This window comes from Argopecten irradians, chromosome 1 (genome assembly GCF_041381155.1).
Source record: "Argopecten irradians isolate NY chromosome 1, Ai_NY, whole genome shotgun sequence".
Lineage (NCBI taxonomy): Eukaryota > Metazoa > Mollusca > Bivalvia > Pectinida > Pectinidae > Argopecten > Argopecten irradians.
Window position 1 is genome coordinate 27,711,944 of NC_091134.1, and position 288,358 is coordinate 28,000,301.

At 35.4% G+C, this 288,358-nt stretch overlaps 5 protein-coding genes across 44 annotated transcripts in view; 3 read left to right on the plus strand and 2 right to left on the minus strand.

Moving 5' to 3' along the window:
• Positions 1-3,597: 3,597 nt before the first annotated feature.
• LOC138322797 (uncharacterized) lies at positions 3,598-183,721 on the minus strand. Of its 37 annotated transcripts, XM_069266908.1 has the most exons (223): positions 183,433-183,721; positions 176,257-176,347; positions 175,492-175,525; positions 170,948-171,077; positions 170,596-170,656; positions 168,647-168,753; positions 168,013-168,095; positions 167,559-167,617; positions 167,131-167,252; positions 166,704-166,794; positions 166,392-166,503; positions 165,200-165,374; positions 164,044-164,233; positions 163,540-163,748; positions 163,190-163,308; positions 162,655-162,869; positions 162,198-162,343; positions 161,784-161,960; positions 161,369-161,527; positions 158,416-158,558; positions 158,071-158,141; positions 157,736-157,902; positions 157,036-157,202; positions 155,957-156,146; positions 155,456-155,620; positions 155,065-155,265; positions 154,424-154,571; positions 154,000-154,167; positions 153,496-153,647; positions 152,418-152,556; positions 151,862-152,074; positions 151,491-151,721; positions 150,921-151,048; positions 150,509-150,650; positions 149,866-150,117; positions 148,146-148,188; positions 147,566-147,723; positions 146,901-146,992; positions 146,482-146,527; positions 145,778-146,026; positions 145,389-145,443; positions 144,732-144,904; positions 143,846-144,022; positions 143,260-143,475; positions 142,727-142,769; positions 142,141-142,307; positions 141,713-141,886; positions 141,022-141,243; positions 140,674-140,713; positions 130,350-130,513; positions 129,625-129,798; positions 129,294-129,503; positions 128,873-128,915; positions 128,382-128,548; positions 127,602-127,781; positions 127,074-127,326; positions 126,576-126,739; positions 126,069-126,245; positions 125,362-125,571; positions 122,164-122,206; positions 121,682-121,836; positions 121,143-121,316; positions 120,809-121,027; positions 119,582-119,624; positions 119,121-119,290; positions 118,683-118,856; positions 118,218-118,430; positions 117,950-117,992; positions 117,271-117,440; positions 116,934-117,107; positions 116,473-116,685; positions 115,959-116,001; positions 115,222-115,382; positions 114,661-114,834; positions 114,324-114,570; positions 113,724-113,890; positions 113,127-113,282; positions 112,573-112,828; positions 111,383-111,549; positions 110,749-110,922; positions 110,395-110,647; positions 109,560-109,723; positions 109,006-109,179; positions 108,282-108,537; positions 106,880-107,046; positions 104,585-104,758; positions 104,126-104,375; positions 103,561-103,724; positions 102,978-103,154; positions 101,901-102,156; positions 101,543-101,706; positions 101,122-101,292; positions 100,225-100,495; positions 99,508-99,668; positions 98,881-99,048; positions 98,354-98,609; positions 97,702-97,871; positions 97,356-97,529; positions 96,708-96,960; positions 96,139-96,302; positions 94,851-95,027; positions 94,184-94,399; positions 93,778-93,820; positions 93,426-93,586; positions 92,290-92,457; positions 91,739-91,994; positions 91,396-91,556; positions 90,986-91,159; positions 90,383-90,586; positions 90,205-90,247; positions 89,703-89,866; positions 89,385-89,561; positions 87,741-87,993; positions 87,272-87,444; positions 86,849-87,025; positions 86,341-86,550; positions 86,104-86,146; positions 85,540-85,706; positions 85,006-85,182; positions 84,621-84,830; positions 84,318-84,360; positions 83,618-83,781; positions 83,178-83,351; positions 82,117-82,326; positions 81,268-81,310; positions 80,823-80,986; positions 79,074-79,238; positions 78,403-78,615; positions 78,060-78,102; positions 77,641-77,810; positions 77,085-77,261; positions 76,641-76,850; positions 76,271-76,313; positions 75,832-75,992; positions 75,344-75,523; positions 74,959-75,174; positions 74,605-74,647; positions 74,140-74,303; positions 73,666-73,836; positions 73,254-73,466; positions 73,073-73,115; positions 72,675-72,844; positions 72,288-72,464; positions 71,893-72,105; positions 71,493-71,535; positions 71,034-71,197; positions 70,616-70,792; positions 69,975-70,205; positions 69,770-69,812; positions 68,550-68,710; positions 67,953-68,009; positions 67,452-67,655; positions 63,537-63,774; positions 63,119-63,221; positions 61,380-61,533; positions 60,329-60,555; positions 59,668-59,827; positions 59,090-59,315; positions 58,558-58,780; positions 58,084-58,281; positions 56,694-56,997; positions 55,722-55,954; positions 55,159-55,342; positions 54,395-54,518; positions 53,917-54,011; positions 51,386-51,571; positions 50,848-51,028; positions 50,258-50,430; positions 49,765-49,892; positions 49,381-49,633; positions 48,914-49,085; positions 47,206-47,449; positions 46,424-46,541; positions 46,036-46,214; positions 45,474-45,633; positions 45,037-45,234; positions 43,534-43,767; positions 43,175-43,334; positions 42,697-42,938; positions 42,368-42,498; positions 41,980-42,133; positions 41,415-41,636; positions 40,993-41,086; positions 40,454-40,571; positions 40,080-40,228; positions 39,510-39,643; positions 39,035-39,307; positions 38,401-38,685; positions 37,884-38,032; positions 36,901-37,042; positions 36,365-36,468; positions 35,875-36,081; positions 35,247-35,421; positions 34,547-34,821; positions 33,846-34,001; positions 32,315-32,543; positions 31,781-31,935; positions 31,150-31,458; positions 30,654-30,837; positions 29,973-30,175; positions 28,295-28,481; positions 27,899-28,069; positions 27,117-27,533; positions 26,399-26,549; positions 25,836-25,975; positions 25,275-25,363; positions 23,236-23,443; positions 22,736-22,853; positions 21,689-21,896; positions 21,314-21,517; positions 20,606-20,828; positions 20,027-20,336; positions 17,596-17,686; positions 17,078-17,107; positions 15,009-15,131; positions 14,191-14,221; positions 13,785-13,819; positions 12,834-12,866; positions 10,502-10,543; positions 9,483-9,518; positions 9,048-9,101; positions 8,585-8,638; positions 3,598-5,614 (listed from the first exon to the last, which is right to left on the minus strand). In XM_069266908.1, the coding sequence occupies exons 1-223, from the start codon at positions 183,610-183,612 to the stop codon at positions 4,742-4,744; spliced, it is 36,834 nt and encodes a 12,277-aa protein (XP_069123009.1). In that variant the 5' UTR covers positions 183,613-183,721; the 3' UTR covers positions 3,598-4,741. The 37 variants fall into 37 exon arrangements, with proteins under 37 accessions (XP_069123009.1, XP_069123016.1, XP_069123089.1 ...); XM_069266915.1 differs by lacking the exon at positions 17,078-17,107; XM_069266988.1 differs by lacking the exon at positions 15,009-15,131.
• LOC138322957 (peroxisomal membrane protein PEX14-like) lies at positions 174,683-206,134 on the plus strand. 2 transcript variants are annotated; one of them, XM_069267225.1, is made up of 10 exons: positions 174,683-174,757; positions 193,642-193,725; positions 199,472-199,525; positions 200,084-200,168; positions 201,245-201,388; positions 202,149-202,243; positions 202,542-202,730; positions 203,131-203,222; positions 203,444-203,651; positions 204,033-206,134. In XM_069267225.1, exons 1-10 carry the CDS (start codon positions 174,698-174,700, stop codon positions 204,201-204,203), a joined length of 1,182 nt encoding a protein of 393 aa, XP_069123326.1. In that variant the 5' UTR covers positions 174,683-174,697; the 3' UTR covers positions 204,204-206,134. The 2 variants fall into 2 exon arrangements, with proteins under 2 accessions (XP_069123326.1, XP_069123335.1); XM_069267234.1 differs by lacking the exon at positions 174,683-174,757 and adding an exon at positions 192,250-192,372.
• A 16,128-nt stretch (positions 206,135-222,262) lies between these two features.
• On the plus strand, positions 222,263-235,508 carry LOC138322968 (forkhead box protein L2-like). The gene is made up of 2 exons (XM_069267247.1): positions 222,263-223,562; positions 234,292-235,508. The coding sequence occupies exons 1-2, from the start codon at positions 222,445-222,447 to the stop codon at positions 234,293-234,295; spliced, it is 1,122 nt and encodes a 373-aa protein (XP_069123348.1). The 5' UTR covers positions 222,263-222,444; the 3' UTR covers positions 234,296-235,508.
• A 369-nt stretch (positions 235,509-235,877) lies between these two features.
• LOC138322974 (mas-related G-protein coupled receptor member A-like) lies at positions 235,878-238,783 on the minus strand. Its single transcript, XM_069267259.1, has one exon. It carries the CDS (start codon positions 237,155-237,157, stop codon positions 236,168-236,170), a length of 990 nt encoding a protein of 329 aa, XP_069123360.1. The 5' UTR covers positions 237,158-238,783; the 3' UTR covers positions 235,878-236,167.
• Positions 238,784-271,245: 32,462 nt separating this feature from the next.
• LOC138322984 (echinoderm microtubule-associated protein-like 2) overlaps positions 271,246-288,358 on the plus strand; it is a 107,949-nt gene continuing 90,836 nt past the window's right edge. For 2 of the 3 annotated variants that reach the window (XM_069267269.1, XM_069267278.1), the window contains exon 1: positions 280,772-282,673. In XM_069267269.1, the coding sequence (XP_069123370.1) occupies positions 281,030-282,673 (1,644 nt within the window). In that variant the 5' untranslated portion in view covers positions 280,772-281,029. Of the gene's footprint in view, positions 271,818-274,855; positions 275,777-280,771; positions 282,674-288,358 lie in introns of those variants that run through there. The other variant, XM_069267286.1, reaches the window with a different exon arrangement.

A 288,358-nucleotide genomic window follows, 5' to 3' on the forward strand; every position in this document is an offset into this window, starting at 1 on the left:
AGTGTCTGGTCAGTACAAAGGGAATGGGGACGACTGTTTGCCCGTTGTCATTTTAATGTGAACGCGTGGGCTGTGATTAATAGAATCTTTCCCTACCTAGAGGGCGCAATCTGTCATACCCTAGGGGTCGACAGAGAAATCTCCCACGGCTAAAACCGGTGACAAATCGGTGACTGGTGGGAGAAATTTGGTATCTTAAAAGGGCAAACGTAATTCACTAATACATATATAAGGAGACACAACACCAATTATATACAGCAGCCTCCCAAGGCATTCGGAGCACACACAACACATCGTATAGTAGAGGCAGTCCTCAAATGACTTTAGCTGTTAATAGGACGTTTTCAATTTTCTAATCACGTTTGTCCAGTAAACGATTCAGCTTAATTTCTCTATTAATATGGTATATCTTGGTAGACTTTTTGCTTGATTCTGAATTGTTTTTTACATATTGCAGCATGCAAAACATCGTTAGTACATGTTATACCATCAAATAGTTAGGCAATACACTGTTTATATTTAAATAAAAAGTTATTCTTGTTTTTTATAAAAAAATCAATTTCAAGAAGTGTGTATTTTCATTTTATGATAAAGATGTATTGCATAATAAACTAGTTTGTTTGTCGTGTTTTTTATTATAATTAAGGTAACGTCCTGTTAACAGGCAGGGTCATGTATGCGCTGTATTGCGTTAAGAAGTGCGGGAGTGTTTTGGGAGACTGGTATATTTGTGCTCTTGCCCTTTGTTCTATCACTGAAGCATACCACCAAGACACCAAGCAACACAACCCTCCCAGTCAAATTATACTGTCTACGGACGAACCAGTCGTCCCACTCCCGGTATGCTGAGCACTAAGCAGGAGCAGAAACTACCACTTTTACAGACTTTGGTGTGTCTCCACTAAGGGACCAAACCCAGAACCTTTCTCACATGGACGAGTGCTCAACCGAAAGCCCAAAGTGAGGCGTTGTCAAGGGAGACGTTAGAAGTCAGACGTCAGTTAGGAAGAAGATAAAAGATAAGATCATACACTTAGTCGCCTTTTACGATCATGAAATAGGTGCAGCAGGTACTATACTAAATACTAACACCCTACCTGCAGAACAAATTAACAAGGTACGACTGAACATGTCATCTTACCAATAGTTATAATAAGATTAGTTATATTGCTAAAAATCACATGAGGTTATTCCTATATCTTTCAAAATGACTGCTGAATGGGTAATTCCATTTTGGGTAGAAGAAAATCTGTAAATATTAAAAGTGTTGGTTGGTTGATTACGTATAATGCCCTTTTCACAGAAAATGTCATTTTAAGAACGGTCTACCTTACATATGTTGCTTTGTTGGATGCCTTTGGTTCGGGTGGCTGTGATATGATCAAGAGTGCCTTTTTTAATGGTGGAAACATTTCAATGCATTCTCACTGAAACATGTAGCTAAATACACTGGGAGAACATCCCAGTCGGTCATATATACTGACATCGGCTACATGTATAGTAGTCGTCTCCCTCTCTTTCTGTTGAATGCTAAGCAAGAGCAGAAACAATGTACATGTATATTCAGTAAAAAAATACTTATTGTAGCGCAAGGCGAACATCTGTAAATTATTATTTATCGTCGCGGATATAAAATAACGCCGTTCGATGGTTCAATTCCGCTAAAATAAGTACGTTTACAGTAAAGAGACGTGTCTCGTGCAAGTAATAGTTCCCAGAGCCTTTCTAAACGGTCAACTCAAGGCGGCCAAAAGTGAGGTGGTGTCAAGGAAGACGTTAGGGAGAAAAGAATATATAAAGCCCCAAAGGTCGCCTTTTATGATCATGTAATGGGCAAAAAGGTAGAATTAAAACGCTATAGACACAGAAACCGGCGAAATGTAAAATATTGTCTTAATGAAAACCACACAAAATACCAATCTACATGTAATAACTAATGAATAAAAGCAATTTTATCATACAATAACCGATTTGAAAATTATGTTAATTAACTTATTAATTAAACATTAATTACAAGAGTTAACTTTATTATATTAAGAATTCTGTTCAATGACGGTATGACGAATATGTACACACAATGTTATCGAAGAGCATACAGAATTGATGATTATATCGCAAGAATATCAAATTAGGATTGAAATATATCAATGTTGCAGTTTGTCAACCATCTTGTCCGCCATCTTGAATATTTCAATTTCCCCAATGATGCCACGGTGGCATCATCCAGTTTCTGATGGAGGACATGTTAAAATACATTTCTGTGCAAAAACATTTTATGCGAACTATTTTTTTAGGTTCGGTGGAAAATCACCATTTGGCACCTGGACTACTAGAAGACAATAAGCAATTCTTTTTGAAAATCCGTCGTATTATTTCATCACAAAGTCCAATTTATGTTGATGAGAAGGCTTAGCCCAGTTGATCATCTATCGCTATCTTTACATTGTCATCACCCAGGTTAAATTAAGATGAGCCGGGAGATCTATGTGCTAATTGCTTTACAAGTATGTATATTGGATAATGCTCCATTTTAATAGCATTGATCATATCGTTTAGTTTCCTTGTGGTTTCGTTATTAGAATTAACGAACGTGACATTGATGTGATGGATTTGACTGGATTCGTATTACATCTATCATTAAACGCTTGCTCTTCCTGGCCGCATGGATCTAGTTTTATTGTGTCTATTGACCGAACCTCAAATCATTGTTTTTTCATATCGATGTTTTGTTCCATTGATTTCCAGAGAACAGGTTATTTTCATTACAATGTCGATATTGCTGAATGTTTTCAAAGACACTTGGTTTAATTTATATGTTGCATATTATGTTAACAGGAGAAACGCAGATTTATTTTGGAAAATAGATACGTATATAAAAACAAGAGATTCCAGAGTCCACCAAAAATGATCTATGTTTCATGATGGAAAGAGGGATTTTTTCTCTGCTTTTATTATCAAATTCCAAGATGGCGACCAGTCGACCATATTGATGTCCAGCGTCTCCTAAAATGACAGATTTCTAAGTAATTTCTCAGAAAGAGCGATAACAACTGCCAAAATCCAAGATGGTTGCCTGGCGGCCATATTGTTTTCCTGACCAGTCTGAAAACCAGCATGACACTCATAGGGCTTTAGGGAAACCTACATATGAAATTTGAGACAGATCCCTTCAGTACTTTCTGAGAAATAGCGGTAACAAACATCAACTGCCAAAATCCAAGATGGCTGCCTGGTGGTCATCAGTCTCAAAATTAGAGTGACACTCCTAGGGCCCTAGGGGGACCTACATATTAAATTGAAGACAGACCCCTTCAGTATTTTCTGAGGAATAGCGATAACAAACATCAACTGCCAAAATGCAAGATGGCTGCCTGGCGGCCATATTGTTTTTCCAATCAGTCTGAAAACCAGCATGACACTCATAGGTAAACCAACGTATGAAATTTGGGACAGATCCATTTAGTACTTTATGAGAAATAGCGGTAACAAGCATTGTTTACGGACGGACGCCAGACCACGGATGAAAAGGCGATCTGAATAGCCCACCATTTTATGATGGTGGACTAAAAAAGAGAAAACAAATGAAAATAGGCAATGTACAAATATCGTGAAAATTTTAATAAAAGTTTTCATCCAAAAATAATTTGCTTGTAGTATAAAACCTTATGCTGTTTGAAGAATTTTTCTGTTCATCACCCCATCGCCATCATTCCAGATATCAAGCATGTAAATTTAAGTTTTACAATATTGTTCACTCGCAGTCATAATTTCGGATATGAAACTCGTGCCATAGAAAAACTTTGTAAATCAAAATACCACATCGCCATCATACTACTGCCTTGACGAAGGATGACTCATAACTAGAAAATTCACATTAAATACATAAAAATATACCAAAACAAAAACAAAGTCTAAAAATTAAGAAAAAAAGAAAAACTAAGAATTATTTTAAAGACCAAAAATATAACAAATATCATCATCTTAGTTTTAAAGCTCGTTTGAAATTATGCCTTTAAACGGCACCCTTTGTGTAACACTTCATATTTAAGGGAAACATTCCCTGATAACATCAATATAAACTATATTATCAATACGTAATATTACATTCACAGCTTACTAAGTAACAATGTAAAATAAGTTATATCATTATCACATTTAGTTGAATTAATTTCTTGACGATATCACAGTACTTATAAAATTGTAAAATAACGGTAATGGATGGAATTTTAAATAAGTTTAACCAAATTGTAAAATAGCGGTAATGGACGGTATTGTAAATAAGTTTAACCAAATTGTAAAATAGTGGTAATGGACGGTATTGTAAATAAGTTTAACCAAATTGTAAAATAGTGGTAATGGACGGTATTGTAAATAAGTTTAACCAAAAGATCACAGAAGATATCACAGATACAGTGTATGCAAACCACTTTGATTCCCGGTATCATACCTGAAAATTAAACAAAAGTTTCACAAGATTGGAGCGATCTCTTCAAGTCGCTTTCAGATAAGCTATTTACATTCTAAGATACATGTACAATTGTTGCATAACACATTTTCTAAATTGATCGAAGTACATGCATGTCAGAGGTTTTTAATCTGTGGTTAAAAAGTAAATAATCTCTATCTTCAATATCTAGACCTATAGACTGCAGCAGAATGAAGCGGAAGTGTCAAGTTTTCAAAATAGTTAGGTTCATAAGGGCCGTTTTTTAATAATTTTAATCTTTGTTTTAAAGTAACTTTACAATAAATGTCTCTGAGAAGGACTTGTGGAATCTGCCCTGTTGCCACCATCGTGCTCATATGCTGGGTTATCGATTTCCTCAACGCCCAACATACTATCTGTTTCCACATTGATGTCGATTGGCTCGCGTTCTGGTCCGTCGCGCATGTGCAGGAAGGGAGAGGGAGCACGACCCAAGTTGGTTCGCGGTTGACTGAGCGAAGCTGGGGAGGTCGTTCGACGTGGGTTTCCAAGAGAACTGCCACTACGCTGAGCAGAGGATTGTCCCGAGGAATTAAATGTCGGCGTTTTCACGAAGGCTTCTCTTGGATGTAATACAGGAGGGAAATCCTGAAGGGGCTTCGCCGACAGAAACGATATGGCTGTAGGTGGAGACTGACTTGACTGGCTGACATTTTCGATGGATTCGCCGTCGCCTGGGCTACGACTACTACCGGAATTGGATCCCTTTGGTTGCGGTGAAGCGTATGGAGGCGGAGACTCAGATGGTATACGGGACATCTCAAAATCTATAGGCGTATGGATTTTACTGGGCAGCGGAGTCTGACGCACGTGTTCCATATAAACGTCAACGTTATCGTCCAGCGGTGCTGTTTTCGCCTTCATCTTCCGTCGTGTCCTTGTTACTCTCTTCTTCTTTTTCTTTGCATTCTCCTTCATTTTGGTCATGAAGTCATCCATGGAGTAGGGAGGCGGCGGTCTGACTACCTGACCTCCAGGCTTGATTTGATACCCTGCCCCTCCCATAGCCATCGATGAAGTCTTGGTTCCTTTCAGAATCGGGAGTGGTTTGAAGTTGGAGTGGGTATATCTTGGCAGGGTTTGATATTCATGGGTCGGGTGGACGCGTTCCCTCACTGGTGGAGTATTCTGAATAAAACAAAATATCACAGTGAGTACTACGGATTGATACCACGTAAACTATTTTTGTAATGTTTTAATTTATTTTTGTAATTTTGTATATCAAAAACAACAACTCTTTTTAAACAAAAATTCAATCGGTAAACATCTAAATAATAATATCAATTATTCAAGAGAATTGAATAACACTAAACTGCTTTTATATAAAACATTATTTGTTCCCACAAAATAAAAGACGGATGCGACCTGAACAGTGTTCTTTATCAAGTAGTGTGTTGTCATTGAAATAAATATAAAATACCTTGATATCCCGCTATTTCAATGGAATGCTAATACTATCAAACACATTCGTTTTTCACAAACACCACTGCACTAAAATCGCCATGCAAATATGTTTATGATAATCAACATACTTCGAATACATGAACAACAATATCTCAGGTAATGAAGAAAAACTAATTAAGTTTATTATGCAACAACTTTTCCTTCTTTCAGTTGAAACTTTACATCTAATTTGAATGTTTGATAGGAAATTACGTTAACGGCCAAAAACGCATCATTCTTTAAATTTAGCATAAATAAACTTGGATAAAAGATACCAGAAGAAAGAAGGAAATTCCTTAATAACCAATATGTGTTCGGAGTCCATGTAGCTGAGGTCGTTCCCCACCATACGGAAAACATGATGACGAGAATAAAAAATTCTATAATACTATGGTATTCTTGCAATTCATTCTTTTCAAACTTTCATGCGTTTTTAAGTACAAACTGTAAGAATCGTTTAAATGGTAACATGTTCACAATATAAATATAAACAAGTGGTTTTAGTAATCAAATCCTGCTGTTTGACAAATAACAATAATCAAAGATCATGTAAAATTTTGATACATTTTTATAATTATGTACTCAATACAGTCCAGAAATATGTAACAGAAATCATTGTAGACGTCATACTACACAAGGTTCTGGGAAAGAAATTCCGATAAGATTTGAGGAACTATGTAATTTATCATCGTTTGATACAGTCAATACAGTCCAGAAATATGTAACAGAAATCATTGTAGACGTCATACTACACAAGGTTCTGTGAAGATTTGAGGAACAATGTAATTTATCATCGTTTGGTATTTAAGTTAAAGATTTAATCTGCCGCCGGTCAGACAGTGGCCTGTAACAGGTATGTAACCTTAATCCAGAAATGAAACAAGCCGGTAGTACTGTACACATCCAGATATAGCTGTTCATGTAGTATATTACCGATCGGATCATATTCGACTACACGTACAGCATATCCGAAATGGAAAATGTTCTTCTACGTTATTGTTTGTTAATACGTCCCGAAAAGAAAATGTTTTTTAAAGCAAATATGTGCTTGTTGACAAATCATGGTATTCATTAAAATACGTTAATCAGATTACTAGTAAAGAAACGTTTTAAATGATGGACGAATGTGCCAACAGAGTCGCAGAACTTCACACAAGTCAATGAAAATTGATCATAAAATACCATGCAGAAATTGATTACAATATCACAGAAACCCAATCAATGTCGTATCATCAACGCACTCTACTACAATTCAGCATGCTTTTGAAACACTTCAAATTCCACCATTAAGGGCTATGCATTAATAACAGTAAAGGGCATAACTTCACACAACTCGATCAAAGCATGCATTCTGAATATAGGACCAACCTCGGACAATAGGTAAGGAATCTGATCTTCTGGCTCAAACTATTGAAAATATCAAACATGAAAAATATTTGAGAGTTTGATTACCCTCTGAAACAAATGTAATCCGTAAACACGTTTTCGCCAAGATCCACATGTGAAAACAAAGAGTTGAGTAACCATACAACCGTTCACAAAGTGCAAATTGTGTTAATGTTTAGTGTATGATTTAATTGAAAAATAAAAAAAATATGGTAGTGATAGTGAAGTAGTCAGTAGATTGATAAATTAATACATCAATGAAAATATATTCAAACTGAATGCTTGTGCATGTTGCAAATAGTTCTCTAAATACCTTAATTATGGGGTTTCCTCATAGGTATGTTGAATTTTTTCTGATACCAGGATAATGAATATATAAAGAAGAAATGTTCACAAAACATTGCCCAAAATGTAACATGCTACAATCAACATGTACGTATAGTAACGTACACTAAGTTCATATCACAGAATACACTGTATGGAAATTTTGCTGTTCCTGGTAAATGCTCCACCACATAAGACTCGAACTTGCGTCACATTGCTTGTGATAATATGTTTGGCCCTCTTAACTTCCCTGTGTTTACGACACACGGGGAATTAAATCACTCATCAATATATTGATTTACAGTAAATAGGGATAAAAATATCAGAATTGTGTTAATGTGTACAATGTGTTAGAATATGTAGATGTGATAACTTCAATGGCCAATATCGAAGACGGCTGCATTCAGATTGGTTCTAATATGCAATACAACTAGAAACAAAGGAACCTACATATGGAATTGCGGAAACATCCAGTCAGTGCTCTCTTGAGAAATAACATAAACATAAATTACCGGTAGTTACAAATAAATGAATGTAAGGACAAATGCTCTGATGGAGGGCCAACGAATAGCATGTGATTTGAATTTGAATAGCCTAGTCTAGTTATTGTATATCTTGACAATATCCCGACATTTACCCGAACAAAGGATATTTGTCGAAATCATGTTATAGTAATTTATTAAATGATTGCATGAACAATGATAATATCTGGACTAGGCAAATGTCACAATATACAATCAGATAATAAGTGGACGGGGAAGTAAACGTTATGTGCAAGATATTGTGAACTGCTGAATCCAGGTGTTACATATTAGAATTATGAATAATGATTGTTATCCTCTCCATAAAAATAATTGTGATAAAAAAATAATAATAATAAAAAAAAAAAAGGTTTCAAAAGGAGGAAGGATATAAAAGGTCACAACAAATATATCCATAGCTTACCGGTACTTTTGTTGATTTAATTTGTGGTAAAGGTGGAAAGTATTCAAAAGCATCCTGTAAGCACATGTATAGAAATGAAAATGGTATCAGACTTACGGTTACATATTTAAGGAGTTTCATAATGGAGAACGGGCAAGTTGACACCTGGATAGATGTTGATGGAATGTATTCGAAAGGATTAACGTATATCGAAAACAAACATAGTAGAGGATAGTCAATACATTGTTAAAAAGACAATTTTGATCATAAATCAACGCGATTTTTATACGTGAACTTTGTAAACGTGATAAATGGCTAGGGAAAGTGAATTGAAATCATATTTATATATATATTACATCTATAAATCAAATAATAATAAATATGTTTCATTTCAATTATTTATTTAAATTTTGAAATACACGGGCCGTATTAGGAGGAATGGGTATGAAAGGTGAATGTCACAACATATATGTACATGGCTTACCGGTACATTTGTCTGGTTAATTTGTTGTGAAGGTGGGATGTATTCAAAAGCATCCTGGAAGTACATGTCATTTAAATCATTTAAAAACAAATTCTTATATTAAAGGAATTTGTAGATGACATGGGAATGGTATAATCTTAATGAGGAATTAATAAACCTAGTTGATCGATTAGACATACACAATATACGGGGTTCATCTGTTACTGTAACATTACAAAATTTAATGCTTATAATAGATTTTTATCTTGAAAACAAATCTGCAAAAAAATCATGAACCGGCAATGAAAGAAGATAAGTGGGAGGGAGAAATAAACCGATGAAGAAAATGGAAAATGTTTGTTTGTTTGTTTGATTCATTAACGTCCTATTAACAGCTATGGTCATGTAAGGACGGATGGAAAATGTAAAAAAAAAAAAAAAAAAAAAAAACCTTACCGGCACAAACCCATGTTGTTCCGACGTGTAGTTTGGCTAGCATGAAAAGACAGTAACGTTTCAGTTTTAAATGAATCGACAAGAATGAAGTACATTTGTATAGACTTTTAACGTCTATCTCATACGTATAAGAAAGTGCCCAAAAAGCAATCGTTATCCGGATTTCTGTCATAGATTCTAACTTTAGATGTTGAATAAAGCACTGATGCTCAAATATATCCTGGTCACGTCATCAAATATAGAAAGGATATCCTGGTCACGTCACTAAATATTCTGAGGATATCCTGGTCACGCCACCAAAGACATCCTGGTCACGTCATCAAATATACTTCGGATATCCGGGTCACTTCACCTAATATAATAAGGATTACCTTGTCCCGTCACTAATGTTTTCTAAAGTAAATATTCTCGTCATATTACCGAACGTTCTAAATGAAATGATTTATAAGTCACATCACTATCGCAAAAAAAAACCCACCCTCATATTTACTTATAATAACAAGCTGCATCAATTCACGTACTATCATAGTACCACAACTTTCACAATATGTGTAAAATATCACAAAATATCTTAAATATATTTATAAACTTTTGCGATTTACAATTCTCCAAAATAACAGTGAAAGTGCTGGAAATAAAGTATGCGGTTAGATCACAATCAAACCATCTGTTATGAAAATGTGAGCATTCACTGGAGGCAAGCTGAAAATACATATCAGTTCGGCAGGAAAAATGTGATAGTGGCTCAAGATATGTGATCGTGATATTGAACAGTAAAGCAATTACAAGCAAGTCAACATGCATGCAAAAGTATTGTCTGATAAACTCAAGGTTAGTCAATCCGACAGATAAAGCGTTAATATTATCATATAAGAGGCATACAAGTGGTGAAATTAACACATCAGATAATAAATAAACAGTATAAAGTGTAAGAATAGTATTGAAATACAGAAGCTGTTTCCCTCAAATTTTACACCAAAACAAATGCATTGCAGCAGTAAACATGCACCGAGACTCACCGTGTATTTAGGAGGTTCAGCAAATATGGCATCAAGTGGCGGCTGAATTCAAAGCAGGAATTTTAACTAAATATACACCACTAGATACATCTATAACTGTGCACGCCGTATTCAACCCAATAAGTTTCCAGGATGCTTTAAACTTTATTCAAAGGCACTTAGTAATACGAATTTCTTTTAGACCTTTCTCAAAACTATTGCACATAGTAAGCCTAAGGTCAATATAAAACAAGAGGCCCAGAGGGCCTGTATCGCTCACCTGGTTTGTAATGCTAAGTAATGTTCTGAATACAGGTTCATTGCTTCTTTTCTCAAGGAATTTTACCTCTAATTAAGCTCCACTCTTTCTGCTCCATGAATTCAGAGCCAAAAGTTATACAAACTCTGTTCTGCTTCCCCAGAGGATGTTCCTGGCTAAATTATGTCACAATCCATGCAGAACTCTAAGACTAGTAGCGATTTAAACAATTTACACCTATTTCCCCTTTTGGTCCACGCTCCTCCTGCCACCAGACGTTCAGAGCCAAAATCACACCTATTTCCCCTTTTGGTCCACGCCCCTCCTGCCACCAGACGTTCAGAGCCAAAATTTACAAGTTCTGTTTTACACCTATTTCCCCTTTTGGTCCCCGCCCCTCCTGCCACCAGACGTTCAGAGCCAAAATTTACACAAGTTCTGTTCCCCTTCCCCCTTCTGGTCAAATTTGGTTACAATCCATGCAGAACTATATGACTAGTAGAGATTTAAAGGAAATTGACGAACAACGGACAGACGCCGGGCCATGACATAAGCTCACCGACCCTTGGGGCCAGGTGAGCAAAAAATGTGGTAGCATTGTCATTTTAAGTCCATATTTACCGTTAGTAACATCTAAAGCCATCGAAAAGGCACACTGGGTACTAATTGATATGTGGAAGCTTAATGGGTCGAAATAAGATAGCAAAGATAAAATGAAAATGATTCACTATAGAGATATTGAAAATGGATCAAGTAGCTATCAACTAGCAGTAGAGAATAGATATAACGATAATGCTGTGAATTATAACTAACAAGGAATATATGGAAACCGGAAATAAACTAAGGCATGTATTAAAGCTGGATGTTAATGATATAAAGAATATGTATCCATAACCATCGTACTGAAGAATTATACAACTTATAATGAAGAATAATTCAGAAATAAAATATATATTTTTTTAAATGTTTAAACGTACTTAATAAATCCATACATAGTTAAAGATGCTCCATTGCCGACATAGCATAAATTATATTTATCATTTGAACAATAATTAGTGTTTAATCGTGTATACATAAGTATAATTAACTCAAAAATTAATATGAAATAATTCATTTTGCCTTTGGGTCATGTGCAATCAGTACTTCATTCCATATAGGATATAATGCCACGGAATTTTTTCGGGATGCAATTTTTTTTTTTTTTTTTTTTTTTTTTTTACATTTTTAACTTGAAGTAAAATTAGAAGTTCAAACTTTTCAATGGTGGTAATGGTGTAAAGTAAATAACTTTTGTAACTGAAGAAAAATACTAAATCGTCTGCTGCTGTTTTTGATAGTGAAAAATACCATTTGTCAGTGGTGGAGCATCTTTAAATAGAAACTATACACACATAACTGGTAACACTTGTAATCTAGCACAAACTTATAAAGTATGATATTAGTTCCCAATGTTGTGGTAAGGTATATATCAAAGGTAATTTAATTGAATAAACTAACATAATGTAAAATCAACCATTAATTGTTAGTGCTAAAAGGACGTCATTGTCATAACATTATCATGAAAAAAATGGAAACAAATCTATAATTTCAAAATGATTGTATTTTTACACAATATAATCACAATTTAATCACCCTTTTTTAATAGAAAAAATTATGTTGAGACCTATACAGATTTATAGAAGATAGAATTATCACTCTTTTATTATCATTGATTGAAAGGCAACATAAAAGTTAAATGATCAAAATTGTATATTAACATGATAGAGAAAAATTTGATCTCGCTCTGTATCCTGAATTTAGCTGCATGTTTTAATATCTTACTCTTCTAATTTTCTTTCTTCCCCAAGTTCAATTTTCTTTAGAAAAATTGAGAACTCTAAAGCTATATAGATATGAAAGTCTTGATGTAGACTTAGTGATAGTTTGAGATGGACAGAATAATATCAGCAATTTTAGATACAACTTCAAAATTCATTTAAACTGGTGTTAATACTCCCACACATTCTACTACATGTATAAATTGTCAACATTTTCACACAAACTACTACTTAACTACAACTATGCTTCCAATCAAAATCTCCTTTTTGACATTACCTTTTCTTCCTCAATAATATTTGGTAAAAATTTCTGTGAAGTTTAAAACAGCCAATCAGGAAAAAGAAAGAAGACAACCCCTTCCATATCATGTTAGGTAACCAATAGCTACGTAATTCTTAAATCAAATGACACTTGCATAGCTGCTTATTTTCATTAGTCACATCTTTCAGCAATTTTGCCCAGAGTAACAAATATAACTTTTACCAAATCAAATGTTTGTTTTCATAATTTGAAAGGATTTTAGCACCGTCAATTTAATGCTTAATTCAAATTCATGAACCATCATCGTTAGTCACATTTTTTTACAACTTTATTCATAGTAATAAATGAAATTATAGTAAAATCCTCCCCATAATTTGCAAGGATATCAGGCTTTCCATTATAGACTCAAATGTTCCTAACACTAAACATATTGAAATTACTGAAATTGCTAAAATATATAACCAACACTAAAATCACCAGCTAAACAGCGTTTGAGAATACATGATTGTTCTAAGATAGAACATTGGATATTCCCAGTTTTAAGTATAACTTAATTGTGAATGAAATGTAACTGCAGATAAGTGCAAGTTATATGTTTTAATGCAATCAGAAACACTTGGCTATGTAAAGAGTTACATATAGTTTATCAATTTGAAGAACAGAAAAGGTAAATCATTCATGCAATAAAAAAATATGTTTCCCTGTAACTGAATAAGATTTTTCACACAGAACTAAAATTAAATTATTTTAATGACTTTCTACACAAATTTAACAAAACTACTTTCTCTTTACATAACCAAAATATCTCTCAAAAGGATCGTTAAATGATAAATTGATGCCAGTACTATAAATAAAGACAGTTTAAAATTAAACTAGCCTTGTAAAGTGTGAATACAAAATGCAGCAGAAATTTGATAAATATATATGCATTATATAAATGAGTTTTATATTTAAATAAATACACACCCCACTATCACCATCAGCGTCTTCCCTTGGAGGATCTGTGGATGGAGAAAATAGAACTAATATGGCATACAGCATCATCTTATTTAAATGATATTCTCTTTTCATGATCCACATGCTTACCATTTTAACAGTCACTGTATACTTGGCAACACCAAATGAATGATTTCCAATTCTGTATTAGGTCAGTTGATAAATAAGATTCGATATCATAATCCATTTCATGCATCATTTGATACTCAGAAATAACTACATGTTGAAATATATTACTATTCCAATTTCACTGATAATCAGACTAGTTTCAGATTCTATTGAATTGATAAACTAAGTGCTCTTTTATTCCATGGTAGAAGTCCAGCAATTAACATGGTTTCTTTACTTCTTCGATCCCCTGATTTGTAATACTCACTTTTATCAAACGTTTGCATCTCTGAAGCCTCCTGCAATGAAATGGAGCAGATTTGTTAACTTTATTATCAATAACATTGCAATAAAATTCAAACCTTACCCAATTATACAGAGCTGCTTAAAAATAACAGGTTGTTTAAACATTTATAGAGACGATATCATAGCTGAAAAAGATTACAAGCATATTGGGAATTAACTATAAAATAGTGGAATTGGCAATTCAATCTGATTTAGAACTTCAGGTTAAATACATTTAATTTATACTTTCTGATGTGTATAGAACTATTTTATTAACTTTCAGAATACATTCCAGCTATTAACTGAGGTACACTATTTTGATAAAAAAAAAATTAAGCAAACCACTGAAGTAAGAGTATGTCTGCAACACCAACATTGTTGTAACGATTCAGTGTTTAATGACCATTTATTTCAAGGATTTCAAAATAACCACCTGAGACAGAAGGTGCTGTATAATAGCGTCCATTTCGAGGTATTAAATTATGGCAATGGAAATCAACGAGCATTTAAAATCACAAAACACACAATTGAGTTAACAAATTCACTTGGTAACACCAAATCAAAGTAATACCCTCTGAAACAGGAATGCAAGGATGAATTAAAAAAAAACTTTCTGGTGAAACGAAAATGAAAAAGACTGTCTACCACAAACAATGAGTTTTGCATAAAACACACCATGTAAAATCATAAAGCACCAGCTATTAAGTTATTTAACAAGAACTTTGAACAAAATGTATCAAACCGTATTAAAACCATCACAACAACACCACACAATAAGTCCACAAAGTCACTCGGTAATACCGGAGGAAATGTATGATCTGGGAAGACCTCCGGTCCAAAGTCTCCTCCGAACGGATTCTTGACTAATTGATTCAGACCGTATGGATCAAACTCATCCAAGTCATCATCAGATTCATCCATGGACTACAAAGTCATATTAATTATATCAATTAATTATGTAATTACCATCATAAATACAATGGCAAGATTTTACTGGAATTATTAACCTCTAAACTCTGAAACGTAATTGAAAAGCAATATCTGATTTAAGCCAAAACTAAAGTATATGAAACATAGAAATTCCTGCACACCATTTTTAATGAAGCTAAAAGCAAAAGAGCAAGCAAGTGATATGCTATTTTGTGATAAATTTTATTATGAGCTTGAAATTTGATCAGATAGTTTTTCCAAGTTAAATATTTAACTCAATAAAAAATTCCTGGGGATAGAATTATGAAAGAAAATAGTTTTAGATTAGATATTAATGATTCTTCAGTTGTACATTAGAGTTAGGCTATCAACTTGAAGTCAGTAAGTAGTAAATCTTGGTTATCTACCCTAGAACATAGTACATATGTATATCCTGGTTATCTATTCTAGAACATAGTAAATCCTGGTTATCTTGCCTGGAACATATTAAATCTCGGTTATCTACCCTGGAACATAGTAAATCCTGGTTATCTACCCTGGAACATATTAAATCTCGGTTATCTACCCGGGAACATAGTTAATCCTGGTTATCTACCCTGGAACATAGTTAATCCTGGTTATCTACCCTGGAACATAGTAAATCCTGGTTATCTACCCTGGAACATAGTATATCCTGGTTATCTACCCTTGAACAAACATTTCACACATTCCAGATTTTAATTCTTAACCAATGTTTAAAAACTATGAAACATGTAACGTTAGTTGTACATATCTCTTCACAGTTATCAAGAAGCCACATTATACATATTAGTATCATTACTTTATATGCTAAATAGGAAATATTATTCCCATTAACTACATTCAATATTCCAAATCAGGAAAGACACATTATCATTTCATGCAACAAAGTATCTCATCTTTCTCAAACACCTGAAGTATTGATTTACATGTACTTATTTCTTCACACTAGTTTAAACCCTCAAATGTACTTCTCAAATCATATTTCCTATAACAACATTTACTACAATGTATAAAATGTACAATTACCTCCCATTATAGACTTCATTACCTTTTGCTTCCCTTACAAACATATCCCTGATTATCTACCTTTGGACCCTGTATTTTTGCCCAAATAAAATCATTCCTTTATTATGCCTTATATTTTTGACATCTCCCCATAAACACAAAAATGAGTTATTTCCCTTAATGACATATTTTGTACCTGTTAAATAAATACACTCCTACATTTCGCTAATATTCACACCCCTCTCCTCAAATTATTAACAAATACAAACAATGTTATCCATGCTAAAGTCATCTACCAAAATAAAAAGAAAACATAATCGTGATTTATATGTGATTGAAAACAGTTAATAATTAAAGATAAAAAAAAATGGTAACATAAAAGTCAAAACTATTTTTTCCAATTCAGATATGCTAATTTATAAAAACTACCCGGTATTTGTATTTTACAAATTGAATATGGCACTGATCAATAAGCTTAGTATGTTTCCAGTAAAACATGATGAACGATGCTCCAATGTATTTTTAAAAAAAGCATAACTTTTAATTTCGATTGATGAATTGCCAAATTGACTGTATTTAAAGAACTTAAAATGTATATGCTAAATGATGTATACATATTTGAGTTCACAAGCTTAACATGATAACAGATGGATACAGATATGCATGTTTTCAACTTTGGTTTGCTAATTTATGAAAATCAATGACATCTTACAAGTCAAACATGTTAAGTTTTGCTAATTGATGAATACATCCACAGTATTTAATACATGTTAATTGATGAAAATATGTAGTTTTGCTAATTGATGAATATGCCCACATTATTTAAGATGAACGTGCTACATAATGACAAACAAAATACTAAATAAAATTGTTATATACATGTATATGGAACTCATTTTACAACCCCTTCTTACCAACGGAACATTTTTGTCCAGAAAAAGTTCCTGAAAATTAGATATCAAAACAATGAAGAAATTTAGGAAGCAATTCCCAATTCACCAGTGAATAAACCCAAACTTTGAACAATGTTCCATGAAGATTCATTTCACAAAGCCAAGAATCCTGGTCACTTTGTTGACTTCCTTATTTGTCTAGTAGGATTTGATGGATCCTGTCATTAGGTACTATCGATTGTTTCACCAAGTCAATTATAGGAAGTATTCCATTGTTCATCCGATCAAACGAACCAAGTTACATGCAACGTAGGAGTGAAGGTGTGAAAAGCGAAAACCTAAGGCTTGTTATTCAAGGCTAGAACTATTCCACTTCACTTACTACACATATATAAATATGATTTTTTCCTTTAAATCTGAAAAGTAACTAAAGTGCACATGCAACTGCAATGGAATTATTTAATTTTCATCCCTGAAGAAATTAGAATATTAGATTAGAAGGATAGATAGCCTGCAGGCCACCCATAGAATATACTTACGTCAGATATTGAACTTTCTGACTTTAGAGAAGCCATGGAGCCCTGCTTCTCCCGACACAGAATGTACTTCTCAACCCAACCATAATGGCCACTGAAACACAATCAGAATGATTTTAATCTATATACTTATATATTCAATCAATTAGGATGTCAAAATAAGATATGGACAATAAACTTTTTTTTCAGTTTAACTTCTCAACATCTGAGACAAAATCATAACCAAACAAAGTTTATGAACAATTCTGTGATTCATTGTGTAGAGAGACATTGATTTCTATTCTTTGATATTTTGTACCATGATATGGAACCACCACACAATATCCAAATCACATCAGAAAACATAGGTAAATAATGATATTGAAATGATCCTTTATGTATACAAGGGTTAATGAGAAGTAGGATTTTACTGTCGACGCAAGATTACTTCGAAAGGCACGGCTGCATTACTTCCTCTACATGTGAATGGTCTAGTAACCTGTGAATCGTTATATATATACACACGATTGCGAGTAATGAAGAAGTTTATTCTGAGAATGCAGCACTCGTTTTTATTGGTCGACGCATTTTATAAACACACTCATTTCCCCGAAAACAAGCTTCAGAAAAAACGTGTAGTGAACTATCCGAGTTGAAATCGGTAAAAATCGGTTTCAGTAGCGATTCATATCTGACATAAGCACCGTAAAGCAGAACATTTCTAGGAAAAGCACACATTTTGCTGATTTACCTGAAAGATGATATTTAACAAATTCTCCGTAAACGTGAGCATTTATTTGTAAATTTAATTATGTAGCAGAACCAATGCATGTAGTGAAGGCCCCCAAACAGCATGGTTCGTGATCGATGCTGAGAATCTACATCAACGTCAGTAATTATTTAAGAAATCATAGAAAATCTAGGTAACTATAAGTCCTTTGTTAGATTTGGTAACTAAACATATTTTCTAATTATAAAGAAAGTCCGTTGCATTTACGAAACTGCTGCTGAAAAAGTTTCCATTCAGTTCATAAAATTAGGTTAGAATCGAACTGTCAGATTGTCTAACCCCCAAATTTATGTTAATATATTCAAACTGATGAAAAGTATGCTTCGTTTACGTTTACATTGTTGAAATATTGCCAACAAATGGATTGTTTGGCTGGAGCTGAATACCCAGTGTTCTCGCTGACGCGACACCGTGTAAATGGTTTTTCCAAACCAGCGTACGGCATATGTTTACATGTATTAACAACTCGGTCGGCTGACAAAAGAAAAACCTAATATTGAATTTAATTGTCAATTTTAATCGCTTTCCTTATCTAGAGAGGGCCTAAGAAAAATTGTCGATTTCTTCCAAATATTACCAGGTACATCAAGTACAAATATACAATGTTGGGGTGCTGTTTTGTGCACAATATTTCAACTCAAGTAATTTTATTTATTACTTAAAATGTTCATGTTAATTCATTATATATTCAAAATACCATTGTTTTTGGGGATCCCATTGTGCCAATTAGCCGACAAAAATCTTACAAAATTGTACTTCGATCATTTGACGTGTTCGAACTGTCACTAGCGAAAGAATTATTGTTTTTTCATGAAAAAAATGTGTGTTTGAACTATCCGTCGGTTCAAATTAGCCGGGACATTACCATACAGTATATATGTAAAGTTAATTGAAATATTGAGCTGTTTGTTCTACATCGTAACTGCATAGTGTGAAGCCATGTCACTACACCGGCATATCTCGGTGATTACGACTGTCAGTGTTGTTTATTTGGCGGGGCTTATTAAGTTAGACTCGACCAATTGCCATGCGCATACTGTTATCCCATTCAATATGTGCCTGTAGTGATCAAAGGAACTTCCTCCCTTTGTCTGGTTAGTACTACACCTGTGCCTTTCGAAGTATTCCCGCGTCGACAGTAAAGCCAAATTCCATCAATTAAGTTCCCCCTTCTTAGCCCCACCCCTTTGCCCCCAAGGATCGGACATGACTCGCTTATATAAGATATGACTGCCTATCCCTAATGAGACTTCACATCAATTATACGGATAGTAATCCACAAGGATTAAGGAAAAGTAGGATTTTTAAGCCAAATTTCATCAAAGTTCCCCCTTCTGAGCCCCATCCCTCTGTCCCCAGGGGGTCAGACCTAACTCTTTTAAGTGAAATATGATTGTCCTTTCACATCAAATGTGGTTGTAATCCACTCCTGGGTTAAGGAGAAGTAGTCTTTTGTATGAAATAGTCTTACACATAATGGACGAAACAAGATGATGATAGGTCATCCTGTCCTAAAAAGAATAAATGAACCCTAAACTTTTAGAAAAAGGCGACTGTAACTATCTTGCCCTACAACCACCAATATCTTGATCTCAGCTAGTTATTTACTGGTTCACCATCTACATGACTTTGCCTATTTTTAGGTTTGTCTCCGGCATCACTTACCTCTTCTTGACCTTCCTGATATACAGACCCAGCAGTATCAGGATAATGAGTAGAATACAGGCTAGGACAATGAGAGCGATCATCCAGGCCTCCAGCTGACAGCTCAGATCTCCGTCCGGACAGATACACTCATACTGGTTCACTAAGTCACTACAGACAAATGGTGATGGACATGGGGAGCTAACACACTCATCGATGTCAATCTCACAGTAGACACCCGTGTACCCAGGCTGACATATACAATCATAGTACAGGTCAAAACTGCTGGCCCGGTACACATTCTGGCAGGGGTAGTTACTCGAGTTCTTGGCTGGAAAATACAGATTTCTGTACATTACCATCATTTATATACAATGTAATTATTCTTATTGCTAATTGACCTTCTGAAGCTGTTGGCAGTCAATGAAAATGATTTATTTCCAATCTATTATTATAGGTTCAATATGGAATAATCTTTAGTTGAATTAATATGTTGACTTCTCAACATAAATTTGTTCACAAAGAACTATGGAACAGCCCTTCAGAGGCTGGAGCACTGTTGAAGAGTTCTCAAAAAGTTCCTATGAAGCCTCAACTTACGATGACAGTAGCCAGAGTTGTGACAGGGAGACTCTAGTACAGTAAACTGTATGGTGATTACATCAGATGTCATATTCGCGGTGTCGTTGAAGTAGAACTTGCTGAACACTAATCCTGTGAATCCTTCCGGCTGGGAAAAATTCAGTGAGAAGTACAGCCAAGACATGTTCTGAGGATCATGGGGGATCTCTGTGCTGAAGTTTCCACAAGGGATCATGGTTGCCTGATCAATGAAATAGAACATACTGAAAGAAGCACTGTAAACAAGACTATTAGCAATATCTGCCCATGCAGGTAGGTATTGATTGTGATGTCATGTGTTTGCGGGCGGAACATCATACCTTTAAGAGTAAACGACCTGATTTTCACACATGAAATAATGACGTCACAATGGATATCTGCCCACAAGGGAGGCAACGCTGTAATATGCAAAGACGGAAATAGTAATAGTTTGGCAGTTTTCTTATGATACAAATAATTTGTAATTGTTAAAGCACAGGTTACAAAAGTTTTTGTGTACAGGACAAATGTATTCAAAAGTTGTAAGCTTCTGTAAAAAATTTGACACAGTAACTACAGTCTGAATAATATAGTACTTTTAGTCTTGTTAACGGGTGCACAGTGCCAAAACATCAGGCACCCCGCCACTCGTTACTGCTGCCACTAGGGGCAAAAACAGGCTGAACACCAGAAGAATAGGGGCCGTACCGTCCTGTCCTCTCTGTCTGTGGGACAGAGGCCGACTTGAGGGGCATCAGTATACTCTGTAGAGGACAGTATGGAGCCCACGGCTGGTTCTGTATACATCACCGTCAGGTCTTCCATCTCCACATCATATGCTCCAATCAACAGGACCGATGCTGTTGTTGACCATTTATCAGAGTTCCAGCTGTTCTTCTGCTCCAGGTATAACTGAAATCAATCACAAATTATAGTCAAATTCTCATGAACTTTCAAAACTTTGTTCTATAGTGTGAATGGAACCAGACTATGAAGTAAGTACACAAATAGCAAGTATAACTTCAGATTTTTATTTACAAATGACCTCTATTGAGTGGACCAAAGGGTTTTTCAGATACTTACAACAATAGGTTCAGTTATATCCTCATTTAGGACACTATCACCAAACTGTGATGCAAAGATCACCGGTGGATCGTTAACTTCGGTGATGTTTACAGTCAGGATCAGGGATACGTTTTGGGGTGGGATTTCCGGGTCTGACTGAACCTCTGCCAAGTTGATGTAGATATAATCTGTACCACTACAGTCTGTGCAGGGTGTATAGTACAATCTGAAGATACAACATACAGGAAATAACTTATCATACAGGTAAAGGTAAGATATTTATAGAGGTAATAACTAATCATACAGGTAAAGGTAAGATATATATACAGGTAATATCTAACCATATAGGTAAAGGTAAGATAGAGCATAGAAATAATAACTAATCATACAGGTAAAGGTAAGATATATATACAGGTAATAACTAATCATACAGGTAAAGGTAAGATATATATACAAATAATAACTAACCATACAGGTAAAGGTAAGATAGAGCATAGAAATAACAACTAATCATACAGGTAAAGGTAAGATATTTATACAGGTTAGAACTAATCATACAGGTAAAAGTAAGATATATATACAGGTAATAATTAACCGTATAGGTAAAGGTAAGATAGAGCATAGAAATAATAACTAATCATACAGGTAAAAGTAAGATATTTATACAGGTAATAACTAATCATACAGGTAGATGTAAGATATTCATACAGGTAAAAAAATCACATTAGAAACAATAACATGTAAACAAGATTTTTGTGAATTTTTTTTTATATGTAAAACATTTTAATAATCATTCACATAAGCATGAATATTAAAATAGATTGGATACACTGTTAAATTGCAAAAAAAGTCTCTAACAGGAAAAAGTAAACATGAACAAGTGAGTTGATCAACTCATTATGAATCAACAGAAAAAATATGTAAATATTGTGGGGCTAGCAACAAAAGTAATAGAATTTTACAAAAATATTTAATTATCTGTCCCATTGAATAATTTCCTACAGTCATGACCTTGTTAATTTTATATAAGTAGATGAAGTTGAAACAATAGACATATGTACTCACAGCCCACTCAGTGATAACTGGACCGTCCCCTTAGTATTGTTCTCAGCTGGAGTTTCCAGGTAAAATTCCACCGTGTCATTCTCAAGGTCAGAGTAGGTCAACTGGTACTGGATAATACCTACAATGATGATAGGTAGGTTTTAATTATTATGCCTTTACAGTAAAATCATTCTACAATCAATCGAAATCTCCAATATTAGCAGAATGTAAAAAAGCTTAAGAAATAAATGTTTTCCCCATTCATTGTTTCAGTAGTGAAAGACTGATGGCATCCCCTTGCCAAACACATTTTTTTTATTTGAAAGACAATAATATCGGCTACTGGATACCAGCTAGCTTATGTTTTTATGAGCCAATTACCTTGAAAGTTTTATTTACCATATAACAACAGTTATTTGCGGCAGATTGGAGAAATATACTCCATGATTCCAAATTGATGAACTAGACAAGTAATTATACATACTTGTTTAATTGGTTCCCCATTCATCATCTACACTTACCTTCATCCTCCATCATGTATATAAACGGATCACTCTCAAGGATAGGGGGAGAGTTGAAGGGTTCAGCATCAGTATTGGCCAGCACAAATTCGGTTTCTGAGCTGAAGTATGCCTCAGGACTTACAGCGGATCGTCGGCGTCGGCGACTGGTGGTATCAGAGCTGGAGTCTGTAGCATTTTCATTGGCCTCCTTGTGTGTCTCACATACCTGTATACACAATTTCATGTTGTTAAACGTCTATGAAAATTCACATACATAACATACAAGAAAACAAAAAATATCTTTGAGCAGAGCCAATGCAAGAGCTTTCATGGGGTGTCAGACGAGCAGTAAGAACACTTCCCCTTTCTAGATTGACTCTTTCATTATATCATTACAAAATTTCTTAGCAAGAATTCATTAGTTTCATTATTAAGAAAAAGAAACTTGTATAAACAAGAGGCCCAAAGGGCCTTAACGGTCATCTGACTACCTTGGCAATAGTAAAATTAATTATATATGGTGTCAATTTGTCAGGACCATGTCAGGATCATTTTCAATTTCTTTCAACAAATTTTATTTCAAACAAGAGGCCCAAGGGCCTTTAAATATAGGAACTTAATTATACATAGTGTCATGGTTGTCATCTTCGATTTGGGATCAACCAGAGATGTAACAATACTTTGTCTGGACCATGTCAGGATCATTTCATGCAAGTTTCAGCCAAATCCCTTCGGTAGAACTTGAGAATAAGTTCAAAATGTGTTTTCAAGATGGCGGCTGTGACGGCCATCTTGGATTTCGGATTGACCCGAAAAATAACAACACTTTGTCTGGACCATGTCAGGATCATTTCATGCAAGTTTCAGCGAAATTGCACCGGTAGAACTTGAGAAGAAGTTCAAAATGTGTTTTCAAGATGGAGACTGTGGCGGCCATCTTGGATTTCAGATCGACCCGAAAAATAACAACACTTTGTCGGGACCATGTCAGGATCATTTCATGCAAGTTTCAGCCAAATCGCACTGGTAGAACTTGAGAAGAAGTTCAAAATGTGTTTTCAAGATGGCGGCTGTGGCGGCCATCTTGGATTTCGGATCGACCCGAAAAATAACAAGACTTTGTCGGGACCATGTCAGGATCATTTCATGCAAGTTTCAGCCAAATCGCACCGGTAGAACTTGAGAAGAAGTTTAAAATGTGTTTTCAAGATGGCGGCTGTGGCGGCCATCTTGGATTTCGGATCGACCCGAAAAATAACAACACTTTGTCGGGACCATGTCAGGATCATTTCATGCAAGTTTCAGCCAAATCGCACCGGTAGAACTTGAGAAGAAGTTCAAAATGTGTTTTCAAGATGGCGCCTGTGGCGGCCATCTTGGATTTCGGATCGACCCGAAAAATAACAACACTTTGTCGGGACCATGTCAGGATCATTTCATGCAAGTTTCAGCCAAATCGCACCGGTAGAACTTGAGAAGAAGTTTAAAATGTGTTTTCAAGATGGCGGCTGTGGCGGCCATCTTGGATTTCGGATCGACCCGAAAAATAACAACACTTTGTCGGGACCATGTCAGGATCATTTCATGCAAGTTTCAGCCAAATCCCTTCGGTAGAACTTGAGAATAAGTTCAAAATGTGTTTTCAAGATGGCGGCTGTGACGGCCATCTTGGATTTCGGATCGACCCGAAAAATAACAACACTTTGTCGGGACCATGTCAGGATCATTTCATGCAAGTTTCAGCCAAATCGCACCGGTAGAACTTGAGAAGAAGTTTAAAATGTGTTTTCAAGATGGCGGCTGTGGCGGCCATCTTGGATTTCGGATCGACCCGAAAAATAACAACACTTTGTCGGGACCATCTCAGGATCATTTCAGGTAAGTTTCAGCTCAATCCCACTGGTCAAACTTGAGAAGAAGTTCAAAATGTGAAAAGTTAACGCACGGCGGACGGCGCACGGCGGACGGCGCACGACGACGGACGAAACATGATGACTATAGGTCATCCTGACCCTTCGGGTCAGATGACCTATAAACAACTGATAGAATATAATTACCTTGACTGTGACAGTGCCGTCTCCATTAAACACCTCTGTGTCTGTCTCGTACTCGCACGACTTACTGCTGATCTCCCATTGGTTTTGATCTGGCAATTAGAAATTACAACATTTAACTCATCCACACCTCCAAATTAGTAATAGACTGCTCCACTCATTAAATTAGAGCATTTCAAATGTGAGTGTTGGTGTAAATAGGTTATTATATATACCATTCCAGTAAGTAAGTGTGAAATAAACAGAAAATGCAAAATTCAACAAAACAGTTTAAAAAGTAATGTCTTATTAGTTACACAAGACATTAACATTAATGACCAATTGAAACATTTTCTTAATATCTCAATTTTCCTACCCTAAATTTTAACCTTTGTTATCAACAAATATCAATGAGGGTATTAAAAAGGGCACTTTATACAAACAATCAAATGTAGCTACATGTATATATGTTCAAGATCTATTTTACTCAATCTATTTTTACTTTTTTTCAAATGGTCTTAGTTAAATCATAATTCCTTTGTAAAAGACTTTTTGGAAGTTTAGTTTTAATGAAGAAATACATACTCTTGTTCCAGTGTAGTAGCATGGTCCTGTTGCCAGTGGTAACGTTTCCCACCGAATCTGGGTAGGTCACCAGTAGTGGACCTGGTATCTCATAGTGACCGAGGGAGCCAATGGCAAACGAATCAGAATACCCAAGGAATCTACATCATAACACACATAGTTCAGTAGGTTTTAATAGGCATTAAGAACATGTCGTTTTAAATTAATAACTATTTCATCAACTTTTGTTTTGAGCATCTAACCAGTGCATTCTATAAAACCTTAATTAGGATATGGAGATATACAAAATAAAACTTGAGAATAAGGTTGAGCCATCATTGATGAAACTGCTTGCTTATACAATATGTACAGCAAAAGATTGAGAAAGATTTTAAATATAGTCTGTGTTGATATTTTCCCAAATGTATACAATGTTCCTATGTGAAATGACTAGAAGTTTCCATACCAATGCTTCCAAGTTGTCAATGGTAGCTTACTCTATCAATGTCCATCCATGATTTATTGTTGTTATGACAATGGTGCCTTGATTTTTTCTATTTAGTGTTTACATCATTTTAACCTACCGTTTCCGTAACAACCGTTCTGTGAGATCATAGGTAGTGGATGGGTCGACTATATAGGGTACGAAGCTAAGGGAGGCGTCTGACCGGTAGTCCTTTTGTAGGTCAGCGTCTTTCAGTGCTGTCACCACGATAGTCTGACCTGGCAGCAGCCCTGATAATAACAAGTCAAACAAAAGGTCTATTATCTTAAGCTTCAAATCTGTAAAACTGTTAAATAGATATTCATTTTTGAGAACAAGAAATGTGGATTGTATGTTTCTTTTGCAACAGGTTTAAGGTAAGAGACCAATGACCTTTTATGAAATTGCGCTCAATCACATTATCAATGAATGATTTAAGTATACTACTGGTTTCATCTTTATGTTTTAATACAAGATATCACCAAGACTAGAACTATAATTGAAAAAGTTGCATATACATGTATTTAAATTTCACTTTTGACAATGAGGTTAAGATCAGTTACCAAAATAGCAGCACACAAATACAAGTGCAACATCTGCATCTTCAAGGTTGTTTTTTTTTAACTTTTTATTTTATTTATTTCATCTTTAGGTTATGGGTTAGACAAAAATACTTATATTGGAACTTGAACTTGTATACAATGACGTCTCCCTTGAATTGAGATTCACATCTCAGACTGGAGATTGTAACATACCCCTGGTGATACTTTACTGTTGTAATACACGGGTAAGTGTTAGAACAGGATTATCAGACAAACCTTCAGGAGTATGAACATTGATGTTGCTGGTGGCTCGTTTCCGTCGCCGTGACGATCCGACAGTGAATGCAATGGTGATGCTTGAACCATTGGAGGATGTACTGGACATCATCCCAGGAGAACCGATCACTGTGGTAGCGACAGTCTTATTGGTACACAGTTCTGCCTTATTACAGATTCGTAGATACATAACGGCTTGTCTCATTGGCTCAAGGTCAAACTGACTGTTAGCAACATCGGACTGCTCCGCAGCACTTTCTCCAGGCTTTGGAGCCCTCAACTGTGCTAAGGCCCGAATCTCCATGCCGTTTATGTAAAATTTACCAGTCTTGATCTGCACTGTCGTGGATACGTTAATGGCTGAGTATGTACATGGAAAGATGTCATCTTCTTCAGTCGTGCTTCCAACACAGAAATCTACAAAAAATACAAAACATAGCGATTAAAATATTGAAGAAAAAATAAATAAGAATGAATCCATCAAGAAGACCTTAGAAAATATCAAGGTCATTTGACCTTAGATTAATATCAACATTACTTTATTCTTGAACTTTGCATGTCAATAAAAAGTTTGATTTCCTTTCATATTTGAGGCTCAAATAAATATCATGCTTCCGACTATAAGTAGATTCCTGCTTTGTGTTTCAATGTCCTCTCCATCAGTTACCACTTTCTTTCTAGCCCTAGAAACATTGAACTCAAACATAACGATATATAAAACCAAAGCTGTATTCTTAAATATCTGTATATATCTTGTATTCAGTACAAAGAAAAACACTTACCATATCGATCTACACTACCATCTGCCGTCATGGTGAAGCTACAGGTAAGGGTGGTGGAGTCGTTCAGTATCTTAGAGTCGGATGGTATGACAGGTTCAGGGAAAGGTTCAGTGCCAACTAGATCCGTGTTAACATCATCTATAACTGGTGGCTCCAACAACACTGTTGTACCTACAATAGAACCCTTACCATTGTAGTAACAAGATTCCGTTATAAGTGTCCTATTCACTAAGTCATGTACATGTCCATGTTTCTATCTGAAACTGAATGCAATGATAAAGGCACAGACAACACTACATGAATATGCTCTACCATTTCATGCCAGAGGCAAAGCATAATTGGAGAATGCATGATTTGATGAAGTTTCTATTTGATCTTCCTCTGAGACAGACCTACCTTTGGTGTCGTTGTAGGTGACCACATCCCCAGCTCCGTTGGTACACTTGACAGAGACATAGTAAGTCGTATTGTGTTCTAGCAGTCCTTCAAACGTAGCGTTGATCCCCGCAGGATTGATTCCTACAGACTCCCAGTCCTGTAGGTCCTGAGCGCCTACTGTCGTACCTATAGACCACTGGTACTCCTATATAATACATTGTATACAGAAAACTGAAATGTCTGTTGTAACATTTAAAATCTCTATATTAAGTCTGAAAAGAACTGGACACATATTGGTAAAGTATAAATCCCCTTCTCAATTTGCCACCAAGTAACAGTACCTCACATGGATATCACACCAGCAACCCAAAGGTAGGGGGATGGGTCTAGCAGTCAGCATGGCCACTGCATTATCTACTCCACTTTTAAACAAGAGATCCCAGAGGGATCTTGGTGCCCACCAAAGAATGATCTATATCTGACAAAGGAAAGATGGATCTTTTCTCTACTTTTTAAACTTTTTCAAACATACTACATATAAAATTTGAGACAGATCCCTTCAGTACCTTTTGGGAAATAGCGGTAACAAACTTCAACTATCAAAATCCAAGATGACTCCTTGGGGGCCATCTTGTTGATCAATCGGTCCCAAATCACAATATGCACAACTAGGGCCCTAGAGGAACCTACATGTGAAATTTGAGAAAGATCCATTCAATACTTTCTGAGAAAGAGCGATAACAAACTTTGAATATAAAAATCCAAGATGGCTGCCTGGCAGCAATCTTGTTGACCGATCAGTCCCAAATCACAATATGCACAACAAGGGCACTAGGGGAACCTACATATTAAATTTGAGAAAGATTCCTTCAGCACTTTTTGAGAAATAGGGATATCAAACCTTAACTATCAAAATCCAAGATGGCCATCTTGTTTTTCCTATTAGCCTCAAAATCTGTATGGCATAAAAAGGGACCAAGGGTAACCTCCATGTAAAATTTGAACAAAATTCCTTCAGTAGTTCTCAAGAAATATCGATAACAAACTTCAACTGCCAAAATCAAAGATGGCTGCCTGGCGGCCATCTTGTTTTTCCGATCAGCCTCAAAATCTGTATGGCACAACTAGGGACCAAGGGTACCCTCCATGTGAAGTTTGAACAAAATCCCTTCAGTAGTTCTCAAGAAATATCGATAACAAACTTCAACTGCCAAAATCAAAGATGGCTGCCTGGCGGCCATCTTGTTTTTCCGATCAGCCTCAAAATCTGTATGGCACACTTAGGGACCAAGGGGACCCTCCATGTGAAGTTTGAACAAAATCCCTGCAGCAGTTTTTAAGAAATAGTGATAACAAGCATTGTTTACAGACGGACGACGGACCACGGACGCAGGGCGATTTGAATAGCCCACCATCTGATGATGGTGGGCTAAATATTCTTTAAGAGGATACTTGATTAAGGGTTAAGATAATAATTGCCTTTTGAGAAATATTATTTAACTATAAAGCTGTGTTAACTGTATGAGTCCATGCAGGGAGCTCAATATGGAGATTTTGAGATAGCAAAGAAATAATGTTCCAGTAAAACTAATTCCACCTATTGATGTCGAACAGACTATAACAATCTGTCTTCTCCATTACTAGAAGGAGGGACTAATTAATATCTATAGCTAAAACAGTCCTGAGTATGTGATACCTTTATTAGACTCTCACTGTCCTCACACAGCCAGATTGCTTTGATAGTACTGTTGGACGACTGGTAATAAGTCGGTGTAAATTCACCCTGGTTTACATCAATGTAGATAAATACATCCGTGTCAAAATTAGGCGGCGTCTCGTCAATGTAGAATCCATCAGATGACATTACGGCAGTTTCCCCAGAACCAACCAGGGCCCTCACTGGTAACACAGACAAACATAGTGAAATTTCTAGGATTCAAATCAAAGCAATAGATCAGATAGGTTTATGAACAGGCATACATTCACCTTGGAATCACTATGGATTACTGTATATGTTAAGTGTACATGTTGTAGTGGCACTTGTGGCAGGTTTGTGTTGTTAGTTTTGTGGTAGTGGATTTTTTAGGTTTGTGTCAATATATATTTCCCTTCACAATGTATAAGTCTAAAGATAAGTAGGGCAGCAAACCAATGATCAGAAGATTGGATCTTAGTTACAGACATATTGCCCCTTTTCTTGTTGCAGACAGAAAATTAATACAGTCATGACTTGTTATCTTGTAAAAGTGGCATAAGTGTGGTGAAACGTTGCAGTTATTGTGGAAAGTTTTGCTATGTTGCAGAAAATACTTCCAAATTTGACAAAATAATATTGCTATAAACAATTTCCAGTTAACCAAGGTCAACCATTTTGTACCTGTGAGATAGTAAGTGACATCCTCTAGAATGCCGTGGCCAGTCTCATTTTCCACGTATAATTTAGGGTCTAGTGTTAGATTCGTCAGTGTAAAGGTCTTCAGGGTTCGCTCCTCTGGGTTACAGGACGCATCGCATTGGAATCGGGAACAGTCATCAAAACATGGAATACAGGGTGTGTCGATCTGTAAAATACAGGATCCATGAATAATAATTTTCAATTTACAAGATCACTGCAATCAAGTCATTCTGTTTGGTGAATTATTTTTGCTTTTTAGCCATTTAATAAACTTAAAAAGCAAGGCAAAGAATCTAGAGTATAGATTGGCATATCATCAGATAATTTGGTTTCCTATAAGATGAACTAGTCTTAGAGTAATTGTCATGAAATGCATTTATCAGACCCAGAAGATCCATAAACGTCTGATACAGTGCCCAAATATCATAATTATAATCAATACCAGATGATTGTTAGGAATATGTGACATCAGACTTACCACTCTAAAAGGTTCAGCCTCTGTCCCTAGCTTGGTAGTCCCAATGCCCGCCTCATACTGTAGAATGGGGTCTGTGGCTCCCCTAAAGGGTACACCATAACGACACAGGGAGCCGGGCTCAGGAGGCATGATCAGTTCTCTTATATAAGCCCTGGCAGTCCATGGCTCGAACGTCGAGACAATCGGTGGTACAACATTGTTCTTGTTGAATACATGGAACACCAACAAGGTGTTAAGAGTGAATTCTGCGATTCCACACAATTCTGTCATATACTCTGAATCCACAAATACTCGCATACACCATTGGGTCTGGCAATGAAAAAAGTTAACACAGATAAATCATACACCATTGGGTCTGGCAATGAAAAAAGTTAACACAGATAAATCAACATTTTCTCGTAAAAAGGTCAAACATGAAGGACACAAGAATCATGAATTTCAGCTTCTACACAACACTGGAATAAAACCTTGGAAGGAGAGAAAATCAACTAGTAAAAATATTTCTTAAAGATTTCAATATATACAAGTACTAATAAAACTAATTTCATGTCTTATCATTTTAAGTAAAGATCTCAAAATTTTTTGGCTATTACACAAGTTTTAAATAAATAATGATCATCAGTCTTCTTACCTCAACAGCCTCCTCATTGACAGCTTCAAAGCTCACTTGGTAGGCATGGTAACCGGTCGAAGGGTTAAAGGTCAGATCGACCGCTGTGGTACTGAGTTTGTCTGTATTATTGAAGTCACGACACCAAGCTACTATTTGGTTGTTGAATCCTTCAACTACAAACAAAGAAGAGTTAGAAGTACACAAACATGTAGCTGTTCAATCTTTCCTTGCTTCAATCACATGTGAATGATTATCATTTCTTGTGTTTAATTATAAGGACATCATGTTGTATTGAATATCATGGACTACATATAATGTAAATAGATATTCCTAAGACAATATGAAAGATGGCTGTGACATTGGGAGAGATTGCTATGATAATGGGAGTGATTGTTATGACAATGGGAGAGTCCTATGACACTGTGAGAGACTGCTAATAATATGACAATGGGAGATATTGCTATGACAATGGGAGAGATGCTATAACAACGGGAGAGATTTCTATAATAATGGGAGAGAGTAAATCTAGTTCTAGAGGGCATGGTCACAAACCTGGGTCTTCTGCATGGATCTGTACACCACATGATCTCTGGGTGAGCGGACAACTAGTATCTATAGCATTAATGCCGTCCACATCCGAGTCCTCGTCGATGATGTCATAGGGTAAAGTTGTCGTGGGGGCAGTCGCTGTGGGAGCCAGAGTGGTGGTGGTAACACTGCCAGCAGGGGCTGCTGTAATGTTGTTTTGTTGTAGGAAGTTTGGACAATCACATGGACAATCCTACAAAAGAAAGAAATTTTCTTGTATCATTGGAAATAGAAATGAGGGAGCCTTTGGACTATACAACTGCAATTAGACTGCAACTAACACACACATGTAACTATTCAAATTGTCTTCCAGTTAGACCAATCATAGAGAACAACACTAATTACATTGTTATGGTGCTATATATAGAGGTTACACAATGAGTGGTAGTTGAATATTGAATTTATTCCACACGAGTGAGGTATTTTTTAAAAGTTACAAAAGACACAAGCTTTAGAGAGTGTCTTTTGTAACTTTAAAAAAATAACTTAAGAGTGTGGAATAAATTCAATATTCAACAACCACGAGTAGTTTGACCTGTTTCTATCACAATCATATTCGTATTTAGCCAATAAAAATAAGGTGGGGATACGGTAGCGTGGATTTATCAAAATATGCAAATAAGCTGTAGTAATATTTTCATCAGCAAAAAGACACTAATTAGTATTAAAAAGTCATTGTTTGATAAAGAATTCATCGATATCAAACTCTTCTAAATGGGAACATCTTCAGGGTTAAATAATACTCAACTTACGTCTTATTGTGTTCAAATCTTCATAGTTGCTTCCAGAAAATAAAACTCAATGTCGAACTTCATGTATACATGGAAAAACATTCGCACAACATGGCATCGTCTAATACCCGCCAGATAATCATCAAACCATTACCACCAAGATCAAGTTCGTATCATACACGTTTAATCTACGAAACTCATTAGTGAAATTCTTATTCCTCAATTTAACATGTATGAAAACGGCACATATTTTGACACAACAATCACCACGCGTACGCTCCAACAGCAGTTTTGAACATCAAGCTGCAATCAGAACTTCGAATGACGTCATTCGATTATTGATGACGTTGACAATGATGACTTGACACTGAGAAGTAAGTAATTCGGTCAAAGTTCACCGTGTCAGCCAATCAGAATGCGTACAGAGTTTATACCACGTGTGGTATAAACAAATTGTTAATAAACAGCTGCAGTGTTTATTTAATGTCCTGAGAGTTGAATAACACCGCCTATTGTGGTAGAAAAATATATTCATAATCCCTCAAGTTTGATAATAAATTGGCCATTTTCATTTATACAGGTGACATTGAAATTTGAGGAACAGTCTATGATTATGTACTCTGGTTGTGGCCAAACACCAACAAAAACCTATGCTCAATACCTGAACCCTGTACTAACAGAGTTTGTAGTAATGTCAAAAGGTTGATACAAGGACACCTTTAACAACAAAGCCACTGCAGCCTCTACCTGAATGTTTGACTTACTGGCGGTGTAGGAGCGATGAGACAACATGAACACAGTCCCTCTGTCCAGTCCGGGTCCTCGTGATAGTCCAGTGTGGCTATCTCGTCCACTGGTCCATCCCAGAACAAGATCTCTGTTACTGCCTTACCCCCACCACCAGCTGCCTTCAGCATCACCTGTACAATAATTCACTTATTTGTTATATTTGTTAAATAAAACAGAACAGGACACAACAGCAATGACATCAATTTATAACCGCCCAGCTCCAACTCCATAGTAGGTGAAAGTATTAATCACAGACATATCAAGAGATTTTTTACACTAAACAGTTTCCATAATGCTCCTTTGATATAGTAATTACTTTTAATAGATTGACACATTATGTTTCAATAAAATTTACATGTTGCAGCATCATATTTTTGTAAAAGATTGCAAATATGCTATATAGTTTTATTATAAGCCCACCATATACGGCGCCGTTGATGGCAGTCCTAGTCTATGATTATACACCAGTTCAGGTCTGTATAATACATTAGAATACCAGCATTACTAAGTCAAGACTACACAGACACATCACCTCCAGTAAGATCCGACAGAGACCAAACTTTATTGAAACCCAATTCATCAGACGTGATCACAATATCAACAAATTGATTAAACAAAATGATCTCATACACCAATATCAATTAACCTTTGACCTTGTTCTTTGCCCTCTACTGACCTGGTATTCGCCTCCATTTTCCATATCAGCACTCCGGTAGTATATACCAGCGTTGACTTTTTCCTCGTTAGAATCCCTAGCCACCTTCAGGGTAATGATGTCATCGTAAATATCCTTGATGACAAAGCCAGGTTTTTGTTCTAGGTTCCATTCTTTACAGGTAGGATCCTTGAAGCCATTTTGTTCCATCTTGCGCCATCCTGTGGCGTTAGCGACACTGACAGGTCGCTGAGGACAATTCTCAGCTGTGGGACTGGCAAGGTGTAGGAATGAACCTATAAAGGTAACAAATTATAGAATGATTAAACATTATAAAGGTAACAAATTATAGAATGATTAAACATTATTACTGGTAAACAGATTTTAGTGAACAACACTTTAGGAATATATTTCCTACTTTACAATTCAAAAGCAAAGAACCAGCGACATCATCATCGCTTACATCTTTTCATTTTCTTTCTGCTGAATTCTCCTATGTTTTAACTCTCACCATTGCAATTTACTCATAGTAAAATTTATCAGTAAGACATAAATGCTTGCATGCTTCCAGATGTGATAAAACAGACAAAAGAAACACTACATGCCCTCCCTATCCATAGCAGGGACAGAAAAATGTAATTTTTTAAACATACATTATTATTCTGCATTTAAAGTTCAATCAGAGCAAATTATTTAAGAGAATTGGATGTAAAACACAAACCAGTCATTGAAGTCTTGCTACTAAACCAGACCCCATCATTCTGGAAGTCGTGTCCATCAGATACTCGTCCCCCTGTAGGTACCGACTTGTCATACAATATAGGTGAGCTGGTGGTGGTCACGTACAGACCAGCGCCGTTTGTTACCTTCAGTTTGATCAGGTATGGTACACTGGACTGTCAACAAGATAGCATACATTAAATATCAAAAGTTTACTTCAATTTTTTGAAAAAGATTATTTTTGGAGTACTCAAACTTAAATACATTTAACACTATGAGAAACAAATCCAAATACTGAAGTAGAGGATTTTACCTCAAAACTGGAATAATTAAGAGAGAGTTAAAAGTGTCTATTGTTTATAAAAGGTATCTATCATCAAGTCGTAACTTCAGTCAAGAGATAAGTAAGTGCTTCCTTATAATTAAATGACATTATACACAAACAAATGTCAAATTGCAATTGATCTCTGTTTTGTCAGCTGATATTTTTGAATTTCCGTAAGAAGTTAACGCAGCAGGGATGACGTAGGAAAGAACACTATGAGGCAGTAAGAAAAGATAATTACACTAAAGTCTCTCACCTCCATCCTCTATTCCATACTGGGGGCATGAAAACACAGAATATTTACCTTAAGTTCAAGGTCAACTAGTGTGAACTGTGAGTTATTGGCTGAGATTTCTATCCAATTCATGACAAGGATTTCAGTGGTGTCCGAAGCCCTACAGGAGGCGTAGCGGTACATAGAAAGCGAGTAACTGCTAATGTTTGACTCAGGGTCTTCAAACCCTTCCCAGTACACAGTCACAGACTTATTATCAGTAGTGTAGGATACAGGCTGGAATACAAATATTTAAGTTGTTAACTATAAGTTTATGTGTGTAAGAAAATAATTTCCCAAACTCCATTTGAAATAGGATTGAATGAGATGGGATGAACACATCAAGTAATACTATATGTTCCACTGGTTTCATAGCAGCTACAAAGAACAAATTTGATATTGTCAGAAATTTACTTTATTGTTCCATAATTGATGAAAATATTCTTTTAATTAATTTAACATAAATGAACAATCATGAGCTTAAGTCACAATTTTTGAAAGTATTAAGTTTTGTGTTTACCATGTCATAGAATATGCCAGCAGTCATCCGTCCCATGGTGGGGGGTGTAGTGTCGGTGGTGAATTCCTTCATCGTTATGGCGCATTGTCCAGACTTGTCTGTGGCTAAAACACATCAAACAGAGAATCACCATTGAAGTATGTACACCGAGAGCCTCAATAACAGCTACTGAACTATATACAAAGAATCCAAGGTACCTTCAAGGTCATAGTAATATAGATGAAGGTCACCTTGCATTTAAAACTAATAAAAAAATAGCAATATGGGGCGAGAATCATCTCAAGATGATCTCCAGTAAGACTATCATTAGGTCATCAGAACCCTTTTAGTCAGATGACTTAAAACTTTTAAGCAGAAATTATTAAAGAGAAATCTTGTCATGATATATCTGTACCTTTTTGTATCTCAATCCTTTAAAACAAAGAGTTTTACAGAATGATGTTCAAGATACATTTTCTGCTACTACAATAGATTTCATAACATTGATAATTTTAATGAGCTTCAAGGGTATGTACCACTACAATGAGTTAACTCACCCATGACATAAAGGAAGTAGGACTCGCCCTGTGTCAGGTTTAGAGGCTGGATCTTTGTGAACGAGTTCTTGCCGAGATTTGTCACATTATACTCTGTGAATAACTGTGACTTCACTTCCTCTGAAGCCTTTCCACCTTCAATCTGCAAACAAGTAATATTATTGAGAAACACAAAAGAGCTGGGGATAGGTACATGTATGTATGTTATATATTTTATTTGTGGTGGTATAAGTCTTATATACGTATTACAAGCTTAACCTATTATAGCAACCCTCAATTGAAAATCACCTGACAAGTTCAAAAGTTCTCCACATTGTGTTGTATGGTAGAAAAGGGTGACAGTAAAGTATGTAATACTTCATGCAGTTTACAGCCAGTGTTCATTTACACAATGTTGACCATTTTACTTACATACAGTTTACAGCCATTGTTGATTGTACACAATGTTGACCATTTTACTTACATACAGTTTATAGCCATTGTTGATTGTACACAATGTTGACCATTTTACTTACATACAGTTTATAGCCATTGTTGATTGTACACAATGTTGACCATTTTACTTACATACAGTTTATAGCCATTGTTGATTGTACACAATGTTGACCATTTTACTTACATACAGTTTATAGCCATTGTTGATTGTACACAATGTTGACCATTTTACTTACATACAGTTTATAGCCATTGTTGATTGTACACAATGTTGACCATTTTACTTACATACAGTTTATAGCCATTGTTGATTGTACACAATGTTGACCATTTTACTTACATACAGTTTATAGCCATTGTTGATTGTACACAATGTTGACCATTTTACTTACATACAGTTTATAGTCAGTGTTGATTTTACGCATGGTTGACCATTTTACTTACACACAGTTTACAGTCAGTTTTGATTGTACACATGGTTGACCATTTTACTTACATACAATTTACAGCCAGTGTTGATTGTACACATAGTCGACCATTTTACTTACATACAGTTTACAGTCAGTGTTGTTGGCATCTGAGTTGTTAGATACAGCCACGTAGTACATGAGAATATCGAGTTTAGACGTGAACTCCTCCCACTGTGAGTCGAGGTACTGGTAAGAACTTACGTACGTTGCCAGTATGATTTCTCCAGCTAAAACGGCATTATATCAGTTACTTTGTAAGTTAAATTGGTGTCAGACATAAATGCAAAGCCTCCATATGAAATCAAAATAGCTACAGGAAAGAGAATTAATAACACTAGAGCTCCCCCTATTTAATGGCCACTAATGCCTGACCCATCAGGGTATTAGACTCTACCACAAAAACCCCTCATGTATACAGAATAAGTATCATTTATGAACAAAACTTTTTTTTTTTTTGGTCACTGTTAAAATCCAAGATGGCAACTATATATACGTTATATAAGTTACACAAAAAATCTGAATCAAATTCTTCAAGATGTACAAAAAAGTCTTTTAACACTTATCTTAATTAATTGTTAAGTATCGATCTACTTACGAATTATGTCACTATCATATCCAACACGGAAGCCATTTGAAGTGACTGTGGCTTCTGAATATGATGTACTTGTTGCCTTCACTGTCACGTAATACACGGCAGTTACAGGGGTCAGGTCAAGGTCATACAAGGTCACTGTTGTATTTGGACCGACGAACGTGAATGGTACAACATTGTCTCTGGTATTTGGAAATCTTCGGTCTGTTCCCAGGGCAATTTCGTAGAATGAGACGAGTTGATTACGATCTTGTTCGTCATCGTTTCCTGCTTGTAGACCAGGGTTACCTGTGGTAAAGGAGATCTAGTGTAATAACAGATCACATTCTCATCAGTCTGTATAAAGTTGGAATAGCTGGAATTCTCACAAAGCCTGAACTTACTGAAATCTCCATAACATTCCTGACTTAATATTTTTGTCTGATTTCACTCTCAACTTCTGAGAAATCTATGACTTCTATAGAGATAAGACTGGGAACTTCAACTGTTCAAGCCAAAGAAAAATCCTCCTTGCTAGACAGAGGTATATTGCAGCTTTATTGGTCACCTTAAAAATTTCATAAACCTCCTTGAAGTTGTTAATTTGTGACATTCAGACAGTGTTATAACAATATTTTCACTATCAGACTTTACATACCTGATTCCACATCGATCTGCACCACAGAGTCAGCCGGCTGACCGAAACCTAACCAGTTAGCAGTGATGGTCGTTCTAGATGGCAAGAAATTGAGGTCATAACCTGTGATTGGCCCATCAAATACTTTGCCTGGGAGTAGTGGATCCTGTTGAATGGTGACTCCATTGGACCGTATAACATAGGTGTAGTTCAGGGCATTGGTCACCCGCAGTTTAGAGAAGTACATTTCTCTGTCCAGCATTTGTAAGCCATCATTTACACCAACGGTCTGAGCTGGAAGTGAAAGACATAGATAAGTCAATTATTTTGTTCACAAGTTCAAAGTAACTGAAAGTATGTTATTTTTTTCTAAAAAGATTTCAAAATTGGAAAAAAACAAGAGTAAAACTTATGAGAATAGAACATGGGATATAGCTAACACACTACTGGTGTAGTAGATGCTCCCCCACCCCAAGTAATTAGGTTATGTACTTACTTTGCATGTCCAGGTATGGCATGATGATAGTCCCATCTATCCTCTCAATCTGCCAATAGTAGCTCACAGCCGGACACGGATCACCACTGACGTCCCACTCAGCTCGGATAGTTCCTAGGTCTGTCTGGTAGTTACTGTTAACAAATCTCACATCCATAAATCTAAATTGTTATAGGCAAGGCGATTCAGAGTGTAGAATTGAATCCTCTCTATTAAAGCACGTTTCTCAAGAATGGCATCACTCTACATGACGTTATCATCAAAAGCAGCTCAAATCAGTATGATCTCACCTTCTCTCCAAGTTAGTTTTACAGTTTGATATAATTATGATGTTAAAAGGTAATTTATTTGAGGGAAATGTATGCAGCAAAATAGCTTTAGCATAACGGCAATGTCCCATTGTGTCATTTCAATTTCATATTAGAAATCATTACAGGTAACTCGAATATCTCGGCCTACATTGTTGCACTTCTAATATGCATGCATGCAAAAACACACCGATTGAGAACATGCTTGCCTTGATGAAGTAGAAAGATGATAATAATTGGGTGATGTTTTATTAGTACATACATATCTCCAATAGAGTTCTCCACCGTGTCCAGTACAGCTACAGGATTAAGGGGAGGCAACCCTTGACTGAGGTAGGACATGTATATTCCATTTGATGTGGAAACTGTTGTCAGTCCGGCTCCGTTTGTGACTTTGAGAGACACAAACAACTGTAATAAAAGATGAACAGTAAATGAGGACTTGCCATTTCATGGAATTTTATTACTTAGATTGTTAATGACCTGTATGTTCTTGTAATTTTAAGATTGGGATTTCAAAATTGGGATGTTTTTCTTTCAGAACCTTAACTGATGAAGTTTAAGGACAATCACTACTTTTTTTTTAACATAGTAAGTAATAAATTGATTACAATTAACTATGATGAAATGTTTTACCTGAGACTGCCCCATCAGATTCAGGCCACCGATTGTGTAATGTTGAGAATCATTAGGTATCTCGAAGAACGGCTTCACCTGGCCTCCCCCAGGGGTCGTTCCCACAGCAATCTCATGGCTGTTAACAGAAAACATGCCTTATAATTGAAAATTAGTTCCCAATGCTTTAGATAAAGCTATATCTTTATTTCTATACTACTAAGTTTTCTACTGAGTCAATACTACTAAGTTTTCTACTAAGTTTTCTACTGAGTATTACTTTTCTCAGAAATGTACCACTGTTAATCACAAATTAAATCTTTATGCCTAAGTACTTATACAAAAAATAAATTTGTTTCTGTTGTACAATCATAGACTTTTATTATCAGTAAAATGGATAACAATAATATCTAGTATGTGTATTTTCAGAATGGTGATGATCATGATTACGATAACAATTAGGATCACCATGACGTAATGAAAGGTTTTGTCTTATCAATTATAGTCATTATTCCGTGTGACGTATAACCGTCTGACTGAAGCTCAGTCATATTCCCTACCTTACAATCCTTGATTCTGGATCTGTGAATGGTAGCCAGGTGACAGACAGGGTTGTCAGAGACTCCGTACAAACAGCATCCAGGGCCAAACATTCTGCATTATCAAACAAATCATTTAAATGGTTAGCATCTAATGACTTAACAGTTTAAAAATAATGACCCAAGGAGAAACTCATGCAAAACAGTGGATGGAAAATGTCATAAAATATAAACATATTAGATACAACAATTTATGAAATTACAGATATCACTCATAATCATATGAAGACAAATATTTTGGACTGGCAATTCATTGAAGACCCATTACACTCCTTCAAAGAACATTGATGAAAGGAAATTAAAACAAATGTCAACAAGTACCAATAGAAAGGAGTTATCATTAAATAAGAGTATAGCTGAGCAGCATGACTTTGAGAACTTGCCTTCTTCAGTCTTGCATGTTTTCTTGTTGTAGTCGGCTGTGTTATCATTGTTTGTAGTGTCGATCCTGTATACCGTGTGTAGATCCACCACGAGACCAGCCACGGGTGGGGTAGTATCGATCCCGATCTCGTTAGAGAAAGCGTAGATCTCCAGGCCGACCTTGTTTACAGCTGTTACCGTGACAAAGTAAGTGTTACCATGCTTCAGCTTGCTGCCAAGACCTAATAAAGACAAAATCATTCTCATGATAAAATTTCATATAATTTAGTAACTAGTTTAAAAAGTTTGAACAAAACAAAATATCAGGCTACAGCAAAATATCAAATGAAATGGCTAAACTTTCTGTGCCTGCTATAAGTATTGTCACATTTACAGTAATTTTCATTTAGGGTAAAATAATCATATTCAATCAGCAGTCTTGGAAATCACTAGAAACATTAATTGCTTATGGATGGATTCACAGACCAGATATGAATAACTGACCATTTGATAATGGTTGTGAGGTGTAAAATATAGTAATTAAAACACCATTATGTGGTAATGTGAATGTTGTAAGTAGTTTACCTGTAATGGAGTAGGAGGTGACAGTGCCATCGACCTCGCCGTTGTCAAAGATATCGTCAGAGCCCTCGATCTGTCCCATGGTGATGAGGTATTTATCTATACCACTCTCTTCATCAAAGAATCCCATCCACGTACACAGCACAGGAGCATTGACCTACAAACATCAGGTTATCTTGAATCAGTAGAGAAGTCAATGTCTGTATGCGAAAAAGGGGATGGGAATGCCATGTGAAATAACCTGACTTCTAACATGCTATGCTTTCCTCCCTTATACACAAGTATGACCATATTCTCTAAATGTATGATAATTAGTCTACCATAAACCATAACAGTTTTTTTCCATCATGTGGAACCAGGTACGTTACTTGACAACATTATCCATTCTTACCTGTACATAATCAGGACAGGTGACTTCCCCTAGCTTGGGTACAGAGCTGTCAAACACGACCGATCCAGAGGCCACACCTTCAATCATGCCTGCTTTGTTCTTAGCCCAAACAGTTAGGATGTTTGGTTTGCCTGTAAAAGAAAACATAAACTTCAGATCATTAAAACTAATAAAACAGATACAGAAACAACTTTCAATATTTAGGTTTCTATTGAAACTAATTTACTGATATGAGCTCTGTGTTCAGATAAGAATTAACAAAATAAAAGAATGATTAGAAATGAATCGCATACAGGGGAGATTATAACTTAAGGAAGATAATCACATACCAGAGATATCAGGTTCGATGGACCCAAGGGGCATAGAGCTGAATCCAAGGGGAGTAATTGGAGCATCCTGTCTCTTTTTAATGTCATCAGCGAATGGGTAAGTTCCTACTGTGTACCAGCTCTCCACGACCGGGCTTTCTGTATCATTGTACTGCCAGCTCGCTGTCATCGAGTCCGACGATCGCTGGTATATTGTAGTTCCCTCTTTTATGTTTTTGTCCGCTGCATAGACATCAGTCAAGCTGTAAAAAATCAATCAGTTTTTAGAAAAAAAATATTTTTCAAAGAAAGTTTTAGTCATCTTAAATACATTATCCATATATGGGAATACACTTCAGACTGATGTAGTCCATGTTGATAAAAGTGTCTCTAAAATAATTCTGTGATCATTCTTGTCACCGAGTTCAAACTTTCATTTTCCATTGCAAATATTCTTTTTTCATTTGAGGTTGATATAATGATTGTATGTGCAGTTTACCTTTCTAGTACTATACTTGGAGGAGTCAAGTCGATGGTGAAGCCGTCAGTTGATGTCTCCAGGACATTTCCACCATTAGTCCGTCCACGGATGGTGGTGTAGTAAGTCTTGTTAGCAGTCAACTGGACAGTGGTCTGAGCAAAGCCATTACTGGCCACACCTAAAACAAGGACATTGAAGCTCACAACAAAAGCAATAATCTCTGCTATTCGGTGAACTTATAATCAATCAAAAGTTGGTTTTTTATCAAACTGATATGTAATATAAGTTGTGTGGTCCCTTTATCTTTTTGATTCAATTAAAGGCAATTGGAAATTTAGTAACTTACATTTGTCTATTTATTACTTTTCTAAACCTACCATCTCCAGGTACATTCTCGTCTTCCTCATGAACAATGCCAGCAGACATGAAGGGCTGCACCTCCTCTCCTCCGGGACTGGTACCTACAGCCCACTCAAAGGACATGACACCATGGAGATGGCTGGTGAAACCCTCAAACTGGGTTGTTACCACGGAGAAGTCCATCGTGTAGTCAATATCCATAGACATGATGTCATCACTACCAAGTCCCTCAGCACCATCTACAGCGTAACCTAAAACACAGAAATATCATGTATATATGTCTATATTTACATTAGCCTGGCAGTGCCACAAAATAAACTAACCAAAACAAAGTGTTGTCTATGAGAGCATAACCGACATCTAGTGCGTAAGAATATAACAATCACAGACAGTATAAACAAAGATGGTGGACGATGTGAATCGAACTCTTGACTGACAGCTAAAAGAATTAAATAACTAAAACTAATTTGTATAATATCAGCAAAAACACACTTAATGAAAAAGGAAACACTACAAACCATAAAAATAAAAAAGCAATTTAATAATAAATAAACTAATGAAAATATATCTTTCATTCATACAATAAAACTGGATGAAAATTATGCTTAAATAACCTATAAACATGTTAATTTTAGCATAACTTATTCTTTCTTTGCCTAAGATATAAAGACAAGATACAGTGAACAAACCAAAGCAGATTCAATACTACAATAGTACACATTTGTATTTCTAGACTTTTATCAACACCAAAACCTTTATTTGTATGGAAAAGCAAATGATCACTGTCATCTATATACCCCAGTATAATGGGGAGATAAACCCAGTATAAAGGAGAGGTAAACACGATATAAGGGAGGGGGGGGATAAACCCAGTATTATGGGCAGATAAACACAGTAAACACAATATGAAGGGGAGATAAACACAATATTAGGGAAGATAAATACAGTATAACGGGGAGATAAACACAATATAATGGAGGGAGGGGGATAAACACAGTATAAAGGGGGGGGGGGGGTTTGGTTGGTTAATGCACTATAAAGGGGAGATAAACACAATATGAAGGGGAGATAAACACAATATTAGGGAAGATAAATACAGTATAAAGGAGAGGTAAACACGATAAGGGGGGGGGGGGGGAATAAACCAGTATTATGGAAGATAAACACAATATAAGGGGGGAGGGGGGATAAACACAGTATAAAGGGGGTTGGTTGGTTGGTTAATGCAGTATAAAGGGGAGATAAACACAGTATAAAGGGGAGGTAAACATGATATAAGGGAGGGGGATAAACCAGTATTATGGGAAGATAAACACAGTGTAAAGGGGAGATAAACACAGTATAATGGGGAAATAAACACAATATAAGGGGGGGGGGGGTAAACGCAGTATAAAGGGGAGATAAACACAGTGTAAAGGGAATATAAGCACAATATAAAGGGGAGATAAACACAGTATAAAGGGAGATAAATACAGTATAAAGGGAATATAAAGACAATATATTAGTGATTTGACAACTACCTGCAGTATCCTGCTCCACTACAATAATCGGTGTGGATGTTACAGCAGATACACTCTCCGTACCAGCACCGTTGATGGATTTCACGGAGACGTAATACACTGGGCTCTTAGTCGCTAGGTTAGTTATTTCAAGGTTAAGGTTGGCAATGTATACATCACTTTCACTGACATCTATGTAGTCCAGTTTGTCTGTGCCATCTGGTGAAACATATTCATAAATCAGAAATGATGTTACCAGAGGTAGATCATAATTGTCACTCCCATTTTACAGTGAAGAAATAACCAAAAAATAATAATGTTTATATGATATGTATAACCTTGTGGAATTAGGAAGAGTTCTTGTTAGATCAATTTTCTTAAACAGAATAATAACAGTATTTTTACATTCAAGAGAGTTACGATACTATTTTTTACTTCAACAGATTGAAGTCCCTTACATGGCATGGTGCCGACAGCTACTTTGTACCCAACGACACCAGACTGAGGATCTGAGGCAAACCACTTGGCCTTAATGCCTGCCTGGTCTGCCTGCCACACGTAACCTTCAACTTTCTCCTCCAGGTCATTGTTCAGAATTCCAACCCTCAACCATAGCATCTGAAAAAGAAACAGAAAGCATTATTATGTATTGGTTAATATCATTACTAAAAGGATTATTGCAATTCTATTTTTCTTTTGGAATTATAGAAGTAATTTAATCAGAAATTTAGATTTTAATATGACATAACTTTCGGGTTTAAGAAAACCTGTATGACCTTTCTTGGTCAAAGAAATATTATTTTAAACTTATTAGCATCAGTGCAATGGCTCACTAAATTTCAAGCGGATTTTTTTTTATATTTGTTTGAATTCTTATGATAGTCTGATTTTCTCGGTTCAAGAAGACTACTTTACTGTAGTAGTTCATTCTTGAAACACGCTTAAGAATATTTTATAAAAAAGAATATCAAAGAAAATGTTAAAATCTTGGTTCAAGAAGAGAAAAAAATCATTAAATACCAATGGAGGGGAGGTATCGAGCACAACACCATCTGTTTCAAATGCTGCCACAAATCCAGCGTTGTTGATGGCGCCTACCCGGATACTATATCTGCTGCCGGTGCTGAGTGTAGAGATGACTTGGGTATAGAGAGTGCGTCCTGGATCATCATCGAGTTCTAACCACTCGCCTTGTGTTACTGCAAACATAAAAATGTAAAATCAACATGATAGGCACTTAATATTTATAATTTCCCAAGGCCAATAAACAATATCAGCTTACAATATCGGCTAAACCTCACGTTAATCTACAATTTAAATCAAACTGGAAAATGAATGATGAAATATGGTTTAAATAAGACAAGACTTAACTGGGATTAAATTAGTAAGGGGAGATAACTGCTTATACCTGGGAATATCTGAGTGTGTGATCCTCCCTTCTTCTCGTAGACCTGGAACTTGTAATGGTTGATGTTTGACTCCACATCCTCAAACTTGAAGTTAGCAGACAAGCTACTGGCATCAGCCTGTTATAAATCAGATACATGATGTTTTAAAAAGTTTTAAAACATAAACTCCCTATGGTCTGGTAAAGCTAGCTTTGATATGCTATTATGATAAACTGGCAATAACATAATTTTACATTTTGAGTGATGAGGTGGCTTCCTTACGTTTCTATGTAACCGTATCTGATATTGTAAATTCCTCTGATCCATAATACTAACTTCAAATTGCCTCCATTCATCTAACACATATGATTTAAACTTCCCTTTGTCTCCCTTCCCCTAAGATGCATCATATTCACCTTATCTGAAATGATCACTTTTTCACTAAAATTAATAACTGTGATTTTACCTCAAAAATTTCTACCCTTGAATTCAATTTTTCTCTGACCTGACCTTGTCTAGAGTCTATATAACCTTTTCTTATATTCTATATGACCTTGACCTATCAAAGAACAGATCATGCTTTCCTGACATTGCAGTTGAACTAAGAAATCCTGGAACTATCCTTCTTCTCTGTAAAATCCATGACATTGAAATGACCTTAGCTGACACATTACTACCATTGCATTCAAGTAAATCTTGAATTTAATAACCTGAAAGAAGCTAACCCCAGTATCAGCTTGATCTAATAAATATTTAACAGATTGTCCTTTACTGTCATTTCCTCCTATGACCTTGACTTTACCTGGAACTGTATGTCATTCCCAGGGTTGACGCCATCCCCTAGATACAACAGTTTGGGAGGGGTGAGGTCCACGACGTAGCCATCAGTTTCATTCTGGATTGTGTTAAGGGCACCATTTGTTGTATTGAGAACAAGCTTTACACGATCTCGGTGGTTTAGGTGAAAGTTTAGCCACTTCACACTGAGGGTCTCATTATCAAATGTCGTCCAGTCCCTCAACACTTCATAATCCATGCTCATGTTCCTGCAAAATTCCAACGTCACATCAACAAGTATGCTGATTTTCAAAGCCATTTCAAAATTAATGTGGTGATTATTCATACCCTTAAAAGTTAATTTTACTGGTAATATACCAGTTCTGACAGTCGGAGTGGTTGGTATCACTTAGCGCTGCAACAATACACCAGTACTCAGATACGACACGTATCACAATGCATGCCACTTGATTTGATTATTTTCGATAAGATACTTCTGTTTTATGCCATCTTGTGTTTTCACCAAATTTTTTTAACATCTGGATATTAAAATGTACAACTAATGCATTAATTAATCATACCTAAAAGAGACATTTTTGATGTTTGATGTAAACAAGCATCAATTTCTTAAATTATTACAAAAAAAGGTAAAAAATATAGAATAAATCATAAATAGAGAAAAGAGAGATATAACAATTAATGACCTGAGTATAAGTATATGTATAGCCATCTATCTGTTACAAAAAAAAACTAGGTTCATATATTTGTATAGTTTGAAATATTTTTAAAGCAATAATGTACTTAATATTTAAATCAGAGATTTAAATAGTATTATATCAGAGATTTAAATAGTATATTTGAATATTGATCGAACATAGTTCAAAATTATAAAAAATTATCATTTTATTATGGACTTGTTCTCATGGCGACTAGCTATTTGCCTAAAGTAGTAATAAAACATCTTCTGACCTAATCATTAAATTATTACATTTGATAACGTTAAAAAAATTCTCCATGTTCATAAAATTTCTAGATTTGTTATACCTATCTGACTCCTTTATTACAATTACCACATGCCAAAATGGCGACTATTACGATTGCAAATTTTAATGACTACCACCCCCCAATTCAGACAGTGTAGGCCTATTTAACACAAAAAATCTGAGTAAATCATTAACAATAATTATGAAAAGTGTTTGCTTTTGATGTGATTCTTACTAGCTGTAGTCATTACATTTATTGTAAGGGCTTTATATGTTGATAGCTTGTTTCCAAATCGGCCTCAGCCGTCTGGTCGACTTCTGCAACAGTCACACGTGAATAGTGACACTAGCTCACTACCAGGCTTAATAGGCTCAGACTGTTAATCAAAACCGGTGGGGAGATGATCAGAGAGTTTACACCACTTTTATGTCTGATCCCAGTGTTTGATAATCTTCATGTGGCTAAGAATTATTGCTTCAAGTGTGAGTGTAAATATGTACTGCATCATATCGAACCGAAACGACAAGGCTTATCGTAAAATTGTATCAACATACAAATATCACGATTCAATGTATATCGCGATGAATCGTTTCAGCCCTAGTATCACTGGTTAGAGACCTGCTTGTAAATGTCAACTGTGGTCAGTATGTGCAATGCCAAGAATAAACAATATTTTTTTTAGTACAAGCTTTGCCTGAAGTTTTACAGAATTTCACTTAAAACATCTTACATCACAGTATACTACTTACACAGCTCGGTGCACTTGTACTTTGTAATCCCTGATGAAGGACTCGTTATCGGAGAAGTCTTTCCATTGACCTTCGACCTTGGCTTGGGCAGCTGTATAAACTTGGTCCTCGAAGTTGTCCATGTTACCATCGACAATCTGCCCAGGAACGGGTGGCGTCAGGTCACAAACGACTGGCACAATAAAAATTGCCTTTAATGTTATGGGAACAAAGGTGTTTTCATAGCATATCTATGTAATGGTACAACAGGTATAAACCATGGAAGATAATTTTTTTGCCAAACATTTCAAGATTCCAAACCAGAAAATAAAAATGCAACAAATTGCACAATTCACATCCTGATTCTAATAATTTAATGTACCAATTTCTTCTTACTTCATGGATAAAACTTTAACAACTATATTTATATCCCGCTAAAATATCATCCCTGTAAAACTGCAGCCCTACAGTAGCTGACTGTGGGTTACCTCCATCAGAGATCTTGGCCACAGGTAACTGTTTATGTCCTCCGTTGTAAGCCCACACAGTCACAAAGTATTCGTGGTCGTGCTGCAAGTAATGATCAGAGTCAAAGGCAACACAGGCCTCATGGTCGTGGCGGGTAAACTGGGTCAGATTGGCTATGTCGGTGACGTTGATGCTGTTCACTGAGCCCATGGAAACCTGGTAGTAGGCTATGCCCGACTCTGGGTCGTAGAAGCCCTGCCAGTTCACACACAGCTGGAAACAAAGTCAGGATTAATATTCTTCTTTATATAAGAACATATATCATAGCGATACAAAATTGCTAAAAGTTGACAATTTTGTTTATAATACTTATTGCTTTGCTTCAGGTACAGAGAAATACATACTTGATCAAAGTCCTTTGTATACTGAAGGTCCACTCCATAGATGGGGCCATCATTCACAGTTCCAGCGAAGGGGTGCGAAGTGTCAATGATGATCGGTGAGTTGGCCACTTTAATAGTTCTTAGGTCCACTGTAATAGTTTTTTTTATTAGCAGATAGTATTAAACTGAATTTTTTTTTATTAGCAGATAGTATTAAACTGAATTTGACAGAAAAACACATCTGTACCTTTACTTCAGAGTTTTTGGGGTTTTTTTTTATTATTTTTTTTCTGTTTCTTCATACTGTGGCTAGAATAGTTTATTTTGAAAATACTGAGATGAAAAAAGCTAAAATGGATTTATTCTCCAAAATGAATTAAATTCAAAAATACCAAAATACATCCAGTTTGATAGAAAACAATATTGGGCAATCCTGAACAAAGAATGATAAATTGATTTAATACAAACTTTTCTGACAATGAGTACACTTCCATTTTGACCTTGAGCTACTGACCGTAGTTAATGGCCTTGACCTTGACCCAGACTGGGATGCCGTCTGGAAGTTGGAAGTAGTGTTCAAGGTAGTTGCTGTAGGGGTATCGCTCCCAGAGGTTGTGAGAGACGTAACAGTCACGAGTGGTCCTTCCGAGGCATATATCACCAAACTCAAGTCCAGAGTCTGGATCCCTACAAGGGGATAAGGAAGCATCATACCCTTGTTATCAACATCATTTTACAACTTTCATTATGCATTTATATCTATTTTGATAAGGGTTAAAATCTCTTAGGAAATAAGTATTAAGTATCACATACAAAGCTATGTATAGGACGCCAATGTCCTGCCTCCATGTATTAAAGTTGGATGGGATGGATACAGATAATATACTATAGCAATTCATGACAGGGGCATCAAAAGTTTAATTCAAACTCATCAAGTTTTCAGTTTTCTTCTGACTAAGAATTTATTTAATACCTTTTTTGTTACAATGTGCAATACGTTAATTAGAAAATGATGCAGTTGTCACCAAAAATAGAAGAATATGGACTATCTAATTAATGAATAATGACATGGAAAGTATTAAATTTAAAACACTTTAGACTTACGATGCGTTCACCATGGTGGTGAGCAGTGTGGTGACCTCATTATACGTGATGTTGTAGACCTCAATGATGATTGGTGGCGAGTTGTCTATGACATATGGAGTTGTATGGCAGATCGTTGTAACTAGCGGGCCACCGTACTCCACCTCGTTCAGCACACGCAAGGTGATGTAATAGGCCCCATCTGTAAACAATCAATTTTTAGTCCTTAACCTCTCAATCTGGAAAGCAATGTCGACCAAGTAGGTATGGTACTTCAGCTTGATCAGCCCAAAAGATCTTTATTTAAAACTGAAGAGAAAACAGTTTCTTTTTCATTTTTGAAAAGCAATCTAAAACCCTTTTTGAAAAGCAATCTAAAACAAGTACATTTGAGTTTGACGTGCTAAACATTACTTGAATTATACAATGGAAATTTCTTAAGATGGCATCACTTCAGGTACATAATGATCAATATTTATATTTCACTTGTTTCCGGTACTGAAAACAAACATGAAACCTAAATCTGATTGGACACTGATTTTTCTTATAGGATTCTCACCCTCCAGTGGATCATACGGTGCTGCTATCGGGTGGATCATGGCACTGTGTGTCCACTGTGACTCGTCAAATAAGTGTTTGTGGGGGTCGTGGTGGGGGTGGATCATATCCTCACACCATTGTCGTCCTACAGTGATGGTATAACCCAATATACCAGTCTCCTTGTCGTTGGTACCATTCCAATTAGCTGTGAACAGAGACAACATACCAATAGAACCTAATATACATGTACTCCATGAATTAGGAGTAAAACATCAATTCACTTTCTCAGCTAATATTTAAGCATTATTCTCAATATCTTTTGGGGTTATGAAATCATAGACAAAAAACGGAAGGACAGCATCTATGAAGAAGAGGCCCAGAGGACCTGTATCGCTCACCTGTTTTTGTTTTTTGAGCAATTCTGAAATTGAGTAGTAAGTGATTCAACAAGAGATCCCAGAGGGATATTGGCGCCCACCAAAGAAGGATCTATGTCTAACAAACAAAATAGGGATCTTTTCTCTGCTTTTCAAACTTTTACTACACATTACTACATATGAAATTTGAGATAGATCCTTTGAGAACTTTCTGAGATATATAATAGTAACAAACTTCAATTATCAAAATCCAAGATGGCTACCTGTAGGCAATCTTTATGACCGATCAGTCCCAAAATGCAATATGCACAGATAGACCCCTAGGGGAACCTGCACATGCAATTTGAAACAGATCCCTTTCGCAGTTTCTGAGAAAAGCGATAACAAACTTCAATAGTCAAAATCAAGATGGCGTCCTGTCGGCCATCTTGTTCACCGATCGGTACCACAATGCAATATGCATACCAGGGACCAAGGGACACCTGTGAATGAAATTTGAGATAGATCCCTTCAGTGCTTTTTGAGAAATAGCCGTAACAAACTTCACTAGTCAAAATCCAAGATGGCGGCCTGTCAGCCATCTTGTAGATTGATCGGTCCCAAAATGCAATATGCATAACTAGGGCCCTAGGGAAACCTTCATGTTAAATTTGAGAGAGAGATCCCTTCTGTACTTTCTGATAAATAGCGGTAACAAACTTCAATTGTCAAAATCCAAGATGGTGGCCTGTCAGCCATCTTGTTGATCAATCGGTCCCAAAATGCAATATGCATAACTAGGGCCCTAGGGGAACCTACATGTGAAATTTGAGCGAGATCCCTTCTGGACTTTCTGAGAAATAAAGGTTACAAGAATTGTAAACGGACGAAAGGACGGCAGGACGGAAGATGGACCACGGACGAAAAGCGATTTGAATAGCCCACCATCTGATGATGGTTAGCTAAAAATCACAAAGACAAATTGACCCCACAATTTGTTGAATTTTGAATCCCAACCATATAATGATGCTTTAGATACCATACGAATATGCTATCCAATACATAGTTTCAGAGAGGAAGTAGTTTTATATGAAAATAGTAGCCTAAATAACCTTTTCGACTGGGCGCCTAAGGCCCCAATGGGTCAGCCCTATCATTTGTACAATTTTGAATCCCCATCCTATAAGGATGCTTCTATTGCATTATGAGTGCTCTCCCGTGTTTAGTTGCAGAGAAGTTGTTAAAATGGTAACAGCCAAATTGATCCCTTTTGACCCCACCCCTCTATCCACAGGGGGTCAGCACCATCTTTTGTACAATTTTGAATCTACATCCTATAAGGATGCTACCATTGCATTATGAGTGCTATCCCATGCTTAGTTTCAGAGAAGTCGTTTATATGGAAATAGCCAAACTGACCCCTTTTGATCCCGCCTCTCAGGCCCCCAGGGGTTCAGCCCAATCATTTGTATAATTTTTAATCCACACCATATAAGGATGCTACCATTGCATTATGAATGCTATCCCATGATTATTTTCAGAGAAGAAGTCGTTTATATGGAAATAGCCAAATTGACCCCTTTTTGGCCCCGCCCCTCAGGCCTCTGGGGGGTCAGCCCCATCATTTGTACAATTTTCAGTTAGTAACCCATAAGGATGCTATCAGTCAAATTTTGTTGAATTCCGACCAGTGGTTATGGAGAAGAAGTCGTTAACGGATGGCTGGACGACTGACGCCGGATGCCACAGTATGGTATAAGCTCATCTTGGTCTAAAAAGAATGTCTGCTCGTTTTTTATGACTTCATGACCCCAAAAGATATTGAGAATAATGCTTATAATTTAATTCAGATAACTCAATCAGGTACTAATTAGACATAAATTTCCGTAAATTTACTTACTTTTACAATAAAACAAACTGAGTTGTGGTGCATTGATATCTTATCCAATAATTCAGTTTGGCCAATGACTGTGCCGCTTTTAAATTCCCAGCAAAAACGTTTTGTATTGATGACGTCATATTACGTGACGTACCATTCTTTCGGTCTATGGAAAAATAACCTCAAAGATCTAACCAATACCAATGAGTGTAACATATGAAATTAAATTATTAAGCAAATGGACAGTTGATGCTATTACCATAATTATCATGTGTTGCCATTTAGGTGTTAAACTACAGGACAGATTTGACATACCAGATATATATCGATTAGCACGTGTGAACAATGTCTCATCTCCGGGATCATTTCCGTTGAGAATCGTCGTCGAGCCTGGACCATCAATGATAGTCCTGTGTAGTGCAGTAAAAACAATGTGTTAAAATGAAATTCATAATCGTAAGATTGAGGAGATACTAAACTCTATGGTTGGGACATAAAAATGTAATTTAGACTTCAATTGTTTAACAATTTTTAAAGTAAAACTTGATGAATTAAAATTGATTAAAAAACAGAACACATCAACAGAATGTAGACTTTTGAAAAAGAAAAAGGGAATAACAGAACTTTGTCTTATAAAACTTTGAGCCAAAAATCATATGATAGCAAAAATATGTGGATCCTTTTCTCCCTAATATCAGCTTGTCTCAGAACTTCCAAGTAGAAAACTAGCATACTTTCAGAACTTTGTCGCTGAACTTGTCATACATCAATACCTCATCTTGATGGTTTTTACCTGTGATTTTTAACCCTGTTCGACATTCCCACACACCGAGGCAGCCAATCAGGTCGGTCCTCTGGTATCATCGTGGAACAGGTGGTATACTCCAGTCTGTCGGAACGACCATTCAAAATCAAACCTAGCAAAAGAAAATAAACATGTATTTACAGGACACAGAACTGTTATTTTACAAGTGCAGTGAAACCATAATGTTTTAAGAAGACGAACATATGCAATAAAACTTTACCATAATCACAACAGCTTTGATTCCATGCTTAATGAGGAGATACCAAAGTCTTAGCTGTAATTATATTGGATCTTTGGTAGAAAATATTTGAAACAAAGAGATCCTAGAGGATCTTGGCACCCACCAAAGAATGATCTATGTCTGACAATGGAAAGAAGGATTTTTTTTCTGTTTTTTTAAACTTTGACTACATACTACATAAAAATTTGAGACAGATCGATTCAGTATTTTTTGAGAAATAGCAGTAACAAACTTAAATTATCATATCCAAGATGACATCATGTCAGCCATTTTGGTCACCGATCTGTCCAAAAACGCAATATGCACAACTGGATCCTTAGGAGAACCTGCATGTGTAATTTGAGAAAGATCCCTTCAGCAATATTTTTTAATTTCATCCATTTATGTTTATTAATCTTTGTGAGAATCTGCTACCCAGATTCATGCAGTTTTTCTACCTGATGAAATGAAATAATAGCGGCATCAATACTTAAATGATTGTATTTTGTTCTAGGATGCATGTCCTGGTTACCTGGTTCTGGAGGTGTGAAGTCAGATATAATGGCGTCCGTGGAGATGATGTTCATGTATTCCAGCACATTGACGAGGCGGAGGTTGAAGTACACTGTTAGGTTGTGAATCAGGGAGAGTCCAGTGTAGGAAAACTCAACAGCAAGTCCTATACCTAGTCTCTCATAATGTTGGTACAACCCAGACTGTAAGTCAGAATATTGGTCAAAGGTCAAATCATGAATCAGAGATCAAAACATGGGTCAAAATTAAAAACATAGGTCAAAGTTCAAAACATCGATCATGACTTAAACCATGAATTATATACAAAATAAGGGCCAGCTACATTTCTAAAATAAAAAGAAGAGTTCAAAACACATCAAAACACTGGTAAAAGCAAAAAATTAAATAAAAATAAAGATGGACAAGTTACCTAGCTCAAAAAGTGAGTCACTGCATCTAAAGGAAACTTAAACTATCATTTACAATTATTTCCAATCACTCAATGCTCCATTTATCGCCAAAATAACCTAGCCCAGATTGAACGAATAATGAAGTATTTTATCTCACAATGATAATGGTTACCTGTGATATTCTGTGGTCGTGACCTTCTATCGCCTCCAATAGCTCACAGTGACCTTCTGTACCAAAGTCGTAGTTAATACTCAGACATTTTGTGTCCGGGAAGTTGGCACAATGCCGCATACAGTCTCCCGCAGTATTGACCTGGGATAGTTCCATGAACACTGGACCAATCAGACGCCCAAACACTCCACTGTTGAATAGTCCCATGACCTTGATATTTAGTGGATCATTGCCTATAACAGGATATTTTATCGTGGAAATATGTAACTTCTGAATCAAGACATTGTTCAAATCAAAGAGAAGGCATTTCACCCTAAAAATGAATTGACTTTGTAACTGTATTATACATCTGATTAACATAACATAAATTCAAATCATTTTCTTTTGAATGCAAGTATTAATTCACTCAACCAAAAATTTGAATGCATCTTTTATCACATAATTTCCATCAAATGCATTGATATCAATTCTTATTATCATCTTTGAACTTTCCAATGGCACTAAAATAAATAAGATAACAAGTGAAATGTCGTGTCACCCTAGGACTGTGTCTCATAGTTATATCTACATTGTGGAACCTTTACTCTAGGACTGTGTCACATACTTATATCGACATTGTGGAACCTTTACCCTAGGACTGTGTCACATACTTATATCGACGTTGTGGAACCTTTACCCTAGGACTGTGTCACATACTTATATCTACATTGTGGAACCTTTACTCTAGGACTGTGTCATATACTTATATCTACATTGTGGAACCTTTACCCTAGGACTGTGTCACATACTTATATCGACATTGTGGAACCTTTACCCTAGGACTGTGTCACATACTTATATCTACATTGTGGAACCTTTACCCTAGGACTGTGTCACATACTTATATCTACATTGTGGAACCTTTACCCTAGGACTGTGTCACATACTTATATCTACATTGTGGAACCTTTACTCTAGGACTGTGTCACATACTTATATCTACATCGTGGAACCTTTCGTTTAGGTTTGCAGGCTCCCACATCAGGACTTGATCTCCATAAACCTCTCGTCCATATCCGATGGAAACCTCTGCCAATTGAATCGCAGAGTCATCAAATACAACTACGGAGGCTTTCAGTTCATCGGGATTACTGCTGGAGAGATAAGCCGCACGGAACTGTCCTCCGGGGATGGTTACATCGTAGGTCGGGATCCAGCACACAGCTTTGATGGATTTACCAGCATCGTTTGCAACGATCACAGTAAAATTTAATGGAAGACCAGTTGGAGACATTCGCTAAAAAAAAGACAACAGTTTTTAACCAATTCTTTTAATTGTTTATTAACACTGACTGAATACCTATTATGAAAACTAGAACACTGACACGTCAGAAAGGGCCCCGCTATGTGTCTGACGTGCCAAGATGACTGATTTGTAGCCATTTTGATTCTAATCATATCTTGTAGCCATTTTGATTCAAATCATATTGACTTTAATTAATATATTAAGCAATGAATAATTTTATTTATTATGTCATAACAAATTGTTAATAAGTCCAAAAATGGAAAATGTGTCCACAACCTTTGATGCAGTGACCCCATGATCTTACCTTTGGTCAGTCAAAACTTTGGTGAGTTGACTTCTTGTTTAATTCTGAACAACTCTGCTTCATTATAAATGTTGTAGCAAAATGTTCATGAGAAAATAATTTTTTTAAATTTGACCTTGACCTTTGACTTAGTAACCTTGGCCCATGACCTTACCTTTGGACAGTCAACTCCTTGTTTAATTCTGAACAACTTTGCATCATAATGTTATAACAAAATGTTTATCAGTTAAGAGCAACAACATTGTGATTTTTTAAAATGTTAAAATCCAAGATGGCCGATTTTTTAATTTAATTTCAGCCTGAAAAATTACCAAGCAGATCTAGGATGGATGGGGAATCATCATGTAAAATATGGGGAAAATACTCCACTCCCTTCCATCATTAATGTGCAAAAGAAAAAAAACGGACAGACGGACGGACGGACAGACGGACAACCTGATTACTATAGGGCACCCGCATCTCGATGCGGGGCCCTAATTATCTTTTGCAAATCATCTGATATTAGTGGCAATATGAGCATTATTTGCAACCCCATCCTAAAATCACAACACTGAACTCTATAAACTTTACACTTGATCATTCTGTCCTTGCCAAGTCCAAGTTATATCAAAATTACCTTCCAAGATGAAAACTTTTAACATTTTATTATCGAATAGATAAATAATTAAGAGTTTAAGGCAAGTTTTATGTTTATTTTTCATTATATCAGGAAATTTATTGTGTGCATGAAAGTTGAGAAATGAAGGGAAAAAGTATCTAGAAGAACTCATTACCTCTTCAACCTGTACTAGAGGTCCCCCAAGGGGCTTCCCCTGCATCACATCACTAGCACCTGCCACTGTGCCCACATCCATCGTCATGGTGACCTCACTCTTATCATCAGAGGCCTGGAGGGTGATCTCTATCATTGGCGCTGTGTAGTCTCTCCCCGACATCTGATGCACTGAACAATACGTAGTATCCGGGCTCGCCTGGAAATTCGTAATTTAGTTACGTAATTGTATCTAAATTTTGTTATTTTATCGAACTTTGTAACTTTTAAAACAATTTGGAAATTTTTTTTAATTATCTTTGGGTTTAGATAGTCGCAATGACATACATTTGTGATATTTTTTTTGTTCTTTTTTTCTTTTTTGGTGAATCTAGATCCAAGTATGAATATTCCAATGATAGGAAGTTTAAAAGAAAGAGTCAATATAAATAATGTAAAGAAGGAAAAACAGAAACTTCCTGTTCTACAAACTTACCCCGCTGCCATCATCAGTAAAACTTTTGATCTGTGGTGGAGAATCATCTGGGTCAGCCTTAGTGTTGTCAATGAGCTTTTTCATGATTGTTGGTGTTGCATATGAAAACAGTTTCGTCTTATATAGTGTCTTTACAATCTCAGTAAACCCAAGATCTACCTCCAACGTCACCAGGGCATACAGGTTCAGTGTGATTGGAGTCAGTCGTAGGTACATTTCCAATCTGTCACAATCAATTACATAGTATCACAAAAATATCATCAACATAATGCCTCAAGTATGTAAACCAGTTTGTGCGGTTCCATAAAAATCTATTATAATCTACTGATGTTATCTAATTTTGACCTATGCATTCAGCATATTTATTAACAGAACATTTCTTTTATCCCACTTTTTAAAATATTTAATCCATTCAATGGTAAAGAAATATGATTAAAATACTTGAAGTGAGAAGAGATATACGTCCAAACTTGAATAAAATTATAATTTCCATTAGAGATTGTATAAATGATTCATCTATTGAAAAACTTACTTCACATCTATGGGGAATTTCTTGAAGCCAATTTCCGCTGTGGTAGGGAATCCTAAGTCCATGAGATGTCCATCCAGACGAAGCTTGCCATACAGTGCGAACCCTATACCGAGCTCTCCCCAGATAACCAGGCCTCCATATGGCTCCACCCCACATACAGCAGCCATGTCCATGATCTTGGCTCCAACCTCAAACTTCATTCCATAGTAACCACCAGCACCAAAACCTGGCAACAAAATATTTGATAGTAAACATTGGCACAAAAACCTGGTAACAGAAAATCTTTGTATTCCTAGTCTAGAAATGACTCAAACGGAAATCATCGTGGAACCATGATACAAAGATGATAATGTGATGTCAGAAGAAAGTTGGAGGAAAAAAATTGGTGCCTGTTTTTGTTTCAAGTGAACCTTCAATTTTTTTCCTATTCTTTGCAACTTGAAACTTATTTCAAAGTTCTAAATTTTACTATCCAGACAGAGAACAACAAAGACTTGTTGATTAAAGAAAGCTCATATAATATGTACAGAAACACCAAAAATTGTGAGGGGGGATACGTTCTGTATTAATGATCCTACCAAATGTCATTGGCACCAGTCCTCCGACAAGGAAAAACTTGGAAAAGCTGAAAAGTTCAATGGTTTGTCGTGGAAAGCTGAAATCTCCCTTCAAGGTGACATCAAACGATTTGAATATTCCGTCAGAGTCAGTGAGTAGTTTCTCAATGAAATCAGAATACTGAAAGATAAAAAGAATACAATTTGTAATAGTAACTTCATCTGGATCATTACCCCAACAGAAAATCGTTGAGAAACAAAACATTTATGTTATCAAACAAATAGTGAAATAATGAAAATAAACAACGACTTGCCTATTTGACCTTTGAACATCAACAAGGTTAAAGTGACATGAAATTACATTTCATTACATATTAGCTAAAGGTACTGCAAGTACACTTAAACTTTCACAAATATTTTCATTAACAGTTAAATTCATAAATTATGAAAGAGTCAATAACTTTTAGAAAGGACAAGGCAGAACAGAATTGGATACTAAAACCAGATGTCTTATTCATTGGAGTGACAAAATAATGTAAATTTTAATTCCTTGGCAGATTTAACTTCTGTAATTCCCTATTACAGATGTATCTACTCTTGCTTTTTGTTTTTTATTGCCATGTTTCTATGAGTGTTAAGTCTCACAGACATAAAAATGTAACTTCATGTTTATAATACAAACCAGAGCCTTCCCTAATTCATGTATGTCTTTCATCAGCTGGGCTACTTCAAATGGATCTACGTTCTGAGTGTCCAGCATGGCTTCTAAGTCCCCAATGGTCATACATGCCAGTTTACGGCCCAGCATCCTCACACCCTCCTGTGACAGGCCCTGGCCGGCCACAAATGCTTGCTCAGCATGGCCAGCAATATCATTGACTTTCCCCAGCATCCCAGTGATAGCATCCCCTGTAACCATTCAAAATAGTCGCACTTCCATTAAAATAAGGCATAGTAAATATTTACTAATATAAAGTAAATAATTTAGTACTTACTTAAGCTTTCTATACAGAGATCTTTTGCAGCATATAATACCAAACTACAATATACTATTGTTTCATGGGTACTGAGTGAACAGCCATTAATCCAATGTAGCAGAGAAGGCCTAGGATAAGGCCAAAGGCTGAGTACAGTAGTTCCTTTGGGGTTCCCTACTACTAGGGCCCAGTTACATAAACATTCCATCCTTAACTTTAACGAATTCCTGGATTCAAAATTCTCCATTTCAAAGCATTACAGAAGTCAAGAAAAAATATTAAATTAAAGAGCCTTCCTTCAAATCTGTAATACTTTCCTTTTGGAGAATTTTAAGTTAAGGAATGTTCATGAAACAGGGCCTAGGTTAATGATTTTGATAACAATTAGCTTTTTTTTGTTGAAAATATTATAAGTTACAAAATTTCCTTAAAGTTTAGTTTGACTATGGTGATATCCCTAATACTTACCACCCTGTATAGTGACTTCACCCTCTAGTCGCCCTGGTTGCTATGGTGATATTCCTAATACTTACCACCCTGTATAGTGAGTGGTTGCTATGGTGATATCCCTAATACTTACCACCCTGTATAGAGACTTCACCCTCTAGTCGCCCTGGTTGCTATGGTGATATCCCTAATACTTACCACCATGTATAGTGAGTGGTTGCTATGGTGATATCCCTAATACTTACCCCCTGTATAGAGACTTCACCCTCTAGTTGTCCTGGTTGCTATGGTAATATCCCTAATACTTACCACCCTGTATAGTGACTTCACCCTCTAGTCGCCCTGTGGTTGCTATGGTGAGTGGATTACCAGTACCGAGGGATTTGATGGCAGATTTCATACCAATCTTGTTGTCATCGTCTCCAACCTCAGCACCCATCATGTTATTTAGCTCCTGGGCTTCCTGTCAGACAAATCCACATCATTTCTTAGTCTTTGTTTTCTTAAAGTAGGTTTGTAAGAGTTTGATGGACTTAAAGATGTTAATATGACATCTGTGTAAGGACACAACTGTAAACATTCCCTCTTACACACAAGTGACAGTGACCAAAAATAATACTGAGAAACGTGCCAGTTTTATCATGAATTTCTATAGATTGCTGATAATAGCCACTTTCTAAGGATTTATTTGGCCATATGTATATTAGTTAACTACAAATGTCAGTATCAAATAAAAACCCAACATGTCATGTTGATGGCACTAAATGTAGAAATAACAATTATCAGCTGAGACAAAACATGTATTCTGGCACTCTATGTAGATGTAGAAATAACAATTATCAGCTGAGACAAAACATGTATTCTGGCACTCTATGTAGAAATAACAATTATCAGCTGAGACAAAACATGTATTCTGGCACTCTATGTAGAAATAACAATTATCAGCAGAGACAAAACATGTATTCTGGCACTCTATGTAGAAATAACAATTATCAGCCGAGACAAAACATGTATTCTGGCACTCTATGTAGAAATAACAATTATCAGCAGAGACAAAACATGTATTCTGGCACTCTATGTAGAAATAACAATTATCAGCCGAGACAAAACATGTATTCTGGCACTCTATGTAGAAATAACAATTATCAGCTGAGACAAAACATGTATTCTGGCACTCTATGTAGAAATAACAATTATCAGCAGAGACAAAACATGTACTCTGGCACTATATGTAGAAATAACAATTATCAGCCGAGACAAAACATGTATTCTGGCACTCTATGTAGAAATAACAAATCATCAGCTGAGACAAAACATGTATTCTGGCTTTCTACGCGAGAAAATGTAGAAATAACAATTATCAGCCGAGACAAAACATTATTCTGGCACTTCTGTAGAAATCAATATCAGGAAACATGTAGAAATAACAATTATCAGCCGAGACAAAACATGTATTCTGGCACTCTATGTAGAAATAACAATTATCAGCCGAGACAAAACATGTATTCTGGCACTCTATGTAGAAATAACAATTATCAGCTGAGACAAAACATGTATTCTGGCACTCTATGTAGAAATAACAATTATCAGCCGAGACAAAACATGTATTCTGGCACTCTATGTAGAAATAACAATTATCAGCCGAGACAAAACATGTGTTCTGGCACTCTATGTAGAAATAACAATTATCAGCTGAGACAAAACATGTATTCTGGCACTCTATGTAGAAATAACAATTATCAGCCGAGACAAAACATGTATTCTGGCACTCTATGTAGAAATAAGAATTATCAGCCGAGACAAAACATGTATTCTGGCACTCTATGTAGAAATAACAATTATCAGCCGAGACAAAACATGTGTTCTGGCACTCTATGTAGAAATAACAATTATCAGCTGAGACAAAACATGTGTTCTGGCACTCTATGTAGAAATAACAATTATCAGCCGAGACAAAACATGTATTCTTTGTCATTAATCACCCATTACTGTGTATTCCCATAAAACAAATAACCATACAGTGCATACAGTGTAAAACCATCACTAACCACATAAGCCAGATTTTGCTCTATGAAGGCATCATATTCCTCCTCTGTGGCTCCTCGGTCCCGGAGTATCTTTAGGCCTCCATTCAAGTCTGATATATCCAGTCTGAAATGTAAGGACATGTTGGTTACAATTCGTTCACATTTTGTTTTCATCATAATTTATTTTTAAAATCCACAGAAAATGTGTCAATTTAAACTTACAGCATATAATAGGTTTAGAGTGAAAATCTCCAGTTTATATTAACATCTACATGTTCTTACATGGTGTAGTAATTTATACTCAGCTGCTGAGTCACATTATAATACCTTTGTTGTCATTAACAATGGAGATTTCATGTGATACCTTAGGTATTCCAACAATGAACCTAAGTTTAGCATTGTATTATAGGGGCAATATTGGACTTTAAAATATACATACTCCTGAGCATTTCGTTTCTCGATGACACTCCTTCTGCGTCGGCGGCGTCTGGACGTACCACATGCGGAGTAGGTGAGGAAGGTGTTGGTCATGATGTCGTGACCTTCACAAACTTCTCCGTACAGTTCACACACCTCCAGACTGAGGCTGATCCGGAACTGGCTGGCTCCAATCTCCGTGACAGTGTAGTTGAGAGTGAAAGATGGTTTTACACCGATTGTCTCCATCTGTTTAACACCTATAGGTAAGAACACAAATTACAGATACCAATACAAAAGATATCTTTGGAACTTGATATAATGACCTATTAAGGTTAAACACAAGCATACCCCGCCCCTCTTTATCTGAGACCATGCCAATCCAAAAGAAATCATCCAAGCTTGAACCAAATTGGCTATTTCAGAAAACATAGAGGACATATTTGAAAATCATTTGAACATCTAATTGACTCAGACCTACCATCAATAGAGCTGAGTAAGAATCTCAGACCTACCATCAATAGAGCTGAGTAAGAATCTCAGACCTACCATCAATAGGGCTAAGTAAGAATCTCAGAGCTACCATCAATAGAGCTAAGTAAGAATCTGAGACCTACCATCAATAGAGCTGAGTAAGAATCTCTCAGATCTCAGACTACCATCAATAGAGCTGAGTAAGAATCTCAGACCTACCATCAATAGAGCTGAGTAAGAATCTCAGACCTACCATCAATAGAGCTGAGTAAGAATCTCAGGACCTACCATCAATAGAGCTGAGTAAGAATCTCAGACCTACCATCAATAGAGCTGAGTAAGTATCTCAGACCTACCATCAATAGAGCTGAGAGTAGTAAGAATCTCAGACCTACCGTCAATAGAGCTGAGTAAGAATCTCAGACCTACCATCAATAGAGCTGAGTAAGAATCTCAGACCTACCATCAATAGAGCTGAGTAAGAATCTCAGACCTACCATCAATAGAGCTGAGTAAGAATCTCAGACCTACCGTCAATAGAGCTGAGTAAGAATCTCAGATCAATAGAGCTGAGAGTAAGAATCTCAGACCTACCATCAATAGAGCTGAGTAAGAATCTCAGACCTACCATCAATAGAGCTGAGTAAGAATCTCAGACCTACCATCAATAGAGAGCTGAGTAAGAATCTCAGACCTACCATCAATAGAGGAACTCATAGACTGAGTAAGAATCTCAGACCTACCATCAATAGAGCTGAGTAAGAATCTCAGACCTACCATCAATAGAGCTGAGTAAGAATCTCAGACCTACCATCAATAGAGAGTGAGTAAGTAAGAATCTCAGACCTACCATCAATAGAGCTGAGTAAGAATCTCAGACCTACCATCAATAGAGCTGAGTAAGAATCTCAGACCTACCATCAATAGAGCTGATAAGTAAGAATCTCAGACCTACCTCAATAGAGCTGAGTAAGAATCTCAGACTACCATCAATAGAGCTGAGTAAGAATCTCAGACCTACCATCAATAGAGCTGAGTAAGAATCTCAGACCTACCATCAATAGAGCTGAGTAAGAATCTCAGACCTACCATCAATAGAGCTGAGTAAGTAAATCTCAGACCTACCATCAATAGAGCTGAGTAAGAATCTCAGACCTACCATCAATAGAGCTGAGTAAGAATCTCAGACCTACCATCAATAGAGCTGAGTAAGAATCTCAGACCTACCATCAATAGAGCTGAGTAAGTAAGAATCTCAGACCTACCATCAATAGAGCTGAGTAAGAATCTCAGACCTACCATCAATAGAGCTGAGTAAGAATCTCAGACCTACCATCAATAGAGCTGAGTAAGAATCTCAGACCTACCATCAATAGAGCTGAGTAAGAATCTCAGACCTACCATCAATAGAGCTGAGTAAGAATCTCAGACCTACCATCAATAGAGCTGAGTAAGAATCTCAGACCTACCATCAATAGAGCTGAGTAAGAATCTCAGACCTACCATCAATAGAGCTGAGTAAGTAAGAATCTCAGACCTACCATCAATAGAGCTGAGTAAGAATCTCAGACCTACCATCAATAGAGCTGAGTAAGAATCTCAGACCTACCATCAATAGAGCTGAGTAAGAATCTCAGACCTACCATCAATAGAGCTGAGTAAGAATCTCAGACCTACCATCAATAGAGCTGAGTAAGAATCTCAGACCTACCATCAATAGAGCTGAGTAAGAATCTCAGACCTACCATCAATAGAGCTGAGTAAGAATCTCAGACCTACCATCAATAGAGCTGAGTAAGAATCTCAGACCTACCATCAATAGAGCTGAGTAAGAATCTCAGACCTACCATCAATAGAGCTGAGTAAGAATCTCAGACCTACCATCAATAGAGCTGAGTAAGAATCTCAGACCTACCATCAATAGAGCTAGTAAGAATCTCAGACCTACCATCAATAGAGCTGAGTAAGAATCTCAGACCTACCATCAATAGAGCTGAGTAAGAATCTCAGACCTACCATCAATAGAGCTGAGTAAGAATCTCAGACCTACCATCAATAGAGCTGAGTAAGTAAGAATCTCAGACCTACCATCAATAGAGCTGAGTAAGTAAGAATCTCAGACCTACCATCAATAGAGCTGAGTAAGTAAGAATTCTCAGACCTACCATCAATAGAGCTGAGTAAGAATCTCAGACCTACCATCATAAGTTAGAACTCAGACTACCATCAATGAGTAAGTAAGAATCTCAGACCTACCATCAATAGAGCTGAGTAAGAATCTCAGACCTACCATCAATAGAGCTGAGTAAGAATCTCAGACCTACCATCAATAGAGCTGAGTAAGAATCTCAGACCTACCATCAATAGAGCTGAGTAAGAATCTCAGACCTACCATCAATAGAGCTGAGTAAGAATCTCAGACCTACCATCAATAGAGCTGAGTAAGAATCTCAGACCTACCATCAATAGAGCTGAGTAAGTAAGAATCTCAGACCTACCATCAATAGAGCTGAGTAAGAATCTCAGACCTACCATCAATAGAGCTGAGTAAGAATCTCAGACCTACCATCAATAGAGCTGAGTAAGAATCTCAGACCTACCATCAATAGAGCTGAGTAAGAATCTCAGACCTACCATCAATAGAGCTGAGTAAGAATCTCAGACCTACCATCAATAGAGCTGAGTAAGAATCTCAGACCTACCATCAATAGAGCTGAGTAAGAATCTCAGACCTACCATCAATAGAGCTGAGTAAGAATCTCAGACCTACCATCAATAGAGCTGAGTAAGAAGAATCTCAGACCTACCATCAATAGAGCTGAGTAAGAATCTCAGACCTACCATCAATAGAGCTGAGTAAGAATCTCAGACCTACCATCAATAGAGCTGAGTAAGAATCTCAGACCTACCATCAATAGAGCTGAGTAAGAATCTCAGACCTACCATCAATAGAGCTGAGTAAGAATCTCAGACCTACCATCAATAGAGCTGAGTAAGAATCTCAGACCTACCATCAATAGAGCTGAGTAAGAATCTCTCAGACCTACCATCAATAGAGCTGAGTAAGAATCTCAGACCTACCATCAATCAGAGCTGAGTAAGAATCTCAGACCTACCATCAATAGAGCTGAGTAAGATCTCAGACCTACCATCAATAGAGCTGAGTAAGAATCTCAGACCTACCATCAATAGAGCTGAGTAAGTAAGAATCTCAGACCTACCATCAATAGAGCTGAGTAAGAATCTCAGACCTACCATCAATAGAGCTGAGTAAGAATCTCAGACCTACCATCAATAGAGCTGAGTAAGTAAGAATCTCAGACCTACCATCAATAGAGCTGAGTAAGAATCTCAGACCTACCATCAATAGAGCTGAGTAAGAATCTCAGACCTACCATCAATAGAGCTGAGTAAGAATCTCAGACCTACCGTCAATAGAGTTGAGTAAGAATCTCAGACCTACCATCAATAGAGCTGAGTGTTTTGATCCAGGCCTTGTTCTCCAGGCCGTAGGTGATACTATCAGTACACTTATTGACCTCAAACTTGAGCTTGATTCTCCTCGCCCCCGGGATGAAGTTCATGTTCATACAGCAGTCAACCCCCGTACACGAGTCGGTCATCTTACAGTTGGCAGCGCCATACGTTGTCAAGTTACCCGAACAAGCTGCAAGTATATTAAAATTCCATTTGTTTTAAAAGTGGAATATATTTTCAGAATATACATCTGGGACAACCTCTAATCATCACACAAGAGACTATTAATGCTCACTCCCCTTTCCTCATCTTTATTTTATGATACCGCTGTCTCATGTGTTTCAAACTTGTTCTCCAATAATATTCTGCTGCTATGCTGAAGAGATTCCTTTGAACTAATGTAAATGAAGTAGCAAATACTCTGTAATCATATTATTTTCTACGGGGACTACCGAAGTGTTCAGAATCTGATAGTAGCTCTACTTACTTCCAGTCCCTGATACTGCAGCACATTCATCTCTTCTCCAGAAGTCAAAGGTCATCCCTGAAACATAAAATCATTTACATATCCCATTGACTTCTCTTTGAACATTTACACTCCTGTAATTTCATAATGAACTGTTCTTTGGAAATTTCAATAATAGGCTCAGGGGTGAGCTTATGAATAATAGCTGTTTGGCTAGCTGAAGTAACAATAACCTACTGCAGAGTCTTTACTTATACATGGTCCTTTAAAAGTTCAAAATTGGAATATTTAGATATTTGATAAGTTTCATAAATTCCTCATAGCATAGAAACCCATGTAGTTACGACATGCAAATATACATACTGTATTTTTCATTCCCCATCAAGGTTCCTTTAAGATGTGTGTTATTTGTATAACATACCATGTTAAAAATTAAATGAATTCATTGATATCCATAGGTTCGTTTTATCCGTGTTTACCGGACCAAACTTGGTTGGGGAACGGAAGTGTTTGATCACAGACTTACAACACATGCATTTACAACAAATTCATGGTTATAACATATTTGTCATTCACCGCCAAGGTTCCTATAAGACTTTATTACCATGTTTTACCTACCTTGGAAGGGTAGTGGGATTGTCGGATCACACACTTCATACTCCATGTAAGTGTTGTGGAGAACCTCAAAGTTGTATTTACAGTTCGACTGTTCATAGCACAGTTTGATGGTAGCATCTAGAGAGAATCTCTTCTGACTCGGAATGCTTATCACAGAGTAACTAAAACCATCGAAAAACAAATGTTACTCATCAAATAACTATGTTTTTTAAAGATGCTTCACCGCCGACAAGAGTATAAATGATATTCATCATTTGAACAATAATTGGCCTTTAATCGTTATATATATGTCTAATTAACACAAAAAATGAAAAAAATAAGTTTGTTTTGCCTTTGGTGCATGCGCAATCAGTACTTCATTCCATATAGGATATTGAAGTAAAATTAGAGGTGTAAAAGTAAGTCACTTTTGTAGCTGAAGAAAAATACTAAATCGTCTGCTCCTGTATTGATAGTGAAAAAATACCATTTGTCAGTGGTGAAGCATCTTTAAACATGAGTTAGAAGTATAATCAGTCACTATCAACAAATGATAGTTATCTAAGGAAAATTTATCTATTATCTAGTAATGCCTGTGAGATAAACATGCCTCAACATTTACATATAAGTGTAATTCACCTTGATATTTTTAACATTGACTTGGTTACCTGACCTTGCTCTAGATTATTCACCTTGACATTTTAAACACTGAAATGGTTACCTGACCCTGCCCTAGTTTATTCACCTTGACATTTTAAACACTGAAATGGTTACCTGACCCTGCCCTAGTTTATTCACCTTGACATTTTTAACACTGACATGGTTACCTGACCTTGCTCTAGTTTATTCGCCTTGACATTTTTAACATTGACTTGGTTACCTGACCTTGCCCTAGTTTATTCACCTTGACATTTCTAACATCGACTTGGTTACCTGACCTTGCCCTAGTTTATTCACCTTGACATTTTTAACATTGACTTGGTTACCTGACCTTACCCTAGTTTATTCACCTTGACATTTTTAACATTGACTTGGTTACCTGACCTTGCCCTAGTTTATTCACCTTGACATTTTTAACATTGACTTGGTTACCTGACCTTGCCCTAGTTTATTCACCTTGACATTTTTAACATTGACTTGGTTACCTGACCTTGCCCTAGTTTATTCACCTTGACATTTTTAACATTGACTTGGTTACCTGACCTTGCCCTAGTTTATAGAAACTCTTTCTTTTTCCTCACCTTAATATGAATACTCCATGCAGTTGGATCTCAGCCAGTGTTCCTGAACAGAATGAAAAATAACATTCATGATTTTGTGCTATTAATATGTATTACAAACAGTGCAAAGTTTCAAAGAAATTATAGAATCTTAAAGAACAAAGAGTGCAAACAAAAGATCCCACAACTTAAAAAAATTAAAAATTTGTATGATATCTAAACTTACCCCATTGGTAGTTTAGTAAGTCTAATTCCTGAATCAAGTTTTCCAGCTGGACTTTCAGAGTAAAGGTACAAGTATCAAGAGTGATTTCTGCTCGTAGATTTCTCTTCAGTTTCTCTGCGTACAAACAGCAGGTGACCCCGTTACAGGCATCCGCAACTTGACACACCGCTGGCACCGAATTTGAGATGTTTGCCAAGTATGACATGTTGTTGGCAGTGAAGTTTGTACAATCTAGAAAGTAAACATACCAGACTTTTATTGTAAATCAGGACAAGGAAGACAACTGTAAACCGACTTTCGTTTGTGTTTGATTTAACTTTGCGATTTACGCAATCAAAATGAATTCGCAAAATTTTATCTTTGCCAATAAATAATTACAATACATATATATCTTATAAATTTTCATTCAGCAAAAATTAATCTTAATTGGTGTAATTTGATAGCCCTACAGGATAGTTAACTTACAGTATTCAAAATCCTTTCTGAATCAGAATAAACAACTTCCAAAAGTATAAATAACAAATTGAGAAATAAATTTAGCAATATAATTTGTTTCTTTCTTTCGAACATTACTCTGTAAAATGTTTTGTAAAATTCACAGCCTACAAAATGCTTTCTATCAATGGACAATATAAACTTACCATTAATCCAGCCATACATTTCCACATCTTCCTTCATACTATGATAATCGCACAGTTCTGTGGTAGACAGGTAGTCGTCCAATCGTAAGTCTCGTATCAACTCGTCACTTTGAGCTGATGTAAACGTGTCATTCACATCAAGACCTCTTTCATTCATCCATGCAGACAGGGAGAATGCTGGAACCACATATAAGGTTAAACTTTGGTCCTTTTCATTTCAATTTCTATTACTGTCTTATGTTAGGACATGAGGAATTGGGGAACAGGTAAAGCTTATAAAAGCCTGATTGAACAGTGGTAGTCTAAATCAAATTTCTTAAATATTTAAGTTAATTCTTCTTTCAAAAAGAACAATTTTATAAGACACTTATTCAAAGAGTCCTTTGTATGGATGATGTACTTTCTTCTCTGTACTTACAGGAGTTGAAGAAGCCAGCCGTATGATTACAGGTGGGTTTGTCAATAGCGGTGTCGTTGAAGACTGTGACCGTTTTCTCACATGGCCCAGACACCTCGAAGCATGCCTCAATCCTCATATCGAAGGAGTACTGTCGCTCTATCTGGCGGTCAACCACCTTATATCTGTATGGGGAAAGACATTTCTTTAATAACAAGATCTGTTTGGAGTGATTGTGAGTATCGTACCGACACAGTAGTTCATACTGTGATATAAAACTGGGCCTATGGATACAATACAAAAGGCAAGTGTAAAGCTGCAAATTTTATATCCCCATTCTATGTAATGAATGGAAAATTGGTTATATTTAAGTAGTATCTTTATGCTTAAACATATATTTATCATATTTTATCTTATTTAATATGTAATTCCTCAAGTTTCTGGAATCACCTTTCTATGGGAACAGACTACCATACTTACACAAGTTGAAACGGTCCATACAGTGACAAGGTGTGGTCCAAACCTTCAGAGTAAGATACATATTTCAATTAATTTAAACCAGAAATTTGTGTACTCATATTGCTTCATACAAAATTAATTTGATTTAAGAAACAGAGATTTCCTTCATGTATTGTCAAAAAATATATCAAGTTTGATCTTGTTTAAATAAAGCATTCTAAAAGCATTCTAAATGACCAATTTGTGATATCAAGACAGTATGCTTACTTAACCTTCCATTTTCAGTGTGATTTTTGACTTAGATAAGATGTTTCTTGCAAAATCAATTCAAAGGTTAACAAAAGTAAGTCACAGTGACCTACTTTTGAAACATGAACCAAGTATCAAGTTCCGGTACTAAACATAACTACATCATACATACCATAATCAAAGTTATGAAGGTCTATATCAACATTGATGGTTTCCAGTTTGATCTTCAGTGAATTTCTGCACGGGTCCATGGCAAGCGAAGCATAGATATTTGTGTCAATCCGCTCAACAAGCATACAACACTGTACGTCAGAACAAGTGTCACCAAGGTAACAGGTGGTAGCCAAGCCAGTCAAGGTCGGTAAAGTGCTTATCACATGGCAGTCTGTTAGGGAGAGAGATAGATTAATTACAAACATTTTACAGATCAAAACTATTCAAAAACCTCCTAAAGATCTTAAACATGAAATGTGAAATTAAATGACAGTTGAAATTACTCACATGAATGAAAATGCAAAATTCAGCTTTTGCAAAAATTTAGTTTCAAGCTATAGACAACTTAATTACCATCACTCCATCCATCTGTTGCTGTAGCGAACACACCAGTTGACTGGTCACATGGTGTATCAAACAAGAAATGGGAGACCTTGAGATCCTCCAGGAGCTGATAGGTGATGTGGTCCGGCAGTGGGGATAAAGCAGGGTTGAGATTTCTGTCAGTAAGCCAGGTTGTCAGGGAGAAAACTGAAACATTCGGAATAGGTAACATAAATACAAAACTGAAAAATCCAGTAAGTGACATAAATACGAAACTGATTCAGAATAGTCGACAGAAATACAGAATTGGAAGTCATCTTGATTTTGACAACTTTAGTCAGAATTCATAATTATTTAATTATATCAAATTTATGTAAATTCCATAGAAATCATAATTGAAAGTTGCAGGAAACTCACATGGGTTTTTGGCAGCAAACCCTGTTGTGAAGTCACAAGACTTGATTGGGAGCTTGGTTTGGTTCAGAACGTTGACAACGAGATCACATGATCCCGCACTCTCAGTACACACCATTAGGTCCAATGTGACTTCGTAGTTACCCTCAGTAACCAAGCGATACATCTCCAACCTGTAACATATCAACACATCAGTTACCTTGGGCAACATAAAACAAGTTTAATCTAAAAACCAATATTTATGCTCACAAATCTATCATTTGAATAGTTGTTGTGACTTGTGACAAGTGTTTGTTTGTCTCAAATGGAAATTTAAAGTTACTGAATGTAAAATAAATGAACATGACAAAACCTTTATCACCAACATGCAAGAAACTGTATTGGACGAAGAAACAACTCACCTTACTACAAGGACACCTTGGAGTCGGAAGTCAACTTTCTCACCTAGAACAGCAAAACATGGGAATCAACTAGATAGGTACATCAGAGTACAAGATTCAGGATCTATAATATCTCAACATAAATTGAGGGCAATAACTCTGCAAAAAGAACATCAATGCTGTATGCAATATAAAGACTCACCCCAGTTGTAGTCGGGTAGTAGGATAGGTATAGACAAGGACTCGAGGGTAATGGTCAGCTGATTCTCACACCCGTCAATCTCAACACCGGCGTGGAAAGCATAATTAAGGTCATTCTCAGTCACACAGCACTGAATTGAGTTACAGGAATCAGCTAGCAGACACTGTGTGTTGTAAGTAGCAATTTCTGACACATTCACAAATGTTGCACAGTCTGAAAAAAGGAAGAAAAGAGACATAAAAAACATTACAGTTGTCTACTTCTGAAATATTTCACTTTTAAGTAACTAATATTTTAGGTAACACTGATCAGTCCCATAATTAGTCAATATATTGATATTATTTAACTATAAGCAATGTTTTATGTATAGAGAACAAAACAATCTCCCATTAGAAAGAGAAGAGGCACACACCTCTAACCCAGCCATCCGAATCTGGTACACCGTTACCGAGGGTCGCCTGCATACATGGCGTTGACATCTTATACCACGACAGTCCAAGGTCGACAAACAATTTGGACAGATCTGGTCCAGACAAGGGAGCAGTCACCCTGTTGTCGTCCAGCCAGGTTACCAGGGAGAAATCTTCAATAGACAGAGTATGATATCAATGTTTTCTAGTAAAAAATGAATGATAATACATGTACCTGTATGATCCAGTACAGACTTACTGACAGAAAATAACATAGGATATATTTTTTAATTTGGGTCTACTAACGATGTTTAGACAAAACACAACACAGAATGTAAATATTTTCATATTCAGTCTGGAATTTGAATAATTATTAATTTAACATTTTTTATGATTTCAAAACTGAAATTTGATTTGAAGCACATTTAGGTTGTTTATTAAATCTGAATGCTGACCTAAATAGAACTGGACTTTACCTGGTTGCATAAAGGACTGGTTCCAGCTACAAGGCAGTATAGGAAGGTGGAAGTCCGACAGTACAAGGTGATTATCCTCACACACTTGGTCGCTCTCACTACAGATGCTCACGTTCATCGACACCAGGTACTCCCGCGCATCGTCAAAGTGGTCAATAGTATACCTGTAATGGTCAGCATAAAGGTCAAATCACAACCTTGGAGACAGTATCTCACCAGGTCACTGTTGTCTAAATTGACTAAAAGATCACAGCATGATAATTAATTTTGTTAGATTGGAAAGCAGCTTTAGGTATAACAGTCACAGATTGTCTGAAAAGGGTAACTTCTTCACCTTGTCCAGACAAAAAAGTAAATCAAATAAACGTCATTGATATACATAGAGTAATCTTGCCAGAAAAAAAGACAAATATCTTGCTAGAAACACAATGAATCTACAAATGTTCCTGTTATAGAAATACTTACACTAGTCGCACAATGCCTCCTAGATAGAAATGTTGTTCTTGTCCTGAAAAACAAATTATGACACCTTATGAAGAACTCTCTGATTACCATTTCACACAAATGATCCAAGGAGTCTTTATCTCAACTTAACAATAAATATATACATGAGAAAAAAACTTTTAGTTTTTAAGCCATTTATTGTAAATCTTAATACTATAATACACAACAATCTCTATTTTCATGATGAAGTTTTGATATAAACCATTTTGTCAATCTTCACCTAATTTTAGGCTCAATGATTACCGTAATTACTGATATAAAACTTTGCAATGGTCAGACAGATGTTGGGACACAGCTAGTAGAGTTTATACTTACGCCATTCAGTGAAGGTTGTGAGTGACAGGTTGGTGTAGAACTTGTCGATACCCAGGTTTAGGTATGATTGACACCCATCCATCTGAAGGTAAACGTGGAAGTTCCGTCCAAGGTCAGAGGTCACACAGCACTCCACAGCCGTACAAAGCTCCGTCATGTGACAGTTGATAGAGGAAGGTTGGGCAAGGTCAGGTAAGGTCAAAGCCAAAGGACAAGCTGTAGAGGTTAACAGATGGACATTAGACAAAGGAAAATGTAAAATCTAAATGTATAAACTTTAAAATTTAAATTTGAATGAAAATGAAAACAACATGTTTATAATGACAACCATATCCACAGCTCACAGAAGGGTAAGACATATTATAAAGCCTCATCTCCAAGTTACCTTGGCTCCAGCCCACAGCAGCATCAGAGTTATTGTACAGCCCTGTTCCTAGTTCACACATAGGGTCCTCTAAGTAGCTGGCCAGACGTAGCTTCTCCATCAACAACAACACACTCCAGGGTGGTAAGTCATCGGCTACACCGATGTTGTGATCCTGCTTCCATGTCGATAGTTTGAAATCTTGAAAATGAGAAAAAGAATTATTCAATAGAGTTATTTTTTTTACAAGTTTATCGATTTCTCCTCTTCATTATACATGCATGCTATCAATGTTCTGAATCATTCTAAGATATAAAAATCCTGTTCTATTTCTTTGAAATTCTGAAGATTTACAAAGTTCTTCCAAATCAACCTTTCCAATGCCTTTCACAATTAGTCCTCCTTTGTTCATTACAGTATGCACAGAGTTATCTGCTCTTCTGAAATGTATAATATTGTTGTGATATCTATCCTGTCCTATTCAGGTCTTTCAGTCCTTGGTAGCATACCATGTATGTAGTAGTCTTTATCCCATGTACACAGAGGTTTGGGCAGTCTGGTATTGTCCAGTACAACAACGGCCAGGTCACAATATCCCGCGTCGAAACAAATGCTGATGTTCAACGACACCAGGTAGTCTTGTTCATGGTAGAAGTCATATACTTGATAGCTGAAACAGATGTATGGTAAATCATATCAAAACTTTTTCACTACAAGCTTTTGGCTTTATCAACTATTCTAGTACATTTATATGTTATAAACTTGATCAGAGATTTTTTTTCAAAAACCTTGAATTGTTTTTCCTTTCATTTATATTTCAAACCAATATGAACTCATTATAAAGGTTGACAAAATCATCGCATTAATATCAGTTTCACATTATCATAAATTAAATGCTTTAATTCAATATTTCCTATTCTTAACTTTTAATTTAAAATATAATCTTACTCCAGTCGAATAACTCCAGCCATCCAGAAATGTTCGACGAGGTCTGAAAGAAATCAGTGTACAGATGAGTATTTTGCCATGAGATTCTGTATCAGGCATTTTAACTTTTAAAACTCTAAAACCTAATTTTCTCATTTTTTTTATATAAAATGTGACTTTATACACAACATTATTTGCTTATATTCAATGATTGACCAGTTATTTTTTATCCAATATAATTTTTAATACTCTTGCTTAACTACCATTGATAGGTTATCTTGTCCGCTTTATTGACTGTGAAATGAAAATCTCTGTTGCCTCTCGAAGTGTTTTCATGTTTGCTATGTTCAACCAATGAAAATGTTTATTACAACATGTATGATTTACTTACCTCCGTCCCGACCAATCAGTGACACTACCCGTTGGAAGTTATCAATGCCTATGGTCATTTCCTCCCTACAGGGGTCAATATCTATAAATGTGTGGAATGTCCTGTCCACCAAATCGCTATAGATACAACACTCGTGTTTCGTACACTCTGACTTCAGATGACACGATGTGGAGTTGTCTAGGGTCGGCACATCAACAGTCGTTGGACAAGCTACAGGCAAAATTGACATATTTTAAGAGTCCCTTAAATGATATCAAGATTTACCATTGATTCCTCATTCCTTTTACTTAGTAGATGTACTGTTAGGTTTGCAACACAAGTTACTTGAATTAACTGTTGCCAATTAACGCAATTAACTAGCTAAATCGGTTATCAAAATAGAAATATTTTAAGCAATGCTATTTCAAATCTTTAGATATTGCAATCTACACTACATATACATACATTGAAACCAGCCTGAGCCGTCGAATGATCGGTAGATACCATCAGATTGACTACAGGTAGGGGACAGGAGGTGTGCGGATAGTCCTAGATGGTCCAGTAGGTGAGTCTGTACATGTGGTGCCAGGGGTCGCGACATGGTGTACTGATTCTCCAACAACCAGTCGCCAAGGGAGAAACCTGGAGAAATTCAGTAACGGTAGGCATTCAGGTAAATATGTTACATACAAAACTACATACAAAATAGCACTGCCCAAAAACATTCAGTGTAAACAACTGATTGATAAGTATTTTTTCAAGCACTTCTGTTTTATGATATTTATGTTGTAAGATACTTACAAGGTCTTTCCTTTCTATTCATTAAGTTGTAAAAGTTAATTTGAAGCAACAACATACTGACAACCTATCAGCAAATCAATTGGTCACATGCAGGCATTTGCAATAGGACAAATACTAATTCCTGGCTTCTCATCTTCTATTCCATACGCTGACCTACCTGGGTCATACGCTGACCTACCCGGGCCATACACTGACCTACCTGGGCCATACGCTGACCTACCTGAGTCGAAGAAGTCTTGGTTCCACAGACAGATTGGTTTAGGCAGTAAGGTATTTTTGAACACGACATGGACCTCAGAACACTGGGGGTCGGCTGTCTCCCAACAGTTACTGACATTCATGTTCATCAGGTACATCCTTTCATTGTCGTACAGGTCCTCAATGACAAAACTAGAAACAGCAGCAGCAAGCATATTCAATTCTCATATAATTGTAAGCATGTGAGATATAACCTCATCAAATTTTTCAATAATGAAGTTCCAACTAAACAGCATGCGATAATTAATGCTTGATGATACAAGCAGATAACCCTGCACTAGGCAAGTCATTCTATTGAAGGTTGTGTTCATTTTCTTTGTTTCATATTTTGTATTTGATATTTGACTAACTTGACAATAAGTCATGGTAGTGTATACTTACTCGATTCGGATGATGCCCTCCATCCAGAACTTCTGGGGTGTACCTGTGTGATAAATTAGAGGAGAGTAAGAAAGGCAATTTGGTTAGTCAGTAGTTCACACATTTCTTTTTTAAATCATCAAATAAAATGTAAAATATTTGGACATAAAGTATCTGATTCTGAAATACTGAGAGTTTGATATCCAAATAGTCAGTAATTTTCTTGAATGTAGTCTGAATTTTATCAAGACAAAAATACTTCCAAATCTTTCTGGGTTCTTCTTTCTTCCTTTTCCCCCTCAAGTTTAATCTGTTCAAGTTAAGAAATTTCAATAACATAACACTGCTTATATGTCTTGCTTACCAAGAATGTCCGTTGATAATGTGGTATTGTAGACAATGTTCTCTATACCGATGCTGAGGCGCGACTCACAGGGGTCAAGGTTAATGTAGGTACTGAAACGTCGGTGTATGAAGTCAACATCCATACAGCAGGCGGCTCCCATACAGGAATCCAGCAAGTTACAGGTAATTTGGGTCGGGGTCAAGGTCGGAAGGTCAGTAACCCAGGCACAACCTACAAAAAGGTTTAATTCATATATATATACCATTCCCCAACAATGATACACATGCTAGTACAGTAAACTCTAAATACAATTTATCATAAGTTTATTATAAGATACCTGGTATAATAACATCTGAGGATCAATCCATTAAGAAGTGCAGGAATAGCACAAGTTATAACCATTCATTGACTGCAATCAAAAGTGGTGGGTGCAGTGGTAAAATATTAGTACAGTTCACCACAGTATGCCAAAACTTATGTAACATATCTAACCTATAAATCTCTATAAATCTTACAATTCTTTTTAAACTTTTTAATGTATGACATCACTGCTTCCATAAATACTTTGGTTAACAACTACACTCAAAATCAAAAGAAAGTTTTTCATATTGTGGTTAGTTTTCAACAGGGTTGCCTATACTCCCCATTCTGAAGAAGTTTGAGTGTTCAGAAATGATAGATCTACAGACCTGAGGTCCAACCTGTTGGACTGGCAGCGGGGTCAAGGACACACTGTGTTTGTTTGGAGTAGGCTGCTAGACCGGTCTCCTCCATTAACTGCCAGACCATGCTGTCCTCCAGGTCTGTCTTATCTACCACACTTCTGTCAGACAACCAGGCAAATACTGAAAAATCTACAATGGAACAAAAACCATTAGTCAGTCAGGAAAACACAGAAATCTATTACATCTATTATTACTTCTTAATCTGAATCCTGTATACTGTGCCCCATATCTTACCCTGAATCCTGTACTCAATGCCCCATATCTTACCCTGAATCCTGTACTCTGTGCCCCATATCTTACCCTGAATCCTGTACTCAATGCCCCATATCTTACCCTGAATCCTGTACTCTGTGCCCCATATCTCACCCTGAATCCTGTACTCTGTGCCCCATATCTTACCCTGGAACCTGTACTCCATGTCCCATATCTTACCCTGAATCCTGTACTCTGTGCCCCATATCTTACCCTGAATCCTGTACTCTGTGCCCCATATCTTACCCTGAATCCTGTACTCCATATCTTACCCTGAATCCTGTATTCTGTGCCCCATATCTTACCCTCAATCCTGTATTCTGTGCCCAATATATTACCCTCAATCCTGTACTCTGTGCCCCATATCTTACCCTGAATCCTGTACTCAGCGTGCCCCATATCTAACCCTGAATCCTGTACTCTGTGCCCCATATCTTACCCTGAATCCTGTACTCTGTGCCCCATATCTTACCCTGAATCCTGTACTCTGTGCCCCATATCTTACCCTGAATCCTGTACTCTGTGCCCCATATCTTACCCTGAATCCTGTACTCTGTGCCCCATATCTTACCCTGAATCCTGTACTCTGTGCCCCATATCTTACCCTGAATCCTGTACTCTGTGCCCCATATCTTACCCTGAATCCTGTACTCTGTGCCCCATATCTCACCCTGGAACCTGTACTCTGTGCCCCATATCTTACCCTGAATCCTGTACTCTGTGCCCCATATCTTACCCTGAATCCTGTACTCTGTGCCCCATATCTTACCCTGGAACCTGTACTCCATGTCCCATATCTTACCCTGAATCCTGTACTCTGTGCCCCATATCTTACCCTGAATCCTGTACTCTGTGCCCCATATCTTACCCTGAATCCTGTACTCTGTGCCCCATATCTCACCCTGAATCCTGTACTCTGTGCCCCATATCTTACCCTGAATCCTGTACTCTGTGCCCCATATCTCACCCTCAATCCTGTACTCTGTGCCCCATATCTTACCCTGAATCCTGTATTCTGTGCCCCACATCTACCCTCAATTCTGTATTCTGTGCCCCATATCTTACCCTGAATCCTGTACTCTGTGCCCCATATCTTACCCTGAATCCTGTACTCTGTGCCCCATATCTTACCCTCAATCCTGTACTCTGTGCCCCATATCTTACCCTGAATCCTGTACTCTGTGCCCCATATCTCACCCTGGAACCTGTACTCTGTGCCCCATATCTTACCCTGAATCCTGTACTCTGTGCCCCATATCTCACCCTGGATTCTGTACTCTGTGCCCCATATCTCACCCTGGAACCTGTATTCTGTGCCCCATATCTTACCCTGAATCCTGTACTCTGTGCCCCATATCTTACCCTGAATTCTGTACTCTGTGCCCCATATCTCACCCTGGAACCAGTACTCTGTGCCCCATATCTTACCCTGAATCCTGTACTCTGTGCCTCATATCTTACCCTGAATTCTGTACTCTGTGCCCCAATCACAGGTCTGTTTCTTAAGTAGATTATTGACCATGATAGGTATAACAACATCACAGGCTTGTCCCGCCTCATAACACAGACTCAGATTCAGATTGATCAGGAAGGCTCTCTCCTCATACAGGTTGTCTATGTTAAAACTGTAAAACAGGTACATAGTCATTAACCCAAGCATGTAACAGCCACTCAATACAATGACATTCTGAACTGTAATGATAAAGGACAATTTTTCATAAGTAGATACCATCAATCTAGTCATATTACAGTTACTATAGAACTTAATGATAACCAAGCAGAAAACAATATTTAACAGTCAAATAGAATTGTAAGCAGCTTTCTCATAAACAGCATTCAATTCGTTAATTATTCATAAGACCCGTTATAAACCTGTCAACTTTCGATAAACGACAGCAGTACTCACTCAAGTCTGAAGACACCATACAAGTCCATAGTCTGATTTGTTCCTGAAACGGAATTTTACTTTTCTTTACTCCCATCAGATAATTCTATTATAATCAGTAATACTATAGGAGGCCCATTTTTTCAGGTTGCCTGTTCACTAACAAGAATTCCATGGAAGTGGATGTGTCGCCTGCACAGCAGTTTTAAAACATCACAAAAAATAGTTAACAGTTGAAAATATTGTTAATAAATAGGTTAAATCATAAAGTCCCGTAACACTTGCAAATATTGATGGATTTTGACCAGTATCAAACCACTCACTCCGAAATCTCATTAATATTAAGCAATACACCAAATTTGGTTGAAATTGGACAATAAATACTAAAGTTATCGAGCGGAACCATGGATTTATCTGTTTTGACGATTTTAAAGTCTCGTTACTCTTACAAATATTGACGGATTTAGGCCAGTATCTAACCCATCTGAGATCTCATTAATATAAAGCTATAAACCAAATTTGGGTAAAATCAAACAATAAATACTAAAGTTATCGAGCGGAAACCATGAATTTATCTGTTTTGACAATTTTAAAATCCTGTAACTCTTGTAGATATTGACAGATGTTGATCATTATCAAACTCATCTGAATTCACATTGATATGTGATGCCGACAATGCAGACATAGTGATACCTAAGTGTCGCACTTGTGTTGCAGGCGACACAAAAACCTTAGCACAATAGTTTTTCTACATAATTGTTCATGTAATATTAAATCAATTCATTATTCTGCATAAAAACATCAGATTGTCTCACTTATTAACATAATTTTATCCTAGAAGATCATCAACAGCTCTAAAGAGTGACCTACCCCATTGGTACTTGAACAGAGTGATGGTGAAGGAGAGCTTCTCTATGGTAACGGTCAGGGTGAAGTTACATGGGTCCAGTTCCACCATCGTCTGAATGGTCGTGTCCAACTGTGTAACCTCCGTACAACAATCCACAGCCCCACAGGTGGACGGCACGTAACAGTGGATGGTAGTGTCTGGCAGATCCACCTTATAGTCTACTCCACATTCTGTAAACAATAAAATTCAGGGTCAAACGGGTACAGAAGTTTAAAGGTCAACATTAGATGTTGTTATACCTGTGTATTCCTGAAACTATTCTGTAGTAAAATGAGTCAATATTTCAGATGTTTGCGCCCGTAAAATGTTGAGCGGTCAACATTGAAATGCTGACTGCTTACATTAACATGACGTCACAATGCATTAGTATGCGTCACTCAGCAACTTCTGACGAAAGTGCTTAAACCAAACTGGCACTCATTACTTATCGGCATATGGCTGTATGTAGTGAAAAAAACCCAGACAGAACCAGACCAAAAATCACCTTGTTTTAATCAATGCTCCGACCTTCTGCCAAATAGACCTAGTTTATCATTGATTGATCACACCATTTTGAATTCGTTCTTTGTAATATTTTATTTCAAAATTAAAATGACTGCAGCTATTTTATTTCCAATCATACACTCACAGTTATTTTATTTCCTATCATACTCTCAGATCAAACTATTGCCTTCGGCCTCTGGTCTCAGGCAACAGTTTGGTTGTCTAGTTCATCATAACACATGTTGACCTCAAACTCAGTCAACAAATGTGTATTTTTCGACATCTACAATATAACCAGTGTATTTATAAGGAGGGAAATCTGTTCTGAACAAATTGATGGTGATAAGCGGATTTGGCGGTAAAATGGTTGGTGATATAACGAGGTTTTACGGTATTATGCTTAACACCTTAAAGAGTTTAGAGGCAATTATTTGTGGGTGACAGTTTGGTGAAGGAGCAAATTATAGTAAATGTATAGATGAATTGCTGTTAACAGTAAAATGTCAATAATAACATTAGTCACTGTAATCAGACTTACCATCCTTCCAGCCGTCTAAATGTGGTGAGTAAGGCTCGAGGCTAAGGTCACACACATCCTCCTGTAGATAAACAGAGATCCCTAGGTACTCCTTCAGTAGGGACAGGTATAGTTCAGACAAAGGATAGGCTAGATTCTGTCCCCTATCAGTGGCCCAGCTGGTCAACGAGAAGTCTAAAACAAGACAAAAGTGAATGTGTTTATCCAAGCAGCAGCTACTATAGGAAAAGATACATACCCAATAAGGTTACAAAGAAAAACAATACTTATTAGTTGGATACACATCATTATCTACTAAACATAGTATGAAAAGTGAAAATCTGTTACATACTGATTAAATAATAATTAGAGATCATAGAGACATATAGAAAACTTAAAATATTGAAACTGAACACTCAAACAAGAGAACTTGACAAATAAATGATATAAAATTGACTTACTTGGATCCACAAAGCCAGTATACCATTGGCAGGGCTTCTTGATGAGAGCAGTGTCCCTGAATATTTCAGTTACAAACTCACACGGCTGGGACGTCTCCAGACAGGCACTGATGTTTAGGTCGATCAGATACTTTCTGTCCTGTACAAGGTCAAACAGCACAAAGCTGTGGAGGGCACAAGGGAGATTATTTATAGCAACAAATTGCCAACTTTGACAACTTTGTCAAACTTTAGGAAGGTTACTAAACAGGGGAGATAATTGGTGCATAAATTAATTACAAGCAATGTAAAGGTTAGTTACAAGGAAGATATCTGTTTTAAATTTAAGTAATCAGGTTAAAATTGATTAAAATAGTTCTAATAATTAAATGACAAAAAGGAGATAACTATTGCAGAGAGCAGGGTCAAGGGGAGATAACTACAGCTTTATCAGTAACAACGGGAGATAATTATTGTAAAGGTCATACAATAACGAAAGCCACTATTGTTCAGATGAGTGAAAACAGAAGAGAGCTCATGTACAACAGAAGATAAAATGACACTTTTTTACAGATCTGTGTCAAGGGGAGATTATTATTGTTTAATAACCGATAAAATCATGCATTTTAAATACTGAAAGATCTTTATGACAGTATTGTGATACTTTGTCACATGAGCTTTATTTTATTCTTTGTTACAGATCAAAATTAAGTTTACTTACTCAACTCTGATCAAGCCTTTCAAGTAGAAGTGGTCCCATGCACCTACACAATTTGAATGGAAGTGGAAAGCAATGAAATGATGGTATACAAATCTTCTATGCTCCAATTTCATTTTTAAAACAAAAATGTTTTTATCTTAATTTCCTAAGCACATAGATCATATACTTTAATTGATTGATAAGTTTTATCTGTCTACATATATTTAATATCATTTTTTTATCATCATCATCATGAATTTGTCACTACCACAAAACAGTTTTTGATAGGATGTAACCATGGCACATTTTTTTCCTTTTACTCACCAAATGTGTAGTCAAAAAGTGTTATGTTTTTGTAGTATCTATCAATACTGATACTGAGTTTGGATTCACATGAGTCAATTTCAACAGAGGCAGCAAAGTTACGACCAATTCTACTGACGTTCATACAGCACTCAAATGATGTACAGTCCGATTTCAGGCGACACCCCATGTGTGGAGGTAGCGAAGATACAGCAGTGGTAAGGCTACAATCTACAACAAACATGAAGGTCAGCAATACATAGAACCATATTTCTATATTTAATTGTCCAAGTATACTAAACATTACAGTGAATCTTTGCTCTTAAAATACTACCAATTAAACAGGTTATTCAGATTCAACAAGCTCTCAAACTATCATTTTTAAATACATTTTACCAGTACTTACCATGCACCCATCCATCTGAATCTTTAAGGGCGTAATGACCTCCATTAAGGTCACACTGTTCATTGTTTAGGTACGGTGACACCTTCATGTCCTTCATTAGCTGGGCAAGCACATAATCCTCTGGGGTCGCCCCCGGTAAAATACCCTTATCTGTGAGGTATGTAGTCAAGGAAAAGCCTGCAGAGAAAGATTAACAATGTCAGACTACTGTAAAACGTACATCTTATCTCCTTATAGAACAGCCCACAATGTGGACAGAGGATAATTCACAAATAGTTCTTCATGTTTCCAACTTTTCGTTTAGAAAGCTATGACCATGTTGCATTTACTTTATTAGAAATACTTTTTGAATTGAAACTTTTATTTTCAATTCAATTATTCTCAGTGAAACTGAGCAGCATGATTTGTTTTTCTTTGAAAGCAGAACTTTGCATCAAGTGTTTCTAATTTTTTCATTGAGATATCAATTAAATATATCAAACATGTATGCATGAAATTGGAACTTGGTATTACAGATACAAAGCCAGTACATACCAGAGATCGCAAATCCGTCGTTGTAGACACAGGAAGAGGACTTAGGTAGCCTGGTGTTGGCAAGGATCTGTTCTTGGTAGTCACAGGTAGCATTGGCCCCGAGACAGACGCTGATGTTCAGGCTAAGCAGGAAGTCATGGGCGCCCTCTAGGTTGTCCAACACATAGCTGTACAACACATAATCATTTAGTGATATTTTTTTATATTTTTTCTTCTCGAAGCAGAGTTATCTACTCTGGTTTTACCATCATTCCATTCACTTTGGACTGCAAAATTACAACTTTGAGTCATGACAGATAAATCTAAGGACATTAACATGTCTGTCAGACAGTTATGTCTTCATATGAAGACCAAGGAGACACAATGTGATGTAACGGAATGAGACAAGATGGGATGTTATGGCACAGGAACAAGGGACAAGTTAACACTAATATGCCCCCTCCCTCCATTGCCAATGTTATGGTGGAAGCAGATGAAAATTGATTCCAATGAGAATCTATCTTAAGCTTCATACCGAAAGTGTAGCATTTGAAGGGTATATGCAATTTTATTTATCAAACTTACTCTATGCGCAAAACTCTCCCAAAGTAGAAATGCTTCACTTCACCTGAAGAGAGAAAATTCAGACTACAGGAAAATGCAACAAGGAAGGACAGGTTACAAGTTAAAACACATCATAAATCTCATTATGAAATCAGCAGCTTTTATTATTAATTTCTTTAAAATTATTGACAGCAAAGAGAACTTTTCATTATTTTGTTTTATTTCCACTTCCAAAATGATAATTTAAGCTAATCATACCATAGTCAAAGTTGAAGGTGGTGATATTGTCGGAAAGGTTTTCCACGCCGATGGTAAACTTGTAGTTACAGGAATCAATCTTAACAAAGAAATTGAACGACTTGGAGAGATCTGGTACGTATGTACAACATGAGATTCCGTTACAATCCACGTCTAACACACATACGGTCTCGTCGTACAGAGATGGAGTCTGTACCGGTGTCAAACAGTCTGTAAAACAAAACCATTCATTTAGTTTACTTTCACATTTTAATTTGTAGCCTATAGCACCTGCCTCATCATGTAATGTATTGATCTTAGTTAACATTTCACATAACTTTCAGAAGAAAATCTTTGTGGTAAAAGTACATTATAATATAGGTATGGTTTATCATTTTTTATTTTTATATTTGTACAGAGAAAATTAATTCCTATTTTTAAGTCAAATTTTACATTGATGACTTTAAACCTTTGTTATCCAAGATCAAGAAATTTTTTTAACTACTTTACTTTGTGTACTATTACTTACTTCTAACCCATCCGTAGTATGCAGCATCGTAAGGAGCCAGATCTTTGGAGCAGGAAGTCGTCTTCATGTATCGCGACAATCCAAACCTGTTCATCAACTGGGACTGAGCATACAGAGGAAGGGGTTCATCGTAGTTAAGAAACCCATTAGTAGTTCTCCATTCCGTAATGTCAAAATCTGATATGAACAATACTATCATTTGTCAAGATATTATCCAATATCCTTTCAATTGTTTAAATGTTTTCTTCTTTAAATTTATATATTGTATGATTGTTTTCCTATAACTTTTGTGGTAGAAGAATTAATATCAAATATCGGAATCATGATTTTTAGTTCAATAAGTGTCATAGTATAATGACTGTTTTAAAACATTTGTTCCATAGGACTTCAATTGTTACCATGCAATTTAAAATGAATTCTAACCTGGCTCATTGAGATCTAGAGCTGTTTCCCAGTCACACGGAAGTCTGTCTAGCAGAGTGTTCTCTAGTATAGCAGACCGATCAATCACGCATGGGCCGGCCGACTCAAAACAAACACTGACATACAGACTCAGGAGAAACTGGTTCTGGTAAAACAGGTCATCCACAGAAAGCCTAATCACAAAATAGGACATGTTGATTATTTCCCCTTGTATCAAGTATTTAAGTACATTAATGGTTATTACCTTATAGGCACAATAGAGCTGTGACAATTATTTGTTGATTACAACAAAGGAATCACAACCATTTCGACCAATATACATTATAACTGAGTATATAGTACCAAAATATGATGACATGTTTTTTTTTTTTTTTTTTTTTTTTTTTGCTCATTATTCACTCAGGTGACATTGGTAAACTTAAGACTAGCTTATGTAGATGTCTATTCCTGAAAGAAATGATATACTTACTCTAGTCTAATGACTCCGTTGAGATACAGCAGACGTGTCGAGCCCCAGGTGTAATCATGTAAGGAGGTGGTAAACCCAAATTTCTCTATCCTGACGGTGAGGTCGTACGTACAGGGGTCTATATAGATGTACGTCTGCATGTACCGCCCAAGTGTGGTCACTCGCACACAACAGTCCACAGAGCCACAAGTATCACCGATATGGCAGTTAACGTCGTCATGGAGGTCCGGTACAGATATTGGATGGCTGCAGCCTATAGATATCAAACAAAATAGAAGCTTAAATATGTGTATATAGAAATGTCAGTACTGGTACATACAATGTGTCAATATGATTTCAAAGTGGGACAAAATAGGAAGAATATGGGCAATACTATTTACTCCCCCATCCCATTTCATGCCAGTGAAAATGTTTTCACCCAAAATATTTTAGACAGATTAGGTATTTTCCAAATCTGTAAGATAATATACAAATATAGCATTTTGATGAGGTCGATACATGTCGCTACATTTTCTGTAGTCGATATAACCATGTATTGACCGAAATCAAAATGCTATATTTGTTTTATTATTTTTCTGGATATTTTTACATTTTGAAATTAGTGCAAATCTAAATAAACATCGCATTGTAAATTCTGCTTTGCTATGACAGTTACAATCTTATGATTTTGTAACATGTTTAATTTAAGAACAACATACGAAAACAGTATCAATTGATGCACTTCACGCTTTTATTACATGCACCCGGTACATGCAATCTTGTCAATTGCATACATGTACATGTACTCGATTATACCTGTAGTTCCATGTCGGACACAGTCAATTAAATGTGTAGTTTGTTCTCCGTTGAAATAATCCAACTTCGACGCCAAACATATATTAAAAGATTCAGATTGACATGAACATACATTCTATTATGCTTAGTACTCCATTTCGTAAAATAAAAATCGTATACATACTGTACGATTAGCTTAATTCGGCCTAATGTTGTTACTAGTCTAGGTGGAAATTTTCAAATAAATATCAAACGTATTCACTATTCAATGGCTCCAGATGCTTAATGAATGTTACTCGATTATTTCCTACTCTCCTACCGTGTTTATGTTGAAAATTTGAAAGTTTAAACTGTAGTCTTCAGCTGGAAGTCATTATCATCTTTGATAGAAACCGTAACAATCAACGTCGTCTGTCACATTTTTGTGGTTACGCTTCAAACTCAGGTCATCAAAGCGTTTGTGTCAAAGCGCAAGGAACACAAAGCGTTTTGGTAACGTAGATGATAACGTTATCTAAAAATAACCGTGCAATATACTTTTTCTATAAACTACTTCCGGAAAAATCGTGCAATATAGTTTTTTATCGGTGAGCACGTGGCGTGTTTTTGACCAATGAAAAGTGGCAAAAAATCCAGAAAAACAATAATTTGCAATATGCAATTTGCAAAGGGATATTTTTGCATGAATATCATTCAATAGTACTTTTTGTCATAATAGAAATATCAAATGTTTTCAAAGTTATCTTTGCATGTCAAAAGCTTTTACTTGAAAGAAGAATATCAGATTTGGATAATCTACTCTCAGTCACAGAAGAGTAATAATATGGTATTGATCCAATTCTTATCATTTCCTGTAACAAATTTTTTTACTGATGTTCCATCCGAGGGAATCCTGAGGGAAGTATGGAGGTCCAGTGATGTCACACTCAAGGTCGTTAAGGTAGGGAGGAAGGTCAAGGACTTCCATCAAATCAACCTTGGCATCTCCAGTCAGTGAAGATACAACAGCATGTCCAGTGTCACTGAACCACTGTGTTAGGGAGAACCCTGAAATAGTACAAAACACAAACATTTTATACATCTATTCAAATTTCATGTTTCTTATTTACTTGAAATAATCATTTGGAATTTGTCATGAATCACGAACCATCTTTGGTATGTTACCATGGATACCACATGGTTACTCACCTGCCTCAGGGAAGCCTCTAGCCCAGGTACACACTTGTTTGTGGAGCTGTGTGTTGTCGAGGACGGTTACCACCGTACCACAGGAGGCAGCGCTGTCCCAGCATAGACTCAGATCTACACTGACAAGGTACATATCCTCGTGGGTCAGGTCCTGTATGGTCACTCTACAAAACAGGAAATCAGTACAAAAGGGGAAATAACTCAGATCTACACTGACAAGGTACATATCCTCGTGGGTCAGGTCCTGTATGGTCACTCTACAAAACAGGAAATCAGTACAAAAGGGGAAATAACTCAGATCTACACTGACAAAGTACATATCCTCGTGGGTCAGGTCCTGTATGGTCACTCTACAAAACAGGAAATCAGTATAAAAGGGGAAATAACTACGGATTTCAGTTATAAAATGAAAAATTATTTTTTCCATCAATCGGGGCAGAATGCAACAGGCTTTGGCAATACTGTATGGCTTTCTATAAATCCCTATTATAATTACACTTACCCAATCCTGAACACACCACCAATATCTAGCTCTTCCATCTCACCTGTTCAAAACACGAGGTCATAGAAATGTCTTAATAACAAACAAATAAACATTTTCACAAAAACAATTTTCAAGAATATCTTAATTGGAGAATACAGAACTCTGAAACAAAAACATATATTGATCTTGGACCTACCCCAGTTGTACTCATACAGAGACACATTGAAGGCGAGCTTCTCTATGCCGATATTGAGTTCATTGGCACATGGATCCAGTCTGACATAGTAGTGGATGTTCCTGTTGGTGACCATGTCCGTCATACAGCACTCCATCTCTGTACAATCCGGTGACAGATAACAGGTCGCATCATCAACATTAGGGGGCTGAACCGTCGGACATTCTGTGGCAAAATAACATATTACAAATACAAACATTTTGAGAGATATGCTATCTCCAGCCCTCCACATATGGGTGATGACTTTCATAGTTGTGTGGGGCTAAGCTGTTACAATATACTTAGTCATTGGTTTACCCCCCTCAAAAACCAAATTTTCTAATTTTGTGATACCTCTTCAAGGTACGTAACATATGAACTACAAACTGATTTCAGTCACATAATATGACCGTTTCATTTTTGAACTCTCTTGTTTCAAGAAAATAGGCCATTCTCACACAAAGTGACAGCTAAAAAGTTTGGCTTAATGTAGTTTAGTTCATGTATTAAAATGAAATAATTCAAGTTTTTAAAAATTTAACATCATGAACTTGAATGACTTTATTAATAGTAAAATGTTAGTACCATTGTGCCAGCCATCAATAGCACTACTAAACATCCCAGAGGCAAAGGAACACTCATTGTCATACAGATATGTTGATACTTCCGTCTCCCTCAGCAGCCGAGCTATTTGGTACGGGTCTAGGGACTGATCTGTTTCTACAGAGTTGTCTAGTCGCCATTTGTCAATGGAAAATCCTGAAAATGTAAAAATAGTTCAATTAAAATCAGTGAAATGCATATGAAAGGTCAATGAAAGGTCAATGAAACATAAGACAACATAAATTTGGTTCATGTCATATATATATCAGGAAAGTATACCAATATATATCATACCTATGATTGTTGTATTACAACCCCTAGTTTGAACACTGAAGATAAGGAATAATCCACCATCAGAGTAGCAACAAAATGGATATCTAAATAATATTTACCTGTGATAGCATAACCATAGTCCCAGTCACATAAAGGCTTGGGTAGCTCTACACTGTCCAGTATCACGATGGCAGTATCACACGAGCCGGCAGTGAAACAGGACTGGATAGACACGGACACTCGTAACTTCTTACTCCCAAACAGGTCCACTATGTTGTAGCTGAAAAGAAACAAAAATAAACAATATAATAAATATTTGACTATGTTCATATCAGCTTAACTCACAACTTTACGTAAACCCGTTTCCCTAGACTAGTTTTCCTAGTCTGATGCTTGCCCTTGGAATATATATGCTAATTCTTCTATTAACCCCAGGTGTTAATTACTTGTAGTTGCACTTACCTGATGATGAAGGTGCCCCTGATCTTGTAGTACCATGTCTCACCCATCTTGTAGTCAAATAGAGGTATCTCCGCTTTTACCGCCTCGATCCCGACAAACAGCATTTTCTTACATGTATCCACATGCACCTTATAGTGGATGTTGCGTTGGATGGTGGGTACGTCTGAACAACAGTCTATCTCTGTACACAAACTAGACAGGTGACAACTTGTCCCGAGGGGTAGGGTCGGCAGGGTCCCAACATCCTCTGTACAGGCTGTGTAATGTAAGAATCAGTATTTGAAGCCTTTTGATCTAAATTTGATCCATATAGCAGTAGCAGTAAAGCAGAAGCATTCTGATTAAATTTGTTTTGGATAACAATATAAATATTTGCAGGATTTAAAGTAATGAAAATATTTTTTTCATGTATTTTTGTGATATACTGGTACAAAAGTAAGAAATGCAGTCCAAGCTTAAAATGTACAGGTCAGTTAAACTATTGATATCCAAACCAAGCAAGCTCATAGCTCTATTTCAATTAATTCTATAATTATGCGTGTATGACTTACTAGTGTTCCAGCCATTCACGGCTGGTGTGTATGGAGAGGTGGAAACATTACATGGTGTCTCTAACAGGTACAGTCCGACCTCCAAAACATTTAGAAGTCTGCTTATCTCAACTTCAGTAAGAACCGCTCCTGCTCCTACTGATGACTTCCATGTCGCCAAGGAGAATCCTGCCAGAAAGAATATGAAAAATTATACAAGAGGCCAATAGGCCTGAATGGTCATCTGACTTGGCACAATACAACACCTCAAAGAATATAGTAGTGGCAAACAATTCAGGCAATACAAAATAACTCTTTTAATAGAAGAATTTTTAGGAGTTTCTGATATATTTGATGAATTAGACCTTGAATGAAGGTCAAGGTCATTCATTTTAATAAACATGTTGTCCCTTCATGTCAACATGATACAAGCCCTATATCAGGTGTCTAGGCCTCTTAGTTATTCACAAGAAGTTGTTTAACATTTTTAGCCTATTTGACCCTTGTGACCTTGAATGGCGATAAAGGTCTTTCATTTGAAGAAACTTGGTAGCCCTTCATTCATCCCACCATGTCACAGGCCCAATATCAGATATCTAGGCCTCTAAGTTCTTAACAACAATTCGTTTAAAGATTTTAGCCTATTTGAACCCTGTGACTTTGAATATATGTCAAGGTCATTCATTTGAACAAACTTTTGAATAAATGTCAAATTCATTTATTTGAACAAACTTTGTAGCCCTTCATCCCAGCATGTTACAGGCCAAATATCAGTACCCTGGGCCTTTTGGTTATTGAAGAAGTTGTTTGAATGATAAATTTACGCACAGTTGACGGCCCTTGACGATGGGCAATGCAAAATGACAAAAGGTCATCAGATGATCTAACATTGCAAAATAACTTTACTAACATAGTATAAAATACTAAATATAGAGCCCATAATTCATGAACGATTCAGCATTATAACACAAAGAGCACTAGTATAGCAAGTTGATTACTGATTGTGCCAAGTTATTGAGCTCACATTTAATTATAAGAAAATTACAGAAGATGTGACCAAAAATAATTCAACAACGTCATATTTTGCTCTAATCCTTTCTAATGTGAAAAAGCCCAAAACTTAAATTACGATCCGCAGAATCAGCATTTAACAGTACCTGGATCAGCCATTGGTCTGTTCCAATCACATGACTGTTTGGGCAGGAGAGAGTTCTTCAAAATTGGAGCCGTCCACTCACAGGAACTTGTCTCGAAACACAGTGAGAGGTCAAAGTTCACCAGGTACATTCCTTCACTCTCCAGGTTGTATATGGTGTAGCTGTGTAATTGTAATGGTAATAAAAACAAACATAGTGGCATCAAACAATCACTCAACATTTACATTGCCAAACCTTATGTGGAATTGTATGGGTAGTCCACAGAATTAGCAAATAGTATTGGATAAAGAAGGGATATACATGGACAACAGAATTGACAATAAATTGTAAAATGAATCAATTGTTAACTTACTCTGCTCTAAGAACACCGTTCAAGTAGAACATCCTTGGTCTCCCTGTAATTAAACATTCATATTTTGATATTTCGATAGCACTTTCTCATGTTTTTTATTTTAACTAGACAGAAAAAACATTATGTTTTCAAATTTGACAGAACAATTACAATGTGATAAAATATATGATTTACTGTTTCATTGTTATTGATAATGAAACTTGAAATCATATTAAATTGTTTTCAGACCCCCACATGGAGAACCTGAATATAATTTTTGCTAACCTCTAGACAAGTAGTAAGCAAGATTTCCTTGACAACAGTTATGTAGAAGAAAAAAAAATAGGTAAGATTTTTTATTAGACATATTGTAAATATGTTCTCTTAGTTACAATTTTGGTATATTTGTATTTAGACAAGTTCTTACCTATTAGATCATCCAGGAGAGGAACCTTCACATTCAAGTCCTCCATTTGTATGGATAAAATCAGGTCACATGGCTGGATATCAAAGTGGATGAAGAAGTTCTGCAGGACAAAGGAGAGCTCCACACAGCAGAACCAGCTTGTACAGGAGCCTTGGAGTACACAGCTAACAGGATAGGAGGAAAGGTCGGGCAGCGGCTCAGGCAACGTAACACAATCTACAAATATTATAATTGTCACTTTCGTTTAGGTTTTCGGGGGAGAGACAACATGATAAATTGAACAATGACTTGGACAAAGTGCCACAAGTTACAAATAATGATGGAAGAACAATGCTTTCAATGAAGGACATAAGCAACAGGGTAGAATGATAAGATGACAGTGACTTGGTGTTATAAGCTACAAACTTTTGAAGTGTTAAGGACACAAAAGTTAAGCAGCACGCCTAATACCTCCATCTACAAACAGTAATGTAGCTATTGTCAACAGGTGAATGAGAATTGGAAAATTATTGAGCATCAGTTTAGAAATTGATTTAAATCTACAAATAAAACATGGCAGGTTTCATTGAGGCTTGAGGGTAAAGGTAACAGGACTGGTCAGACCTGTAATCTATAAGATGTATCTTAATTAGTATATGTATTATACAAAAGGAAACAAATCACCTACCATCAGCCTTCCAGCCGTTGTTGGACGGAATATATGCAGGCAGGGTCGCGTCACACGTTGGGTTCTGTAGGTAACTCACAATCCACAGGTCCTGCATCAGTTCCTGTTCAAAAACTGTAGTGAGTGCTGTATCTGGGGCAATGGACCTTTCTTGAAGCCACTGGCTCCTTGAGAAATCTGTAAAAACAATTCGGATGTATATTCTTAGTCAATCTGATGTATACAATTTGGATTTCCATGTGATAGGTGAAAATAACGATGTTAATGTCATAACAATCGTTAAGATCTGAAACCATTCCATTGGGCAACTGGCTGTCCAACAGTAAAACTAAGACTGTAAGACGTACTGTAAAATTAATGTACAAATCCTCAACATGAAAATGTAACAGCTAAATGAGATGTTTCAAGGAAAAGCAATTTTCACTGGTTTGCTTAAGATGATGCATCACCTTATCAGGTAGATATTGGGCCTAGTTACCATGTAGATATTGGGCCTAGTTACCAGGTAGATATAAGGTCTAGTTACCAGGTAGATATTGGGCCTTGTTACCATGAAGATATTGGGCCTAATTACCAGGTAGATATTGGGCCTAGTTACCAGGTAGAAATTGAGCCTACTTACCAGGTAGATATTGGGCCTAGTAACCAGGTACATATTGGGCCCAGTTACCAGGTAGATATTGGGTCTAGTTACCAGGTAGATATTGGGTCTAGTTACCAGGTAGATATTGGGTCTAGTTACCAGGTAGATATTGGGCCTTGTTACCAGATAGAAATTGAGCCTAGTTACCAGGTAGATATTGGGCCTAGTTACCAGGTAGATATTGGGCCTTGTTACCAGGTAGATATTGGGCCTTGTTACCAGATAGAAATTGAGCCTACTTACCAGGTAGATATTGGGTCTAGTCACCAGGTAGATATTGGGCCTAGTTACCAGGTAGATATTGGGCCTAGTTACCAGGTAGATATTGGGCCTAGTTACCAGGTAGATATTTGGCCTAGTTACCAGGTAGATATTGGGTCTAGTTACCAGGTAGATATTGGGCCTTGTTACCAGATAGAAATTGAGCCTAGTTACCAGGTAGATATTGAGCCTACTTACCAGGTAGATATTGAGCCTACTTACCAGGTAGATATTGGGTCTAGTTACCAGGTAGATATTGGGCCTTGTTACCAGGTAGAAATTGAGCCTACTTACCAGGTAGATATTGGGTCTAGTTACCAGGTAGATATTGGGCCTACTTACCAGGTAGATATTTGGTATAATATATTTTTATTTGCCCCTTACCTGGGTTGGTGAAACCTGCATTCCAGGTACAGTCTGGTTCTGGGAAGCGTACTTTGTCAAGTAGGGTAAAGTTCTGAGCACATGGTCCCGCGGTCTCTAGACACACTTCTATGCCCAGGGATACCAGGTAACTTCTGTCATACATCAGGTAATCCAATGTGTACCTGACAAACAGGGTCAGAAGGAAATCAGTACAAATCATGGACAGTCAAGTATTTTAATGTTTACTCCAATAGATTTGCTTCCCTAAATTAACTGCATGTTACAACAAGGAAACGGGCCCTATGACCAAACCCTTACTGCCCCACCCCATCCTCTATCTTCATTTTAAGATCATATGACATAGTATAAACAATCCATTCTTAAAAGAATTTTTCCCACTGAATCATCCACATGTGCAGTATTCTCTATCTTTCAAAGCTATCTTTTTTTAACTTGCATTGAACTGCTGGTCATAATTTAAATGACTTTCGTATTGCTTATATTTTGAATTCCAATTCAGAGCAAGAGTAGAAATAAGAAAAACAAAACATACATATTAGGTTTGTTTACCCTATAACAACACTTACATCATGCGAATCACCCCATACAAGTAGAAATGTTTCACTGTCCCAAAAGGATAGCCGATCAGGGACTCCTCATGGTAGATTTTCTCAATGCTAACTCGTAGTGTCTTATAACAGGAATCTAGATCGAGAGACAGCTGGAAGGTCTGGTCCAGAATCGGCACGTTCAGGCAGCAGTTCACACCAGTACATGTGTCTGGGATGTGGCAGGTGATGTCATCCGAGATCGATGGCAGAGCGATCAACTTTGGACAGTCTGAAGTCAACAAACCAGAAATAGTGTTAAAGTTGGATATTGGGGTCTACATATATAACATCTAATATACAGACTTAGGTAAAATCGGACTTTCATTACTACAGTGAAACCTGCCGTAGTGATCACCTCCGTATAAAGACTTTGGTCTAATCAGAACTTTATTACCTGGTGGTAAGCTATGTGAAACAGGACAATGCTAGCTAAATTCACAAACCGATATATCAATTAAATTGTACTGAATGAATTAGTCAACAGGTATATTCTGATCAAAGTAAGAACTGTTATTACTTAGACATGTCTTTAGATATAAAACTCACCACATCCGTAAGATACAAAAGGATACCACCGGACAGGACAGACTTAGGAAACATAACATAGCCCATCGGAGACCTTACCTGAATTCCAGATATCTGTAGTGGGCAGGTAGTTCCCAGCGCCCTGGTCACATGACGGGTGGTATTGATACACTGCCAGTTCCAGGTGGGACAGCAGGGTGGACACAGCGTTAGGAGGTAGAGGTGTCGACATCGGTAAACTCTCTGACACCAGCCAGCTACTCAGCGAAAACCCTGTAACACAAGTTCAGGGTTTATTTAACACATTATGTGAAATATTCTATAATTAAAAATTTCTCCACCATTTATTTCCCACCATTTATCATTTTCCATTCAAAGATAAATTTTCATTAGAATGATATCTAAAATATAAGACATTACATAGTTAAAGCATAAAATCACCTACCTGGTACATTAAAGTCGGTTGCCCAGATGCAAGTCAATTTGGGGATCAGATAATTGTCAAACAGAGTGAAGTCCACATCACACGGCTTACTCTCGTCGGCCTCAAAACAAACTTTGAATCTGGCGTTAAACACGTAATAGCCAGCGTCTGCTAGGTCAATGACAGAGTAACTGGAATAGGATCAAAATTGGTGGTGTAGTTTCAGGTTGGTTTCAATAAATTTAATTCTAATACAACCATTTCTTTTTACAATTACTTTTAACAACATGGAAAGTGAAAATTTGAAAACATAATTAAATGTAATATGTTATAGTGATACAGACAAAGCATGAGGTCTTGCAGTTGGTAGTATCTGCAGTGAAACAGTCTTATGTTTTTGCTTATCCAATCAAAATGATGTAACTTTTTCTTACATCATCTTTGACTGACTATAACTCTAAATTTAAGGCTGTTTTAGACTTAAGACTGTTTATGTATCTTGGAAACTAGTAAATCTTCCTTGAGATGAGTTGTTTTTTCGTAGTTATTACTGTTCCTGCCTTTGACTCTTTAGTAACTTTAAGACTGGTATGAGTATAATATCAAGGGCCACAGACATTTTATCCTTAAAATCTGAAAATTTTTCTTAGATATTCATGTCAGTTTTACTTACTGAATCCTCACAGCCCCAAACATGTAGAAATCATACTGCTTTCCAAATTCAAAGTCAAACAAGGACACAGTAAACGTGAGTTTCTCTATCCCCATTTTCATTTCAAACTGGCACGGGAAGAATTCCACAAAAGCTTGGAAGGCGATGTCGACATCATTGGGTTCCATACAACAGTAGACCCCCGTACAGAAGCTGGGGATGTGACAGGCTGCTGGCTCGGTGATGATCGGTAGGGCAGACGTCAGCGGGCCACATTCTACAATCAAACAAAGATGCAAAGAACTAGTAATGGCTGGAAGACATTAATTCCCTACCTCCATATATCAAGACTGGGACAAGATTGGATGCCACACTAAATGATCGAATGAAACGACGTGGACATTTTTATTCTTAATTTCTTGTTTCAAAACCAGACACTGAAACATTCTAATAACAGCTCAACAAACCCTTATACAATGTAAGTCAATAAAAGATAGAGATATTCAATGATGGGCCCAGATCTGCCTTCCTAAATGTGAAAGACTTACCATTATATACACCGTTAGTGGCCAGGCTGTAAGAGCCACTGGTCAGCTGACATGGGGTGTCCAGTAGAAAGTCAGTGATCTTGAGAGCATCCATCAGGTGATTGACGGAGAACCCCGTAACAGGACCAACAATACTCTGTCCATCTTTCCAGTCCTCCAGCGAGAACTCTGTAACAATCATAAAGACCTAAATGTCATCGGCTCCATAGAAAACTCAACTGCAGGTAACACGAGGGACAAACATGGTTTACACCATCTGTCCTTTCATTTCTAACACAAACATTATTAAAAACAAGTAAAATACATACATTAAGATCTGGATCTTAGAATGTTTGGTTTGTTTTAAGTCTCATTATAAAGTATACAAAGTTCTCGTCTAGCAATGCAAAAATGATGGAATTCCCAAAGGAAAATCTTCAGTGTAATAATCTTAATTTAACACTTGATCACAGTCGTTTAAAATTAATAAAATAGTGCAAATGTCTGTGTGGTTAGCTTATTGTAAATATTAATTGCAATTGAAATCTTCAGTTTTCAAATTGGTGCTAAAATTCTAATGCATCAAATTTTTTTCTTCACTATCATGTTTACAGCAAAACATTGAATCGAACGAAGTGTATAATATACCTGAATCAACAAAGCCAGCACTCAAATCACACACAGGTTTGGGTAGTTTGACATCCTCGAGTACAACAGCAGTAATGTTACATGAGGTGGAATCAAAACAGATACTGGTGTTGAGTGACACCAAAAACTTCCTCTCAGAATCTAAGTCTTCTATCATGTAACTGAAACACAAACACAGGTACAGGAAAAGTTAACTCTGGTGATTATCTATTATTAATTGAATAAAGTAAAATAAAAATTGATGAAAATATACCTGTCAGCTTTAATGTAGGCTTTTTACTATAATAATGAAAAATAATCTGCTAACTAGAACAAGAATTCCACGAAAGTGGATGTATCGCCTACACAGCAGTTTAAAACATCATAAAAAATAGTTATAATAACTAAGGGAAGTTATCAAGTCCTGTGACTTACAAATATTAACGGATTTTGACTAGTATCAAACCCATCCTAGATCTCATTGATATCAACCAATATACAAAATTTGGTTAAAATCAGATAATAAAACATCATTTCCATGAAATATTTAATCTATTTAAACTCAACCGAACACCAGAAAAACATATAAGGCTATTAAAAGATCCATCAAAACAATCCACCTTACAATTTTCTAAGACTGCTGTACAAGGTGCATGATTACTATTAAGTTTGTACATCAGAGAAGTGTGGCTCAAGTAATAAATAGATATGAGGGAACTTAAGTTCCATCATACTTACTCGACCCTGATAACGCCGTGGAGATAGGTGTGACCGATGGTACCATACACATAGTCCAACAGACCAATGACCACTGTAAACTTCTCTATGCCGACGGTCAGCTTAAGGTTACATGGGTCAATCGTGACGTAGGTGAATATGGACCGATCTATGAGAGCCACGTCAGTACAGCATCGGACAGCTGTACAGCCTGTGTTAGGGTCGATGGTGTCGTACAAATTACAAGTCATTGCATCGTCCAGTGTAGGTAAATCCACAGACGGCTGGCATCCTGAGGAAGCATCAATTTTATAAATATTTGGTATCTGTGAGTTCACAGAACATTCAAAAATATAACTCAGTTGGTCTATAATATCAATTTATATGACCTTTGCTGACATTTGCATACTGGTCTTTATTCCAGCCCTAGCCATTGGTCGGTATATATGACCTTGGCTGACATTTGCAAACTGACCTTTATTCTAGCCCTGGGCATTTGTCGGTGTATATGGCTGACAACATTTACCTACTGGTCTTTATTCCAGCCCTAGCCATTGGTCGGTGTATATGACCTTGGTTGACATTTGCAAACTGACCTTTATTCTAGCCCTGGGCATTGGTCGGTGTATATGGCTGACATTTACCTACTGGTCTTTATTCCAGCCCTAGCCATTGGTCGGTGTATATGACCTTATATATGACCTTGGTTGACATTTGCAAACTGACCTTTATTCTAGCCCTGGGCATTGGTCGGTGTATATGGCTGACATTTGCATACTGGTCTTTATTCCAGCCCTGACCATTGGTTGGTACATATGACCTTATATATGACCTTGGTTGACATTTGCATACTGACCTTTATTCTAGCCCTGGCCATTGGTTGGTGTATATGACCTTGGCTGACATTTGCATACTGACCTTTATTCCAGCCCTGGCCATTGGTTGGTGTATATGACCCTCGCTGACATGCCGTATCTTGGTAGTAGTAGGCAATACCCAATAGGTGCTCCAGTCGGTTGATCATCGTCGAGTCCAATGGCTGACCAACAGGCCATTGTTGAGAGTCGAGCCAATCATTGTAGTTGAACCCTTAAAAAATGTTAAAAAAAGCAAGTGTGGGATTTATCATTTACACACCCATCACAAAATCAGCAAAGTGTTTGTGGGTTCATTTTTTTTAAATTTTTTTTTTTGTAATTAATATCCTGTAAGCCTACATATTTTAAAGCATTTCAAGCTAGAAACTTTGCGCTATACTATAAGTGTGCTAATCATATATTCTGTCTTTGCTAGAGCAACCATTAATCATTATGAAGTTTTATCACTGTAAACATCTTACCTGGTATGAGGAAGTCTGTACCCCAGTCACACACCGGCTTCTTCATTTTAACATTTTCAAGTATTTTCTTTGAGACTTCACATGTCTCCGCAGACTCAAAGCAGATGGAGATGTTGACTGACACTATAAAGGAGTCCTCACTCTCTAAATCCACAATTTGGTACCTAACAAAAATAGTCATTAAATTGGACTTTTATTTCAAAGTGGCTGTTAGATATCAAAAGCAAAGCAAACTGACAACAGCAAGGTGAGAGAAAATGATCTGAAAGACCAGATGGGACTGATGGTCACTTTTGAAAATTGAGTTCTAAAATGTCCTTCTTTTACACATTGAATGAAAACACTAAATTGTACTTACTCTAAATTGGCCATTCCTAAAAGTGAGACTGTACGGCGTTCACCATAGACAAAGTCGACCATAGAGAAGTTGAGTTGTAATAGCTCCACGCCGACACTGAGACGATAATTACACGTGTCTACGTAGACGTAGGCATTAATGGCGAATCCCAGAGTGGAGGAGTCTACACAACAATCTACCCCTGTACATGAGTCTACCACACGACAGGTCGCCCCGGACCCCAGACTCTGCAGGCCTGATGTCATACCAGCACATTCTGTGTGATAAAGTCATGGTGATTTGATTTGTATCATAGCAACACATTTTGATAATGATCAGACAACAGGCTTGATCTACACAAGACAGAGATTAAAGATATATGTGCCGTAACTGGGCAAAAAATTCGACATGTTATTTTTTCTTCATTAATCTATTGAAAACCACAAGGTTTGATGAATTAAGCTGTGAAAGTCATTAAAATGACTTCAGATGCCTTATAAATATTAGCTTCAACAAATACATTATATACTGTAAAATTGTTGTATTTTATGAGTAATGTATGTTCAGATGGAAACATACCTGCAGAAATCACTTTACAATTACTAATAACATTGTAAAAATGTGAAATAAAATTGTAGACCACAATTTGGCTTCATGGTCTGACTGTATGTACTCATTTTAATTCACTATAGATGTAAAAATTATGATTTTTGGCAGTAACGCCAAAAATCATTTTCAGCTCTTATATGTGCTTGTAAAATAAAAACCTCCAGAAAAGCTCATCTTGATTCGTGAGTATAATAAATATGGCACATATAACTTTAAATGGTATTCATCAACTACCCAAAATGGTTTAAACTTTAAAATGGTTAAGATCCAGAGAATAAAGGCTGTTGCAAATGAATGTCAAATATTATCAGTGTGATTACCATGGTTCCAAAATTACTTCTATTCAAATCTTTGACCGTAGTAGCATTTCATTTGAGGCAGTATCTTCATATTGTTTGTAATAAGTAATCAGTGAAGGCCATTTGACAATGTTGGCCCCAGTGATTTGTACAACATGAAATACATATTTTTTAAGCGAAGATTACTTACGATCAATCCAGCCAAGACTGTTGGCCCCAGTAAATGGTGCCTCTGAACTTTTACAAGCGTCTTGCCGGATCAAATCCGACATGCCCATGTCTTGTAGTAACTCTGATACATCATGGTATGCCAGACCTTGGCTGACAGGCATCCCTCTGTTCAACTTCCATTGCTTTAGTGAAAACCCTGAACTCAGAAAAAGAAAACTTGTAATATCTGAAAGACAACTAGTTATGCCCCCAACAAGGACAAAAACATCAATAGAGCTTTAGAGAGAATATTCAAACATGCTTTAAAATATACTTGTGGAAGTGTCTTTACTTTAATCCTAAAGATTATCCCATCGCTATTGCACATGAATTTAAAGAAACATATATTTAAGACAAATTACACAAATAAGAAAACTAAGTGGAGAGGATTGTGAATGACTAACATTGCTGAGCATTTTTTTTGTTTTAGTCTCTTTTTGATAACACTACTCAAATACAGCTGTTCAATGATAACAATCAATGACACACAAGTTTAAATTGTGTGAAATTCAGCAAGAATGAACAGAATATTTTGATGTAAAGCCGATTCACAGGTAACTTACCTGGGTCTATGAACCCCCTGTCCCAGTTACAGGTGGATTTAGGTATGGGTGTGTTTTCAAACAGTGGATACACATATTGACACGGCTGGCCCGCCTCAAAACACAGACTCAGGGTCATGGAGATCAGGTACACGTCATTCGCATGGAATACGTCAATGATGAAACTGAAGAAAAGCAACCAATGTTAACACATATTCTCTTAATGATTGCTATAGTCTACAGTGACAATATTAATTATTATGTCTTTCAGTCAAAGTGGATAAATGCAAATTATAATTATTTTTTCACTGAATTAAAAGACTATATAACAATACTGAATTAGCATCAGTCAAGACAAATGCTGACATCCATTGCAATTAGTTTTGAAAATTTGCTTTTATTCCAATGAATACAAATTGCTTGCATATCGAATTGAACAAAACATTAATTGCTATAATATGAACTTCTGAGTTTGTAATCTACATGCCGGTAGTTCATTGCTCATCAGTGTTTTTGTTAATTCCATGAACAAAATAGCAACAAAAGAAATACCGGTATTATCATTGTAATAAACAAAGATACTTACTCTAAACTTACTACCCCAAACAGTTTAGCATTGTGCCATACTCCAAAATCAAACTCCCTCAATATTTTCTCAAAATGTAGATTCTCAATGCCGACACTGATCTTGTAGTCACAAGGCTCCAGTTTGACATAGGCATTGAAGCTCCTTTGCATGAAGTTCACATCAATACAGCAGTCTATGCCGGTACATGTGTTGTCCAGGTAACAGGTGAGGTTGTTTGGTAAGTTAAGTAAGTCCACATCAAAACAGTCTACAAAATAAAAAAAGTAGTCAGAAAAGAACATGTATGATTTTAAATAATACAATGGATCATTTTAAATGATACAAGGGAAATATAATGTTGACATCAATTACATAGCTAACATTCTTATCGATCTTTTCAAGTTAAAATATGTACTTATATATGACTAAATCACTCTTACACATGAAGAAGCTAATGTTATTTAAGTCAACACTTACCTGTTGTCCAGCCTAGAATGGAGCCACTGTACTGAGCACTGTAGCGGTCACACTGAGGATTTTTAACATACTCCCCTAGTCCTAACGCCTGTAGAAGTGTAGACACAGCCGTCGGGTTCAAGATGTCATAGCGACTGTAATGGTTATTGGTCAACCACGTCTCCAGACTGAAACCTGCAATGTCAAGTGTTTTAATGCTTTGTGATTTGGTGATACAGGTTGAAGTAAACTGTTTTCAGTCGCTGTGATTATCCTAAAGATAGCATCTCCTCATTTGAAATGTGAACAAGCAAATTCGTGGAATTTCCATCCCTCGCTTTCAAGACATATTGTAGGTAAACATTATTGAGGTTAGGTTTAACCTTGGTTGAAACATGAAACAATAAATTAAGTCTTATTCGGAAGAAAGACATTTAACTTTGTTACCAAGTTTGAAGAAAATTGGTAGATATTTATTGCAGTAATTGTACGGAAGTGACAGAAAATGACTTTTTTTACTAAATCAAAGGGCCATAACTCTGCTTATTAAGATCTGCCAAAAGTGGCGATCGAACTTGGCTAAGCCCTTAAGGCATTTAACTTTGTTACCAAGTTTTAACAAAATTAATTTTAACATTTGTTAGTCATTACACAGAAACTGCAGAAAAATGTTTGGAAATCTAATTTTGAAAAGAATATAATTCAATGAAATTTAAGCTCTGATTTCTCAAACAACACCATCTACAGGCAAACCTGAAGTCACCTCCTAAACTATCAAATTCCTTTTTTACCTTAAAGATGCTCCATCGCCAACTGAGCATGATAAATGATACCCATCATTTGAACAATAACTGGTGTATAATCGTGTTTATATGTCTAATTAAAACAAAAATGAATATGAAATAATTCATTTTGCTTTTGGTGTGTCAACAATCATTGCTTAATTCTATATAGGGCATAGTGCCATCAAAAAAAAATTCGGGACTCAATTAATTTTTTTTTGATATTTCGATCTTGAATTAAACCGAGAAGCTCAAATTTTTCAATGGTGGTAATGGTGTGAAGAAGTAATTTTTGTAACTGAAACAAGTAGCCCATGGGCCTTAACGGTCATCTGACTCACGGCACAAAACAACAAAGTCACAGAATGAAGTATTGGTTAACGGTTAATATAAACAATACAAGGAACTCCTTAGTTGAATATGTAAGTAAGTTTCTGAAATAGGTAAATGTCATTTGTTGAACAAACTTGGTAGCCCTTCATCCATATATGGTTTTAAACCATTCAAGGATTAATATAAGGAGGAGTCAGATTTTAAAGCCAAATTTCAGCAAAGCTCCCATTTTGGAACTCCGCCGTACTATCCCCATGGGTCTTACCTCAGTCCTTTATAAAATATGATTGTCCTCACCTAAAGTTCCCCCTTCTGAATCAATTAAAACCCCTATAGACCAATTTTCATAGAGATCGGAGACTGGAACCTGAAAACAGGAAGTGGGCCAGCGGCCATCTTGGAATACCAAAATCTTTACGAAAATGTTTCCATGTTGTTCGGCATCAATTAAAACCCCTATAGACCAATTTCCATTGAGATCGGAGACCGAAACCTGAAAACAGGAAGTGGGCCAGCTAAAATTAAGAAAATTTGCCCTTTTGGGGCCCCACCCTTCAGACCTTACTGCTGTTCTACCAACACACTGTAAACTTACTGCTGTCTACCAACTCCCTGTAAACTTACTGCTGTCTACCAACTCCCTGTAAACTTACTGCTGTCTACCAACTCCCTGTAAACTTACTGCTGTCTACCAACTCCCTGTAAACTTACTGCTGTTCTACCAACTCCCTGTAAACTTACTGCTGTTCTACCAACACCCTGTAAACTTACTGCTGTTCTACCAACACCCTGTAAACTTACTGCTGTCTACCAACTCCCTGTAAACTTACTGCTGTCTACCAACTCCCTGTAAACTTACTGCTGTCTACCAACTCCCTGTAAACTTACTGCTGTCTACCAACTCCCTGTAAACTTACTGCTGTCTACCAACTCCCTGTAAACTTACTGCTGTCTACAAACACCCTGTAAACTTACTGCTGTCTACCAACTCCCTGTAAACTTACTGCTGTACTCCCTGTAAACTTACTGCTGTCTACCAACTCCCTGTAAACTTACTGCTGTCTACCAACTCCCTGTAAACTTACTGCTGTCTACCAACTCCCTGTAAACTTACTGCTGTCTACCAACTCCCTGTAAACTTACTGCTGTCTACCAACTCCCTGTAAACTTACTGCTGTCTACCAACTCCCTGTAAACTTACTGCTGTCTACGAACTCCCTGGTCCAGCTACATTCAGGCTTGGGTAGGATGGTGTTATCAAACACATTAGCGTAGAACTGACAGCTCGTCAGATCATCGTCAAAACAAGCACTGATATTCATGTTAACAATGAACTTCCGCTCTCCTGTTAGGTCAATCACCATGTACCTGCAAGGGAAAAAGAATCAGGTTTTGTTTTGTTCAGGTATTGCAGAGCCACATTATGGTTTTTTTCTCTAAAGATATTTATTTTGTAGTAATTATGTGTGTAAGACTTTTTAAATCCCATGTATTTTCATACAAAATAGGGATGTGATGAGATAGATCTCCAAATTACTAATCTAAACCTTGTCATGTATTTGATATCCCACTTTTCCGTATGAAGTTTTACACAATGAGGTAGCTACTATTAACCAACTCACAACACCGATAAATTAAGTGATTTGTAGCTTAAATGCTAATCTGTATTTATAGTTGCAAAGTATTCAGGCAAATTTATTTTCGCAAATTCTAATCTACCACCAAATATGCAAAATTAAATTGCACATGAAAATAACATGGTTAACAATACATTCTACCATTGTGTTTAAATTTAAAACAAAAACTTTCAGCTATTACAGAATTCATATGAGTAATTATGCGTTAATAATTAATTTTCTCTTTGTTTCTGGCTTTCTGATTGGCCTATTCATTTTTTTCATTCCACGATGAAAAAAATCCATGAATGGCGCGGAAACCCCACATTATTGTGACGTCACAATAGAAACATGGACATTGCGTATTGATTTGGAAAAAATAATCCTTTGGAAAAAATCATTGGAATCGTACGTGTAAACGTATTTCATTTTTTAAAGTAGCCTGGAAAATTATTTATTAAGCATTGATGTCACTATTTTTTTATTTTATCGGGGTATGAAAAAAAAATTGTTTGCAAACTGTGTGAATCCGCATAGCGGATTCTCACTAAAGTTTGCAAACAATAATTAATTTCATACTCTATTTGATAAAATGAAGTATGTTTAAATGTAACATTATAGTGGTTTTTCAAGGGACTCTTTTATCTGAATCAATACGCAACGTCAATGTCTCTATTATGACGTCACGATAACGTCAGGGTTTTGCGCCATTCTCAGATTTTTTTTTCATAGTGGTATGCAAAAAAAATATTGGCCAATCAGAAAGCCAGATTTGGTATGAAAACAAAGAAAAATTAATTATTAAGCATTGAAGTCACTATTTTTTAATTTTATCGGGGTATGAAAGAAATTTTGTTTGCAAACACTGTGTGAATCCGCTTAGCAGATTCTCACAAGTTTGCAAACAAAATTTATTTCATACCCCAATGAAATTAAAAAAAAGTGACTTCAATGCTTAAATGATAACATATCCCCCGAATGACTTACTCCAATGTGAAAATCTCAAACAATGTGAGCCGCTGTGACACCCCGTAATCAAAGTCAAACAGGCTGAAGCTGAACTGGAACCGCTCAATTCCTACATGGAGCTGGTGACTGCAGGCGTCCAGTTCCAACTTGAAACTAAGGGTACGGTCGAGGAAGTCTAGGTATACACACATACTGACACCAGTACAGCTGCTGTACAGGTTAGCCGAGGCCCAGCTGGGGAGGGTCTCCAAGGCTACGTCAGGGTCCGTACATACTGAAACAGACAAGATCAAAATTCAGGAAAAAAATTGGAGGGCAGCTCAAAATAAATTACATCAGAGGCTATCTTCATAGTGAGGCAATGTAGTGGTCAGTACATACATAAACATACATTTAGTATAAACCAGGGGGGCATCTTTATAGTGAGGTAATGAAGTGTGGTCAGTGCATACATAAACATACATTTAACATAAACAAAGGGACACTTTTATAGTGGGGAAACAACCTGGTTGGTACTCTCTGAACATATAGGACATTTAACATTAATTTACATTAAACCACACCGACACAGGAATCAAGAGCGGCTGTACAGGCAACATTGTAAACTAAATCATACATGACATCTAAATTGAAACATTTTTTTCAAAGTAAAGGCAAAAGCACAATTGTCATCAATAAGGTAAAATGAGGCAGTCCAGAGGCATCATAAGGTAAGAGAGAATTTTCAGTGTCTATAACTGACCTGGCGTCCATCCGTGTGGATTACGAGGAGTATATAGTGCGCCTGTTCTATCACATGAAGTCTCCAGCATGTATTCCAGTACTCCTAAAGTCTCCAGCAGCTGCAAACCTTCCAGATTAGACAAAACTACTCCAGCGAGTCCGCGAGAGGTCAAGTAGTCATTCAAACGGAATCCTGTGTAGTATATAAATAACAACTCTTAAATTCTTGATAGAGGTTGTAGTTTACATAAGTATGTGAGGAGAGGGAGTGTTTTCGGAGAAAGCTAGGACGATTGTAGTATATGCATCTCTCCGTGTGATAGAGGTTAACTACACTCTACTTTATATTGCGATCCCAATGAACCATCTTGTCAATGTGTCACCACGACACTTAACTACTGCAGCCAAAGCCAATATATTAAACAGCCTTGTGCTGCGGTCATTTTAGGAAGAACTTGTTGACACTGTTAAGTCAGAGATCCCACAGAAAATATAACTTACATACAACTAGTCCCTGTCAACTTCTTCAAATAGGCCTAAAACTCATCTAACAGCCAGGTTTAATAGTCATACCTAGTATTGGGAAGTTGTCGCCCCAGTTACAGGCTAACTTAGCAACTTTCGTGTCCTGAAGTAAGTTGTGTGACCAGATGCAGTCAGCTTCACTCTCAAAACATAGACTCATCTGGAGATTCATCAGGTACTTCTTTTCTGCAGTGATGTCATCAATCTTGTACCTACATTGAATAATAATAAACGTATTTCAGTGATGTCATCAATCTTGTACCTACATTAAATAATTAACATATTTCAGTGATGTCATCAATCTTGTACCTACATCAAATAATTAACATATTTCAGTGATGTCGTCAATCTTGTACCTACATCAAATAATTAACATATTTCAGTGATGTCGTCAATCTTGTACCTAAATCGAATAATAAACGTATTTCAGTGATATCATCAATCTTGTACCTACATTGATTAACAAACATAGAAGATATATCAGTAGCAAATGTTAATTCTTTTACAGCAATTGCATGGAAAGTCTTATCTTATATGTATCACTCCTATGGGCCAAGATGGATGTGCAGGTTTATAGGGTGACAAGGGCCATATTTAGTAATAAGTTAGAACTCCTTGACCACAGGCAAAAAAAAACATTTTAAGATAGAAGTTAAAACATGTTACTGTTTTTATAACAACTACTGTAATGACCCAATAAGCTTCCAGAGGGTTTAAAAAAGTTCAAAAAATAAAAAGATGCTAATAAGACGAAGTTATTGCAAATCTATACAGTTTTGTGTAGATTTTGGTTTTAAACCTGGGCAATTGAAATTGAGGCCTCAAAAATGAGAGGTACTTCCAGGGACATGGGTACTTATAAGGTCGAATACGGTAACTTTACCTGATAGTGACCATGCCACCTAGATCCATCTCCTCCCATTGACCAAAGTTGTAGTCCAAGAGCGACTTTTTGATCCGTAATTTCTCCACTGAAATTGTCACTACATAGTTACACGCATCAAGGATCAAACTGGCCTTAAATGATCGGTCCAGAACTGTGGAGTGGGCACAGCACACTGCCCCAGTACATATCTCAGGCACATGGCAGGACAGGTAGCTAGGCAATGCAGGCAGAACCAAAGGAAGGCTACAATCTGGGAAGTAAAGGTGAAAGTCAATCAAGGTTATTGTTGAATAGTACTCAATGTTAAGTATGCAGTATTAATACTGATTTAGAGAAATACTGAGTACTTACTACTAGACCATCCATTAGGTAGATCTCCGAATGGCCCCGAGTCCACTGTACAGGCCATGTCCTCTGTTAGGGGAGCTATTCCCATCGTCTCTAGGACGAGGTCCGTGGCCCAGGACTGCAAGTTACTACCGGGTGCTAAATTATTATCCATCATCCAGCTGGACAACGAGAAATCTGTAACATCAATGATAATATGTCTTCTCCATCATCAAAGTAGGCCAAGGAGAAATCTGTAGGAACACTATGAATATCTCTGCATCAAATATCAGTACTCCATTGACATCAATATATCTTTGTAATATAAACTTTCTTTCTAACCAACAATTCTACAAAACATTTATGTTGGCCTGAATTTGTTTGGTAGATAAACCTGTAAATTAGAAAATTTATAGAAAAATATACAGCACCAATGGTAGAATCTGATGGTAAACCCATTTCTTAAGCAGCATTCTATTTCAAATTTTCATTCAATATCATGATTTGCATTCTTCAATCATAAAATATATCCCATATACTATAATAACACTATCTTCATATATAGGTGTTGTTTTTTTATCTTGATCATAACCACAAGAAATGAATAATGAAATGGATTGCACACAAAAATGAGTTGAATTTAGAGATAGGCACATACTTGCATCGAGGAAGCCGTTGCTATAGCTACACAGAGGCTTTGGCAGTAAGACGTCCTTGAACACAACAGTCTCAATGTCACATGGGCGAGTGGTTTGGTCAAAGCAAACACTGATGTTCAGGTTGACAACATAAAGGTTCTGGCTGGCAACATCTTCTATGAAGAAACTGGTCAAGAAAAATTGGAATTTCTAAGTTCTGACTGTTACAATTGCTGTTTCCGAATATTTGCTGAATTGAATCACAGAAAAAAATAGTTTTCAAGAAAGATGGCTATTACATGTTAAGGACGAGCTGAAGGTAGGTCCATACCTTTGAAAACCAAGCCACTTCATATGACGCTAAACTGGAAATTGCCGAAGTTGTTTTGAATTCCAGAATAGATTCTGATATGCTACGACATTCCACTTGGATATTTTTTTAATAGGTGAAAACTGTCTGCATATAATATTGAATGTTTAAAAGATTTAAATAGATCAAATAAAAGCAATTAAGTGAATATTAGATGCTATCTCTGAGGTTTTTGTTGTTCCTGTCGTAAATGGGAATGGATTTGCAAACATCGGAAGTAATGTTCCTCGCAATAAATGATAAGAGGGAACCTGTCCAGACCGAAATTCCGGATTTCTAAAAAAATCGGCTATAGATTTCATGAAAATGCAAAATTTTGAGAAAATCATAAAGATACACAGACATAAACCACATACGATATCACAAAAACGTATGAACTGATGTGGAATTTTTTTTTTGTGGCATGATTTTCAAAAAATTGTCAAATATGACCCATCGTAGTCCTGGATGAAATGTGGGTAGGGTTGTGAGCCATATCATGTCACCATAATATTACAGAAAACATCTTTTTATGACATTTTTCTATTTTAGGCCAGCAGATGTGTATACGGATGGTATATTTCAAGCTCAAATATCTGAAAAAGAAGTTCGAGAACACCTGTTTTCTCTTAACGGTTTTGAAATCTGTATGAAAAATGCGAAAATAAGACCTGTTAGAAAAAATGACATGGGTTTTTCCAAAAGTAAAGAGCTACCTTAAAACGTAAAGAAAGTTAGAGAAGACAACTCAGTAGGATTTGATTTGTATTTTTTTTATCGTTTCATTTTATCTCATTTGTTGGTTATCAATGTTTTCATATCAGTGCATTCTAGTTAGGCAGGATTTATTTGTATACATACTCTACATTGACCAGGCCGTAGAGATTGAATTGATCAGCCACACCCATATGGTAGTCGACTAAGGAGACGTTGAAGAAGAGCTTCTCTATACCAATACTGAGTTTGTGGGTGCAGGCGTCCAGGAGTAGATGTGTGTGGAAGTTCCGTTGGAGTTTGGGTACACTTGTACAGCAGTCAATGCCGGTACAGAGGTCTGAGATTCTACAGGACGAGGTGGTTCCGGAGAGGGCGGGGAGTGACAGTAACTCTCCACAGCCTGTGACCACAAATCATACAGTCAACATTAAATACTTCATTAATCATACTATACAATGTGTGAAGGTATGTGATTCTTCAAATACTTCACCATTGGCAATGTTAAGATTCTTTTAATGTTTAATATACAACTTAAAAATGAAATCATTTTAAATGGTAGGATGACTTCAAATCCTTATATTATGATTTTTTCTCTAAATACATTTAACAAAGCTTGTATAAATGGCCTTGCTAGAATAATGCCTTTGCCAGACATAATTTATCTTTAGAATACATATACTTGTATTTCAGTAAATTACCTGTAGGAGCCCACCCTGGTGTGACAGCATCACACTGGTATTCGTCCAAATAGTCGTAAATGCCTAACTCCCGCATCAGGTATGAGAAGGCTGCATCCTGTAAGTCCTGAGTAGGGTCATAACCTCTGTTTGTAAGCCAGGTGTTGAGATTAAAATCTACGAAGACAAAAATTCATGTGTAGTCAATGTGTTCCCAGCTACATGTTGAGATTTAAATTGAAAATCATAGCAAATCTCAAACTGAACAAATCTGAAAGGAATGCATCCAAAGTGAAATATGGAGGTTTATACATAATCAAAAATAAGATAATTAAGTTTACCACCAGCATGAATACAGTATAAATTCCCCTATTAAGTTGATTCATAGCTTTGGTCAAATCAACTTAAATTTTATGATTACATATATCATCTCCCGTCAAATAAATTAATAATTAGAATTCGATATTTGACATTAAATACCTCTCCTTTATTTGAAATGAGGAGGGGAGAGTTCAAAAGATGTAAAGGGAAAGACAAGGGAGACAACTACATTCTATGTCCTCTACTACTTTATGATTAAGGACATAACAAAGAAAGAAACCACAGTGTAATGCATACTTGGGATGTTGAATCCAAGGTTCCAGCTACAAAGGATCTTGGGTAATATTGTGTTGACAAGTACTGGTACCTCCAGACAAAAATCGTCACTGACGGTATCAAAACAGGCGCTCACTTTCATGTTGAGTAAGTAGGCTCGTTCTCCTCGGAGGTCGTTTATAGTCAGTCTGTGAATAAAGGAGGGAGTCACATCATATTGATAACAGGAGAACCAATGGCCAAACTCTCAAATAGAGATAAAAAATCAAGAACCTTGAACGGATAAACTGTCATACAGCTAAAAGTTAAGCAGAGTACAGTCCTTAGCTAGAAACTCCTTTCATGTTCTCTTCAGTTTTATTTAAGGTGTGGAATCATAGTCCTAATTTTAAGGGTTTTTTTATATTAAGATATGAAAACTGTCTCAGTGATTCTAATATACCATTTAGTCTTCAAAATACATTCTTTTTGCAATGTTCAGCTTATCATGGATTATATATTAATCCTTCTTAGTGATGACTCCCAAAAACAACCAGCTTAAAACGTTTTTGAAAGACAGTTATCATTGGTTTTCATATGCATTATTTTTTTCCTTTATATTATATTAACATAATTTCTTACTTGATTTTGAAGACTCCTTGAAGTAGAAAGGTATGCTCTTGTCCAAATTCGTAGTTTATCAGCGACATGTTGAAGGACAGCTTTTCAATACCAAGTGTGAGGACGTAGTCGCAGGGATCAAGATGAGCGTAGATGTTAATGAACTTGGATACAAGGGGAACTTCGACACAGCAGTCAATACCACTACAGGACGAGGGGATGTGACAGGACGCTCCCGCCGGAAGGCTTGGTAGAGATACACCACACTCTACAAAACAACGAACATTAAATGTTTATACCACAACAGGATGAAGGGATGTGACATGTCGCATTACGTTTTACATAAACATGAGCTTACCATCTTTATATCCATTAACAGCAGGGGTGTACACAGCATCACTAAGAGAACACATGGGATCATTGAGGTACTGTTTGACTTCCAGAATATCCAGTAGAGTGTCAGCTAGTGAGTTGGTCAGAACGGACTGCAGGACTCCTGACTGTTCTGCCACCCAGTCCTCGAGGTTAAAATCTAAAACGAGTCAATTTTCTTAATTAAAAGAATGAACTCTATTGTATTAACCAGAAGGCTGGATTTAAAAAGACTCATCTCTTTAATTGTTTTTTTTATTGCAATAAGAAAAGCCAGTTAAAGCAATTTATCTGCTAAAGGATACAATTACAACAGCCATGACTAAGCTATTGCTCAGTTTTTATCAAAAGCCAAATGTCATGGGAAAACTTATTTTTCAGATCTTCATATCCCAAGATAAGATTGGCCAATTCTTACAATATACCTATAAAAACACTTTGTGGAAAACTGAAATGTAAAACACACTTGTCAAAATAAGATTATTATTATAATTGTTCCTTGTAAAAGACTAATATTTGAACCAAACCATCGGTTTGCCGTCCTTACCTGGAATGATAAGTCCACTCCCCCACGTACAGAAGATCTTGGGCAATTCTGTGTCTATGAAAATACGCTCACTTAACATACAGCTGTCAGTTGCCTCAAAGCACACGCTCATGTTCAGGTTCAGTTCATAGGAGGTCAAGGTCTTGTCAGTCAGGGTGAAACTACAACACACCAAGGTCAGAACAAGGTCATCAGCAAGTTTTGGTGACCAATCGGTTGCCAGAGAGAGGTCACATAACTATATTCAGATTTTTATAGCAATACTGTATACAGTAAGCACAGTTATAACAAAACTCTGGGGACCAACAAATCACGTTGCTATAAGCATAATTCGTTATACCTACATTACAAACATGTTATGTGATCTGTTAAGGGGAATGACATTAACTACATTATAACCAGGCATTCATTTAAGTATATTAAAAAAAAATTTTTTAATGTACCAACTTACAGTTAGTTTAATTTACATTTAAGTTTAATTTTCGAACACTGATTAAAACACAAAATTTAGTAAACGTGAAAACAAATTGGTTTACAGTAATTTTGCCATATACAGCAATAAACCTGAAAATTTTACCTGTGATCGAAAGTATATTGCATGAATTAACTAGCTTAAAAAATTCCATTGCTTATAAAAAGTGAGATTTCACAAATTAATGTAGTTCATATTTATAGCTTTATATTTACGATCATTCGAAAAGATAGGTATGATTATTTAAAACATTTAAGATACTTACTCAACTCGAACAACTCCAAGTAACCAAATACTCTCTCTTGTACCTGAAACAAGATATTCCCATCAAACCAGATCTTGATAACCCTAAAATAATATCTATACTTTGTGTGTATATATTACAAGAAAAAAAAATCATTTGATAAATTTTGCATTAAAGATCCTCACACTCTTTGACAAAACTTATTAATGACTGACTTTTTGGCTGTCTATCATGATGGTAACTCATCCAATCATCACTACAATAATATAATTAAACTTGGTCATGTAATACAATTTACAATAGAAAACTGAATTAAAGTACAACTACCTCCATGCAAATCATTACAAAACCAAATTTTAAGAAAGTTGTCTGAAAGCCTATTAAATTAATGTTTTAAAATGAAATTTACATATCTAAACTCAATTTTCATTGATTTATCAAAAATATGTTACTCAAACATTTTGTCACCTCAGTTTAAGTCTTTAAGGAGTTTATCATAAGACCATGCATCTTGACGATAACTTGATAAACCTACCCCACTCATAGTTGAAGAGACTTCTACTGAAGACAAACTTCTCGATTCCAACCTCAAGTTGGTGAGTACAGGTGTTAATTGTAGCGTAGGCACTGAAACTCCGCGAGATAAAGTCTACTTCCATACAGCATTGTACGCCGGAGCAGTAACTCGGCAGGTTACACCGGATATCTGGAGTCCCCAAAGCGGGCAGACTCAGTTCAAACGGACAGTCTGAAAAAAAAAATGCAAACATATTTATAAACATTATTCACAGATGGTAAATTGTCAGTAATAAAAACTTAATCTTAACCATGGAGAAATGTTCATAAAACATAACATCCCAATCTTCACATACCCTGGTATCATGATAAGACTTTAAACAAACTCGAATACAATTTCTACTATAATTACCCTGATTTAGAATGATTATTTAAAATGATTAAGAACACTAATTCACGATGATCTGATCAGAATTTTACCTGAGGTCCAGCCATTGACAGGGTTGTTGAAGGTATCGTCAGACAGTGAACATTGGTCTGTCTTAAGGTAAGAAGATATTCCTAGTTCTTCCATCAACTCATTGGCAGCAGCCGCAGCCAGGGTCGAACCAATAGCAATTGTCCTGCTTGTAAGCCAGTCTACCAGTGAGAAATCTGTTGAAAAAAATCAATTGATTACTCATGTTTATTAGCCAATCAACCTCTAAGAAATATGCAGTAACTAGAAATTAAAGATGCCCTTACCAACATATTTTACAGAAGAAGTCCCCACTGAAGTCAAACAGAGACTTAGACAGAATGTGTCTTGTACACTTACCTGGAATCGAGAATCCCCCACTGAAGTCACACAGAGGTTTAGGGAGGAGGGTGTCTCTGAACACCTCTATTGAGTACAGACAGGCGACATTAGGGTCAGCATTGAGACAGATACTGATGTTCACATCCACTCTGTACTTCCTTTCTACAGTCAGGTCTTCTATCAGGTAACTGGGAACAAAAAGGTAACAAAAATACAGGTTACTATAGTAACGATTCCCATCTACAGCCAGGTTACCATTGTAATAATTTTCCTCTACAGTCAGGTTATCATTGTAACAATTCCTTTTTACAGTCAGATTACCATAGTAACAATTCTCCTCTACATTCAGGTTACCATAGTAATAATTTCTCTCTAGAGTTGGGTTACCATAGTAACAATTCCCCTCTACATTCAGGTTACCATAGTAACAATTCCTCTCTACAGTCAGGTAACTATTGTATTAATTTCCCTCTACAGTCAGGTTACCATAGTAATAATTCCTCTCTATAGTCAGGTTACCATAATAATAATTCCTCTCTACAGTCAGGTTACCATTTTAATTATTTCCCTCTACAGTTAATACCTCTATCAGCTAACTGGGGACAAAGTGCCTGTAGATGCTACTGTGGTAACAAATTTGTTCAATAGAATATGAGTGTTTGAATAAACAATGGTTTAGATAACTATAAATACTTACTCTACACGTAAGACTCCTTCCACATACAGTTGTTTAGGTGTTCCTAAACATAAAATATACAAATACATGATAGTAAAAACAAAAGATTTTACAATTGTTATTTCCTTGTATTTTTCCTCTGATCATAGATATTACAAATGTACAGGTCTAACAGAGATGAATGAATTATGAATTACATATTTTTTTATTATATTAAATTGATGTGTGACTGTCTACAAACATTGAAGTCAATATGATCAAAGATTTCATCAGCTTTGATTAAACTTACCAAATATGTAGCCCTCTAAAGACTCGTTCAGAGCGAGCTGTTCAATACCAATTTGTAGGTTATGGTTACAGCCATCCAAGAGGAGGTAACTGCGGAATGACATTCCGAGGAAGTCGACATCTAAACAGCAGTCGATACCCGTACAATAGTCCGGAATGTAACATGTCATAGGTGAGGCAGTGATGTCAGGGAGACTGATGTCCAGAGGGCACTCTGTAACAATATCATACATCACAATTACAGTTCCTCATCATAGACTGGAAATAGACATCAGATAAGGTCAATAGGTCAAATGGAAGTCAAGCTAAAATTACGAAATCAATTTTATTCCTCTCTGTTGGATAATCCATAGATTACACAATTGTACAAGGCTTCACCATCACAGATACAAGAGCATAATGTAGTAGGTGTTCCGATGATATGACTAGTACAGAAACAGGTAAGTGATAATAGTTTTAAACCTACCTTTTTTCCACTGGTTCTGAGATGGGCTGTATATACTACTGGTCCGTTGACATGGTGTGGCCAACATGTACTTAGCCACTCCAAGATGTTCCATTAACCTGGCCGCATAATAACGAGACAGGGACTGACCAATGGTCAAGCCATTGTCTGTGATCCAATTATTTACAGAAAAGTCTGAAAGATATATAAAAATAATATAGAGCAATTTATTAATCTATTATATAGACAACAAATAGAAAGTTCATTTTGTGCAATTATATTTGAGCACATCATTCAATGTGCAAAAATAAAAATTACTGCGGAAATGTGCTTTGTTAATAGTTCACATACTGAAATTAAACAGCAACAATCTCATCATTGAAAACAAAACCAAATGATGATTTTCTGATTGAGTAAGCCCTAATGTAACTATAGTTATATCAACATTTGGTGTCTGACCTGGAATGCGAAAACCCATATCCCAGTTACAGCCTGGTTTTGGTAACGCTGCATTGTCAAACACCTTGATGTGCTCCATACAGTCCGAGGTGGACAGGCCCTCCAAACACAGACTGATATTCAGGCTGAATACAAACGTGTTGTCGACCTCATTGTTGCCAATCGTGTAGCTTAAATCAGAACAAATCAGAACTCAGTCAAAAACATTCTCAAAATACATCTAGTTGCATTGTGCTGCAAATCAATAACTAACAGACAAGTAACGGAGGAAAGGCATAATCACTAACTTACAGTAAACACCTTTCACTCCACATAAGCTTCAGCCAAAAACATGAATTTAATACATATTAATCATTTGAACACAATGAACCTGAGTTTAAGGTAGAATTTGAAACACCTTGACCAGAATGTTTATTTAATATTATTATTTAGGAAGGTAAACAACAAATGAATATACTTACTCCAGTCTAAAGCCTCCTTTCAAGTACAGGTGTTCACGTTTGCCTGCAAAATTTTTATTCATTATTAAAAGTAAATGTTAATTGTATGGTGATGGTTTTTTAAAGGATGTGGGAGAAGACAGTATTGCCAACTCACCCGATTTCCCCAGTTGACCCGTTTTTTAGACATTTTAGAATGCATAACCAGACTGAACCGGCGGGTCATCAAATAACCCAATTTTCAGCACTAGGACCAAAGTGTCAAAAAGCTCACAAAAATTACTACAGATCAAGCCATTAGCGCAATTTTAATTACATCTCAGGGCTTAAGACTCATATCAGGCCCTTGTATAATGCAGGTAGCTATGTTTGTGTTTACACAAACCTTAATAAAGGTGTGAAATTGTAGCAATTACTATATTCAGTCATGCATCACGATGTCCATTATCGTTTTCAGCCAGAGCCAGCTAGCAAAATTGGACATGGCCAATCAATACTGTTCAAAATCAGAAATGATATCTTCAAAATTCTTCAGAAGCACAAACACTTGTGATCTGATCATCTCAGACAAAGTTGCAGTAGGCAGGCAAGCCAATCTTAATGGCCGCCATTTTGTTTAGTCAAAGATAACAATGAAACCAGACACGTGTAGAACAAAAAATCCTGATTTTATTAAATATTATTTTAAAGATTTTTTAGTAAAATAATTTTATTAATTATCAGCTATTAATTATATTATTACAAAAAAACATCATAAGTATTATCGAAATAACAATATGAAAATAATAAATTTATGCATATTTAAGGCTTTTAAAAAGTGTTAAAAATTACACTAAAATGTTGTTTCGCACATGACCCTTGTTTTGACCCTTTCACCCGTTTTTTCAAGGGTGATCACCCGATTTGACCTCATCAGTGGTTGGCAATACTGGAGAAGAGATGGTAATTTGTGGATTGGTTTGTCTCGTCCAATATCCAAAATAGCACAAGATTATCAATAGGAATAGTATCAATAATTTTATTTTGGCTATTCTTCAAAATTATCGGCATTGCCAATGTTTTTTGTGTTTGAATTGAAATGAAAATTATATGGTTTTAACTGTAGCATACCCTAACACCAAATATTCTTTACATAGGTGCAATAGCTATTATGTATAAGACAAAACATAAAATTGCAGTTTAAAGATTTCATTCCGATATATTAGAAACAAACTTTACAAATTTAGTTATTTTCTACAAGTAACTTACCCCACTCATATGAAAACAGTAGGATCTGATAGTGTAGTTTCTCCACACCGAAGTTGAGTGTGAAGTGACAAGCGTCGACATCCACATAGGCATTCAGATTACGGGAGATGAAGTTCACAGCCAGACAACAGTCTACCCCAGTACAGTGGCTGGGGAGTCGACATGACAGATCTGCTGGTAAGGCCGGCAGGGAAATATTACCCAGATCCAAGGGGCAGTCTGAAAACAGCATCAACAAAGGTAGCGTTACTGTAAGAATTTACCGAGTGATTTGATATGTCTGAATTAAATAGGCAATGTGACATTTCTTAATTTGACAGGTGATGAGACCTACCTGTAACCTTCCAGTTTTCCGAGTTAGCCGGTAGGTAGTCTGATGTACTACACTGAGGGCTATTGAGATAGGGAGTCCACCCTAGAGTTTCCATCAACTTTGATATAAAGATATCGCCCAACACGTCACCAGCATTCTGTGACTGGTCCGCCAGCCACTGGGACAGGGAAAAGTCTGCAAGTACAAGTGTATAGGATGGTTTATAAAAAACTTTTAACTTTGCTGTGACACTTCGATTATTTTAATTCATTTTCATTATGAGTTAAGATATTGAATGAGAGTTTAAGTACAGCAAAGGAAATAACAGAAATAAAGTATGAGGTTTTGAATAACGGATATAACAGTATGAAATTTAAAACAACAGAAAACACTAAAATTCAAATGGAAGTATAACCCAAATCAGCCTAATTAACAAGACAATAAAATACACAAATTTAACATATATATGAGTAAAGAGGAGAATACAAGCAGCTGTAGCATTAGCAGCGCCTAGTAGTATTTTTTGAGGTAGAGTTATCCCCTCCTTATATTCAACATACCTGGAACTCCTACAGTCCAATCACAACCGAGGATAGGGACGTACGTATCAGACAGAATGACCTGCTGGAAGTCGCACACTCCGTCAGACAGACAGATGCTGGCTTGAAGATTCAGAACATACATCTTGGCCTCAGACAGGAGACGGACCATATAACTGTAAAATCAATGTAATCTTCAGCCAATGTCAAAATTCAGTAATCTACAAAACTTCAGGCATTCAACCATAAACACACATATAGACTGTTCTTGTTCTAAGGTCAGACAAGTTGATAAGAAATTAGAGCCAAGTTTCCAGTATTACTATAACGACAAATTTCAGAGTAGAAGCATATTTCTTCCACAGAGATCAGAGAGTGTAAAATTCAAGTATACTTAATGGTCTATACCATCATAGTGTAGAAACAGAACAGGGCAACCATATGATAAACGCTGTCAGGTTATATTTTTATTATAACAACAAACATTATATTTGAATACTTACTCAACTTTCACAACACCTTTTAAGTAAAATGTCTTCCATTCTCCTGCAAAAGAAAAGATAAATTTAATCTGATCCCTAAACATGACTTATTATTAAGGGTTGGCAAAACACTTTTAACTTTAAAAGAAGCATCTGGCCCCGCTTGCACAAAAATTCTCAAACTGAGATTTATCTCAATCTCAAATCCTTGAGATTTTGCTCACTTGAGATTTTCTCAAATACGACTTTCACGAAAGATCTCAACTCAATCTGAGGTTGGTCTCAACTGAGATTGTTTTCCCGAAAGTGAAAGTAGATCTTTAATGGCGGAGGTAGAAAAACGCTTGTCTCGCACGATTATTCCCGGAGCAATATTTCCCGTAATCTGTCAAATCGGCACCTGTCACCTGTCAAATGACGTCACATGTGTCGTCTGCATCTACCGTGTTGATGCTGATAGCGGAGCGAGGATGATGGCAACAAAAAGAGGAACCAACTGGACGGAGCGGGAGAAGGTGGTATTGGTAGAGGAGGTGGTTAAGCGTGAGGCTGTGTTGTTCGGAAAGTTCCACGGAACTTCTGTCACATCTGAAACCAAGCAGACTGCTTGGGAGGCAGTTGCTGCTGGTGTAAATGCGTAAGTTGGCAACTTGTATTTCACACAAATGAAAATGCATTGGTTTGTCATGTCCATCATTTATTAAAAGTGTACAGAGAAGTTTGCGAGCATACGATGTACGTAAAATGTATTGAAAGTTCAACATCTTCTCGAAGCATTCATTAGCTGTAAAAACATATGTACAACTGCTGTCTGGCTTACATGTAAAATATTATGTTCACATCTGTTATCCAATGCAACTTAGCAGCATTTTAAAATGCATTGTTTTACAATTTCCGCAATCAGTTTTGCAGTTGTCGTGTTTTTTTTCGTGTTGATTTTGTCAAAACTAACGCGCAAGATTAGTTCAAAATCGGCATGTATTTAGTTTAATATATTTAGTATGTGACCCAATTAAGTGAACAATAAGTATTCTACATCTCTTAAGTAATGGAATAATATAACTTATAGCCAATAAATGCATATGTATCATTTGTATGCCTATATCAATATGAGATCCTGTGACAGATCGATAATACTGTGCATGGGGTGTCTTCGACTACGTTCGAGCAGTTTCCTTAAAATCAGGCTAACACTAAAAGCAGGATTCGGCTCTGGATAGGAGTGAAATACTCAAATATGCCAAAAAAAAAAAAAAAAAAAAAAAAAAAAATCCTTTTCATTTGCAGTGGGACCTTGGATCCTTATATGTGTGCAATCAACACATCCAACAACATTTGGGAATCCTGTAATTGAATTCTTTATTTTCATTTCTCATATCATTTAATCATTTAGTGCATGTACCATAAATGATAATTATAGTATATCAAGTTCTTATTTAAACATACATGTAGGCTAAATACATGTATACAAATATTGTCGAGAAAAATATATATGTAAATATATACTTGAGGAGCCAATTATTATAATTTAAATGCATATAATTGTAGCTGTGATAGATTTTCAAAGGGACAATCGCAATAGTAGGTTTATTTATTTTGATATTAATATTGTAAAGGATCATTATAAATCTATGTGTAAAATTGTATTTTACCTACAATTTAAAAAAATGCAAAAAATTGTACATTCAGTTAAACATGTCCACATGCAGGGCCACATATCTAGATTACCAATTCTCTATCAATAAGCAATGCAAGATCCTTATATATATAAAGTGCTGAAGCGGTTTCGAGTTTCTTCTTGGTAAGATATTAACTTTAATGAATTCTTCTGGATGCTTTATAGCAGTATAGTGGGTGCTTTTAGGTGGACCATACAGCTGAGTTGCACCCCTTGATTGTAGGCGTGCTTGTTTGGTGTGTTCCGATGACATTTTAATGTACTAGAAATATTCCTAGGAGACGTTCGCATGAACTGCGAATGTAAGTGTATAGATAGCAACACTGGCTAAATTAAAACATATTTGGTATCTATAATAGCTTAATTTGAAGACGCATTTCATTCTTATGTCTGTCTCAATTTTAGCGTTACAAAATTCACTCGGTGAATCGATTATCGATGTCAAACAAGTGCACCTATATTTCGGTCAAGGCCGAACGTAGCCTAACGAAAGTTGTGAAGACTTACTGCTCAAGTTGTAAAACTCCTGTTTGGTTTTCAGAAGTTGTCAATCTGTTGGAAAACTTATGTATCGCCTCCCGATTCCGCACAATGCTGTGGCCACTCTATGTACACACCGAGACACTGTCGCCTCTGACAGACCAACAGAATCTCCAATCAGTCGAAAGAAGGATCCAGTCGCGAAATACCGGAGAGCAACCAAAAGTTGCAATAATGGGGAGACAGCCTTGCTGCGTCTTGTCATAGTGATCAAGCTCGGACGAATTAGATTGAGTATAAACTGAATGTTTATAAGCAAAAATCTATACCTTTCCCGGAACTCACGCTCACACATAGATTCTGACATAAACCTGCACCTAAATGTTCTTTGAACAGCATTCCGACGTAATCGTCGCCTCCTAATAGCATATGCAATCGCCATCTTGGAATGTATTGAGACAGCGTTGAGACAGTGTTACATCTGTCTCAAATATTTGAGAAAAAAACTCAAAGTTGAGATGAGATTTTCTGAGTAAGTACTTTGTGAAAGCCAATTTGAGAAAAATCTCAATTTTGAGATCTATCTTGAGCTCAAATCTCAAGTTGAGATAAATCTCAGTTTGAGAAGTTTTGTGCAAGCGGGGCCTGGTTGTTAGTTTAGGCCATCAGACTGTCATCAGCCTACAATGGAAGGGTGCCCTCAAGAAGGACGCAATTACCACGAACCGTTAGAAATCTTCAATACCCTGTTAATTGGTATCATAAATTTTCTACTCTAGTTCTACAAAAAAAACACCACTAAATTCCTTTATGGTTTTAAAAATAACACTTTCATGCATTGGAAGTCATCAAATAAAACAGAACCAAATCATCAACTAAATCCTTCCCAACAAATGTGTTACAAGCATGAACATAGAAATATACCTAGCTATGTAGCTGGATTCTTCTCCATCAGTGACAAACATTGACTAATAGTGGAATTCCTTTCTGATAAACAATCTGAATATTTACAGAACGGATCTCCTTACCTGAACTACTTCCCGTATAATAGCGACACTTACCCCAGTTATAATTAATAAGGTAGATGGCCAGCTGGAACTTTTCAATCCCGATATCTAATCTATTGTTACAGGCGTCTAGAAGAACGAAGACGCGGAAAGTTTTCGGCATGAAAGGCACGTCTATACAACAGTCCACACCAGTACAATAATCGGGGACGTGACAGGACACGGGAGCTGTGAGGGACGGCATACTCAGTGGTCGGGGACAATCTGGTATATAAATAGAAATAGGCGTTTTTTTCAATCTGATTCAATAAATAAGAACAGATACTGTAATAGCAAATGTAGTGGAAATACATTTGAAACTCTCACTCATTTAGCTTCAAATCCATTTTGATCCAAGTGTCTTCCAAAATTGACTTGCATTCATTCAAGTACATTTTTAAATCAATTTCATGATTACTATAAAATAACTTTTTGTCACATGTGATTAATTTTGATTAATTTAAAAGGAAATTGAGAAAATAAGTTGATTTACAATAACTCAAGTAAAACCAAGGTGCTGCCAATTTCCACTTAACTACAGCAGTTCATTTTGATAATGAACAAGGAATCCATTTGAATACCTTGGTAATTAATAAGCTCTTTAGAAAATTTTGAATGGACTAGTATCCTTATGCTTAACAGTATATTCCATTTGACACTGCAGACTAGATAATATCAAAGAAGTCCCTGACAGGATGTTATATTCTCACAGAATGCCTTACCAATGTTCCAATGGTCGTCAGTCAGGTTGTAATAGGGAGCTTCATGTCTTCTACATGGTGTTTCAGACATATACGCAGCAATGCCTAATGCCTCAAAGACTTGGTCTGCGACCTGACTGGAAATCTCTTCACCAATAGCTTGACCCTGCTCCCGTACAAAATCTTCTAAGCTGAAGTCTAAGATGTACAGGTTTTATCAGTGACGATTCCAAAACATGCAAACAGAGTGTAAAATCAACAACAGGTTCAGACACAAAGGTTCCTAGAAAACTGTTCAAGATAGACATTGAAGATGTGGATTAAGAATTCCAGGAGTAGTGTTGAGATAACAAAGTTGTGACAAATGATACTTTATTTTATTGTTCTTTTCTTCTGATTTTTCACCAGGGAATGACGGTTAATAATTTCACCATTCTGTAGGATTAAGTTGGATGATTCAGGATGTTGTACAAGTCACAAGTTTTATTGCATAATTTATAACAATTATTTCCTTCAACAAAAACTTACTTGCAAGGGCAAAGGTGGCATCAAAGTTACAGAGGGGTTTCGGAACACGTTGCTGATCGAACATTGACACGGACTCTGTACAGTCACCATTACTCTCAAAACAGACAGCAATTGATAGAGATAACAGGAATTCCTTCTCCTCCTTCAAGTCGAAAACCTCGTACCTACAATTAAAGAGCCAAATATATAGTCCTTAAACACGTGAACAACTATATTATTAGAGGACACATTCATACTTTCATATTTTATCTTTGTATTTTTTCTTTCAACAAAACTTCTGGTGGTTGCACTTGTTACAAGAAAAAGAGTGCAGGCAAGCTCATGATGGAATCTGGAATTAATGGTTCTCCATTCTATTGATGGAGCTTAAAAAAAATTCTCCCGAGCATAAAACTAAAAGGCAACAGTATCGTAGTATTTACAAATGCATTTTTTGAAAGTTGTTAAATAAATTATTATAGATATGGCTTACATTGTCTATCCAAACCAAACACTTACGTGATCCTGAAGATTCCCATCAAGGCGAAGTGCTCCACTGTCCCAAAGGTGTAATCGAACAACAGAATCTCTCGATTAAGTTTCTCTATCCCGATCCTGAGGATGTAGTCACAGGCGTCCAGTTCAATGAAGAGATGGACTGACTTACTGATCTCCTCTACCTCGACACAACAACTCACCCCCATACAGTTGGAGGTCAGGTGGCATCGAACACGTGAGGGTAGGGTCGGTAAACTGGGGACCAAACCACACTCTGAAACAATCATAACAACATCTTCAAATTTAGAACCAGTCATTCATACATCTCACAATTTTGGAGTACTGTTTTGTTTTCTTTCAAATCTGTGATTAGTATTTCTGACACTTTCCTAAATCTGGTATAAGCAATTCAAACACTCATAAATTTTATTTAATATATTTTCAAAGAAGAATCTCCATTTATCTTGGCAAAAAGATTATAAAATCTTGAATATTCAGTATATGAGAAATCTATTGAAAATGTGTAATTGGTTCTTAAAATTTAATTACGATCATTCCAGCCGTTGGAGGAAGCCACAGCAGCAAATGGAGGATTACTGTGGCTGCAGGGAACCTCCAGGAAATATCCAGCAAGTCCAGTCGCCTCAAGCATTTGGTCAAGAAGAATACCAGTTAAAGTTGTCCCTGACGGTAAGTTCAGGTTATTGATATAGCTGTCCAGGGAAAAATCTGCATGGAAACAAAATAAATCATAGGTCAATGTAATAAGCATAACTCAATAATTTGATAAGTATCACATATCCAAATGATCATTAACAGTAAAAAATGTCTTCTCTTCCAAAAAAAATTCAAAGAGATTGAATGTCTTAAAACTAGAGATATCTTCGAGATATATAATAAGACATAATAGCCTCCATATGATGTAGAAACAGTAACCGTTAATAGATAAGCCATCCTCAAATGAGATCTTCATATTTTACACTAGCCAGTTAGTAGAAATCATTTAGTGCAGAAAAGTAGACATGTCTGCATGACATAACAGCCTCAGAACACCGAAGTTTCAATACTTAATCTACTACATATTATCAACACCTATTTTATTAGAAGAAACATACAAAAGAGTCTGGATGTAATGACTGGAATAAGAGATGGATGCGTCTCAAAAATAGAAATGTTTGTATCTCCATACAGCAAAGCCGCATGAGAAAAAATAGGACAGAATTGGGAACTGGAAAGGATAGACGATGGTGCACTACCGGTATATAGCAGGACATACCATTATTAATCTGCTAGGTACAAATTATAAATCACTTAATACTGATTTCCCACCTTGTATTTTGAAGCCTGCATTCCAGTCACAGAACAACTTGGTCAGTTTGAAGTCCTCAAATATCTGCAGCGAGATGAGGCAGTCATCATTATCTTGTTCAAAACAAACGCTGAGGTTCATGTTAAGTAGAAATTTCTTCTCTCCTTCCAGGTCGACCAGAGTAAAACTGTAAACAAAGTCACACATTAAAAACGACATAAATCAATTGAATGGATATAATCTTTTGCTTCATTTATTGTCTAACAATATTTTCCAGTTCTTTGATTTAATAACAGTTTACTGCCATGGCTAACATTCAAATTTATGTATTGAAATTTTGGTAAATTTCAACACTTATACAAACACTTACTGTACATCTACACAACTTCTACTGGATTTCAAGAAAATCCCTGAAAAGCCATCGTAGATGAAAAACCACACATGGTGCTCACTATAGACAGAGTTCTAATTAATACAATATTAAACAAAAATATACAAGACCAACACTTACTCAATTCGGATAACTCCTTTAAGATATACTCGTTCCACCTTGCCTGCAAAATAGGACAAACCACATTTATGTAATTGTCAACTAAATGAAGATTATTGAGAAAATTAACAATGATAAAAACATTTGATACAAAAGAGTACCAGGTATTCTAAAAGTTGTACTAATTCAATAGATACATAGTTTTATATAAATAGTGTAAATATAGCTACCAAACCGACTTGTGTGGTTAGACAATTAATTTTTCTTAATGAATACTAAAAAATAAAAATTGTAGACAGAGCTAAAGATTTCGAAGGAGTTATTCATTGATATCCATAAAACTTGATTTCTCAAAATTGTTCATTTAATTTTTTGAGGTAAAATATGAATGAGTTGAAGGATGTATCATGCATATCAACAAGTAAATCTCAAATACACATACCAAATTCATAATTGAACAGAGACATATTAAAGTTGAAGTTGTCGATGCCAATGCGAAGGACATAGTCGCATGCGTCCAAGAGGACATAAGCGTTGAAGGATCTACCGATGGGCCCAACCTCCAAGCAGCAGTCAACACCAGTACAGTAGTCAGGGAGGTAACAGGTTACCGGGCCTCGTATCCGTGGTAACGTCAAGTTAACTGGACAGTCTACAAAAACATTTAAAGTAATATATTGAAATAACCTAAAACATGCAGATATAAAAAAAATTAAGCAAATATCCACTGATTCGTCTTTATATCTGTCATTTTGACATTTAGCTGTACTTACCCGAGTTCCATCCATTCCCATCACCTATATATCGGCCGACCTGTCGATCACATGGGGTGGTGTAAAGGAAGGGCATGACACCAAGCTCCTCCAATAGCTTATTGGCTAGAGCCGTGGTGAGACTCTTTCCTAGCTCAAGGCCTTTTTCTGTCATCCAGTTCTTCAGGGAGAAATCTACAATACAGTGTCACTATAACAGCTGCTGGTTTTGGGTTAATAGTCGTAATCGAGATGTATTTTTTATTTAAGCCATCATGACCTCTTCATAAGATCCTTTAGCTTGTTGACTGATCAAAATAAGACTTGCATCATATTGGCATATCAAGCTTTTTGACAAAATTCATGTTGATTGTATTTCTTATAAATACAATTGGGTTATGACTGGGTTATCTCCAGATGTCTTGGCAATTCATGCCAACATCAGATAAACTACTTTTACAAACACTTTAGATCAGCTACTATTACAAACATCAGATAAACTACTTTCACAAACATCAGATAAACTACTTTTACAAACACTTTAGCATCAGCTTTTATTGTGTATTGCACTTTCAAAACTATAGAATAAATGAAAAGGATGATTTTTAAACATTTTTTATATAAATACAGATAACCATGAGTACACCTCCACTCCCATATGAAATCAGGACAAAATAGACAACATCATAATACAGAAGTAACACTTTATTCCCTCTTTGTTCTATAACTGGTCCTCTATAACAAACCTGATGGTAGTGGGGAGTTCAGATCACATAGAACCTGCTGTAGTTTGGTCTGTTGGAATATTGTCTCAGTGAAGTCGCATGACCCCGCGTTAGGGTTAAAACAAACGCTCACATCCAGGTCCACCAAAAACTTTTTAGCCTCAGGCAGTGGCACAATGCTGAACCTGTTAAACAGTGTTTGTTTACTTAATAACAAATTCTCAACCTGCTTTGTTAACTATATGATATTTGCCTTGTTTAATTTATCATTAAAAACTAGAAATGTGTGTACTGTCCGCTCATCCATTTAAAATTGGGATGGCACCAGACAGCTGGACAGAACTTGATGGGGGATCACATGACAGGACAGGACAAACATCAGTAACACTCTATACTCCAGCCCTATTTCAAGGTCAAATACAGTAACATATAATCAACGCTTTACCAAACAGTACTTAGATTTAAACAGCAGAATCATATATAACTTACATGACTTGTATAAAACCAATGCTTACCAAACAGTACTTAGATTTAAACAGAAGAATCATATAAACTTACGTGACTTGTATAAAACCACACTTCACCAAACAGTACTTAGATTTAAACAGAAGAATCATATATAACTTACGTGACTTGTATAAAACCAACACTTTACCAAACAGTACTTAGATTTAAACAGAAGAATCATATATAACTTACGTGACTTGTATAAAACCAATGCTTTACCAAACAGTACTTAGATTTAAACAGAAGAATCATATATAACTTACGTGACTTGTATAAAACCAATGCTTTACCAAACAGTACTTAGATTTAAACAGAAGAATCATATATAACTTACGTGACTTGTATAAAACCAATGCTTTACCAAACAGTACTTAGATTTAAACAGAAGAATCATATATAACTTACGTGACTTGTATAAAACCAATGCTTTACCAAACAGTACTTAGATTTAAACAGAAGAATCATATATAACTTACGTGACTTGTATAAAACCAATGTGTACTTAGATTTAAACAGAAGAATCATATATAACTTACGTGACTTGTATAAAACCAATGCTTCACCAAACAGTACTTAGATTTAAACAGAAGAATCATATATAACTTACATGACTTGTATAAAACCAACACTTTACCAAACAGTACTTAGATTTAAACAGAAGAATCATATATAACTTACGTGACTTGTATAAAACCAATGCTTCACCAAACAGTACTTAGATTTAAACAGAAGAATCATATATAACTTACGTGACTTGTATAAAACCAATGCTTCACCAAACAGTACTTAGATTTAAACAGAAGAATCATATATAACTTACGTGACTTGTATAAAACCAACGCTTCACCAAACAGTACTTAGATTTAAACAGAAGAATCATATATAACTTACGTGACTTGTATAAAACCAACGCTTCACCAAACAGTACTTAGATTTAAACAGAAGAATCATATATAACTTACGTGACTTGTATAAAACCAACGCTTCACCAAACAGTACTTAGATTTAAACAGAAGAATCATATATAACTTACGTGACTTGTATAAAACCAATGCTTCACCAAACAGTACGTAGATTTAAACAGAAGAATCATATATAACTTACATGACTTGTATAAAACCAACGCTTCACCAAACAGTACTTAGATTTAAACAGAAGAATCATATATAACTTACGTGACTTGTATAAAACCAATGCTTCACCAAACAGTACTTAGATTTAAACAGAAGAATCATATATAACTTACGTGACTTGTATAAAACCAACACTTCACCAAACAGTACTTAGATTTAAACAGAAGAATCATATATAACTTACGTGACTTGTATAAAACCAACACTTTACCAAACAGTACTTAGATTTAAACAGAAGAATCATATATAACTTACGTGACTTGTATAAAACCAATGCTTTACCAAACAGTACTTAGATTTAAACAGAAGAATCATATATAACTTACGTGACTTGTATAAAACCAATGCTTTACCAAACAGTACTTAGATTTAAACAGAATCATATATAAGTGACTTGTATAAAAACCAACAACAGTAATAAACAGAAGAATCATATATAACTTACGTGACTTGTATAAAACCAACACTTCACCAAACAGTACTTAGATTTAAACAAGAAGAAGTCATAGATTTTATATAACTTACGTGACTTTGTATAAAAACCAACACTTTACCAAACAGTACTTAGATTTAAACAGAAGAATCATATATAACTTACGTGACTTGTACTTTACCAAACAGTACGTAGATTTAAACAGAAAATCATATATTACGTGACTTGTATAAAACCAATGCTTTACCAAACATACGTAGATTTTAAACAGAAGAATCATATATAACTTACATGACTTGTATAAACAGAAGAATCATTATATAACTTACGTGACTTGTATAAAAACCAACACTTACCAAACATAACTTAGATTTAAACAGCAGAATCATATATAACTTACGTGAACTATGTATAAAACCAAGCTTTAACCAAACAGTACTTAGATTTAAACAGAAGAATCATATATAACTTACATGACTTGTATAAAACCAATGCTTCAACCAAACAGTACTTAGATTTAAAACAGAAGAATCATATATAACTTACATGAACTTGTATAAAACCAATGCTTCACCAAACAGTACTTAGACTTTAAACAGAAGAATCATAATATAACTTACGTGACTTGTATAAAACCAATGCTTTACCCAACAGTACTTAGATTTAAACAGAAGAAATCATATATAACTTACGTGACTTGTATAAAACCAATGCTTTACCAAACAGTACTTAGATTTAAAACAGAAAAGAATCATATATAACTTACATGACTTGTATAAAACCAACAGCTTTAACCAAACAGTACTTAGATTTAAACAGAAGAATCATATATAACTTACGTGACTTGTATAAAACCAACGCTTTACCAAACAGTAACTTAGATTTAAACAGAAGAATCATATATAACTTACACGTGACTTGTATAAAACCAACACTTTACCAAACAGTACTTAGATTTATTTAAACAGAAAGAATCATATATATAACTTACGTGACTTGTATAAAACCAATGCTTTACCAAACAGTACTTAGATTTAAACAGAAGAATCATATATATAACTTACAATGACTTGTATAAAACCAACTACTTCACCAAACAGTACTTAGATTTAAACAGAAGAATCATATATAACTTACGTGACTTGTATAAAACCAACACTTTTAACCAAACAGTACTTAGATTTAAACAGAAAGAATCATATATAACTTACTGACATTTTGTATAAAAACCAACAATTTACCAAACAGTACTTTAGATTAAACAGAAAATCATATATAACTTACGTGACTTGTATAAAACCAACACTTTACCAAAACAGTACTTAGATTTAAACAGCAAGAATCATAGAATAACTTAGATGTGACCTTGAATAAAACCAACACTTTACCAAACAGATATAACTTACGAAGAATCATATATAATCTTACGTGACTTGTATAAAACCAACACTTTTACCAAACAGTACTTAGATTTAAACAGAAGAATCATATATAACTTACGTGACTTGTATAAAACCAACAACTTTACCAAACAGTACTTAGATTTAAACAGAAGAAATCATATATAACTTAGTGTATAAAACAACTTTACCAAACAGTACTTAGATTTAAACAGAAGAATCAATATATAACTTAGACTTGTATAAACCAACACTTTACCAAACAGTACTTAGATTTAAAACAGAAGAATCATATATAACTTACGTGACTTGTATTAAAAAACAATGGCTTTACCAAACAGTACGTAGATTTAAACAGATAGAATCATATATAACTTACGTGATGTATAAAACCAATACTTCATCACCAAACAGTACTTAATTTAAACAGAAGAATCATATAAAACTTACGTGAACTTGTATAAACGCTTCCAAAGTACTTAGATTTTAAACAGAAGAATCATATATAAACTTACGTGACTTGTATAAAACCAATGCTTTCACCAAACAGTACTTAGATTTTAAACAGAAGAATCATATATAACTTAGTGACTTGTATAAAACCAACACATTACCAAACAGTACTTAGATTTAAACAGAAGAATCATATATAACTTACGTGACTTGTATAAAAACCAACTTGGATTGCTTACCAAAACCAGTACTTAGATTTAAACAGAAGAATCATATATAACTTACGTGACTTGTATAAAACCAACACTTTACCAAACAGTACTTGGATTTAAACAGAAGAATCATATATAACTTACGTGACTTGTATAAAACCAATGCTTTACCAAACAGTACTTAGATTTAAACAGAAGAATCATATATAACTTACGTGACTTGTATAAAACCAACACTTTACCAAACAGTACTTAGATTTAAACAGAAGAATCATATATAACTTACGTGACTTGTATAAAACCAACGCTTTCACCAAACAGTACTTAGATTTAAACAGAAGAATCATATATAACTTACGTGACTTGTATAAAACCAATGCTTTACCAAACAGTACTTAGATTTAAACAGAAGAATCATATATAACTTACATGACTTGTATAAAACCAACTGCTTTACCAAACAGTACTTAGATTAAACAGAAGAATCATATATAACTTACGTGACTTGTATAAAACCATGCTTCACCAAACAGTACTTAGATTTAAACAGAAGAATCATATATAACTTACGTGACTTGTAATAAAACCAACGCTTTACCAAACAGTACTTAGATTTAAACAGAAGAATCATATATAACTTACGTGACTTGTATAAAACAATGCTTTACCAAACAGTACTTAGATTTAAACAGAAGAATCATATATAACTTACGTGACTTGTATAAAACCAAATGCTTTACCAAACAGTACTTAGATTTAAACAGAAGAATCATAATATAACTTACGTGACTTGTATAAAACCAATGCTTCACCAAACAGTACTTAGATTTAAACAGAAGAATCATATATAACTTACGTGACTTGTATAAAACCAATGCTTTACCAAACAGTACTTAGATTTAAACAGAAGAATCATATATAACTTACGTGACTTGTATAAAACCAATGCTTCACCAAACAGTACTTAGATTTAAACAGAAGAATCATATATAACTTACGTGACTTGTATAAAACCAATGCTTCACCAAACAGTACTTAGATTTAAACAGAAGAATCATATATAACTTACGTGACTTGTATAAAAAACCAAAACTTCATAGACCAAACAGTAACTTAGTATTTAAAACAGACCAGAATCAGAATATATAACTTACGTGACTTGTATAAAACCAATGCTTTACCAAACAGTACTTAGATTTAAACAGAAGAATCATATATAACTTACGTGACTTGTATAAAACCAAATGCTTAACCTTACGAGACTTTATAAACAGTACTTAGATTTAAACAGAAGAATCATATATAACTTACGTGACTTGTATAAAACCAACACTTACCAAACAGTACTTAGATTTAAACAGAAGAATCATATATAACTTACGTGACTTGTATAAAACCAATACTTTACCAAACAGTACTTAGATTTAAACAGAAGAATCATATATAACTTACGTGACTTGTATAAAACACAATGCTTTCTTACCAAACAGTACTTAGATTTAAACAGAAGAATCATATTAAACTTACGTGACTTGTATAAAACCAATGCTTTACCTAAACAGTACTTAGATTTAAACAGAAGAATCATATATAACTTACGTGACTTGTATAAAACCACCACATTTACCAAACAGTACTTAGATTTAAACAGAAGAATCATATATAACTTACGTGACTTGTATAAAACCAATGCTTTACCAAAACAGTACTTAGATTTAAACAGAAGAAATCATATATAACTTACGTGACTTGTATAATAAACCAACACTTTACCAAACAGTACTTAGATTTAAACAGAAGAATCATATATAACTTTACGTGACTTGTATAAAACAAAAACCACATACTTTAAACCAAAGTACATATATACTTAGATGTTAAAACAGAAGAGAATCATATATAACTTACGTGACTTGTATAAAACCAACACTTTACCAAACAGTACTTAGATTTAAACAGAAGAATCATATATAACTTACGTGACTTGTATAAAACCAACACTTTACCAAACAGTACTTAGATTTAAACAGAAGAATCATATATAACTTACGTGACTTGTATAAAACCAATGCTTCACCAAACAGTACTTAGATTTAAACAGAAGAATCATATATAACTTACGTGACTTGTATAAAACCAATGCTTTACCAAACAGTACTTAGATTTAAACAGAAGAATCATATATAACTTACGTGACTTGTATTAAAACCAATGCTTTACCAAACAGTACTTAGATTTAAACAGAAGAATCATATATAACTTAACTTGTATGATGCTTTACCAAAACAGTATAGATTTAAACAGAAGAACATATATAACTTAATGACATGCTTACCAAACTTAGATTTTAAACAGAAGAATCATATATAACTTACGTGACTTGTATAAAACCACACTTTACCTTAGATTTAAACAGTACTTAGATTTAAACAGAAAAACCATAATAACTTACGTGACTTGTATAAAACCAACACTTTACCAAACAGTACTTAGATTTAAACAGAAGAATCATATATAACTTACGTGACTTGTATAAAACCAATGCTTCACCAAACAGTACTTAGATTTAAACAGAAGAATCATATATAACTTACGTGACTTGTATAAAACCAACACTTCACCAAACAGTACTTAGATTTAAACAGAAGAATCATATATAACTTACGTGACTTGTATAAAACCAACACTTTACCAAACAGTACTTAGATTTAAACAGAAGAATCATATACATAACTTACGTGACTTGTATAAAACCAATGCTTCAACCAAACAGTACTTAGATTTAAACAGAAGAATCATATATAACTTACATGACTTGTATAAAACCAATGCTTCACCAAACAGTACTTAGATTTAAACAGAAGAATCATATATAACTTACGTGACTTGTATAAAACCAACACTTTACCAAACAGTACTTAGATTTAAACAGAAGAATCATATATAACTTACGTGACTTGTATAAAACCAATGCTTTACCAAACAGTACTTAGATTTAAACAGAAGAATCATATATAACTTACATGACTTGTATAAAACCAACACTTTCACCAAACAGTACTTAGATTTAAACAGAAGAATCATATATAACTTACGTGACTTGTATAAAACCAACACTTTACCAAACAGTACTTAGATTTAAACAGAAGAATCATATATAACTTACGTGACTTGTATAAAACCAACGCTTTACCAAACAGTACTTAGATTTAAACAGAAGAATCATATATAACTTACGTGACTTGTATAAAACCAACGCTTTACCAAACAGTACTTAGATTTAAACAGAAGAAATCATATATAACTTACGTGACTTGTATAAAACCAACACTTTACCAAACAGTACTTAGATTTAAACAGAAGAATCATATATAACTTACGTGACTTGTATAAAACCAATGCTTTACCAAACAGTACTTAGATTTAAACAGAAGAATCATATATAACTTACGTGACTTGTATAAAACCAACGCTTTACCAAACAGTACTTAGATTTAAACAAAGAAGAATCATATATAACTTACGTGACTTGTATAAAACCAATGCTTTACCAAACAGTACGTAGATTTAACACAGAATCATATATAACTTATGACTTGTATAAAACCAAGCTTACCAAACAGTACGTGACTTGAAAATCATATATAACTTACATGACTTGTATAAAACCAACGCTTCACCAAACAGTACTTAGATTTAAACAGAAGAATCATATATAACTTACGTGACTTGTATAAAACCAATGCTTTACCAAACAGTACATAGATTTAAACAGAAGAATCATATATAACTTAGTGACTTGTATAAAACCAATGCTTTACCAAACAGTACTTAGATTTAAACAGAAGAATCATATATAACTTACGTGACTTGTATAAAACCAATGCTTACAAACAGTACTTAGATTTAAACAGAAGAATCATATATAACTTACGTGACTTGTATAAAACCAACGCTTTACCAAACAGTACTTAGATTTAAACAGAAGAATCATATATAACTTACGTGACTTGTATAAAACCAATGCTTCACCAAACAGTACTTAGATTTAAACAGAAGAATCATATATAACTTACGTGACTTGTATAAAACCAATGCTTCACCAAACAGTACTTAGATTTAAACAGAAGAATCATATATAACTTACGTGACTTGTATAAAACCAACACTTTACCAAACAGTACTTAGATTTAAACAGAAGAATCATATATAACTTACGTGACTTGTATAAAACCAATGCTTCACCAAACAGTACGTAGATTTAAACAGAAGAATCATATATAACTTACGTGACGTGACTTGTATAAAACCTTGTATAAAACGAACTTTACCAAACAGTACTTAGATTTAAACAGAAGAATCATAATAATAACTTACGTGACTTGTATAAAACCAATGCTTTACCAAACAGTACTTAGATTTAAACAGAAGAATCATATATAACTTACGTGACTTGTATAAAACCAATGCTTCACCAAACAGTACTTAGATTTAAACAGAAGAATCATATATAACTTACGTGACTTGTATAAAACCAATGCTTTACCAAACAGTACTTAGATTTAAACAGAAGAATCATATATAACTTATGTGACTTGTATAAAACCAATGCTTTACCAAACAGTACTTAGATTTAAACAGAAGAATCATATATAACTTACGTGACTTGTATAAAACCAATGCTTCACCAAACAGTACTTAGATTTAAACAGAAGAATCATATATAACTTACGTGACTTGTATAAAACCAATGCTTTACCAAACAGTACTTAGATTTAAACAGAAGAATCATATATAACTTACGTGACTTGTATAAAACCAACACTTTACCAAACAGTACTTAGATTTAAACAGAAGAATCATATATAACTTACGTGACTTGTATAAAACCAATGCTTTACCAAACAGTACTTAGATTTAAACAGAAGAATCATATATAACTTACGTGACTTGTATAAAACCAATGCTTTACCAAACAGTACTTAGATTTAAACAGAAGAATCATATATAACTTACGTGACTTGTATAAAACCAACACTTCACCAAACAGTACTTAGATTTAAACAGAAGAATCATATATAACTTACGTGACTTGTATAAAACCAATGCTTTACCAAACAGTACTTAGATTTAAACAGAAGAATCATATATAACTTACGTGACTTGTATAAAACCAATGCTTTACCAAACAGTACTTAGATTTAAACAGAAGAATCATATATAACTTACGTGACTTGTATAAAACCAATGCTTTACCAAACAGTACTTAGATTTAAACAGAAGAATCATATATAACTTACGTGACTTGTATAAAACCAACAATACTTAGATTTAAACAGAGAATCATATATAACTTACGACTTGTATAAAACCAATGCTTTACCAAACAGTACTTAGATTAAACAGAAGAATCATATATAACTTACGTGACTTGTATAAAACCAACACTTTACCAAACAGTACTTAGATTTAAACAGAAGAATCATATATAACTTACGTGACTTGTATAAAACCAACACTTTACCAAACAGTACTTAGATTTAAACAGAAGAATCATATATAACTTACGTGACTTGTATAAAACCAATACTTTACCAAACAGTACTTAGATTTAAACAGAAGAATCATATATAACTTACGTGACTTGTATAAAACCAACGCTTTACCAAACAGTACTTAGATTTAAACAGAAGAATCATATATAACTTACGTGACTTGTATAAAACCAACGCTTTACCAAACAGTACTTAGATTTAAACAGAAGAATCATATATAACTTACGTGACTTGTATAAAACCAATGCTTCACCAAACAGTACTTAGATTTAAACAGAAGAATCATATATAACTTACGTGACTTGTATAAAACCAATGCTTTACCAAACAGTACTTAGATTTAAACAGAAGAATCATATATAACTTACGTGACTTGTATAAAACCAACACTTCACCAAACAGTACTTAGATTTAAACAGAAGAATCATATATAACTTACGTGACTTGTATAAAACCAACACTTCACCAAACAGTACTTAGATTTAAACAGAAGAATCATATATAACTTACGTGACTTGTATAAAACCAATGCTTTACCAAACAGTACTTAGATTTAAACAGAAGAATCATATATAACTTACGTGACTTGTATAAAACCAACACTTCACCAAACAGTACTTAGATTTAAACAGAAGAATCATATATAACTTACGTGACTTGTATGCTCTTCAAATTGACCGTCTCCAGCTTACCTATGAAAATATTATAAATAATGGGCATCAAAAAACAATAATTTGGCGATTGATTAAGTTATGTCTTTAACATGTATTGCAAGTTATTTCACTGTTAATATTTTCTCAGTTTTTTTTTTTAAATTACAAAGTGACCTTGACTAATTTTCTGGAATTCAAATTTGTCTTTTGAGATGAAAAAGATGATGAACGCTGTCTGTCTATGTTTAAATGTTGATAAAAACGAAGACTAAAGAAAGAAAAAATTTCTTGGTAACTTTTCTAAGTTCTTATTTTCTTTATACCTTTGATTATGTCAACTAACTCACCCCATTCGTAGTCTATAATAGGGACAACAAAACCAAAGTTCTCTATTCCACCTCGGATTTCGTAGTTACACGTGTCAATGATGAGGTAGAAATTCAGTGTTAAGCTAAAATATGGGTTGGTGTACTCCAAACAGCAGTCGATACCAGAACAGAAGTCAGGTACAGCACAGGTGATCGGGTAGGACGACAGATCAGGCAGGTTCAGGAAACTCTTACCGCAGTCTGTGGGGTGGAACATCACATTTAACAAAGGAATTTGTGTTATTCATCAGAGAACAAAAAAACATCACCATAGAAAACTTTTGACAGATACATTATTTCTGTAAAAATTGCCAAACTAGATGTGTCAAGAAGACCAGAATGCTCCATTATAAAGACAAAAAGAATTTATCTATTGCAAGGAAGAATCACACGATATATCAAAAAATATTCTTTTGATAACGGCTATTCATCTATTTCTTGGTAAGAGGGATGGTGGACAGCTCAAACCTTCCTTTAACTGATTCAAAGATGCCATTTCATGGAAAGCAGTATAAAAAGGTAAAAATTTTGCCAAAGACAATCCTTATTTGATGACTTGATTTATTGTATAAAAACAAGAGTTTCTCATTTTCTCACTCTTGATTGTATCATATCAACAGAATGACTTCCAATTTTCAGGGAAATAACAGGGGAAGGGGAGATAACTCACTATCTTTCCAGCCGTTGATACTAGGGGAGTAAACATCCGATGAGCGGTTACAGGGATTGTCATTCATGAACTCGTCCAGACCGAGCTGGGACAGAAGTAGGTTCAGCGCCGCGTCTGTCAATCTCTGACTCAAATTCTGGTGTAGATTTGACATCCAATCCTTCACATCAAAATCTGATAAAAAAAAAAAAAACAGCATGGAACTTGTTGTCTTTAAATCAACATTTGGTAAATGGTTATGAATACCAATTGTTATAGTACCACAGACAAACAGTCAGTAACTAGTCTATTGAGGGCTACAATCATGTGGTCGACAACTACAGAATTACAGTACATGTACTGCCATACAAAACCAAAATCTTCATCTTACTTCCAACTGGACTTTATATTAAACTATGTTCCATGACCTAAATATCTATCTCACTCACCAGTTAGTCCTAGTGTAGCGTTGATATCACACAGAATCTGCGGCACTTCTGTACTTTCAAGGACGGGGATCTCAATCAGACAGTCACTAGGATCTTTACTCGGACAGAACTTCATGGTCATGTCGATGATAAATATCTTCCTGTTGGGCGGCTTTTCCAGTCTCCATCTTTCAATAATGACCAATATATTTAAATTATATGAAACATTTTTTTTACACACACATTCATACACATATAACAGACCAAGGAAGAATTTGTCTGCGTTTTTTTCTCTCTCATCTCATTGTAGCAAGTATTTTGTAATGAATGACCTTGTTATATGAGAGGTCAACAATGGATTACATCTCTACACGTTCTATAAACACACTACCTTACATACCTCTGTTTTATATATGATGTACTGATTATTTGATTTGATAACTTTAAACATCACAGCCAGGGTCATTATTTGATGTGCAAGGTTTAGATTGTGAAGGAAAGCCAGAGGACCTGGAGAAAAACCACCAACCCACTAGTGGTCAGTATCTGGCAACTGCCCGACATAGGATTCAAACTCAGCCACCACAGCAGACAAAGTTGTACTTACTTGATAATGACAACATCCTGAATATTGGTTGTCTCTTCTCTCCCTATCAAATAAGAGAAGAAAATGCATTCAAGTAATTAATTTGTGAAAATCAAATACTGTGAGTTGAAAGTGTTCACTTCACAGTCAAATTTGAACTCTTCATAGCTATGATTGAATCTGTCAATTACCTAAACTTTTAAGTTTGTAGGTAAAAACATTCTAAATATTAATGCTGATTATCTTGGTTTAAAATAAAGGGTAATGTTACTAAAAAGGAAAAGCAGGATTTCATGATGAATTAAGTTTTGAACTATGAAATTAAACATATATAATTAAATTACTAGTCACTTCTAGACAATACCACTCAAATATACTGTGTCCTTACTAGTCAGATTTAATGTAGCACCTCGTAAAGTTAAATAGTGAAGGTAAATGTATTGAAATTGCATATTGGTCATTTGAGACATTAGAAAATTTAGTCTTATTAATTAATCATGTGGTGTTTATACAAAGGTGGGCACTAAGGCTGGCTTAACTGTAAATATACGTACCAAATTCATAATCTAGGAGTTGAATGTCAAATGTTATGGATTCAATGCCACCGGAGAGAGTATAGTTACACATGTCTATGTCGAGGAAGAACTCGAAGGAGAGACCGGTGAATCTGTTGTCCTTAGCACAGCAGTAGATGGCTGAGCAGCGGTCCGGGATGTGACACTTGGCAAAGTCAGGAAGGTTTGGCATCCTAACTATACCAAGAGGACACTCTACAAACAACACAAACATAACACAGTTCATGTTCAGTATCACCTTGATTGGTCATGCATTTATAGTTAGTGGCAATGTAAGCTAAGTACTGACTATTTCATTTATCAGTGTCATTTTCTGTACTGAAGGCTTGAGATGACTAGAACAGTAAGCCAATAGTTAAAGTAATACCCCTCAGAGATTATGGCAACCAAATGACAGGTTTTGATTTTAACCAAGTGGTAGTATTGTTCTAAATCTGGACATAATATCCTCTTCCCAACAACATCCAGTTCTCTAATAAACTCACCAGATTTTAGCACTGAAACACACAGACAATGTTCTAGTAGACACACAGACACACTGAACCACACAGACAGAGTTTCTTACGATTGTTCCAGCCGCTGTCCGATGATGGAGTAAAATGGCCCCTTGTCGGATCACAAGCATCAGCTTTGAAAAAATCCTCAAGTCCTAACGCCTTCAGAGTGATGTCTAGGGCTCCCTTACTCATGACCTCTCCGACATCCTGTGCCAGCTCAGCCGTGAAGTTTTTGAAGTTGAATGCTTGAAATAAAGAATACAACACACTCAGGACACTGTCATTTTGCTATGCACACATACAGTGGAACTCAATTAATTTGAACTTGCATATATCGAAATGGAAAGGAAACTGAAGCACAATCCCTGCCAATATGCTTTAAATTGATTGTTCTTTTCCACCTGTTTGATGAAAGCTTGACCATTGTAAGTATTTTTCGATCCCTAAGGAATTATGGCAACAGCATTAAAATTGTTAATTGCCAATTTATTAATATTTTCTTACAATTATTAATGTTAATCAGTTTCAAACATTTTCTTAAAACAGGAGGTAACATACAATTTGTAGATCAAAAACTTTTAAATAAAGAAACTACGAATGCTTATCAGATATTCTGAATTTGCATATTACAGAGTTATCTGCACTTGCAGGTAGGTTTTGACTGTGACGTCATGTGTTTGTGAGCGTAATGTCATATTTTCCGGAGAAAATGACATGAATTGTGCTCACAAAATAATGACGTAACAATCGATACCTACACGCAAGGGAGCTAACTGTAATATGCAAAGACCGAACACCAGGTTTATGCCCCTGAATACAAAACAAATTGTTTCAGAAAGGAATGCGACAGAAAATGGTTGGTGATGTGAAAATCATGATTACCATGTTTGCGCACCCACAACTTCCAATTTTATTTTACCACAGAAAAAGTATGCAAATTAGTTTTCATGATACCTTGTGATAGATTAGCTATGGCCCTGGCGTCACAAGGAAGCTCTGCCCCCTTGAGGATTTCCAGTGAGTTTCCATCTGGGATACAGAAATCTTGTCCGTCTAATGGGAAACACATGGTCAGGCCCAGGTCTATTATAAGGGCAGTCTTGTCAGCATTACGATCTAGGCTGTATCTGTAAAGTTTGTTAATCTTCCAATGTAATTTGGTAGAATTGAGCAAGGTTGTATCTAAAAAATTTCTGAATGCTTGTTTACATTTGTAGAATTTTAAGACATATAAGACCAGGTGGAATGTGCTGTTCCATTTTTGTAATTGCATTCGCTCCATATAACATGCTGAGGTATTAAGTGAAGTTGTCACCAGCTACTTCATATATCCACATTATTCATATAGTCATGGTCTGAACAGTGATCTCGACTCCCGGGCTAAGCTCTGTAAGACTTACAAGGAAATGAATGTTTGCTATGACTTTTGTAAAAGACTTACGTGATTTGAATTGGCAGTTTATCACATGATCCAATTGTTATATCACTTTTGTAAAAGTACAGACTTACATGGTTTGAATTGGCGGTTTATCACCTGATTCACATGGTTTGAATTGGCGGTTTATCACCTGATTCAATTGTTATATCACTTTTGTTAAAGTACAGACTTACGTGATTTGAATTGGCGGTTTTTCACCTGATCCAATTGTTATAGCCCCAGGAGTACCTGTAACAGAAAATTTCATAACATACCAAATCAGGCTTAATGTCATACAATACATCAAGAAACTAGTCTTTTTGCAGTTTTAATTTTTTCTACCTACATACTTTTTTTAATTTTTGAATAAAGTGCAGTATTGACTAAAAAAAACAAAATCTGAAAAGCTTTTTTACACTTGTTGTAAAAGATAAAAGAAAAAACAACTCTTTTTTTGTAAAAGATAAAAGACACTTATAAATTCCACAAGACAAAGTTCTAATAAACTATATTGATGACTAGACACATATTCAGACATCAGCAATTTTTTTTTTATTTCTTACAAAATAACAAAAGGACTTACGCCATTCATAAGTCAGCAGTTGAGTTTGGTGTCGGTAGGTTCCAAACTTGGCGTCCATGGTAAGGTCACAGGGATGGATGAGGAAGTGGAATGGCACATTGAGCTGGATTTCCACCTGTCCTAGCGGAACCGTGAAGCTCAGATCTAGACAACACTGGATCCCAAAACAGTCGTCCGTCATCTCACAACGAAACATGTCCTTTACACTGTCAGGCAGGTACTGTTTCGGATCAAAGGTCACTGGACAATCTGTGACAAATACATCTCAAGAATTTATAGGACCTGACATAAAATAATATTTTCATATTAAAGTTATTAAATTGTGAAAAAAAAAATTGTGAATAAGATTAAATTATGAATAAGAAATACTGCTTAAATGAAAACTTAGAACCAATACACTATGAAATAACAGTCCATTTAGATCTGAATAGAAAATAGAAAATTTTAGATGCCCAATTCAAGCAGGACTTTGCACACTACTAAACCCTAAATATGTCTATGTGTCTTCAGTCTTTGATGATTAGTCGGAGGTCTACGTGTGTCAGAGTTCCAGAAGATGCATCAAACACACCATGAGTAAAATAGGAAACATATTGCTACCTAAAAAGCGCAGTAATAGAATGTCCGTTATCTAAATTAACCTGCCACATGTCTTGACATTAACTTTGGATGCAGAATGAAAATGTTGTGTAGGGTTCACTTACCTGTAGGCCCAGATGGAAGTACACAGGGTCCATCCTCAAATATTTGCTGTTAAAAAAGAATAAAATGTAAAAGAAAATCATCAAATTCTTCAAAATATAAACAGTCTATACTATGACATGACTCTTTCACAAAAGTTTGCTACTGTTACAACGGTAGTACGCAATGTTCTAATATTGTATTACTTTCTCAATAAAGATTGCAAACCTTTCCTCTTGATTTGGAATTTTTACTGACCAAAAGCATGTGACACAATAAAACAAGGCAAAGTGATGACAATGGTTCAAATTAAAATATTTGCACATACTTCCAGACCATCAAAAAATGATACAACAAGTGTCACCAAAATTGTTTTAAGTCTGAGTAAAAGACTGTGAGTAGAAGAACACAGTTTCCTGAGTATAGACCCTGATTAACTTACATCCAGATTAAACATCCTGAGAATGAGTTTGAACGCCTCAGCTGTCATTTGTCCTCCTATGGCCGACACAAAGTTCTGGATGGAGCCTCCGCCTACAAACCATATCAGATATAAGCTCAGGATAACAATAATCAGACAACTAGGAACGACTGTAAGACAAACTCCTCCGATGAATATGGACATGACTCAATAGAGCATGATGGGGTAAAACTGGGTACACATCTCTGCTTTTATGGCAGAAGCATAATAAATAAGTCATTTTTATAAAAAGCCTTTAATTGCATGGTTCTCAAATATAAAAGCAGTGTTTGGTTTGATATTAAATATATTTTGTAAATTTCCTGAAAAATATCAATGCTCATGAAAAAACTCCCAAGTTACACATGTTGCTTAAAAATTTGATGTTCTGAATGTGTAATGAAGATATGAAAAAATGTATTGAAATTTGGTATCAGATTTGTCTGACAAGTTGGATGCACATTCAGTTTCTATGATGACGTACAATGAAGTTAGTTTGCAGGATTAATTTCATATATTTTGCAGGTGATTACAATGAGTGAAAATAGATTGTCAAAAAAATGGTAAAACTACAATCAGAGTAAACTTTTTAGCTTAATTTGCTGAGAGAATCAATTGGTTACCAAGTCTAAGGTATTGGTACACACCTGGTAGGGTGAAATTCTCGTTACAGATCGGAATTGGGATTTCCAGGTTGGTCAGGAAGTAATTGTCGATGAAGCAAGTTGAACCATCAGCTGCACAAATACTCATTCCAAAGTTGACAACAAACACCTTCTTTACATCATCTTTTCCAATGCTGAATCTGGAATCAAGTGAAATTAAAATTACACCATGTGCAGTTGGTAACCCCATATAGCTGATAACAGATTGAAAACTTGCAATTTTTCACTTCAATTAGAGACTTTAAAATTTTTAAAACCATCCAAACTTACACAATGGCTAGCTTAAGACATGTTATAATATACCCATTAGTGATAAATCCAATGATCAAATTTCTGCGACCATGCCAGCGTCCATTAGAATTATCATTTGCTATACAATACACACAAAGTTAACATTGGCAATAATGATATAAAAGGAACAGTAAAATGCATGCCTAACCAGAGTTCAAATCCAGGATATCCCTACACTAGCCTGTTCCTACCTCAGCCAGCTGACCTAACTCAGCCCTTGCAATCAAGTTTCTTTGTTTATTAATAATAAATTGATAATGAATAAACTTACTTGATCATAACATCCTGAACAAGATGAACAATCTCTTCTTTACCTGAAAATGAAACATACACATGTATTTAAACCTTTGCTACTTTATCAGTAACATACACATGTATATAAACCTTTGCTGCTTTATCAGTAACATACACATGTATATAAACCTTTGCTACTTTATCAGTAACATACACATGTATATAGACCTTTGCCGCTTTATCAGTAATATACACATGTATATAAACCTTTGCTGCTTTATCAGTAACATACACATGTATATAAACCTTTGCTGCTTTATCAGTAACATACACATGTGTATAAACCTTTGTTGCTTTATCAGTAACATACACATGTATATAGACCTTTGTTACTTTATCAGTAATATACACATGTATATAAACCTTTGCTGCTTTATAAGTAACATACACATGTATATAAACCTTTGCTGCTTTATCAGTAACATACACATGTATATAAACCTTTGTTGCTTTATCAGTAACATACACATTTATATAAACCTTTGCCGCTTTATCAGTAACATACACATTTATATAAACCTTTTCTACTTTATCAGTAACATACACATGTATATAGACCTTTGCTACTTTATCAGTAACATACACATGTATATAAACCTTTGCCGCTTTATCAGTAACATACACATGTATATAGACCTTTGCTGCTTTATCAGTAACATACACATGTATATAAACCTTTGTTGCTTTATCAGTAACATACACATGTATATAAACCTTTGTTGCTTTATCAGTAACATACACATGTATATAAACCTTTGTTGCTTTATCAGTAACATACACATGTATATAAACCTTTGTTGCTTTATCAGTAACATACACATGTATATAAACCTTTGCTGCTTTATCAGTAACATACACATGTTATATAAACCTTTGCCGCTTTATCAGTAACATACACATGTGTATAAACCTTTGCCGCTTTATCAGTAACATACACATGTATATAAACCTTTGCTGCTTTTATCAGTAACATACACATGTATATAAACCTTTGCTGCTTTTTCAGTAACATACACATGTGTATAAACCTTTGCTGCTTTATCAGTAACATACACATGTATATAAACCTTTGCTGCTTTATCAGTAACATACACATGTATATAAACCTTTGCTGCTTTATCAGTAACATACACATGTATATAAACCTTTGTTGCTTTATCAGTAACATACACATGTATATAAACCTTTGTTGCTTTATCAGTAACATACACATGTATATAAACCTTTGCCGCTTTATCAGTAACATACACATGTATATAAACCTTTGCCGCTTTATTATTCTGAAAATATGGCATTGAATAAAAACATTCATTCATATCTAGAAGTATGCAAGAATTTCCATACTGAAATTTTGAAAATGGTTAAGACATTTATACCAGGAGCCTTACCAACCATCTTGTAATTGATATGAAATTGTAGATGCAACACCATTTACACTTCTTTCTTTGAAATTAGGTCAAGATCTTATTCATCAACAAAAATCAAAGTCTTCACCACACTTAAGCTAATCTATTTAACCCCGATAACTTTCAACAAGATAACCAAAATAATTGTTAACTACATTAATTTTTTAGTAATTTCTGCAGGCTTCCTTCAAATAATCCCTATTATTACTGGAAAACTTTCAAGCCGAACATCGTAAGGGCTAGAAATACATGAATTCATAGTCTTTTTTATACAATAAAAATATGACTCACCCCATTCATATGATATAAGGACGATGGAGATGGAGATTTTCTCAAACTTGACATGGAGAATGAAGTTACAGGGGTCAAGCTCGATGTAGGCCTTGAAAGCCTTGGTATAACTCAATTCTCCCAACTGGATGGTGAGATCCATACAGGCGTCCAGTCTCATACAGTTTGGGGAGATGAAATAGTATACAAGATTTCTCAGAGCCTGGTTAGAGATTTCTGGTATCGTCAAGCTGACATTGAATAAGGCACACGCTGAAAATTGGATCAGGCATTAAATGAAATTCATACAATTCCGCAAAAATGGTTTTGTGCTCATAACTTTTTGAAGAATTGGTTAGAGAAAGTATAGAAAAGAATTCTGCTAAATTCATCTTATTTAAAAGATTGTATTAGAATATCGCATATCTAGACAGGTTTGTTGTAGTATTTTTGTTTTTTCTTTCTTTTAAACTTGGTTTCAAATCATAGTTTTAAGACAACTACTTGACATCACTGAAAGTAACTCAGTATAAAAATGTGTCCATTGTTATTATACAAAGTTGAACAAAATAATACTTTGGTATCCCTGACTGTCCATACAAAGGGAAATGAGCTCAATGACCAGAAAATTAGGTTGATTTTTTTACATAAAGTGTTTACATACATCTATCGTCATGGCTATAACGAGCCAGAAGTGTGGTCCGATCTCCTGTCGTACTCAAACCTCGGGAGGTAAGTTCAGCCTTCAACTGGTTAGTGGTCTTGATCTCTCCGCGGGGACAAGGATCGGTCTCATCAAGCATATCCTAGGAGATAAAATTTAGCACTTTGTCATGACTTGAGCCATTAAACAGCAAGGCACTTGCCTTGGCCTGATACCACCCTGACTATTAATGTGTCTCAAAATAAAAATGACCAGTTACAAAAGCTTTTTTTCTTTTAAATTCTCCTTACAAATGAATTTCAAATGCAATCAAATTCTATTGGGTTTAATTAATTAATTACAAGAAGGCTTGAACAGAATGTTCTTAAATTATTAACTTAATGGTCAACAGTTATAAGGGGAGACAACTTACAGAAGGTAATCCGAGAACTTCCAGAATGGCAGTTGCAGCAGCCTCAGCGGCCATTTTAGCAGCAGCTGCCCCCGCCTCCTTCAGACGTTTAGCTATTGCTTCCTTACTGAAAAACTCCTTAAAATTCACTGTAAAGTAAAATTGGTAGAGAATCATCTCACTTTTCATTTTGATTATCATATTGTATTGTACAGTGCTGAAATACTAATTTTCATTTACTGGTTTCTTTATTTTACATATTGATATCAACTCTCTATGAAGAGAAAATAGAACTTAATTAATAGCAGATAAATTTTATTTCATAAAAATATATATATATATATATATAGAGGGATCAGATAATGATTTCAAGGTCATTTTTTCATTTGCAATTCTATAGATTTTTTTCTTCAAATTTTCAAATCTTGAAGTAATAATGAACACAGTCACATAATATTTCTATTTGGCATCTGCAATTGAACAATTCTAGAATAAGAAAGCATGGAGATAACCTATTTGTGAGATTTAATGGTACCGAAATGTCAGTTATTCAATGGACCAGACATACTTGAGCTAGAAACGACTACTTACCTTTAGGCCAAACCACTGTGCCATTAGGATAGCAGATTGGGAGAGGGAGAACAGCATTCTGGAGGAGGGGGAAGTAGAGCGGACACTTGGTAGGGTCTAATACACTACAAAGACCCACACCAAAGTCAGCCACAGTCTCGTAGTCCGTCTTCTGTATCTTGTACTTTATCACCAACTCAACACCGCCGAATATGTCAAACTTCAGTCCAGTGTATATCTCATCCTCACGACCTGAAAGACAGAGGAACTGTTTTGCTTGGTATATTTTCTATAATGTTATATCAACCAACATTAAGAAAGACTCTAACAGAAGCAATCTATCAATACCGAAACCTGTTGTAAAGAAAACTTGACCAGAAGCACCAACTCACCGTCGAATGAGACTCTCTCCATAGTTATAGTGTGGTTCCAGTCCTCAATTCCAAATGAGAACTCAAAGTCACAAGGGTTAAATCTGGCCCAGGCTTTAAACACCTTGAGGAACATATAGACCTTGGCATTGATACAGCACTCCACACCCATACAGTTCTTCTGGAATCTACAGTATACGTTCTTTGGCATGGAGAAGGATAGGAGTGGGCATTCTGTAAATAACAATCATATATATCACCACACTGTCATATGGACAATATAAGTGTATCTAAGAAATCAAGGATAAAATGTTATTGCAACTACAGGTATCTCAAGTCAGATTCCTATTTTTCATCATGATCAAAATTTAATATCGTTGCATTGCACATCACCTATGGGTGATTTCAGTTTACAAGGATGACAAATATCTGCATTTTGCTAGAGACAGTTTTAAGAAAAATAATTAATTATCCCACATAATATCCAAGGAACCAAAGTAGGAAGATTCCGTTTTAATATGTCTGTATTCATTTGAAGATAAGACCTAATAAAAGGTTAATTCAGCATTGTCATTACTGTTTTCATTCTTTAGTAACTTGGCCCTCATAGCTTCCCGGCTGCCGTTGGACTGGATTCCCCTGGTCTGTAACTCCATCCGTAACTGTTCGTCTGACATCTGTTGTGGGCCCAGGCATGGCTTGTTGTCAATGATCCTCTGTAAATAATATATGATTTATAGCTTAACATCACTTAAACTGATGATTCTTCGTAAACTAGAACTGTCCCAAGAGTGGAAGACTAATACTCCCCGGTGTAAAATTTAGTAATAACTTAATTCAATAATAGGGGACATTGCAAAATGCTATAGAGTTTACTCAACTCTCATTTATGTCAGGGTTCTGTGTACCAAATTTTATCAAAATCTGTAAGGTAGTGTATAAGGAGTTTGCTGGACAAAGTTGTGTGTACAGACAGACAGACAAAACAGCCTGATTACAGTATATCAACCTCCCTAACTTTGTTGTGGGAGGTATAATAATATACAATTATGGCCCTCTGTGGAGGGATACATCTAGAATTGTCTCCCTGAAAAGAGTTATTTTCTCTCGGGCTTCGCCCTTGAGAAAATAACTCTTTCCAGGGAGACAACTCTAGATGTATTCCGACACATAAGGACATAATTATCTTATTATATGGAACAAAATTAAAAGTAAAATATCTCTGTTAAAAGAACCCATGAAGATGTTTCCCAGCAACAATGTTGCTAGATTTGTTTGGCTACAAATAATAAGCAACAGCGCTGCCATTGATAGTTGACTTTGCAAATGACGTCAACTTCCGGTCACGTGAGAAGCTTCCAAGGGGTTATTTCCCTGGGGTTATTTCCCTTGGAAGTTATTTCCCTGGGGTTATTTCCCTTGCCTTCCAATTCCAGGGAAACGTCTAACTTATTCAATGTCATGTGATCAAGTTAAATCCAATCAGAACATTCTAAATGAAAGTGAGGTATAATAATATAGGATTTATAGTTTTACATCACTAAAACTAATGATCCTCTGTAAACACAATATTATACTATTTATTTCAGATAACTTTGTTCAATTAATGATGTAATTATTATACCACAGAGTCCCAAATATTTAGGTTTGTTTACCTTAATAGTTTTCATAACGTTGGCCATTTTTTCTTTGCTATCATCCATTCCCAAACGGTCTAGAAACTCAATGATGGTCCCCATACGCAACCTTCTGAGTGAAAACTTCTTCAGGAAACTGTCAGCTTTTTTTAACAAGTTTGAAAACAGTCCTGAAAATATCAATTTAAAAGAACAATTTATAATCCAACTATTCCAATATTCCCCACAATCAACACAATTTTCAGGCTTTGTCGTTTATCATATTAAGTATGTGGAAATGTCTTTTAATTAAAAGTTAGATTTCAACTTCAAAAAGCCATTTTAATTTTGGATAAGATTATTATTTTTCAACATTTTACAAGATCAAAGAGGCATTTCAGTTTTAGACAAAACTAAAAATGTCTTAATTTTAAATTCTACAATTATACTATTACTAACTTTGAAGCGTGGATTCTCATATAATTATCACCACTTGAAAATTAATTTTAACACCTGACCATTGTTCTACGAATCTATCATAACCTTTTTTCTGGCTGGTTGTAGGGGCGACAGTTGTGGTGGTCGTTGTAGTTGCGGGAGTGGCAGGATTATATGTGGTTGGACTTGGACATTGATCTTCGATGCCCTGATCTAAATCATCAGCTAATGTCGGCTGACTTTCCTTCTTCGCATACATTCCAGCTGGGTTTGCTGATAATATACAATTAAATCTTACATTGAAATTCAAAGAACAGCAGTCTTACCAAAACCACAGTTGACTTAAGTTTTTATTCACCAACCAAATTTGTTGCTTTTACAAAAACCCAATAGGCTAAAAAATGCATTTCTTTTCTAACTTGACCTGCAGTTCTGAAGATAATACATATACTTCCTATAGAACATCTTGATATGTATCAACAAGATTTCAAAAATTTAAGAAAACACTTCAGCAGATAGAATGAATTACCTTTGGCAGTCTCCACAGCCTGACCAGGATCCTGAGCTGTAGGAAGCTGAGGTAATGGTTTTATATCAGCATTGTCAAGTTGAGGACTTGTATCGTTCTGAGCCTGTCCTCCCAAACCAACAATGGTACCTTCTGCTATTGTCTCAAACTGAAATTAGTTATTGAAAATGCAAATGTCATTTGAAGGTCAAATGCAGTAACATCGTTCTAAAGTTCTCAAATACAGAAACAATGTTCTAAAGTTCTCAAATACAGTAACAACATGCAAAAGTTCTAAAACACAGTAACAACGTTCAAAAGTTCTCAAATACAGTAACAATGGCCTAAAGTTCTAAAATCGAACACAATTATTATCAGATGTAAATTAGATTTTAAGGTCAAATATTCAGAATCAAGATTGTACACTTTTACCTTTTACAAAAGTGGTTATTCATATTATCAATTACACTTAACTTAATGTCCATATTATTTGAATGTCAAATTCTTTAACAATGTCAGTAAATCTTAACGCTATCAGAAGGTCAAACACATATTCTACATAAAAACATTATCAATTACCCAACTGACAAGTTTCAAATATTATGTGATGGTCATTTGAAGGTTAAATAGTTTACACTAACTCTACAAAGACAAATTCTCACCTTATAAACAAGTCTATAATCGTCACAATGTTGGACCCACTGTGGAATGCCGGGGAATCGTGGCTCTAGGAACCGTGTCGGCTCCACAGGTTCAATCCCACTGTTCAGCAGACCACCAGTTTTAAACATGGCGAAATGGATGTGGTTATAACCAGTACACGGGGAACGTGTGACTTTCCCAATCACTTGACCTGCTGCAACCTAAAATCAGAATAATTTAGAGATCCAGTCCCTCTTAGATACAAAAATCAAAACATTTAGAGACAGCAACTCCACAAATCAAATATTTAGAGCCAATAGATCAATGAACAACTTCAGGTGCTTCTCAATCCTAAAATTGGGATCTTTAGTTTCTGAATCTTACTTTTGCGTTGTAACATGATCTACTTACCCGCTTTTCGATGTAGTTTGAGTCTTTAACCTTTAAGATGGTGTTGTTTGGTTTGACGTTAGTTATAACAATAACAATGTCCCGGAGCGATCCTCCAGTAGTGTTGATCCTCACCTCGTCAGCATTGTCAGTGATATACACCAAGCCGGGGAATGGTGCTACCACCTGGAATTATCAAAACTTTTATACAGTACTCCAAAAGTAGAACTGAACTCATGTAACAAAGTACAACTCTGTCAAAGGTTCTCACCCCAGTTTTAGGCAAAGACTCTGACCTGAATTTAATGTAGAAGTTTCTGACAGGTCAGAACATTTGACCTTAAATTGAGGGTCAAAGTGGCCAGAACCTTTGACTTAAGATAGAGGTCAGATTTTGAACCAAGTCTTGCAGAATGTTGCACAATATTATTTAAAGTCTTGTTACTTTTTGGTCCTGAATATGTACAACTTCCTTTAAACCATTTCATTAGGTCATTTTAAATTCAAGAATTGCCCTCTTACAGTCTGGCCTTCTTCCTTCATAAGGTCCACGCCTGCCAGTTCATATTCAGCTTGTCCACTCTTGTCCAGCTGGGAAGGGTAGAACCCCTCTTTACCACACCCACCTCCCTCCAGTCGGGTCGTTCGTGGGAAATCCTTGTGTGCTTTTGGACCAAATATTCTATCAACTATTGACCTGGCAAAATCATAGCTGGAAAGAGATAGAACATAACCAATGAATAAACCTTTTGAAGCCTTAAGGTACAACACAAGGTCCTCTTAAAGATCTCTGTTATTTATTATTAATCTAATTTCCCTGTTGTTTTCATTTACATGCAACAATTTAACTACTAGAATTTATTTCCTTGATGTTATGCTTGGTATCCCCGATGTTACATTTAACAATTGGTATTTGACCACAGAATTCCTTATATTAAAATCTTATTGAAATTGTTAGTGTTCTTCAGTCCAGTGAAGAGGATCTCTATTTAGATCCTGTATTGTTAAATAAACATAACTTTACTTCAATCTTAACCCTCAAAACTAATCTAATATTTCTCTGATGTAATATTAAGGTTGATCCTCAACATTCCATAACGCTATATTCAACCAACGATACTTGATTGTGCCTTCCTTTCCTTGGTGTTATGACTTTCAGTGTAACTTTCTGTATTTGATAATTCCATATTTATGCATATGACCTCTGTTATTTGAATGCAACCTTCCTTTGTGTTATAGTTTGGCCCTCAGTATTTGACCTGATATTTGTGTTATAGTTTAGCCCTCAGTATTTGACCTGATATTTGTGTTATAGTTTAGCCCTCAGTATTTGACCTGATATTTGTGTTATAGTTTAGCCTTCAGTATTTGACCCGATATTTGTGTTATAGTTTGGCCTTCAGTATTTGACCTGATATTTGTGTTATAGTTTAGCCCTCAGTATTTGACCTGATATTTGTGTTATAGTTTGGCCCTCAGTATTTGACCTGATATTTGTGTTATTGTTTGGCCCTCAGTATTTGACCTGATATTTGTGTTATTGTTTGGCCATCAGTATCAGTATTTGACCTGATAACTCCTAATGTTTTCTGTGACCTTACCCTTCCTTCAGTGTTGTATATGCCTCCTTGATGTTTTTGACAAGGTTAAACACATTTGCATACTCCCTGAGGAAGTTTTTGGCGAGGGAGCGGAGATCGTCGAATGGTTCTAACAGTTCGTCCCTAATGGCTGTCAGGTTGTTGAGTAACTCCTGTCTCGCTTGACTCTGGAATAAATCAATCTGATGTTCAGCAACACAAGGTAAAAACTAGAATACATTACAAAGTGGAAGAGAAAGGTGAATTTCCAAAGTAAAAATGTCTGCAGGATATAAACCTCCCTGCTTAGATAACTATGACAAGATATAACAGAATGGGGCACTAATGTCAGTAACACAGTATCTAATGTCAGGGATATTATATCTAGACTAGAAATTTTATTATAGAGAACCTACATAACATAACAATTTGTGTGTATATGTGAATGGGGCACTAATGTCAGGGACATTATATCTAGACTAGAAATTTTATTATAGAGAACCCACATAACATAAAAATGTGTGTGTCTTTTCTTTCATAGTTTGGAGCTATGATATATGTACAGAAATATCCATGTTAAGCCAACTGTGATATGTAAAACTTATTTCATTACTTATTTAATCGTTGTTCCACAGCGACCATGAAAACAACCAGAAGTTTCCACTTAATAATTTGTTATACAGTACAGGTAACAGTGTGTAGATAACTGGACCATTTATACCATTGTCATTTGTCCTCCCGTAAATTCAGCCACCAGATCTTCTCCTTCAGCAAATGGCTGGTTTACCCAGGCTGTACCCTCATCTTGTATGGCGTTCGATGCATTGAGAGACATCGCCACAATGATGTCAAATTGTTTCCCCAAGTCCCACCAATATGGTCTCTGGTCTGAAAGTTACATAATTATTGTGTCCTTATTTTCTGCACATAACCAAATTTTAACTTTTTTTTACTAATTATTATTACTTTTTATACTATCATATAATTGTTGACATGTCAAATAGTTTTCAGTTTATGTATTGAAGTATCTTACCCATTAATAATGAATGATCTTACCTTTTAAGAAGAAGCAGGCTTCCTGTGTTTTGTTCTTGGCCTCCAATAACTCTTTCACAGACATAAACACCCTGTAATATAGAACAATCATTTTCTCTAGTTAGATTTTTTCTTCCAATTCAACTAATTGTAGATCTTTTGCAAAATCTCATTCACATTTTTGGTTGGTTGACCTCAATTTACAGATGGGTGTCCATATTGCTTGTTATGTAGCCCGTCAATCAACAGGAAACTAAAGCATCCTGACCTTTAGTCTGAGAACTAGACAATCACTTCTATCTAACTTTCCGCGTTTAGACAAACCTGTTTACACAACAATGGTGTTACCATAGTAACTGTACTCACGTGACAACGCCCTTGCCTATTCCCATGATCGCCGTCTTTGGATCTCTTTTTATCACCGAGAAGCTATCTATGATATCTTTGATGGCCTCATATATCAGCTTAGCTTGCTGGGGTATGATGATCGTGACAGTTTCGACAAGTGTCTGAAATCATTCCAATTAAACACATTCAAATTTACTCAATCTACAACTTCATGGTAAGTTATTGAACTATAGAACAGCGAGTAAGTTACACACCCATATCTGCCTGTGGTAGGTTATGTTCATTATCTACATGTATTCTTATCCCATTAATATATTTCTTTTATCAGGAAAACCTATAGTTTCAAATCCTTTTTAATTCTAAGTACCCCTGTAAAACATTATTTAGACATCCTATACATTAATTACATCAAAGACCACAATGAAATTTGTTCCAAATTTAGCTTAGGATTATTTTTATACACACATTTAACATACAGTAAAGCATATATAATTGACCTTTGTATTTAGGACATTTTTGTTATATCCCTTGGGAGTCCTTTATAGACAGGTTTCTGGGCAAGCCTGGAACTCAGTTGACTGGGTGTGTTCTCCATTTGCCCACTTTTTAGAGAACAAAGAAAAGTGTTGGTATAGGAGAACAATGGAAAACCAATTATAGTCAGTTCCATATTAATTTTTACCTGTGCTTACCTGTGTTCGTTTACCTGAGCTACCTATAGTTTGTCAAAAGTGGGGAAATAGAGAGATACACTATACATGCATGTATACAGTACAGTACTATATAATACTTTGTGCATTTTTACAGACAAATATAAATAATATACTATGTTACATCTTTATAAATTTCACCATTAGAATGGTGAATTCAAGAACAAACTTGCGTCCAAGTTTTAGGAGAATTAAGTGTCAGAAAAAAGTCTTTTTTAACAAACTGTTGCAATTTCAAAAATTAGTTAAAAACAAATATGTGATATTTAGTAATAAACATATTCCACTATCATTACTATAAAGACTTTGTCAAGACGATAATGCTTTTAATATATATACATGTTGACATGAGCACTTATGTAGCTACAGATCGATATAGAGAATATATCACAAGATACTGTTTAACTCTATAGGATGATACATGTAACAATATATATATGTACATGTAGATACAAATGTATATTGTACTTGTATCTAATTAATTATACCATATACAGTTGTATACCATATATGTCAAACTGTACTGATGTCCCGAAATTCCAAATCTACAGTGACAAGAAAGTCTAACACACTGTATATATATTTGGTATGTTAGACATTGAAAAAAATCAATATATTTTTCATCAAGAGTGATATTTTTTAGAAAAATCCAGATGGTCGCTAAAATATCACACCTGATAAATTTTTTTTTATTATTTTTGTTTATACACAGCAAAAAATCTTAACCTAGGTTACATTGCTACATTTCAATAAGCTCTATCTATATACTGAATGCAGTCTCTTTCTTATCATGATGTTTGGTTCAAGCTGAGGTCAATGTCTAGACAAGTGCTAGTTATTTTCTTGGTCAAGGAATCTTTTGTTTTTATGTAAATTAGTATGCATACCAGACCCAATCAACAGGCTTGTCCACTCTAACCTTCCTATGGACCCCTATTGACTAGGGGCCAAACTAAAAATAGTTGAAATTAGAATAAGTGCAAGAACCAATCATGGCATGTATAATGCACGACGTCAGACATACAGATGCAACTGCCCTAATTGTGTAGCGTCAGTTTGGATGAAATTGTCAGGACATACGGATGCTCTTGTTATTCACTTCAGAGTTAAACAATTCCTGCAGGCTAATTTCTATTCCCTGGTACATTTGTCGCATCTTATTTTACTTCACCGTAACATATTGTATGTTGGCGACCCTAAACGAACTCTTGCATCATCACTATGGTGTTTGTAAACATAGCTTACATCATTGGAACATTTCTTGTGGTTTTGGTGGAGTATACAACTCTTCCATGACATTTTAGCTATTTTCTTGGAATAAGTGCCGAAGTTAAACTTTCATTGTCAAACATATCACCAATTGGCGGGTTAGCCTGCAGGAATTGTTTAACTCTGAAGTGAATAACAAGAGCATCCGTATGTCCTGACAATTTCATCCAAACTGACGCTACACAATTAGGGCAGTTGCATCTGTATGTCTGACGTCGTGCATTATACGTGCCATGATTGGTTCTTGCACTTATTCTAATTTCAACTATTTTTAGTTTGGCCCCTAGTCAATAGGGGTCCTTAGGAAGGTTAGAGTGGACAAGCCTGTTGATTGGGTCTGGTATGCATACTATTAAATTTACATAAAAACAAAAGATTCCTTGACCAAGAAAATAACTAGCACTTGTCTAGACATTGACCTCAGCTTGAACCAAACATCATGATAAGAAAGAGACTGCATTCAGTATATAGATAGAGCTTATTGAAATGTAGCAATGTAACCTAGGTTAAGATTTTTTGCTGTGTATAAACAAAAATAATAAATTTTTATTTTATACACAACAAAAACTGAATTTAGATTAAAGGGGTTTAATCGCTACTCTAACAAATTATAACATATGATATATATAGGTTCATGCACTTTACACACCACTTTCATACCTCACATCCTGTACTTAAGCAAACTAAACTACAAATTACAACATCTATATAATTTTGGCTCTCTTGGGGGCTGCTTATGTAACAAGACTCAAGTGATGAAGTTAAGGTTTCTTGGAACATCTCAAACTATGTCTAATTAAACCTATACTAATATGTATCACAGGTGAAATTCACAAGTAAAACACGGGTAAATCCAGAGTAACTTCTCTGAAATTGACTATAATCCTTGTCACAACATTCTGCTAATTATCAGATTATAAAAAGTGGGCAAATGGAGATACAGCCGTTGACTGTTTGTGATGTGCCATTTGATGTTCTGTACCGGTACTTACATTGTAGAAGTTCATGACATCAGTCTTGATATCAGAGTACAGTGTGGTGACTTTGTATATCAAATTCCTAAGAGGTCGTAGAAATTTTGGAATTTCGTTTTCATCCAATTGTCCAAACATGTACATGGCATTCATAGCCCTCACTCTTAGATCCCACACCTAGAACAGAAGAGAGATACATGCTATCAAAACTCACACTTTTTCTAGTAATACAAGTCAGTATTGCAACATGTCAACTGAAGTCCTCAACACTCAGTTAATTGAAGTTAAACTAAATAATCCAAGTAGGACATGTATGAATAAATTCAGTACTTGCACACAGATGTATTAAATTCTTTGGAATTGAATTTTTCTACATATACCTATGATGAGTGATAGTAACTTCATAACACATCATGTTCCAGGAATTTCTTACTTTGCCTGGTAGTTCTTGAAGAGCATCAACAAAATCCTGGACAATGTCTTTAATGGAGAAACTACCACTGATGATATCTTTGAACAGGTTCACACCCGACTCCACTGCACCGACAATGGCTTTGACAGATTTGTCAAAATCCTTTGCTAATTTTGCTATCTTTTTCATCTCTCCTTCCTGAAACATTAAATAAATATCAGGCTTGTATTTCATTTTCAATACTCCAAATTCTTTAAATGAATTTTTATAACAAGAAATAACAAACTTCACACATTTGCAAACAAGTCTCATATATTTCACATTTGTCTCTTTTTATTGAAGTTTATAGTTTTAGGCTCAAAAAAAAATTCTCACCTTAAAACTTAACAATGTAGTGTAAACTTACTTATTCTAATAGCAAATTATTTTTGTTACCTGCAATATATTGATGTCATAGTTAGTTTCTCCTTTAAAACAAATCCTTGCCACAAAGAAGTCGAGGTTCCTTCCTAACAGGCCCAGATGTACTCTAGCATATGCCTCGTCGTGGACATTCAGGCGGATATGACCACTCAGAGGAGCTGTACAAAAACATGTAAAATCTTTTTTAACACAAGGTATAATTCTGGTTCTGTATACAGTACTAGGTAGAGAATAGCTAGACCAGATTAGATATAACACTAAATACCCTTACTTTTATGGTAGAAACATACAAATGTAACTCTTACCTAAATATAAATTTATTTTTATTAGAACTAGAATTACTGTAAGATATAAAGCACCTATCTCATTATAAAATGGAATTAGGATAAGATGGGACAGCAACATAACATGACAGTAAATGGGACAAACATGTGCAACACACATAAAGGGGCAAAATAACTAAACTTACCAATGCTGATATCTAGAACATTGACCATGATCACTCCAAAAGAAGCCCCCAGTTGTTCTGATCCCAACAGTTTCCTCCAATCAACACTTGGAGCCTCTAAGTGAAACGAAAGGAATTCTGCGTTTCCACGGCGACGGCGGTGGTGGGTTTGTAGATCGTAAACTCCAGCAGAATATGGGTCCACTATCATGCTTGTTCCATTGGGAGTTTTTACCCTGCCATTCAAACATTGAATCATTTAATGATCTTCATTTGAACCAAAACAGATACCTATAAATGGTAATTCAATGTTATATGTATCTTCTGTTTCCGATTTTATTTTCCAAGAAGAGATCTCCAGTAGAACCATCAAATACTAACAATATATACTTCTATGATATAAATCCCCCCTCCTTTATATGACACAATAAACATTGAAGATAGACAAAGGCATGTTTTATTTAAATGTTAGATTGATGATGTCGTAAAAGTTATCTTAAAAATAATTACCAGTATTTTATTACATGTGAATATTTGTTGTTTATATTATACTGACCTGGTATCCACTGGTGCTATGATACTGGACTTGGGATGAGCTTGGTAGAGGAGGATAGCTTCATACCGAACATTCTCATCATCGTCTCCTATAGCCGCATTCAGCAGGACGTTAGCAGCCTGTGGATAAAGAATAAAATGAGGAAACATAAAGCTTTGTGGAATCACTCTATTATAAAAAGTTTAATTACCAAAGTTTGAATCATGTTAAGCAGACATCCCAGCAAAGCAGAAAGACATCAAGAATCTCCTTGCAGGAAAAATTCATTGGTGGCACAACTCCTTACACATAACAATAATTGTATATTTTGTCTACTTTCTCCTGAATAATGCAACATTACATGAACCCACCTCTTGATGATGGTACTTCCTCAGGGCGTGACACCCGGCCCGTTTGATCCAGGGAGAGTTTGTAGTGTTGATATGTGACATAATGTACACAAACGATTCGTCCAATCTAGCGTTGCCAAGGGTCTCCAGTAGAACAGCACGCTTTCTGTCGTACTCGATCTGTTCTGCTTCAGTCATGACGGCCCTTTTACTTCTGTACTCCCATGGGTCTGTTGATCAATTACACAAAATATTAAAACACAAGAAAGTAAGATTTTAAATTTCAGAATGATGAATCATGTTTTTGTATTTATACGACAATTAATTTCTTATTGGCATGTTCTTTCATATTTGAAGCTCCATTGGCTAAGTGGTTAAGGTGTCACACTATCGGTCACAGGTTTGAGGCTGAAGTGGATCAATTGCCAGGTATTGACAGGCAATTTACTATAATTCTGTAGAATCTCAAGCATGCCTGCAAACCATGACCATAGCTGATATAGGGATAATCATCAAATTATTCACCATGAAGTCCGACCATATCATGCACTTTGTCCATTAGCCACAACGCTCGATCCTTGTAGCCTGCTTTGGTCAGTTTGTAAGCCACAGAGCCCAGAGCCAGCATCGTTCTGTGGTAGGTATCACGATCCTTGAAGGACTTGGGGAACTTCCAGGGGTTAAAAACTATGTCCTCCATGGTCGTTAGAATGTCCTGTAATTAGAAAATTAGTTTAAATCTAAATATCTACTTCAAAACACTGAATGCAAATTCTGAATAGTAATTGTACATTTGCATTTAATTTCTTGTTACAGAAAAACTCAAATATCTGCTAAAACTCAAACATACCATCACAATTCTTTTGTTAAAGGGACAATTCACTCAGGCTAATTCTTTTACATAATCAAGAAGCAAAATATAGCATAAATATATTGTTCTACATTTCTTATGAAACATATTACATAAAACATTGACAAATTCCACGACATTGTTTAGTATTTTAATTAATATCGTTGAAATATCAAATCGTTGATCAATACGATTCAGCAGGTACAATATGGACGCTGTACCCATACCCGAGCCTAAGTCACGCACGTTGAACAAAAAAACTACATAACCACTGTGAAGGTGATAAAATGATTTTTAGACAAGACAATTCACCTAATAAGGTAAACATACTACTGTCAGAGCGATTTGAGAAGTTCTAGACAACATTTGCATTACTCTGCGAGCAAGGGACAGGGTTCGGCATACAAGAAGTTCGACCACAATGTGTAATGGCGGACTGCGAGCGAGTTTGAACATCTACACACATGTCACCACCATGGGCTTTTCAGGCATATCACAGTAAAACTGACTAATCTAATTTTCATTAGAACTGGGTTTTTTCCGATATTTGTTCAAATTTTAATGTTCTCTTAGACTGAATTGTCCCTTTAAGTGGATTGAAAACATTTTGTTTACAAACCAAAATTTTAACAATCGCCATCTGTTTTCCTACCAAAAATTCATTACTTACAAAAAACTCTTTTGACAGTATCACACACTAAAACAAACAAGGGATTATGTAGTGTATACCAGTTCATATCACTAACCTCTCTCTAAGACTATTATTTACATTAGGTTTAAAGTGGTTCTAAAACAAATTAAGTAAAACTAAACAGTTCTACAGTATATGACCTCTGTAGGGACGGTATCCACGCCGACCACGTGTACCAACAGTCGCTGGATGAGGATGTGGTCAGGTTCTGGGTTGAGTAAAATGTGTTTGGCCAGAAGATCTTGGGCATGCTCCGTCCATATTACTCCAAAAACATCCAGTATTATCCGAATATCAGCCTGGTTCCTGTTTAGGCTAAAACAGAATGGAATTTAAATCAAGGAATATTTATTGATGTTCAGATTTACCCAATTTTAATATGTGGGGAAAGGTCATGAAAATTAGACCACATGAGCAAAGCATCTGTTTCAAAATTAGCAGAGTTTAAATCAAAGTTTCAAGGAATAATGTTACACTGTAGCTCTTAATCTGTCATGAAATTTAAGATCAGGATAAAATTATCAAATTAGGCTCATACAAATTTCATAGACACAATAACTCATAGCCCAAAATAGGCAATTTTAGTTCAGAAAACAGATCAGGACTGTGCTGTTGTGATTTTCTTTTTTCAGTGAGGTAGCCATCAGCTACTAAACAGATAAATTATATTCCAAAATTATCATAATTGTTCACATTCACAGAGTTATAAACCCAGTAAACAAAATATTGTTCCTTATACATCCATAGCAGGAACTGAATTCAACTGAACCTTGAAGATCATGTATTTCAAATGGCAAATTATACGTCTGTTCAGGACCACAATCTGACCTCTCTTAACCAGTAACCATAGACTAGACTAAAGGTCATAGACTAAAGGTTAAGAGTTCAGTGGTCCATGGTTCCAGTTATAGTATGTTTGATCCAGATTTCTTCTTGTAGAATAACCACATCACACAAATATCAGTGTTTTTCCTGGGTATTTTGGGAAATTGCCACCTGGTAAAAATTGGGAAATTTTGTGCGATAATAGTATGAAGTGAAAAATGTTAATGGTGTTCATGGAAATTTTGAAAAAGGTAGAAATAAACCATTATTATTCTTGTCTAACATAAGAATCAAGTGTAAGAATGTATACTAAAATAGACGTTCAGACTTGGGATTTCCGGATTTTTTTTGTTTCGTCACACAAAATAGGGTCAACTCACTGATTTGGGAAATTTAGACTTAGATTTGGGAAAAAATAACAAGAAATGCAATCGGGAATGGGGCCTTATTTCGGCCCTAAATATATAGGCAGGAAAAACACTGAATATCCAATATAAAAACACTTACACACGGCTCATGGTAGTGAAGTAATACTCAGCTATTTTAGTCTGCTCAGTTTCAGGCAAGCTTTTCACAATATCAACAATCTTGAAGAAACACACATTCAACATGGGAGAGCCTGTAAACAAATATTCAAATAAAAGTGAATGTTATGTATCTCTAGAAGTTTTCAAGCAGATACAATGTTAAGATAGGATTCTAACAGTAACACAGTATTGCATGTACCACCATATGACAATGGTAGTCTTGGTAAATAATTATATATGATCACTAGGTGTTTTAGTGAACTTTAAAATGTTATCTTTGTTTTATGCTCACCTTGATCTGGTTGGTTCCTCATACATGTAAGATTGCCACGGATATCACGCCAAGCACTTTCAATATCAACTTTCATCTTTTTCGGAGTGAACTGAAAGGCAGGTGAAATGGCGTTTTAATAATTAGTCTTAAATTTCGAATATTTTCAATTTTATTTTAACTAAAACTCATTAGCTTTCATTTCCCGCACTATTGTGTTGTAACACCAACTTTCATTTGGGCCAGATGACTTCATGATAATGACGTTTGTTCGTAGAACTATTTTGGGCCATGTAAAAGAAACTTTACATTTGAGACATCATAACTGAGCTCAAAATCATGTAGGAAATTTTGCATGAAATTTTCTTGTTACACAGAATCAAGTTTTTGCAAGTATCAGAAAGATTTTGTAGTGAAGAAGACTTTGTTTTCTAATGGAGGCACAAACCTTGTCGATATGGATACTCCCGACATTGAGACCGGTTTCTGGTCTAGTCCACATGTCTCTGGCACTGTACCGTGTTAAAAACTTCAGATGCCCCTTACTCATGGCAGACATCTCAGGGTAAGCTGAAATATTAAAACATCTTAATAAAGAAAAGGGTCAAAATAAAAATGTTAATGCTTAAAAATACATACCAGCACTAATACAGTCTTATACATATATTTGTCAGGGGTTAAAAATTTTGTTGATGGAAGCTATGATGGAATGCAGAAAATCTTAACTTGACTAAACTTATAATACGTTGGAGGATCCCTTATTGTCTTTACCTCGCCTGTTTCATGGTATGATATGGACTCACAGTAAGCATACTCAGGTGTTAAAATCCCGAGAAAAACTAATAAAACAATAAAATATTATCAAATAATACTTACCCATGGTGCTGAAATCGTTCACTGCTTTCACTCGACGCATGCCATAGTGTGGATCAAAACTGAAGGAACAAACACCAAGCATATTAATAATGCTATTTCCTTTACTTTTACATTGCTACTTTTACATTGCTACTACCATCTGATCCCAAATATTAAAATCGATATAAAATATGATTATGAGTATAGTCAACACTATTATTCCATGGTCGGTTTTTTTCCAAAGAATTGTTTGGACATAAACTTACTCAGTTGGATGTGAGGGAATTGTTTGGACATAAACTTACTCAGTTGGATGTGAGGGAATTGTTTGGATATAAATTTACTCCGTTGGATGTGAAGGAATTGTTTGGATGTAAACTTACTCCGTTGGATGCGAGGGAATTGTTTGGATATAAATTTACTCCATTGGATGTACTCCGTTGGATGTGAGGGAATTGTTTGGATGAAAACTTACTCTTTTGGATGTGACGGAGATGTAAAGTCTTCCTCTACCATTACTGAATGTATGGTACCTAAGCTGTCGTGGAAATCCATTGTCTGAAAATGAAAAATTGATTGTAAATAATTGAAAAACAACATCAATTTAAATAAGTTTGCTTTCAGTTACATATTTCAGAAATTCATTTTTAAATGCTTTATCTGTACTTTCTTCATGTGGATATTACAATTTTAACCCCCATGGATTTCTCAGATTTCATTCCGCTTATGATTGATCTGGTGTTTCCATTAGAAACTCTTGAATTGGGTCTATAATGTTTTTACTTTAACTGATTTGAAAACAACCATAAAATTTTAAACACCTGCTTAGTTCTTGGCAACTAAACTTGATCCATGCAAGAAGAAATCACATCCACTTGTCTGATAGACAAGTGCTTTAAAAAAATTCTGTTGGTATGAATATAAATTTGTTACTCATCAAAATGACACATAGGAGTCAAATAAATCAGAACACTTCTATTTGATTGGAAATAATTATGGGTGTCCCTCAAATTTAGGATTTTTCCTTAATATGATCATACAGGACAAATCCAACATCCAAATATTGAACAATTCATACAACATTTAGCAGTAAATGAGAAACACACTACCTTAACATATTTCCCTTTAGCGTTTGGTACGGGGTGGGAGTGTCGGACCTTCTTGAAGGACGTGCCCTCAGACAGTGGCAATATTGTGTATGTTGCATTATGGTAACCTGTCAGCAAAATGTTTAATTAAAATACAAAATGCATACACTTATTTCAATTGCAATCTCTATATTATGAGCATTTCTTCACTTATTCAATTCTGAAGACTCGTCTGAAGTCTTCATATTAAACAGCTAGAATGATTCAATGACAATTTCAAAATTAACAAGGACGTAGTCATTCAGATCCCCCGCCAATGGAGATATCAAAGCTGAAGTAAGTTTGATTGTGGAGACTTATGTGTATGAAAAAAAAACCCAGGAAAAAGGAAGTTGAGCTAAAGAAAGATGAAGTATAATTCAAGTAGAGCGGGGCTGCAATTGTTGAATCAGGTATACAGCCTTGACATTTATATTAGACTATATACACAAAGATGGGTGGAGTTTTGCAAAGTAACATTTACCATTTACCATGATATTTTCAGCAATGTTTCCATGGTAACGGAAAAAGTGCAAAAAATGAAAACCTAAAAATAGCAAAAGGTACTACTAGACCATAAAGAGAAAGTGTCTATGAAGTTTCGTGGAAATATCTCTGCTGGTTTTAGAGTTATGCTCCGGAAATGAACCTGCTACAAAAATATGATATTTTCAGCAATGTTTCTATGGTTACAGAAAAAAGCACAAAAAGTGAAAACCTAAAGATAGCAAAAGGCACTACTAGACCATAAGAACAATGTGTCTATGAAGTTTCATGGAAATATCTCTACTGGTTTTAGAGTTGTGCTCCGGAAATGATTCTTACACAAAAATCTGCCATTTTCAGCAATGTTTCCATGGTTACAGAAAAAAGTACAAAAAGTGAAAACCTTAAAATAGCAAAAGGCACTACTAGACCATAAGGCTAATGTGCCTATGGAGTTCCGTGCATATATCTCAACCAGTTTTCCAGTTATGCTGCGGAAACGAACCTGGTACAAAAATATGATATTTTCAGCAATGTTTCCATGGTTACGGAAAAAGTGCAAAAAATGAAAACCTAAAAATAGCAAAAGCCACTACTAGACCATAAGAACAATGTGTCTGTGAAGTTTCATGGAAATATCTCTGTGGTTTTAAAGTTGTGCTCCGGAAACGATTCTTACACAAAAATCTGCCATTTTCAGCAATGTTTCCATGGTTACAGAAAAAAGTACAAAAAGTGAAAACCTTAAAATAGCAAAAGGCACTACCAGACCATAAGATCAATGTGTCTATGAAGTTTCGTGGAAATATCTCTTCTGGTTTTAAAGTTATGCTCCGGAAACGAACCTGGTACAAAAATATGATATTTTCAGCAATGTTTCCATGGTTACGGAAAAAATGCAAAAAATGAAAAACCTAAAAATAGCAAAAGGCACTACTAGACCATAAGACCAATGTGTGTATGAAGTTTCGTGGAAATATCTCTACTGGTTTTAGAGTTATGCTCCAGAAACAATTCGTACGGACGGAAAGACGGACGGACGGACGGAACCCATTTGTATATCCCCCCCGCCAACTCCGTTGGGCGGGGGATAACAAGCTAAAGTTCACTTAGATTCACACTGGAACACACGAGAGCATTACACATGGGAAGTACCTTACACCAGAAGCTATTCTTATCTAAGATGTCTGTTAGCATAAAGAAACTAGATCTAGAAAAGTTGAAATGAAATGTGCACACATATTGTGCCACAACATAAAAAGATTCAATTTTGAAAAGTTAAAGTTAACAAAAAGCAACAATGAAATGATGTAGCAAATGTCCTTTATGACCAATTTAATATAATGTTTCGATACACCGTTGCTTATTTAGTTGATTCTTTAGCATGAAATACTAATTTTTTACTGGCAAGGAAACAACATCCACAAAAATCAATTAAAACAAACCTTCATGGCCGAACTCTTCCACATCATAGCTCCATCCATCTGCACCATAACTACCAGGCACCTGTGAAAAACATACAAAAGAAGTAAATAAAGAACTGAAGCTATCCTAATAGGGAGAATTTCTGTTGTCATTTGGTAGAATCACTAGAATGAGAGATTAGTAAAGTATAGACTCAGGTCGAAGGTCACAGTTTTTATCACAGTGACTGCACAGTTCTCTCACTTCTGTTGCAGTTTAATCTATTTCAAGTTTGAGTGATGGTTTTGCAATTAAGTTGTGGTCTTTTTTTATTTTTTTTTCCCAGCACTAAAAATGATATAAATGAGTTAACAATCCAAGTTGACATAATACCTCATTTTTATCATGAAGTTTCCCTGCCAGCAGTGCTGCAAAGCCCTTTTTGATGGCGATTACTTCATCATCCTCCTTAGGGTGATAGACACGTAGGATTTCTCCATGGGGACTAATCACAAATGAAAACCTGAAACCAATATAATACAGCAAGTACAAAATTTGACTTAACCCATGCAGGTCAATGGTATTTTATATGTCAAATCACATCTTAATTTTGTATACTGTACCTTTACTAAAATTACTGGTATTTCAATAGCTGGTTGAATCGGCTTAATGTCCTAATATTTAGTAACAATAGGATCATTTCAAGACAACCTACGGTATACACAATACTATGTTGCATATGTTAATGTCTATATAATGTTTTGGGAGACTGCAGAATATTCATGTTGCGTCTCCTAGTGATATTATAGTGAGGCTTTTACCCTTTTCATACTGTGCTATCTCACTGAAGCATGCTGCCAAAGTTACATACCTAAAGCAGGCAAACCAGTCATCCCACTCCCTTTTTATCTGCTAAGCAGGAGTTGAAACTAGCTATATATATATATATGTAACCAATTTAATAGACTATTGTCTTGGCCAGGGGAGAGAACCCAACGCATTCCTCACAGTGACCACTCAACTCAAGGCCAAAAAGTGAAGCAATTTCAAGGGAGATCTTCTTCCAGGGAGGTGGCATCAATGTATTATTTTTTTTTATACATTGTATATATATAGATAAAAACAGGCCGCGTATATTATTATGGGAGGTTGTGTCTAGCCAGGGTTGTCCGGAACTTGTCAAGGACAGGCTCCTGAGCTGGAGATATTGGTAATGAGTTCCACTCGATGATGGTACAAGGGAAGAATGAAAATTTGTATAGGTTTTTGTTAGAAAGTATCTGATTTAATCTGTGTGCGCCTCTTGTTCTCCTGTTACCTGATGTTATATGTTGTGATGGGTCGATATCCACATGCTTATTTATGATTTTCTGTAGCATGATAATTCTGGCTTTGGCTCTGTAGCCAGGGGTTCCCAGTTTAAAGATGTTATCATGTTGGTGACACAACCTGGTTCCCTATTTCTATATTGGTTGTAAACATACCTTGCAGCCGTCTCTGGATGTTTTTGAATGCTAGGATTTGATCTGATGTGTATGGATCCCAGCAGGATGCTGCATATTCGAGAGATGGTCTTACAAGTGTGGTGTATGTGTCAGCTATATACATGAGTGTCTGCTTTAGTTTCCTTGTGCATGATGACATATTGCGTAAAAGGAATCATAAAGTTTTTTTGGCCTGATTTGTTTAGGTATTAATGGCAGAAAAAGTCAGAAAGAAAAAAGACAATATCGGAATAACTTGTAAATCGATTGCTCCTGGGTTATGGGTTCAAAACCAGCTGCACCCTGAACTTTAATTTACACTTCAAAAATGGTCTGTGTTCGGTCTTCTTGATTTACGAGATTAAGATAAAATTTGTTTTAAATGATCATTTCTTGATCACAGTCATCACTTCCTAGCAAATCTACAAATTTAAAATCCATATTGAATTCAGATCGAGTCATCATCATGGCCTCGACCTCTGAACTCCGTAAACACTGTGTCCTTGACATTAATGTAAAATTTTACAATTTTTTTGTAGTTTTATTTGCTCTAATGCCACACAAGATATAATCATACGCACAAATACTAATATACCCGGTAAACGACTTTCTCAAACTATTAGATCATCCGGGTGGTCATTCAGTGTTTGTAAACAAACACACGTGTGTATCGATCGATGTGAGGAGTATTTCACACCGACCGTCGAAATATCAGGTAAAACATCTATATAGCTATATATATCTGGTCTGCTCGTATAAAATATCATCTTTACATTTAACATTACATTTGCATAAGTTTGAAAATTCAATTCTGATCACTCATCTGAATCGAAGCAGCTACCATTTTCCCTTCTTGCTTACTCACAGGCGAATTATTACACTGCGCATGCGCAAAATTTTCAGCATCATTTTGGCGGGAAAACAGCTGCAGGTAGCCTACTATGCGCGCACGCTATCGATGAAGTTGACAAAGATGCAGTGAAAAAGAATGATTTTGTTTTTTTGGAATATTCTAGATATTTTTCTATGAGAAAACATTATAAGAATAATCTTTTATTCATTGATTGATTTGTTTTGAATCATATGCATCTATTTCAAGCCGAGAAAAATATTAGATTTAGATTCTTTACATATCATATCAATTTTGTGTACTTGAGAGGGTTGCAGGGGCGTAGGAAGCGGGGGTGGGGGAACTGCCCCCCCCCCGTTCCCCAGGACGGGGGGGGGGGCAAACATTTTTTTTTGCCCCCCCCCCCCCCCCCCATTTTCGCCGACTGAAATTTTCTAAAAGTGCTTATTTGAAAGAAAAAAGAGTCCTCCTGCACATTTTTCGTACTTCATTCTAGAAAATTTTCCGCTGCGCGGCGCATTTCCTAACACGTTAAAGCACATAATGTCAAACCTTAAATAGTCAAAATTCAATACACAGAACTAGACTAAAATGTCCATCAAAGGATTCTATGTACTGTTTAAAAAATGTCTCTTAAAAGATCAATTTGTTTATGTCTTAGCGAGACAATTGATTCATTTTTTATGTTACACAACCATGTGCCGATGTTGTGAAGCCGGTGTATTCAGATCGAGTAGGGTTGCATAATGTTTTGACGACACAATTATCATTTCTAAATGCAAGTAGCTTTAAATCGAAAAATTACCATGTTAAGAACGCTTTATAATCATCAAAATACATCGTAAAACTCATCTCAGCCATTCTATATCGTAATTTTTTCTCGGGGGAGACCCCCGGACCCCCCCCCCCCCCCCCCACAAACACCAAAATCTCACGCTTTCGGGCGCTCGCAAATTCATCAAAACTCATTTAAGCTATTCTAGATCGTAATATTTTTCCTGGAGGAGGCCCCGGACCACCCAAACACCAAAATCTCGCGCTTTCGGGCGCTCGTAAAATCATCAAAATACATTGTAAAACTCATCTCAGCCATTCTAAATTACAATATTTTTTCCCAGGGGTCACCCTCAGACATCTAAAACACCAAAATCTCGCGCCTTCGGCGCTCACACGCTAATTTGGCCAATTTGCGTATTCGTTAATTTCCTTTTAGCGACCCCACTGTCTATAAATGTGTACAAGGATTAAATTTACTGATATATGAAAAATGTACATAAAGTATATATGGTTGGGAGTTGAATTAATCTCCTTCGTAGGTGGGGCGGGGTGGGGGTGTTACAAAATATTGAGGACCTTTGCCCCCCCCCCCCCCCCCCCCCCCCCCCCCCCCCCCATACGTTTCATCTTCCTACGCCACTGGGTTGTCTTTGAGAAGTGGAACGTTACATTTTCAACCGAATTTTATAAGTGCGGCCAACATCAGTGAAGCGTTAGGTTACACGTGTTCACGAAGAAAGTTGCGAAAATACAATATGCGGGGAAAGATACGGAACGCACTGATAAAATCGAACATGGGTGAATGTGATTTGCACATAGCACTATCAAATTTTGGTATCGTTTATGTCTTTTGAAAAAAGAACACAGAAATTTAAAAAAAAAATATTGAACTTATACAGGAAGTCGGACGTCAGCGATTTCTTCCAACTCTTTTGTCATTTCACAATGCGTACTTTCTATTTAACACGAATCAACATCTTCCGTATTTTCGTATTTAGCGAAGAATATTACGAGAGAGACATCGATTATATAATGCCTTTTCTGAAATATTCACATAAAGTTTGCATCAAACAACGACTGGCGATCGTGAAGGTAGGTAATACTGACACTGTTAATCCATTAATTACCGAAAGACTTGATCCGACACTTGTATAAACACAGGTCTTGAGCTATTATCCGTGACGGTCGGTGCAGTCAGGTGTGACACAGGTATCAAGGGCCGAACACCTGTTCGACGAATGCATGGGTACATACTATGTATTTGCTCAAACAGTGATATATTTCTGTTCGAGGAATAAGGGGTATTCGACGAATAGCTGTTCGAGCTATCCGGGGTTTTGTTACATAGATTATATAGGGACACGGTCGGGACCGTACGACCAGTTCGACGAATAGGGGGTATTCGAGGAATCCGGGTTCGAGTTAGAGGGGTTTTACTGTAATTGATTTACGGAACAATTTCGGGGATATGTATCCTTTTGGAGAATTGTATGTTAATTATTTCCATAACTAATTACTGACACCATGTTATCATTTCATTATGTAAGTAGCTAATTTTTAAGTGTTGCGCAGATTCATTCCCGCCTTTTCATTACGTATTAAGCGGACGTGTGTATTCAAAGTGTGCGTAAATTACGCACACTTAAATTTGATTTCACACGTCAGTCTGAAATAGATCTACTTTCCTAATCATACATTTATTTTACTTATATGCGTGTTCTGCAAAAACTAAATAAAATTCATAATGAAACAATTCCGTAAACTATAACCGTATATATACTCCCAATAACTCCCAAGATATTCAAATTTTATGAGTGAAAACTTACCACTTAGAGAGATCCATGCCGTGTCCAGCTATACCTGTGTCACAGAAAATAAAACAAAAATGTCACAATAACTTCAGAATCATGCGTCGACGAAATGAGAATGTGTTACATCTAGTACAGTCCTTTATTCTTGATATCATGATTTTATTAGTATTATTGGCATTTTCTTCTGGTGAGGAAATGGATAGATTACATATCGTTTCTCATGCTCTAGCTTGATTCAAAGGAAGCTTTTTTTTATTTCACAGAATCGATTTTTACTGTACAATTGCAAACATAAAACGACTGTAACACAACAAACAACTTAATCAGCGAGTTATTAAATTAGTTTAATCGACAGGCACGTTTCTTCGCCACATCTACTTATATTTTTTTAGTTTTCTTTTACTGCAAGACTGAACATTTAACATATGTAAACCAAAAAGGGTGTATAAGAGGCCATATAACTCCTGTGAGATTTCCAAATAAAGATTGAATGTATTTAATAGACCGAAATTCTACTATGTCAGAAGTACTATTCATGTACATTATGTATAGCACCTGTTTGTGTCAGATTGAAACCAATTTTGTACACCATTGTACAACCTGTCAAAGCGGCGATTTTCAAATATAAAAAAACTCTTTGATAGGTGTAGCATTGTATAGCGCATAAATATATGTTGGAACTTTAAGGCCGAGGAATTGTCAAAAGTTTTATATTTAAATGAAAAATGGCATATTTTGTATTGTAATTGTAAATGAATTGTGTTGAATTGTATTGCTTACCTTGATCTTGCCCACGTGTAAAGCGGAAGCCGAATACTCTGAGAAGTAATTCTTGACCCCCTGGAGTATCTTGTATATTAGTAAAGCTTATCTGTAAGAACAATTGATTTATGTTGAAAATATTCACCGTGTAACATTACAACTACAATATTAGAAACATCTGTACTATTTGTTAGCTCCTGTTTGTATTGGCTCTTTCCTATAGTATACAATTAAACTTTCAGAAACAAACTTCTAAAATAAAACTTACATTATATGCAAATGGAGATAGAATGAAATTTACATACATGTATATAAAGGGAGATAATATTAAATTTTACATTTATAAAGGGAGATAATATTAAAATTACATTTGTAAAGGGAGATAATGTTAAAATCACATATGTAAAGGGAGATAATATTAAAATTACATATCTAAAGGGATATAATATTAAAATTACATATCTAAAAGGCCATATATAATCAAATCTTACATTTGTAAAGGGAGATAATTTTAAAATTAAATTCTTGCAAAATCTATGTTAACAATGAAGATTTATTTCGCTATTTTGTCGTCTGATGCAATATAATTATAACACACGGAAACTTCAGCACGTTTTGTCAAATTGAAATGAGGACGAAAGAATTCTTGAAGTTAACTGATAAATACAGACAAAAAATTACAGAATTATTATTGACAGATGTCGCTCATTGGGAGATTAATTAGCCGTCCTTTAGGCAATTAGGGTGGCCGTGCTATTAATCCGGTAACGTAACAGAATGGAATATAAGTGTGTTATTAAATGTATGTAAGTAAGTCGCCAGAGGATATACACAATTATCACACAAGTATGAGTTTTTATCTCAAATGTCACAAAGGATATATAATGTACATTTAGAGTAAGTATAATCAAGAATATGATTAAGCCTTAGGAATGTCGAATTATACATAATATTTAAAGAGAATATTCACTCAGGCTACTTCTTTTACATAACCAAGAAGCAAAATATAGCATAAATATGTATTGTTCTACATTTATTATGAAACATATAACGTAAAACGTTGACAAATTCCACGACATTGTTAAGTATTTTAATTAATATCTTTGAAATATCAAATCGTTGATCAATACGATTAAGCAGGTACAATATGGAGCCATAGTCACGCACGTTAAACAAATGAACTACAAAACCATTGAGAAGGTGATAAAATGATTTTTAGGCAAGACAATGCACCTAATAAGGTAAACACACTACTGTAAGAGCAATTTGGGCAGTTCTAGACAAAAGTTGCATTACTCTACGAGCAAGGGACAGGGTTCGGCATACAAGGTGTGTAATAGCGGACAGCGAGCGATTTTGAACATTTCACACACATGTCGCCACCGTGGGCTTTTCAGGCATATCGCAGTAAAACTGACTGATCTAATTTCCATTAGAACTGGATTTTTTCCGATATATGTACAAATTTTAATGTTCTCTGTGACTGAATTGTCCCTTTAACTGATAGCTGATGTTAAGATTTAGAAACTATTAACACAAGTTCAAATTACTTTAAAATTTATCACAAAATTCTTTGTGGTAGCTAAATAACGCGTGGTAAATTAGGACGATGGCGGGAAACATAAGACGACCCTTATTAAGAAAATTAACATTTGATTTATTTTAATGAAATTGTTCAAAAGATGACAATATAAGTGTAGTATTAATGGTGAGTTAATAACTTTGGTGACTCTACAAAATTATCAATTTCCTTTTACATTCCCATTTTAAAAAAAAATCAAAGCCGTTTCGTTTTTGAAGAGAGTGTGCCGATAGGCTGCAAATTACGATTTACAGAGTAATACCATTTCAGCTAAGATTAGACATGCCCCTATGCGTGCAAACTATTATCAAATTAATGATTGATGTATGCAAAGACAGGGAACGCCATTTTTTCAAGAAGCGATATTGACACAAGATTATGTCAAATTTCATAACATATCATGTATTTATCATAATAATGTCATATAATCAATCATATCATAATATAAATAAAACATCGCCCACGTTATTTTATCTGGTATAACTTGTTGAATTATTCTTGTTTTCAATATTGAAATACTTGTTACCACTTTGAACCAAACTGATCGGAGCAACGATTGATTGTATCAAGCAAGCCTCATTTGTCAAACAATTTACAGGTGTATATTATAATACAAGGTAGGTAATATTTCATGACAAGCCATTCAAGTAAGGTATCAATTTTATTTACATATTCAACAAATTTAATTATTGGCAGCAAATATGATATTAGTTTCGAAGTGTTTACATGTTTCTACGTGCTCCGGACCAGGAAGTAGGTGTTAGCCAGTAACTGAGTGTTTATAACCCAGACTATTTATATGTAGAAAGTCTAGTCGATTATTGTGATCTAAGCAACCGTGAACAAAAACCAATAAACAGATTTAAGATCGCTTCCTGGTACGAAAATTTAACAATTCGCTAGTGTACTCATATATTTCTTATACAAGATACCAAAACTAGTAAGCTGACGGGCTCGGGTAGTCGTCCCTTTCTCAAAATCTATATCTTGATGAAAAATACAATAAAATCAAGCTAATATTCCCAAGTTTCTACTGCTTGTAAAATAATCATATATGATTGTATTATTAAAGGCCCACTACCTTTCCGAATTTTGTAGAGTTGCAAAAGTTATTAGCTTACCGTTAATACTACATTTATCATCACCTTCTGAACGATTTGACTAGAATAAATAAAAGTTTATTTTCATAAAGCGGGTCGTATTATGTTTCCCGCCGTCGTCCTAAGTACCGCGCTGTAGTTGATTATCATTGCGCCAGACGGCAAAACAGCGAATTGACTCTCAAATGTTTTCATATATTACGCAGGAAATCTTGCATATGTTTGGTGTCGTAACCTTATTTTAGGTCATCGGTATGCATTTTCTGATGTTATTAATGTTTTTTAAGAAACCTTTATATATTGCTCCGGAAGGGTAATGGGCCTTTAAAGTTTTCTCTTATGTAGATGGACCCTTTTTCTATTCTATGAAATCACTACGCCGTTGCAGGAGCGACGTAAAGTTTTTGTCCTTTGTAGAATGATAATAACTTTTTTTTATAAATACTCGTTACATGCTAGGTTGATTTATTGACATGTGATGATAATGGATTGCTCCTGTCCCCCGGGATTCTCCTTGATTGTCTGCATTAAGCTCTGTTAATTATTTATGTATGTAAGATTTTTGATTATTGATGTGCCTAATTACCTAAAGTGACCCGGCTGATATCATGTTTATTGTTCTATAAAATTTGTCACTGTCACCACAGTGACCCTGGCTCACTCGTTAGTTTTGAGGTTTCATTTGTGGACATATATTACGAATATTATTTTTTTCTTCAACATAAGCTTATCAATTCGTTTTTCAGCAGTAAAATTATCCAAATAACCCCATTTCACAGACTTAATTTATAATACAATATTTTTTAAACTAGGCTTTGCAAGATCGGAGTATGTGATTGACGGTTAATTTGTGGGGAAATGATTGGGAGCTTTCCCAATCAGTATATAGCCAAGCGTGACATCAATACACATCTATGTACAAATGATAGTTGATATATGATCGTGACCACTTCCTGTTTCACTATCACCATAGTGACCCTGACTCACTCGTTACTTTTGAGGTTTCAATTGTGGACATGTTAGTAACCTTTTAAAGTACAAAATAGTAACAGTCTCTCATTTTGTGTAATATATATATAGGTTTTTATGTACATTCATAAAGATATTATATTATAAGACAATGAATATGCCAGACTTTAATGCAATATCTGTAAGTCTCTAATTATTCGTTTATTACGAGTCAGTATTATTTTGATCGAGACACATCATAAGCGAGTTACATTAATATCATCCAGTTGGACTCGCAACAGACCATTTTATTCGTTTCAGGGATCTAAAACCAAAAATCAGTAAAACTACGTGTATATATATACATGACACATAAATTGATGAGTTATTGACTCTATGTTTGACAAGTAAGGGTGGGAGAACACCGTCATCATCGATACTTCATGATATTACGACAGTGATAGTAACCCCTGTTGTGTCGAGAATGAGAGAAGGTCCGGCTTATTAAAAGCAGTTAATGCATCAGTTAACTTCAAAAGTTTTTCTTTCGTGATTCCGCTTTTAAATGTTTACCCGCTGTACATGAAATAACAGCAGTGCTCAGTGATGCGTACCATGGAAAACAGGAGAGAACAAACAGGTCGATTCCTGTCTGTAAACTTAGATAAAAGGCATGTAGGAAGTAAAGAACTGTTTGCTTTCGTTTAGGATTATTACACGACTTCACATCAATTAACAATGAGCAATTTGACAATTCAATCTCTATCATAGAGCGTCCATATCAATCGTAGTTGGCCAGCCCCATGTCATTAATCTTACCGCCGTGTCCGGCCTTAAATGACCTGCTAATGATTATCAGTGTAAACCGGTCTATCGTGTTGTAATTGACTTAATGCCATATGACATCATAGAGACCTGGCTTAATATCATGTCATCCGTACATATAGGGATGTAGAAACGATGTGTTCTGTGATATTTTAGTACCTGAAGTTACGGTAATTTTCGACTTTATCTAGTAAATTTGTCCGACAGTCCGACACCTCAACCACAAAGTGCTAGTGGTAGAAAATCGGACAACTTGTAACCACTCGTCAATCCAAGCACAGGCGTCTGCATCTGGTTTTTGAAAAATACCATGTCCTACCCCTACTATCATAGTAGGGGTAGGTTATTATATTTTTATCAAATCAGAAGCAGACGCCTGTGATCCAAGTCCCCGAGACTATTGTATACCCGAGCGGCAACCATCATCACATGCCATCAAATTGGTTCTAACACTTAGATTAATTCTACCCTATATCTATTGTGACATATATATACCTTTTGTTATTTGAATCAATCTACTATATAATTATCCCTACATGTGTTTATATCAATAAAGTATGAGTGGCGGTCTTTAAATAAATGGGTAATGAATTATAAGAAAATGTCGGTTAACAAACAAATAGTGATAAAAAATCACAAGCTCACGTTTTTTTGTATTGACAACTCAAAATCATATTATAAGGCGTGAGTATTCGATGATCGTGAAAGGAACACGAGTGTGTATTGGATGATGTGGAAATGTGACTTTCACTTATATTTATCATCTGATAATATTCATATTGATCATCAATTTTTTTTCATGATTGTCCATAATTTTACGAATGCAACTCAACAGATAATATTTTAAATATAAGTAATACAAAATACAGACTTGTGTGAAAATTTGTGTAACGATAACTGTAGAGGGTTAGGGTTTGGGAACTATCAAAGCGTGTCTTTGAAAACGATGGATTTTAATGGCAAGTTCTCAATCATTCGTCAAATTGTAATATAAATGCAACGTTTCGTGACCAAATTATTGATTTTTAATCAATATTGGATGAAAAATTATTGTTGATTTTCGAATTTATATTATTGCAAATTGACTTCATGATAATACCAATTTCCTCTGTCGAGTATACTGTACTAGGCAAGAGAACGTGCAGTATGAATTCTTTAAACCCTATGAAATGTTTTAATGACCATTGAGGACTCGTTTTGCCCATTACTAAATTGTGATGTTTTTCTCGGTATCTTCAGATCGTCGTCAGACCCGTAACGCGCTCACACATTTATAGTAATACACAATATAGTATCTTAAACACTTTGCTTAATTACTAAAAGGAGCCCTAGTGGGCTTGCCTAATTCAAGCAAATGTACGTGTATTCTGATTAACATCTTGACATAATATATTGCGAATTTACACATTTTCAATTACTTACTAAGCCGTTTACAAATGTCATTAATATTTTTGCCCACCGTTTTTCCCATCCTTTTTATCATCTGATCCCATTTAAACATTTAGAACGGGATACAGAACTTTAACACAAATGTATTTTATAATGACCTCATATATCATTTAATAACTTTTTAATTGAACCGCTATTTGAAAAGAGAATTAAGCCGATACATTAATAAAACGTTTTGGAGTTGAGGGTGCTATCGTCAAATTAAAATTAATTTTATTTCTCTTTTTCATAATAAATGCATAGAGAAAACATATTATATACAATCATTAGTATTCGTTAAGGTATACAGCAGTTGTTTACATGAATATATAACGAGCTAAGGAGAACAAATGATATAGTTAATTATCCTAATAAACGTACAAAATTTCTTCAGTGTTTTTATGTAAGTGGAGTTCATAAGTTCATAAACTTTATAACATTTGGCGTAGCCAAAAATACTGAATGAAAGTAGCAGATTTGTTTTATTACTATTCACATGGTTGAGAAGAACTCAACATTTAATTAATTTTACACAATGTTATATCATATATTAGATTCAAAACGAGCCTACAATATCCCGATCAAAAATAAAGTACTGATACTCTGAATTAAATTTAGTTATATATATATCAAAGAAATTCTAATAAGATCAGGAATGACAAATTTTCAGTGGTTAGATAATGATGAGAAGAAGGAATAGATCAAAATCTGAACCTGTTGTAATGAGCTGAAGAGCATAATGTACACGTACTAATATGTCTGAAATAATACAATGGCATTACCGGTGTTTTGTTTTAGATTAGTATCTATTAGGAGCTTTAATTCGTTTTAATGATATGATGTGAATGCTAAGTTAGTGTTAACATATACCGGTATATAATCTTAACATTAGAAAGTCCATGTTTCGGCTAGGGTTTTACTTCACCGGTTTATGTATTGTACATAACATTAAACACAATCAAAACGTATAGATGTACATACAGGGAGCGTACTTATAAGCAACTTTACTTTAAAACAGGCTAGATATAAACCAATGTAATGAAATTATATAAAAGTGGAAGTTTTCATGTGTGAAAAAATATCTGAAATGCGTGTTCTTAATGTAATTGTTCTGAAAATAGTGCCAAGGTTTCCAATTTTGTTTGTGAAGCTTCACTTTTAAGTTAAAATGTGAAGACTTCTGATCTACAAAGCGACCACCAGAATACCCTGAATTCCGTTTTACTCATGTTTGATCCCTAACACCTCCTTTTTTTTTTTTTTTTTTTTTTTTTGATTCTGTTAACATTCCATTAAATTATATGATCTCACCTTGGACTGGACATTAAACTCTCCGACGTCTGTAATGGTGGCGTCCGACTGGAATGTATACTGGTATTCATATCCACGATGGAAGTTGATAAAACGACCATCAACCTTACACCATACCACACAAATCCATGCTAGTAAAAATGGGATTTGTCGGGAATGAAAAATTCCCGGCAAAGCCATTTTCACAATATTAATACAAACTGATTTTCCAGTATTATTTTCCCTGTAAATGTACGCCTATAATGTATCTATGGCCAGTGTCAATTATACGTGCTGTCACTACGACGGTCCGAGACCTACTGTTCGAACATTAACATAGCCATACAGGTATTCTATAGTCACAGGTGTGATGCGTCTGTTTATAACTAAGAATTGTATATAACAAAGAACCGCTTAATGAAAGACGATTTTAATGTTCAAAATGCATGTTAATTAAAAAAAAGAAAAAGTGTCTAAATCAGATCCGTTTTTCATTGATTGCCTTTGGTGCTTTGAAATATTTCATCGATATTCCATGCGTTAAGCTGACAATGCCTTTACCGTTGTTCGCGCTACGGTTGATTGCTAAACCGTTAACCATTGCAGGTTTGTTGATCATTGCTACCCGGATGTTTAGAATATTACAGCTTAACCGCTCCTCAATACATTATTGATAATAACCCTGATTTTAAAAGGTTTTACAGCGTTTTTCAAATTAAAATAAATCAAATTTCCTCTTATCCCAAGCGGTTATAAATACACGAACAAAATACGAGGAATTACCGGATATGTTCGCCTCTGATTTTAATTAGAAGCCTACCAAGCACCAGCAGAGATGGGAGAGAGATAGCGGGATAGCTATGGTCGTCTGTAAAATTGTATATAGCCCCGTGAATCACATTTTAACAGATCTATTAACTCTCCCGTCTTAACACGATAAATAAATCGTCTGATGTGAGATAACCAGCCAGCGGAATATACCATAAAGGGTAGTCCAATAAATTAGACACTCTTGAAAACGACATGTAATGATCAAACAAGTCTATACTTATGTGGATTTATTGTTCACTGGCATTGTTTTCGTCATTACATATTTACTTTCACTTTCACTTTTTCGAAGTAACACTATATCATTTTACACAGCCTTTAAAGGTCATTGCAAACTTTACCGTAATTATAGTTACAGTCGCATTGTCGCACTGTCGCATTATCGTACTGTTGTGTTGTAGCATTGTCGCACTGTTGTGTTGTCGCATTGTCGTGCTTTCGCATTGTCACATTGTCGCATTGGTGCCCCTGTAACGTTGAAAATGGACCCTCTTACCTCGGGTCATTTTTTAACGTTGAAAAATGTCCCCGAAAACCGTTGAAAACTGAACTTTCAGCGCACTTTTTACACCGAACCGTTAAAAATAGACCCCGTTGAAAAGTGACCCCATAAGAACTCGTTTTTACACAACATCACACAACACAACATCACACAACATAACATCACACATCACAACAACGCATCACACTAAACACAACATCACACAACACACAACCACACAACACAAGACAACATTAAACAACAACACGACACAACATCATAACAAAACATCACACAACACACAACACAAGCACACCACAACACACAACAACGCAACAAAAACACTCAACAACACTACACAACACAACAACACACAACACAACATCACACAACAGCACATCACACAACATAACACAAATACACATCACACAAACACGCAACAACAACACAACACCACCCAACAACAACACACAACACAACAAAAACACAACACATCTCACAACACAACATAACTAAACAACAAAACAACACCTAACACAACACACAACCACGCAACAACAATACGACACCACCCAAAACAACACAATAACACATAACAACACAACACACGACAACATCACACAACACAACATCACACAATACAAAATCACACCACAACACATCACACAACAACACACAACACAACCACACCACAACACACAACACAACAACAATACAACAACACCCAACAACACAACAATACACAACACCCGACAACAACACAACATCACACAACATAACGCAACAACACATCACAAAACATCACGTAACAACACATTACACAAACACGGAACAACAACACAACACAAAACAGAGCCACACAGCACACAACAACACACAACACAACAACACACCAATGACACACATCACAATAGCATGACGCAACCACACATAACAACACAACACACAACAACACCACACAACAACAAAACAACACACAGCAAATATCACACAACACATCTCACAACACAACATAACAAAACAACACAACACACAACCACGCAACAACAATACGACACCACCCAAAACAACACAATAACACATAACAACACAACACACGACAACATCACACAACACAACATCACACAATACAAAATCACACCACAACACATCACACAACAACACACAACACAACCACACCACAACACACAACACAACAACAATACAACAACACCCAACAACACAACAATACACAACACCCGACAACAACACAACATCACACAACATAACGCAACAACACATCACAAAACATCACGTAACAACACATTACACAAACACGGAACAACAACACAACACAAAACAGAGCCACACAGCACACAACAACACACAACACAACAACATACCAATGAATCACAACACAATAGCATGACGCAACCACACATAACAACACAACACACAACAACACCACACAACAACAAAACAACACACAGCAAATATCACACAACACAAAACAACACAACAACACATTACAACATAACCATACGCAGAACACAACATAACTGATCCATACGCAGATATCTAATACATACATTCTTGTATTGCAGGGAATAAATAAATATTAACAATTACTGAATGTCTGACAAACGTAAAATCGTCGAAAACATAATCATAAAAATCCCATAATTAAAGTTTTGTAACACTATCCACTGGTACTCGGAAGTGAACACCACATAGTACAAACTTTGCGTGCAGTTGATAACAACAATTCCTTTTTATTTACTACGTTACCTCAGTGTTATATATAGCAATTCCTCAGTCTGAGAACAATTAAGTTAACATTATCTACACGGACGAACAAAATGACTATAGAAGAAATGAAAGTTTTGTAGTGCCGTATTCTCCATAATAAACATACAAGCACCTAAAATATTTAAATGAGGTATTTGTTACGATGATAACAATACCAAATTTCAATTCAAATCGAGGTGATTACGTAATTTAAATACCAGCACAGAAGGGTCGCTTATATTAGGAATGGCGATAACAGAATTCGAGAATTATGTTTGTGCAACAGTTATATATGTGAATGTACTTGGGTCATATTTCAACAGACCATCCGTTGATAGTTTGCCAAGGTCATTTTCTAACGGTCATTTTTCAACAGACCTGTCGTTGAGAACTGACCCTACACACTGTCAATTTCAACGTTACACCCCCACCAACGTGACAATGTGATAAATGAGGCAACTATGCGGCATTATATTTGATCGCCAGATTCTGCCGTATTGGCGCATGGTGTTGTCGTGTCTAAAATAGTATGACATTACCAACACATGGAACGCTGAGGCTGGAAGAATCTTACTAAGAATTATTTTTGAAATTTCTGAGTCATGAGAATGGAGTTGGGGGTATTTGCCTTCACGTAGATCGGTGATTTTTTTCCTCTGGTACTCAAACCTTAATTTGTCTACACGTTTATAGCAGCTCTTAATGATGTACATGTAACCTTATATATACTGAGCTCCGATGAAAACGCAACACTGTTATAATATGCAAAATTTAATGGTAACAAAAAAATTACAGAAAAAACAACAACTTTATTTCACTACAAAGGTATACATTTCGAGAGTCGTTTCCTATCAGTGAGTTAGTCAAAGATTTACCGTGAATGGGGATAAGACAAACGTTTCAACGCTACACCCCAAATTCATTTTCACACTTTCAATATCTGATGTGGCCACCATTTGCCTCCACACGAGCACGACACTTACGTGGCATGGACCGAACCAGACGCTGAATTCTAACTGGCTAAATGTTCCTCCACTCCTCCTGAAGGGCAATTTCAAGTTCACATCGATTTTGCGGTTGTGGATGACGTCGTTTCAAAGTTTGACCAACTGGTCCCACAATTGTTCAACCTAACTGAGGTCAGGGGAGAAGGCAGGCCAGGGCAGTGTTTGAATGTTCTGTTGATTAAGGAAGTCTGTGGTCAACCTTGCTGAGTGCGCACGAGCATTGTCTTGCTGTAGAATGTCGACGTCGGGATGATTACGAAAGAACGGTACAACGGTAGTTTGTAGGACTTCGTCGATGTAACGCCGTGCCGTCAGATTACCGTCCACGATAGCATGGGGCGTCTTGCGGTCGAAGGATATCCCTCCCCACACCATGACACTGCCACCACCCCAACGGTCACATTCGCGGACGCACGAATTGACGTAACACTCTCCCCGTCGTCTCAACACGCGAATTCTACCGTCACTATTACGTACGGAGATGGAAGCGGGATTCATCCGTGAACAGTACGCGTCTCCATTGGCGCATGGACCAACGTCGATGCCTCCGGGTCCACGTCAAGCATTTTGACGTCGACGTTGTGTCACATGTTCCCACGGAAGGGTCTACAGGCTTTCAAACCGGCGCTACGCCGGCGGACAGTAGAAACCGAAATTCGTCTTCCATTGATACATATCGTTGTTCTGGCCGTTTGGGAGGCAGTTTGGAAGCGGTCACGAGATGGGTGACCCGGATGTAACGGTCATGTCACTCGTTGCATCCCAGGGCGCGGTCTATCATTCATAGAATCCGTTTGAACGTACCGCTGATGAAGTTTCACAATAGTAGATGGCGAACATCCCATGCTACGCGCAATTTCACGCCGCGGAAGTCCGCCTGCCAACATACCCCTAACTTCGTGACGCTGGATATCCGTAAGTCGTGGCATCGTTTTCAAAACTAAACGGCGTTTTCAAAATCTGAATGTAGAAAATAGTGTTCTTATCCACAAGGACTGTACACGTGTAATAGGTAGACCAAACGCGCATTGATACCGAGTGCACGTGCAGATTTTTCTACTTTTTTAAAAAATCGACCGCTTCACGGCCCAAGAGCAAGTTCAGTCATGCGAATCATTATTGTATATATAGGTAAGGTGCTCAAAGTTTTCCATAATTAATTTGTTTGATATGAACAAAAAATTCAATAGAAAAATATTTAATCAAAAAGTGTTGCGTTTTCATCAGGGATAGCCAACATTTTTTTTGTTCAAAGTGTATAGGTCCAGGTCATGCTGATGTCATTTTGAAATAACCTTTTGTTTGTTTCTAGATTTTAAGTTTGATGCTCAAGCTTGATTTCCATGATTTCCATATTTTTATTCGGTCTGTTCCTTTGAGGTTCATTGGAATGCTTCATTTATTTATCTGTGGTCGTTTTCCCATCTCTTTCTTTAGCGCCACTAAAAGTATGATTTTATTACAAGGACATCTTTCCATGCATCTATATTTGACTGTAAATTGTCATTAAATTTTATTAATACATTTCAAAACTTATAACGATATATTTTCCGCCGAAATAGACTGATAGGAGGAGTATATATAGCAGGGATAAGGAATCACATCTTAGCAAATTTTGACAACGACCAACTTATTACATTTTAACAATTTTTGCGGCAATTTCTTCTGGTTACGAAAGTGATTGCCGTTGACTTGTAATTGTAAAAGCCGTGAGGATATGGTGGAAAATCATATTGGTGTTTTCACAATTTTTCGGTATTTAAACAAGTCTAGAATAACGGCAATATGTCCCAAAAATCTAAACAAACAGTATATATATCAGGAAAAAAAATACCCAGTACATCCTAATGTACCTTATGAAACCTGTGAAATTTAAAAACCAGTGACACGTATTCCCACCCAACTTAACTTCTTTGCACTACAATACGATAATTTTCTCAATATAAATCGTTATATAAATGTTTACATACACTTACTTATATAATGCATTGTCGTGTGAAGTGTTCACCCATTCCTAGGTCAATTATACAATGTGAAATTCGTCATAATTCAGTCTGTAAAAAATCACATATCAATAAGTGGCTAAACGACCTACTACTTATATAATGGCATGTCGATATATATTGTTGTAATGTCTATTGTTCATATTGTTAAACCATTGTCGACAGTTAAGTGCTTGATACTAGAGATTTTCAAAAGATCTTGCCGATTTTTAAAGACCAATTATCCATTATATTTCGTATTTAACAAAGGCTATATTCATTATTACAAACTATTCGTTCTAGTTTATGTGTGAATTTTGCTTTTTATTTATTAACAGTGTGTTATTCATTACTAACCGATTTGATTTACAGAATTCTCAAGAGATTCGCTTTGTCACCTTGTAATAGCCATATTAAATTATAAAACGTGGCATTGGGCCAAACTGCAAACTGTGGCGTAGGAAGATGAAACGTAATTGGGGGGCAAAGGTCCTAAATATTTTGTAACACCCCCCCCCCCACCCCCACCCCCGCCGCCGCACCTACAGGAGGAGATTAATTAAACTCCCAACCATATATGCTTTATGTACATTTTTCAAATATCATTAAATTTAATCATTGTACACATTTATAGACAGTGGGGTCGCTAAAAGGAAATTAACGAATACGCAAATTGGCCAAAGTAGCGTTTGAGCGTCGAAGGCGCGAAATTTTGGTGTTTTATGGGTCTGAGGGTGACCCCCGGGAAAATATTGTAATTTAGAATGGCTGAGATGAGTTTTACAATGTATTTTGATGATTTTGCGAGCACCCAAAAGCACGAGATTTTGGTGTTTGGGGGCCCATGGGTCTCCCCCGGAAAAAAAATACGATTTAGAATGACTGAGATGAGTTTTACGATGTATTTTAATGAATATAAAGCGTTCTTAAAATGGTAATTTTTCGATTTAAAGCTACCTGCATTAAAGATATGATAATTGTGTCGTCATAACATTATGCAACCCTACTCGATCTGAATATACCGGCTTCACACCAGCGGCACATTGTTGTGTAACATAAAAAATGAATTAATTGTCTCGCTTAGACATATAAACAAATTGATCTTTTAAGAGACATTTTTTAAATAGTACATAGAATCCCTTGATGGACATTTTTAGTATAGTTCGTGTGTATTGAATTTTTACTATTTAAGGTTTGACATTATCTGCTTGAACGTTTTAAGAAATGCGTCGCGCAGCGGAAAATTTTCTGGAATGTAGTACGAAAAATGTGCAGGAGGACCCTTTTTTTCTTTCAATTTAGCATTTTTAGAAAATTTCAGTCGGCGAAAATGGGGGGGGGGCAAAAAGACATGTTTGCCCCCCCCCCCCCCCCCCCCCGTCCTCGGGAACGGGGGGGGGGAGTTGCCCCCCTGCCCCCCCTCCCGCTTCCTACGCTCCTGGCAAATCTAGCTTCTCCCTCGAAATACATATAGTTTACCTGGAAATATTGGGAGGTGGAGGGGGGGGGGGTGTCGACAACACATATCTGCCGATAAAGGAATCCTATCATAAAGTTTACTGGACAAAGAACTATACAAAGTAAGCAAGATTAATTGTGAATGTGTTGATGGAGACATTATTTTTTATTTCCCAACATTTTTCATAGCATGCAAATGGACACAAACACTTGCATGTGCACTCACTCACAAAAACATGACATAGCATGCCATGGTATTACCCTGCATAACATATGCATGTATGCATACCTGCATGGCACAACATACATACATGCATGCATTTATACACACATACATGCATGCATAGATAATGGACACTTTGACAGGATTAAATTGTCAAAGGACAAAAAAAAAATCAGAGACAACATATATCAGCTCCACAAGTCTGTATATTGCGTAAACAGTATTGTTGGAAATTCTAACGCCAAAGATCAATATTTGATAAAGTCCTGGCAGATACTTAGTCTTGACACGCATATATATAGACTGTATTTTTATTGCCTCATAATACGTGGTCCTTTGAAACAAGTACAGTCAAACACAAAGCGTATCGGAATATTTTATGATCTTTATAGAAGTATTGCGCAATAAGTTATAATATTTAACAGAATCGTATAGATATATGTATGATAGATGTACAAACTAGTTATATAAGTTGAAGGAGAAAAATAAAATTAAATGAAATAGATAAATCATGAAAAACACAATAATGATTTATGGTAAAGAAAAACAGTCTATGTAAGTTTCGCCTAATAACTCGAAAGTTTCGCGTACATTTGTAATTACGAGAATTTGTTTTTCTTCTACCAAAATGAGCCAAGTTCTTAGATAAGTGATCAGAATACATTGTTAAAAAGACTGTAACCCAAGTTTCCATAAAGAGATAAGATAACTTGGAAAAGTAACGCGAGTTCAATCTAAGGCAATGCGACTGTATTACTATACATTTTGTAAGTGCAATAGGGTCACACTTGAAAACGATCACAAATGAAAAAGCCACACCGGTCGTATGTATACATAATATGTGCATGACACAAGATAATTTGTTAATTTGGTAATGCAGTTGGTTAATAAGTTATTTTAACGGTGTCTATTATATGAGTGTATATTTCTAGGTTTTTTTTTTTTTATCTCCCCGATCGCCATGTACAAACAAGGATGTAGGTTAACTTATCGGAATCGAGGCAGTGTTAGTTTCTGTCGGTGACAAACTGAGGCTTTTTGCATGTAAAAAAAAGTCCGAGTAATTCTGGACAAGGACGTATATGAGGATAAGTCACACTTGGTTGTGGGGAAGTACAAGGCAGGAGCTTTTGTGTTTGTGCACTGACCGTGACGTTGGGCGACTAATGATTTTTCTGTGGTATCCGCCGGCGCAGCCTTTGATGTAGCTTGCGGGTAAGATAGTTGCCGTCTTACTTTCTGAAGCGGGTCGTCATTTCATGAGCTGTCGTATTTTTAACGAAAATTTAGATATATCCTCTAAATCTGTTGTCCTTAAAGCAAGTAATAAACATTGTGAAATTTATTAAGGGCGCAGCCCTTCGTGCCCTACGAAGTGCGAAGCACTTCAAAGGTAACAGATACACGAAAACATAAGAAAAAACACAATCTTCAAATTTCAATCCTACACACTGACAGCTTCAGATTGCGGTCGCCATTTTTTCATACATATGAGGAGGTTAATATGTGCGTTGCTCCGGTACTGCTCTCCCAAGTAAATATACATGTATATTTAAATTTTCTCACTATCAAAAACAACAGCAGACGATTTAGTATTTTTCTTCAGTTACAAAAGTTACTTACTTTACACCATTACCACCATTGAAAAGTTTGAGCTTCTAATTTAACTTCAAGTTAAAAATATAAAAAATAATTAGTTGCATCCCGGAAAAAATTCTGCGGCACTATATCCTACATGGAATGAAGTACTGATTGCGCATGCACCAAAGGCAAAATAAATTAATTAGACATATATATACACGATTAAACACCATTTATGCTCTGTCGGCGGTGGAGCATCTTTAAATAATGCAAATGCAAAACAGGGTTAATTAAACATTTTTTATTGTTTTTTTTTAAATAAAAATAATAACACTTTGAAAATTAAAAGCTATAGAATGCAGTCAAAATATCCACCATGGCGAAGGAGCGAAATCATAGGATTCGCAGACACAGTGAAATCCGAATATTTGAGTTCATTTCTTTGAATTTATGCTAGACAATTATTACATCATATACTTCTATATTTTAAAGTGTGTCCTTTTATTTCTAAATAATGTCTTCTATCTGAAATAGAAAATATTCCTATGCCGTGCATGATTCATATTAAAGCATCTGGCTGTGCCCTTTAAGGCCTTGCCTTCAGTCATATTAAACTTTGCATTGGTGTTTCGTTTGACTCGATAAGACAAGTATTTGTTGAGAAAAATGGTTTTATTCCCGATTCATAGGCGTCTCGCGTGGTGTTTACTGTTGAGTAATGTAGATAGTCACGAATCCTTCTCACTTATAAATCCTTGTTCTGGACAAAACGGTATTATGGTTTTTTTTTAAAGTTTTATTTTTATACCAAGGAGACAAATTCTGTAAAGAGTTTTCGTTCCTAATTCATTTTCTTCCATTTGTGACATCCTTTAGCATTTAATATTCGAATATTTTTTGTAGTTGATGTTTTCCGTTTCTGGGTTGTTCCGTATTCCGGACTTCGGTTTACACACTCAATCCAATATGGCGGACGACGATGGAAAGGTTTGTCAACATTGATACTTTTACTGCATTTTACGCATACATAGCTTTTCCGATACCATGCCATCAATGTGTTCACATTTTATTTGTAATTTTACAGAAAAATTATGTTTATAAAATATTTCACCCAACGGAAGACTCGTGTAAATGATAATGCAACCAGTTCAAAGTCCACAACAAACGGACAAACACCTGACAGCCTGAACACTGTCAGTACTGAAGAGTGACACTGACAGCCAGGACTTCCGATTATTTCTATATTGTATATGGTTTATCAGGTCGGGGAAAACTACCCAACTTTTGTAATACTTTTCAAAAAATCGCATTAACACATGTCAAGATAAAGTGATATTTACTCAAATTTGTGCAGTAGCATCGTTTGTTACTTAGGAACTTGATGCAACTTTTCTCAAAGTATTGCATCTATTTTCAATACTTCTGACATGCAAATCAGAGCTTCAGATGATTTTGCATGAGCATGGGTCATCGGCCCATCTGAGCCAAAAAGAGGGGGTCATTTTTCAAAACCATGGGCCAACCTTTTTTGTGATTGTTTACTCATGTTCATGAATAAATAAAAAAATTGACTTGTTGTTATTCTGTTTATATTTTAGTTGAGAAAATGATCCTTCTTTTCTTACATCTCCAGGCATACAGCTACTCAGTTACTATCTTAGCTTCATCCACTCGCACACAAGCATCAATTTGTCACAGGTCTCTTCCTACAGTTGGTAGTAGACTAAAGGTTACACATTGTGCACACGGTGTGAACTACGAGTGGACACGGAGTGCACGAGGTTTAGACTACAGGTAGACACGGAGTGCACGAGGTTTAGACTACAGGTAGACACGGAGTGCACAAGATTTAGACTACAGGTAGACACGGAGTGCACTACGTGTGGACACGGTGTCCACTACAGGTGGACATCGTGTCCAGGTAAAATGTCCACTACATCAAGACCATGCACAGACAGACTAGATGATGTGCCACAGAGATATGAGAAAATATGTATTTATTCTGCAGTCTATATGGACTTTGACAGATAGAAATATTTATTGCGATCAGAAACATAATATTTATTGCAACATAAAATTGCCGTTATTTACTGGAAATCATTCATTCGTACTGTAATGTTTATTTGAATAGATACATATAAAGTAAAATGTATCAATATATATTATCATACAATTTAATTTATAGATAAGGACGTTTATTAGAAGTTATAAATGCAAATTAACTGCGTACGGTAATATAAACCACGTACTGGTTATATTTCTCATCAATGGATAGTTCAAGTCCGCATTTTCCCAGCAAAAAACTATTTTTCTTTCTAGTGATATGTGATTTAATGATGAAATTCTTTTTCGAACGCATAAAGTGATGAACCTTGCAGGGAGTAAGATTTTCGGTGTTAGCAAATCGTCGCCCAAAAGATATTTTGATCGGCAAAATATTTTGATTAAAAAGGATTATTGATGGGCATAATAAAAGCAAATGTTCAAAGGACCGATCGCAAAAATGTAGGTCACATGCCTGATATTAAATTTAACAGACAATCAAAATAAATCCAACTTCTACCAATTTAAACTGTAGATTCATAGTTGTTGATTAGATTCTGAATTTGTCACAATTATTTTAATTCTAGAAACTCTGATAATTTGACAATATCCTATTCTGACCTTCTTTACAATGTGTGATCCATACATGTATACATAGTATATTGTACACTTAAAATATGCCTGCTCGAAAGGTAGACCCCTAGGCTAGGACTGCAGTTGCCATGGTCACTTGGACTTCATACTGTTCCATCAACCACACGGATATGGTAATCTAAATTACCTAACATTGGTCAGAGTGAGGCCAGGGGCCTGGGGCCTTCTTTGGGCACCCTTCAATATGTTCAGTCAAGTGTATCTCAGACTAACAACACCTGTATACATGTAGTACCTTGTCCCAACCCCAGGAGGTCCATTTATAGCATGCTGTACTTAGGTGGCAGCCTCTCTACATATACATTGTACTCATCACACAAATACGAACAGTTATACAACAATAGTAATCAATAGGGATATGTATTTTAAATGAAGCTTTATATATTAAAATAAAAAATAATCAAAATACAAAGTGTATAAGTAACTAAAACATTTATTTCAAAATTATTGGAAAATCATATTTCATCCAATATCTTTTCATTAATTTAATTTTTTTTACACTGGCTTTTTACATATATCAGAAACCTGATTATTATGACTACGTTTATAAAATACCATATTACAATGTTGAATAAGTACCTAATCTAAATTAATTTTGATTATAATATATACATGTATTATTGGTAAATTCAAGGTTGTGACAGACATGCTTGATTTACGCATTGTACAGCTCCCGTCAGCTCCACTTCACGGCTGCCTGTCATGACAATAATTGGGATGTATTCAGCATCACTTACTATATGTTTTGCCAGCTAGTTTTTACCTCATCCCAATTCCCCCCCCCTTCCCTGGAAAATGGTGTACATGTTTACTCAGGCTCTACAACAAACATGTACATGTATCTAATAAGAATGGTACTTTTGTGTTTCAAACTCATAAACCAAGGACGTATATGAGAATAAATCCTTGCATAAACCTATATGATTTTTAAAAGGTAAAGTTAATTTGTTTGTCTTAACAAACTTCCATTGAAACAATTCTAAAATCACATATTATATAAAGATACTGCCTCCGTTCTCACAGAGATTTAAATATCATTTAAATCTCTGGTTCTCATAAAGCCGTGCAAACACAGAAGGCAACTATTCTGCCCTCTGGCCATCTATCGATGGTCACCTTGAGGTACCTGTATAGCTGGATACTGTGGCTTACCTGTATGTTTGACAAGTTATAATTATTGGATCATGACGCAATATACGGTCAAGATAACTTGAATCAAAACAAGCTGAATTGGGTACTTGTAGGTAGACTATAGCTAGCTACGTCATAAAGTTTGAAGTGGATTTATTCTGCATGATCTTTTAAAGACGTTCAGTTTTTAATAAAGAATATGTAATTAAGCTATTTTTACGTACAATACTTTTAGAACTTAAAATAGCAAAGAAAAATATTATAAAAGTGTATATTTTATGAAAGACGATCTACAAGGGTGTCGCTAGAAAACCGATTGATAGGGACCAAATCTTTTTATTTAAAAGCTATATGTATTACCCGGTATATGATTGTATTACTAATAGCTTAAATTATAAAAGAAAAATTGTCTCAAAAGCACAATAGGAGTGGTTTTTGCCGTAGCTGCAAGATTGTAGCTCATCAAATGACTTTTAGATAGAAAATGGTGTCGTCTTAGTAGGCCGGGTACGTATATTCGTTCTAGTTTTTGCCGCAATTCAAAGTTGTTTTTGACTTGTATTTACTATTTCATGTAAATTAATTATATATATATATATTTAATGCAATTTACCCATAAAACATTGACTTTTGAAAAAGTAATATAGACAATTTAAGATATGAAATGGAAACTACTGATATAAAATTAAATAGACATATACTTAATGAATATAAATAAATCTTTATTACTTTTGCAGTGAAAAAGGTTTTATTCATGTATACTAAAAAAATATATCGTATTATATAGTTATATATACTGTACATTAAATTGTAGATGTTGTAATTAAAAAAAAAAGAAACACTAAAAAATTAGAGTTATGTATTATTTCAAATTGAAGAACGTATTCTTCCCCGATCCCTAACTATAACACATCACCTTGTCTGTCTAGGTCTGAATGTACCTGGACACCATGTCCACCTGTAGTGGACACCGTGTTCACACGTAGTGCACTCCGTGTCTACCTGTAGTCTAAATCTTGTGCACTCCGTGTCTACCTGTAGTCTAAATCTTGTGCACTCCGTGTCTACCTGTAGTCTAAAAGTAGTGCACTCCGTGTCTACCTGTAGTCTAAACCTCGTGCACTCCGTGTGCACAAGGGTGTAACCTTTAGTCTACTACCAACTGTACATGCTTACTCTTTTTGATGTTGTAAAGTAATTTTTGATGCTAGAATGAAAGATTTTTCACAATCTGTTGTGTCTGTGTTGCACTAGCAAGAGCAGCTTATTTGATAAGATTTGGAAATTTATACAGATTTTATTTTTACATTTGCAGTTTGTAATTTTATTTTATGTCAAACTATTCAATTTACCTATATACTGCATATGATTCATATCTATTTTTTAATAACTTTTATTGTATACTGAACGTAGACCTAAACATTGATCATTACCAAGTCAGGGCCCCTAAGTCCAGTCGGCTTCAATTTCCCGTCGATATACTGTTGCATGGAAACTCTATACTTTAATTCTGATACATTAATGTTGGTTAAATATCATTTTTGTTTTGTTCATAAACTCTTTTCATTCAACATCATGTAATGGACCATTTAAATGCTTCATTAGAAACAGAATCAAACTCTCGCCACTGACCCATATATTTGCGGTGACTGTTCAAGTCGTCACTTTCAAAACAAATTTAAAACAATGCTAACAGCCATTCTGATTTCTGTCCTCATGTCTCTGAATAATATTAACACACTAGATTTTATTATTTTATGTAATAACTCACTGATTCTGTGACAAATTTATACATGCTAACATTCCTTCTGGATTGATCTAAGAAGACTGTGTCAACTCCGGTTACATGATTTTACGGGATGGGCACACACATGCGGACTGAGTGAAGTTACTTTCGTTTTAGCTTATACTTGCATTGCGCCTGAAGGATTTAATTGTGCGTCTCATTTTTCTCAAAAACTGAAGCGCGGATTGGACATGGGCGCACTGTCCATCTGAAGCTCTGGCAAAATGATCGGCGCATGCTGACAAGTGTTTTTTCCTCGACCTGCAGCTGCTTGTTATGCTAACTTGTGGAGTATCAAAAGATCCAAGATTTAATTTATATGTGTTCTATACTAGCAAACAATACCCACATCATGTCATCCAATCATTATATTGTTAATGCCAGGGAAATTAAAATAAATAGGCCTTAGTATGGATCATCACTATTTGCACACTGAAATTCATAGTGAAATGTTCATCTTCTAGTGTAAAAGATATACAGATTTGGGTAATTTATTGATAATGCAAACTGGTAACTGTTACTCAAATAGATATATAGATTTTAATTAATTTCTTCCTTATTTTCCGACTGATCCTTAAATGTCTTACACCAAAATGGAGATGGGATTATTCCCTTTCCAATGATGTCTTCCAAGCTTTGCTGACATTTCTGTGTTGATAGTTATCAACTGACCTGTATTTTTATCACTGTATGTCTCTACTTAACCCAAGCCAATTTAGACCACCAGTGGGCGTGGCCTAATCTTTTGTTCTGACCAGTGTGACGTCAGCCTGTATGGTCCTATACAGGGTTGTGCCCAACCTGTTTAATTTATATCCTACTGGCCTAGGTCAATCTTTCATTAGCCAAAAGCCCTTAGACTTATAGGTACAAAACATGTATACATATGTATAATTACATTTGTAGATATATTTACAATGTAGTTAGACAGTGGAGAATGACATAAAATACAAAATTCGCTATACAATAAAATGTAAACGTAATATTGACTTTACTTATATTTTCGATCATCGTCTCTTAAAAGCTAGATACAAGTATTTCCCTAAATTTGATAACTCCCTGACATTTTCTATACTAACCAGGTATTTCCCAGAATTAATTCATTTTGTTTTTCTCCAGGTGGAAGTGACAAAAGATGTACTGGCTCCTGCTGAAGGACTTCGAGAAGAGCTGGTATGTACAAAATATTACTCACATATTGTATATGGTTTTATAAATCTTCATGTTGATTAATCATACCAACCAAGGCTTGAAATGGAAATTTTGGTGGGTCCCACAGAAAAATCAGCAGTCCAGGACTCCCATAAATCACTGCTGGAATCTAGTACTAGTAGTAATCATTGTCATATATATGATTATTGTTAAATGGCAAGCTCTTCTCATTAATGCATTTTCCAAGTTAAATATGAAATATTACATGTAGAAGATATCTGCATCACTGAAGGCTGATGTTAGCTCATTGTGACCTTAACTTCAAAGTTAAAGGTCATAGACTCAGGCTTTTATACTCTATATGTGTTACCCACTGCAAAAAATATGTTTAATCTGAAATTACGTGTATCTAAAATTGGAAGCCTAATAGTGGTCATACATATATATATTGGCATGTTGTCTGAGACAGAATGCTTCAAATTCTTTTGGACTCTTGTTCAACATTGAAAATGAGAATATAAATGTTCTTTGAAATGGTGGTATATATTTCTAAATTCTTATTTAAACTTTGATTTGCAGATCACTACAGCTGTAAAATTCTTACAGAATGCAAAAGTCAAGCAAAGCCCATTATCGCAAAAGAAAGCATTTTTACAGAGGAAAGGTAAGATTTTTTTGTGTATCGATATAAACATATTTCTCTGCAGGGTTCAACATTAATTTTTAAACTTACTTGCCCTATAGGGCAAGTGACTTTGAATTTTACTTGCCCTGACTACAGGTCAACTTGCCCTGACCTTATTTGAGCAGGAAACACGCCTGTTGTCGTAGAGTAGACTACTACAAAGAAAGCATTTGGCGGGACGTTATTTTCCACGTCTGAATATTGGATTTAAATAAAATAACACAGTGATGTATCAGCAAAAATTGATGAAATATTTATTCTGCATGATATTACATGTTACAAGGTTAGCAAGTTTTCAGCAATTTATGTAGGAATTTTTTCTTGTTAGTCCTGGACTCACCACTTTTGAAAATGGTGAGTCCCAGATAAAATCAGTGAGTCCCAAAATGTATTCGAAATCTTGCAATAGCGCATTCATGTATGATTTAATTCAATTATATCATTCAATTGGGGAAAAATGTTTTAAATTATGGCAACCTTTAAAATTACATATCATCTAAATATTTCAAATTAAATAATTTCATAAAAAATCATTTATTTAAATTACTGTATGTCATTTAAATCTTTAAGTAAACCAGTGACACATATGTATCTAACATGTTGCTTATTTAGGTGGTGTGCTCCTACTTAAATTTACAAAGTATTTCCTTGTAATATCATTTTTAGCCAATCTTATCAATCTAAATCCATCTGCCACCTGTGATTGAGAGGTGATAATACCAATATAATATATATATATGTGCCCAGAAGAGAATGAAATAGTCATCCTTTACAATCCATGCATCTTTTTTTTAAGGCGCTTGTCTGGACTAAAGCTTGTCTAGATTTATAGCTTGTTTTGTCTGCCAAGATTTATGCATGGACCCGTAATATTTTATATATATGTATCTTGATTTAGGACTGATAAGGCCAGAAAGTGCAGCAACGTTAGGTATTAAAAAAAGAATTAAGTTGCTGGGAAAATGATTCCTAAAGAAATCAAATCTTAGCTTTCATATCAGGTTTAGCATCCTGTATTACATCTTTCATTAAACATATCATTTAACAACTTACAGGTTTAACAAAGGAAGAAATAGACATAGCTGTTCAAAGAGCAGGAGTGGCACAAGATGATAAAGTCACGCAAGTGTTCCCTCCACAGTCGTCGGGGCAGGTGGCTCCGTACTCTAATGGTCCTCAACAGGTGGTGCCACCTCCAGGTGTGTGAGTCAGGTGTCTTTCTTAGATAGATATTGTCTGATTTTCACCTGTCATTGCTGACTATAATATTGTCTAAGACAATACTGAACAATTCTGTTTTCAGTAAAAGTACCTTGGACACTAGAACTCTCGTATAAACTATAATTATTGAATACTAATGATGTATGGTGATAAGGATGTGCTATGATGTATGGTGATAAGGATGTGCTATGATGTATGGTGATAAGGATGTGCTATGATGTATGGTGATAAGGATGTGCTATGATGTATGGTGATAAGGATGTGCTATGATGTATGGTGATAAGGATGTGCTATGATGTATGGTGATAAGGATGTGCTATGATGTATGGTGATTAGGATGTGCTATGAAAGCACTAATTACAGATGCAATAAAATTATGATATTTTAGAGAAAATTTCTTGTGTGGAAAAAGGAAAAATGAGATCAGCATCTATTTTATGAATAACTGATGTAAACCATGTATTTGCTAGCTATGGATTAGTAAGCTTGTAAATTAAGTGTTTGTGGAACAAAAAGTATAGCTGTTATGTTACAGTGACCATGAACTGTAGATATGGTTATATAGAGAATACGTGGTTAGTATCTTACAATACAAGGTTTATTTTGGTGTGAGACTTAGGAAAGCCGACACGACAAGTTCTTTTTCGAGCTTTTCACTTTTTCTTTCACAAATACGAGTTATTTACTTTATGTTCATGGTTGTGATTTCATTTTGTTTTTATTATTTCTGATTTTCAGTACTTGTTTACACTAGATGGCAGAAAATGAGAGACATTCTTTCTGTGATAGCATTGGCTAGTGGTATGACATACGCTGCCTACAAATTTTACAAGGTAAGATTTCACATACAGTTCTGTCTAGGTATTACATACGCTGCCTACAAAATTTACAAGGTAAGTTTTCACATACAGTTGTGTCTAGGTATGACATACGCTGCCTACATATTTTACAAGGTAAGATTTCACATACAGTTGTGTCAAAGTATTACATACGCTGCCTCCAAATTTTACAAGGTAATATTTCACCTACAGTTGTGTCTAGGTATGAAATACTACATTATGGTTTACCACAGCTTTACACATTTTATGGATGGACTCTTACTTTCTGTATTAATTTTGTTCATGATAACAGGAGGTATTAAAGCCGTGGTTACTGGGCCAGCCCAGAACAGAGGAGAGACTTACGACCTTGGAGAAACTACAAAGCAGTGTAGTGGAGAGGTTGACCGCTGTCCAGGAGACACTGACCAGTTTCCAGGAGCAGGTCACTAAGGAGCAGGAGAAGGTTCAACAGCTGTCACATGACATACATGCAAAAAGGGTGAGACAGGTTACCGCTTTTTAATTTGGTATTACAGCTTTGCACCTCTGACTTACTAGCGTGATATTTAACTGATTGAGCTAAAGAGAAAGTCTCCTTACCTGAGAGGTATACTGCAAGTAGTATTGATCAGGGTTACAAGTGTGTTGTAGTACAAAAATGCCCATAAGTAAATGAATATTACTACATAGACATGTACCAGGGTATAATTTACTCGTAAGATGTATGCGATACCGCCAGGCTCAGTTTTGAGGCAATATTATCTTAAATTTAGATTCAGCCAGTAACTATAGGCTAGCCTATTTTATCATCATTTGTATTTGCTTTGATCAGATAAATTGAAATCAATTCAATGAAATGGTGTTTTGTTGTAATCTAGATCTTGTCTTTTTTTTTCTAGTCAACAGAAATTTTACAGAGCTCACAAGACTCACAAACAATGAATGATGTCAAGTCTGAATTATCCAGTATTAAAGGGCTTTTGCTTAACAGGTAAAGTATCAATGACTGCACACTTTGTCTGAATCAATGAAATAGTTACAGTATCTGACATTCTTGTCACCATGCAACATGCTGCTCAATACTCACAGTACATCAGCTGAATATTACTGAATTCTCAAATACTTTGATGAAAAATACCAAAAAAACATATCAGTCATTGTTTCTCTGATCAGGAAGTACTCAAGAAAGTAAATTTGAATACTTTTTTTCAGACGTCAATTTCCCCCTACTCCCTCCAGCACACCACTTTTGCCGTCATGGCAACTGTCATCGTCTTCAGGGGAACGGTCTGTACCTACCACACCTGCCAAGTCTTCACTAGTGACACCTAGTGGAGATAGCGGAAACATGGCGGATGCTTTGGGTATGCTCAATAGCAATGACAGCAACAGAGAGGACAGTTCTGATGGAGACAATAATGTAAGCACTAGAAACTGTCAGCAGATCTGAACAGACTTGTCAAATTTTAATACAGATATATCAGGTGTAGAATGGTTCTTTGATGAAGTAATTGATCAAAGAGTGAACCCTGTTGTACACCACGGGTGAGCAACATTTGGTCATTCATAACACAGGCCCATTAGATCTTTTAATTTTTAAATGTATCTTAAATGTTCTGAGTTAGGTTACCACAAAAAACACATGATTTTTGAGGGAGTGGTCTTCTGACAAAATTAAATACATGTAACTGTAACATGTCCTTTAGAAGACTCCGGAAAATCCTTCTGTAACAACTTAATATTTTGTATTATTATCTATAACTATATACAGAATGAAAAAGTTATTGTTGCCAATTTACAGAGAGAGGTAAACTTAAGTGAATCAACAATAACTCAGTCCACACAACCAATAACGGAATCAGAGACCAAGGAAGATAATGTCATGGAAGAAAGTATGGCTTCATCAAAGGAAAATCAAATATCAGAGGACAATGGAACGGAGACGAAAGTAGAGGATGATGAACTTGATTGATATATTCATCTGTTATTTCAGCATTATAATCAGAGTAAAAGATCTTCCATCAGTCATATTTAAATGAATTTTCAATAATTTTGAAATAATTATTGTTGAATACAGAATTGGTGTTGACCTATGTTTAATTATCTCAATCACTACTGTTTACTTGAAGTTTCACAATATTCTTGTGTCAAAATTAGGTTACCATGACCTACATTTTGCACTTTGACTGTTGATTTAGAGTTAGACAAGCCAAGTCTATAAACGTCTTCTCTAAAGATGGTACTTCAATCACTATATGATGGCGGTTCACTGAAAATTCAAAATATCAAAAACTCATGTTATGTAAGCAGATCAGGTGCTAAAGATATACTGTACATACAACTACTCTTAATTGTTAATGCAGTGATCAGCCTGGAAGTATACAGTGTTTCCTTTTGTCACTATTCCATGTGTATCGCATTTACACAACTAAGACAACTTAATCATGCATAATTTGATTAATGCAATAAACAATTGTACAAAGCCTTACCCGGACGTCTGTGATTACCATATAAATACAAGACTTCAGAGCAGTTGTCTTCAGTGTTCAATTATTGTTGTCTAAAGGTTGTGACGGATATTTGAAGTGTATTACATAGAAACATATAACTTGTACTGTTAATGATACAAAGTAAAATTACATGCAGTGTAAATCAAGAACATGTAAATGCATAGTACATGTAAAAGCCAATAATTATCATTTCATAGAATGTTTCTAATATCCAGTCAGTAAATAGCTTTTGTTTTAATATTGACTCAAATGCTATCAAAATACCCATTTATCATTCTCTATGAGAGTTACTTTCCTGAGATATCGATCCTACTCATTATTACTTGTGATATACTTCGTCCCTATGTGGTACAGGCCTCCATGTCTGATCCTGTGATTGGAGAATTCCTGCCTATTATGTTCTGGTAGTAGGGTGCCATGAAGTGTTAACCTGGTCTGTAGTGCCAGGTAGTTTTCCTTTTTAGCTCACCTGGCCTGAAGGGTTGGTGAGCTTATGTCATGGCGCGGCGTCCATTGTCTGTCCGTCAACATTTCCTTTAAAACGCTACTAGTCATATAGTTCTACATAGAATATAACCAAATTTGGCCAGAAACACCCTTCGGGGTAAGGAAACAGAGTATAAATTTTGGCTCTGACACCCCCCCCCCCAAGGACAGGAGGGGCGGGGCCCAATAGGGGAAATAGAGGTAAATTATTTAAATCGCTTCTAGTCATAGTGTTCTGCATAGAATGTAACCAAATTTGACTAGAAACATCCTTAGGGGAAGGGGAACAGAGTTTGTATAAATATTTGCTCTAAACCTTTGGGGACAGGAGGGGCAGGGGCCGATAGGGGAAATAGAGGTAAACCTTTAAATCACTACTAGTCATAGAGTTGTGCATAGAATGTAACCAAATATGGCCAGAAATATCCTTGGGAGAAGGGGAACAGAGTTTGTATAAATTTTGGCTTTAACCCCCTGGGGGCAGGAAGGGCGCGGCCAAATAGGGGAAATAGAGGTAAATCCTTTAAATTGCTACTTTTCATAGATTTCTGCATGGAATGTAACCAAATTTGGCCAGAAACATCCTTGAGGGAAGGGGAACAGAGTTTGTATAAATTATGGCTCTGACCCTCTTGAGCAGAAAGAATGGGTCCCAATAAGAAAATTAGAGATAAATCCTTAAATTCACTCAGAAAAGAAACATTGATCCTGTAATCAGAACATTACTTAGCATTACAATAACCAGGTGGGCGATACAGGTCCTCTAGGCCTCTTGTTTATATAAGCCTGTTTATGTGGATCTTTTTTCGCTATGATTGTCTTTGAGTGATTGTTTACAACATTGATTGTTTGTAAATAGTTTTAATATATTGATGAATAAAGATTATGCCATGCCTGAATGCTTAAACATGTCGTGTATTTTTTGTTTATTTTTGAACCCACCATCATCAAATAATTGCCTATGATAGTTGCTATTTAAATTGCATTTCGTCATAGTCTGTGGTCCGTTGTCTGTACAAATATATGTATTTCCCCTTGGTCGCTATTTGTGCCTATTGCATTTCCAGTCTGAACTGGAAACAATGTGACAGACAGACGGGGTCTCCTTGAAATTCACTTGTCTACTCCAGCAATGTCTGAGGTTTAGCAGATTGGTTTTGTTTGGTTTAGTTCAACAGCTGTACTTGGGTTTGTGTCGCCTTGTAATACCGATATCTCACTGGTGCACCGCGCCAAAGACACCAAACTGTAAACCTCACTGGTCACATCAAACCAGTCGTTCACTTCCTTTATGCTGAGCGCTATGCAGGAACAGAAACTACCAATTTTATAGACTATGATGTGTTTCGACCAGGGGCAGAATGCATGACAAAACCTTTCTCACAGCGGCGACGCTTTAGATTTTGATTGATGTCATACAATCTCTTCGATTTTCGTGATTTGATTGCTTAACCTTAACTGCGCAGTAAATTTAATGGAGTGATGACTGTGAAGAACTTCATAGATGCAAACATCAGACACGAGGGCATTGGAACAAAGTTAATGCCTATAATGTGAGAAGTGGAGAGTCTCCCGCCACCAGGACATTACTGATACAACATACAAATGTACCTTACAGGGAGGTATGGATTTGACCTATTTTAACTGTCTGAGAATTGGACACTAGGGTAGGTTCCCATATTCGAGGTTTGGGTATTTTCGATTGTTTCACATTCATCGAATGCATCTACGCATGGATATTTCGGCAAGTATGAATTGAATAGATTTTTATTTTTTTTTACCATATCATGAAATCATCACACCTCAAACAAATGAATGCCAAGTGACATTATCCACACTTGAGAGTATGAAATGCTGGAGGATAGCAAACATAGTTACACACAGAACTTGGTGCAAGGCGACACAAGGAAGATGGGCGAGGGAATCAGGAAGTTACAGTGGTGGAGATGGGAACCTTGGGAATGGACCACATTGGGGAAGATATAAAGAAGTTATACCTGAACCAATGTATAATCTAGTTGGGTTTACGACAAACATCATCTAGCTACACAGTAACCTTCATCGATGTGCCACTGATAATCGCAAGGTCATTCGCCTTATTTTCTAGTTTTATTTCGCCTGATTGATGCATATGTGTTTAGCGCGCTGGTAAGTCAAGACCCACTATAGAATAATATATACTTATTAGTCTATATTGGGTCTTATAAATCTGTAGTGAGTCATAAAAGTCTATAGTGGGTCTTATAAGTCTGTAGTGGGTCTTATTAGTCTGTAGTGAGTCTTATAAGTCTGAAGTGGGTCTTATAAGTCTGTAGTGAGTCTTATAAGTCTGTAGTGGGTCTTATAAGTCTGTAGTGGGTCATAAAAGTCTATAGTGGGTCTTATAAGTCTGTAGTGGGTCATAAAAGTCTATAGTGGGTCTTATTAGTCTGTAGTGGGTCTTATAAGTCTGTAGTGGGTCATAAAAGTCTGTAGTGGGTCTTATAAGTCTGTAGTGGGTCTTATTAGTCTGTAGTGGGTCATAAAAGTCTATAGTGGGTCTTATAAGTCTGTAGTGGGTCATAAAAGTCTGTAGTGGGTCTTATAAGTCTGTAGTGGGTCTTATAAGTCTGTAGTGGGTCTTATTAGTCTGTAGTGGGTCATAAAAGTCTATAGTGGGTCTTATAAGTCTGTAGTGGGTCTTATAAGTCTGTAGTGTGTCTTATTAGTCTGTAGTGTGTCTTATAAGTCTGTAGTGTGTCTTATTAGTCTGTAGTGGGTCATAAAAGTCTATAGTGGGTCTTATAAGTCTGTAGTGGGTCTTATTAGTCTGTAGTGGGTCATAAAAGTCTATAGTGGGTCTTATAAGTCTGTAGTGGGTCTTATAAGTCTGAAGTGGGTCTTATAAGTCTGAAGTGGGTCTTATAAGTCTGTAGTGGGTCATAAAAGTCTATAGTGGGTCTTATAAGTCTGTAGTGGGTCTTATTAGTCTGTAGTGGGTCTTATAAGTCTGTAGTGGGTCTTATAAGTCTGTAGTGGGTCTTATAAGTCTGTAGTGGGTCTTATTAGTCTGTAGTGGGTCTTATAAGTCTGTAGTGGGTCTTATTAGTCTGTAGTGGGTCTTATAAGTCTGAAGTGGGTCTTATAAGTATGTAGTGGGTCTTATAAGTCTGTAGTGGTGGGTCTTATAAGTCTGTAGTGGGTCTTATTAGTCTGTAGTGAGTCTTATAAGTCTGTAGTGGGTCTTATTAGTCTGTAGTGGGTCTTATAAGTCTGTAGTGGGTCTTATAAGTCTGTAGTGGGTCTTATTAGTCTGTAGTGAGTCTTATAAGTCTGTAGTAGTGGTGGGTCTTATAAGTCTGTAGTGGGTCTTATAAGTCTGTAGTGGGTCTTATAAGTCTGTAGTGGGTCTTATAAGTCTGTAGTGGGTCTTATAAGTCTGTAGTGGGTCTTATAAGTCTGTAGTGGGTCTTATAAGTCTGTAGTGGGTCTTATAAGTCTGTAGTGGGTCTTATAAGTCTGTAGTGGGTCTTATAAGTCTGTAGTGGGTCTTATAAGTCTGTAGTGGGTCTTATAAGTCTGTAGTGGGTCTTATAAGTCTGTAGTGGGTCTTATAAGTCTGTAGTGGGTCTTATTAGTCTGTAGTGGGTCTTATAAGTCTGTAGTGGGTCTTATAAGTCTGTAGTGGGTCTTATAAGTCTGTAGGGGTCTTATAAGTCTGTAGTGGTCTTATAAGTCTGTAGTGGGTCTTATTAGTCTGTAGTGGGTCTTATAAGTCTTAGTGAGTCTTATAAGTCTGTAGTGGGTCTTATAAGTCTGTAGTGGGTCTTATAAGTCTGTAGTGGGTCTTATAATCTGTAGTGAGTCTTATTAGTCTGTAGTGGGTCATAAACGTCTATAGTGGGTCTTATAAGTCTGTAGTGAGTCTTATTAGTCTGTAGTGGGTCTTATAAGTCTGTAGTGAGTCTTATTAGTCTGTAGTGGGTCTTATAATTCTGTAGTGGGTCTTATTAGTCTGTAGTGAGTCCTATAAGTCTGTAGTAAGTCTATAGTGGGTCTTATTAGTCTGTAGTGGGTCTTATAAGTCTGTAGTGGGTCTTATAAGTCTGTAGTGGGTCTTATTAGTCTGTAGTGGGTCTTATAAGTCTATAGTGGGTCTTATAAGTCTGTAGTGGGTCTTATAAGTCTGTAGTGGGTCTTATAAATCTGTAGTGGGTCTTATAAGTCTGTAGTGGGTCTTATTAGTCTGTAGTGAGTCTTATAAGTCTGTAGTGGGTCTTATTAGTCTGTAGTGGGTCTTATAAGTCTGTAGTGGGTCTTATTAGTCTGTAGTGAGTCTTATAAGTCTGTAGTGGGTCTTATAAGTCTGTAGTGGGTCATAAAAGTCTATAGTGGGTCTTATAAGTCTATAGTGGGTCTTATTAGTCTGTAGTGGGTCTTATAAGTCTGTAGTGGGTCTTATAAGTCTGAAGTTTGTCTTATAAGTCTATAGTGGGTCTTATTAGTCTGTAGTGGGTCTTATAAGTCTGTAGTGGGTCTTATTAGTCTGTAGTGGGTCTTATAAGTCTGTAGTGGGTCTTATAAGTCTGTAGTGGGTCTTATAAGTCTGTAGTGGGTCTTATTAGTCTGTAGTGAGTCTTATAAGTCTGTAGTGGGTCTTATTAGTCTGTAGTGGGTCTTATAAGTCTGTAGTTGGTCTTATAAGTCTGTAGTGGGTCTTATTAGTCTGTAGTGAGTCTTATAAGTCTGTAGTAGTGGTGGGTCTTATAAGTCTGTAGTGGGTCTTATAAGTCTGAAGTTTGTCTTATAAGTCTATAGTGGGTCTTATTAGTCTGTAGTGGGTCTTATAAGTCTGTAGTGGGTCTTATAAGTCTGTAGTGGGTCTTATTAGTCTGTAGTGAGTCTTATAAGTCTGTAGTGGGTCTTATAAGTCTGTAGTGGGTCATAAAAGTCTATAGTGGGTCTTATAATTCTGTAGTGAGTCTTATAAGTCTGTAGAGGGTCTTATAAGTCTGTAGTGGGTCTTATAAGTCTGTAGTGGGTCTTAGTAGTCTGTAGTGGGTCTTATAAGTCTATAGTGAGTCTTATAAGTCTGTAGTGGGTCTTATAAGTCTGTAGTGGGTCTTATAAGTCTGTAGTGAGTCTTATTAGTCTGTAGTGGGTCATAAACGTCTATAGTGGGTCTTATAAGTCTGTAGTGAGTCTTATTAGTCTGTAGTGGGTCTTATAAGTCTGTAGTGAGTCTTATTAGTCTGTAGTGGGTCTTATAATTCTGTAGTGGGTCTTATTAGTCTGTAGTGAGTCCTATAAGTCTGTAGTAAGTCTATAGTGGGTCTTATAAGTCTGTAGTGGGTCTTATAAGTCTGTAGTGGGTCTTATAAGTCTGTAGTGGGTCTTATTAGTCTGTAGTGGGTCTTATAAGTCTATAGTGGGTCTTATAAGTCTGTAGTGGGTCTTATAAGTCTGTAGTGGGTCTTATTAGTCTGTAGTGAGTCTTATAAATCTGTAGTGGGTCTTATAAGTCTGTAGTGGGTCTTATAAGTCTGTAGTGAGTCTTATTAGTCTGTAGTGGGTCTTATAAGTCTGTAGTGAGTCTTATTAGTCTGTAGTGGGTCTTATAATTCTGTAGTGGGTCTTATTAGTCTGTAGTGAGTCCTATAAGTCTGTAGTAAGTCTATAGTGGGTCTTATAAGTCTGTAGTGGGTCTTATAAGTCTGTAGTGGGTCTTATAAGTCTGTAGTGAGTCTTATTAGTCTGTAGTGGGTCTTATAATTCTGTAGTGGGTCTTATTAGTCTGTAGTGAGTCCTATAAGTCTGTAGTAAGTCTATAGTGGGTCTTATAAGTCTGTAGTGGGTCTTATAAGTCTGTAGTGGGTCTTATTAGTCTGTAGTGGGTCTTATAAGTCTGTAGTGGGTCTTATAAGTCTGTAGTGGGTCTTATAAGTCTGTAGTGGGTCTTATTAGTCTGTAGTGAGTCTTATAAGTCTGTAGTGGGTCTTATAAGTCTGTAGTGGGTCTTATAAGTCTGTAGTGGGTCTTATTAGTCTGTAGTGAGTCTTATAAGTCTGTAGTGGGTCTTATAAGTCTGTAGTGGGTCTTATAAGTCTGTAGTGGGTCTTATAAGTCTGTAGTGGGTCTTATTAGTCTGTAGTGAGTCTTATAAGTCTGTAGTGGGTCTTTGACTTAGTCTATAGTAGGTCTTATTAGTCTGTAGTGAGTCTTATAAGTCTGTAGTGGGTCTTATAAGTCTGTAGTGGGTCTTTGACTTAGTCTATAGTAGGTCTTATTAGTCTATAGAGGGTGGATGACTTACCAGTGTGCTAGACACCTATGCATCGATGCCTGTCACAAGTTTCTCATCGACTAAACTCAAGACAGATCAAACTTCTGCTGCAGTTCACCAGAATTGGATTTCCAACGGTGTTTTCACCAGGTGATTTTCAGATCTCATTAAGTTAAATTTATTTAAAAATTCTCATATTTAGTATCAAGACATTGTTTTGTGTTGTAGACTGTAGTCAGAGGCACGCTCTCTCTCGCTGTCTTTTCCCTCTTACCCTCTCTCGTTCTGTCTTTTTTTCTCCCCTTCCCCCCTTCTGTATTTTCTCTCCATCCCCTCTCTCTCTATGTTGCTCTTTACTCTCACTCCCCTCCTCTCTATCTCGCTTCTCCTCCCTTTCTCTCTATCTCTGCCTGAAACAATTCCTGTTAGAAACAATGAGACTTGTTATTGTTAAAGATATATAAAAGATATACATATGCTATACACCATTGTCGCATTGGGACCATATATGCATAGAGAATGACCTTGGTCCTGAATGCTTAAAAAAAGTTTCTGTTAATTTTCCAGTAAAACCCAAAAATTCTGTTTATCCATGCCATTAAAACTTGTTTATCCATGCCATTAAAACTTGTAGGCCCTGCAGGTAGGGCGTTAGAATTGTACCTGCTGCCCCTATTGCATGATCGTAAAAGGCGACTAAATTTAGGATCTTATCTTTTCTATTCTTCCTAACTGACTTTATCCTTCCTAATGCCTCCCTTGGCACCGCCTCACTTTTGGCCTTGAGTTGAGCGTTCGCCCCTGTGAGGAAGGCTCTGGGTTCTGTCCCCTGGCCGAGACACACCAAAAAAAGTGGTAGTTTCTGCTCCTGCTTAGCGCTGAGCAAACGGGGAGTGGGACGACTGGTTCGCCCGTTGTCAGTATAATGTGACCGGGTGGGGTGTGTTGCTTGGTGTCTTCGGCGGCATGCTCCAGTGATATAGCACTATAAAAAGGGCAAAAGTTCCACTATACAAGAAGACACAACATGAATATACCGCAGTCTCCCGAAACACGCACCTCGCACAACATACACGCAACACACCGCATACATGGGAGGCCGTCCTTACATGACCATAGCTGTTAATAGGACGTTAATTAATCAAACAAACAAACAAACAAACCATTAAAACTTGTCACTGATTTACTAATGGTCATTAATAACTTAAGTTGCCATTAATTCCAAGAATTTGTCAGATTTACCTATAAAGCTTTATTTCATTTCAGAATCTTGTGAAAATCTCTGAATACGTAATGAATAGCCATAGATTTGCATTTGTTTCATTTATTGAGTATTTATTGCCGTTAATAGCTGGGTTCACTGTTAGTGTAGAATCAATTTAATGACTTTTATTTTTTTTTCTATTTTAATAGTATTTTTTTTTTGTGATTTTTGTTTTATCTGAAAAACTTTTACTTTTAGGAAAAAACTACGAAATACTCTTTAATTGTTATTCTGTAGAAATGAATAGCCATTTTGGTAATATTGGAGTCCCATGACTTTTATCGACTTTTCCGTCTAAACAGTTCAAAATGGCAGCTGTGTCTATTGAGGCGTGGATAGAGAAAACGGTAAGTTGTAGTTAAAAGTTAAAGGATTATATCGCGCCTGAATTCCTAATGTAAACTTACAAATGAACGCTTTCAGAAGGTTTACAACTCTTTATCAATATGTAGTAGAGTACACGGGTCTAGTATTTGTCAAAGTGTTAATGAATATTTGTTAAATAAACTGTTGCTACCCTTTAGAGCTATAAGGATTTACTTGGCAATTTACTTATTTCTGTTTAATGAAATTAATCATTATATCTGGTATTTCTTATCATATATTACCATAGCATATGAACACAATAAATTGTTTACGATTTCAAAGTTTATTTTGATATATATTATCTGTAATTAAGTTTATAAGTCTATTGTTCAATACAGCTAGTATTCGCTTAGATAGAATAATCTTATTTATTCATCAACGAAAGGTTGATAGATGTATACTGACCACATGTTTAATCTACCGATTATTTAGTACAGTTTTAATGATAACCTGCGTGACTTATTAATTTGGTTTGTTTTTAGGAATTTTACTGAAATGTTAAATTATCTTTATTAACATACTTAAAATAGTAAATGACTTCAATTTGATGCCCCTTCTTTCAATGTACAATAAAATTGATGACTGATGTAAGTAGCTATTTTGACGTTCTATCGTCCCTTCGTAAGTTATCGAGCGTAGGGCCAGTCTGATCGCTACGCGCGCCTAAAAATTATTGGATTTAAAAAAAACCGTGTGTAAAGCACATTTCTGGTATTAAGAAAGTTGTTGTACATCCAAAAAAATACTCTTTCAAATGTGTTTATAATAAAGTTAAACTATTGTACATGTATTCGTTTTACAAAAAAGAGGTAAATCTATGTAGCTAATTTTGGTGTAAGTTAAGGATGACGTATGTGGCTAATTGTTATCTGAAAAATATCATTTTCATATATATATACATATTTAATTGACAAATGTTAAATTTAGTAATCAAATGCATACATTTCGTAATTTGTTGATAGATAACTTTACATGTAATCTTTATTAGAAAGTAGATCATAATTAGCGAGAATTTGGCAAATAGCTACTTATGATTATAATTATTGGGTAGAAGAATTTGCCATGATTTCATGATAGTATTGAAATTACGGTGGTCTGTTGTAATTGCCATTGGACTAGATTATACCCTGTTGAAATGATGATGGTACTATTATTTTTGTCATTTCCCATTAATTTTCATGGTAATTTCTTGCCATTATTTGACCATTATTTTTGTTTATCACAATTGACAAGTTATTAATGGTAATGGTTTTAGGTACCATTAATTCCTTTCATGACCCTTGGGACCACCTCATTTGTGGCCTTCTGTTGAGTGATCTCCCCTATGACGTAGGCTCTGGGTTCTATCCCCGGGCTGAGACACAAAGTCTATACTCCTACTCAGCGTTCAGCATGAAGGGAGTGGGACGACTGGTTTGTCCATTGTCAGTATAATGTGAAGGGGTGGGGTGTGTTGCTTGGTGTCTTCGGCAGCATGCTTCAGTGATATAGCACTATAAAAAGTGCAAGAGTTCCACTATACAAGAAGACACAACACGAACATATCGCATTCTTCCAAAACACGCACCTCGCACTTCACACACGCTACGCACCGCATGAGCGACATGAAAGGCTGTCTTTACATGACCCTGGCTGTTAATAGGACGTTAGTTAATCAAACAAAGAAACACTCAAACAAATCAATATTATCATATGGTGTATTTATCGTACCTTGATTATAATGTTATGGCAATTCAGAGAGAATGGGTGCGGCTGTTGCTACTAACACTGACTATTCTTGACTACCAATCTCCTTATGGTTTGTATAGCTCACTATGAAATGGAAGGTTTATAGCGACTTGTATCATAATAGCGGCCATCATAATATCAAATTGTACTATAATGATTGAATAAATTTGATATTCGTTTGTAATGTTTATGTAACATTTGTGAAGGCCTGAGCGGATCTGGTTTGAATTATGACCTCACAGTCTAAATATGGGGTCTAGCCCATGTTATTGTTATCTAAATATATTCGGATTTGGATAAAAGTACGCTACGATCTGGTAATTAAAGAATGCGTGTACTTTTATAATAGTGAAGTGCACGAACTTTATTTAAGAGAGTTTGAAAACCTTTTGTCAAATATGTCCCCTACCCCTATTAAAAATATCATTTGTTTAACGTTATGAGGATGTGTCAATATTTTATTTTTGTATATATAACTTTGTAAAAAAACAAAGAAAACATGGATAAGTTGCGAACCAAATATTTATTCGAACAATAGAAAAAACAACAACAACTCAATTTATAAAGAAAAACATATGCCAAATCGAAGATTAATAAAACTTTTCTCTTTTATTAGAATTACACAATATCAAGGTAAAAGATTGAATTCAGGAATCAGAGTAAATACATGTAAATGGGTAAAATAGAATAAAAACGATTTTACAATAGAAACGAACAATTTTTAGAATATAAATGCGATATAACACAGATAGTTAATATAAGAATATGAAAGCAAATTCATTACTACAAATGGAATTTTACAATATAATAAATGTGAAATGCTGAAATATTATAAAACACATTTAAAATTACTGAATATAAATTAAATTTATACAATATAGATGAAATACATTGAGTATTTATTCAGTTTGTGTAATATTTTACATGTCATGGTTTATTTCCACCCCAAATGAATTGTAATAGTTCATTAAAAATAAATCTTACTGAGATTCATAGAGACATCTTCGTGGTAATTCTTGTGTCTTAAAAAGAGGTCACAGCACGACGTCTGTTTTATATTGAAATACACATGTCCTTCCACGCGCGGCAGCTTGTAGTTTCAGTTTGTAGTATACAGTTCAAGTACACATGGGTACTGATGCAGAGCAGAAAAAACACGAACTTCACATGTGACAACACATGTATTTATTGTCAGAGTACAAGGAGGGCGGTGGGGATCACAATTCGATTCAAAGACAATACAAAGAGAACAGTAAAATATTTTCCAGTCGATAAGTCGCTCGGTAACAACATGTATGTGGAATATCATGGTTTCGTTTAGTTAATGCCTGTCACCTATATGGATGGATTTGATAATGGAAATATGATTAAGCCCGCATTTTTGACTCTTGATATATATACCACTTTCACTGCTTTCGACTTTATAAATATTTTTACTTGTTTTTATAATGTACATATACCTAACGGGATGCCGTTAACTCTATCGAGTACCTTGTTGTTAAAATATTTCTTTGGTCCCAGTAAAATGATTGCGTGCGTTATCATCCTTCGATATTAAGCTATATGAGGAGAAACGAAGGTAAGTATCTATGCTTTGCTCTAATACAAGTCAACGTCGAGATAATGAGATTCGACTGCTATTAACCTATTACAATAAGGTTGACCGCCATGGAGATAATTTTGTCCATATTATTGTTTAACTTAGCTTGACAAAATAAACTGTGCTATTAAATCTACCAACAATTAGTATGTACTGCAGATTTATGTATAAAAATCCCCTGGTATTTGTTTATCCGCTCTTGTTAGCACTGTATACCTGTAACCAATACCTCACCGCGATGCCGCCATTGTCTGTGCCATGGCAGCCAGTATTGCTTTCGTATGTCTTTTGTACCGCTACTATACTCTGATAATATTTACCAAGGCAACGGCAAATATTTACATAGACTTTAAACATTCATGTTCTCTCAAGAGAGCGCAGCATTAACTACACAGAAAATAAACAATTAGATAAGAAAAGTGCGCGTGCATTACGCGAGATCATTCTGGTGCGATGTACTGTATATTCCCAGGTGGGAAAAGATCCTTGTTCCAAAGACAAAATATACCACTTATCAAGTAATTGTTACTGGTCATGCACACAAACACGAGATCCATGTTTCGGTACATCGCGCATGATGTGCGTATGCGCGTGACGACAGGACGAGTTTGACCATACCTATAACATTTGATAATTCATCTGCTTGTTTCCGGTCCAAGCGCTTGAATGTTACCATCAGAGGATATTAAGTCTCTCTATGCGATATATATTTTATGTCGATCACCAGTTATGTCGAATAATTATACAAAAGACACACAAAAACGGAACATTGGGCGCCAAATCTACATTATAGGATTCGTAAATAACTTATAAGCGTCATGACTTTCTATGATAGACTTAAACGAAAACTAGAAATGAGTTTGATTTAAATAGACCAAAATATGCAAAGTGTAAATGAACGCTTATTTGTATAGATATACTCACTTTTTGTGTAAAAATATAATATGGACGCGACAATATTCGAGTAATCTAAAACGTAAGAAGCATATTATGCCAACCCTCTGTATTTATGATATAAATCTTGGTCAACTCCGGGTCAGGTACTTATCTAAGTCAATCTAAGTCGGTCAAAGTCTCAACTGATTACCAGATGGATAAATTCTTTCTCTGCTGTTAGAAAGAAATAAAACAAAATCATCAACTTGATATAGAAAAATGAAGGTTCCAATAATTAAGATAATAAAAAATACGCAAATCACTTTATTTTGTTTTATGACATGTTCCATAATAATAATGTTTGTGCATATGTCGTTAAATTACCAACGATTGTTTCTTAAGTTACAAAAATCAAATGCTTTTTAGTTTTCTGTTTTCTGTTCAACCGAACGAAAACCTAAATAAATCCAGTATGTTACAATATCAGTAACACCAGTCCTTAAATAAAATCGTTTGACTTCATAACCAAAACCTTGATAAAATTATTCACTTAGTCATTTTTTTCCTCTGTGCGAAGACCTAAAAGAGGTCCGATATTTTTCAGGCTTTAATAAATACGAGTTGTTTCCCCTCTGCTTTAATTGTACAACGCGGTATGGGAGTATTATCCAGCAGTATACCAAGAATATGATTTGATCAGTTTCAGTGTTAATTGTTTTGACCTTCAGAAACCTGAAGCAGGTAACTGATGCCTTCAACAACCTATTGTGTCGTTTTAGAAAATAGTCCGGGAAAACCCTGTTCCTTATCACCATGCAACATAAATAATACTATCATATAGCTTTGTTTTCCCTATCACCAACAATGATAACACTATTATATAGCTGTTTTTCCCTATCACCTAAATTGATTATACTAGTATATAGCTGTGTGTTCCCTATCACTAAAATTGATAATAATATTATATAGATATTTGTTCCCTTTCACCAACATTGATAATAATATTGTATAGCTATTTGTTCCCTATCACCAACATTGATAATGTTATTATTTATAACTGTTTGTTCCCATTCACCAACATTGATAATGATATTGTATAGCTATTTGTTCCCTATCACCAACATTGATAATGTTATTATTTATAACTGTTTGTTCCCATTCACCAACATTGATAATAATATTGTATAGCTATTTGTTCCCTATCACCAACATTGATAATGTTATTATATATAACTGTTTGTTCCCATTCACCAACATTGATAATAATATTGTATAGCTGTTTGTTCCCTATCACCAACATTGATAATACAATTATTAAGCTGTTTGTTCCCATTCACCAACATTGATAACACTATTATATAGCTATTTGTCCCCTATCACCAACATTGATAATACTATCATGTATGCTTGAAATTGAAAATATCGATTCATCAATAAAGATCATCCCAATTATAACAGAAACCGTTTTGAAACCTGGCATTGGCATGATTCGACAAAGAAATTGATAAGAGAAAGTCATGCAAAGATATTCAAACCTGTTCCATACATTTATGTATATGAATATTGTTGGTTTAAAATATATTTTATCCAATACATACATGCACAACACAAGGAAATATAAATGAATATGATGAAGATGAAATATAATTGTTCTATCAAGTTTCGCATTAATACGTAAAATAGTAGTAATGACCAAAGCGATTTCACTATTACAAGTAATTATAAAAAACATGCTAATAAATGAAGTTGGTTACTGTAAACGTGGATGTTTAGTGTTTACTTTCGCGAATAGCACGGGTAAACATTTTGCTACGTTATTATCTTCACGATACATATATTTGTTAATATACCATATATTACGTTCAGGGAAAAATTTCGCGTTAAAACGTCATTCGCATAATTAGCGAAACCCTTCCATCCCAACCCTCGCGTCAATTTTCAGGTTAACACTATTTAAGGATCCCTTATTTCTTAATTGGAATAGTATAGTCCTGTTTTAATGTCATATTGATATTCTGAAATGATAGTTAACAGTTATACAGTATGATTAGTTTGTGTGTGTGATACCTATCCGCTTGACTGAGAATACATGTCTTTTGTATTCCGATTTTTTAAAAGTTTTTGTCTTTAATTTTCTGTAATGGAGGCAAAGACTTTATTAAAATGGACATAAAAATAAATAAATGACAGTATTGGTGGCACGACATCAGCCGTATATTGGAAAAAAAGTATACGGGATTTCTTATGAATGCATCTAAGATTTGTGAGAGAGGTATCAATTTAGACCGATACTCATTAATGATATTCAATATCGGAGTAACAAGATATCGTTTGCTGTCTAAATCAAGAAAAGAAATCAATTGGCGTGCGAATCTCAGATAACAAAACAGGAACAAAATTTTAGAAATGTGGGTCACTGCGACCTATTTGAAAACATTATAAATACTTGAATAATATCATAGCTTTATAGCCTGGTGAGCACATTTAGCAGTAAAAATTCGGAAGGTCATACTTGGTTGATGTAGACAACCAACTATCGTATCAGGACCATCAAGTTATTCATTTTATTAGACATGCAGGTCATTGGTGTTTGAGAAGTATTAAGTTTGCGTGTTGAAGTACATATCCACGATTGACATTGCAGTAGGCATGATATGTTAGCATGTAACCTATGCTTTACCGCTGGTAGGTAAAACCTGACATTATATCACACTGAAACTTTGAACGGCTACTCTATTACGTCATGAGGTCACATGCTTGTACACGTCATCAGGGCAGATGGTCTGTGTTGATTGACTGTGCGGTGACACTGTAACCCGGATGTTGTAGTACTTTAAGGCGGCACTGACAGTGTCGAGTCCAATGTCTCCTAAAAGTGCAGTATGACATATTCGGTTAAAGTACTTTTATAAATGCATTATTTACATAAGGTAGTCCATCGTTGATAATTCATATACTCATTTGTAGATGAACCGCTCATATGAGTAGTAAGAATACTAATACAGGATGAAAATTCTCAGCAATCATTGCAATTAATTAAAACATGTATTTGTAATTTTAATCCTGATTATTCTAACATTAAGCTGATTACATACTGTGGCACCCTAGCGCCATATATGGGTCATACACTTTATGGCATATGCAGATATTTAACATTTTTGTAAGTATAATTACAATTTATTACAAAATAATACTTTTGTCATATATATACCGGCGATAAATTAAATTTGAGAAATAATCGAGTCAGTATGGTATACCATGATTGTTATATTTAATCTTCTTATCCACGTGAAACCACATTTTTAATGTTCCTTCCTATTTCTTCCCCATGGATAATTTATATCGAATTAGAATATTAACGGATTGATTGTCTTTATTCGTTATATTTAGAAAATCCTGATACACAGAAAAATAATGTTTCACATTACCTACATAAGTTATATGATATATACAATGACAGATTCTACATTAGCTTATAATATACATTTAATTAGAGGTAGAATAATATCATATCAAGCTTACCACCGTACATTTAACTAAAATCACATAAAAATAAATCGATAAACATATGATAAAATTATTGATTTTTATTTTATAGCCGACTGAGAGAATTTTAATATTAGTTAAATTATAATATATAAGATGGCATATCCTCAAAACGTACCAACGTTAACGACTATTTCGGTTTAATAAACAAACAATTCCTTGTTAATTTATTTAAGAATTGATGCCCCTATGTTTTTAGTTACATGCGGTTGCTGTCACTTTTCGATCGAGTTTTTCCTCAGAGTTATGTATGATTTACGTGCGCAGATTCTAGGAGAAGTCATTTTTTTATTATTTTCTTAATACGCAATGCCAATATATCTATTGTGATGTCACAATAACTTCGGTTTTTCGTGTCATTTTACAAAAGAAATATAAAAAAGAAAGTCAGAGTTAGTATGAAAACAAAGAAAAATAATCTTTGATATTTTGATATTATGTAAATCACCGAACTAGATTGCGAATGCAAATTTAATAACATAAAATGATACTTCTATATAATTTATCAGATGATTGTATTTGGGATAAAGATTATAAGCAACTACACTTTGAGCTATTTATATAACATTATACCTACCGGTATGATATATTCGAATACATACATATATATATTAAACATCATAGCATAACAATGCTAAAAACTTATTTTTCTGACTTTGGGGTAGATCAGTCAAGTACGCAAGGAAAATGCAGTATAGTTAACGATAAATAATCTAAGAAAATGCCATTTATCAAAAATAGAACTACATTAATTAATTCTTACTTCATTTAATAATTTTATGATAAGTCATTTCTTTAGTTACTTATGATATTTGTAACAACAGAGCGACGATGACATCATCTTCATGTTTGAAGACTATTTTAATGAAAAGATTTGTTCGGAAAAATATTAAACAATAAATGCATTTAACTCAATTTAGATTGGCAAATGAAACTGTACCACACCCATCTCCATATTCCTTCGAAATGACCATCGGATATTTATTTTTAGATTGCTGACAAAGTTCCATCTAAACTAATGCACATTCAGTCTGTTTTGAAAGTCTTGTCCACTTAGTTTAGAGTTTGTAAAAGGACATGTTAGTTAGTGTAAAGTGTTTATAGACTGTGAGTAGTTGTAATGCGTGTCTATATAAACAGCAGGGTTTGTTTCCCCAGCTCTAATGTGTAGGGGAAGCCAACACCTCAAGGGACCCTCATTGGCCAGTCGAAAATGCCAGCTCGTGATGGCTGAAACCCGATGCGGTAAACGTCATATGGGATGTACATTTCTGTCGTATTAAGTGGAAATTGACAAGCTAGCACCCCCTATCCCAGTCACGTGACCGATGAGGTGGAGTGAGCGGTATATATACAAACATTTTGATTAGTTTTCAATAACTTGTTGGTGTTGGTGTAGTTGACGCTGGATGCAGTTCTATTAGAGTGCAAACTGTTTTGTTTGTTCCTGTCCAACATAGTTTATTTATATATCATATAACAATAATTGTTTGGATAGATCTCTTATCAGAGCCCATAATATTTTTGAACATTTGGGAATATCAAGCAACACTCTGAAAGAAATCTTTCAACTCGATGGCATTGTCGTTCTACGAGTCAAAGATGGAAGAAAATTCTGATTTTATGGACATAAAGTTTCGACTCTTTCGTGGAGGAAAAAGACCGGAGGCTTTTACTGACACTATCGAAAATACAAATGAAACTACAAAAGCATGGAAACCGCATGTTGGAAGTGGTTTGTCAACACCACATTATAAGTACTCTTGTACCCAAAAAAATCCAGTTTCATACGGTGTAGCAGCGAGACTTCAAGGGAATCAACAATGTGATGACAAACTCTCTGAAACGGAAGACCTGAAACCAATTAAAGCAGACAACACCAAAATCAAGGAAGAGTCATCATTAATGACAATAGCCAAAGATTCTAAATGCAGGAAGTTTGAGGAAGACACTAATAAATACTCGGATCCGGATCAAAAACCTCCGTTTTCTTATGTAGCCTTAATTGCCATGGCAATCAAAGAATCAGGCGACAAGCGTTTGACTTTGAGCGGTATATATCAGTTTATCATCAGCAAGTTTCCTTATTATGAACGCAACAAGAAAGGATGGCAAAACAGCATCAGACATAACCTAAGCCTGAATGAGTGTTTCGTCAAGGTTCCCAGAGAAGGTGGCGGTGAACGAAAGGGTAACTTCTGGACCCTAGACCCTGCCTTCAACGACATGTTTGAAAAGGGAAATTATCGCCGACGCCGACGAATGCGGAGGCCATATCGCGCAGCTATATCTCTTCCTAAACCCCTTTTTGCCGACAACCATTGTGGACCTTATAACCAGTTTGCTCAATTAACAAAGCCCTATTTCTCACCGCCCCCTTATTCTCAGTACTCACAATACTCCCCTTGGGCCCTTACCCACAATGCCTCAGCACACCAGGGGATGGGCATGTCCCAGATCAGTAACTTTAACTCATGTACGCAGGCCCGTGTACCCCCTCCTGGCTCTACCTTAAGTTCCTGTGGGTACAATCCCCTACCCTCGGGGGTACAACTCTCTCCCAGTGCAGGTACAACCTACTCGCAACTCAATGACTACAACTCCGTGAGTCCCTCGGGACCCTTTCCATTCAGCCCCTACCGCCAGCAGGGAGAATCCTTCAACGCAGTCCACTACACGTACTGGGGAGAAAGGTAAGACACATGTTAATAATCTATTCTTATACATTCATATAAATATATAACTAAAATAAAAACTAAAATTTGAAATTTTATTAAAACTGTTTAGTGGTGAACTGTTAAGAACTGTTGATGAGAAATCCAACTAATAACTAAATATTGATATTACATTATCAGACCAAATGTCATTTTGTAACATATGTGTTGAAATTGCACTTAAAATTATCTATAAAATTGAAATTCCATATTATTACTTAAAGCATATGTTTGTGATCAAATATAAAGTGGTTTAACTTATTTTTTGGTAATAACTTTCACACATAATGTAAATGTATTTTTATCACTTTATAAACATACTAGTGTAAATGTATTTTTCCCTTTATAAATTAGCGAACATTTTCACGTCAACCCAACATTCTTGTAAGGTTTTAAAGTAAGAAAAACATTTTTAAACTACTCGTTTTTTCTAGAAAGAATAATAAAAACAAAAGTTCGCCTATTTTATCACATTATATATAATTGTTTAAAATATTTACACATTAAACAGAACTTTCTATTACTATGTAGATATTAACGTGAACTTAAATTAACAGAACTAAATGTTAAGGACATAATTTATAATTGTAATTACAATGATTGAAGATTCTCTAATTATACTATATATTAGGTAAGGTTTAATCTTTATAAACTTTTTATGTTTCTGTAAAAATATTTACACCGGTTTTTAAAATTATAAGATAAGTATCGCGTAAAGACTACGGATGATTTTCCTCATACTTTTTATGAAGCTTCGTGATATGCTAACGTGTTTCTCCACGATTAAGAAATAGGAAACAAACCTCAATGGATGATAATTATTACTTGAAGCGGCTGACTGTAGAAATAACACTAAAATTAGTTTTATTTGTCAGAAACAATGAGGAATGAATTGTATCTTTAAAGAAAATGTTTTTCATTCATAAGCTCTATGTGGCGTTAAGACGAGTTTTGATACTTAGACCAATGTTTATTTTCTTTATATTTTTCGTGTTATCTTTAGCTTCGTACAGAAATACTGTAGTGGTTGTTCAAAAAGGCCGTGGGATCGAGTGGTTAAATGCCACTAGACCTTAGTCTCTTGATTGAGATTAACAAAACAACGAGGACAGTAACCTGTTTTCGATTTTTCGTATCAAATTCAAGATAAAAGGTTTGAGATAAATTAAAACTAACGGAAACAATAATCTGGTAAAAATTTTAAAAAATGTAATCTGATTTAAAACGACTTTATCAAGACAATAACCTGATTTTCACGTTAATTAAGTAAAAAATATCTTTTTATGTGCACGCTTTCGACATTTATGGATTTAAAGGATACAAATCACCTGGAAATTAATTTATCAGAGGGTTTTTCATATTTATTTCCCACATTATCAGTTGAATTATATATACACTTGAAATGAAATATATATTATTTACCTGGAGCTAGGTTTCGTGTTAATTGATCATTTTTGGTTTTCATTGTATGAACTATCTGGTTGCAACATTTGCAGGCTTATCAACTGCATTATTGCTCACTGTACTTTTACTTTTTATACTTTTATGAAGAAAAATCCAAGATGGAATAAAAAGCCAACATTATCGTGACAACGACGTTGCGTTATGGTTTGGAAATAATAATCCCATTGGGAAAATCAATGAAATCGTACGTTTTAACGTATTTAATATTATCAAGTGCATGAATTCTGAAAAATTAATTATATTATAAGCACTGATGTCACTATTTCTTAATTTCATCGAGATATGAATTAAATTTTGTTTGCGAACATTTGTCATGAATCCGCGTAGTTTGTAACGAAAATTTCTTACAAACCCCGATGTATTGGAAATGTGACATCCGTGCTGAAATAATATGTATGCTGAAACTTGTTAGCGATGTGTTTTGCGTATGTACAATTTTCTTCTTTACGAAGTAGTAAAAATACTAGAATCGTACACCTTAACTAATTTCTATTTGCTATCATTTTGTAAATTTAATGCAATCTTTTAGATATGTTTTACTTCGTTCTTGGATTTTTAAAGAAGCTGTTTTAATTGGTTATTCGTATCTATTACACTATGCATCAAACTTCATAAAAGTCAAATTTCATTTCTGTCTATTTTATTATTATAAATGCATAATTCGGTCGTCGAAAATAATTTTGGCATTAAATCAAAACTGGACTAATGACCATAATAGTAAATATGCCAATATTGACTTTCTCTGTACATAATATTTAAGAAAGGGTATTTGCCCAATCACAAATTAGCATGAATGTGCTAAAATATTAACATTAGGTAAAATTGTACATCGTTAGATATACAACATGATATCAGCAGCACTACGAAATAACATCAAAAAAATCGTTAATTATTCTTTCTTTCAATTATCAAGATATTTCCTATCTTTTTTTTTGAGACAATTGCTTTATTAGAAATATGCGTTTACGTCAGCGTTGAAAACAAAAATGATGTATAACAGAGTTGATCTACACTGCACATTAAAAGGATCACAGTTCACGTTTAAACGTCTAATTATCATGTAACGGTTCATCTTTTTAGGACTGGTAGGTGATACTTCGAGCCATTAAACCTTTCAATTACTAATAAAAAGACGAATAATCTGAAAAAAAATATCAGACGTACTTAAGACCTAAAAATTGCAGAATGATTATTTAATCTGGATCGGTAAAATATTGACTTTTACGATATAGTCAAAGGCTGTTCCCTAATTCGGTATCCGACATTAAGTGGTCAAGCAAATAATCATCTATAACAGATAAGAATGGTAAATAAGTATTTATTCAGATAAATTCAACATTCACATCTGTTTGTGGGATATTGTACTTAAAGATGCTCCACCGCCGACAGTGCATAAACAATACTCATCATTTGATCAATAATTGGTGTTTAATTGTGTATATATATGTCTAATTAACATAAAAAATAATATAAGATAATGTATTTAGCTTTTGGTGCTTGCGCAATCAGTATTTCATTCTACACAGAATATAGTGCTATGGAATTTTTTCGGGATGCAATTATTTATTTCTAATATTTTTATATTGACGTAAATTCAAGAGCTCAAACTTTTCAATGTTGGTAACGGTGTAAAGTGAGTAATTTTTGTAACTGAACATAAATACTAAATCGTCTGCTTCTGTTCTTGATAGAGGAAAAATACCATTTGTCAGCGGTGGAGCATCTTTAAAAACTTGCATAAATATATATCAATTTCGTCTCCTCAATATGTTTTCAGTGGAAACACATTGCATTTTCAAAATTAAGTTTAGTTAAGTTAAACAAATGGGTTTGGCACACATCCAGTAGGTACTGTACGCCTTTGTTAAATAGTTAGACAATGAGAGCGTGAAAAATGACATATAAAATTATCCTAGTTGTAAAATTATCCACACCTTGCTATTAATACGTTGAATTTTATTTTGTTAAAGAAGTCTCTGGTTTCTGTAGTATTTTAGCGATTTACCTAATTGGCTCAGATGGTATGTTATAAGCAATTTGAATGAATAAAAGAGTTCGGCTATCATTGAATATAAAACTATTATTTTGCCATCTCATGTACATCCCTAATTTATTTCAAATATATACATTGATAATATATCATCTATTTAGATGACAACGCAGACAACACTTTACATAAAGTGCAATAGTATACTCATTCTTATTTAAAACATGAAGATATGTAGTCATATGGTGGTGCGAATATAGACATTTACATACTTCCCCTTCTGGTAGTACTTGTACTGTCGATTCATGACTTTAACGATAGACAATGTTCTATTACTTGTTGGTGAAAAGGAATCCGTCACACGTGTAAATCGTAACTTCTCCGCTTGTTGTTGATTCTATTCAATCTACACAATTATACAATTTTTCGCCATTTTAAACTCTAACGCAGCGGCACATTTTCCGGTTCACTGACAAAGTAAATTACGAGCCGCGAAAACTTGCGGAACGACTTTTACAGATTTCCTAATGCTTTGCATGCTTCTGTGTTCTGAATGTTCTATGATACAACCATATACGTGGACACGATCTATATACGTTGTGTTATTTGTTTTTCGTATGATATGAAATTTTAATGTATCATGGTTATTTAATGATTTATCTATATATATACAGTAAAATTATCGTTTTAATGAGAATTTGCATTTGATAGGGAAAAATACTATATTAAGAATGACAAGAGCATTTTTATACAAAAAATTATCGATAATCAATAATACCTACATTATCACAAAAGAAAACATTTCTATTTTTATACTTAATGATACTTACATCATCACAAGACCAAATACTTGTTCTATCTAGTTAATTAATCCACATGAAAAACAACTTTATTTTGTCTCTTGTAGATTTTAAAAAAGTAAATGCAGCGAAAAATTTATACAGTAATGCCTATTAGGATTACCGCCTATAATACCTAATGAATGACGCAAGGGGTAGATGTAGGGGAGGACTTCGGAAGACTTACAACTTAAATCCAGAGAGCATCAAAGTTATATTTGTGATACGTCTTAGGATTTGGTAAAATATATTTTTGTCATGTAGTTTTTTAACTTTTAAAGATGCTCCAGATACTGTTTTGAAAGGAAATGATAAATTAATACACAGAAATATGTTAATCTCTTTTGAAATTGTTTTACACCATGCCATGCCGTTTCGGACTGACCACCATGAACGACGATCCAGTAAGCAATGCGTTATTATAAAACCATACCAAAAAGGTATCTTATATATACAGGAAGCTGCTTTTAAGTGATATGTGCCGTAATGTCCATACTGTCGAACCAAGAAAAGTTTTTTTCATTTATTGTTCACCACTAAAAGCTACCAACATTTTGAGAATAACAATGCATAGGTTTTAATTTACAGAGTCAAATAAGAACTGAAAATGAAATTTTAACAGTACTGCCATAAATCATATTTAGGTCTGCTTTGTAGTGAAATGAGTGAGTACATATGGTCAGACCATGAGGATAAGTTGTCTCCATTTAACGTGTTTACAGTGTTAGTAGTAATTGTAAAATGATTTCAGCAGATATGTTTTCATCTAAGCATACGTACAACATAAACAAAAACTTTAACGGTGCAAAACATCAGTGTTGTAGTTATGTTCATAGCACATCATTCATGTTAATGTGTGCCTTTGAATGATTTTCACGGCTTAATTCGAACAAATAGCATGTCCAGAGTTATGTTAAGACACATATACCTTTAAGACTGTCTGATTATAGCAAAGATCCGCATTAAAAATTCTATAATAGCGTAAACTCATAGATCGACGTATTAATTAACATTTTAAATGATTTTCAGTTGTAGGATGGTATGTGTAATTAGTAATAACTCCTTCCCTATCACGCGCATTTGTACGACCCGACCGATGTACCGACACCGGCCTCCCGCAGTGTGTTCTATGTAAGTTTACATATTGATCTACTGATTAGCGGTTGATTAGTGGTATATTTTGACTTTGGAACAAGGATCTTTTCCCACCTGGGAATATACAGTACACCGCATCAGAATGCTCTCGCGTAATGCACGCGCACTTCCCTTATCTAATTGTTTATTTTCTGTGTAGTTAATGCTGCGCTCTCTTGAGAGAACATGAATGTTTAAAGTCTATGTAAATATTTGCCGTTGTCTTGGTAAATATTATCAGAGTATAGTAGCGGTACAAAAGACATACGAAAGTAATACTGGCTCCCATGGGAACAGAAAATGGCGGCTTCACGGTGAGGTATTGGTTACAGATATACAGCGCTAACTAGGACGGAAAAATAAATACCAGAGGACTTTTCAATAGCTAATTACTTCCAAGTGGAAAATAGTATACATAGGCTTGCAATACTGTGCCTAGTTGGTAGTCTGTATCACTAATTATATAGTGTATTTTGCCAAGCTAAATAAAACAATCTTTGGGATGCAATTGTCCTCGTGATAATCGTCTTTGGCGGTAACTGTAAATATTTGCCGTTGTCTTGGTAAATATTATCAGAGTATAGTAGCGGTACAAAAGACATACGAAAGTAATACTGGCTCCCATGGGAACAGAAAATGGCGGCTTCACGGTGAGGTATTGGTTACAGATATACAGCGCTAACTAGGACGGAAAAATAAATACCAGAGGACTTTTCAATAGCTAATTACTTCCAAGTGGAAAATAGTATACATAGGCTTGCAATACTGTGCCTAGTTGGTAGTCTGTATCACTAATTATATAGTGTATTTTGCCAAGCTAAATAAAACAATCTTTGGGATGCAATTGTCCTCGTGATAATCGTCTTTGGCGGTAACACGCAGATAATTTATCATTAGAAGTTCGACATGTAAAACATTTCTAGTTTGGGTACATAAGTTCTCTGACCGTATAACGACAACTACTGCATTTCTGTTACCATAATTATTTACATATGTTCGCATTTCCAGAGATATTGAATTATTTTAGGTAGATGGTAATATGTAGGTCTAAAATATGCATATAACATGCTATTGCTAACGAATTAAGATATTATTTGACGAGTGTTTAGTTTTTTGATTGGTTAAAATGTATACGCTGATTTTGAAAAAAATAACAGCTGCCTGGTAATTTAATATTAGAAATAAAAAGAGACTATTCCGAGGTAACTACTCTAGTTTTGTGTCAATAAAAATCAACATGTCGTGGTAATAACAGGTAATCACCAGGATAGTGTTTTATTAGCCTTTTTAGGATTGAAAAAAGGATTGGGCACAAGTCCTCATCGAACAATTGATAGCTGGGATTGTTGCTATTGTCACAACCTTACGGTGCAAACATATTATTCTTGTTAATTTCTTTTCAAACAGTCACATGGGTAGGATTTAAATAAAATCTGTTATAACAAGTTAGTGAAAGGTGTTAATTTAGTGGTGAAAGATTTGCAACATGATCACACTTGATCCATGATCAGGAACATTGTGTAACAAATCAATATTAAAAAAACTGTCAAATAACGTCATACATCCTACATAACTCTAAAGAGAAAACATTTTTGCATCATTGATATTCTGTCAATTGAAATTCACATTCGGTATTTGTATATCACATAGTATCTGTGTCCTTGTGGGTACACATTGATTTTAGTTTCACCACAAATTTATGACATTATAAACGATACCTACCCAAAATATTGAACAATCAAGCCCTGCAACTCAGAAGATAACGAAGAGTTTATACTGTAACGTCGTTCTGTGCAATGCGATGCCTAGTAGTTCCAGTACATAATAGGATAGGACACCACTTATTTTAGGCATTAGATTTGGGAAGTATTCACATATTCATGTGTCGTAAGTGCTGTTTTCCTGTTGGAATCAGTCGAGGTTTTGAAAGAGTTTGATATTTTTGTATCTTGTACAGTTCTTACTCTAAATCTAAACTCTTAAGTCCTTTACAGAATTGACGCGAAAATATCAATTATCGTAAGGAAATAAACAGTATCTTAAATTCACTATTGCCATTAAATGTAATACCCCAGAGTTCAGCGATATGACACAGATGTTAGGAGTGTTGCGATTCCAGCTATGTTATTTGCATGACACAAAAATGTCACATCTTCTATAAAAGTGTTACGTAAACTTACATTTAAACAACCTTTGAAAAAACACTGTCATATGTACTTTAATATAAAGGATTTTTATCGTTATCTTCTACAATGCATTTAAAATTCAGTCATCATTACAATTTTGAGAGACATATCTTTGCTTGCAAACAACATACCAGGTAAATTGGCTTACAGATACAGTAATAACTAACAATGCGGTAATTGTAAAAAAAAGATATAAAATCTTAATCAAAAGTTACTGTAACACAGGAAATTATACAAAAATTGATAAATCTCAATGACAACTCTACTTATATCATGCATCTACGAGAATTTCCCGTAATGCCAAAGAACATGCGTTCAGCAAGAGTGGACGTTTTCTGTTATAGAATGTCATACATCTGTCAGACCGTTTCAAGTGACAAACGTAGTTAGAATCCTCAGCAGAGTAATTTTAACCAAGGAGCAAATATACGTCCGTTATAACACTAAGAGAAAAGTTGTATTAAATAATCTATAAGTATATAGTCGACAAAAAGATTCGATGTATAATATCACCTGTTTTGTTCATCAAATGATATCCAAAACAAAACATGTTTTCTTCCATCTATCTGAATTTAAAAATGCTAAACCGCTGACGAATGGTATTTTTTCTCTATCAAAAACAGAGCCAAAAGAATATGTATTTTTCCTCCGTTACAAAAGTTACTTACGTTACACAATTACCACCATTGAAAAAGATTCAGCTTCTAATTTTACTTCAAGATAAAAATATTACAAATACACGTAATTTATTGCGTCGCGAAAAAAATCCATCGCACTATACCTTATCAAATGGAGTACTGATTGCACATCCACGAAAAGCAAAACAAATTATTTTATATCATTTTGTGTTAATTAGACATACATTTACATGAGTAAACACCAAGAATTGTTCAAGTGATGAGTAACGTTTATGCTTTGTCGTCGGTGAATGTAAAAATGATCATAATATAAATTCTAAAAACGTTGATATTCTCTCCGGAATCAAAAATTTTCTGAGATCAACTGATTGTGTAAACTTATGTACATGTGCGCTTGCTTAGTAGAAATAAAAATTCCAATATCATACAGTCATGGTTTTACCCGCACGTGAATTCGATTTTTCTGCCCTGGGTTTGCACTTTTTCGTCCAGCAAATCATAAAAGTAACTGAAAACATTTATTTTGAAATATCCAATGTAAATTTAAATAGAAATACCTTTGTTTTGATCTTTTAAAAATATTTTTTTAAAATAAAGGCGATGACTAAACAACTTGTGACCATAGAAATAGAAGTTTTAAGTTCACACCCGCCTACTGGTATTGTGGTTATAAACACAATTAAACCTTTATATGCTATATATTTATGTGCTATATATTTATGTAACAAAAGTATGCGTCAATGTTTGGTTTAATCATATGGTAACGTCCTCAGTATGGTGTGTCAGATATCAATTAAACCTTTATATGCTATATATTTATGTAACAAAAGTATGCGTCAATATTTGGTTTAATCATATGGTAACGTCCTCAGTATGGTGTGTCAGATATCTATCAATATGTCAGGTTTTTACCATACTTACCTTGCCGAATCGAATAGTATCCGAGATGGAACTTTGGAGCTAGGTCATTATTTCAAACTTCAGCAAATATTGACCGAATTAAGAAATACTTTACGTCAGTTCACTATCTTTTATTGCTACTCTGTTTAATATGGATATACTTGGTGTAATTTGTTCTATTGTTATAATGAGTTTGATAGGATCTTTATAGACATGGCGGGCTTGCTTTTCACACTAATATAAGATTGAAACTGTCTCTGGTTCAGGTTGAAATGATCTCTAACAAGGGGGAAATGATGCATTATTGAATATTTTTTTCGCTGTATTTTACATCTTATTTTTGAAAGCTAACAGCTAATTTGAAAGTTTATTTTAGTGTATAGCATCACGATAGCACAATAAAATCACATCAAGTGCAGTTTGGGGCAATTTGAATTGGTCACGGTTGATAAACATTTATTCACTCTTCAGAATAAAATGAAAGTTCGAAATAATAATAAAAAAAATGAAATAAAAAAGGAAAAACAACAAAGAAACAAATAAAACTTAATTTGTGATAAATATTACTAAATAATATAGCAAAAAAAAGAATTCTTTTCATTCGAACCCATGAAAAAAGCATTCTTACAAAGGATTAAAAAAGTCAATATCTTCAATTCAATGCTTTATTTCTTTAAGTTTACAACTTATTGGAATTGTAAGACATATCAAAATACACACATACACACACACACACACACACATATATATATATATAAATATTCATTCAGATAGAAATTGGTACAATATCAAAGACAAGTTACAATTGTAATATACATTGAAAACTTAAAATTGTATTTGAACATCTGAGTTGTATGGATATATTTTATGCATTCACTTCGCATAATTCAAAATATGTTCTCAAATAATATTAGTCTACTTAATAAAGGCTACACAACTTACAGGTTAAACATATAATACTAAAATAAATATACTGAAAATATTGGAGACGAGATCGTATTTTCATGGCATCAAAAATATTTTTTGCTAATTTACGTAGATCACTAATATTTTCAAAATCTTATTGCAATAAATAAATAAAATGTAAATGTATGAAAATGGAATTGAAAGTTGTAAACTTGTCAAAATTAGCACTGTAGGACCTTAAACGAAAGTTAATACAATATGTACATACGCAATGTCATAACACGAAGCACGCGAATTAAAACTATATTTAACTTCTATTATCTTCTCAAAAAATATATTATACTATCATAAATAATTGAGTTATATAGACTGTGAAAGTCAGATAAGGAAAATTTTAAACTGTAAAAAAATTAATTTTCTCATTTTTAATTAAAATCACAAAAAAACTTTTCAATAACCAACTACATGATTGTAGATGTTATATATAGAATAAACGAGAAGAGAAAAACAAATCTAATTTATTAGATTATATAAGATAAAAGGTAAGATTGATGTTATTGTTTTCTGTAACGATGTCAGATGTATAATACTCAGCTCACACCACTAACATCAGTCTGCGAAATAAATTGACATTTCGATTGTTTACTGTTTCAGATGATCAGATACAGACAGTTTGGAACGGACACATTGAAACATTTTGAATAATTGTTTCCTGAGCGAGGGATGTTTGAAATTTTAATAACTGAAACTGTTTCGGAAACAGAATTTCTACAAAGTGCTTCAGTTATTCTGAAGATTCCATGAAAACAGTTCTGCCTTTTGAAAACGTTTGGATTTTTGTGTGCAGGTGTTTATTGTTACGACATTGCTTTAGTGTTTACTTAAGACAAAAAATCAGACAATATCTGAAAATATAGGACGTTACTTTCCATGTTTCGAGACACGTCTGCTCTACATCACACAAGTAATACTGCAGTCATGGGAACTTTCCTCGATTATTTCAAATAAAACCGGGAAAGACTGAATAGTATGCCCTGAATCTGCGACCATACTGTAAGATTCCGTGGATTTACATAGTCATGTGAAACCTTGACCAGAAAACCAGACATTCTGCATTAACATACAATAAAATAAATAATTTGAGATGCTTTTTCAATTAAGTTGGACGATTGTCATTTTTCTATAGACATATTTGATATTTAATTTCATGTGCTGTTATTATATTATTAACTTAGACTATATACATCTGTAGCTATAAACTCTGCTATGTATAACTTTGGGTAACGCACCTTAGACACCCAAAGTAATTAGCACCTGTGGGGGATGGTCAGCTGGTATCAACCACACAACTAAATATATTTTCAGGTTACACAATATTATATAAATCATATGTTTTATTGGACTTTTATTAAATGGTATTTAATTGCTTGGATTTTAAGTATTTTCGATTTGATGTTTGAAAATGTTTTAAAAGTCAGCCGATCAACAGTAAAACCTCGCATGTTAAAGAGAAAATTTATGAAAATCGCCCACTTACTCAAAACTCCTAAGTGTATCTTGATACAGTATGGATGTACAGGATGTTTAAGACGTGGGAGTTAATTTAGAACTGTTACCTGCAGGTGTTCTGCTTACCTGCTTAACACTTCCGTGGTTTCGAAGTGGCATGTAAGGGACAGAATAACGGTCGGTTTTGTTTATAACCATTAGTTTTTAGAGACCCATTTGAGTGGTATATAGGGTTGGAATAAGCTAGATTCTATGTTATTATATCCACAGTCGAAAAAAAATTAAAAAACGCACACAAATTTTTAGAAAATATTTCGTTGGTAGCTTTGTACATTCTTAATTATTTCAAAATTACTTGTATACCATGTACATGTTAATAATTAATAAAAACAAAGAAGTAATTGACTGCATTGATTTTAATGATTAAAATGCTATTTAGTGATGAAACAATCCACACGATATAAAGGATGAAGTGATGAGAATACAGAAAACTTTACATCATTAGCGTGTGATTCACTTCCAACCAATACACAGGACCATTAAATATAACCAACAAACCAGAAGAAAAAGATCACTGGACTCCTTAGGAAGGAATTCAGACTAGAATCAATTATGTGATCCTAATAAGATATTGTCCTCTGATCATTAACAGTACACAGCAAAACTATGCTGATTATTCAGGATTGAAATGATTGCCAGATATGTGACGGTGTGGAGTTTGCCGTCATACTTCCATAACTACCATCCTAAAGCCATTTAAATCTGATATTTACATTGGATTTTTCTCAATGAACCATGCCCTTTATTTCATGGCACGATAAATACACGTTTTTATACATTAATGGAAACAAGATATTTCACAATGAAATATTGACAATAACCCTTTAACTGCATCGAAATATTAATATTATATCCCCGAAAAATTGCTAATTACCTATGTCTTGGTATCAATTACGCACAACACACATTAAAGTCACACGTGTACCATACCGTTTTGACATATGTCGCGGACCTGTCCATATTAAGACGCCGACAATGATATCATAGATATTTGGGGTTTGGGGGCCAGGGCAGCTTTTCTAGATTCCTCTTGAATTTTTGGTTGTCTTACATTTTTATGGATTGCAACAGGAATTCCTGCATGTTCTAAACGGAGAGCTGATTCTAATCTATGCACGTCTTTTCTGTAAAAACACAAAAGCTTCTTTACTTGAAATCGGCTTTCACGAAATCTACCGATATAAATTATCGGATTAATTGAAATAACTGTTATTGAAAGGGAAGCAGATATTATGTATATATAATTAGCATATGGATTATCACGTTCACTCCAAAGAGCAACGCTTGCGGCAAAAGACATAACGCTGGTAAGGTATAAAGCAAAAGTCACTCCGCAGATAAGGAAAGACATTCGGAACGAATTGTAGAGACTATCAGAAGCTAAATTCGTAGCGGACATATACCGCTCTGATTGGTAGAAAATAATAGCATAGGAAACAGTTGTTACGACCATTGACGACGCGAAAAGTACAATCAAAGAGTGAATTCCGAAGTAATTCAAGTGTCGATAAGTACTACAGACGCCTTCGAGCTCTGTAGCATCCTTACCATACGACAATCCTAACACAACATACAGAGCTACTGTCAGAGCTAGGCATATTATAATAATCGATTGTTTCGTAATTTTGCGCTGGTACCATAATGGCCATACAATTGATATGGAGCGATCCCCCGCGAAGACCGTTGTCATGACAACGGGGACTATACGATAACCGGCCCAAAATATACACTTCAAAGCACACAACACTTCAAAGTCCTGAGTTGACTTCACAATCACAACGACAGTGAAGACACAGCTGATGAAGAAAGAATGAGCGGTAATGAAGAGAAGGATGAGACGTATCTGGAAGACAATTAGTCGACATCTATAGAACACAGCAATGGCTACAGCATTACAAACAATACTCATGAATATAGCAATGGACGCTATGAGGACCTCTGTGGCAACCATTATTTATCATATGTATAGGGAAACTCCTTTTCAGGGATATATGTAAGATCAGAGCACCAGTGTACCTGATTTGTTACGCTCTGCTCATGTAAAACTTACATAAGTTTTCGTTATGATAATCTTCAGATATTACATTTATCATCCCTTAACACACATTTATTTGTGTATGTAACTATAATGATGAGACGAATCTTGAAAATATCACAATATTATTTTAGATATATTCAACCACTCACACGAGTTTCGAATCAAATGACGGTATCACAATTGTCTCGAAAATATGAAACATCACATTTCTTAAGACGTTACGACACTCATCACATGAAAATTAAACATTTGAATTGTCACAGGAAAGTTCCTCAAACATAATATTTCCTTATTCCTGGATGTTAATTAACAGATGTGAGTGGAATGTCAAGTTACGAAATACTTCCAGAATGTCACATCAGGTGAGACTGTATTTCAAAAGAGGTTGGTAGAATGTTAGTTCCCCTTCTCCGTGGACGTATCAGCAAAGTAAGATGCAAATTTTTCACAAGTATATAAGTAACCGACCTTTTTGATATTATGGCTGTGTGAACTCGATTTGTCCCATATGGCTTCTCTTCTTCATGTCAATCGCCAGCGAATTTATATATATGAGTTGAAATAACTTTTTCTCTCGTCAAGCACACTAAAAACTGTTTGTATAATAACGGCCGGTAGAGCCCTACGCTACGAGGACAAACCAAATTAAGAAATTAATTCTTCTGAAGCTTAGTTATGACAGACAGTACTTCATCGAAGTCGGCCAGTTCAGCTTTTCGCTGTGATCCAATGAAGCCAATAAGGAGTAAATACGCCCACACTGATTTTCAGAAATAAATATATGAAGTCAGAATGCGCTATTTCGTCGTGTGTTATCCTGTTGACGAGTTTTTAGATGAAAATATGAAACATCACATCTCTTTAGACGTTGCAACACTCATCACATGAAAATTAAACATTTGAATTGTCTCATGAAAGTTCTTCAAACATAATATTTCCTCTTCATCATCTAACACTAAATACCAAGTACATTCCCGGGTGTTAATTGTTCAGCTATGAGTGGAATGTCAAGTTACAAAATACTTCCAGAATGTCACATCAGGTGAGACTGTATTTCAAAAGAGGTTGGTAGAATGTTAGTTCCCCTTCTCAGTGGACGTATCAGCAAAGTAAGATGCAGATTTTTGATAAGTATATATGTAACCGACCTTTTTGATATTATGGCTGTGTGAACTCGATTTGTCCCATATGGCTTCTCTTCTTCATGTCACTCGCCAGCGAATTCATATATATGAGTTGAAATAACTTTTTCTCTCGTCAAGCACACTAAAAACTGTTTGTATAATAACGGTCGGTAGAGCCCTACGCTACGAGCACAAACCAAATTAAGAAATTAATTCTTCTGAAGCTTAGTTATAACAGACAGTACTTCATCGAAGTCGGCCAGTTCAGCTTTTCGCTGTGATCCAATGAAGCCAAAAAGGAGTAAATACGTCTACACTGATTTTCAGGAATAGATATATGAAGTCAGAATGCACTAAATCGTCGGTTTTGAATGATATTTATCCGTACTTGCAAATTACTAGTAATTCACAAAACAATTAAGTAGCCAGAATGCCTCAGATTACCTAAAATTATTTCCCGGTTACCACCGTAACAAGGACAACTCAGTATCTTAACAATCCACTACTACTCGTGGTTTACGAGATCGAATGTTACCTACATACTTTATTGCAAGTAAAGTTCCCTTTGCAATGGATATAAGGGATTAGTACTTCTTAAAATTTAATTTCAGAGAAAAAAAGACGAAGGTAGATGATGTTGATTTGGTTGTGCCAGTTTAACCGTCCTATTAATAGCCAGGGTCATTTAAGGACGTGTCAGACTTCTTGATATAGTAAAGTAGGAGTACCTGGAGAAAAACCATCGACCAGCAGTCAGTACCTGATAACTGTCACACATAGGATTCGAACTCGTATCCCACAGGTGGAGGGCTTTTGGTCTTACGGATGTACACATGAGGTTTCAGTCCCGTGGAATTCTCGTTTTGAAATTGATCAAAGAGGTTATTAGAATGTCAAGTAAAATTTATCAATATCTGTAGAAAGTTGTCAGATGCAAATTTTGTAAAAAAAAAAAACAAAAAAAAAAAAAACATTTCTGTGTAGATTTCTTAATATGGGGATTTTAAGAAATGACCCATTTTGCAGCCATTTGAATTCTTTTTTTCGCATTGAGTACAGACAAATTGTTACCATTTTTTGCTTGAATTGTTTTTACTTAAATCATCACTGTGCCAGCATTTTTCGCTACACCGCGCTAATTTTTGCTGTAAATCTTAGCTAGGTTCATGATAATTATAATATTTAGCAGTAATGTGTGAAATGATACCCATTTGTCACTTTATTTTTGCATTTAATGGTAAATTAAGCACTTTTATTTGAAAATAATGCTAAAATATTGAAAAATAACAAATATTATTAAGCACACCGACCCCTTTTTTGTGCCTGATTTAGAAAGAGCAACATTTCCCCTGTAGATATGCAAAATATTTACAAAATTATACCGGTAATATCATGAACCTTTTGCATAAAAAGGTTAAATCTGGCAAAAATTGGCTGAAAATGGTGGATTTGGCAGCTTAAAATTAAGCCATAGGGGTAGCATATGTTGTTATTCATCATAACTGCTATTTTTTTTAAAGAAGACCGCTATGCACTATATTCTGCAAACACCTATTCAGGAAATTATGACCTAAATCTATCGTGTTTATGGTCAAAACGTAAAAATTCTCATATTTTTTTTGTCAAATTGTTATCTTTGAGTGACCACGGCTCAAAAACGAGGTCACAGACATATGTTTTTATTCCATTTTCATGTATGGTATGAGCTCCAAATTCCAAAAATCTATATGAGAAAAAAAGTTTAATACAAGAAAATTTTGACTTCTCAGAGGTGTACACCAAGTTAAACTATACTACACATGATTTGCTAATTGATATGCATAACCCGTACACATCAAGTTTCGATCGTTGATTTTAAATTTAGTCAAAGTAATCAATGTTAATTTCCTCTGTAAGTGTTACTGATTCAGTATATCACTGGCCTAAATAATGCATAATTGAGTCGAAGTCCATGTTCAAACTAGCAATATTCTGTATGCCTTTATATCATTTGCTTCATCATAGCTATAATGATGGAGAAGTGTATGCACCCGACCTAACCTTAGGTATTAATGTTGACTCGTAGATTGCATATTTACATAATTGTATGCACACTTTCATCAATTGAATTATGATCAAGTATACCTAGGAAGGGATATATAGGCATACAACATATCACTAGTTTATTTAGAGGCTAAAACATTGGTCGTTATTGATTTGTCTGTTAAAATTTCAGCTTTGAAACGTACCTAATATCTGGTGCTACGGGATCTTAACGATTGTCTTCTGATTTGAAACTTTCTTTTCATATTTGTAAAGCTTACATAGGTATATCATGTTACAGCATACAGATATTATTAAAGATTTTTGTCAAATTACCAATTGTTAGAAATATAAAAAGACAAAAGTACAAAGGGAAATCGAAATCGTCTTATCCTATAATAATTGAATAGCCACCGAGATCATTTCATCACAACTATTTCCGGTTATAAAATTCATCTGGTTTACTGTAAATAAAACGGAAACGTGGATTGTGTGTAGTCATAAATATTGGATGTATTTCATTATGTCAGTAAAAGAGCGCATATAATTTCATAATTGGATGCCAACTTATCCAATAAATACTTAGAACATATAGTGAAATATTTCTTTTAATACCAGCACCTTCTTTGAGATGAGAGAGTATTAGACGGAAGTGTGCTGTTTACAATGGGAGATACTACGGCGCAGCAGCGTCACTTGCATTCCATTTATTAGATACAAATTCAAAATAAACTTAACAGATAAACGTCAACATTCCTTAGAGGGAGAACGTAATTCCCACAGAAAGGATAGCAGCATACAGGGGGACCTGCTCATGGAAAGTTTTGACATGGCTTCCCGTGGAAAATAATAATATTTTGACACGTTCCTGAATGAAATATACATGCATACATTTAAGCCCTGTCTATGTCAAAATACCAGACGAATTGGAAATAGAAATATTTACTAAATACATCAGCAATGTCGGAAAACATCAAATTGAGGCTATAATTGTAAACGTGTTCATTTGTTTTCCCGTGAGCTTTGTCTGTCTGTACAGAAAAATAGTCCTACAAATGTAGCTACACTAAAACGTATGACTCAAATGTCACTATCAATTGGATCACTGTATTTTCCCCTTTTTAGCTATTAGTTTCAGATTTCAGCAAGAGAATAAAACCAATGACCTGTCATGAATCTCTGATAAGCCTGGTAACTTTCAGCCCAAGTTATTGATTGATTTTCAGATATTTAACTTGTCAAACTTACTCATTCAAATCAATTTCGATTTTTCACTTGATCTAGTTAGCACTAGAACGCTGTCATATACTTAGCTGACCACCATTATTTGAAAAAGTGAAGTACATTGATGAATGTTAGAGAAAATTGGTGTCGAAATTTAGTTGAAATTTATCTTATTATTTTTCTTGGACTTTCCGCCAATCTCATTGGGCGTCTGTACCCAATGTGACCCACTATAAAACAATGATCGACTGAAAAAAGTTTATTGAAAAAAGTTGATTGACCGATATGTCTATAAATAGATAGCGATTTCCCGATTCAGTCCATGAAAGCGTCGAAGTCATTTAAGCGTTTGAATGCGGCATGCATTATAACATTGATACATTTCTTAGATGTCGATTTTGTTGGTAAATATTTTCGTCAATTATAGAGAATGGTAGACAAACGGGTTTACCTCTCTGCCGGTAGTTTTAAATAACTTGGAGCTACAAATGCACATATGTAATGATACATGTAAGAGCGGTGTTTTTATTTAGCCAATTATATAAACTATAAACATCAGACGTTGAGAACTATAAAAACTGCAGTATAATGATGCATTCGCTATCGTCTACTGTAAATGTATCTAGAACTCATGATTAATAGGAAAACTAAGTCCTCGTATCATTGATATAGCCATTTTGATATTTACTCATTTAATTTCTGGAAATATATCCTGAAATACAAATGCAGATGTATACACTAGATTGTTGTATGTCTTTTTATCTATTGCTTGTAAAACAACCAATTAAACTAACAAATCAATTGTAGCATTTTGATGAAGTCGATGCATGTTTTTATAGACCAAGAAAAAAAATTTTCAACCTAAGACTACGTCCTCGGTCGAGTGCCTACCCAGTCACAAACATACGGAGTATGAGAAACACTGGGGTGGGGGATAGGGGGTGGGGGGGGTTGGGTTAAACAATTATATATATATATATTATATATGCATGTATATTCATTTATAAATTCAATTCATAAGGGAAAAAAGATGAATCAGTGTTATGGGTTTATACTTCACATTCAGGTTTTCGTCAGTCTCAAGGTCATGTCTCATAAAAATATATGATAGAGTAAAGGGCAAAGTAGGAGTGGATATTGTGTCAATGCAGTATAAATGCAGTTTGTTTAACTTAATCAAGTTTTAATTTTAACTTCAAAATTGATAATAGCTTTAAAGTCAACCTGTTGATTCGATGTATTTCTGAATGTATGCAAAAATTGAAAAATAAAATGAGGTTTAGACTGACAAAAACAAGATCAAATCCGCCATATTCAACATCAATTAGATCAGTTTTGTTCCTTAATGAACAAGCATTTACACTTATCATTGAAAAGCGTGCGTGCCATGTGTGACCATGTACTGCTATTGAAGTGTTAATTTAGTATAATATCAACATATAATCCCGTGTAATTATGTGTACAATAACTGATAATTATGACGCTAGTTTAGATGATAAATGGTAGTTAAAGACCATGATTGTAGCATATTTACCAACTCATTATGAAGTTAGTATGAGCTTTGATATAAATATACTGTCATTTTTATTAAAGATGTTCCACCACTGACAAACTGTATTTTTTCACAAAAACAGGAGCACACGATTGAGTATTTTTCTTCAGTTACAAATACTTTACACCATTACCAGCATTGAAAAGTTTGAGCTTCTTATTTTACTTCGAATCGAAAATAGGAAAAATAATTAATTGCATCTCGAAAAAACTCCGTGGCACTATATCCTGTAAGGAATGAAGTACTGATTGCGCATGCACGAGAGGCATTTTTTATATTATTATTTCGTGTGTTAATTATACATATATATACAAGATTAACAACAATTATTGTTCAAATGATAAATATCATTTATGCTCTGTCGGTGGTGGAGCATCTTTAAAGATTTGTGTGCCGTAATTTTCATACTTTGCTTTTACTATTTTATTCAAGACTTAAAATTACCAACATTTTGAGAATTTCAATACTATGTAAGTTATTATGCATATGTTTTAATTTGAAATTACAAATTATAGCTGGAAATGAATTTTTGGCAGTATTGCCGAAAATCATTGTATTTACAACTACGATGCAGAGAAATGAGAACCTGCAGTCAGACCATGAGGCATAGTTGTGATAAACAATTCCATGCCAAAAATTTACAGTGTTATAAGTAATTGTAAAGTGAGTTATGAACGTATGTTTCCATATTAAAATAACGGTTATTTTTCCATGGGCGAAGTCACTGGATATATGGATAAAAGTCAATCTTAATGTCAGTTAAACAAGGACTAAAATGTAATTATCCAAGGGAATAGTACATCATGTACCGGAAATGTATAAATCCTTAAAATGGGCAAATAATTATAAGATATAAAAAATGTTTAAAATTAGCTCTTTAATCTAGACTATCCAAACACTCATGCAAACATTTGAAGGAAGTAAGCTTTTAAAATTCAAGCATCCACTTGCTTATATTGAAAAGTTGATCCACATTTTAGTTTGATATTAAATTGTTAAAAATGTAAACTAAACCGGTTCTGACACTCTTCAATTGATACTTATTTTTTAATGTATAGCAAGAAACATATCACATCGAAGATATTTTGGTCGATTAACCAAAACAGATGTAAAAAAAACCAATAAAATAGAATAAAATAAATTAATAAAAAAAACAACCGAATAAAATAAAATAAAATAAATACATAAAAAATAAAATAGAATAGATAAATCAATACAATAAAAATAAGGTTCTTAATTCATCACAATATCGCCATTCGCCATTTTGGTAAATTATGTAAAGGGACAAGAAAGTGACCACGGAAATATTATTTGTCTACAGTATAAGACTGAAAATTGTACCCCATATTTAATATGAATGTCATATGTCCATGATACATTGGTAAATGTCTTCTAAGTTGGTATAGCGTGTCTGAATTATGTTTATTAGGAAAGCCTTATCTGATGACATACTACCACACCATTTTATCTTACCACGTCAGTTCACACATGGTTGGTAGAATACAAAAATTCTGAGTAGCCATCATATTATACGGTAATATAAATACTTGTCATAACTCGTTCGTACCATGACGTTGTTTGATAACAAAACCTAACTAGTTACTCTTCTAATTAAATTTACATTATAGTTTTAATTAATTTCCAGATGAAAAGTTAGATAACAAAAAAATGTTAAGATGCTATGTTCTTTTCTCCAGAATTCATTTATCAGGATCATGAAAACATTTTAAGTATTTATTTCTTTGGCATTTCTTTATTTTCTTTACGGCACGTTGTGTTTTCTGTTTGTACAAAACAAATCAACACTGCGTCAACCCCTGGAGGGAGTTAAAACAATCATGGCAGGCCAGTTTCGTTCCGTTTGTTTTTAATTTCATGCTAATTTCTTGTCGACACGTCCCGCGGAAACGTAAACCTGCATTAATGTATCTTACATGCCTCGTGCCGAGCTCGCGCGTGAGAGCGCGTGAGAGGGGCATGCACTTCAATCAATGCATTCTACAGTTAAGTAAAGTACAGGGAAATATGACAACGGGTAGTCAGAATGGTTACAGGGAAGAAACCTTTGTGGATCTGAGAAATGGCATTATAATCACCCAACAACGATTACTGAAGGACGGGTAGGGCTTTGTAGTATATACATTTGTATTTGTAAAGGCAAAACGGAGTTATTTTAGCTGATTACATCAGAGTTAAAGACTAGTTTAAATGTGCCTGATGCTTACATGGTAACGTAATATTAACGTTCTTGAAACTACATCTGTTTATAACTTTTTGGTCACTGCTTAATTGAAATTATAATACACACATATAAATATGTGTTTTAAGTATGTCTTTTTAAAATATAATTGATAATTAAACATCGTGACATTAACAACTGGTACAAAAAATTGTATCACAATTGAATTGTTGGTTATGTTTTTAATGTGCGGAACATACGGTCACCCATGAAAATTAATTACACACGAATGTATAAAGGTATACATTGTGTTGAAAACAATGTTTGGAATAACCCGGTTATTACGAATTTCTGGGGATCCTTCAAATCATTCCGTATTAAACGGGTTTCGTACTAAGTGGGTTAACATTTTTACAACAAACACAGAAATGAAGTTAGACTTTGGATAGGGTTGTACTAATGTTTTATTGAAACCTGTTTATTACCTGTATACGAATAGTACAGTTTCGACACGAGTCAGTGATCGATTATCAAACTAACCTAGGTCATCATTTTGCCAACTCTGGTATTGCAACTTCGCATTAGGTGGGTTTAAACAACACAAAAAGTACCCAGTGGACTTGGAAATCGTTACGTATTACCAAATTTTCGTATTAACCGATTCGCACTAAATGGATAAAACATACAAGGATATTGAATGCAATTTGCAGAGAATTTCAATTCCATTCGTATACAACAGGTTTTTGTACTATCCGAGTTTGTATTAAGTGGTTGGACTGTAGAAATAATAATCATACAGAGGACATGTATAACGATTCAGCTGATTTGCTCTTTAATTCTTAGTGGTATTTGAAATACTTAAAAGTTTCACTACCTTCCCGAAACAAAACTTGAAAGTTTCTTAAAAAAACAATAGCAACATAAGAACATTGATATGGATGTCCCATGATAAGGCTATAATACCAAACAAATAAACAGTGTAGATTCATTTCGCTGTTTTGACGTCTGGCGCAGTAATTATCATCTCGGCGAGAAACGTGGAACAACTCGCGTTATGAAAATTAGAATAAATTTATTTCAATCAAATTGCACAGAAGATGATAGTAAGTATATCAACGTTAAACTAATAACATTTTCGACTCTACAAAATTATCAATCTTACATTCGCATTCAAAACAAAAATAAAAGCCGCTTCGAAAATGTAGTTAGCCTTTAAACAGTAAAAGGGGTGTAGAAAATAATGAATAAAAAATGACCATATTGACTGACATATCTTGTTCATGCTTATAAATGAATTTTCATCCTTTAGAATCTGAACTTAAAGTGCACGTCAACTTACAAAGCAAGCATCCTATCACGCATACAATAAATATGATTGGAGATGCGATGGTTGAGAGGAATTTACGGAATTTAGAAGAATGTGTAAGTTCTATAATTATGTGGTTTTGAAGAGAAGGACATGTGTTTTATTTGTCTGATGAATGATTTAACACGTGTTGCGTTACTGGGTTCATAAAACTCCAATTTTAAACGAAGCGAAAGTCAACATTTGTAGAGCAAGCATTTACACAAGAACTAGAGATTTATTACCCATAACGTAAAAATGAGATTTATGAAAAGTGTTACGGATAATGGGCTCTTATTATCCATCATTTGATTTTCGTTACTAGCACAATCAACTTTCACTTTTCTTTATTAATAATACAATGGTACAATCCATCATTCGTCTAATTACCTCGTGCAAATCTTAACTGCTATGAGCAAAACCATAACACAAGTATATTCAACAGTCGGATAAAAAGTCATTCCTAACATATTACATTGGTAAGATTTTTCCTTAATTCTTTTAATATCATGTTTGTAATATTGATTAGAATTGTATTTTTATTGTGTTTGATGTCCATATTTTCCGTTTTGAGGTAGCAAACGCTTAATAGTTTTCTCAGTACTTTCACCATTACACTACGAGGATAGAAGAGATGGGCAATTTGGGACGAACACCATGAACAAGAATTAAATAATCATGCATAATACTACCAGGCATTTAATTATAATTATTTTTCTTTTACTTTTGCATAATATACCTCTCATAAATTCTGAAACCTTTGTTGTTTTTTTTTTTTTTTTTTTTTTTTTTTTTTTTTTTTTTTTTTTTTTTTTTTTTTTTTTTTTTTTTTTTTTTTTTTTTTTTTTTTTTTTTTTTTTTTTTTTTTTTTTTTTTTTTTTTTTTTTTTTTTTTTTTTTTTTTTTTTTTTTTTTTTTTTTTTTTTTTTTTTTTTTTTTTTTTTTTTTTTTTTTTTTTTTTTTTTTTTTTTTTTTTTTTTTTTTTTTTTTTTTTTTTGTTTTTTTTTTGTTTTTTTTTTTTTTTTTTTTTTTTTTTTTTTTTTTTTTTTTTTTTTTTTTTTTTTTTTTTTTTTTTTTTTTTTTTTTTTTTTTTTTTTTTTTTTTTTTTTTTTTTTTTTTTTTTTTTTTTTTTTTTTTTTTTTTTTTTTTTTTTTTTTTTTTTTTTTTTTTTTTTTTTTTTTTTTTTTTTTTTTTTTTTTTTTTTGTGTTTTTTTTTTTTTTTTTTTTTTTTTTTTTTTTTTGTTTTTTGTTTTTTTTTTTTTTTTTTTTTTTTTTTTTTTTTTTTTTTTTTTTTTTTTTTTTTTTTGTTTTTTTTTTTTTTTTTTTTTTTTTGTTTTTTTTTTTTTTTTTTTTTTTTTTTTTTTTTTTTTTTTTTTTTTTTTTTTTTTTTTTTTTTTTTTTTTTTTTTTGTTTTTTTTTTTTTTTTTTTTTTTGTTTTTTTTTTTTTTTTTTTTTTTTTTTTTTTTTTTTTTTTTTTTTTTTTTTTTTGTTTTGTTTTTTTTTTTTTTTTTTTTTTTTTTTTTTTTTTTTTTTTTTTTTTTGTTTTTTTTTTTTGTGTTTTTTTGTTTTTTTTTTTTTTTTTTTTTTTTTTTTTTTTTTTTGTTTTTTTTTTTTTTTTTTTTTTTTTTTTTTTTTTTTTTTTTGTTTTTTTCAATATTTCTTGTTGGTAAAATTTGTTTTTCAATTTAATCCATTTCTATATCAATTTTAAAAATTTATATCATGTTAAATATTTCAAAAATTCCTTTTTACTTAGTATTTTCATTCGTATAAAGCAAGTCTATGTATTTATTGTCCGTCTTTAGCTACATGCTCTCTGAGAAGTATTTGAGTAAGATATGCTCTGAAGACTGGCGAGGTATTTTGACGGTAATGTGCGTATTTAGATCATCAAACGACCTTATATGCCTGATTTGAGATGGCACCAAGCCCAATGTTCCGTTAAAAACCCTCCTCTCCACATTGTACCCGTCAGTTTGTATAGCATGCTTCATTTATCTTCCATTTTCAAACGTTGAGAGTACAGTGTATGTATACAAAAAGTTCCCCGGATAATTAGAACAGGATAAGATCTAAACCCGAATTCACGATATTCTGTCCTAGTTTCCATTCGCATCAGTGTGATGGTAGATGTTGTTTTTTATTTAACAATTATTGTTTATTAGCTTTGAAAACAATCTGAATGGGAAAAATAACTTTTGATAAACGCGTCATACTGGATCAAATCATTAGAGGAAATTAACATTAAGTAAGCTTTTCTTTACATTCAAGGGAAACTGCACGCCAAATCGTTACGTTTTAAATGGTATAATTAATTTTTCTTTGTTTTCATACCAAATCTTGCTTTCTGATTGGCCAATAATTTTTTTGCATACCACTATGAAAAAAAAATCCGAGAGTGGCGCGAAACCCCGACGTTATCGTGACGTCACCATAGAGACATTGACGTTGCGTATTGATTCAGAAAAAAAATCCCTTGAAAAACCACTGTAATGTTACATTTAAACATACTTCATTTTATTAAATAGAGTATAAAACTAATTATAAGTATTGATGTCACTATTTTATTATTTTATCGGGTTATGAAAAAAAAAATGTTTGCAAATTTTTGTGAGAATCCGCTACTCGGATTCACACAGTTTTTTTTTCACACCTCGATAAAATTAAAAAATAGTGACATTAATGCTTAAATAACAGTTGATTTTCATTGATACAACAAACATAGTTTTATTTGGTTCGCTTTGTTTGCATTGGTTATATTTGTTTTTGATCAACATCACATTGACATCTCGGATCCACGGCAATATGCTATGTGATGTTGGTCGTTATTAAGTGTGTGTTTTGAACGCACTGTGATACGTTGGAAATCGTTATTTTCATTTTATTGAATCACATTACCAAAGACACCCCACAATGAACCTCATCCAGTAATATACCGAAAAGCAAATTTTTAAACTCTGTTATTCAACCTGTTACGTGATGTATTTTCTACTACGTACTTTACATATTTCATTTAGTTAGTTTATATTAGGCGAAAAAAATATTCCTTGTGTCTTAAAAAAATTATTCTTTTTGAAAAGCAATATTTACCGAGACTACAGATGTGCCTCATTTTCATCTGTAGATGATTTGGCGAAAGATAACAACAAATCTGGTATGTTTTCTAATTTGAAAATCTTATTTGATTGACCATGATGAACAGTCGGTTGAACTCTATTGCATTGAAGACTTGTCATTTGAAACTGTGAAAAATTCTTCGATATTTTCGGCGTATAGATATGTTGTCATTTGGAATTTTTACTTTGATTTAGACTTTTTTGCGTATGTCGCTGTGACCTAGATTTTATGCCGGATTTTTCTATGATCTAAATTGTGTTGTGTATGACGCTGTGACTTAGATTTATATTGCGAATGTTGCTGTGACCCAGATTTGTATTGCGTATGCCGCTGTTACCTAGATTTTTATGGCGAATGTTGCTGTGACCTATATTTGTATTGCGTATGACGCTGTGACCTAAATTTTTATTGTGAATGTTGCTGTGACCTAGATTTGTTTGGCGGATTTCGCAGTGAGGCTTGTGTATAATATACAATGATGGGACTGTACTGTAAATGTCAAGTGAACTTTAAAAATTGAATTAAAGCAAAGCCATACTATATCATATAATTATTTTCAATTTTTATTTTCAAATCAAGCTGATATTTAATTTTATAAACAAACAATATGTATACCAGTACAAGTTAATTTGTTCTTAAGCTTTTCACATGTATATCGTCGACATATATACTGACTAAAATAAACTATTGTAAAATGCTTAAAAGTTTTGTGTTTGTTAATTTGTCCACAAATGTCAAGTTGATGAAATTATGAATCAATCCATTTTTTGGCAAAATATTATGCACACAACACCAATTTTAACAGCAACCATTGCATTACTCCCATGACATTTTACAACTGACAATATTTTACCAAAATATTGATATAGCATAGAAATACATAATATATTCTACATCGCCAAACGCCTTGCTTTATTTTTCTTTTAGTGCAATTCCGTATTGATTTAGTATGTTAAGGTATGTTAGCAACAAACATAGAATACTGTTTTTCCACACTATTATCTTTGTTATATATATATCATTTTTATTTATTTTACATATCTTCCACTTGAATTTACTTGGTTTTCACTGAATTTGATATAATTTCCACTTAGTGTAAGAAAACTACTATATCTATACCTGATTCGTATGTTGTTACAGCTATATTGTTTACTATTAATTTCCCGTTATGGTTTAAATAACTGTTAATATTCCAAACCAGTATTCTTATATGTATTCTAATAAAAAATAGATTATTATCATATTTATTTCCGGTGATATTAAGAGTTGTTGAATAAACAGTAAACAGCGTGAATGGAATGATAATACAGAGAGGGAGAGTAGCAGTTGTAGGGTTTGTTGGTTAGGCAGCTAGGCATTTCCTGTCGAGGGGTAAGGAACTGTGAACGACAGCAGGACTAATCCAAACGGCTTTGCCTTGCATGAAGAAATGCAAATATTAGCGAAAACTAAGCACTTGTTTCCCAATCAGCCTCGCTGTACAAACAAACAGCGGAGCTCCGAGGAAACTTTACACTGATTAAAGCGAGACACAGAAAGTAGAAGGTTTCACGGAGCCTGAATGGTTTAAATAACTGTTAATATTCCAAACCAGTATTCTTATATGTATTCTAATAAAAAATAGATTATTATCATATTTATTTCCGGTGATATTAAGAGTTGTTGAATAAACAGTAAACAGCGTGAATGGAATGATAATACAGAGAGGGAGAGTAGCAGTTGTAGGGTTTGTGGTTAGGCAGCTAGGCATTTCCTGTCGAGGGGTAAGGAACTGTGAACGACAGCAGGACTAATCCAAACGGCTTTGCCTTGCATGAAGAAATGCAAATATTAGCGAAAACTAAGCACTTGTTTCCCAATCAGCCTGGCTGTACAAACAAACAGCGGAGCTCCGAGGAAACTTTACACTGATTAAAGCGAGACACAGAAAGTAGAAGGTTTCACGGAGCCTGAAGAAAAACGTGTCTGAGCACGAGCTTGGTTAGTAATGTTTTCGCCGATCGGTTAGTGTTTCGTTTTCTTGTTTGTAAAACATATGTTGGGGTTTAAAGGTCTGCAAAAACATATGTTTATTCTGCTGCTTCTACAATACGTCTTTCTCCGGGTGTCGGGCCGGCGTAATTGGCTCTGAAAGATGAAGCTGCCATGTTGGTAGGGGTACCATGAGAAGACGGCACCGTGACACTGCTCCCCTTGGTTCGGTGGCCAAGTCCGGATTTACTGCTCCCTGTTAAAACAACCAAACCCTGATCCCCTTCAGACTGTCTTCACTTTGATCTCGGGGTCCGATTTACCAGGATAAAGTCGCATTATTTACAGGGGTGAAACGAGTGTAACTTGGTTCCTTTTACAGATGAAGAAGAATATTGATGTCCCAATAAATTCGAAAGTTGGTTTCAAATGATACGTTTTTGGATAATCATAGAAGATACACATGGAAATTATACTAATAATGAGTATCAAAAAATATCAGAGTTATCTAAAATTATGGAATAGTTCCAATGTTTATTGAGCCATCTGAACGATCAGTAAAAATGATTTATGTCAATACTACCAATGGTCTCTCTCGCACAGTCATTGATAAGTCCCTGTCGATCACTGTAATGTTTTTCTTCCTTAACATTTTATATGCTGTATTTTCATACTCGCGAAGCAAGGGGAACTTTTAATTTGTCATTCACCACCAGTAGTTACCAACATTTCGAGAATTACAATACTTACAATGCAGGGCTTTTAATTCTATAAAGACAAATATGAGCTCAAAATAAATTTTGTACTTCCAAACATCATTTTGAGTACCGGGTATACTCGGTAAAACCAAGAGACCAAGTTGTGATCTACAATTTCATTTAATTTTTACGGCGATATTAGTGATTGCAAATTGATTTCTTCACATATGCTTTCATTTAAAAATAAATAAAGCCATCTTCGATATTCCAGGGGTTACTATCACTGTCGTTATATACACCCCTGGACTATCTCATAGTAAAACTGAAGGCAACATAACTAACGGGTAATTAAGTCCTTTGGTGTATATCAAAAGAATCGTATAACGATACACTATGGTTCGTTCTCTCTGTAGCCTTCAAATGAAGATTGGGCAGATTTTTTTTCTTCGGAATGCCTTCAGCTCAACTATGAGATAGTCCAGGGGTGGATATAACGTCAGTTATAGTAACCCTTGGAGTATCGAGGATGACATAAAGCATACAAACGAGAATTACTACAGTACATAAATTATGTGTCATTGCACATGCTGATGAAGCGTCGTGCATGTTTTTCCATGCATTTGAATGATGTTCAGAGATTAATTTCTCAAAACGTTTTACAATAAATTACTGAAGAAAACATGTAATGTTGTGTCACCTAAAACTTCGACCAGTCCTAATTTATCGGTATAAATATTAAGTTATATTTAAGGAATATGTTAACACGTGTAACAATAAACTGTCCACGGTGTTCCTAGCCAATGGTATTCAGTACGGCACTCTACCAGTTGCAGGGAGAAGTTGCGATGTTCCAGTTTCCCAACACGTTACCACTAGCTCTGTGTAGCGAATTTGAAATCCAGGTGCTGGTCAATGTTTGATGGTGTTTCTCCGAGTACTCCGACTTCCCCTCAACTCCTAAGATATAAATGAATGCAATACATAACAAACCACCATCTAATTTTATATTCGTTATTTTTGTTAATTACATGCATGCCGTATATAGAAGAAGTTATCACTCAATAATGACGACCATTTGTCAGACATCTTCCGTCCGTTATCTATAGTTACGATACCGCAACTAGCCGTGCTATCGTGAAACATGTCTGCTTAAACTGTGAATACCCATCGATTTTTGACAATACAATCAACTGATCAATTCTTTTGTTTGGATAACGAAACATAAAATACGTATATATATACAATCATATGAAAATAAGTACATTATCAAAGACAAGTTACTAACAGGTAATAGGTTACACAAATAAGAAGTTAAGTTACACTGAAATTATTGGAAGCGGATCGTTTATATTGTCATGGCCTCAAATATAAATTTTGCTAATTTACGTAGGGCACTTAAATTTTTGCAACATAACAATATTATAACTTGTACGTCAATAAAAAGGTTTCACATATTTCTTTCGTAAAGCATGATAATTAATACAGATAAAAAAACGATATTCATTTTCCCCATCTAAATTGCAACCAAAACAAAATCTTTGTTCTTTCATATTACATGTATTAGTATATGAGCAGATAGACGAAATTTAGATAAAACAATTTGGTATTTAGCAGGATATATTTGGTCAAATAGTATTGTATAGTAAAATGATCTATAATATGCTTATATAATATACATTTTGATAAGGAATCCAATAAGCCTCTCAAACATTATATATCCTTATGATTATACAAAAAGTAACAATTCCGTACATTACAAAAACCGCAGGTGAACGTTAAGCCGTTATCAAGTACTTTTGAATTTTATAACAACAACAACAAATTAACACTGAGTGAAATGAGGACAACTTTATTATGTACCAAACGAAGAGAGGGGCCCATTGGTGTGTCCTGATTCTTCTTGAATTTCTTCTTTACAGACATACGCCATAGAAGTGGAATCTTCATAAAGGGTTTTCCGGAAGTCAAAGATGGCTGCCCCTTCTCTCAAATTCTAGAGACCAGTTATGGGCAAATCCTGAATATTCCATGAAAATTAAAAATAAATCCAAACCTTCCTGGCTATAAGAACAGTAGTCCGCTAAACCTGTCGATGTCATTAGGCTTTATATGAGGGGGTGGGGGACCTCATAACATTGCGTCATCCGTATTTATCCTCGATGAATTATGGCTTCTTTTTAGTGATTAATATGTTATTTTTCTATATGACGTGTTTTACTACAAATGTATATATACTCCTTTTTTCAAATGTTGCTTCGTTGTTTTCCCAATCATTATTGTGAAAACAAAGAAATGAATTAATAACAATGGACCTTCCATTGTACTTTTTTTGTCAAACTTAGTTTTAATGAAAGTGTATACTCCTCCCTACCGGGAGAAGACATTGACAAGCTAACGGAATTAAAATCAAAGGAAATGATCGAAATTTCATAAGCAATAAACAAATAACATAAGAAATTTAGATACCAATTAATAAGTGTTATGAAGATTAACAGAAAAAACCCAACAAATAACGAGAAAACGAAGCTGTTTTTGCTAATTGTTGATATGTCAAAAACATGAACGATGCGATGATAGGATATGTATTATGTTATGTTAATTATATTTTCTATAAAACTTAAATGGCTGTCAGAAAGTTATGATGTGCTACTTTGTATCTTTTATTCTTATGTTTTATGTATATAGGGGCTACAGTGTACAGTGATAAGTGTATAACAATATAATCGATGCATGGTTGGTACCATTACATCAAATACCTGCTAAAGAGCGGTGTAAAATTAGCAAATTATGATAATCATTGGCAAGTAATAAATGGAACGATATAAACTTCTAATAACACGAAATATGGTTATCTAACGCTCGGAAATATGGTTAATATTCCCCGGGGAAGGAAGGAGCGGAGGACGCTGGAAGGGGGAGGGGTTTACATACATAATTTACCACCCATTTTATACTCCTCCATCTTCTAGCAATTATGCTTGTTGAGAAAAACTTAAAAATGAAAATTCTGTCAATTAAAACTTTTCGGTATGAACACGTCGTTGGCATGGTAACACGGGTGGTCTGTTATCCATGGGGGATGCGTTCCGTTATCGAGTTTACCATCGACCATATAATCTTGTTTTAATACGAAACATTAAACAAAGCTGATATGTCGCTATCCAGTGTCAGCGATACTGTTTACTGATCTCCGTTATCTCGGGGGCGTGGGACCTGGCCGAAATCTATACCAACATGGCATACAGGAGCTAGCCAAATTCTGATAGAAAGAAAAAGAAAAAGAAAGGGGAGAAAGAGATATGAGAGAAGAGAAAGAAAATAGGAGAGTATGAGAAGGTAGAAGAAAGAAAAATGGAATATATCGGGAACGGTCAAAACGGGAATTAGTAAAGAAAGGGATAATTTTAAGATGTGTGGGCCATGTACTGGAGGTGTACAAGGGGACATAGGGGGGGGGGGGGATTGTGTTGTTTCTGGTTAAGGAGACTAGAAGAGAGAAGATTGAAATTCACTTTGCTTTACTTGCTCTTTACAACCAAGATAATTTCAGGACATGTAATATTTAAGAAGTGAAGAAAAACATGAGTACCAGGAGAAGAACCATCGACCTACTATTAGTACCTTGCGCTTGTTCCATGCACGTGTGCTTCGAACTCAGAACCAAGAGACGGAATATCTAGTTGAACTACTCGGCCATCGTGACCAGAGAAGTAACAAGGAATCACGACAAATGTCGTACTATACTCGTGTAACATGATTAGAACTGGCATGTAATTGAGTCGGACAGACCTAATGTCTGACACGTCCTCCACTGATCACGTGGCTAATTTGGCCGACTGCTCATCGCCTGATTACCGGCGACTTATTAACGCTAACGAAGTTACTTAGTATGTTATGATAATGAGATAGATAACAGTGTAATAGATACTACTCGGACAGCGGTCAACATTCCCTAGTGGTCACTACTGGTAATGGACCTCAGGTCAGAGCGACTCCATCATCAGTACCAAAGCTCCCGTCTAATCCAAAAAATAGTGGTATCCGGGAGAACACGAGTTCACAATCTAGAGTAGACATAATTCCGGGAAAACACCACAAGTTATAGATTAGACATTAATCCGGGAGAATACAACAAGTTCACAATATAGAGTAGACATAACTCCGGGAGAACGCCACAAGTTATAGATTAGACATAACTCCGAGAAAACATCACAAGTTCACAACACACAATATACATAACTCCGGGAGAATACCGGGAGACACCACAAGTTCACAATATAGATTAGACATAACTCCGGGAGAATACCACAAGTTCACAATATAGAGTAGACATAACTCCGGGAGAAACCAAAGTTCACAAATATACATAACTCCGGGAGAATACCACAAGTTCACAATATAGATTAGACATAACTCCGGGAGAATACCACAAGTTCACAATTAGATTAGACATTAACTCCGGGAGAACACCACAAGTTATAGATTAGACATAACTCCGGAAAACATACCACAAGTTCACAACACACAGTAGACATAACTCCGGGAGAATACCACAAGTTATAGATTAGACATAACTCCGAGAGAACATCACAAGTTCACAACACAAGTAGACATAACTCCGGGAGAACACCACAAGTTATAATATAGAGTAGACATAACTCCGAGAAAACCCACAAGTTCACAACACACAGTAGACATAACTCCGGGAGAAACCACAAGTTCACAATATAGAGTAGACATAACTCCGGGAGAACACCACAAGTTCACAACACACAATATACATAACTCCGGGAGAATACCACAAGTTCACAATATAGATTAGACATAACTCCGGGAGAATACCACAAGTTCACAATATAGAGTAGACATAACTCCGGGAGAACACCAAAAGTTCACAACACACAATATACATAACTCCGGGAGAATACCACGAGTTCACAACACACAATAGACATAACTCCGGGAGAACACCAAAAGTTCACAACACACAGTAGACATAACTCCGGGAGAACACCACAAGTTCACAACACACAGTAGACATAACTCCGGGAGAACACCAAAAGTTCACAACACACAGTAGACATAACTCCGGGAGAACACCAAAAGTTCACAACACACAATAGACATAACTCCGGGAGAACACCACAAGTTCACAACACACAGTAGACATAACTCCGGGAGAACACCAAAAGTTCACAACACACAATAGACATAACTCCGGGAGAACACCACAAGTCACAACACACAGTAGACATAACTCCGGGAGAACACCAAAAGTTCACAACACACAATAGACATAACTCCGGGAGAACACCACAAGTTCACAACACACAGTAGACATAACTTCGGGAGAACACCAAAAGTTCACAACACACAGTAGACATAACTTCGGGAGAACACCACAAGTTCACAACACACAGTAGATATAACTCCAGGAGAACACCACAAGTTCACAACACACAGTAGCCATAACTCCGAGGGAACACCACAAGTTCACAACATATTCCATCCTATTAAATGAAAGGAATGCTCAGAATTTTCAATAAGAAGCTTTTATTTAATGTTAGTTCATTTATTCAAAAAATAACAAAACGCTTGTTACATTGGACTATTTTGTCTCTAAAATATAATAATTGCAAACAATCACCGTGTTCTATATCGTATATGTGTTTATCTCATGTACTACATTTTGTATGTTTAATATCTCTATATACACATGCCTGTCATACACTAAATTGTATTATAAATTGGACCTCTTGTCACACAGGTACTGTGTGTGTCTGAGTGAATAAATAAATCTTGAAATTTTGAATCTCGGATTATTGTCTTAGTTTGATCCAAGCTATTATCACTATTACCACATGCGTTCGTAGACTTTCTAGTTCCTACAGATACAATATATCCATGTGATCTTAAGTCTTGGTTTATTATTTAAGTTCCGTGAGTGGATATCTATATCACTATGCGGTGTTGTATTGGCGTGTCTGTCATTTTTATTCAATTGCCGAAAACACATATAGGAGAGGAATTAGTATAAACTATCAGCTTGTTTTCTAAATTTAAATATATGTGTATGTATATGAGGATTAACTTGAATATAAAACGATCTTTAAATGAAATTCCAAGAGAGAAAGGCCACACGTGCTCATTGAAAGTGTCGAGGCGATAATCGTTTGATTATAAAAAAGGTTGGGGTTACCTAGCGGTTTTATGTAGTATACAGCATATTTCGGTGTGTTCTTCAATTGTCCATATTTTTAGAGAACAAAGAAAAGTGTTGGTATATGAGCACAATGGAAAACCAATTATAGTCAGTTCCATGTTAAGTTTTACCTTTCAAGACAATGACATTTTTATTCTCATAAATTGAAGTTTACAGTGCAGAAAATTATACATATGAATATTACGATTAAGTCAGTAAGGAGTAATTTCTTTTGAAGAGGAATACTGGTTGAGATGTTTTATTAACGTTATTGTAATGATGGGGATATGGGGGCTAGGAAGTAATGCTTTACATAATTAAAAGTGGTCAAAGGAAAAATATACCGCTATTGTGACCCATTGTGATGTTCTATCGGGGTCGTGTACCTTCATGCAAAACATTATTTTTGCTATACTGTCTGGTACGGTGATTGGCGTTCGTCTTAAATAAATGTAATTAGTTTTCTAGGTAAGGACTACATTTTGGCGAAACTAATTTGTCAAATGATGATATTATATTGATTTTATTTTCATGAGTGCAAAATTTTATTTTAAATTCTAAAAGATTTGAATGATGTCACAGTATGCTTGTCTATATATCTTCACTCGAACATAATTCATTATTAAATGGCTGAGCATCTCCACTCCCTTCCACTCAACCCCATCCCCTCTGTTTTCATATAAAATGCTCTCATGTGTGCTTCTTCAATATTATATTAGACAAGTTTGTTCCTCATTTACTGATGCATCTTCTGCATAAGATATGGATCATAGAAGTTTTAAACTTGATTTCAAATCCTATATCATTCTTGTTTATACTTGACACTACTTTTGTAAATTTTTGTACAGGTAAAGAAAAGAAATAAAATAAAGTTGATGTTTTGCAACAAAAAGTAGAAGAAATCAGGACGAAGGGAAGTAACTCTCTCAACAACTGAATCATAGTACAGGGACCTCGTGAATACCGACAATCTACATGTATTTACGTTTGGAATACCAAAAGGAAAGGACAGTTCATGAAAGTCCACGAAAACCTTCATTTACTTTAACTTCTTTTTACCATTGGCTTTAGATCTGAAGGTCAAATAGGATTCGATGTGTATGCATAAGTAAAGTCGAATTTGGCCAAATGAGCGCTTCTTGTACATGCTATAGACAATATGGTGACAAAAATATGTATTGAACTCTGTGGACTTACTAAACTGAAATGTTCATTTCTTTTGCATATTTAAACAATATCTACAAGCAACACAACAATCTAGGAGTCAACAGTAATACCTAAGGTTACCTGATGCATACAAATCTTTATCAACTTAGATATGTTTAAGTACTCATAAAACGTAATATATAGACATACAAAATGTCACTCATTTAAACAGGGTCTAAATAATTAACACAATATATTTGGACATATTTTAATCGTTAAAATGGCACATAGCCGTATGGTTTTACAAGTTTTATCTAAATCCCTAAAATGTCTAAAACTGATCTATATATAGACACTAGAACATCTCTAAATATACATTGTAAACTGTAACTAAATACCAGATCCATTAGTTGGAATCCTGTCCAAGTTTTTCCTTTAATAAAAAGTTCAAATTAAAAAGAAAAAAAAATGCTATGTTATATGAACAATTTCTTTCCGCTTGTCTTGATCGATCTTGTAATAATGTAAAAAACACCAGGTTTATAAAATATTACATGATTAGCCCTAGTTACGCCATAGGACCTGAGAACTGCGTGGAACCATGTCTATGTGCATTAAACAGAAGAAATTTATCTGTGATAAAAAGAATTCATAGAGCACACAAATGTATTATTTTACTACATATTTATATTCCAACAAATTTTAATCTGTCTGCCACGCTCTTGGGTCCCACAGACAGACATTTCTCAGTGAAATGATTATCGGGGATATATACATACTTAAAACAAAAGTAAAGTGACAATCTCAACTGGATCTAGTATTTTCACCTATCGGTCTAACGTCAGTGGTGAATTCAGAAATCATTTGATCATGTGACCTTATCCAGATACTTGAGTGTCCCTTCCATTAGCGATACCAGGCGATGTTTGCTTGGCCGGGTGTGTCTCAAGAAGGTGAAAATTAGGTTCAAAAGCAGCACCCTTCTCCTTTAAAGTGTGAGTTACTTAGTTTAAACAGTCACTGTTATACAAACGTGATTATCCCTGTCAGATTCCATGTATTCTATGATTACCACGGATTAAAGTGAACATAAGAAGAAAACACCTTCATCATTCTTATAAACCCGGTACAAAATAAAATCAATAGGATGATTATAAATGTTCGGTTTGTCAGCGGGAGGTAACACGTATGTTCTTTACCAGGGCGTGTGGACACGCTAGTGTTATATAATACACAAACACAAGCCAATATTAGACAACAGGAGTGACAACACGGACCAATAACGAGTTGTATATCTATAAAAAAAAACGTCCAGAAATTACAGGGTGTCGGAAGAAGGCAGTGCTCAAAATCACTAGCAAATGGTACAAGTTCTTTCACCCTAGTGAGCAGGGATTTACTGAACAACTTTCGGAAGAAAGGAAGTGATCTAATAAGGACTTCGTGAACAACTTCGAGTGAGAGGAAGTGAATAAGGATTTAGTGAACAACTTCCGAATGGGAAGTAGTAAAGATTTGTACAACTTCCGGATAGGAGGAAGTGAACAAGGATTTCATGAACAACTTTCGGATGAGAGGAAGTGAACAAGGATTCCGAGAACATTTTCCGGATGAGAGGAAGTGAGCAAGTACTCCACGAAAAACTTCTGGATACCAGAGTCGACAAAGTAAACGGACGTAACATCCAACCATTCAGGTACAAAAATTATTATGTTTCGTAATCAACGTGTTATTTTCAAGTTAAGGGCGAAAATGAAAATCAAGACTAAATTGTCCGTTTGATTCCCATGGATTTAACAATATAACGAATCTTTCTCTGTAACTTCAATGAGATGTGGCTTCATATTCGAATGCAACTCATATTTGATAAACTATGAGGTATTATATTTCCCAGCTCTTATCCAACCACTCGTTAATATGATAGCTGATAAAGAGACAAATTAGTTGGAGGGTGTACTCAAAATTTTGAAAGTTAATTTATCTTTAGTGTGTCAATGGAAAAGTTTTTTGTTTTTGTTTTATTTGCTCATAAGATTCTTATAAACAACAATAATAACAAAAAAAAAAACAACAACTATGTTTTATGACGTTAGATAAGGTTACAAACCAAGCAAATGCAAGATTCCCATTGTAACCTATGTTAACAGAGAAGTTTTGCTGTCTAGCTCAGTGACAGTCAACTAACGCGCGGTAATTAGGACGACGGCGGAATGTATAAGACGAGCCGTAATATGAAAATCAGCATTTAATATATTTCAATTTAATTGTTATCTAAAGTTGATATTTTTTGACTCTGCAAAATTATTTTTCTGGTTTTACATTCCCATTTTAAAAATAAAAGCCATTTCGGAAGATAGTGGGCGAGTAATATGTAACTATTGTCATCTCGCCAGTGAAACACGATCCCCCTAGAACGAATATATGTACCCGGCCTACTATACCGTTCGGCCGGGTACGAATTGGTCCCTATGTGTCGTAGTGGAGCACTGCCTCCGAAAATCACTCGGGCATAGTTTTCTATACTTTTTTGTAGGTTTCCAATTATTTTATGCGTATAAATGCATTTACATATCATTTTTATTGGAAACAAACGTAAGTACCATTCTTTATATCTACCGTACCGCTCACAAGACGTCAAATTCACAATTTGTGGACTTGCCGTATAAATTCCCTTCAGAAAGACCTTCATATGTATTATGTAAAAAAATAATGCCTCGATGAGAATTTGATCTTTTATGTGGTTCAGTTTTATTACTTAGTAGGTAAGCGATATCAAACAAGTACGATAAAAATGCATAGAAACATTTTATAATGGTTTGCATAATCATTTCTTTGCTCCATTGGCAGCAATAGGCACCAATTGTAGCTCTAAAGACGATGCCATTTCTGTCAAAAAGTCTTTTGAGCTACAATATTGCAGCACGATCCCCGCCAATCGTAGCGATACTCCCAGCTCTGTAAAACAATACCCTGTGAACATGTAAACGAATACAATCTGATGATTTATTGATACGCGGAAGTTGGTAATGCTGACAATCTAGATACTAAGTATCTGTCTGATCAATCTCATCAATAACAGGGATCTGTGTCTTTGAGGTAACATTCCAAGGTCTAATGCTAGGTTTACACTATGTTCCCGGCGACCACGGTAGCCCCGTTTGCCCGGAACGTGGTGTGCCGTGGAATTTTGGCTATTTTTGTCTCTGTATTCAAGTTCAGCTAGGTCTTGTGAAGTTTTGCCACGGTTTTTTACGGATTACGTGGTGGACCGTGGATATATAGGGAAAAGTGCTCTTCCCGGAGGTTACAGGTACACTACGGCTTTAGCACGGTCTATCAAGGATACCACTACGTTCTCTCTAGGCCTGTTACGATCTGATGAGGTCTGCTACGTTTTAGACGTCATGATCAAGCTCCGATACGTTTTTCACGGTCCGCCAAGGCTTACTAGGGATGAAAGTCTGATGCCGGGCTTTTTTGAGCAAATGAAACAATATTTATTGCCGAAAATGTCATTTCAAACAAGTTTTGATTACAAAATTATAATTATTATATACAAGTGTTTCTACACAAATAATTTTTTTTCTGTTATGGTTCTCACTTAATCTGCCATTTGCAATAATAGCTTTGGTATAATTTGATGGTTTACATGTGCTTGATAATGACTATTTCTATTTATTAATACAAATAACTCCATGAAGTAGCAAATATGTACCAGGCCAGGCAATGATACTCAATCATATATTACTTGCAACGTAAGACCGTAATAAGACGCAACACGCCGTATCACGTCGGGCTTTCAACCGCTACAAGCCGTGATGTGCCTTGACAAAACGCATCGAAACGGATATCTTCCACCTTGGCTTGCCGTCAAAACCTTGACAAACCTGGATAAAACGGCACAAAACGTGCAGTCAATCTGCATCAACCGTGATAAAACGTGGACAAAACTCAACAGAACGTCACAAAACTTGAAATCACCGTGAGATTCCGGGGAACGTGCTTGCTGCCCGTTCCACCACGGACCGTCTGGAAGTTTTGTTACGGCCTCGTACGCACTGTTACGTTTTGTTACGTCAATCTCGTTTTATTACGTCCTGTGGCGTTCACTATCTGTACCGTGACTGCCGTGGCAAATTTTTTGACAGTTTAAAAATCTGGCACGGCATCCACGATATTCACGACCGCTTACGTTTGTCTATCACGTCCTTCTGCGCTGTCTCACGTTGTCTCGCGGTCACCACGTTTTGTCCACGGTGGTCTGAAACGGTGCTGCCGTGGCCGCAGGGAACATAGTGTAAACCTAGCATTACACCATTTTCTCTCATACCTACATGTGTAATACTGGCTGGTCTAGGGCAATATACTCGTGTCGTCTGAGGCTGTATTGCATAGCTACCTATGCAATAAAGCCGCGTGACGTCACAGCGTCAATAAAATAATTATTTTCTAGGTGCCATTTTAAACATTTTTTTTTCAGAAACTATGGTGGATTAACTTTAAAAGATACAAACAACGGAATTTGCGTTGAAAATATCATGCAATTTTCATGTATGAAGAATTGAATTGCAGTTACGTGACCCTCGGGTAGAATACCCCTATCCTTCATATCCACATATGAAAGAGTATTATAGTATTCCATCTATCTCAGGTGTCCGTGATAACATAAGAGACAAGTTAGAAACAAACCGTATCTTTACAGACAATCAAGGTGATATACTCCATACAGAAAGCCTTGTATGTTCAAAACGTACACTAAGTGTGATTAGATTCATATGCGTGCTATGCATATCATGGTAGGCAAAATAACATCAACCACATCTGACTCTCACCAGTTCTTTGGTATCTAGATTAAGGCACAGGGGTCTGAAAATTAGCTAGAGTCTATATATATTTGGACCCATTCGTGTGTTATGTATACAGCAGCTGTAAACAGACTACACTATGTCAGCTGTAACTGACTGTGTCAGGTCACTATGTTGTATACACAGCAGTTGTAAACTGACTGATTGTCAGGTCCTGTGTTCTGTATACACAAGCTCTGTAAACTGCGACTGTCAGAGTGTTATGTATACAACACTGACTGATTGTCAGATCCACTGTGTTCTGTATACAGAGGCTGTAAACTGACTGATTGTCATGTCCCTGTGTTCTGTATACACAGAGCTGTAAACTGAGTCAAGCTGATTGTCTGTCAATGTTCTGTATACAGTGTAAACTGATAATGCTCTGTCCTTGTGTATACAAGGTGTACTGACTGATTTCAGTCCCTGTTCTGTATACACAGGCTGTAAACTGACTGATTGTCATGTCCATATGTTCTGTATACACAGCTCTGTAAACTGTCTGATTGTCATGTCCCTTTGTTCTGTATACACAGGCTGTAAACTGACTGATTGTCATGTCCCTGTGTTCTGTATACACAGGCTGTAAACTGACTGATTGTCATGTCCCTATGTTCTGTATACACAGGCTGTAAACTGACTGATTGTCAGGTCCCTGTGTTCTGTTTACAGCAGGCTGTAAACTGACTGATTGTCAGGTCCCTTTGTTCTGTTTACAGAGGCTGTAAACTGACTGATTGTCAGGTCCCTGTGTTCTGTATACCAGCAGCTGTTAACTGATTGACTGTCAGGTCCCTGTGTTATGTATAAAGCAGTTGTAAACAGACCCACTGTCAGGTCCCTGTGTTATGTATACAGCAGTTGTAAACTGACTGATTGTCAGGTCCCTGTGTTCTTTATACAGAGGTTGTAAACTGACTGATTGTCAGGTCCCTGTGTTCTGTATACAGCAGCTGTAAACTGACTGATTGTCAGGTCCCTGTGTTCTGTATACACAGGCTGTAAACTGACTGATTGTCAGGTCCCTGTGTTCTGTATACACAGCTGTAAACTGACTGATTGTCATGTCCCTGTGTTCTGTATACACAGGCTGTAAACTGACTGATTGTCAGGTCCCTGTGTTCTGTATACACAGACTGTAAACTGACTGATTGTCAGGTCCCTGTGTTCTGAATACAGCAGCTGTTAACTGATTGACTGTCAGGTCCCTGTGTTATGTATACAGCAGTTGTAAACTGACTGATTGTCAGGTCCCTGTGTTCTTTATAAAGAGGTTGTAAACTGACTGATTGTCAGATCCATGTGTTCTATATACACAGGCTGTAAACTGGCTGATTGTCATGTCCCTGTGTTCTGTATACACAGATTGTAAACTGACTGATTGTCAGGTCCCTGTGTTCTGTATACAGAGGCTGTAAACTTACTGATTTTCATGTCCCTATGTTCTGTTTACACAGACTGTAAACTGACTGATTTTCATGTCCCTCTGTTCTGGATACACAGACTGTAAACTGACTGATTGTCAGGTCCCTGTGTTCTGTATACACAGACTGTAAACTGACTGATTGTCAGGCCTCTGTGTTCTGTATACTGAAGCTGTACTGATTGCCATGTCCCTGTGAACGGTATGTCATCACCATGTGTTACGAATGCAGATGCAATAGAGGCTGTCAATATGATGTGTTTTATATGATGTATCCTGCCTTGGAGGCTCCATCATCTGTCTCTGATGCGCTGTCCCATGTTTATATATAATCCGATATTCAAACATTTCAAATTGCATCCAGTAATTAGTTTCCGACATTACAGGTATGATCACAATCACATTTCCGGCTTCCTCCATAATAACGACAGATCCCACAGCAATTCCTGACACAATGAAATGAAATACCTTTAACTTTTTGCCATTTTTATTACTATTTTTATTTATTTATTTTGATAAATTGCCCTGCCGCTATATAAACCATCAACCTTAATTGATCATTTTTCTATTGTTTGTTTGCCGGATTCATCTTTCTGGTTTGCTGGGAATTACCGTAAATGGTGCAAAATGTGAAGTCACAATGTCGCCATAAAATGTACTGAGAAATCAGATGATACAATAATAACACACTCGCCATTACCATTGCGACCGGGGTTCGATTCTCTATCCGCAGGTGAAGCTTATGTCAGGACAAGGGAGATAACCGAGATTTGATTTAGCTCTTGACAAGTCATATACTTTTTTATTTTAACAAAGTATACTAACTTAAAGGAATATTTACTTAAAATAATGAGGGGTAAATCAAAGTTTATGAACTTTCCTTAAATCTGTAATGTTTTCATATGAATACAGAAGTTAATGAAACACAGATACATAATTCATAGCTTGTTATTTATGAAGTATTTCTCTATCGCGGGTTGGTTCTGTAGTTAAAGTGCCCAGTACAGTTTCCACATATGACAAGCCTAGATTACCGACAGCTTTTGTATCATCTACATTGTTAAACATTCTGTTTATTCGATAAATAGCTCAGTAAAACCCTTCCGTTAGCTCACTAATGAAAACATGATTCGGTTTTAAATGACGTTATTATAATGTAGGTATCGGTTCCGTCCGTCTTTTGTGGTAATGACAATGATAATCAGATCCTGTCTGACTTTCAAATAAAATTCTGTATTAACCCACACCTTTTGGGGAAATCTACTTACCATACTATGTCATTTGCGCGGTTGGAAGGAGTTCTAAAGTTATCCCAACGATATCCTGCTATGTACGAATATTTCATTGCCAGGTCGAGGCCTTCTTCTGACAGTTGCCAGCTATACTGGGCTGTGGCTCGATAATTTTTCTCCGTGGTATCCGGTTTTCTCTCTTCACCTAATTCGGAAAATATGATAATTGTACATCATTAAAAAATGAAGAAAAAAAATATAGTTTTAAAAACTCGGAATTTAGTTTGTTCAAAGATTTATAAATCCTTGGTTTGTTGTTTGATATTGCTTTATACTTACAAAAAGTGTTGGATGGAATTTGTTTTATTTACTAAACTTCATCACTTATATTTTGTTCCCTCTTTCATGCTTTTAAGCGTTCTACTTGACTTTAACTGCTTGGTTCAGTATAATATCACATAGAACACTTGGTACGATATTTAAACGCATAACAAACCTTGGCTGTGGCAGCGAAGGGCTCGAACAGAAATTCATAAAGTTGATTTTCTCATGAATAGGAATTATGTGATAAACTATGCTAATAAAATGCCTATTTGAAATATCTAACCCACCAAAACATTTATTATTCCAGTGTTATCGTAAAGCCCACGATCCGAAATTATTGGCCGTAAACACCTTGTTTACCTTCACTAATGCATAAACATTCTAGGTCAAAAACAGACGTGTGAACTGTTAGAACGGCAGGTATAAACTTAACCTCAATATTACGTTGTATTAAATATGAACTTATACATACAACAAACAGCATTACATACCATTTACCACTCGTCATATAAAGTTCGTCCATAGACACCATCAATACATTACCGTTATGAAGGAAATCTTTTGAACGGACTATTCATTATATTCTATCATTTCATTTCCGCGTATTTACTCAAGCTGACGGCTTTTGTGGCTGGTTATATAGATAAAATATTAAATCTACGCATAACTTTTGGTCATGATATAAAATTATAAGACATTTTAAATACCCCTTTAAAACGCTGTCGTTGTGTCGAGCTACGTTAGAGACCTACCTTTGTCTAGATACTGTATATAAACATTCTGCACTCCACCTGTCGATGATAAATATTTATAAATTATCTCCGATTTTTACCGAAAGAAGTGACGACCTTATCGATAATTCACTCGGTAAACTGGGGAAACCTGTGAATAGTTAATATGAATGAACCTGACTCCCACACAGTTTACCTGATTAAATGTCGAATGACTTTACATCAAGTATTATAGATGACATTCTTCATCACGATATAAAAGGAGTCAGTCGATAAGAATCATTCCACATAAACAAAGTTTGTTATTGTTACTTTGCACATATACCAAAGTATTAATGAGATTAGACACTAGTTATATCACTTATGATCCTGTAAAAAACGATGATATAGTATACATATGACGCAAATATTAGAGAAAATGGTGATGAAACAAAGAATCAAAGTAACCACTCAGGTATAACTCGAAATTTTACCACGTTCCCGACGAGTTCGCGATAGTGAGGTTCGTTGATTGTTCGGATTGTGCTGTCATAACGCATCCTATCAGCTCCGTCTGTCAGCAACCCTGCGCGCTGATAGAGAATGAAATATGCTTTTGTGAAGATTATATGTTGCAAAAGAATAGTGGCATATCAAACTCAGAGTTATAGAATTAGAAAAAAGGTTCTAGTCAAAATTAAGTTTTTAGGACAACGGTGAAAATATGCGTGTGTATTTAATCCAAGAAAATCACAGAAAAGTACACGCCATCTTTAATTGCTATTCTATATAGTTTTAGTGTGAGTATATCAAACAGCCTATTAGACTAAATGTGTCGCATCACTTTGGCTTTTTTTGTAAACGATTACAGTCAAAAGTGAATTAATATAGGAGAGGTATTTATACATCATTTACGTATCGCTGACTACATAGAGAAGAGACTGTCAGGTATCTCTGTGATTGTGTAAATGCCAGCTATAGGGAATATGCGCTGTTAGAATCAGTATTAACGTGCAAGTCACCGTAAAGTAAAACTAATTCATTCCATGCATTTACTTCGTGCTTATTTAAGGTAAATTATATCATTTCTATAGACTGTTACTCAAGTCACGTGTTCGTGATGTTATGAAGCGGAAACTGACGAATAGATATCGCCTATATTTCCTTCGCGATGGCATTTTTCTCCCGCAGTCAAATTGAAATTACGTTCGCCTTTTGCTCTCTCTACGGAAATATTTTAATATAACCGCATGATTTAAATTGACTAGATAAATGATTTCTATAATCATTCATGAATCTTCGGATAGAATCATGAGCCTTCGAACACTTCACGTAAACAACAATACACTCGTTTTGCCTTGTGCAAGCCAAATCGAGTTCCTATGCTATATTCTCCAAGTTGAAAGATACTTATGTATTAACAACTTCTTAAGATTTAGACCGGAAGTTAAATATCATAAACCAAAAGATGTATTAGTCGTAAAATAACGGTCTATGGCGAAAGTAAAATTTGTGGGTGAAAAGGTCAACCGGAAATCATTAACTAGTACTAGGCGGATGCTACTCATTAGAAATCTGATTGTCGCACAAACTTGTCGAAATGATTTAGTTATAATCAGGTATTACTTCAAAGGGCGTAATACTAAAAGACGCAGAAAAGATTAAAATAAAAGTTCAGTAGAAACAGAAGTGTTTGTTTGCGATGACTTAGTTTATTATCAGCTTTTTAATACAGTCATTATAAAAGACCGGTCGATAGATGTGTGAAGGAGTATTCTCCAACAAAGCTGATTTTTTGTTGTTTGATTTAGTTATTGAAATGACTAGGTCAGAAATGATCAGACGCAATCTAAGTCCAAAGTTCATAATTCAGAAAATCGGTATATGATAGTAATTCTAAGTTTTCAGGCGAATGCAGTTGATAGTTTGATTAGCAGTAATATAATTACACACATTGAATTTAAACGTTAATTTGAACAACATTCAAGCATGCGACATGTTTGTTTTCATTTCAGTAATATAATGCCCGTGTAGACAAAACTAATTCATTTTCAATTGCACAAATATTGACTTTTCTTGTACCGAAATTGATTGTCAGTCTGACAAACGTGTAGCTGTCAGTCTTTGGACACGTTGGGTCCATTACCGTAACGATCAAATCAGTCGACCAAGGGCTTCCGAATGTTATGTCAGACATACTGTTTTTCATAACAATTATTTTTATCTACGTCTCGATGATAAACGTTGTCTCTGATCTTATTTCATACATTTGTCTTTCGTAGCTTCCACCGGTATACATGTATGTAAATATACATCAAACATATTGACTTATCACGTGACGATTCCACTTGCAGACAATTCAAATGTCAAGTTATTAAAGCAAATACAACTGAAATTTGATATGAGTGCAAAATATAGAAATCGATAGAATTATCATATCGTTATTTGATTGAAATTGACTATTAGACAATGTATAATTTCAAATGAACTTTTCGTTTAGGGATAGAAACGGACTTAATGGTACTGTGATCGACTCATGTGTTCGCTAGGGAGTACAGCACATTCAGGTGTGAAACATTATTATAATTTGTTCTTTTATTCCGTCATACGGACCAAGAAATACTTGAAAGAGTCGGAGAGAAAAAATATATAACTCTATTCATGGTACATGTAAAGGCTTTACTGTCGTTTCTACATGTCTGAACGGCATACACGGCTTGAAGTATTTTTTCTCAACTTTAAACCTGAAGTAAAACTTGAACGCACCTCTAGATAAAAACAGGGTAGTCTACGATGACGTCACTAAATAGGATTTATTCTGACGTAACATGCCGAACGTTCAGCACATGCATGTAAATGGCGCGTTGGAACTTGGAGCACATCTCGTCAAGCTGACAGGGCGTCGATTTAAATGATTTGATTGTGAAATGAACAGCTATTGAGAATATATTTCGGCGTGTTCTTATAAACAGCGATCCCATACAGATGACAAGAATATAAAGGGGAATTATCTATAAATGGAGTGTCGTTTCGATAAGGGGATTTCAATCTGAATGCTGACTACCTGGAGACATGCGATTTATGATCCTAAGACTGCAATTATTAGCATGACAAGGGGAGCGATCTCATGATGGTGTGTTGATATTTATCGGCGAAAGTGAAGATTTACCTTTAATCTCGTTAACACCTGAGACATCTTGCCAGTAGTTTTACCTATACAGGTAAACGTTATCTCACCCATATAATATTTTTACCTGTCGACAGATGATATGAAATTGTACGTCATCTTTTCTAAGGATGTGAACATCCTCACCTTGATTGGAAACATGTGAGGAATATCTTATATGAGATAGTCACGTCATTTTAGCTGGATATCGGTATGGTTACATAGGCTACCAATTAGGATTCCGACCAGGGCAGAAAAACCAAACATGGCGGATTACGAACGCATTCCTGGGTTTGTAAGTATTTTATGTGATATGGTATTTTTGTTAACATTTAAATATTATATTTTTGAAAAATAATTCAGATAATTAAGAGAGCATAAATACTGTAATTTCAAAAAGTTTTTTTTTACCAGAAATGAACAGATATGTAAAACATGACTTACTATGGAAGTGTTTGTGAGTTGATATTGTTTGAAATACACATTTAGTTTTATGAATTGTCACATAAATTTTCACTATACAAACCCTGCATCCGGCAAAACACATTTCACTCACAGGAAATGGAGATTAAATATTCACATCTTCAAAGACAACATCAACACTTCTTTCCGTTTATAAAGTAGAATTAATCACTTTATTTCTTATTTCACCAAAGTGTGCCGAAATGCTGGCTTACATTTACTAACACTATGAACTTGTGTTTATTTATAAAGTAACCAATGGATCTTAAAGGGTGTTTTCTAGAGTTTTCAACGATATTTTAGTTCAGAGCAAACTCCAAAGCTTCGTGTAATCTTCTGGAAAACTTTGGATTCCGCTCTCATGACTCCAGTAAACAAAATACCGGAAACCAAGAATTACTAAAATACAAACCTAAACCCTACAAAGACGGATATTGGTTTCTAATGACTCTCGTTGATCAACTAATTTTTCAACTCATGTTGTAATTCTTAATAAACTTCTCTTGTTGCTGCGTTAGTTGTAGAAAACCGGACAACCCGGAGAAAACCATGATGATTATTCTTTAAGTTTTGTACTCCTAACAATTATTATATATCCACCTGGCTTCCCTTCGTTTCATGCCGCCAATCTATTAAATTTGCACTGACGGAGTGAAACGTGTGACGATGTGAAACTAAGGGAAGTAACTCTGAAAGATCAGGATGCATATGAAATCAAATATAACAGAACTGTAGAATATTGTTTGACAGGTTTTTCCCATTTCTTGATTTCTACAGCATCGGTGAGTATCTATGTTAGAGCTGTATTTTTGAGTAAGTAGATACTGTATATCGTCTTTAACACAAAATCTACCATACTTGACTTTGAGGCTCGATTTTGTATCCTAAAAGCTAAAGATAAATATCATGTCACTTCGCCAAAGCCAACTAGCCAGATTTATATAACAAATGACCACAAATACGCCAACTTTACTATTACTCGTGGGACTCGAACTTTCCACATCGTACTCCCGTATACTTCCACCTACATATATCGTCATTATAGAAGAAATCTACAGTTTAACAATGACGTGTGACTATGTCGTCATCGAGGGTGTTTTTATGTATATCTGTTTGTGTGAGAATCGTGCTATTCACCATATAATGTCAGTTAAAATGTAGTCTTTTATTGTCGGTAATTATTGTTTTGTGTGTTGGTTCTCAATGAAAACACATTGACGAAAAATCTTAGTCACTTGAATGTCCGTCGCTATTGGGCTATTTAAACCTAATAGACAAGCGTCTCAATGATAAGGATCTTGGTATATCACAGTATAGTATCAAGGGTATAAACTCGGCGGTAGAGAAAAACGGACCTGGTTTTTTTTAATCGTGTTTTTTTTTTTAAATAATCGGGCTCTATACACCAGTGACGCATATTTTACCTTAAAGAAAAAATAATTTATCTTTCCAGTGAGTGCTTGATGAACAAAATTGGCCTTGTATCGAGTATTGACCAATGGCCTGATGAATCGGGTTTACGAAAAAATTGCTAGGGAAACATTTCACTGTACACTCGAAAGGTCGTCTCGTCTCTAATGGGTACCTCTAGAACGAATGTGCGTACCCGGCCTACTATATACTGTATACCTTTCGTATTCTGGATTCGGGATTCGAATAACAAATCCGGTGTCAGCACCTTATTCGTTATTATGAATTGAACAAATAAATAACATTTCCAAAACATAAAAAAACAGATCGAAACATAATTTCACAACTTCAAAAACAACTTAAAACCTCGATAAATTCGGGATTTGGGATTCGAATAACGATTCCGATTTCTTCAATCCCGAATCCCGACCACGGTGCTGACACCGAATTCGTTATTCTAATTCCGAATTCCGAATATGGTGCTAACTTCACATTGCCGTTAGGGTACTGTTTACCACCACAAGCGTAGATTTTGTGATTTTCGGCTTGGTTTTTGAGGTTCCCATTTCAGGAGCTGATATTCTTGTTTGCAATAATCCTTATTGTTTGTTGATTCTGCTATCTAGTACCAATATTCGGTGTACCCATACTCCACACTGTCATCCAACTATCAAAACATAAAACATTAAGAAAATATTTAAAACTGTTTCATCTAAGATAAAGAAATAAATGTGTGTGTTGATATATAAGTATTCCATGTAATTTTTTGTGTGTTAACTCAAACTCATTGAGAGGCGTTCCTTTTGATACTAGTAGTTTTTAAGAAAGGTTGAAATAACTGAAATAAATTCCACAGTATTACCTTTCACGAATTTGTCATTGAGGCTTTGTGGATTATAGGTATCTGGACCTGGATCCGTATTACAATTACACGGACTCCGGTCCAAACTTTATATTTCCTTGTTTAAATCTGGTAATTCTTTGCCTGGTGAAACACAATCAAATGTGGATTATCGGCGCCTAGCCCGATCGCGTACCTCCAGGGAATTAATAAAATTGATAATAAACATAAACTGCATCATTATTTTGCAGTGAATGCCTTGTAATATTGAACCCGGATGCGGACTAGCCTAGTAAACCCGTAGTTGGCCCTCGTTTGTGATTACCAGCGATCAAAAGTGTCAGAAAATCTCTATTTCGTATTCATTAAAAATCAATTGTCAACAATCAATTTCGTCCTCCGGAATCGGCAATAGTTAATGCACAATGTTAGGAATAAAAAGGATACGATTTATTAGCTTCCTCGTATAAAGACGAGGTATTGGAGAATCGGCAAGGTAGTTACTGTTGGGATTGTATAAGTTGTAGGGGTTTATTGAGATTTAATAGTGACGTCGTCGTTCGGCTAGAGGCTATCACACTATACTGACCATTTGATTGATATTTGGTTTTGTTTTGCAGGTTTCTGGAGGCTTTGACATGTACCAAAGAGACCGATTTTATAGCGAAAAACAGAAATATATGCAACTGTTGGCGTCACAGGAGCGTAGGAAAGAACGATATAAAAAGCGTGACAAACAACGTAGAAGTAGAAAAAATAGACGAACGGACGAGGATATAGTTAGAACCGGAAGTGAAGAAGAATATGAAAAACCTCCACGTCAACGTAGAAACACGCGGAAAAGAAGCATGCACAAGCGCGACGACGAATTGATGGCGTCAATTGAACGTCGAGAATGGATCTTACGACAACAAATGGATAAGAATAAACAGCATTATTTATCTCCCAAAGATACGAAACTACCTGGTGAATATTCTTACCGCTCTTCTTACCAGCAGGAGTCACGTGATTTCCCATCATACACGGAAGCAAAAAAGACAGCGCCTCCAGTTTATCACGCCGCAGAAACCGAAAAAGCCTCACACATTCCAATGGTGCAACGTCCGATATATGAGGGACAACCGGAACTTCCCCCTATTCCCGAAAAACCGAGATACTATACTCATATTCCTCTTCCGGAAACTGTACAATATGGAGGACAAACGGATAGATCGGACAATGGAAGAGAGGATGCTCGCAATAAACGAGCATCGGTGTTAAACAGAGTTGAGAAACTTCTGAACGATATGAATCGACAAATGAACGAAGGAGAAATTATTCTAAAATCTAACGTCAAACGCAGACATCAAAGGCAGTATGTAAAAAGAAAAGAAGATACGGATTCCGGAGACGAGAACTATGTATTTGTGAAAACAGCAGTAACCCCGACCCCTGTGACATCCTACTACGAGTCTGAGGTGGATGTTTCTCTGCCAAGTCTTCCCGCCAGCTCCCTAGGGCCCCAGGGACCATCCAGGATGTCCTTTCCGTCCGGAGTGAAGGTAAGAGAGATCCAAATATTAAGCACATACATTATTTTGTAACAACTTTCTCAAGGGACTTATGACTTGACATCGTTCTCACACGACTCGATAAAATAAAATGCCACCTACCTCAATTTAAGATCTTTATTATAAAAAAAAAATGATCACGGGCCTGACAGCGGTCGGATTTTACTCTTGTATATGGAAACTTGTCAAGTCCATGTGATTTGTCTATTTGATTGTGTATTTATATACATATTTCCATTTTTACTGCAGCCCCATTATGTAATATTACCAAGCGCAGTTGGCATTCATCAGTGTATGAACTGCTATCCGCTTATTATGACGTCGTTATCGTTGTGTCGTCACAATTGTTGTACCAGCGATCACGGAAGATGGCTGTCCAAGTGGCTGTTTCGTCTTTGTCGATAATGAAATATTCATACATTATAGATGCAAAGTCTCTTTTCATCATAAAGTTGTTATCAAATAATGCGACTGAAGGCAATGCCTTACAGGGCACAGTCAGATGTTACAGTAACCATTAATTATGCACCTTTAAAAAGTTCAAATTATCGAAATAACGGAGCTGAATTTTATGTTTATTTTTTTTTATAAATTCACATACTATCCTTGTCCCAAAACCCCCATTTGAGAAGGAAATCCACATAAGAGAAGGAAAATTTTGTTATTTCCGTAACAGATATTCCGTTTTTGGTCAGCTGATTATATTGGAAGGTGGTCAATCACTTGAACGCTTGCAAATAAAGAGCAATGAACACTGAGCTTCTGCCGGATGAAGATTACGTTCGTCGGATCATAAAAGTGTTTGAACCTCTTGATTATATAATGAGCTGACTTCAAAGCATTGCATTCACGCTGATGGGATTTTTTTACAGTGGGTTAAAAAAAATGGCGGCCTCAAACTAAAGCTGTCAGTGTGGTGGATTGAATTTTGGAAATTGAGTTTTTTTCCACTTATATTTTCATGTATGTGTTACCTTAGAAGTGCTTCGCACTTCGTGCCCTTTGTGCCCTTATAAACATATTCATAGCGAATATGAATGCTAACAAGACAGGGATAAATTCAACATCTATGTAGACCATAGATTCCGCTTACCTCCCTTCCATCACCAAATTAGCGACTCGTGTTGACTTTGGAATCGTCTATGACCTACCCTTGAGGTACGGTGTGTTATAATACTCCCCACCTAATAGATGTTTAAGATGACAGAGATACTAATTTAGATACACTTGTTATAAAGAGTGGGTCTTTACACTATGTGACTGACTGTGGATTTAGTTAACTTCCGATGGCTTGCTGCCATACTGAATGGATATCTATAGTCACTACAGGATAGCCATTCACAGTGTACCGTTATTCATTTCTTTTGAGACTAAATATATACCTGATCTGTTGTCGCACACGTAGCCTTCAGTTTTGCTTTGAAATGTTCCAGGAGATGATAATATGACAGTATGTGTAATCCCTTTGTAATATATTAACATTACATCAATTATAAACATAAATCGTTTAAATAGACGAAAATCAAGTAGATAAAACTTGAATATATTTCATACCAACTAGCAAACATGTGTGGTGTGCCACACTAGCTCGGAGTTTCCCAAGGTTTGAAGGGAATTTCCTCTTCTTTATTTAAAGACTGATTAACTATTGTATTTCTTATCAGTTATTAGCGTCATCTAGATAAAAATTCAAAAATAAGAAGAACAAAATGAAAGTATTGCAAAAACATAACGGATCTTTCAATAACGTAAATGCAGGTAATACTCATGAAATGTGGGAGAACACTGGTAATTTGCCACGTAATAGGTATATACCCAATCGTTGTCATGCATTTTTCACTTCTGCTATATATACACTTCTCGTTCAATCAAACACCTGATTTTGGCTGCTATCGTCAGTGGACAATATGTATTTATTGTTGTATGCATAACCAGTTGCGTGCCAATAAATTGCCAGAGACTCAAAGAAGCATATTGAATTTCAACATGATTCGGATTTTGTTGATGGTATACCTCTTAAAACAATTTACTACGTAGGACAATCATCATAATAATTCTGCAGAGGAAATTAATGTTACTTTGTCTTACTGCACGTGAAAACCAAGTCAAAGAAATTATAGTCACGCGCTGTTTCGGACATTCAGGGTCCAATACATTGTAAAAACATTGCGAATCTATTTTGTTTGAAATTGTAGCATCAAACCTCTGGACCAGAAATGTCTGTTTGTGTAACAATGGTCCGTGTTATTTATGGACTTATAAATGTTGATGGAACCTTTTGAACCACTGCATTGGTATTACAGTTTCAACAACGTTTTATGCATGAAATGTCACATTTAAAAATCAAGCCATCCGTTTATCTTTCTTGGATTCCGTGACCGAGTTTCGTGATGCGGAAATCAGATTGCTTTGATAGCATGTCCAATTGAAAAGGATGATGTCGACGGTTAGTCGTGAGTGCCATGTTGATTTATTTAGTTGTTTATAAATAATCAAATGAGGAGAGTCGACTGTATAGACTTATATGTGCAATATAGTAGTAACAGAGGATGATAAACGGACTATATGAGTTTTCCAATCATAACTCATCAGAAAAAGTTGAGTGTGAGCTACTGTAAATATTACATGAATTAATTGGGCGGAGTTTATGCACTTTCAAGACATATCTTTCTTATAAGGTAGTCTGCTTTAGCCGGAAGTTCAGACACAAAAAGTGACGTTGTATGGCGTTCGACAAATACAACTCCCGTGTGGTGTTTGGCCCAATACGGCCCTATAGAAGTGGACTTTACACAAGTACTCCGTCTTTTCAGAGTCACGTGATATACCCAAAGGTAAGTTCATTGATAGTAAGATCATATAGTGGGACTGCAATGATATTGTACTGCAAATGAACCACAGCAAAACACAAATACATTCACGGGTATCCATATGCCTTTACATCATTAAAAAGTCATTTTCCCGCGCTGACAAATTTCGTGTCTTCCATTTCAGATTTCATGGTTTTTAATGATAAAAATACGACGATACTCCCTGTCACTATCGCCATCCCTTTCATTCCCACCTCAACTCATTCAATCTCGTTTGCACACTAAGATAAAAGGTCACACGGAGAAGCCTTGCTGTATCTGTTTGGTAAAGGTTAATGTTGAAAATAGATAAAAAAGGAGACGTTATCCTGTTCTTTCATAAATGAAATATGTCTGATAGGTTGTAACGTTTCAAAGCATTAAGTAATACTTATTATGGTTAAGGAGAGAACCTCAAACGACCACATATTTATATTTGTCTGCATAATTCTTTATTTAACCAGACCAATGTTCTTTATAAACCTTAAATAGATAACATTTTCCGCGTTGTTTAAAGATTGAAACGTGACATACTACCTAGGACAATACTTACCCCCAGACAATAAGTTCGTTTCCGTAAACAAAAATCACTACTTAGCACTTACAACATCAAAACATCTATACACATGACCTGAGCCGAAGCTACAACTCCAAGAACTGCAACATTCCTTATGTAAATCTTGGGTTATTATATAGTTGGTTGTAAAAGCCTCTGTTGTAAAATGGTGTATTCAAATTTACAAACTTTACATAAACATTACCTGAACATCAACTCGAACCCGAACATAAAATTATTTAGGAAGTTATAAGTTTATAACAAATATTATCAACAATTAGATAATAATTTGTGGGACTAAAAAAATCATCAAAATCGACAAAGTTATCACGCTAGTTTTAAAGTTACACTTAAAAAATTAAAAGCTGTTTCTGTTAAAGTATGTTATTTTACATATCCATATGATTCAAGTGTCATACTTTCACAACCGTGCTTATATAAGAACCAGTGAAAATAATAGATTTATGTTATATTGAACTTCGCACCCTAGTATTTAATACTTGGCTTATTTGACATTTGTTTGTACTGTACGTACTTTTAAAGAGCGCGTCCTTTATTCGGACAAATAATGCTTGAGTTATCCACAAAGGGTATACGATTGAAGCATTTGTGTTTGTTCGTTTGCGATATGTAACAATGCCGGAAGTCACATGACCGGAAGTGTTGTTATACAGTTTTCCAAATTTCACTCTCACCGTGTATGCTAGCATACAATACAAATAATTAAGACGGATTTTATTTAAAACATTTGATATTAGTGCTAATTATTCACTCATATTCTCTCTGGATATCAAACAGGTGTGTTTAAATGTAAAAGTAAAAAAATCAGTTGTTAATTATGAAAAATAAGTTTTAACTGTTGAACTGTGTATATGACCATACTTTGTATTATTGGAGCTTGACATTAAACCGGATGCTGTATTTACCAAGACTTTGAATGCCCTTTATTACTAAGATTTGCTCTCCTGATCTTTACTGTTACCAAACATGGGGATGTCTTATGAGGCCTGCCGTTTGACGATTAGTTTGGCGACTTTCTCCTGGATAGACAGATCCTAAAGGCTTCTTATGACTATGGAATCGAATAGCTTATCCTTCACACAGACATTCTTATGAAGGTTGTGAAATTACGAGACATATTTTCATGAAACCTTTAAGGAGACTAATGAATTCATCGAAATGGTATTCCGTTTGGTGGCGAAGTGGACTAATACGTTCCACATCTCTAATACAAACCAAAAATAAATACCTAATTGTGAGAAGGTGTTTGACCAGCAGATCCTCTACACAGATACCCGACTAGTGCGAATTTTGAGGTGCTTCGTTGGTCTGTGGATGGAATACCGTGGGAATACTTTGCTTTAAGTTTAATTCTTTGTCAGTGAAATCACAGGATTATGTCGCCCCATGATGAGAGGTAAACAAGGAAGCATAAAAGTAGTACCCGCTTTCCACATACAAAATGGTTCAGGTTCAAGGATTCTAAAAGGGAAAACTCAAACGTTACGTCCGAAGGAGAGCTTTGGTGATTATTCCGATAACAACAGAGATAACCCAATTTCTTCAAACTTGACAGAAACAGAACGGACATTCTCTACTAACCGATATGAAAGTATTGATGACTCCGATAATACAAGGGTCGTGATTACCAAAACTAATAAATTATCAATTTCAACAAGGAGGACCAGCTTACTTCAAAGACAGAAAATCCATAGATTCAGGAATGTGACAAAAAGATTTTCTGATGCAAATAAAACAAAAGCACAACCTCAAACAACTGGAAGTCATGCAACAACAGAGAACAATTTGGATACTTCCAGAGAGGAATTCCCATTTATAATGGACATGACTACCAAGGACAGCGTATATACAGACATTGTTACGGTAGAGAAGGATAAATCTCCAGTGGTATATTCACAAACAACATTGACAGAAAATAAACCGAACCGTGCAGACCCAGACAAGACGAGTCAAGGACTGGAACAACCGAACAACCCAGTTCCAGCAGTGACGAGAACTGGTATGAAGAAACCAAGGCGACATACAGAGAAGAAATCCAAGAGGTATTCTGTAGCCTTTGGTTCGACAGTGGTATATAATCCAGCTCTGAAGACACATACTCAGCACCGAAAACAGCGCCGTGAACGTACTCATATGATGGCTAGGGATGAGACTAGTCTGAAGGGACCTAAATCAGAAGGAACCCTGAAGTCCAAAACAAAGAAAGGCAGATATAACCCGGAAGGTACCAAACAAAATCCTTCTGCTTCGCCGTCTAAAAGTGATAAAGACATGGCAAAGGTGCACGGATCACATGACCAAATCATAGCTTCTTATGTCAACTCAGTACCGTTTCTTGTCGACCGATCCACCTCGATGTCCGGTGCTCCTAATTCTTCAGATGTTATAATCCACGAAAACTCAAGCGAGAAATCAACCTCGAAACCATTAACACAAAACCAATTAAAGAAATCCGGTAGTTTGTATGGTCCACCAACAAACAATGCTCCCGTTAATCAAGACAGATATAAGCGTTCTAATGACGATGACGATAAAGCATTAAACGTATTTAAGACCCTGAATCCAAACAGGAAGCAAGACGTAGAATTATATATGAGCGGTTTGAGCCACCAAGAAGACATTGTACAGAATAGTATCTCACGGAGGAAACTTCCAGTGGTTACGAAATCGGCAAAGGAGAAGGTTCTAAAGGAATTCAACAAAAACAATACTTTTTTTGATATCAGAACACCTGAAAGTCATGTAAGTCGCCAAGATACATCAGTGATGTCTTTACCCCCAGAAATGCCGTCAAAGAATGCAACTGTTGATCTTGTAGTCTCGTCACATGATATTCCGTCCTCTCAGAGTGTTAATCTGTCTCCGCAAAATATTTTATCGCAACCGAGCGTTAATCTCCTAAAGCTTGAGCACAGTAACCATATTGAAAACCCGCAATACTTCAAAAGGAATACAACAAGTATTAAAAACCCTGAATACATCAACTGCCATACCACAGTTAGAGATACTGTTAATGGCAGACCAATTACAGTAAGTGGTAAATATGGAAAGGCGGCAGCGTTTGTTATACCAACAGTTCGCAAAATTCCATCACCGGATCACCTATCGCGCATGGGCAGATACGAAAGTAATCCAGTTAATGTTCCTCTCAGCCGAACCAAGTCGACCTCTTACACCAGAACTAACTATCTGACTGTTGGGCGAGGAAGCAGAAGAAGTGAAACATCGTCCTCAATGCCCATGCAAATGCGCCCCTGGAACTTTTCTCCCAAATCCTTAGATTCTCCTGGTATTTACCACAGTCAAGTACAAGCAACAAATACGTCACTTCCGGGACGTTTAGATGCTCTGCAACCAAACAATACACCGAGATCTGTGGATAAACAGAACATTTTAAAAAGGCAAATGAGTGAAAACTCATTGTTGTTTGATGGATTCTACAGGAGTGGTAAATCGTCGCTAGTAAGTGTATATCTTTCTTTTACAAGTTAATCATCAATACATTAGCCTTTATCTTATAGGTTGAAATGACCTAATTATTTGATACCGTCTGTAAACATGATTAGGTGTTTACGGAACAGATGATTTGAGATCATATTGTATTTTGTAGTGGTTATTGTTTGTTGCATTTTATTATGAAGTGCAGCGATTTGGATCAACCTAGTTAAATATCATATTTATATAATTATATAACTTACCTTTATTTTGAAAATATAAAGAACCTAAGCATATATTATCATATTCATAAAAATGTATTAAATTTGATAATTTCCACTGCCTACTTCGTTAGGACAGCTTTCAGTGTAAAGCTTAGATTGACCAAACACTAGAATTATATCCACTTGTCCACAAATTACTCTCTCTTTAACGTAATTATAAAGTGAATCCCTTATTATCCTTAAATGTGTGAATATCTGCAATGCTGCGGGGTATTCATGTTATGTCTAATTGTGATAGTTACACTCCTACATTTTCATAGTGCGATCTCACCGAAACATGCAGATATTAGTCCATCTTAACTTTGTTTTCACACAATTGAGGACACTCTAGAGAATAATGTTCAGACAAGATCTGTTTGTCTTGTGAATGTCATTTAGCACTTTTCAGTAAGATGCATGAACTCCTGAACTACAAACATGTTATTGTATTGAGGGGTATACTGTACTTAGGCCGTGATGTCATTAAACACTGTAGATAGTAAATTAATTAATATCAATTCCCATTGTTCACGTGGTAATGAATCGTACCAAGACCATTAAAGCGACACGCCGTATTACGTTTCCCGGTGCCAATATGAAAATATTCCATGAATTCGCACCATTTATTATAACTTAATTACACGACCATCCCTAAATGTTTCATGTGTTACTCCCCTGGGACGTCGACAACTAGGGTAATGTTAACTGCATGGAATCTAGGTCCACCCAAGCATTTCAAACAGCCGAAAACATACCTTAGATACAAATAAACACCTTTGCTTGAATCCATTTGTCAGTGTACATGTAGCACAGTTTATTTAAATTTTGTCTTGATATTATTCTTACATATACATTTTTGTTTCTTATGCAACTCATTGGTACCATAAAATTCCGATTTATAAAGTTAGAAGTTTAGTTTGAACTCCACCGTGTGCTATGTTTCTGTGACATGCCAGTGTTTGTGAAGAAATATATAATTCTAAGCGCGTGTTTGACATAGACCTTGACATTTAAACACGGCATTGTATCTCTGTGGTGACAAATTAATATACGAAACTGCGGCATGATTCGATAGGTTGACAAATGAATCGTATCTCGACGGAAAATGACACGAATGCATAATTGATTGGTCTCTTTGGTGATATTGTTTGGGAATACAATGTTTGTTTGAATGATGATTTATAGAAAGTTTATTTAAGTTTGTCATCTAAGGTACAACTGAAAAACATTGACTGAAGTAGGGAAAACAATTTTTATTGACAAATTCGAAATTAGGTCATTCGTATTTGAAATTAATTTCTTGATTTAAAAGACCGAAAATGTCGCTAGAGCATTGACTATTATCCTAGAGATGTATGCTCTTCTAAAGTCCGTCAGTTTCTTCCGCTGTCTTATTAGACCCCTACGATATAGCGTGTTTCTACTGTTTTGAATCATTTTACTTATTGTAATGTCTCGATGGGCTTGGTAACATGTCTGATAGTTTGTATCTAGCACTTTACCCTTGGGTCTAGGTATGTGTTTAACTTATTAATTTGTCTGGAACTATTTGCCGCTAGACATCCACCCATGGTTCGACTCGGGTTCCTCGTGGGACAGTTGCCAGAATGATCATATATATTCATTGGAGCCCAGTATTTTCCCCACGCCGTCCCGAACTGACCATATCTTTTAAACGGACGCAACACAGCAGCATATAATCAATATACACTCTGTCGTATATATCATGGAACGTTTAAAAGTTTACAAAAGACATTCTCTTGGCTGTCAACTTTTCACTTGTTCTGATGTAGTATTCAGCTGATACTGGTTTTATTTGTGTAAGTTGTTTGTTGGTCAATAGAAAACCGATATCAGTAAGTAAACCTCTTCCTTTGTATAGAAAGGGTTCTGAAGTCGGCCCTATTCAGAATTATACCAACAAGTTGTGATTTTGTAGTCTTCAATATAAGGCAAAGTTATAATGAAATCAAACAGGTGTCTGATTCAATTACCATACAATATAGTGTCATATTAGGTTGTGGCCAGTCTGGATAATTAAAAGAAATCACCATTCTACGGTATCGTACCTGGCAAGTGATGGACTATACAAGTACAAGTGCATAACAGGCATAAAGGGAACAGTACAATCAGTTTCGTTATTTTTATGACATGGTCAAGCAAAGGGTGGCGGAGGAAAAAATTCACTCATTAACTAATGAACATATATAGGACGTTGGATCAGAACAGAAGCCACATTAATCCTGATTACAAATAACCATGTAGAAAATAACTAAAATAATTGTATCATCTAGCTATATGTACTTGCAGAGCTTTTCTTTTCTCTGTAACACGAAACAGTTATTTACACAACATATTTGACAATGGTCTCGAGTCTATGGGACACAGATCGAGGTGGATGAGTGGTGAAAGAAGGTTGGGTACCTTAACCACTCGTATAAAATGGCTGTTCTATTGACCAAACAAATAAATGTCTGTCGCTGTGAGTCTACCTGATGTTCTTATTTATCACTAAATAACCTTTTTATAGTAATATTCAACTGTATAATGTTATATGTGGAATAAACCCACCCATCTTCATTAGAAAAGTGAAAATGGTTTAGTCAAGATTACCAAAAGTCCCTTCCGCACACAGGGTCTCTCAGAAAATGGAGAAATGATGAAGATCTACAATTAGTGCCTGTTCATATTTATGAACTTATAACGTTAAGGTGGAGGATTAGTGATTGACGTGATAATATCTTGCCTGGTAACCGCGAAATGCGTGTAGATACACCCCAATACACTTGGTATAAACAATACTGAGGCTGAATGATTCCTGTCATTTGAGGGGGGTACCATTTTTTTTAAAATACACGTATCGAAAATGGTGGTGTGCGACCCTGGAACTTAGTGCAGTAACCAAGGGGAGGTAAGACAGTACCCGGATGCTGACCTCATTCCTGAACCCGAAATAAACGAGTTAAGTCACACAAGTTTTCGTCTCCGTGTTTCAGGTAAGTTTTAGTATTGTAATCGAAACATCGGTCAGTTATATTGGTCCCCAGTATTGATAATATGTCGTTCTAGGAAATGGAAGAGGTTTTGGAAGTTGTCAGACCATATATTAGTGTTTATTGTTAATATTCTAAACCGCGTGGTCCAGCGGGGCTTTGTCCAGCATCCCGCCATTGTCCAGTGTAGCGTGGGTAAAGTGATGATATCGTTTTGTAATTGTACGGTGCCAAAAATTGTTATAAGTTGTAATGTAAGACAAGATTATTGTTGATATTAGTATTTTATGTTTATATTTCCGGATTACTGATTCTTAACTTGAGATTTCGCTCGATTAAAACTTTTCCTTTGCTCGGTCGTCAACAACGCGAGTCTCGCAAATCACGAGTTGCCTCCCGTGGACCATCAGAAATAAGACCAATGTGTATTTTAATGTGATCGAATTACGAAATCACAAACGGGGAGAAATGCTAATACTCAGGAAAATATTTGTGTTTATCATGTTGTTACAAATTGTGAATATTATTATAAATTCATAATGTCATTGTCAGATGTTATAAAATGTGGATTGTTGGCATATTAATGAATGATGGGGAAAATAAGGCAATGAGTTAAAACCTGTGTTTCATAGTTATTTTGCTTCATTCTAAATTGATATAAACAAACTTTATTTTTCTTAAATTAATATTGTATAAATAATTTCCTCGATCATAAATTATTCCTTTGATTTCATTTGAATTTTTATAAATTTGCTATCGCTCATTAAACCTGGTTAAATAAAAGATTTTATTATTATTATTATTTTGTAAAGTCCTAAATATTCAAATGTACCAAATTAATTTTAATTGGAACAAAACTAGTCATTATTGTACAATCTAGTCATTTGATGTGCACCCAGTGGTGTGTTGTCATGTTGCAATTTCTCTAGTCTAGTCAATTCATGATTTTACTTCAACATTGTTGCAATATTTTAGTCCAGTCAAGCTATGCTATTTCAACTTAGTCAAATTGTAATTATTTTAGAATAATCAATACATCAGAATTGTTTCCACTTTTTGAACTTCTGAAAAGTTATGCATTGCCAAGTCGTTTGATCTTTGACAGTTTACAAAATAGAAATAAATGTAACCGTATTTCACGATGTCAATGTACTCTAGACAGTAACGAGCCATGTACTTGTATTTGTCAACTATGTACTATTGTTTAACTGTTTTATTGTTATGGAATTGTAGGGATTCCTGAACCCGAAATAAACGAGTTAAGTCACACAAGTTTTCGTCTCCGTGTTTCAGGTGTGTCCGTCTCTCCGACAAAACTCAACCGTAATATTTGGGGGCTCGTCCGGGATATTAGTCGGAGTAATGAAGTCGCCATTGAGCCTGAGGGGTGAGGAGCTGGAGGTCGTGGTCTGGCAGTTGTTGTTTGGTGCCAGTTTGGTAGCCCTGCGTGCACTCATCGACCATCTGGGGGCGCCTTCGGAGGACAAGGAAAACAAGACGAAGATGAAATTAATCAACGACATACGGGATTGGTTGGAGACTGAGAAACAGGAGTCCGGTGGGGGAACGACAGCACTATTGGCGATCGTGGCCGATTTGTATGAAGAGCCAAAACCCACATGCATGGTGAAACAAGAACAGAATGAAGAACTCACCGAAGAGTCAAAAGAAACAAATAATCCTGATGAGCAAGATTGCAGTGACCTTGTAAAATCAAAACCAATGTATGCCCGGAAGGATTTAAAAATCCAAGGTCAGGTCGGGGAGTCACAAAGTACGAACACTATCAGTTTCCTCAACCTCGTGCGGCAAATCGACGAGGCTGAGTCAAAGGGATACTCAGAGGCCGAAATTGTCAATAGCGTCATCCGCTCGATACAGAACGGGTGTAAATTGCGAGGATACTTGGAAGGACGCGACAGTCTCAGCCTAAAAAGCCTCATGACAGTGATACGATCATTCTATAATGAAAGGACAGCTGCTGAGTTTTATCAAGAACTCTGTAATATCACACAGGGAGCGAAGGAAACGCTTCAGGACTTTGTGTATCGAGCTTTAACACTAAGACAGAAAATATTATTCTGTTCAAAATCGGAAAAGGTTGCGTACGATCCATCTCTCGTCGAAAACCAGTTTCGTCATTCAGTTGCAACCGGTCTGCGGGATGACTGCCTAAAGACAGAGATCCAATTACTGTTGTCGCGGAACGGTTCTGACGAGGAGTTGATAGAAGGAGTTCAAACAGTGGCGCGTCAACACGAGGAGCGACGACAGAAACTGGGTGCAAACTCGAGTTTGCGCAAGGTGAACCAGCTTGATGGTGAAGTCAGAAACGAACTATCGGCCATGCGTGTTGAAATAAACGAGTTGGTCCAGAAGCTGTCGTCATCTGATGCGCGTACGGACGGCACTAGTGGACCCGAAAGATATCAACCCCGACGATGGCGCGGCCACTG

Bases quoted from the DNA above. Each gene is read 5' to 3' on its own strand.
- LOC138322974 (XM_069267259.1), bottom strand. From the start codon at position 237,157: ATGGTTGCCACAGAGGTCCTCATAGCGTCCATTGCTATATTCATGAGT.
- LOC138322957 (XM_069267225.1), top strand. From the start codon at position 174,698: ATGCCTTTTCTGAAATATTCACATAAAGTTTGCATCAAACAACGACTG. The intron at 201,389-202,148 runs GTGTGTGAGTCA...TCTGATTTTCAG, and splicing joins ACAGGTGGTGCCACCTCCAG to TACTTGTTTACACTAGATGG. The intron at 203,223-203,443 runs GTAAAGTATCAA...ACTTTTTTTCAG, and splicing joins AAAGGGCTTTTGCTTAACAG to ACGTCAATTTCCCCCTACTC.
- LOC138322968 (XM_069267247.1), top strand. From the start codon at position 222,445: ATGGCATTGTCGTTCTACGAGTCAAAGATGGAAGAAAATTCTGATTTT.
- LOC138322797 (XM_069266908.1), bottom strand. From the start codon at position 183,612: ATGGCTTTGCCGGGAATTTTTCATTCCCGACAAATCCCATTTTTACTA. The intron at 104,376-104,584 runs GTAAGTGTTGAC...TTTATTTTGTAG, and splicing joins CATTCTAGGCTGGACAACAG to ACTGTTTTGATGTGGACTTA. The intron at 59,316-59,667 runs GTAGGATCATTA...TTTTGTTGCCAG, and splicing joins ACTGGTGCCAATGACATTTG to GTTTTGGTGCTGGTGGTTAC.